Below are 288358 nucleotides of genomic sequence, written 5' to 3'. Positions count from 1 at the left end.
TCATGTGGAGGCAATGGATTGTTTTACCTAGGCCACCAAACATGTGTTTGTTGCTAATAACTTTGGTTCACTATTCAAGCATGGCCAGGCAAAATGAATGGTCTGGATTCAGAAGCCTTTGTATTCCAGCTCCACTCTTCCCCACTCTTCTATAACATAAGTCCCTGATCTACAGACGTTTGTTTTATAGCCCTATGTAAAGTACCATGTGTTTTACAGAACAGAACAATAGTGACAGCCACATTTTCAGTCAGTGTGGTTTGGGATTTGGATGTCTTTCTTTTCTCCTTCCCTCTCTTCTCTTTAGGTCATTTATTGTTTTCAGAACCAGCACATCTCAGCAACCAGCAAGTTATGTGTGACTGGTGTCTGCTTTACCTGGGAACTCCTTGAGTCCTGTGCCAAGGGTTTGTCACAAATTTAAGACATGCAGCTTAGGAGAAGATAATCCCAGCAAAGTGGTAAAATTTAGTTTCTTTCTTGCAGACATGACATCCAAGCAACGAGTAAACCCACCAGAATACCTGTCTGGCAGTGTACATGGCCATTGTGCTGGTCTGTAAGCCAAAGCACTTCAAGTGATGACCAGTGAAAGCAGGACACCATTGCCTGGGAAACCAAATAAATAGAAGCACACAGCCATCCATCACTGCCATCTGGAAAAGATTGGGTTGAACGTCTTCCTGTCAGGATCTGCTACAGTATTTATTTGTATAGCTGAGCTTTGACTTTGGGGATTTCAGCAAAATATTCCTGTCAGCGATGATTCAAAGAGAAGATTTGGATCTGATTGTCAGGCTAGTGTTAATTCCTCTGTTCAATTTTGCAAAATTACAATTGTAACTAATAGTTGCATTTCTTTTTTCACATGTAGGGACTCCACATGTATGGAAACAACATCTAAGAGATGATCTCATTTTGACATTATGTACACATGTTACCAAAGCACTGTGAATGATCAGGAGTTTGACATGTACAGGTATAAATGATTCATGATGGATGAGTTTTGTCCTCCAGTGTGTGTCTAAAACTGATAATAAGAACAACTTTTTGCTTAACACAAATAGTCATAACATCAGAAGATAACAAAAGCTGAAAGAAGGTGTTATTTTAAACATTAAAAATAGGAACATCTGAATGTACTGATGTATGAGGAGCCTGTGAAACAGATAAGTAGTTCTGAGAAAAAGGCTACACTAGTGGACACGTACCACAATGCAGTAAACAAACCTTGAAATTTAATAAAGCAATACTTGTAAACTGGAAGGACAGCATGAGTTGTACAAGCTATACAGAACAGAAAAACATAAAGAGGCAATTTATGCTGGCCACTAGTCAGCTATGAAAAGTGTGCCGATTCATTTTTTAAGTGAGGACACAAAAAAACCCAGAACAAACAAATGTAAATGTGCAGTTGCTGCTAACTGCCAAGGCAGAAGAGAATAAGAACAAAATGTTCTCAAACCAGTGAATGCCACAAAATGCCAAGTTTAGAGAGGAGCATAAGCTTGATATATGCTGATAACTATCAGAAATTCCCTTTAGTCAAAGAAGGACAAAGTTGTTTCTTAAACTGAATGGGAAAAATAACTTCATTGTTCACAGGGGAGGGAGTCTAGTCAGTGAAGACACAGTCTGGGTCTGCTTTGCCATCTGAGGGGGCTGGAGAGGATAAGAGAGGTAGAGAGTAGTTTGGCACCAGGACCCAGGAGGTTCTGCCAACAGAGGACATAGAGCAAATTACTCAATTCATGAGTGTAGTTAAGAAGTAGAAGAAAAAAAAGAAAAAATGTAAGACAAAAATAGGGGTGATAAAAGAAGATTAGGAAATGTAGGACCGAACACTCAATCCCATGTTAATTGTTTATTTACTTTTTTACTCAAGTTGGGTCCATTTGACTTCCATGGGAATTTATATGAATAAAACCACAGTAAAGTAGAATTGGGGTATTGCAATTTTGATTCTAGTGGATTAGAGAAGGAGCACTACAATAATGGGATCCTCAGTGGAAGAGGAAGGGCAGCCATGTGCGTTCATATAATCCTTTTCTGAATGGACATCGTGAAGCTGACGAAAAGCTAGTGTCTTCACTTTTATACCCTCCTGCTAGTGTTAACTGTGTGGGAGCAGGGAAATCCAGAGCTTTTCCACAGATGGCCGTGCCTTCAGTATATCCCTGAGGATTCTTGTGCTCTGGGAGGAACCATTTTCCTGCCTGGGAGAGCCATGTCCTTCCCATAGCCCTCCTAAGAAGTCACCATGAAGACATCCTCACAGAGTTAGCCTTTCCCCAGAGCTTTCTCTTGCAGACCCATTGTAGTAACAGCACAAAGAGCTAGCATTCCTTAATGAAAAAAACATTTTCAGAGAACAAAAAGCATATGTAAGGAGGGGCTATTCTGAGACAGGAGGTTTGAAACACAACTGATCCATAAATGAAAATGTTGGTATAGAAAGTGTCAAAGCAAGAGTTACCTGAGGCTCAAAGGGAGAGGAGAAGAGCAGCAAAGGAAGAAGAGTGAGTTAATGCTTAGCCTAGATTCTTTGAAGGATGTTTTTCACAGGGAAAGGAAGGAAGGAAGAAGGGCAAACCATTCAGGGAGCATGAATTGTTGAACTAGATCTCAGAGAGTCTAGCCCTTGGAAGGATGGCTGCCTAGCAATAGAGATGATTTCAAAGAATGGGTAACTTTCAATGTTATTTTTTATATCTTGCATTATCAGTGACATTTTCTAGAAAGGAAAATGGAAATGCAGTGTGCTTATTCTGTGGGAGGAAAGGCAGAGATTTAATTCAGAGAACCACTAATAGTCCAGAACAGAAAAGTCAGACACTCTTTAGTCTGCAAAGCTGAAGTGAACGTACCTGTAAGAGCCACTACTAAGGAAAAAGTCATGCTGCAGAAGACCTTGGTCTCGCCAAAATCAAGTGCTGTTGATTTGTAGGAAATTTATTTCTAATAGCTTTGGTCCAGAGAAAACCCAACCTCAGAGTATGTGCAGACAAGGATCTTCCTTACCTTTCAGCTCTTTGCTAAAATTGTCATTCTTTCCAGTTGAGTGACAATGTATGCTGCCAAATGGTTTGCAAGAGCAATAATACATAGATGAAGAAATAAATGAAGTGATAAACAAAGATGAATTTAGATGATTCCAGGTATCAAATTACATGGTGTATAGTTTCTGTATTATTTTACAGGCAGCGTTATGAAACTGTCAGACTTGAAAGCAATGGCATGAGAGCAGAAGATGAAGTTTTCCCAGTGACTGTCTTGCTTTCCAGTGGAGATGGGACCTTGGCATTCTGTGTATAAAATGTAGAAACTCCTGTCTTCACTGAAGCTTAAAACAACAACAACAAATGAAGGTAAACAGGAGAATGGAAAATGAAGAGAAGAAATAAAACTAAAAAGTCCCTCAGCTGCTGGACTTCAGCTTTATGTTGTTGGGCTAATGACTCTGGGACTTTTATATATCATGGTGATGTATGTACTACCAATGCTTAGATATTTAGATGGACAGATGTTGTAGAGATGCTAAAAAAAATCACACCTGCTTTCTATATCCAGTGTCTTGCTTACTGGGAGGACACCCTCTAGAGATGTCAAACAGCATTGCTTCTGCGTTCCTTGAAATACTCCCTCAGAGGAGGCAGTAGTTTTATTTTCTGCTTAGCTCTCTAGAGAAATCATGATGCACAGTTATAATTTGGTGGTTGTATTGTTAGCATATCCCTAATGACTTCAGCTTGCCTCTCTTCCTGGGCAATGATGCCTTTTTTGTCTGTGTTACTGGCACGTAGTAGATAGCTCACAGTGTCCCGCCAACAAGTCTTCTGAGTGCAGATGTCTTTTTATTTTTGTTACCTTATTTTCTGTCTCAAAACTTGGAAAAGAGGATTGTTAGTGTTTTTCTAAAATCAGACTGAACTTCCACTATGCCTTTTCACCTCACTTTGTGCTGCTAATTCATACTATTTATGTGTGCGTCTTGTGGTAGATAATATTTTGGTTTACTTGTTTTGCAGAAGGGACTGTGTATCTCGTCCTTTGACCACAAAGACAGCATATTTGTACCTTAAGAGAGCCGAATGTGAAGGCTGAAAATATAGAAATACATTAAAACCAATACAATTTATTATTTTGAAGTATATTTCATGACTTTTGAGTCTAACAATTTTCTTGCATTTGAGTCATGGTTTTTGAACTCTATGAATGTCAATGCTTTAGTCTGAAGCTAAAGGGGAATTTTTGCTGTTGGCTTCCACAGATGCAAAACTGCATCCTTATGTAGGGCTCATATCAGTTGACTTAATCTCTGTTAGAAACTCCATTTTATTTTGTTCATATAAGCTGCCTCAAAACATGCTGCATGCACTGGTCTGATGAGCGATAGATTTATGTCATTACAGAAAAAAGATACACAGGAAGTCTCTGGTGAAAAGAAAGAAAGAAAAAAAAAAGGGAAAAAAAAAAAGAAAATTGCCTGCTTGAACAGAGGCTGGATTTTGCTTTGATGAAGCCGCAAAGAATTTGAGCACATATGAAGAATGCCTTATGAAAGTTTTTAGAACCCAACACACACTTCACCCCATTTGGTACATTAGCCACAGTGCATCAAGCACCTTCAGTTTATGACTCTGACAACTCTCCAGTACCTTCTGTTCAATTGTCTCCCTCAGCCTAGGCAGTCATAATTATTTTGGGACATCTTTAAGTGGAGGAAGATGAGATGAGGAAGGCAGAAAGACAAAACCATTACAGCTTATATTATGATACTGACAATTATTTTAAGGTGACGGAAAATGAAAGAGGAAGCAGGAGGCTGAGTGAAAGCAAATGCAGAGCCCATCATCAAATAAAGGAGCAAGATTGATGCTAGTGATTGCTGTGGCTGTCTCAGATGGCACGCAGGCTACCAGCTGGACTGTTAGCTGTGATATAAATACTTCGATTTTTTTTTTTTTTTTAAATATTCATGGTAACTTCTTGAAAACATTTTTCTCATTTCTTGAATCACACTCTATGAACTCTAAAGTCAGAGTAATGTGCTCCTAGGCCAGGAATTGTTTAGAGTCAGAAGTAGGGCTGGTAGATATTTTTTACTTGAAAACAATTTTTTTAATAGAAAATAGCCTCTTTGGTGAAGCCTTCTGTATTTAATGAAAAACAGAAAGCAAATATGTTCTTTGACTCTAAGTTAAAAGTAAATAACATCCCAAGGCAGTTTGAGCTCCACGTGAAGGGGGAAATCAAAGAGTGGGAAAGTGCATACACTCCCTAGAGCTTCTTTCATTCAGAACCTGTCATTTCCTCTATAGGGGTGCTTGAATACAGAGGAAAATAACAGTTACAGGAGGAAGACTACAGCTGTTGAATGTCTTATCAGAGAACATCAGCTAAGGGCTGAGCCTAGTGTCCTCAGATCCAGAGTATATGGCCTACTTGTTTGAAAGACTTACCCATGCCATGATACCTTCTAGGTACTTTTCATTGTGGGGTTATTCATAGTCTTCCAGTGATTATGGAATATTTATTGTCTGATGTGTTTTTCCAAACACAGTGAACTGTGGCCAGGCATTTTTCAGTCTAAACATAATTACCTTCAGTTTGTCGTCATTTCCTGATGTGCTTAGTCTCTATTTAGAGCTAGTATTAAGATGGATTCCTCTCTATCCCTTAAGTATTTGTCTAGCAAATAGTTTCGGAGTCATATGTCATTGAACATCTCTGTTCTTAAACATATGTGAACTCTCAAGGACTAAATTTAAACCCCAACATCATGTTTTGCTGGGGTTGTCAGCCTTGTGTTGTAAAAGGAAGCTTGTTTATTGACTAACTTGGTGCTTCATTTCTTAAGCACATAGCATAAGAGAGGCTAATGTCTTCACGAATACTTGGAGACAGGACTTGAGGAAATACTAAGTGAGTTCCCTGATGACACTAAATTGGGAGGTGCTGTTGACACTCTCAAGTGCAGAGAGGCCCTGCAGAGGGATCTGGACAAATTGAAGAAATGGGCAACCACCAACTGCATGAAGTTCAACAAGGGCAAGTGCCAGATATTGCACCTGGGACATGGCAGCCCTGGCTGTACATACAGACTGGGGGATGAGATGCTGGAGAGCAGCTCCACGGAGAGGGATCTAGGGGTTCTGATTGATGGCAAGTTGAACATGAGCCAACAGTGTGCCCCAGCAGCCAGGAGGCCCAACCATGTCCTGGGTGCATCCAGCACAGCATGGCCAGCCGGGCGAGGGAGGTGATTGTCCTGCTCTGCTCTGCACTGGTGCGGCCTCACCTGGGGCACTGTGTGCAGCTCTGGGCACCGCACTATAAAAAATATATAAAGCTACTGGAGAGTGTCCAGAAGAGGGCTATGAAGTTGGTGAAGGGTTTGGAGAGGAAGCCGTATGAGGAGCGGGTAAAGTCACTCAGTTTGTTCAGCCTGGAGGAGACTGAGGGGAGACTTCATCGTGGCTACAGCTTCCTCACAAGAGAGGAGAAGGGGCAGGCACTGATCTCTTCTCTCTGGCAACCAATGACAGAACCTGAGGGAATGTCAGGAAGATGTGCCAGGGGAGGTTTAGGTTGGACATTAGGAAAAGGTTCTTCCCCCAGAGGGTGCTGGACACTGGAACAGGCTCCCCAGGGAGGTGCCACGGCCCCAAGCCTGACAGTGTTCAAGCAGAGACTGGACAACACCCTCAGACACATGGTGTGAACTGTGGGGTTGTCCTGTGCAGGGACAGGAGCTGGACTCAATGATCCTTGTGAGTCCTTTCCAACTCAGGACATTCTATGATTCTATGAGATTCTATAATACTGTGACTGATTGCATTTCACTGGTGTACTCTTACGAGCTGATGTCTTAATTACATTGCTTGTCAAGGTGAAGGGTTACAAACAGTCCCCAGACGCACAGATACACTGAACAGGACCTCTGGTGACTTGGGGTTTTCTTATGGGAAGCTTATCCCAGATGGAGGTCCCTCTTTAGAAGAGCAATGAACAGAGGTGATGGATCACCTAGGAACTTAGCTGGCAGCTCTGACAGATGTGAAATTGTCCTGTCAGAAGTGTCAAAGAAGGGAGCATCACACAGATCCTGAAATGGAGCTAAATGACTAGGTATCTCCCAAAAGGCTTGATTTCCTCATGTTTGTTCCTGAAATTCTTCCCTAATGGTGCATCACGTTGGAATAAACATCATACTTCTCCCTTAAATCTGATCTGGTCAGGCAACACTGGGAACCCTCTGCGTGAAGGAGCAGTGATCATAAGGAGCATGCGCTCCCTCAGAGGCTGTCCTGCACCCACTGCAGGTATAGGAGTCCTCGCTCTTCTGCAGGACCGTCCTCCACTAAATTGCAAGGAACTGGACACGCTGTGTTTGGGAAGGGAAGTCTCCCCGGCAAGCAGTATCCACAGCTTGTTGGCAAGCAATAGCAATCCTAGAAAAGGGTTAGTAACTTGCTATTGATTTCATTTTTCCTTGACTCCTAGTCTAATAGCACCTCTGATGTCCAAGGTCATTTCATCTGCACCAAGGTGAGTTTTAGCCAGTGGAGACAGGGCCTTATAATGGATATGCTATCACACATGTCTGCCTGTGCTCCATGATGAGTTAAGTTCAATGTGGCTTGAGGATCATGCTATTTATTTTTTATTTATTTTTATTTATGTTGACATTTAGAAAAAAATACATTTTGTTAATTTATAATTTTTTGGAAGAGAGATTCTCAGATACCTTTTAGCCTAGAATGTCTCTCCTGGTAAATGAAAATAGAAAGTAACATTTACATACAACTGTGTTTTTTGCTATTTTTGATCACCATTCTTTAATAGTTCTTTCTCTAACTTTTTCTCTGAGTTTTAGGGCTCTACCAAGAATCCGTGCAGCCCTGAGGAGTCAAGGATGCTGCAGAACCTCAGCCTATCTGAAGTGTAGATATGTCCCCAGCCTCAAACAGAAGAAGAAACAGCTGCAACTAAATGACAAAGCTTATTGGTATCGGTGGAGTGGGGTTGATTACTAAAGCTGGGGCTGCAGGATTTTTTTTTTTTTTCAAAGCCTCTCTTTAATTTGCCTGTCACCATCTGAAATTTTCACCTATGGGACTCACATTTTCAAGTCAGACCACTGGTCAGATTTTTTAAAAAGTGTAAGCAAAAGTGATGTAGCAATTCATCAGCATGAGATAAAACGCAAAAACTGTTCTTTCTGACTCCATAGAGAGGGATGGAAGTGCTCTAGTGATAAAACAGCTGCAGACAGGAACTTCGAATTAGGCAGAAAAAGCTTCTTCGCTAAAGACAAATGTTTCTGAGTGTTCTGACGAAAACTGATTTGCTTTTGTCTGAAAAACAAGAACTCAGAAATCACACTTGGTCTAGGCTCAGTTCATTTTAAAAAGCTCTTGTGGTACTCTTAATAACAAACACCCACTGGAGCCTTTACTATGTTCATTGTGTTTCCTGTATATAAATTACTTTCATGAACTGTTTGTCTGGTACACACAGTAGTGGAGGGCACTGTACATATGTATTTGAAGTAGTGGAAATGGTATGGCAGAAGTAGGCAGATTTCATTGGTGCCGTGTTGTTATGATCACTGTTTAAATAATTGCCTTGGCATTCTTGAGGATCAAAATGCTACAGAAATACAAATTGTAATGTAGTTATATAAAATTAGAGCGGCAGTAAAAATGAAAGTGGGCTAGCGGTGGGAGAGGATACATGAGAAAACAATTCCTAAACTGAAGTGTGGATTAAAGGTTCATTGAAGCAGGTTGCTATGTAACTCTGGACTGACCACAAGCATGTTAAGGCAGCATTCAGCTCCTCTGTAAAACATTTGCTGGTCCACAGGAAGAGTTTGTTGCATTAAGTAATTTATGGGGTGCTAAGAAGTTCCTTAAGCTATTATTAAAAACATACAAAATCTTCCCTGGTTAGGACTCTAGTAACTCAGACTTCTAACTAAGCAGAACTGATAGGGCAGGCCTTTTGATGTTTAATGAGTTCTGAAGCAGATGTGAGATGTGATAGACAGGGGAGCCAGGGTGATTTAGTGCTCATGGAACAAAATGATGAGATCCCCTCTTAAAAAAGAAAATGTAGCTAAAAAAGACAAGGTTTTTCTTCTTTCTTTTTTTTTTTTTTTCCTTTCTTCCATCTTGGTGCATGTGTTTTTGATTTCCTCACCCCGTGCCTCTCAGTGCTGGCTCGTTTCCATTCAAACACACACAGAACACTGAAAACTAATTAGTCCTGGATGCAGCCACAGGAAGTTAGCCTGCCAAGTTCCCTTTCCCCCACAATTCCTCAACATTCTCAGCTTGCCTCAGGCCAAGGGCCTTGCACTGGGCCTCTCTGTGTAGGTTGCCAGGTCTAATTTTACAATTTCCCTTCACCTTATCAAGTGTGCCCCAGGCCCAACAAGAGGGAAAGGATCAGAGCCAACGTTGTGTTGTGGGCCTTTCTCCCCCACACCCAGTCCCCACCCACCTCTTCTTTTTTCTGCCTCAATTTTGGAAGTCTTGGTCATATCTAGTTTCAGTGTTGACTTGTTAATCTGACCTTTGCTAATGCTTTTTAAAGGAACCAAAGAGAACTTCACCATCTTGTAAAACTTGAAAGTCCCTCCTCTCCAAGACTTTTTGAAGGTTAACAAATTTTCCCGAGAGCCAGAGGACTACAGGTGTCAACCATTTTCAGGCATCTCATTTCAAAGCAGAGCCCACCACAATCCCAATGCGAGAAGCCAGAGTCTGATTAGAAGCAAGCAGTGGGCTGGGTGCCAGCCTACAGTGGGCAGAGTCATGGCACGTGCAACTCAACCAGAAAATACTAGCATGGCTGCAAAGTTATGAAGGTCTAGAAGCATATTGGGGTTTTCTTGTTGATTCTTATGCTCAGTTGCTGTGCAACACTTACAAAAATTCACTTCAGCTCTTTTGACATCCCTTTCTAGGCTGGTGATAACAGGACATAACCTCTACAGAGTACTTTGAAATTTGTGGATGAAAGGCACTAACGTACATGACAGCTGTTACCAAATCTCAGCGTAAAGGGGTGAAGGCAAAACATTGGGCAACTGAACTTCCCTCTTCCTTTTGTCTGTGGTATAGATAAATGGAAGCTGATGGCCTTGTTGGACTAATGCCCATCCAGTCCATTGTCCAGATCCCATGTCATCTAGGACAAAGTCTTCAGAGAAAGACTTGAGGATCCTGTGGTACAAAGGGTGAGGGAAGACAAGAGGCTAATTTGACCTTGTTGTCCAGTGCCTTTCAGAACTCCAGGAGTTTGAAAGTGGCATAAGTGCTCAAGTACAAAATGTTTGCTATTGCTACCTGTGACAACCATGGATTTTCTTGAGAGCCACATAAATATCCAGTCCTTTTTTATTACTGTTAGGTTTTGAGCTGTGCCATTTTCCCAGAGCAATGAGTTCCACAGTGTAATTCTGTGTTGTGTGAACAATGTTCTTTTTCCATGGGTGTGCTCTGTGAATATCTGGAGAAACTCATGCTACATCTGCTGTTGCTGCACCTGCCCTGTAGACAAAGAACGCCAGCATGCATGACTGGGAGAGGGGGTTGTCTGGGAACCAGCTCTAAATGAACTCAGTATGAAAATAACCTGAAGGAAAATATTAAGTACAGTGGTAGGAAGGGCTGCTGTAGGGAAGGAATAAGATCCTGTTCTTGTTTCATTCTCCCTGATGCAAGTCTTGAGAAGAATTTGTAGTGAAGTTACATTTTAAACGCATTTACCATCTTGCCTTTGGTTTCCATACATGTTCTTCCTGTAGAGCAGGCGGTGGCACCTGATGTACCATATGCGGAACCATGACTGCCGCCAGTCTCTTTTCACAGCCTGTGAAATGCCCATTATGATATTTTATTTAACATTTCATATATGTTAGTCAGAGACAATCAAGCTGCGGAGAAGTGACTTCACTGTGAAAGAGCATGGTTCTGGAGCAGAGATCAAATGGAAGCACAAAAGTGTGATATTCTAGACTTCATTTTGGAACATTCTTAAATGTGTGATATGTCGCATGTGAGTAGTCCGTTAAGATAAAAGGGTCTACTCTGGTGACTGCCGTAATGCTATATTCAGGTAACTTACTGAACTCAGGCAACCTAGATAATTTTTAGGGAAAAAAAATCCCCAAACACCTTTTCTGTGGATACAATCCTGTTAATCTGATTTTAGAGATGTCAGGGGCATTTGTAGCATAAGGTGTGTTGGGCAGAGTCTGTTTTTTGCTCTGCATCTGGACCTGGCACTAGTGGTCCCCGGTCTGTTTGGACTGTCCCTATTACAACTGTAACAAATGTAAATTTGGCAGAATGGCAGAATTAGCAGCCCACTAGTTGACCTATATTCTCTCCCTCTGGCTCCAAGTTTTAAGACTTCTCAGAGTACTTGCAAGAAAATAGCCTCTTATTTTTTTTGATCCTTGCCCAAGTGTCAGGACCCTAGTCCAAGATTATCACATCACTGTTGGTTCCTCTGAAGAAATCTGTGAGTCCCAGTGAGAACAGCAGGACATGTGCATCTTAAAATAACAAAATAAAGACCAAAGCAGTTTTTATGCAACTATTTGTATTTCCTTTAGAAGGACCAGAGCAATGCAGAAAATTGGGTGTTTGATAAAAATGATTTCTGACTCTTGTTTTGAAGTTTTCTGAGAGGTATTATGAGATGTAATGACCTACAATTCTGGAACCACAGCACGCATGTATTTTGTCTGTTTTCTGAGAGTGTATGCCTCCAGTTCAGCTCATTTTTCAGAACTCTTGTCCTGAAGAGCAAAAGGAGTAAAACAAAAGTCTAAGATAAGAAGATGGCTTCCTTTCATATCTGTGAAGTCAAAGATGATCTTACATTTTACTGGTGTCCTAGCAAAATGAGGCTGTGTGGCTGGTCTTAGAGCTATGACATGTATCTGATTGCAAGTAGAGCTAGCTAAACAATTTCCATCCAAACTTTACTTAGAAAAAAAAGGAGACTTACTGAAAATGGAAGACTTCTCAAAATAATCTTGTTTTGTTTAACTTGTTCAAGTATTCTGCTTAAAACCTAACCTGAAAATTTTAGAGTGCCATTTCTGAGTACTTTGGGTCTAGGATTTGTCAGCTTTTGCCAGTTGTTAAAAAATGTGTGCTTGTTTTTCTTTTATTTTCTCAGTTCTAGGCTTTTAAAAAGGAAATGTTAAAAACATTGTGCACACCCTTTTCTTTCCCAGTGCAGACTTAATGAGGCAGGGCTGAGACAGCAGCAGCTCTGACTTCATACTTCAAGTCACTGGATGCATCTGCTGCTTCTTGGTTATTCGAAACCTCTGCATCATGGTGGAGATAAGCTCAGATCTGTAAAACGTGGCTTGTCTTTCTGTACCTACAGTTTGTTGGTGCTGTCTTCTATCCAGACTCCTGGAAGAGCACAGAGCACCCTGTCTGTCTTGTAGGAGGGTATAATTTGGTATCTACATGGCTTAGTCCTCACTTTGCTAATCCTTAGGTCCCTGGAGTCTGCTTCCCTCAGAACCTGTTTTCTATATTTGCTCATTAAATACCTAATTACACCCTTAAGAAACTAGCTTGATCACAGTTCCAAGTGTGGCATGGTCCTTGGTGGAGAGGGAAATAAATAAGTCAGAATTCAGAAGATCCTGTTCAAAATCAAGGTATAATAACAAGTAACTACAGCAAGAATATTTTCATCACAATTGACAGGCTGCAACTAATTGTCCATTTTGATGCATTTATATCCATTTTGAAGAGGATCTCATGTGAGGCTTGTCTGACATACATGATAAAATGCTTAATTTAGCTTTCTCCCATCAAGTTTCTCTTTTAGAAATTTTCATGCTTCTAAAGTCATTATTACAAAAGTCCCAGTCTGTCCATTTTTTATAGTTCTGTGAGGGGTAAATACAAGTGTAGCCATTGGTGATGCCTGACCCTGGTGAACAGCTTCAACTGAGGGCATATGTTTGGGTTTGAGGAGACAGGATTGCCAGATCTGAGTGTCTTAACAGAAGGATCAAATTTTAAAATGTGTGAGGAGCTGATCTCTCACCAATTAATTCATGATCAACAATAATCTTCCTCCTGTTAAATAGGGCTGAATATGCAAAACCTAATTATCTTTCTGCACGGTCTTGCAAATTGGTCCAGGTTCCTTTAGCATCCTCCCTATCTAATGCAGAAGAGGATGATCTATGAAGCCCTTTCTCTGGAAACAGACTTACCAGAATAAAATTTCTGTTATATTTTACTGTGTAAAACCAGTGCATGGGAATGGTCAAGATCAGGACTCTAACCCTGATGCAACACCCTCACCTGCTGCTGTTGTGTCTTGGAAGATAAAAGGAATGGAACAAAAGTCAGCCAAGTTGGACTGTGACCCCCAGTGCTTTCTCCATCACCTTTGGTGATGTCTTCAGGCTGTCACCCTCAGAGTGTAGTTGCTGGATATTATTTTGGCATTAATAACTAGCAGCCTTCTCAACTTTTCCTCTGTGTTCCTTACTCTGTTCTTTTTCTCCAGTCTGTTTCTGTGCCATCTCACTTTTAGGTGTCCTCAGGCCTTTTACTTCATGTACATGCTGCTCTTCTAATACAGGGAAAGGCAAAATGCATATTCCCCAAACAGATCAAACTCCCAAAATCAAATCAAGCAAATGAGATAATAATGAGCTTAGAACAATTCCAAATTTTACTGTAGCTGTATGTATTTTCTTTCTCTCTTTCTTTCTTTCTTTCTCTTTCTTTCTTTCTTTCTTTCTTTCTTTCTTTCTTTCTTTCTTTCTTTCTTTCTTTCTTTCTTTCTTTCTTTCTTTCTTTCTTTCTTTCTTTCTTTCTTTCTTTCTTTCTTTCTTTCTTCCTTCCTTCCTTCCTTCCTTCCTTCCTTCCTTCCTTCCTTCCTTCCTTCCTTCCTTCCTTCCTTCCTTCCTTTCTTTCTTTTCTTCACCCTCTTGTTTTGTTAACATGCTAGAGCTGGTTGAAAAGTGTTGAATTTCATTTGATTTGGGCATTTACCTGGGGAATTTGGATTATTTCAGTTTAAAAAATTCCCCAGAAATTAATATTTGCAGTGTAAAGGTACTCATTTGCATGGTTCACTTGATACCTTCCTTCCCCCTAGTTGTCAGACTTTTGTCTGACGCAGCATCTCTCTGCGTCCATCTCTCATCAGTCCTTTCCTGGTGCATCATTGTGGCAGAGCACTGAGAAGTTATCTAGAACACCATGCTAGAGAGGCACAGAGGCATGAGTCACACAAACAACAACTCTTCATAGAAATTTCTCAATAGAAATGTCATTAATGCTGCTGGTATTGCTGTGCAGTACCGGTTATGTGGTTGCGCAGTTTCAGCTCTCCTGATGTGTTTTCCCTCTCTTTGGATTACCAGAAGGCAAAGATGATGGGCATCTTTATGGTGAAGAACTTTTGGGACACGACACGACACTGAATTTCTATTTGATATGTTTTGAAAAGGGCTAATGATTCTGATACCTGATATCCTTTGGGCATTTTACACAGATGAATACTTGGCACATTTCTGGTACTTATCAGTCACAAACAGTTGCTGAAGCGGAATGTGGCAGATGGGAACTAGTGAGAGATAAATATTTAAGTTGCTATATGAAAAGCAAACAAATAATATATGTTGGGAAAGTGATATCATGAAATTATTTACCCCTACTCTGTCAGCGGAAAACAAGAGACCTCTCTAGCACAGCTGACATCCTGAGAAAGTCTCTGATGCCACTGTCATCTTTGGTTGCCATTTTTGAGAAGCTATCTGTCTCCCTCTGAAATATATCCATGCATATAAACATGGCTTTTTATTTTTGAAACACATGAAATAATTTAGTACAAACTAGAAAATAACTTCCAAATGCCCTCTGTTGCCTGCACTCTTCTGAGAACATATGGGGAAGATAGCACATACTTTTCTTACAAAGAAAATGAAAATGTCATTGTTTTCCCCAAAAGAATTTGAAAAATTGATTTTGAAAAAATGCATCTTTGCTATCAACCCCTCCCATATCAATACATCATACAAGAAACCAGTCATCCCTGCAGAAACATTTATTGGTTTCCATCATGTTGCATCGTTTAAAAGATGAGACAGCATGCTCTGCAAAGTACAGAACTTCCTCTCTTCTCTACTTTAATTGCATTTCTGTTCTCAGCATTACATAATTTTAAAGGCATGTTATAAATATTGCTCTTCGTCATAGATCATGTCTGTAATTTATACAGTATTTTCATTTTGACATAGTCTCCTAAAGAAAAAGCAAAACATGGGAAATTAAAATAAAAGAAGCCAACCTGCCCATTTGAAAGACATTTTGCTCTTATTTAGCAGAAGACAATTTGATGTGTTTTGCATAGCAAGATTATTCTGCAAAGTCAGTTTGGAAAGGTTTGTTTAAAAACCCTGAAATTTTTTAAAGTCAGAAAGCTTGTTTACAGAAATGTTCTCCCATGTCTATGGTTTCGTGTTATTCTTTTTGTTGTATTATTTTAAATTCAAAATGTAATCATGACTCTCCCAGATTAACTAATAATGAAGAACACCACGCTGAGAACACAGGTAGATCTGAGAACAACCAACTTAATTCCATGAGTTTTACATACAAGAAAGAGCAGTGGTGTAGATACAGAACTTTGCTCTTTTCTCTGTATTTTTCCAGCAAGTTAAAAGTTCAGCTCTTATGACAGAAAACAGGGTCACGAGCCCAACACATATTACTCCTTGTTACAAAATTGATATTGATAGGGAGTGTTTTGCTCAGTTAGTAACCTTGCAATCTAGCCTACATTTATTTTTCCATTGTTTTTGCTCACAAAATGATAACTTTGCAAACTGTCACCTGTATAATTCAGTGTATAAATATATTAACATTTGTCTTACAGTTGAATCTCTTTGAGTCTTATGTGGCTGATCCAAAAGTGATCATCATTTTGAATTTTAGTAATGAATGGAAATAAATATTTAGGTAATACGTTTTAGTAAAAATAGCCTTAACTTTAGCATATCAAATGCTTGGGGCATCTACCTTCCTGCAGAGTGGAAGTTCTGAAAGGCTTTACCCTGATAGGTAGGGTTTGTTGTTTTTTTTTTTTTTTAACATCTTCACCTGAAACACAACGTTTCAATGTCCCTGAATTATGTTTTGTTCTGCTTTTTGAACCATATTTCATTATTAATGTAATCATGTGTATTGCATTACAGGCTCTGTAGTTCAAGTTCCCATTCTCTCTTGGGGGCTGGATTCTCTAGCTGGATATCTTTCTGGTGATGTACCCAAAATCTAGTGATACCCAGAACAAACTTTCTCAGGAAAAGAGCAGTATGGGAAGTGCATAGGGAGGAGGGATGGATTTCATCTGATGGCTTCAGTAATATACAAAACATGAGAAAACAACGACAGCTTTTGCGGATGGCACAGAGCTGAGGGCATTATCAGTACAGAAAAGGTCATGATTCACACAGGAAAAAGCAGATGGCTGTGAATATTGGTGCACAGAAATGTGAAGGCAAGGTTGTTCAGAACAAGATAAGAATCGCCAAATCACAGAATGCTTGGTATTGGAAAGGACCTCTGGAGATCATCTAGTCCAACCCACCTGCTAAAGCAGGTTCACCCAGAGCAGATTGCACAGGAATGTGTCCAGGGGTGTTTGAATGTCTCCAGAGGAGACTCCGCAACCTCTCTGGGCAGCCTGTTCCAGGGCTCTGTCACCCTCAAAGTAAAGTTGTTTCTCCTCACATTCAGACGGAATCTCCTGTGTTTCAAGTCTGTGCCCGTTGCCCCTCATCCTATCGCTGGGCAGCACTGAAAGGAGTCTGGTCCCATCCTCTTGACATCCACCCTTGAGATATTTATAAACATTGAGATCCCCTCTCAGCCTTCTCTCCTCCAGGCTGAACAGACCCAGCTCTCTCAGTCTCTCCTCATAAGAAAGATGCTTCAGACCCCTAATCATCTGAGAACTGAGGGTTTTACTTGATTGTAGGTTGGCTGTGTGTTTCCAGTGTAATATGACTGTGGAGAAAGCAAATGTAATCCCTCAGTGTATTGAGGCATTTCTAACAGAGGTTGACTTTTAATAACATGATATAAGAGTTCAGTGAGAACACAGCTCATGCCTGGCAAAGGTTAAACTGGAATTAAAATTGCAGAGGTTGCCTGCTGGAGTGGCTGTGAATAGGAAGCCTGACTTATGTGTGGAGACCAAGATAATTCGCCTTTTTTAACACAGCCATGAGAATACCAGGAAGAAGATAATAATGTTCTCTATGCATAATCCAGGACCATGCAGCTAGGGTACAGAAGAGCAATATAAGCTGAGTGACCACCCTGGCACAAGAACAGATGGCTCTGAGTAAACGTGTGCTATGAATTGGGAGAGCGAGGAAAAGCATCCAAAGAAATAATGGAAACTGGAAGCTGAACAAATTTTATGACAGGGCTGGTAAATATTTTAAAAGGATTACATGATGTGATTGCCTGCTCTGGTGACTTGGGAGGTTCATTACGATCCTGTGTTCTGCTTCCTTTCAGTCAACATAGTCCTTCCCTGGACACCATCCCTTGGAGGAAATGAGGGCAAAAAGAGAGCTCCTGGGATAAAACGTCTGCCCACAGATCAATCCCACAGATTGTACCAGCGGCCCTTTTGCACATTTTAAAGGATGGGGATTGTGCCTGTTGTGTCTCAGTGCTTCAAGCAGTCACATGGTATCTGCCACAGGTTTGCCAGGAGCTAGGTAGAAAACTTTCATTTCACATTCTCCATATGGCTGCTGGCTAGCAGATGACATCACCTAAATGCCTGGCTCTCCCCTCAAAAGGCAGAGCCATTAGGGAAAAAATAAACCAAACTTTCTCCCTGCTCCCCCTCGTACCTAAAAAGAGTGCAACAGTCAAGTATCTTAACGAATACTGTGAACTCAGGAGGCAACAACCCATCATCAGGCTTCATAATTTGTTACGGATACTTAATTGCAGCACTGTTTTTTTGTGGGTTTTTTTGTATGGGAAGCCTGCAATTCCTGTTAATGCTTTGTAATGTACTTTGTGACATGTGGTAATGCTAGGGAGAATAAAGACCAGGAAACACACACAGCTGACAGGCAGGGCCAGTCGTTTTCCTCCTGCCAACTAGGCTGCGTTCATATGTGTTTCTGGCAGTGAGCTGCATGACACCTCAGGTTCCCTCCCATGTCTTTCCAAGAGTGACAGAGATTTTCTTCCTTGCATAGGAAAAATAAAATCATGATAAAAAGTAATGAAAGCCATCATCCCAAGGCATTCAAAGGAGTTTAAGCAGGAGTTGGAGGGGAAATGCAGATTATTACTGGGTGCTGTAGTTTATCATTATGTATTTTATTTTGAAGTGTTTAATTTCTTTAAGGTGGTGACCTTCAGTATGCTGAAAGCATAACTGGATGATTGTACCCAATTTTGTATAGCCCAGATATCCTTATGCATATTTCAAACAGTATAAGCCACTTCCGAAGTATTTTGAGACCATAGTTTACTAATTAAAATTTTGTGTTGACTTTACCCTTTAACAATTCCTGCATGGGTGCATTCAGGAGGAGCAACAGTAGTTTCTCTGTGGTGCAGAAGGGGCTGGCAGCAAGGTGGATGGTAGTGTACTGAAGCTCTCCTGCAGTACAAATGCTGGGAAGATGGGTGTCCCAAGCTCACTCAGGCGATTAGCCCATCTGCTTTTACATATGAACTGGCTTTCACTTCTCTCTGATCTGAGGCAATTCTAGTTGTTCTGTCCTCACTAAGAAAATGACTTTTTATTTCTTTCTCTTTCTTCAGGAGGTTCTTCACCTCTCCAGTTTCTTAAAATCTCTTTGTTCTTTCTCTTCTGTAATTTACAGTCCCCTATGGTTCTTAAAATCCTACTACACCACAGAGTTCCCTGAGCTCCCTGTCAGCTCTTCTTTGTACACAGCATCTTCAGAATTTTTTGTAACTCCTTCCTCTTTATTCTCTGTGGTCTCCCCGCATATTCCTATTTTCCTTATGTCTCATCCTCCTCCTGCATGCTTGATGATCTCTTTACAAATGCAAAATAGTCCCCAGTAGCATATTTATCACTCTTCTAATAATTTCTAATGATTAAAGTGCCAAGCGTGGCAGGACTTACCTTTATAGGTGGTAATTCAAAGATGAGACCCTAATTATCTTTTTAGAAATGCAATCCAATTTGCCTTCCTTCCCAGCTTTGCCAAAACTACAAACCAGTCTGTCTTACATTTCGTATATGTGATCTTATGTCAGAGCAGAAGTTTTCTGGAAAAATTGAGACAAATTAGATGAGGCATTTTTGGATTCATAAAGAAACTGAAGCATTCTTCTAAACTTTTTTTTTTCTTTTTTTTTTGGCTTGTCATGACTCAAAAGCAACATAGGCTGGAAAATTCCAGATCTGCCAAGACCACGGGTTTTCTCCACAGACTCTAGGTTTTCAGGTTCTTCTAGGGGCCCAGAGAGTAAAATCAGTAAAAGGGGCAGTCCTTTTTGGTTGGTTGTCTTTCTCCCTACCCTTCCTGACAGAGCTGCGATGTGTACTGAAGGACAACCTCTCATATAATTACCCGTTACCTCTCAATTGCAGAAACAGGGGTTAGGGGCCAGGGAAAGAGCCGACCAAACTAAGCCAAGTCCACGTGTGTTCAATGTCAACCTTTTTTATGGTTAGTGAATGCTGGTTGTTGAGTGTGTCATATTAGTGTTTTGCCAATAGGTGGGTTTTCAATACTGATTTTTTTTTTTTTGGCTAATTCAAATGGATTTTCTTTTTCTCTCAGCAAAATAATAAATTCTTTCAAGATGCCTTTTTTTCTTCAATACGAAAGTAGAGAATTCGTTTCAATTTTGTGAATTGTTTTTGTTCTGAAGAATACTACTGTGAGGCAAATTTCAAAACAAAATATTTTGTGGAAAAATCAAAATGCTTATCAAGAAAATGTAAATTTTTTTCCCGTCCTCTCAAAAAATCTCTGTAGGCTTACTAAATTTAGTAGGAATTTATGAGTAGTTTTAATTAACCACAAATGATATTTTTCTGGGCAAATATGTTAATTATTTACACCAATATCTTTTGTATCTGTATTTTACAATCTTTTTCTGTTATGATTTAATCAATGACTCAAACCTATGATTGGTTTGGTAAAAGTTTATTAGCTAGGCTGAAAAATCCCTATGGATGCCAAAAGAACTTTGCTTGTTGATTTTTGTGAACCTAAAGAAGCCTACCCCAGCCAGCTATGACACATTCAAATTTTTTTGTAGCTTCCCTTCTCAGATACAGCACATGTTGAATTCTTGGTGAATGTGGGGGAATTTACCCATGCAGTGGTAACCACTGAGGAAGTGATTGGGAGCTGTGTACATCCAGTTCTCCTCCATGATGATGCCATCAATCCAAAGATTCCATGTTGAGCTTCTCAGGTCACAGGTGCTCTCCCCCTGTGCAAGCAGTAAGCTATGAGTGTGGTTTTTATTCTTTGCACGATCTGTTCCTGTCACAAGTAGAGGAAATGGTGCTTTGAGAGGATACACAGTATGCCAAAAAATAAGGCATAAAATAGGTATAAAGTGTGATTTCTTTTATCTTCGGAGTGAGTAGAGCGGAGAGAAAGCTCTCCATCCTCTCTTGCTTCCTTTCCCCTCCCTTTCTCTCATACTAAAACTGTGATAACTAACTCACTAGCAGCGTGGATATAGTCTGCTATATATGGCTAGAACTTTGTGAGGGATTAAGCTGGAAGCAAGGCTTGCATGAATTTTTTATGATGGACAATTTGGCAATCATGGGCAGTGTGGTGCAGTGCTGCTAGAAGAACAGTGTGACTGTAAGGGCAGAATATGACCACAGCAGCCAACACAAATTTTATGTTCCCCCTGGTATTTAAACTAGGTCTTGCACTGGCCTTTTGCACAAGATTAATTTTATTCTGGAAAGAGGTGATATTTCTTCCACTGAAAAAACAGCACTCCAACAATCTAGATTAAATTAAAATTCAAAAAATATTATTGATATCTGAAGAATTAGAAAGAATGGTTAAAGAGTACAGTTTAAAATAAGTAGGTTTAATGGGAAATTTAGTGAGGTAGCTTAAAAATCTAAAACCACAGAAGGTTCGAGATCTTGACAACTTTTTTGTTGTCTGCTTTTGTCTCATTGTACATCTTCCATTCATAATAATGAAAACAAAACCACATACATTTACAGTCCCTCTGTACATTGACAAGATGAGCCATCATTGTGCATCATATGTGATTTAGGGACATCTTAAGCACGCACCCAGGACATATGGACACCTATGCAACCAGAAACTATCTTCCAACTCTTATATCTATGGCAAAATCTTCACCTTCATGTTTCACATAAGGAACCAAGATTCCCAGATTCCCATTAAAATTCCTCCTTCCATGTAATGAAAATATTAGAACAATTTAATCTCCTTACAATCCCCAGTGGTGCCCTTAAATTAGCTTTTCATTGGGAATTGACTACATACTTTCTGTAACTTAAACTGAAACCTGGGAGTTGTAAGCTGCCAGCAAAATATGAAGGTATGCTACATTTGCCCAGATATATAAGATATGACAAGATTTAATATGTATTAAATTTAACAGGTGCTGTGATCTCCTGCACAGATACACAGTATTCAAAAGCGTACTCCAGAGAACTCTGCATTCCCTGCTAGTTCTGCATTTCTGTCCTTCCCAGCATATTTTTATCTGTAATCTTACCTCCCATTTCTTACAATTCAGGTTCATTTTATTTAAGCAACATTATCTATATTTTTATCAAGTTTCTTAATTACAGGCAGCATATGCAACCTTAGCCTTGACTTCCCAGAGGTGTTAGTTGGGGCAATTGCAAACTGTTCAGATAAGCTGTAGACCTTGACAGAAGCAGAACAAAACTTGGATGTCACATTTCTCACCCAATCAGAAAAGCTCTTTTTCCCATATGCCTATTATTTGAATCCTTAGGTAGAGAAATTACTAGGGAGGAGGTAGATGGGGAGAATGAAGAATGGTTTTATTTTTGTGAAAGCTCCTTGGACTATGGAGAACCATCCATTGATGCCTTGCAGCTGGGATGTAAAGCCAAACATGTCAAATGTTCTCAAATATGAGTGATCACATTTTACAGTGCTTCACATAGTCTTGAACATTGACAATAGATGTGAAGCAGCACAACACAGGGAGTAAGATGCTGAACTACTGGGGCTTAGGGCCTTTCTTAAGCTTGGCAGCAAAGCTCAAGATTCCATATTAATCTAAAAATTACAGGTCTTGCTAGGAAGAAGCACTTCTTGATTGTCATTTACAGTGCCCACACTTTCACTGGTACTGCAGGTTTTATTTCCCAAAGAGTGACTTTTAATTTTTTTAATATTTACACCGTTCAGACTTTAATAAGGACACCACTCCCAGCCCCATATTCACAGTCATGTTGTATGTATTCTGAACATAAGGCACACACCCTCGGTCACTCAGCACTCCCACATCCACCAGTTCTTTTGTGGCTCAAGGAAGCCACAGTTTTCAGTGGGGATCTGCCAGCTGATGAGAGACAGGTTCTCTGAAAGTCTGTTTTCCCTCTTCTGTCAAAGGAGGATGTTGAAACATCACTTACTGAGAAAGCTATATGAGAGGAAAATGTCATCATCTCAGTGGGCTAAATAGAACCGTATTTTGCTCTCTGTCTGGATCAGTATTTTTAAAAAAGAGCAAAATTTTCTATTGATGATGCCCTGTATGCAGAAGGAAGGAGGCTGCTAAACGCAAAAAAGAGACACTTTTAGACATGAAGAAGCTGCATGTGGCTAAAAAATGAAAATTGGCATGCTAAAAACAGAAGAGGTAAAACAACTACTAAACCCTTGTAGACACAAGACGTTGATGATGTTTCCAGAGATCTTAAAGCCCAGAGGAACCACTGCAATACTGTAGTCTAAGCTTTTCCATAAGATAGGCCAAGCAGTTGTACTTGGTGATTCCATCAATAGACTGGCATCTTCTGCTTTATCTCTAAATTACCTTTTACAAATACATTCTACTTTTTTATTTGAAAGCCTCAACTAATGAAGAGTTGCTTGGGTAAGTGGCTTCAATGGCTATTTTCATGAACCAGAATGTATATCTTATTTAAACTCTGAAATTCTCCTCCTCCAGTTTCCAGTCACTGGATTTTCTTTTGCTTCTATCTGTCTTTTGCTGGAAATATTTTTCTCATGAACATACTTTTAAGGATTGCACCACACTTAACTTCCACTTCTACAAACTAACCAGGATGATGTTTTCTCACTGTAAAGAAGACCATGTCACCAGATTTCATATGAAATCTGATATGAATCCTTGAGTTTCCAAACCTAGCATTCTACAGTTCTGTGGTAGACAGTACCTCAGTTGAAATCTTTTTATCACAACACAATATAATTCTAACAGGTTGGAGTGTCTTTGTAAAAAGTATCCTAAAAGCCAGACAGAACTTGTTTTCATAGCCTAGAAACAATCAGGAATTAAGCAGTTTTAAAATGTGTTTAGATCGTGATCCATGATCAGAATGAAGTCTCAAAACCAGCTGCCCCCCACCCAGGTAGCTGTCCAGCAGAGGACCTGGGTGGAGATATGACAAGTTTCCTTGATAGGAATTCTGTAGAATCATCCATTTTCCCATCCCAGCACCTGTTAGTTAATTTAGAAACATTAAGAATATAATCATAGAATAGTTTGGGTTGGAAGGGACCTTTAAAGGTCATCTAGTCCAACCCCCCTGCAATGAGCAGGGACATCTTCAACTAGATCAGTTGCTCAGAGCCCTGTCCAGCCTGGCCTGGAATGTCTCCAGGGATGGGGCATCTATCACCTCTCTGGGCAACCTGTTCCAGTATTTTACCACCCCCATTGTAAAACATTTCTTCCTCATGTCTAGCCTGAGTGTCCCCTGCTTTAGTTTAAAATAATTACTTCTTGTCCTATCACAACAGACCCTGCTAAACCATCTGTCCCCATCTTTCTTACATGCCCCTTTTAAGTACTGAAAGACTGCAATAAGGTCTCCCCAGAGCCTTCTCTTCTCCTGGCTGAACAACCCCAAGTCTCTCAGCCTTCCCTCACAGGAGAGGTGTACCAGCCCTCTGATCATGTTTGTGGCCTCCTCTGGCCTCTCTCCAACAGGTCCATGACTTTGCTGTGCTGAGGGCTCCAGAGTTGGACGCAGGACTCTGGGTAGGGTCTCACCAGAGCAGAGCAGAGAGGCAGAATCGCCTCCCTCAACCTGCTGGCCATGCTGCTCTTGATGCAGCCCAAGATACAATAGACCCTCTGTGCTGCAAGTACACATTGCCAGCTCATGTCCAATCTGTCATCCGCTGGTACCCCCAAGTCCTTCTCAGCAGGGCTGCTCTCAATCCTTTCATCCCCCAGATTGTATTGATACCAGGGGTTCCTCCGACCCAGGTGCAGGACCTTGCACTTGGCTTTGTTGAATCTCTTGAGGTTTGCATGAGGTTCGCATGAGGTTCAATTCTCGAGCTTGTCCAGGTCCCTCTGGATGGCATCCCGTCCCTCAGACATGTCAACTGCACCACTCAGAATAATAGAGTGCTACACGGCAAAAGGAAGCAAAATTGAATGAGGAGATGAAATTACTGGGAAAATGGATATCTGTAGATTGAGGATCTTACTGAGTCTGATGGAGGATATATTACTTGTCATCTTGAATGACATTTGGCACTTCAAGACCTACCAGTAATTACCTGAACAAAGAATGGGAATGCTGCATACTGCTGGGATCTTGAGAGCACATCCAACATGTTGGGGGAAAGGCAGGTCACCGTTTTCCAGTTTGGCTGATCCTGGGTGATGCAGACCACACAGCCTGGTTTTACTTTGCAAGCCAGAATGCCATTGCCAAGGCCAGCTTCACACAGGGCTGGCCTGGGGAGTGAAGCAGCGCTGAGGGACACCTGGCTGCCGGCTGTCCTCAGACACCGCTGTATCTACCCTCTCAGCTCTTTGTGAAGGGTATTAACATCCAGATTGTTACAATGATTAACTTCTCCTCTCTTCCCCTCTTGATAAAATTATATGAACTTCAACAGAAAAGGAATTGGGAGGATTTACTTCAATGCTGCAAATACTTTGAGATTATATTAAAGTGAATACTTCAGTAAGGCCTTCCTAAAGCAGAAGAAAATACTAAAGGAGAGGTTTATCAACTAAGTAAATGAATTCTTTCAGAAGAGGAAATACAATGAAAATGAGTGCACCGCATCTTAATTAAAAGTAAGCAAACAAAATAGCTCTACCAGAATCCCAGATGAGGAGAAAGTTTTGTGGTTGGTATTCTGTCTTAAGTATCAGGACCCGCAGAATGTATAAACATAGCAAGTCACAATGTAAATCTAGAGGTGAATCCCCTGTCTGAGAAGTCAAGGTATTGAGTTAAGAAACTTTACTGCATTGCCATTAATTACGAAAAAACTTGATGGCTGTGTTCTGGACTCACTTTCAACAGGGATATGACACAGAAATATTTGTTAGCCAGTATTTTCAGTGTTCCTGTTGACTGTTTGACAATAGATGTTAAAGTAGGAGTAAAAATTACAGAATCATCTTTGGTCAATCTTGAATATGTTGATAATACTACCTAGCATACAGACTACCAATAAGCTTAGAGGTTATTGGAAGAGTTGCAAACAACTGTAGGCCTCTAGAGGATTTAAGATCATGGTCATAAACCAAAAGGGTTTAGAATTTTTTTTTTTAGTGACTTTAGTAGGCTGTGGTTGAGTTATAGCATATTCTTTGCAAATCTTTTCTGTTTTGATGTAAAGCATTTTTGTAATGGAAAATCCCTCATGTCTCTCAATTGGTTGATTTCAGTGTTTATTTAGAAGTGCTTTCTAATCCAAATTTGTAACTCCCATAGTCTTTTCTTGCTAAAGAGCTTGCTCTTATCAGATATCTCTTGCACACATGTGTATTTGTAGGTAAGAATCAAATCCCTTCTCAAGTGTCTATTGGATAAGGTACATTTGTATTTCTACTTTCCTCACTACACGGCAGATTTTCCTGACCTTGTATTAGTCATTAAATTGTTTTCTGAACCCCTTCCAATTTCTACCATCTTCTCATGGGTGTGGACACCAGAACTAGGACCGTTGCTCCAATCACAATAATATTTTAACTGTGGGCATCAACTGTTTCATTGCCTATTTCTGTGGAGAAATTAGAAAGATGAGAGATACGCAGTTGTATAGGCAGCTTCAAGAAGCAATGCAGAAGAGCCGAAGATCCAGTCCTCCAAGATGCCTCCGGGAAAAGCCATTCTCTTGCCACAGACATTAGAGGCAACTTAGAGAGACCAGCTTCCCTAAGCCGAGGTTAGTCTTAGTAAGAAGCCTCAGAGAGAAAATTGCTTTGCCCATATGGTAGCTACATGCCTATCTAGCAGTGTGTAGACAGATTTTCTCAGGCAGTTGATTCAGAGATAACCAGATTTACTCTTTGGCCACAAACCAGGTTCCTGGTTCAAGAAATTTCCTGACAGTTTTCCATGTGGGATATTATTCTGATTCATGTTTGGGCTGCAGCAATAATTCAGTCCTTCCATACAGTAATTTTATGCTTTTCTAGTTTGTTTTCTTGGAAGATCTCAAAAATGCCATAAATATTCATTGATTTACATTCGCAGCAATACAAGGAAGTAAGTAACAGCTTTAATAAGATCATTCTGAGTCTTGTTTTAATGCTACATGTGAAGTCAGTTGCAGAGAGTGAAATAGAGCCAGTTTCTCATGCAAACGACTGAGTCCATCATATCTCTCTACTCAATATTAGAATTATTGTGGTCCACACTGGAAATTATCTCCTTCTTTATCTGTAAGTAGCCAACCCTGTTGCTTCATGACTCCTTTGCTATACTTCACAAATACCTAGCTATGTTCTGGAAAGGAACTTTCAAGTATGTGATGTAGCCTGTTGGGATATACTTGAAGACAAGATGTTGAATGTGGTGCCTTTTTTCAGCAGCAGGGTATTTTCCTCTCAACATTCAAAAGAAGGCGGAAATGTAAGAATAACTGCCCCAAAAACATAATGGAATATTTCTGGTTCATGCATTCCTCCTTTTGGACTGTGTCTTCTTGGCTTGCAGAGAAAATCTCCAAAAGGAGAGGGTAGGGAGTTGTTTTTCAGTGTGTTTGTCTAAGCTGTGGTCCTTCGCGCTATGAGAAACCTCACAAGCAGCTCCAGCAGAATCTTCTTTCTGCTCTGTTCCACATCCTCCTTTATTCCTAGGTCACCCTCCCCCTCCTCACTTTCTTTCATGTGGATCAAGGCCTCGAAAATGACAAGCCTCTTGATTAATAGATACAGAAAGTCTTCTTATGTAATTTATTTGCTTTCTGCACCTGACTAGAATCACTAGGTTTATCTGGAAAGGAAAATATATCGTCCTTCCTGACTCCGAGTGGCAGCAGAGAGAGCTGAGCATGTGATATCAAGCTGCGCATGGAAAGAAAACAAAACGCCATTTCTGTATTTTGTAAGCATCTCAGGTCATAAAAGTGTCAGCACGCTATATTTCTTGCTGGGATCCTCTCTGTTTTATTATCTGAGCCCTTTCCATTGTGTTGAATGTGCAAGGAGAGTCTCCAAAGCAGGCAACATCTGTTTCCCTGTCATGTTTTTGATTATCGGCTCCATATTCCTTGCAAGTCTCCTGCTCACATATTCCAATCAAACTCAATGGGGGCTTCAACAGCGAGGACACTTCCTTATCTCCCTTCCCCCAGACTCTCCATCCATCATTCTCACATGCTGGCCCACTAAATGCTGATGCAAGAGGTCTGTTCTTTACACTTGGGTAACACACTCGTGACCTCTCCAATTTGTTTTGTTTGCTTAAGTCTAATTGCTGAGAGTATACCTGCTTCTCAGTCCTTAACAGGGGAGAGACAGGAAGGAGGCAGGTGGGACATCTGACTGATTTTTGTTTTGGTACCTGTGGAGAACAGTTTTCTAATGTAGTTTTAGATTTGTTTCCCAGTTTTCTTCCCTCAAGAGGAAGTTTCTTCCCCTCTTTCTTAGCTCCCAATTGCTAAATCAATCTCTCTGTCCTTTGCCAAGCAATCTGTTTTACCATTTATGCAGGAATTTGAATCTGCAGAAGGGGATTCTGCCAATAAGAATCAATTAAAATAATTGTCTTTTGCCTATGGTATTGCAATTGCAGGATATCCATCACACTGAGATCTGGGAACACAGAGAGGTACGTTACATTGAGTTACGAGTTGTTTATCCAGTGCTGTTTTGCATTTATTTTTACAGAATATTTTTGTATCCTTGTCCAGAATGGCGATGAACAGTTGTAGGGTGATGCAAGTAGTGTTTCAGTTGAGATACAGAAGTTGCAGTCTGTATAGATGAGTTGTATTTTTCTATTTAAAGGGTAGATTCCTGCCACCATAGGTAACTCACTTATTCATCCACAGTAAAGCCACATTATGAATCCACATGGCAGATTGAGCCAAAAATGTTGCTGACATTCATGCTCAGGTTCAAAGACTGCATAGAATAAATACATGTACTCCCTAGATCCTATATTGCTAGCACTCCTGAGGTGATGGACGGATCTCTTCTGTTCCAAGCATGGCATGGCTTGCTTGTACACTCCAAGTCAAATGACTCTCCAGATGTAGGGTCATAAAAGAATTTTTCTCCACTTCAGATTTGTCAGCACAGTTACTACGTCTGCCCTGTTGTACCATGCATCCCCTACATGCCCCTTCACCTAGGGCTTCCTAGATGTGGAAATAGCCACTAAAAAATGAGTGGCAGTCTGCAGCCTAAGCTCAGGCTAGCGCTAGCTGTACTCAAAGCCTGACAGAGACACCAGGTTGCAGGACATGCTGGAATTTAGATCTCTGCCAGGTCCAGTGTGCCAATAGCATTTTTTTTTCTTTTAAAACTTGAAGCCAGATCTGCACAAAACATTTCTATCAAAGTGTCCCTGCTGTTATATTTTTTTATATCACCTGTTCTTTCCTTGGGATACATGTAGCTTTTGCCCTTTGTGCTACAGGTCTCATGTTAGGAAGTGGATTTTAGCAGTGCTAGGTGCCTTGTGATGAGGTGTATGTATGGAATGAGGCCATTTGGAACCTTCTGTCTTCCCTTTCTTATAGTCTTGTCCTGGACCTGGAGGACACTGGACTTCATATTTATGTTGATGCTTTACGGTTCCTCATGCAGCTTGGTTAACAGGTGAGTGAAAGAGATTAAAGGCATAGCAGGTCATTAACAGCACCAAACTGACTACATGGTGAAAGGCAACAAGGACTGAATAGATAAGAGCAAAAGAAAGTGGATGCTTTCAGGGTGCCTGTCACTGAAGATATGACTACAGGAAACAAAAGATAAGGGTGAGGAAGAGTGGGGAGAAGAGATGGATGGATATAGCACAAGGAGCAGCCAGGTATGGAAGACCAAAGCCTTCACTGGTGGGCTCACAGGGGTGTGCGTGCAAAGGCAGACTGTTGTGAGAGACTGCAGTGCTCAGACAGCTTCAAAATACGAATGTCCTAGAGAAGGAGTAGGAATTCCTGAGAAAACAAAGGATGGGGGAGAAGAAGGCGAGCTGTAGTAAGGTGGGTTATTGGGATGGGTCGGAAGAGGATGCAGGATATTAATAACCTGAATAGGAATCATGGGCTGGGACAGAGAAATAGAAATGAGTGATCAGGAAGAGAAGGAGATAACAGAAAATGGGGGGGGAGGAGATCCACAGAGTGCTGTATAGGGAAAAGAGATAGGACTGGTGAGAACAGAAGAGAAAGAGTGCGAATGAACATGAGGGCACCCATAAAAGGCAGGAGGGGAAGCAGAAGCTTGCTGTCAGGGATCCAGGCACAGAACACCACAGCTGAGATTACTCAGCCACAGCCTTTTGCTTATGTTTCATATACCCTGTAATTATACAAGACTCTCTTTCTCTTTGTTCATGTGAATGCTACCTATCCTACCTACCTCAATGGTCAGAAATGTATTTACATCATCTACTATTTCCTAGTTTTCTGCACTCTATATAGAATCTTTTAGTATTATTTCTGTATTGACTGCCTACTTATGTGATTGGAGCTAGCTGAAACTATTTCCTAGGCTGATTTTTTATTATATTTCCATTACATTAAAGTGTGAATGGCCTCATTAGTTTCATTTGTATAACTTGCCATAATATTTTTATTACTTCATTTGGAAATTACTATTATTAGACTGTTCCGTTTAATACAGTATTTTACCAAAAGCATAATAATAAGCTTTATCCTTTAATAAAAAACACAGCAGCAAGTTTGCATTAATGAAAGGAAATATTCAGCTTGAAAGCAAACCTTCAGAGAAACACCTAAAGAAAACATTTCAGTCATCTTGAATTAAAATTTGGGGGAGTTCTCCTGACCCGCCCTATTTCTGGGGCAAAACCTGGGGGCTGAGTGCACCCTCGGCTACTTCGGTAAGCCACCCACCAATGGGCCATGGCCATGCTGGACGCACTTTCTGATTGGCTAGGTCATGTATATTCTGATTGGCTGCCCAGAAGTTGTGAGTGTTCTGATTGGCCAGCCAGAAGTAGTATAGATCTGATGGGATGCCAGGCTGCCCTTGTTGGATTACAGAGCTGTCCTGGAGTCATCCCCCTGCTCTCTCACAGGCATGGGGCAAGGTGGGATGCAGGCAGCTGTGAACCCAGCCCAGATCATCCTCATCCTCAGCCTTGGCAGATCACAGTTTCAGTCACGGTAAAGGACTCCAAGAAGAATCGCGATGTGCGTCTGGGTGTGATACAAGCGGAAACAACTGTGAGCATCTGCTAAAACCCACAGGAGAGGAAAAATGGCATGAAAAATTGTTGGACTGGATACCAAAATTGGACTGGAAAATTGGATACCCAAAATCCTTTGGGAGGACACTGCACTTCTGAGGTGGGATATGGGAAGAGGTGATTGTTGCTTGTGATACTTTAAAAACACTGTTCAGCTAAATATTCAACAGAGAGGTTTTTGAGCATGAATTAGAGTTAAAATTGTGAAAATAGTCACTCTTATTGTAGAAGAAACTACATATCAAGACAGGAGCAGAGATTAAGTGGGACTATAGGGAAATATGAATCCTGTTACTGTGAATTAGTGACTTCAGTTTTGTTCATGGATATTTCAAATGTGCTCACCAGGAAATACAGTGCAATAAGGAGAAATGTACTATGCATTAGCACAATGAGATTCAATTACAAGAAAACAACGGATTGACCCATGGCCTAGATCTGCGATAGGTGTAACAGCAAGAGTAAGGAGCATTGTAATTCCAAGAACAGTTTGGCCATAAGTTCCTGTCTGGTCCCTTATGCAATGTAAAGGTGCCACAGAGTTCTGCCCTGTCTTGGTCTGGTCTGCATGACCTTCCCACTTTGCTCCCTCCTGCTTTGCCAACTCTTCTGCCCTTTCTGCTGTATTTAAGAACCTCCATCTTGCCCCTGCCTTCTACCTGTTCCCTCACAATGCTTCCCGCCACCCAGGAAGATGAACACCTTTCCCATATACTGTGTGGTGCCTTCCTTGAAAAAGCTTTCATCTGGCCTTCCATTACAGATCTCTTCACCAAGGTTGCACCAAGGGACAGCTGCAGTGATTTAACAGGGATATGGCAAAGCACCAGTTCTACTGCCTGGGCCTGGCTACTGTTTAACATTCAGAGTAGGCACTACGGTACATGTAAGCTGTGCTTTTTCGGCAGTCAAGTTCCCATTTCATTTGCAAATGTAGTTTTTATGCTGTATGCATAATTTATAACACCAGAGACAATACTGTAAAACTTGAGGAAAGCAATTATAATGCTATTAAAAACAAAGGAAGTGTCCCACATGTTTAATTTCTCTTCTGTTAAAAAATATTTACTTATGAATCCTGCATACCAGTCATTTGTGGTGCAGCACTACAACCTCTGTGATTTTATGGTCCAGAAGCACCAGACTCGAATCTGGTTTGAGACTGACAGAGCAGCTGTGGCTGTGTTCCGCAGTTTGGGTTGTGCCACCTTAGAACCTGTGCCACCTTATGACCAAAGTGCACCTGGCAAATTTTATGTGCTTAGGCTCTTGCCCTCTGCTGCAGCTGCTTCCCCGTGATCCTGCAGTGTGTGCTTCGTATGACTGCCTACGCCCAGTGCTGGTTTTGAGCCCTTATCCTGATCTCACCTGCCAAAGGATAAGTAAGCAGCAAGATCTACATCATGGAAGCATGAAAAGAAAGTAGGTAGACTTTGTCAAACGGAAGTTTTAAAAATAGATTTTAGCAGTGTGTAAGACTAATGCGAAGAGAGAGAACAGTAACTAGAGCAGGTCCCACATGAGATCTTTGGCACAGAGCCAGGTTCAAATGTGCCTTACATGGCCCCCTGAGGACCCCCAATCCTGTCCTGCACTGCTGCAAGCCAGCTGCACTGCCTCTTATTTTATCCCTTCTCCAGGTCTCCCACGCAGGCATGTCACCTTTGCCTTCTTCCTGTCCCCACCCAGTCTGGCTTCCACCTGCCTGAGGTCAGTGAGATGAATCAGAGCAGCCTTCAAGCAGTTTTGGCTTTTAGGAGCCACTGGCCTGGCAGCCAGATTGAGAAGTGCTGAGAGTGCTTTGCTGCCAAGGTACCACAGTGCTAAGCTGTTCTGCTCTGCCTGGCTTTTGGGGCTGTCAATCATGTTGTAGTTCTAGTCTTGGACCTTTGGTTCTAGTAGCACAGGTTAAAATGTTTTGTCAATAACAGGCAAGCTGAAAACTGCCTGCAAACCAGCTTACAATCAGTAGCTCTCCAGAAGTTTGCAGAACACATTGCACACAGAGTAATGATTTTGATGTTTTCTGTCCTTTTCATAATGGAAAAGAGGGTAAGCCTCAACTTCCCCATGTCAGCAGGCAGGAGGGTACAACCTCAGAATAATGTGAATAAAGCAAAACTGGAGAAGGCAAAGAATCAGAAACTAGGTCACTGGATGACAAATATGAAATCCTACTTGGGAAAAAATATAAACTAATACACAGGGGGAAAATTATCTAAAACACTTTATTCACCAAGGGAGTTGTTGAAATAGGTAGGCTGAAAGAGACCCAAGTTTGAGAGTGGACAGTGAATTAGACATGAGTTTGCAACATGTCAGCGATGCAGTTTGGGCTGTGTACACAAAGGCACCACATCAGAGAACATGATAATAAACCCCCTCTTGACGCACCGGGTGCAACCACACCTGAGAGTTTCAGGGACTTTGAAGTCAGTGGAGCTGTGCCAATTAACACCCGCTGAGCATCTGCCTGTCGTGTTTGGTTATCGCTGCATTATTACTAGACAGCTATTGACAAATTGGAAGTATAGAGTGGAAAGGAACAAAAATTATGACTGAGCTGGTAAGGCTGACACGTGTGAGTATATATATATGTAAATGATTAAATAAACTCTATATGAGAAGTGTTCAAACACTGGGAAAATGCCATTTATTCAAACTCCAAACAGTTGGCTGGTTTCACTGCAGCTATGATGTCCTTTAGCTTATTGTCCCTAAGGACATTTGCGGAATGGTTGGCCTTTGATTGCAGACATTCACATAAGAGCAAAGACGTGTTTGTGAACAAACATGGGTAACCATTGTTAAATACAGGGTCTCTTCCTGGATGCATACCTCTTATTGATATGCATTTAGGCACCACAGCAAGAGACCAGTTTTTTAGATCTGATAATCACCCACAGTTGTGATGAACATCAATGGCAAGTGCTAAGAGCTCGTCCTTTCTGCATGTCTGATCTGTTATATAGATGTTAAATATAGACGTATACACCCAAGTGTAGGTGTCTAGATTTGAATTGCTTAGTGGACAACAGTTGAAGTTACCATGAAGATCCAAACATTTTCCATTTCATTATCTAAAGATACACTGACCCTGACAGCTAGTAAAGGCCATTTAATTCAATGTCCTTTGAAAAGAATTCCTGAAGAAGAAAGTTCCCTGACATTCTGTATAAGACTATCCAGGACCTGATCCAGAGCTCCGGAAGTCAGTGAAAATCTTTCCATTGACTTCAAAGCATTTTGGACCATTCCTAGATAATAGCAAAAGTTTCACTTCATTCTTTTTTTTCCAATTGGATTGTCTGAAACTGCACAGTGTGTGATTGAATCCCGATGTCCCTTGCATAGCTTGCATGCCAGCTCCCTTTAACACCTTCTGTGAAGCTTACAATGTTAAATGACACATTCAGTTGCTGTAGGCATCTTTCCAATCTGGACCCCAGCTGCTTGAGGTCTAACAGATCGTCCTTAAAAGGACAATGTGAAAGCAAAAATTAATGTATCTAGAGAAGCTAGTTTAGCTAGGCATCTCTAAGCATATGAGTATAAAAATTATGAAGTTAATCTAGCTTGGACACAAAAGCCTCAGCAGCAGCCAGCTGATTACAAACTTATGTATTCATTAACCTGGATAAAAGTAAAGATTTTTCATGCTGCTACTGATTATAATGCATAAGAATCTCAGTGCTGAAATGCCTGAAGAGAGAATCTGACCACTTAACCAGCAGAGACCAAGACAACCCACATCACATGAGTTGAATGATTGCGAATGTGAATGTGAATATCTGATCAATTCTGCAGTGAGGCTTTTACTCACAGAAAATGACAAAACTTACAAAGTATGCTCTCAAAAAGAGCATATTAAAGACAGATAAGCTTCATATAGTGAAAACTCTTGAGTTTCTCATGTTCTGTTGCCACCAGATAATGGCAGAGTTTAAAACGGTTATTCATCTTTGTATGCCACACAGAGAATAAAAATACTGGAGCTACCTCTCTGCTGTCTCCAAAACTGTTCAGTCTCTCCACCATCTGACCGATGCCAACAGCCTCCACCCAGGATTTAGCTACTATTTAGATCCTATTGTTACTTCTGGAACCACCAAGTCTGCTAGCTTCGTTAACAGCTGGCATTATTTGAACAAAAACGTAAGTTACAGGGTCCAGAATTATCTTTTCCAAAGTAATTACATGAGTGTTTCTCAGGGAAATTCAGATATATATAGATAGATATGGATATATCCATGGAGCTTGTCTACCCTGTGGACAGTTCTCTTAAAGAGTCAATTCACAGACACTATTTCTCTCCATCACTGTACGATTCATCTGTGCTGTCAGACTCCTCACTTGGAGATTCCTGTTGTATGTGACAGCAGAATAAGGTATCACTAAATAATATTGGCGTTTAATGAATGCAAATAGTGGGCACTTTTTCTGAAGTGGAATAAATACCTAGAAGAGGAAGCAAGCCCATTTATCCTTTTCACGCCAGCTGACTGGGGAGTGGAAAAAGAGCAAAGTTGAGCAAGGCAGAGGAGAGGCTAGTGTATTCTCCATCACAGGGGCAAAGTAACAGTCAGTCTTACTAAAAAACCCTGTGCAGAACAAAATAAGAAAGCCCTTGCATGTAGAAACATACTCCAAATACCACAATCACTGGTGGAGAGGAAATGATTCGATGGGTGAGTGGAATGGGGGAGCGTACATCTAGTGAATCGAACAGTAACTCTCCATATCAAACAGATGTGGATATCAGACTCCACCATTTTGGAGGCTCTCAGAAGCTGCTCTGACCATGTCAGACAAGCCTGCTTTTCTGCTTCTGTATGAGTTCCAGGCACCTATAGGCAGGTGGAGTATTAACACTGTCACATCTTCACACTACCTTTCTTGAATTAATCCGTGTCTCCTAGAGCAGTGCTTGATCCCTGTTGTGAGTCATATTTTCCGAAATCTTTGTAAGACTGAGTGCCTAGTCTTATCATGTGAAGTCCTCTCTCAAAGGTAGTAGAAATTGTGGAATAATTATGGATTAATCTGACATGACCTGTGGTGAGCCAGGAACACTTTCCATGACTTGGAGGTGGCCATCAGACAAAATCATGTCTAATCTTTTGCAGACCAGAGCAGAGGAGAAGGGGACAGACGAGAGTGGAATGCACTTAAGAGAAATAGATACATACATGAAAGAAAAAGGCCTTGATATTTAAAATATTTATGGCCTTAAAAGGCATGAAAACTGATACTAGCCATTAACTAATAGACGTTCTGCCTTTGTGATGCAGCTTACATTCCTAACTAAAACCACATCTCTGCTCTGACTTTGTCTGAAGCCAGGTGCACAGATGATTACATTTTGGGCCAGCTATAAGGATAGTGTCTCCATCCTGTCCTCTCCTTTGAGCACACACCATCTGTATGATACTTATTCATCTGCTTTTGCTGGGCTGACATACTGAGCCCATATTCTTCCAACATCAGTTGTCCTCATACTGTCAAGCTGTGCAAATGGAAGGGATCTAAGCATAAGGGAATAACAGGCTCTGGGAGTAGGCTTCTGCTGTATTAAGTCAGTATTAACCACCCTATTGTAAACTTGATGTTGTTCGTATGTGTTTTCACAAAAGAGATTTGGGTCTCTAGCTGTCCACTGTTGCCAGCATGCCTTTTACTTCTGTGTTCACTATATTTAAATAGTATGTTGCTGTGCAACTCCTCTGTGTGAATCAGAAAAGGGAAGAGACTGGCTTTGTATCAGAGCATATGGATTCCTTGTAATGAGTGGAGGGTAGATTGCTCAAAGCATTTTAATTTCATTTTATGAACAAAATTTCTGAGACCCTGCTCCTGTGTCATAGGCCTGCTTGTAGCGGGAAATTATAAACCCATACCCTGTCTTTTTGAGGAAAAGATAGGTGGAGAAAAGAACTTCAAATACATGTATTTTTTTCATAAAAAGATAAACCAGCTATTTTAAGTGTGCTGAACATACCAGAGAGTAGAAACAGGTTCAGTTTTTTGCTTTTTTTGCCTTTTTTAAAAAATTATTATTTTGTTTTGTTTGTTTGATTTTTTTTTTCTTTTTGGGGGCTTGGTTTGTTTTTTGTTTTGTTTGGGGTTTTTGTGTGTATTTGTTTGTTTGTTTTGTTGTTGTTCTTCCTCTGGTCTAAGCCATAGAATGTAACAAGACCAAATATATGCAATACATTTGACTCAAATACATGTAAATGTTATTTAGACCTGGATCCAAAGCTGTCTTTCAGGTTTTTCACTCTACCAGATGTTAAGCCACACATGATGCATTTTAACTTCCATTTCCAGAAGTTCCTCCAAAGCAGGGCACTCCTGACTGGCTTACCCTTCACTCTTCCTTGGTTTCCTCTGAAATGCAAAAAGACATTTTCTTCCTAATTTTCACAAGGCTTGAGGGGGTGTTGTCAGTTGAGAATGATGCCTTGTTGACATGACTCTGCCCTGTATTTCTCAGGCTTAGCTCTGGGATGGTGGACTCAGGCTGCAGAGGTTAGAGCTGTAAGGGCTGAGACCATGAATGTGTACACTTTGAGAAGAGCAGGTAGAGAGCAGAGAATGTGTCTGATGGCTTCCACAGGTAAAGAGGGTAATGGTGGAGATGAAGCTTCCCAGCACTCCTTGCTGAATGCATCTTGCCGGGAAACAACAGCACCCTGTACCCCACATCACCCACAGCTGGTATCTTATGAGAGGCCCCAGATCACCTACAGCTGGTATCCTGTGGGACACCTGAACAGTGCACAAGAGCCCAGAAGAACAAGGATAGATCTGTGCTCTCACTGCTTTATCAGCAGACCATCCACCAGCACTGCATCAGTTTCCATCTTGTAGGCTGGCTAGAATTTAGGGTGTACTGGGTCTAGGACAGGCAAGCCAGGAGGATATATGTAGACATTCCTAGAGATAAGGAGGGAAAATGAAAATGTTGACATAGCAGGCAACAACTTGCATTCTGTCAAGTGTCCTACACCATTCTTTGGATGACATAAATAGCACATCCTGCAGGACATTGTCCCTTGATAAAAATAGAAGTCCCAAGTGAAAGAAAATCCTAAGAAGCAAATTGCTAAAGGTCAGCTAGCCTGCTGGTGCCTGAGGAGACTATGGAAATCACAACTTATGCTTCACAGTCTTTTCCTGGCCACAAAGTCCAGGCTTTCCTTGGCCATTTAAGAAAGCTCGTAAAGGAGAACCGTAGCTCAAGCAGAACTACAAACATAAAATATAATCAATACAAACATATTTATCTGCATAGTCTATTTGATTAGCTGCTTAGCAGGCAGATACATGTTTAATGGAAAAGTGGAACAGCAGATCATAGAAGGGCTTCTCACAGAAATATCAGGTTCCATATAAGATAATTTTAAGTGAGCTCTTGCAGTAAATAGGGCAAGAAATGTTTTACATTGTCAATTCACATGTAAATGTAAGAAATGTATTTAGTCTTATTTTTTTGGTTCCATAAAGGTCAAGGAGTTGTTAAACTTTGTATAAACATGTTAAATGTCCACCCTCCCACATGTAAAATACTGCCCAAACATGGGACATTAGGGACAAAAATTGATCTTGTTTTTTAACTAAAATTTACTGTAGGGTCTTTCTTGGGCTGCATCCTTAATTCTACTGTGAGAAAGGCTGTATATTCTCTTCTCTCCAGCGCAGAGCTTGGGGAAAAATGTGGAAACACCGTAAATTAATTAAGAGTAACAAGACATAATAATTTTATGGTGACGTTATTAGTGAAATGATTTACTATACTTGAGGTTATAATGCTTTCACTGGGGAAAGAATTGGCTCTGCTGGAGGAAAAGTAAGCAGGAGACTGATGCAGTAGCCAACAAGTAAGCACCATTTCCAACCAACCTCCAAACTAACAGGGCAACAGCTGAATTTCAGTCTTCAAAAGCAACACATCTGGAAAAGTCATTGAACAGTTAAAAAGCCCTTGGAGCAGAGGAAGGCCGAGAAGATGAATGTATGGGACTGTCAGCAGGTTCTAACCTGCAAGCAGATAGGTTAAAACCTGTTTACTATGTCAGGTTTTTTCTCTAAATAAATAATCCTTTTCATCAGGACAGCTGCTTGGTCGTAGGATAGTACTGCCACTGCTCTGGAGGGAGCAGGACTGGCGGTGCTAGAGGCACAGCAAAGAAGTCCTCGTGTCCTTCAGACCAGCCTGAGGATCCCTTTCACAGCCACTGACACCTGCCCCAAACCACCCCCTCACACAAACCTTGCTGAGGCTGCGTGGAAATGCATTCATAGAGGCTGGTTTTAAAGCTGACAGGAGCCAGCAGAAATGGCATGCTTGAAATCTGTGCAAATGGAGGAAGAACAATAAGAAAAATAAGTATTCCTGTCAGACAACCTTATCGTAAGTTTGTCTGTCTAAGGGAGAATTATTTTTTCAATAGGTTGAGAAGACTGATAAGAAATTGATTCCTGGAGCAACTACATTTATTATTTTCTGTATATACCTCTCTTTGTTACAGAAATTCAATACCAGAAAAAGCAAGCAGAATATAAAGCTTTTTCCTTCCACTGTAGCTCAGCTAGCCTAGTACTACATCTTCCCCTGCAACAGTAAGATAAAAGATAAGAGCAGCACTGAAGAGCTGAAAAAAAGCTGGAAATTTAATTCACAGACAAATAAGCTGCATTGTATTTAATATTCCCAGTGAGGAAATGAAAAGAAATTTATTCTGTTCCTACTCTCCACAAATTCACCAGAGGGAATGATATCCCTTAATTAAGGAAGACTGATTGCTTATTTTTTTTCCCAAGCTTTCGTTTGCCCTAAAATAAAGCGATGAGACATAAATGGTGCATATAAAAAAAAAAATCAAAACCACACTAGAAATGCAGCAGTCATTAAAATTTCTCATTGTAGTAGACACTACATTCTAAAGGGTTCTTTAATAATCTAGTAGGAGGGTCAGCCAAACAGAGCAACTCATGCCCTGTTTCAATGGAGCAAATCAATTCAACCAAACAAACTAAACCCAAGGAATTCTTTTTGTTCTTTCAGGGTTGATAATTCAACATTGTGGGATAGTATGAAAGTATACATATTTGACAGCCTTTTTTTTGCATAAACGTGAAGAAAAGAGGAAGGTTTGAGTCAAGAAGTGGATGGATAGTAATGTAGAAGGGAGCCTGGGACTGGAACTGCATTGGTGACGTCTTGGCATGATCAGATGAAACTGAATGAGAAATGCAGGCTGAACAGCAGAACGGATCCTAATGCAGGCTTCAAGAAGTGCAGTTGTGCCTCAAGAGCTATAAACTGTTACAATATTTGTCATTATTTAAGGAACTAGATGTAAACTAGTTTTTGCAGCTCATGTTTATAAAGAATGTTTATGTCTCCATTTATTTTAAAATGCAGACTACAGGAGTTTGAAAGTTTATTTAGAGAGAAGACAGCTGAATACCTTCTACTGTATACTTGAAGGCACAATGAAGTGGCTGAATGCAAGGGACCTTTGACAATGTGCTGGGAAGGTAGAAGATGCCCCTCATACTGCTTTTTGCTCCTGGCCTGAATGTAGCTATGGTACGCATCTGAAACTGGTCACTCAAAGGGCTGTGTGAGAAAGAGGTACCTGAAAACCACTGTACAGGTTTTGACTGAGGATCCTTATAGCCTGGTAGCTTCTCTGCAGCAATGGCCAAAGCAGATGCCTTCAGAGGGTTAAGAACAGGTCAAGCATGAATTATATTCTCCTAACATCCAAACAAATTTAGCTCCAGAAATTTCCTGATCCTGATGCTTTTTCTCTAACATCCTTTGATGTAGTACACCTCCAACCATTTGTCTAGTCTCTCCTTGAACCCATGTATGTTTTTTGTATCCATACCATCCTTACACAAAGTGCTCCACAATTTTATTACTTGTATGAAAACTCATTTTCTTTTGTTGTTTTTTAACCTGGTTTCTGCTAGCTTCATTTCATTTTCCCTAGTTCCTGAGTTGGAAGAGACAGTCTACCGTAATGCATCATCACCATCCTATTCAGGCTGTTGCAGAACTTTCTCAATACGCCTTTTCCTTTCCAGGTAGAAAACTTCCAGTCTATTGAGTCATTCCTGCTACAGAAGTCACCCCATGCTTTTGTTCATCCTTGTAGCCATTCTTCGAATACTTTCCAGTTCCTTTCAAAAACATTGCACACAGATTCAAGTTTGGGGCTAACCATGAACTTATACACGGGCATGATATTTTTCACTGTTTTGTTGTCTGTTGTTTTCCTAGTAGCTCCTAACTTCTGCTTTGCTTTTTACTTGCTCCTGAGCACTGAGCTAATGACCTCATGGAATTATACCCTCATGTTTCATTCCTTAGTGGCAATGGTCAGCATGAGGTCATCAATTTGCACAAGAAATGGCAACTTTTTCTTGTGTATGTTGCTTTATATTTATTTGCATTTAATTTCACCTGCCAATTTATTCATTCATTGCTCAGTCATCTAAAAATCCTTCCACCATCCTTCACAGTCTGCCTTAATCCCCATTAACTTCGATAATTTTGTACCATCAGCTAACGTCACCTGACAGCTCAGGCTTTTCTTCAGGTAATTATGAATATGTTGAGCACAGGAGCCAGCACAGACCCTTGTGCAACTCCTGTGGTGACATCCATCTGTTCTGAAAAAGACTGTTTATCTCTACCCTCTATTTCTTTTATTTCAATTAATCATTTTTCAAGATATTTCCTTCTTATATTTTGGCTGCTTAGTGTACTTAGCAGCCTTTGGCAAGGGATTTTTCAAGGTATATTCTGTCTACAGGGCTATCTTCACCTGTCTGCTGCTGATCCTTTCAGAGATGATCAAGGAAGCCTCCCAGACAGTACTTCTCTTTACACAAGTAATTTTGACTCTGTTGAAGTATATCCTGTTTCTTCACATATCAATGAATTATCTACCAAGTGCTACTGATTTGTCAAGAGCAGAACTTCCCCTCTCACACATGCATACTCTGGTCTCCTAAGTTACACTGCTCACCTTTCCAGGCATAAAATATATTATGAAGCATAAGACCTGTTTTTTCCCTGGATGTTCTCTCAGGACCTCTTTTAAAGATTGGCTTCATATAGAATCATCATAGAATCATTTTGGTTGGAAGAGAACTTCGAGATCATTGAGTACAACCATTAATCTAACTCTGGCACTAAACCATGTCCAATAATATTAACACTGGTAATATCACTCATTTTTGGTCAAAACTGGATTCCACTTTTAACAGTAATGTGTGAAAATACACCCATCCTGTGCATAAAGCAACACAATTTGCATTTGCTGCCAGCTAGGGGCAGGTCTTCAAGACATGGTTGAAGTATTCAAACTTAAATGTCAGGAGCTTGCTTAGTTCTAGGTCACATCTTTCACTAGTCTATAAGAGAGGACTAACAGGACAAGAAAGTGGCCAAATAGATGGTGTTTGTTTGTGGTGGTTTTTGCTTGTTTGTTTGTTTGTTTTCCCCCTCTTTGAATGCAGGACAAGAATCATCTTGAAAGTTATATAGCTTTAAGTAACACTAATTTTCCTGACAATGTTTTTGGAAGAAATCCAGTAAACTTTTTTTGCTTTACCTAGTTCCGCAAGACACATTCTAGTTTGTTTTTCTTTCCGAAGGTATCAATACCCTATAAATACAAGTGTTTTGTTCTTTTTGAGGAAGATGTCATAGGTGGTTTTATTTACAATGGAGTCAATCTTTAGTATTGCAACTGGACTCAAGCAGTTTAAAAGTGTCATTGAAATGGTAACCTTAAGTGCTGCTTTCCATACAGAAGTCACACAGTTCAGTTTTATTCATTGCCGAATAAAATAAAAAGACATCCAGTTACACTAGTAAAAACTCAGAAGATTTAGATTTGTACTCAAAAACCCAAGAACACATGCAAAAGGAACAATATCTCGCTAGCACAACTTCATTTGCTGCTGCACTTGTCTAATATTAACAATTATTAACAGAGCAGTGCAACTAGTACTTGAAACAATCCTTACAGTATTTGAGTGTCAGCACAGTCTTCAGGTCCCAAGGAGGTTTCAAGTGGGATGTTGCACACAACGATCAGTAATTTAATGTTTCCATCCTTGATTTCTGCTTGGTACCGTCTGGCTCCAGCAGTTCGTTAGTTTTCACTGTGTCTGTTTGAAACACAATCTCATCCACAATTATTTTGATTTCAGACGTATCCTCTGCATTTTACCCCTTATGAAAACTTCCCCTAGTGAACAGCAATGCAGAATGTCTCCATTGTCTCGGAGTCTGCCTTATCAGTAGCTGGCTGTACAGAGTCCATAGCAGAACATTTTTGACTAAGGACTTAGTACTAGTTTTGATTCCTTTAGCTAGTTCTCCTCAAACTCTTTTTTAGACATCCTAATTAGGATTTTGCTTTTAATCTGCTTGACTACACTATTCATTTCATTTTATTGGTTTGGATACAATAGGCATCTTTTAGAAAATTGCCTGCTTACTGCTAATAAACTTACTTACTTGGCTTTTTATGTGTGCTGGCCTCCTTTAATCCATTCTCTGGCCTTTCTCAATAGGTCATATGCAGTGGTGTTATGCTTCCAGTCTGGTGTTCTTCAGAAGTTTCCATGCTGCTTGTTAAGATTTCTCTTTGCTGACCTTTCTAGCTTCTTTTTAACAAGCCTCCTTATTTCTGCATAGCTTTTCTTGAAGCCGAGGACAATGGCAGTGGTGTATTTGGCCTGTGGTGCTCCTGTAGAGCTGGTGAAGCCGAGTCCTCTGAGGTCACTGTCACTGAGTGGAACTTCCTCTGGAAGGGCTACAGCCACAAAACTGAGGACTGCATTTGCTCCCATGGGCTCTCCAACCAGCCGCTCCACCGAATAATTGCTGACAGAGCCCCAAAATGTCATCTCTGTTTCATGTCCTGGCATGACATTTGCTGAGCTACAGGAGGCCAGTTCAAGTCTCCTGTTACTACTGTTTTTCTTGCCCACACTGCCTCTCTGATCTCTTTCAACGTATCAAATTCAAGGCGTTTTGCCACCCTGGGCCAGTAACATCTGTTATAACTATATTCTTCCTCTTTTGGCCCGGAGTTTTAACCTGTACAGACGTCATGTTACTTGTTGAGATGGTGAGCTTGAATATTCAATTTGATGCTGAGCTTTCAACAAGGCAGTGCACTGCTCTGCCTGTGGCACAGTTTACCTTTATGGTGCACTTTATATTCTGGATTTAGGGTTCCCTTGACTGCCTTCCTCTGCCCAGGTTTCTGATGCACCTGGCCTATCAGTGTCTGCATTTTGGATCAGACATTCTCATTCCTCATCTTATTTTTTTATTTCAAATATTGTGTAGAAGTGAGTGTACCACTACTTTGGTTCTTTCATTGGCAACTTGTATAAAACCCAGTATGTTTGTTTCCGTTTCCCTGCTAGATTACTCGCGTCTTCTGCATCGTGCTTTCCTTCAGGATTCAGAACTTTGCCATTTTTTTTCCCTCATAAGTGTACTCATGCTGAGCCTGGGCTTTTCCACACTTGTTGGCTTTCCTCAACTACTTGTATTTTTTCAGACAATAAGGGAACATTTTCATTTCAAAATGACTGTCAGGGCCCTCATTTTGCTAAGAATGTTTGAGAATGTTTTCAATTTGCTGCAAGGCCAAGAAATATAATGGTAGAGAGTTAGATATGTTGGATGTTTTCAAATCAGCTGGACTTGATGAAATTCCTGCTACAATACTGGGAGGATTGTGTGAAGCAATGCCAGAACTATTAGCTGTTATCTTTGAGGAATCATGGAGTACAGAGATAAATGTGTTACCTCTCACTATTTTTTTCAATAATGAGGGGGCAGGGGAAGCAATTGTTGAACCTCCAGAAGTAACTACAAGGCGAGTGAGAACCAGTATGGAATTATTGAGAATGAATCATAATAAACCAATCTAATATGGTTCTGTGATAGGACTTGTGGATAGGGAAGAACAGCAGAAAGATGTATCTTAACTTTAGTCAAGCTTTGAACATTGTCTCATATGAACTTCCCAGAAGCAAGCTAAGGAAGCATTGGCTATGTACAGTTTTTAGCAGACAAGTGCAATATGGTTTGAAAAGTGTATTCGGAGAGCAGTTCTTGATAGTTCACTGTTAGCCTGAGGTCTGTATCGCTAAGTTTTTAATTAATCAAATGGATGACAGAATAGAGAATATATTTATTATATTTCCATATTGCATTGAACAGGGAGTGGTTGCATTTACTTCAGATGACCTTGACAAACTGGTGAAGGAGTCGCTCAGTTGTGGTTTTGAGTCCACATTCTTATTCAGACTTAGAGTCATGAAAATCTCTTTTATTTTCTGCCCTTCCATGACCACAAAAACTCAAGGCTGAGGTCGTTCTTTCAGGATAACAGACTCTTCCTGATTTTCAAAGGCCTCCATATCATATATCATATCAGGTTTTCTCTGCCTCTGTTTCTCCAGAGAGACATCCTGGATGTTTTAGGGTGTCTCTGTTGAGTATTTGTGATGGATTCTTTTTATGACATCTATTTCCTCACAACATTTTTAGCAAAAAATGAGAGTTCTTTGCTAGGTGGTTGATCTCTGGGGTTTGAGACTTCTATTATCCTTAGCCTGACTCCTATCATTGTTAGAAAAAAGATAACACTACTTCTTTGTCTGGAAGAGGTGAACAGAAAGGTTTGGCTCCTTTCTTTGACTCAGGATGGAATGGCACATCTGAATAAATTATTAAGGAACATACTGCTGAGTAACGAACACAAAATTACTCTTCTATCATCACAGTGAATAAACAGGAGTATTGGAATATTCTTTCTGCTCTGTTCCACACAACGACAGGAGAGGACTCAGCTGGAGCATAATGTCCAGTTTCTGTTACTTTAATTAAGGGAGGATGTGGAACAGATGGAGAGTCAGAGGAGAGAATTGGGAATGACCACAAGTCTAGAAAACATGGCTCATGAGGAAAGGCCGAAGGAATTTGCGTAGCTTGATTTAGAAAAGAGACAATGGAGGGGAAAGCCCAACAGAGATCTTTAAACATTTTAAAGATAGACATAAAGAGAACAGGAGTGAATATTTTTCTGTGTCCACTATGGGTGGATAATAGCTTAAATTATGGGAAGGGCAATCCAGGTGAAACATCTGTAAATTTTTCTTGTGTTGAGGGTAGTAAATCAATAAAACTGGTCTTCATTGGAGGATGTGACATTTCCATGAATGGAGATGGGTGCAACTATATCTGATTCTGATTTCAGGAAGAGGAGTGGACCAGATGGCCTTTCTGGCCTCCTCTCAACCCTACTTTTGTATTTGTCTATGGAGGTTATGCAATGGCAGATAAAGACTTAGTCCTCACTGACTCTCAAATGGTGGCCAGATAGCAGCATCACTCTCCCTGTAGATCAAATTTGCTGAGACTTTACCAAGCTTATAAAATGGAAGTGAGACATAAAGCCCAAAGTGCTTTTTGTCTCAGGTAGGTGCAGCTCCTAGATACCTCTTGTTTCTGTTTTTATTGTGCTGTGTGAATGTTAGTGATCTACTTCTTTCATTGCCAGTACCACAGTACTTTAAAAAACAAGAACGAAGAGAAAGGCTGAATATCTACACAGGCCTTACTAGACTATTAGGCCAGATAAGCTTATGGACAAAATAATCTGTAGCCAACTCTACATAAGAGTGTATCATGATTAATGTCATATCCAGCTGCTTCTGCCTCCCTGGCTTTAAGAAGGACAGCCACCCATGGAAGTCAAAGGCAAGACTCAAAGCTGAGTCATGCCTGAGCTCCTCTGCTGCTCCACCTTGTGTGAGCACAGTGTATTTGGAAACAGCTTTGGCAGCAGTTAGTGAGGACCAAAGGGTGTTCTGGGAAACACAGCATCTGCAGCCCTTCTTCCCTCTTTCCTTGCTCACTTCACATCCTTACCCCTATTTTGCATACATACTGCAGGTTGTACTTATTTGTACTTATTTGCTTGACAGTAGTCTTAGATATGTGTCTGAGATGAGCAGTCCTGTATGTTTTCAGACTGGGAATAGGCAGTCCTTGTCCTCCCTCCTTCTGCATTTTCCAGCAATAATTAATTTACTCTGGAACTGCTCTCTAAAATCTCTTTCTTATGGTTGTATGCTCAGTTCATGATCCTGCTTGTGTACTCCCTCCCTGCTACTTGTAGCCCATGACTCCTCACACAACAGTGAGTCTCCTACATCAAACTCTGATGTGATCTTTTCTCCTACCCAATGCCCTTTTGGCTTGATTCTAGCATTGATGGTGAAGGGGCTTGTCAGAGTCTGCAGCTCCAGTATCTTTATTAAGAGGGGTAACCTGGTGAAAAGACTGCATCATCTCTCTTTGGTGCCACAAAGCACTGTAGACCTTCCTCACTTGAAGAGACGCAAAGGAACAGATTTACACAGTAGGATCCAGAAGTGTGCTCCTAGCTTCTCCCATTTTTTTCTGAGAGGAGAGGAGGAATGAAGAAAAAGGGTAAGGATGAGTTAAAAGAAAGGATATCACAAAAATTCAGGTTACTGAGAGAATCTAATGGTGTAGGAAGATTCGTATTGATGGATGGCAGGATACATTGCGCTCCACCTACAAGCTGCCACATCCAGGAAGGCTAAAACAGATGTGGTGTGGGAGAGAGGCAGACTTCCCTATGCCAAAGGAGTTGCCTGCTGAAAGGTCCTGCCACGGCTTGGTTTGGGATGAGGTTGAATATCCAGCCTGTGATTTGAAAAGTCTAGTGTGCTTGATTCTCTTCCCCTTGTGAGAAGGGATCCCTGCAACTTGAAGGGAAAAGGAGGATTGCTTTTCTGACCTGAACTCTCTAGAAAAAAAAAAAAAAAAAAAAAAGAAGAGATTCCATGTACAGGGTTACAGTGGCAGTGGGAGGCAACTGGGATAGGTCCCCAGGAGGCATGATTTTTTCAACGTGTCCATGGATATAGATTTCATGCAATCTAAGTCCACCAGCTCTTGCAGAGCACAGCCAAATAAGAATGGCCCTGGACCAGTGCTGTATTTTACAGCCAAAGACACAAAGAACAGAGACTAGGACCAGTGTGGTGGTAATCTACAGAACAGCTCTGAATGCTCACGAACTAGAAGCAGGGAGGCTGTGCCGACACAGTGTTAGTAGCAATTAACTGGCTGTGGTTTATCAGCCTTGGCGTTTCTTTCCAGACCGGATCTGCTTTTGCATCCTGCCATTTCACTGCCCCCTGTTGTCACTGGTTTAGCAGATCTTTCCTTGGTGCTCCCTAGTGCACGCTCGTTAAACCGCATCTACTTCAGACCCTTTCTCTAATGCTGATGCAGATGTCGAAGTGAGATGCAGCTACCTTATGGGAAGACTCATAGTTAGGTGCTCTATGGCATGTTATGTAAGCCAGAAGGAGGGGCTCAGAAATTATATTTTACCACATTTGTCAGTACATGGGAGATGTGAGACTTCATATGGTTGGACTTCCAGAAACACAGCATAGAGCCCTACCGCATGAGCTAGCAGAGTCATCTGCTAGTGGGAAACACTTCTCCTTTCTGAGAATCTAACACTGGGGGTAGATGAAACACATTTTCCCAAAGGGTTTTTTGCTGTTAGGCAGAGTAATGCTAAGAATAAATCAAGCTCTCTTCTGGGTTTTGGAGACAGAAGTGGTTATAGAAAAACCAGCCAAATATTTGGTAGTCTCCAAGAACTCTTTCTGCCCAATGTGTCACAGGCTGTCCCTTTCTGCCTCTTCCCCAGATTTGTCCCCCTCTCTTGATTGTTTCATCTCCCTAAAGTCCTGTCACCCTGGCATGTCTCTGTCCTGTTTTGCTCCCATCTGCTCCGTCTCTGACCTTGTTGCCCACCCTGCCTGTCGCTAGGTGCTGTTCTGTGGCTCCTCTTTTGAGCCATAATTGTTCTCTTCCTTTTCCCCTCTGGTGCTGTTTAAGGCTGAATCCAAGCACAGGTGGCAAGGGGGAGTGGGAAGCTGGGGGCTGACCAGCTCTCTGCCATCTACTCATATTTGGGGCTTTCTGAGTTCCTTTGGCCATGGGCAAAAACATGCTCTGCACTAGGCAAGTCTTTGGTAAAAACAACATCTGGATTTCAGACAAGCTCTGTTGAGCATGTGCAAGCACAGAGCAGTGATTTACAGCTAGGTCAGATCTGGCTGGATTTTCATACGGCCAGCAAGTACAGGCTGATGCCCCCAGGGATCAGCCCCCGCTTATTTTAAGCCCTTGCATGAAGCATCGAACTGCAGTGAAACCGCTGTAAGACATTTTCAGCATGGGCCAACCACCGTATTTTTCACTAACCTCATTCTTGGAAGTTGCTGACTGACTTTCACTGAAACGTTCCCAAAAAAATTCAGCCCAACACAGAGACCAAGGATGGAATATTTCAGCCTAGAATGATTAAAATATGACAAAATTAAAAGCAACTGAAAACTGGATCTTATAATCAAAAGTGTTAGGCAATGTTAAATATAAGATTTGTCGCCATCTCCACCTATAATAGAGGGATGGCTATTTAAATATTTATTTTTGTGGAAACTTTCTTGCATGACTGACATGCAAGGAAAAAGACTTTTCCTTCAAAACATGGGGCACATGCCCAAGAAAGATATCTAATAAAGAAAAACAGTGGTGACTGTGTGCAAACTGTTATGCCATCTGAGTTATTTACATTGCTTAGAGATCATCAGATTCTTCACTGAAGTGTTGTAAAGTCCCAGACTGAACCCACCACTAGTGGATGCATCAACGAGGTAGATGTCGACTTGACCCATGGTGATTTGCCATCTGTGAAAAGCAAATAAATATAGCCAACTGGAGTAATGAGCATCGTGACTGTAATATGAGCCGGAGCACAGATTTACACAGGATCTTTCTGTTTGAACTCACAAGCCTTTGACTATGCTAGTATTGAAATGTAAGCAACTACAAAACCCCAGCTGTGCAAAAATGAAGATTTGGCTGTTGACTGCTTGACACTCTACCTGCAAGGCTGGACCAGATGTGTATTTCCTATACTATTTTCTTCACTACTCAAAATAAGACAGCAAGGTTTCCAGCAAAGATTTTAGAGAGTCTTTTTGAGTCTTTTATCATACTCCAGTGAAAGGGCTCCAAAATTTTAAAATGTGTCCACTTTTTTTCAGGTATATAGCAAGGACTAATAAAATATATTATCTCTGTGGCAATTTTTGATTTCATTAGAACTTTAGAGCTTCACAGCTAAACCAGGAGTATTACTAGTATCAGAGAAAATACTACTTAAGGGACAAGAAGTCATTGCTACTTTGAACTGAGTCCATTGCCGAAGGAAGAGAATATATCTAGGTGCAAAGTACAGTCTCTTAAAAGCCACAGCACAAAAGTAGAGATCTTTTCCCTCTCCTGATCCAAAATACAGTAGTCACAGGCTATTTTTAATTCCTGTAAAGTTATGACAACCATGAAACAATAAACTTTATGGTTTGGTGAGCCGGCTGCAATGTGCATCCCTAAAGTAGTGGAGTACTGAGGTCAGCATAATGAGAAATACAACAGAAGACCCTGGAGATAGCTTGTAGGCTAAAACAAAGATCAGGCCAGACCAGATGTAGCTACATTTATTGCTATGCTGTGCACCAGAAAATGTTATGAATAAAACACAGGGAATGGAGATTTCCAAACATATTAGCAGGCACTCTTCTGATGTGACCATATCAGTTTTAAGGCCGTAGTGCCTGGCAGGCCACCAATGACAGTTTGGGGTTTTGTTGCTGTTATTACCACTGTAGATTCATATATATGACCCAAAGCTGACATCTAGCGGGGAGAGAATAAGCGCAGGATTTTCCTTCCCTTTTCAGGGATGTGCTCAGCTCTGTGCAGACAGAGATGGCACTTTGCTCTTCTCTACAGAGGTGACCTGAAGGCTGTCTGCTCCATGGGCTGTCCTGGGCAAGAAAGCAAACCAAGGAGCTCACGGGCTCCCTAACTAAGCGCGCACACCTTGTCTCATTTGTGACACAGGTATCCATAGCTGGATGCCAGAAGCCAGACTCACAGTACTGTCAGTGGATAGTGAGCTCTGAAGGCTGAATTTAAAAAAGTTTTGAAAGATGAGAGTGTAGGTGATCATGTTTGGCCAGGGCCTTGTGAATATATTTAACAGAAGACTAGGTGTTTGCTACAGCTGCAAAGACAGTGCCAGCGATCTAAAATTTCTGCTGTCAGGAACATCAGATCTGCAGTCTTGGGTTAGACCAGCCTCTTGGACAACAGGTCATGAGGTTGCAGCTCTGTTTATCTTCCAGCTCTTCCCTGGTCCTTTGGGTCACTCACTGCCCCAGCTGAGCTGCTTGGGCTGGGAGGGCAATAATACTGGTAAAACTTTGGGAATTTTTTTACAAGTTTCTGCCTCACCATGTGCACCTGGTATCACATGTTTATAAGAAAATATCTCAATTTTCAGTTGGTAAAAATCAAAGTTTCGAGGTCTAATGGTTGCATGGAAAAATTGAAAACATGAGCCCTAAAGGTTAAAAAAAAAAAAAGACAAATAAAACTGTTCAGTGTTTACTTTTCATATCTTGCAAATTTAAGTCAATGTCATAAATCTGTTAGCACCTCAGTCTCAGTTTGTAATGCTTAACAGGGGAGATGGAGGGAAGCACAGAGAAGTCTCACCAGCCACAAGCACAGGAAAGGGAGAAGACCTGTGGTCCTCCTGGGAGGTGGCCAGGTGGGGAGCCAAAGGAGGGAATCTGCAAGCCCAGTGTAAGAGCAACCAGACCATGAGAGTGCTCATAGACATTTAAAAATGGCAGAAGACAAAGCGTACTTTATTTGTTCACATAAGGTAGGAATCGAAAAGCACCTCCTCCATGTGTGGTGATGAAGATTCAAGGCTCTGTAGCTGTGGGGTGTAACAACTCACACTGACTGTGGATCACCATTTTGGTGGGATTTGTAGCATGTTCAGCAGCAAGTTACGAGCAGTTTAGAGATTCAATCAAAACCCCTGAAATACTGCTGCTTCCCTAAATGAATAAAGAGCCTGAATGAATGCAGAGCCAAAGAGCTCAGCTCTAATGCTGTGTCCCAAGCAATCACACTGCTGACAAGGTGATGCAATGATTTAATCACCTGATAGCTAAACTAAAGTTAGTGTTATACAAACAGTACAAAGTTTACTGCGGGTTTGAGCTTTAGTCGCTGGTTGTTGTTTATTGATTTTAGAAAAAAGCAGCTACTCAGTGAAGAGACCTCCTCTACATCCTGTCTGCAGGTGAACTTGAAGGAGAGGATCTCACCTCCTGCAGCTTCCCTGAAACCCAAAGTAAGTCTCAACTGAGTTCTGAATTGAGAGACAATGAGGATTGGGCCTCGGTTGTTTAAAAGTCCCATTTATTCTGCCATGAGAGGACTTGATTTATCTTTTTGGGCTTACTGGCTTTGACCTTTGGAACAGTTGGAGAAGCAGAAGTCTTGATATGTGGTTTATGGTATATCATGATGTATGATATATGAAGACACATGGTATCAGCAGTGATTGATGTCTTGAAGGCATACAGAGAGGGCTTGGGATACTTTACCACCTGCTACCTAATGCCTGTCAGAGGAGACAAAATGATACTCAAGAAATCAGGCAACATTTCTTCTTCCTCTTCCAATGAGTCCCTCATCTGGGGCTCTTTCCTAGCAGAGAGAATTATGAGTCCTAATTTTCAAAAGTATACACAGACACCTCAGTCAGTGAGACATATCCATGTCTGCAGCTTGACAGGTTGGATCTGCGTACGTAACCTATGTGTTTGTCTGTGCCAGAAATGTTACAGCATCAGACACGTGGGACTGGTTTTGGTGAAGCTTGCAGCCCCTGCTAATCTATGGTTGGAGGCTAATCCTGAAAACTAGGATACTTACTTCTTCCTGTACATTTTTAGAAAAACTAGACCAAACCACAGCTGTTTTAAAACTTCATGTTTTCATTTAGTTTGCAAAATGCCTATTTTAATCAGAGCTGCAGAAGTAATTGCAACAAATGATTTAGCAAATTGATTTTGTCTGTGTTTTGTACATGTTTCCTCGCACACCAGCATAGTGTGCTAAAACATTAATTTGCATAGTTTTTAGTCCTGGCTAGTTCAAAAGCAAGTAAAGTGCAGGCATGTGCTAGGCAGCATTTATGTTGGTTTGATTAGACATCTGGGTCACACAATGTCACTTCTGTTCCCTGAAAGATTGAGGGTAGTTCTCAGAAATATGTTTCATGTTGTAGAATTTGCTTTTTGCCAGTGTTTTCTCACAGTTTGTCCAAATTTTGTATGCACCTTTCTTTTAGCACGTATCAATGATGCAGTATGTAATGCAAACACCCAGAAGATATTTGTTACAAATGGGAAATGAAGATCTGTAGAAAACAATTTGTTTTTCTGCACCACTGGCCTTGACAGTGACTTATACTCAGAGTTTGGACATAGTTTTACGATGTGTTCATGCTGGAGCAGGTTAGATGTAGACTCCATATTTACTTGCTTCCAGATTTTATGAGCTTTAATTTAGTCGCTGCATTCCGTGACAAATTATTCAGTCAGGGAGCCATCCTAAGGGGTAATCCAGCAAATGATGTTCTGGGACAACCTTTGAGGAGAATTAGTGGAACAAATAACCCAGCTAGTTTTAAGATGGAATTTATGACAGAATTACACAATTGCTGTTTCTTAAAATAGCAGAGGACCTAAAATGTCCTCTTCAGGCCTCTGTTTAAGACAGAATAAAGAGAGGCAAAGAGATGCAACTTCTTCCCACTCTTATGGCTGCATCTGCAAGTTTTCCTCATACTAGGTGAGAGGATGAATGGCAAGATCGACAGAGACAAGCTCTTAGCAACTCTTCTACAAGACAGATGGGTCCAAGGTTTGCATTAAGTGACATTAGAGCCCCTGAAAGAGAGAATGACAGTTCAGGGAACTAATTTCCTCTCCATGTTATTCTTTTCTTCAGGGTTCCCAGAGCCTCTCTCGGCAATGGCTATGGTGTGTCTCTCAGACTTTGAAGCTTATGCTAAAAAGTATTTACCCAAGATTGCTTGGGATTTTTTTGCAGCTGGAGCAGATGACTGTTGCACTCGAGATGAAAACATCCTGGCATATAAAAGGTAATGGGAGGAGGAAATGATGGGTATTGTACTGCAAGCTTTTAAACTATGCTTTTGTGCAAGTACCTGGACTTCATAAGCAAGGGTTCCTTACACCTCGCCCTTTCAAAGTGATCCCTGAGCAAAATGCACTTACTTGAATGACATACACTGTATGCTCTGATGCTAGCCTCAATATGACACAGATTGTATGAGGCATGAGGGATGCTGAGGGTCCAGGCAAATAATTGGTATGGTATGGAATGGTACGGTATGGTATGGTATGGTATGGTGTGGTATGGTATGGTGTGGTATAACAGGAAAGGGGATGAGTGGCTATAATAGAATGAGATGCAATGCGGAGCATGTGGTGAACAGCAGGAAGCCTACGTGTAATTTGGGAACATGCTGCAGAGAGTGAGGGCAGGCACAATGTACAGTGAGGACAGACGTACGAATGGTGGAGTGAAAGGCTGCAACCTGGGACTGTGGGGTGGGCAGTGGGAGAACAAGAGCTGGTGAGCTGAGGTGGGAAATGCAGAAATGATGTACTGTGGCCAGCAAGCAGGAGTATGGGACTAATGAAAAATGGAAGTGGCTGAACTGCTGGCTGAATTGACCTTTAAAAGCAAACAGAAAGGTTGAAGAGTCTTATATGCTCTTTATTGGCTCAGATTCCTGCATTGCAATAGGTAAATGAAAACCTGGTTTCCATGAAACTTCAGAAAAGTCACTGAATAGCTACCACCCTGAAAGGTTTATTTTGCCTTACAGAATACATTTCCGGCCACGTATGCTGCGGGATGTATCCATGATGGACATTAGGACTAAGCTCCTGGGGACTGAAATCAGCTTTCCTGTAGGAATTGCCCCTACCGGCTTCCACCAGCTAGCATGGCCTGATGGAGAGAAAAGCACAGCCAGAGGTAGTCTTCTGCTTTTTTGCCACGTAGCAAAAAGGGGATTGTGGAAAAGCCTCAAGAAGCTGTTAGGATGACTTGAAGCATGACTGAGCAAAATCTTCAGGCTTGAAGGAGCAAACTCCTTTCCCACTTTCTGACACCCCTTTTTGTGGATGACCCATGTGGGTCTGGTGACACAGAGTGCGTGGGAAGCCATATAGACATCACTTTACTTCTCCAACTACCACTATTATGAGATCAGCCCTGTGGAGGCTGCTGTAAACTTAGAGATAGTGAACACATTTCTGATATACACCAAGAACCACACGGGGTCCTCAGTGACGTGGGCTCTAGATATGACGTAAAAGTGGTGGATGGGACTCAGCCTGTAAATTCCTTGTTACGAGTGAAAACAGTGTCTCCCTTGGAGAACAGCATAATCTCTCTTCCCAAACCCCATGGTGGGTTTGCAGACCTGACCCCTGGAAATATCTTTTTTTCCCATGTGTGTTTCTGTGTACACCGAATGCATTTGACAGTGCATTCCTGTGAGGACAGAGTCATAAAGTTCCTGCTTTAAAAAAAAAAAAAAGTTGCAAAATGAAAGCACCACTTGATAAATTACCTCTTTCTTTCCTGCTTTCTTAACTATGATCCTACAGCAGTGCATGGTAAACGCAGCCATTTTTAAACCAGGGGGCATATTTGCCAATCAGTAAAGTGCCGTGTTTGGTAGGATACAAATAAAACAGGGGTTCAGGTATTTTCTGCAAATAGTGTATAAAAAACTGCTGTACCTGGTGTCTGGTAGGACCATTGAAATTATCTTGATTCTGATTATTTTCCAATACCTCCCAAAGCGGCCAAAGCGATGAACACCTGTTACATCGCCAGCACGTACTCCACCTGCACGCTGGAGGAGATCTCTGCAGCTGCCCCCGGCGGCCTCCGATGGTTCCAGCTCTACATCCACCGCAACAGGGCGGTTTCCCAGCAGCTGGTCCAACGGGCGGAGGCCTTGGGTTTCCAGGGCCTCGTCCTCACCGCGGATCTGCCCTACACGGGCAAAAGACGTGATGATGTCCGCAATGGTTTCCGTCTTCCTCCCCACATGAAACTGAAGAACTTGGAAGGAGCCTTTGAGGTTTGTAAAATGAGCCCATCCTTTCATTCAGGGCGCTGACGTGTACCGCATGAGACAAAAACCACCGGGTAGCTGCTGTTTTGGCATCTGCTGTACCCAGGGTGTATCTTCTCCTCTTCTGGTTCTGCAGCGTCCTGGCTTGACCTCCTGCCAGCCTGGGCTCTGGCTTCAAAATTCCAGTCCAGCTGCCTTAGAGACACTGATCTCCATCCCAACTGTAATTATTCTCCTCTGGAGACATGTGCTTTCAGGAGCTGATGAACATGTCTGTTAGCATGTTTAATTAATCTGCTCTAGGGCAGAGAAAGACTTCAAGGGGCCTCTGTATTGTTACAGCTCAGATGAAGTTTCCTTCTGTCCTATGGCTATAGGGAGATGACTGCTCTGAGTATGGACTGCCACCCAACAGTATCGATCCTTCGGTCACCTGGAATGATATCTACTGGCTGCGGAGCTTGACCCACCTGCCCATCATCATCAAAGGCATCTTGACGAAAGAAGATGCAGAGCTGGCAGTGAGACATGGAGTTCAGGGAATTATTGTGTCCAATCATGGTGGAAGGCAACTGGATGGAGGACCTGCTACTGTAAGTTAGAAAACATATGTCCCAAAAGCATTTATTGCATGCACATCGGCACTAACCTGGATATCTCTATGCTTGTCTTTGTTTATAAGCTTCTGGCAGCCTTTTGTGTTCATTGCATGGTTGTGGATCTGTATGGATGTACTTTAGCTTTAAATTGGTAAGATGCATGTTTTGGCATGGGCTACCCACTGAAGTATTGTCTCAGCTTCTTGGGAGGATTCTGTAAGCAGCACTGAACTCACATAACTGTGGGTAAAGTACTGGCCTAAGTCAGTAAAAGTTTTCTGCCTATGTCTTCACTAGCTGGTGCAGTGGCACATGTACTCTTTGCGCACTGCAGCAAAAATAAAATGAAGCTCTTGAACCAAAAATCTACAAATGAGAGCATAATATATTCTCATTGTTCACATCTGCCAAAACATGCACAAACAACGCAGCTAGTCTGCTTGCATATTTACAGACTCAAGTATAAATAGGAATTTATTGACTTTCATGAGCCTGAAAAAGGATAACTTATCTGGAGAAAAATTCCGTCGCTTTTTAATCTGCACAAAGAAATCATGGATTGTTTGGACGTATGTATATTTTACTGGTTTAATTCAGCTTCTGTCAGTTTTTCCAATTGTTCTTATTTTACAGTTCTGTATTGCATAGTATCTTACAGGCTTTCATTTCTCTGTTTTCCTCTGAAAAGTAAAAGTAGGTACCAGGGACTTCTGTTCTATGTCAAGGCTGACAATAATGAATTAAAAATTTTAATATAAATGCTAAAGACATAATAATAGAAATGGGATCCACATTAAACTGCTCTTCTACGTTCTTTATATACACAGACAAACCGGCAGATACCTAGTTCAGCTCTGCTACTCCTCTGGTATCAAGCCTGACAGCAGAAGCTATTTCCCCCGCTCTTGCTGAGCTACTCTTGGAAAATCTCAGCCTGAAAATTTTCAGTCTGAAATTCTGGAAAAAATGTTGGCCAATTGGAAAAAATCTGCTTAGTAATCTTAGTTAGAGTTGATCTACTTTTAAAAAGATGAAAAGAAAGCAAAAGAATATAAGAGACTGCAGAAAGAGACCTTGGGTTTTGCTGCAAAGGAGGGTAAATTAGGCCTAGAGCAATGTCCTGCCACTGGTTATACTGGACCAGAGCCAGTGTCTCTGGGTGGTGCTGCCAGGCACTACCAGCCTGGCATTGTGCTGTGCTCTACAGAAGAGATCTTAAGAAATCAGGGGATTTAGTCTGGAGGAAATGATACATTGACTGCACTACAGAGCAAATTAAATCCTTCATAAATGCTTTAGGAGGTTTGAGGAGGCTTTAGACAGGCAATCACCAAGATAATGTTGAAATGTAATTTTAGGTAATTTGGACAGCAGCAGTTTTTACGAACATTTGTGGCATTCATCGTCTCAAATGAAAGATATTAACAGTAATTATTTCAATTGAAATTTATTTTAAAAATCTTTCAGAAAGCAACTGCAAATGTAACTTTTTCACTTATCAGAACTACTAGCAAAGAATATCAGTATAAGCAAAGCACTGGAAAATGGAGTTAACTATCTGGCAAACAGAAGAGGGAGCTGCACTTTATTCTGCAGCTTTTGGTGCCAAGCTATTGGTGATGAATTGTCACATTTCATTTCGAGAAGGTATGCTATTGAAGCATTGCATCCCTGCTTGTCTCTTTGGAATGTTTCCTCTTTCTCTTGGAATCAAAAGCTGACCTCAAGGTGAAAGTGGCTGTTTCTTTGCAGATTGATGCTCTGGTTGAGGTTGTGGAGGCAGTACAAGGCAGCGTTGAAGTTTATTTGGATGGTGGAATACGAAAAGGAAGTGATGTATTAAAAGCACTGGCACTGGGAGCAAAATGCGTCTTTATTGGAAGACCAGCTTTATGGGGTCTGGCTTACAAGGTGAGTAAGAAGCTTTGAGTTCGTGTGTCTACTTCTTGTACTCTGTTGCTGTTATTTAAAAGTCATGGAGAGTTTTCACCATTGAAAAATCTTACCCATTTTTTGGCTTTGTTTTGCTGAATTCTAAGTGGAAACATTCCAAATTGAATCAAAACCAGGCATTTTCTATGATTTTAAAATACCACTGAATTTTATGATTTCAAACAAAATTTTGAAGCTGATAACATTGTTTCGTGGGACCTGATTTCTTGGTGTTGCAGTTTCATTCTAAAATACTGTAAGACTCAGGACCATCAGTACTTTTGAAAATTAGAGGCGGGCTTGCTTGTCACAAAGATGAGTCTGACAATTTTATTTGCTGTCAGTTTACTTGGAGACCTATGGTTTTGATACAGCGGTTTCATAGAGTTCTTATGAATTCTTCAGAAATATATATAGAACTCCATCCCACTGATGTCTGAAACATTTTGGACAAAACTGAGTACAACTGTGTCCTGTAGGTTCCTGAGTGTGCTGCTGCTACCTCAGTTCCAGCTTTGCTGCTTCTTAACTACAAGCACATTTCTATGATCCAGTCATGAATTAGACCTCTGATGCAGAAGGTTAACATCATATAATTAAAATTAAAATGTAATTATACCAGTTGCTTGCTTTGCTAAATTTTTGCCTTTTAGCCTCTGGATTGGAGCTTTCAAGCTCTTCTCTAGAAGAAAAAAAAAATAAATTATGGTCTAGAAACACTTCCTATCTTTTAAATTAGACTCCTGTCCGATAGTGTGATTGCTGTGGATTCCAGTAGCTAGGCTTTAAGCAAGAAATCACCTGAATCTTCTAAGAAACCTGGAAGAGTTGGCAGCACTGTTTCTGTTGCCAGTAAACACATAAAAAGCACCTAACAGGAAAAGGGTGTTGCTTTGAGTTGCCTGCATTTTTTTCCACAATGCAAACAGAAAGGAGATGGGATTTTTTGAGTTCAGCTGTGCTTTGGTATTATATTCCATAGAGCAACCCTAAAGTTGTATCTCAGTGGCATTGCCCTAGCATACAAGAAAGGAAAGGCATGAACAAGCACTGATATTGTCTGCACCCGAAGCATTCTCCATTGCAAGAAATAAAAACAAAAATTAAGAGAAGAAAGAAAAAGTCCTCCAACATTTTACAGTGAGATCAAAATCAAACGGATCTTGAGCTCCTTGGTGTCACTTGCTTGGAGGAAAACAAACTGTACTATTTTTGAAGGTTGAGTCTGTTATCTCAGTAAACTAAAGTTTTTGAAGCTGTACCATACATAAAGCTCTCATTACTTCATAAAATACTGTCATCATTGTAAAGCTTGACATTTTAAAACAAGCCCATTGGTGGAGGTTAACTGAAAGCTAAGAAAAAAACAGCTAGAAAACGTCAGATGTGAAAAACAGCTTTGTTTTCTTTCCCTGTTCAGATGTATCACAAAAGGAAAAGAATCTAAACCAATCTGTGATGAACTGACCGTATCCATAATATCATTTTAATCATTCATCTCTATGAGACTGGAATTGGCAGGGGCTTGAGGGACTGTCCCAGCTCTCACAGTGCAAGCATCCTGCAGCATTGCTCTGTGCCAGGGCTCCTTTTACCCTGACTGGTTTCTTTGTTGGAGCAGGGTGAAGAAGGTCTGCAAGATGTTTTGAGAATTTTGCAGGATGAGTTTCGTTTGTCAATGGCCTTAGCTGGTAAGTGCTTTGCAGGTTGTTTGTAATCAGCGATACAGAGGTTTCTGCATACAAGCCATCTAAAATCAGAAGCCTGGTGGATGGGTCACAAAAAGGGAATCCATGTGAGATGTGCTGGGTCTAGTTGCTATATTTAAGGTGGTTCTTTGCTTCCCGTGAAACTGCTTGGCATTTCAGGTGCCATTACCAATGAAGCTTGCAAGGAGGAAGTTAAGGCAGCTTTCTGACCTAATTAAAGAGATGCAAAACTGCTGAGTATAGCTGAGCAAAACATGGAATTTCTGTTCTGCTGGGAATTGTGGCATATGTTTTCTAATATTTAACTTAATGTTTACTAAGGTAAATTGCAAGCAATTTTTTTGCTGCATGAAAGGTTCAGAAAGAATGCATGCAGAATTTTTCTCTGTGTATTAGGGAATACAGTCTGTTGGTGCAGGTTCGTGTCTCTGTATCCCACATGCTTTAAAAGCCTCTGAGTCTTCTCCAAGCTTTTACTGGTGTTCCTCATTCTGCGTTTCTCACTTCTGCTCCTGCCCGCAGCTGCTGTGTGTGGCGCCCTCCCTGCACAGCCCAGTACAAACTCCAGTTTCACACGTGAACAAGTATGACATGCAGGTCCAGTGCAGACGTACTCAGACATCAGGAAAGGGTCTTATCCCACTTCAGATCATATTTTAAAGATTTTCATGCTCTAGCAACCATGAACTCAAGTGGACAGCAACTCTGACTGGGAGACTGGAACTGAAATCCCGTTGGGCATTTCTTAATGGGCTGGTTTTTTGGATTACTTTTTCAGCTAGTAAAGATTCCAACAAGTGTATTTTTTCAAGGGGTCTCTTATACTTCTTCACATGCAAAAGGGCACTGAACTCAGCAAGAGTAGCAGGTTGGGACATTTTTGGCAGGGCTGTGAAATTCCACCCAGATTTGACCAAATGAAACAGTAATGCAAATCTCCACCTGTGGTCACTTGGTACATGGCAATCTGTGTCTTTTCTGTCTGCTTTCCATTTCCCTCTGAATCAGATGGCTCCCTGCTCAGCTTGTAACAAGGATCCTTTTATTTTTTTTTTTCATGTTTCTAACTCTTCTTGTGCAGGAAGCCCGGTGCCTAATCTCAAGGCTTAAGATACCATTGAGAAGTAGGGCTCCTGTGAGTGAGCTGCTGAAGTACCAACCTATCCCCACATGGCTCATACAAGACTAGACCATGATTCAGAGGGAGGGCATTCCAAGTTTCATCAACAGGCCTTTCTATCTCACTAACATGTTTCATTTCTCTATTTATTTCAGGCTGCGCCAGCGTCTCAGAGATTGGCCGACACCTAGTTCAGTTCTCAAAGCTGTGAACAGCATCCTGCAGTGCTCACCAAACAGAGGCAGCTCACACTGAGGTCCCAAGCCAAACTGAAGAGAGAAAAGGAGGTGCAAATGTTCAATGTGCAAGAAGTACCTGATAAGGTGTCCAGGAAACTTCTCAGGAGATTAGGAATGGCTTTGTGTTTAGCAAAGGCTGTTCTCTTATTGAGACCAACAAGTTCTTTAACATTTTGGGTAATTGTTATTTACTTAAATAAATTTACTTTAAACTGGCTGTTCTGTGGCATTACCTGTGTTGGGCTTCACTCCCAAACTCTGTTGTATCAGGCAGCCAGCCATGAAAAGCTATGTCACTTGCTTCTTCCACTTGGTTGTGCTACCAAGTCTGACTGCAATTCAAACTACGCATCTTTCCTGCTCCAGGGCAGCAAGTGTTGTGGCCGATATCTTCCACAGCTTGGGCTTCCCTGAGTACATTTGTAGCAGACACAGAAACAAGATGCATCAGCTAATAGGCAACCCAGCTATCCTTTAGAGGTGGAGGCAATTCCTGCCCACTGCTTCTAAATGCAGAGCACTGAAATCACTAGTAACCAAAGCAACACTCTGTGCCCTCTTCCAAGAGAACCTCTTCCTTCACTATATAGTTAATTTGCACTGCAAACTCATCCAAGCAGTGATCAGGACTGATGCAGTCTCAGAGCACAGCGCAAGTTTGTGGCAGTGTGTAAATAATTCCCCAGTGCCCCGGTCTCTGCCCATGGATGAATGTGGCCAGTGCAGGCTGATGGAGTGGCCAGGAGCTGCGAGCAACAATGGAGCAGCACATGGCCTTTTCTCTTGGAAGATGGTGCAGAGGCAGTGCTGGTTACGGTCAGTGCAGAGCAGTACAAACCCTTGCTCTCCAAGGTAACAGAAATGTGTGCTCATCTCTTCCTTGTCCAAGTTTCTTCCTGAGATGTGGGTCTTGTCTCCGCGTGAGGAAGCGCATCCCCAGCACATGAAGAAGCGCATCCCCACCTGTCATCATCTGCTGGTGATAGGTGTTTAATAACAACTAGGAGCTCTTCCTTCCTTTCTTCCCTCCTTCCTTCCTTCCTTCCTTCCTTCCTTCCTTCCTTCCTTCCTTCCTTCCTTCCTTCCTTCCTTCCTTTCCTTCCTTCCTTCCTTTCCTTCCTTCCTTCCTTCCTTCCTTCCTTCCTTCCTTCCTTCCTTCCTTCCTTCCTTTCCCTCCTTCCTTCCTTCCTTTCCCTCCTTCCCTCCTTCCCTCCTTCCTTCCTTCCCTCTCTTTTCTTCTAGTTATCTTCCCTCTTTTCTTCTAGTTATCTTTCACCTGGATGGTTCCTTTTCCGCAGCACTCCTTAGAGCAAAATCTTCAGCTACACCACCTAGTCTTCCTCTTCCTCATTCCATCTCCTTGTATCATATCTCTGTCCCCCACTAGCCCCAAACTTCCACATTATTTTTCTCCAGAAAAATTTCAGTCCTCATCTAGGCTATTATTTCTGTATATCACTAACTCGCATGAGCCTTCCAGCATCATGGCCTTTGTTGGCAATGCCAGAGCTGCCTTCTTGCTGCCCAGAGAGAACAAGGAAGCCTAGAGCTGAGGGGGCTACTGGGGAGTGAGATGAGGCAGACTGGGGGCAGATAGGGTCCTGCAGCCAGGGCGGAAGTCTGTTGATGTTGTATTATTTGGAGCTCATGTCCGTTGGAGTTTGTCTATGTCAATATGCTGCTGCATGAGTATTTACTCTGAACTATTCTCCCTAGGAGGAGCTAAACAATACTTGGTTTTTAATCTTTATTTAATGCTGTCCAAGTACAAGTGTAAGCAGAATTCACGTATTTAAAAGGGCTAAAATTCCTGTGTGCACATTAAAAAGGATATAAAGCCACTGGAGAGTGTCCAGAAGAGGGCTACAAAGTTGGTGAGGGATTTGGAGGGGAAGCTGTATGAGGAATGGCTAAAGTCACTTGGTTTGTTCAGCCTGGAGGAGACTGAGAGGAGACTTCATCACAGTCTACAGCTTCCTCACAAGGGGAGGAGGAGGGGCAGGCGCTGATCTCTTTTCTTTAGTGACAAATGATAGAAGCCGAGGGAATGGCAGGAAGATGTGCCAGGGGAGGTTTAGGTTGGACATGAGGAAAAGGTTCTTCCCCCAGAGGGTGGTGGAGCATTGGAACAGGCTCCCCAGGGAGGTGTCACAGCCTCAAGCCTGACAGTGTTCAAGAAGAGACTGGACAACACCCTCAGACATATGGTGTGAACTGTGGGGTTGTCCTGTGCAGAGACAGGAGTTGGACTTAATGATCCTTGTGGGTCCTTTCCAACTCTGGGGTATTCTATGGTTCTATGATTCTAAGTGTTCTCCCCCAGTTCCTGCTGAGCACAGTGCCCACTGGCTCCTGGTGGACAAGGGGAAGGGGAGGGGCAGTAGCAGCACCTCTTTTTGCACCTATCTTAGAAGAGCCTCTCGTTAGGTCCTAAACTTGCTAGAAGAGAGGCTTCCAGCATATGCAAATGGCAGTGCCTGAAGGGGCCTGCTGGCAGACCTGAGACATCTGGCTAAGCTTTGGAGAGGAGCAGGATTTCCAGCATGCCTCCACTGATAACATTTCAGTGACTTCCCTCTGAGCATTTGGATTTTTTTAGGTCTGTTTCTGGATGATCTAGAAGACCTGAACAAGGGCATGTAAAGTGTGAGAGTGAGCAGGTGCCTGAATTTAGCTGCTGTCTTCTGGAGCTGATGCTCTGAGATAGGAAAGTAGATGGTAAGAAGATGGGACAACTGCATTTAAGCTCTGTTTCCATGAAAATGAGCTCCTCTGTTTGTCTGGTAGATGACCATCAAGGCCTTTGCTCCTTATTCTACACTCCCATTCACTGTAAGAAATCCCTTTTGTTTGGAGAAATCCAGGTACTGAAATTCCATTTCTCACCTGCACTTCACTTAGATCTTTTTCACTTGCAGTCAGACTCTGTTAATGCTCTGTGCATGGCATGGCTGGTCTGCTCATTCTGCTCCTTACAGCAGCTTGTGCTCCTTGGAGCAGAGCTAGTGCTCAAAGCCGCTCTGCTGAGGCAGAAGAACCTCTCATTTCAGACTCCAGAGTCTCAGCTTCCATGTAAAGCCGACAAAACAAGATGTTGGAAAGCATGTTGTTGTTAAAATTGCGAAGGAAATCTTTCAAGGAGAAAAGCCATCTTAAGAAAATCAGAGATGTCTGCTGGAGCTGAAGGAATTGAGATGGAAATTGTCTGGGCTGCTGAGCTAACTTGTATCTTCATTTACACCATCTTTGAGTACCATGGGATTGAAATCTGTTTTGAAGGAAAGGCAGTGCCACATCATGAAAACAAGAAAACAGTTTATTTTGTGAATTTTTCTCTGTTTTTCCCATGGCACTGGAGGTGGGGGATGGAGGAGGGAGGGCAGGTGGAGCTGAAGGACATGTGGACCCTACTAAAGGTAGCCAGACAAATTGCAGCCTTTGATCAAGCTGTTCTATAGGTTTATTGTATAATACAAGATAGTATAAACATCTTACATGAGAAATGTTTGCAGAGGCCACTAATTTGCAACTCCTGTGATCTGGATGTGTAGTGGAGTACATCTGGATCCAGATTTGAAGAGGTACGGAGCACTTGCAAGTGAAACGAAGGTCAGTAGGAGTCCAGGACTGCAAGCATTTGGAATGAGCAGCATCATAGAGGTGAAACACCTTGTTCTACAATCCTGTCTCTTGCTGTCAGCTCACTCTGTTTAGACTTTAATTTCTCACAGAGATAACAGTGTCTGCAGTGATTTTCCAGAGGCCTTCACATGGAGGCCGTCCTCTATATTCCAGTAATAATAAACCTCGCTGGCAGACTGACAGCCTGGCAGATAAGACTGAGGAATAATACTACATCACGCATTTTGATGGACTTCAAGGATGTGCAAGAAGAGACTGAGACAACTGGGTATGCTCAGTCCAGAGAAGGCTAAAGGTGTGGGGAGGGGAGATTGTATTGACATCTTTTACTACTCAGTTGGAGGGAAAGGAGAAAATGCAGCCAAACTTCTTGGACGTGCACAGTAAAACGGTGAAAGCCCACGGGCACGAATTGCAAGGAGGAAAATTCCAGTTAGAAACAAGTGGGAAAAAATTCAACATGAGGGTGGTCAGATGCTGCAACAGAAGGTTTGTGAAATCTCCATCATTAGAGATAGACAGTGGGCAAGGTCCTGAGCAACCCTGTCTAATGTGACAATGCTTTGAGAAGAGGTTGGGTCAGAGACGTGCAGAGGCTCCTTTCAATTTAAATTATTGAGGGACATCACAGAATCTTAAAATAAGAGCCACATGTCAGATCTGTACCCTGCCATACAAGTGTATTACTGTGATCAACTACCATGGAGCTGCGGAGACAGCACCTATACCTCTGTAAAAAGGCTGCAGAAAGCATTTTCTGAGGGGAAAAAAGAAAAAAGAAAGGAAAAGAAAGGAAAAGGAAGGAGAAGGAAGGAAAGGAAAGGAAAGGAAAGGAAAGGAAAGGAAAGGAAAGGAAAGGAAAGGAAAGGAAAGGAAAGGAAAGGAAAGGAAAGGAAAGGAGAAAGGAGAAAGGAGAAAGGAGAAAGGAGAAGGGAAGAGAAGGGAAGGGAAGGGAAGGGAAGGGAAGGGAAGGGAAGGGAAGGGAAGGGAAGGGAAGGGAAGGGAAGGGAAGGGAAGGGAAGGGAAGAGAGGAGAGGAGAAGAGAAGAGAAGAGAAGAGAAGAGAAGAGAAGAGAAGAGAAGAGAAGAGAAGAGAAGAGAAGAGAAGAGAAGAGAAGAGAAGAGAAGAGAAGAGAAGAGAAGAGAAGGGAAGGGAAGAGAAGAGAAGAGAAGAGAAGTGAAGAGAAGAGAAGAGAAGAGAAGAGAAGAGAAGAGAAGAGAAGAGAAGAGAAGAGAAGAGAAGAGAAGAGAAAAGAGAAGAGAAGAGAAGAGGAGAAGAGACACAAAAAGAGCTATTTGATCAGTGAGCTTAAAAGAAGAGCTCACAAGGTTCAACCAGGCTGGGAGTTTATTGAACCAGCCCATCCTACAACTTTTGCAAGACTTCGGAAGTTTGCTACGATCTGGATTAAGCCTGGGCTAATGCATACCAAAGACTCATGCCCCCTGTCTACACTCTGTCCTGCTTTCTGTGTTTGATTGTTTTGAATATCTCTGATGCAAATTCAATTGAGGTCAAATCTTCCAAAATAATTATACCCAAAGAGAATGTAAGCATGTGGGTTAAGGACTAATCAAACCCTGCTGCCTCCCAACATCCCTGGTTGATGTAGCAGGGACAGAGAATGAGTCTATTTACGAGCGTAATTTATCTACAAAATGGATATAAATTTAAACATTTTCCTTTGGCATATGGTGCAAAATTCTACAGCCTTAAAATATATAATTCACTCACCAACCTCAGTTGAGGAAGCACAATTCTACCCAAAACTAAAGGGCAAATGAGATTAAATGTTTGTTTCTAGTTAATTGCCCAACTGATGTGCTGTCTAATATAGCAAAGAATACTACAAGTAAGTCTTTCTGAAGATCATGTAATAAAAGTTTACAATCACATTCTCCCTTCTACCAAAATAATGTCAGTACTACTGAAATAGGAGGTATTTTCTTTGTCAGGTTTGAATACACAGACACACCGTGGTCTCTTAAGGTCGTTATCTTCGGATCTTGGTTAAAGTGTCTTAAAAGTGTTCCCAACTATAAGAAGTTGTGTTTATTCAGAGTTTGATTCAGCAGATCTGTCCAAAAGTTAATTATTTGTCTTGTTGCCTCTTGTCAATGTGTAACTAGAAGAGAAGGGAAAATGTTTCCAGGAGGGAACACTGCCTCCCACTCTGAAGGGCAGTAGCTTTCCTAGAGTAAATCTACATCCCAATGCACACTAGAGTTTATGACCTTTGGAAGAAGCGGCAGGCAACTCAGGAGGACTACAAAGATGTCATGAGGTTATACAGGGAGAAAATGTGAAGGGCCAAAGTCCAGCTAGAACTTAACCTGGCTACTGCCATAGAAAACAGTAAAAATGTTTCTATAAATACATTAGCAACAAAAGGAGGGGAGAATCTCCATCCTTTACTGGATGCAGGGGGGAAGCAGAGAGACAAAGGATGAGAAAATGGCTGGGGTACTAAATTTCTTCTTTTCCTCAGTCTTTAATAGTAAAACCAGTTGTGCTCCAGCTACCCAGCCCCCTGACCTGGAAGACAAGGATGGGGAGCAGAATGAAGCCACATAATCCAAGGGGAAATGGCTAGCGACCTGCTACACCACTTAGACATGCACAAGTCTATGGGGCCAGATGGGATCCACCCAAGGGTACTGAGGGAGCTGGCGGAGGTGATCACTGACGCACTTTCAATTATTTATCAGCAGTCCGAGCTAACTGGGGAGGTCCCAGTTGACTGGAGGTTAGAAGGGCTGGAAGGAGGATCCAGGCAATTACAGGCTTGTCAGTCTGACCTCAGCGCTGGGGAAGGTCATGGAATAGATCGTCCTGAGTGCCATCACACGGCACATACAGGACAACCAAGCAATCAGGTCCAGTCAGCATGGGTTTATGAAAGGCAGGGCCTGCTTGACTAATGTGATCTCCCATGACAAGGTGACCCACTTAGTGGATAAGGGAAAGGCTGTGGTTGTTGTGTACTCAGACTTCTGTAAAGTTTCCCACAGCATTCTCCTGGAGAAACTGGCAGCTCATGGATTGGACTGGCGTACTCTTCACTGGGTAAAGAACTGGCTGGATGGCTGGGCCCAAAGAGTTGTGGAGAATGGAGTCAAATAAAGCTGGCAGCCACTCACGAGTGGTGTTCCCCAGGGCTCAGGATTTGGGCCAGTTCTGTTTAATCTCTTTATCAATGATCTGGATGAGGCAATCGAGTGCACCCTCAGCAAGTTTGCAGATGACACCGAGTTGGGTGGGAGTGTTGATCTGCTGGAGGGTAGGATGGCCATAGAGAGCGATCTGGACCAGCTGGATCCTTGGGCTGAGGCCAATTGTATGAGGTTGTTTCAATAAGGCCAAGTGCCAGGTCCTGCACTTGGGTCACAACAACCCCAGGCAACGCTACAGGTTTGGGGAAGAGTGGCTGGAAAGCTGCCTGGCAGAGAGGGATCTGGGGGTGTTGATGTACAGCCAGCAGAACATGAGCCAGCAGTGTGCACGGGTGGCCAAAAAGGCCAACAGCATCCTGGCTTGTATCAGGAACAGTGTGGCCAGCAGGACTGGAGAAGTGATTGTTCCCCTGTACTTGGCACTGGTGAGGCCACACCTTGAATCCTGTGTTCAGTTTTGGGCCCCTCAATACAAGAAAAACATTGAGGTGCTGGAGAGAGTGCAGAGAACGGCAACGAAGCTGGTGAAGGGTCCAGAGCACGTGTCTCATGAAAAGCACCTGAGGGAACTGGGGCTGCTTAGTCTGGAGAAAAGGAGGCTGAGGGGAGACCTTATTGCTGTCTACAGCTACCTGAAAGGTAGTTGTAGCAAGGTGGGTGTCCATTTCTTTACCCAATTAACAAGCAATAGGACAACAGGAAATGGCCTCAAGTTGCACCGTGGGTGGTTTAGACTGGACACTAGAAAAAATTTATTCATGGGAAGAGTTGTCAGGCATTGGGACAGTCTGCCCAGAGATGTGGTGCAGTCACCATCCCTGGAGGTGTTTAAAAGACATGTAGATATAGCACTTAGCGACATGGTTTAGTGGTGGCCTTGACAGTGCTGGGTTAACTGCACTTGATGATCTTAAAGATCTTTTCCAACCTAAAGGAGTCGATGATTCTGTGAGCTTCTCCAGAGCTGCCAGAATGTAGGCATTTTGAGTTTATGGGCATATGACGGTAAGAAGCACATACATTTTTCACATGAGAAGCACATGAATTTTTTGTGGCTTTTTGGTCACAATTACTCTATGTTTAGACAGCAAAAGATCCAGTTAAGTAACAAGCATGACTTTGCCTTTTCCTACTTCAGTTTTCATCAATCTAGGCAACAGGGCAGACTTCAGAAACCCATTTCCTAATCCAGATTTATTTTCTGGACAAAAAGATCTGTCCTTCTTTTCTTCCTCCTGGATAGCTTCTTTTGCCTGATTGCACAATTAAACAGCATCGCCCTCTGTCAAAGTATAATACTTTATCCTATCTAAAACTTCTGTGATCTGCAATGTTATTGCATTTATTCATTCCAGTACCGTGACACAGTTTGTTCTCAATGCAGCTGGGAATTTCCCCTTCATTATTTCTCTCTTGCTGCTTTCTCATCTCCATCGCACCCCCCAAGCCCTTTTTCTCCTTGTGACAAGGCTAAGAAAGTGTGTTCTCCAAACACCAGCTAGCCATTGTCTCAAAGTGTCTCTGTCACAGTAAACACCAACAAAGCTGGAGGACCAACACTGATCCTGGACCAGCAGATTAGGGACATGGATGTGATGGGACATAGTGGATTGCACACGTGCTAAGCTGTGCACTTAGTCCATGTATAGCAATTCTCCAACACAAGTCAAAATTGGCAAGCTCTGATTTTCTAAAATGACACTCTGAGACATACAGCCCATTCTACCATCCACCTCTTGTGTACATCAGCAAAGTATCAGACTGTGAAGGCCTCATTTTATGATAAAGTCAAGGAGAGGAAAACAACAACATAGTTTAAAAATGACTATGCCTTGACAAAGAATGCAGAGTTGGTAAACTTTTTAGATGCTGCTGAATTATGTTTTAGTCTGCAAATCTCAGACCAATGCAATAGTTTTTAACTTCTCCCAGTTATTTCTGGTGGTCAGAGGTCTGATGTGCTCTGGCCTCGTTGCTCATTGACACCATTCTGGGACATACAGCCCATTCCGGCGTCTGCCTCTGTGTCCTACAGGGAACACTAGAGCCTGGCATGTTTGCAGCACAGAGGAGCTGCCAGGCCACCCAGCAACCCCACACAGCAATGTCAGGAAGAAATAGAGGGTGAAAATGTTGTCTCTAGGTGAGACCACAGGAAGCACCAGCAGGTCTGTGCTTGAACTGAGCAAACTGCTGCTGTCTGATCCCTGACATTAGCAAGTGGCAGCTCAAATGAAGGCTGCTGTGTAGCAAAGTATAAAATTCCCTCAAACTAAGCCAAGCATTTGACCCAATAGCACCGAAGAGGACAAAAGCACAGCAGCAATAAACGTCCCCACAGTCCCCTATGCAGCACTTACATTCTCATATAAAACACCACCCCTGCTAAACATCGTAATTCTAATAGGCAAGCTTGGTGTAGGAAAATGTTTTCTATTCTAAAAGGCTATGTTGTGTTGTCTGTTTTTATAATGCCTCTTCAAGGCATTTTATCTCCTTTCTAAAAGTGAAAAGGAAGCACTGTTTCAGAGAACACTGGTTGCAGCAGCAGGCCTTGGTCAGTTATTTTTCCTTGCAAAACACACGCACTGCACAAAATTAATCTGCAGCAGCTTCTGATAAGAACATACAATGCCAAGGTCCTGCCTGACAGAAGTCAAGGAAAGAAGCACTGATAACATTTTTTAAAAGTTTTGTTGAGGTAAGGGAAGGATTTTCAAGGATACTGTGACTGAAACAGTTGCCAAAAGTTTGTCATCAGTGTCAGCTGAAATCCTTTTCTTCTTGAACAGAAATGGTTTTGCTTTCCTGTTGTCACTTGCAGGCCCAGTTGTGCTTTAAAAAGTAACAATGTGAGGGTGCTGCTTCTATAGCTTTGCTCCAGGACTCTTTTTAATGAGTGAGCAAAATTCATGACCACAGAATAAAATGGAGTTTAGGAGTTAGTCGCACAAATGCAGGTAAAGCATTTTTAGAGATCCATTCCAGCTGTGTCTAAAATCAGTGATCTTCTTTCCAGTTACTTCAGCCTAATTAGTTGTGTTGCTGGGCTTCTTCATAACTTCCTTCTCACTTAAGGCAGCTACCTATTTATCTTCTTGCTTCAGCTAGGAAGTCTGACTATCCCTGTTTGAGAGAGAAAATACAGCTCCAGTCAGCATGTCCTGACAGTGCCCAATCTGGGAAGGCAGTGCAGGTATTACGAGCTTCAGGCTAATACCTAAGCCCTGCCCTGGTCTTGCACTAGAAAATAGTTTCACTAGGAATAGAGTGAAACCCAAGGGAGAAATACCTGGGCATCTTCCCTGTATTTTGGACATGTAAAAAGTAATAACACAGGAAAGGCACAAAGAGCCTGCTACAGCTTTATTTTAACCAGGTACACTCTCAGCAGATATTTCAGAGGTGAATATTTCTCTCTCACAGCTTTAATTTGACTTTAATGGTACAATAGACCATTTCATCACTTCAAATACCTCAAGTATACTGGAGGAATACAAAATCCCAGAGATTAGTTTTCCATTTTCATATTAACACTGCATTACACAAACAAGCACAGCTACAGAGAATTGTCAGCATGAGGGTTTACCCTCTGAAGATTTAGGCACACAGGATCACATCTAGGTAGGGGCTCAGACCTCGCCGCATCCAGAGCCTTCCTCGTCAATGAGAGGGGAGGGGTGGAAGCACCATATTCGTTTGCAGCAAAGGAGGCACGCAAGAGGGAGGAGAAGCAAAAGGACCGAGGTGGTGCTGATCAGTATATAAATACAGGCAATTCTCCCCCACAGTCTTTTGAGTATTAGAGAGGTGGAACCAAGGATTGAGGCAGACTTTTGTGCGGTTTGTTTAGCATTAAAGTTGGTTTTGAGCATTTTCAGATTTGCTAATTTCCTTAATTTGTAATAGCTTGCAAATAGCTTTTTCTTTGCATGGAACAATGCGTAGGGTATTTTTGAATAGGAATAGCTAGCAAAAGTAAGATATGCTTTAAAAACTTTTGTTTAATATAGGGGATAGGGTTTCTTTTCCATTACTCTCTCTTTGTGGTAACACACTTTGATCCAGAGGTTGATGTCATGTGCTCCTTTCCTCAGGCAGGAGGTGAACCAGCCAGTCTGAGCTCCAGGGAAAGCTAGTTCACTGCTGAGGAGCAACCCAGAGCAATGTCCTTGGCTGGGGTAAGCTGTCTGGTGACAGGAGCAGGAGGATTTCTTGGCCAGAGGATTGTCCGCTTGCTTTTGGAAGAAGAGGAGGCGCTGGCTGAGATCCGACTGCTGGACAAAGCCTTTAGCAATGAAGCACTCGGGAAGTTTGGAAGTAAGTACCATCTTGTGAGTACAATGTATTGCAGGTATACATGCTGTTGTCTCAGGTGGAGAGTATGCAGGTCTTTACCTTCCACCCAAACCCAGCTTTGCAGATAGAAGTTTTACTTCAAGGAAGTCTTGCTCTTTCCCTCCCTCTCCCTCCAGTGTAGAAATCAGATGTAAAATGTAAAAGCAAGAGTTTTCTTTGCCAGACCTTGAGGCTTCTCTAGATTGGAAGGGAGCCATATATACTGTTAATGCAGTAAATAGGTTGCTTCAGCCTGCCTTCTATTACATCAAAACTCACAGAGCAAAATTAGTGCAAAAATCTCACACTTCTGCTGAGGGGAAGGGAAATGCAAGCATTGCTGTACTGAGGGTAGGGGAGCAGTGTAACCCAGAGCATACTGTCCTGTGCTCTGGTGTGCAGGACTATAAGGCAGTGGCAAAGTTGTGGGTGCAAGTGTCAATGGTTTTCTTCAACCTGTGATTAGTTTGGTTAATTGTGATCTGCTGGCTGAGAGCTGTGATGAGGCATCTTAAAATTTCTTCTTCTTATTATTATTAAAGCCTTTTTTTTGCTCTGCACAGAAGAGACAGGACCCATTTGCAAAGGGCAAGTCAGGACTCTGGCTTCTTCAAAGGACTGGAGACAGCACAAATGAGCGATATGCCCAGTGTCAGGAACAATCTGTGGTGGGGAAAGCAGCTCAGAGTATTGTATTTTAAATGTCCCTTTTCCTGGAGCACATCTATAAAAAGACACATAGCAACCTAAATTCAATCGAGTTCTTAAGTGCTTACATCACAGACATTTACTTGACAATTCTTTCCTCGATCACATCATAACCTCAAGACTATTCTTCCTCTATGAAGGGAAGTATATGAGAATCCTTATGGAACATCCCCATACAATTTGCTAAAGAGCCGCAATCTTTCTATAGAGTGTTTAAGTCTCATCAAAGAAGAGTAACAGTGCACCATAAACCTGGTGCAAATTGCACAAGCCTTTAGGACGGTTTTATACAAATAGGACTCATTAAATCTCATTCAGCATGTCACTGAGGTTTTGCTGGATGCCCTTGAGCCTTGCAGCCCTCTTTCCTGCTCTGATTTCCCAGCAGTTCCCCCAGTGCCAAAGCCTGCAGCTGCAGCAGACTGTGGCGCTTGCAGCAGCAGGACTGTGTGTGGTTTAGTGCTCATGTAGCCGGGTAGCGACAGGAGCATCTGTGCTGCTTCAGGCCAGGAGAGCTTTGTGGGGATAATGGAGAGTCCTGGGGAGTGAAAACTATTGTTTGTGTGAGCAGAGTCTTGGCTGGGCTGTGGTAAAGGTTTTAATGTTCCTTTTCTGTTAATAGGAAAGTTCTATGCCCTGTTAAGCTCTATGCCTTCTTTTCTTACACTCCCTCCTTCTTCCACTGAACACTGCCCAGATGCTCCCTCTCCCTGCAGAATTCCTGCTGCCTATCTGACCAACACAGAAGGAAGGGAAAAAACAGTTTTTGGAGCTTTTTCTGCCTTGCAAACAGGTAGTAGAAATAACAGGATGGCATTTCAGATGTGTTTGAACTGCCTTGAGCCCCTGCACTTTGCCTGTCAGTCTCCCTGTCTGTATCAGCCTCTATAGGTACATCTCTTCAGAGGTTCACAGGTCTTTCCTAAAAATTTTATTTCTTTCATCCTTTGAAGAAGACAAGAATGGCAATCAGTAATAGCTAGATATGCTGTATTTACAAAAATGAGACAGCTTCTCTCTACTATGTGCAAGAAGCTCAGCCATGAGCCACATCCAGGTGTTGCTTGCAGATTGCTTCAGTCCTTCCTTACCTTGATGCCTTAACCCTGCTGCTTAAGAGGATCCAGAGCAAGAAAAAGAGCAAGCCTATTGTCAGGGCTCCTAGCCTTGAAGTCTGAATAGCTGCATCTGTCAGTGTATCTGTGCATTACACATACCAAGAAGAACCCCCAGCCTTTTGTACTTCTTGGTGACCAAAGACTTGTCATTTCTGACCAGGGTACAGTGAAAGCCAGTGCTTTCAGGACTACCTGAAATATTTTACTGCTATTCCCTTTGAAGCCCTTCTCTAGTAGAGTGACTCCCATTCCAAACGCAGAGCTGCTGCGTCTTCTGACCTGCATTATTTTTACTGCAGGGACTTTTACTTGCTGGCACATGTTGTTTGGATTTCTTGAACCACCAGGAGCAGAGCTGAGTGGTTTTCTTTCTCACTGAGCTCTTGAGCACCTTTCACTTGCAATATCTTTTCAGAGTCAGAGCTGTGGGGAGTAAGACATAGGAGTATGTGCAAGTTACATCTCTTTGTTCCAGGAGACACTCAGGCACACTTTTCTTTTGTCTAAGCAAGTTTCCTGCTGAGACCTCGACCATGGCACTCAGTCTGCCTAAAACAGTGACATTTGTGGTCCTCCACAGCCCTAGGGAGTCCAGGATCAATCAATGTCAAGCGCTGTGAGCTGGAGTCTGCCCAGTTACACTGTGGTTGAGAATAAACATCACATTGAACATAGCAGTTTGGTGCTTTGGGTTTCCTACCTCCCATCTCCACTTCAAATTTATCTTTTTGCCTTTCCTGTGCTTCCACTTATGCAATTCTTTTTGTTTGTTTGTTTGATTATTATTACACTGGCACTTGTGGAAAAGTTGGAAATTCCCAGGTTGTTCTCAAGAGGATTTCTCACTGTTTCAAAGCATTGACTCCCCCTTGTCTAATCCCTCTGTACATCTCCCCCCCGAACCCTCATTTCATGTCATTTTTCAGAGACAGACATTCATGGATTGTCTGAAGCTTGAGCACTGAGTGGTTTTGCACAGTAGACCCAGTACTGCTCCAAAGTAGAAGGAAAGTAAAGGGAGAAGGAATGTGGGGTTTTTTCCTAGGACTTTTGCTGGGGGAAGCTCCTGCTCTGGGAAACTTCCTTCTGGCTTTTTGCTCAACTTCGCAGACATTCACTTGGCTTTGTCACTCCATTCAAAACAGAAAGGCAGAGTAGCAACAGAACATCTCAACAGCGGAAGTGGGAACAGCTTAAACACCTCAGCTTCCCTGTGCTAAAGGAGCAAATAAATTGCTTTACCCTCTACAAATGAAAATAAGACACAATTTTTAATTTTCTTCCATGAATACACAAAGTAGACCATTTTAATGAACAATCCAGTTAACCAGGACAGTGAAGATCACTCATGAGGAACGCCTTTCTCCACCATCCACCCCACAGCCTTTAGGAGCTCTATAAAAGAGTATTAAGTAATTCAAACTACTGAAGTCTCACAGATGTTTTTGTTTGCTTGAATGTTAAACAACACGTAGAAAAGTGAAAGACAGTTTAGGGCAAATATTCTGACTGGATTGCTGAGTCGGACACTGCTCACAACAGGACACTGAATTTTAGTGAGTAGTGGTATTTCCAAGCAAAAACTACCCTGTAATGTTTTTACCCTGTAAAAACTTCCTGCAAGCAGGGAGCATTGCTTACAGCTCAGAGGACAGAGAAACCTTTGGGGAAGCGTAAGAAGCTTTCCCAGTGAATACGTACTTTCTCATAATCACTGTATGCAAAAATGGAGAGCTGAGTTGATTTTATCCTCTTCCTCTCCCTTCCACCTGACACCCACATGTCAGAATTTACATTGTGAAAACCTTGTATTTCAATCCTTTGGTTCATTGCAACCCCACAAAGCCTTACTCATGGAGGACATCAACCTAAGGGCTGTTGTCCTGGTTTTGTTTATTAGAACAAATCTAACTGCCAGGTGCTTAACAAAAAGCCTAGCCCCATAGTCGGACACTTTTGTGTCCATACAAGTAGAGGTCAGTGTAAACCTTCTGGAAACAGAGCCCTAGGAAATTAATGCACTCTGTAAAATAAAAGAGCAGAAGAGAGCATGTGGCAGTGACTGTGCTGGGAGGGCAGTAACTCTAATTTTAGTAACAGTTTTGTAAATGTTTCACAAATTTCACATCTAAGACCAACTGACTGTGATTAAAAAAAAAAAAGCCCCTCAAGCCTGTTGCATCAGAATAATTGTTAAATTGATACAAGATTACACTCTAGCATGCTACAGATATAATCAGATAAAACCATTTAAAAAGATATTCCCATTTAGTTCCAGATCTCGGCAGCTGTCTCAGTGTTTCTCCATTACAGACATGGCATGAAATACTGCCTGCTTTGGAGCTGGTGACAAAGCACTAGGATACACCAGAATTCAGTCATGGCTGAGGCTAAAAGCTCTATAAATTAATCAGGTTCTTCTGTTATCTAAAATAAGCATTTGGTGATGCTGGAAGAAGACAGAGGATTTGTCTGCACTGCAGAGTCCCTTCCCAGTAGCTGTGCCTGGGGAGCCCTCTAGTGCAGCCACAGCAGAGGCTCTTGCTGTAAGGACACCACCTCCTTAAAAGCTGTAACTCATGCTGAGAAAGTCATCTCCTCTCCCACGGCATGGCTGCAGCGAGGCCAGCAGACTTCCCAGGGGAGCAGCATCGCCTCGGAGCATAAATTTCTCCGGGTCATCATTCTGAGCTGATGCAATTTTGTTAGTGTAGTTCTGGGCTGTATAAAGGATGATTCTGCCCAGCAAAACATAGGGGAAGGATGGGTTTGAGACCTAGAGCTCCACCGAGGTCACACATATTAGCTGCTGGGGATGGAGAGGGCTTAAAAAGCAGGAGTTAAAGCAAGTCAGGGTTGAGCTAGCTCAGGAAAGCAGCCTTGAGAGCTCAGATTTGGACCAGAAATATGTGCATGCTAAAAACGGCCCCACAGCACAGATGCTGAAATGGAGCCAGAGTTGGACTTAGAAGAGGCATGGTAAGTCCTGGCTGAGGTACATAAAAAAGATGTGTCAGAACTGTAAGTAATGTGTTAGAAGAGCTGCAATATGCTGAAGGTCAAGGGACAGAAAATAGGTGTGAACACTGCTCTGTGCACACATGCTGTGGGTGGAGAGAGCTCATTCATCACCCTGAAGACAGGAGCAAGCAGTGCCTGGCTGTTCAGTATACTTGGGTTAACAGTTTTATAAATAGTCAGTCACCAGAACATGAATAGCTAAAGCTCCCCATTTGAACTTTAAAGTAGTCACACCTGAAAGATGCTTTAGGCCCTGGCTAGCAGTAGGAAAGATTTCTCTTTAAAAACAAACAAACAAACAAACCAACCCCAAAAAACCCAAACCAAAACAAACAAACCAAGCCCAAACCAAACCACCACCACCACCACCAAACAACCCACAACAACAACAACAAAAATGGTGTTGAATATTGGCTCCAAAAATACAGTAGGTAATGCAATATAGACTTCTATAGCACGGTAATTAGTACTTGAAAATATAGCCATTGGAAAACGCCTTCTGTTTTGCCAGCCTTAAAATACCGTTCCTGTGCCTGGGCTGGGCTGTCAGCACCTCCCAAGTGCAGCATCAGCTTCCTTACAGCCCTTCACCACTCTTCTTAGGATCCCATAAGCATCTTAGGATACTTTGTTTTCTGCTGTCCTTGCAGAGTTCCAGGGTAAGACTGAGGTGAAAATCCTGGAAGGGGACATCCGAGATGTGATGTTCCTGCACCGTGCCTGTCAGGGGGTCTCCCTTGTCATCCACACGGCTTCCATCATTGACACCTTGGGCCTCACAGAGAAGCAGCTGCTCTGGGAAGTCAACGTAACAGGTGAGCGAGTGAAGCACCTTTCTCAAGCCCATGTCTACTGATCATCCTCTGCTCAGGAAAGGGAACACCTGGCCTGTTTTTCTGAGCCAGATTAACTGGGATTTCTGCATCTTGCATGGTCATACAAGTGATTGCAAAGCATGCACATGTGCAGCCCCATGCAGCTCTGTCGCTCTCCACACCCGGCATGCACCTGTTTTCCACTACAGGGCACTGCAGGATCGTTTAGTCTTGCCACCATTCACACAGGCCCATTCTGAGATCTGCACAGGCTCTACCCTCACGGGGGACAGCCTAATCCCGTGCTCAGAGGACCCTTCTGGAATCAATTCACTTCTGAAATCCCAATGTGCATGTGAGAAAAATTAGTTCTTATTCTCCTTCCCCATGCAGTTTCACCACCTGTGTAGGTGTTACAATTTTTACAAACACTGCAGGCTTTAGCCACATTACAGCAAATTTGCACTACTCATGTCCCAGACCCTGTGGCTCTCTGCTTATTATTTTTCATCCTCCTCTTCTCCTTTTCCTCTCATTTGCCATTATGTCTGTGTGTGCATGAATGCAGTTCAGACAAGCAGGTGCTCTCCCACTTTGAGCTTATCATTAAAAATCCCCCAACAAGCTGAAGGCCATGGGAGGGAGGGGTTTCAGTGACTTCTCACTCAGTGTTGGGATCTCCCTTTCTACTAAGGAGCCCCTGTTCTTCATGCAAAGATCAGATAACGGGCAAAGATTTTGGCTTAGTAATGGCCTGTGTGACACCAGCTGCCAGGAAATTTAAATATATTTCCTAAAAGAACAACTTCATCCCACCTCCCTGTGATCCCAAAACCCTCTGTGCCTTTCAAGAGGACTGGTACTGCCTAACCTGCATGCACACTGACCTCCCTGGCTGTGTTGCAGTGCCTTGGGGAAGATTTGGGGAAGATGTTCTTATTCAAGTGAATAGTTTTCCTGGTTCTTTGTTCCTCTCCGCCACAGATATGGGGCTTTTTCACAGAAAAATAAGGAACATATTTCTACAGGCACCACTTTTACAAATATTGGCTGCTCACCGGGGTTCAGAGCAAGAGAGCGTTCTCTGCAGCTGAGTTCTCTCTCTCATGCACCTTAAAAACAGTGGGATGGCACTTTGGTTGTTTTAGCCTGGCTCATTGCCTGTACATTCAGCTTCCAGACCCTTTCATTTCCGCTCAGTCAAAGCCGCAAATTGTCAGTGACCACAAATTAGAGCCCAGCGGGCAGCTTCTTAGGTCCCTGCCAGGAGGCAAGAGGAGAAAGGCAAGCTCCTGTAAACCTGTGCATTGGGTAGGATGAAAAATAAATATCCAGGGGTGGTGGTTCAGAAAGAGGAATTGTAAAGCTCTCTCTTTATGACCATAGTCCTGCTACAATCTGTTTTTCACAGCAGAATGTGTTGCTTAGACCCATTGGGAAAAAAACCCACCAACAAAACAACAACAACAAAACACCACAACAAAAAACCCAAACAATTATTAAAATGTCCCCAAATCAGCAGGCTCTCTAGCTCTGAGCTGGAGTCGGACCTACAGAGTATATTTAAGTCTTCCCCATTGTTCCTTTTGCAGGTTTAGACTTCCATAAACCTTTCAGATCCCCCACTAGCAGAGTGTGTCTGTGGGTGAAATAAGCTCCCTGGGCCAGTGAGGCTTAGCTGATGACATTTGGCAGAATGAAAGCACACACCAGTCCTGCTCCACCAGCAAACTGACCCTAAGGTCAGTCAGCAATTACTGCAGTCGTTTTCCCTATTTCCGTCCATCCCAAGACACTGCTACGTACTTCATAGACTTGCAGGATGAAAGTTTTGTTTCTCCTAGAAAACAGAACTTTTACAATCCAAATGTGTCAAGGAATCAGACATGGATGTTCACAAACTGGAACAGAAGGAAACAAGTTAAACTTGCCACCATGCAGGGCTTTCCTGTCTCACATGCCACACGATGCCTCAGAGCAAAAATATTGTTTTAGGAAGGGAAGTTAATTTTTAGGAGGAATTAAGAAAATAATTAAATATAATCCAAACAAAAGTACCCTCTGTGAATCAGAGTCTCAGTCAGGAGGGCTTTCTGTGCAAGCAAAACTTGGAGACCCGCTCTATGGAAGATTTACTTCATTACATTCTATGTGAAAGATGCTCAAATTCCCATTACTGTAAGAACCTTTTCATTTTTTACACAAAACTTTGATTTTCAAATAAAACACATTTTATTTGGGTGAAACTGATCTTGAACAGATACCAACTATCAAGATAATTTTATGTTTGCCTTTTTAAAGCTTGTTCTCTCATTTGATTTTATCTAGTCCTTCTGCACTTCATTACTTTCCCTCACTTTCTAAACAGCATTGATGGCAGGAATTAAGCTATTAAATGTTTTAATGATAATTTAGTTAATTAATTAATTTTCCAGATTACTCTGGCTTGTGTGTCACCTAAACATGGTGACTCACATGAACTCACTTTTCACATGAATTTGTTGCTGGCTGTGTAACCTTTTTCTCTTTGCTCTTCTTCAGTGTTTCTTAAAGCCTCATCCAGATTTATCTTCTACGTATTTCAACATCTTTCTTTTTCTTGCTCAAGCTTGAAAAAAGGAATTTTTGTGCCTTAACAATATTCAGTTCAGTAAGTCTTATCATTCCTCACTCATTAATGGATCTATATTTTGCTGCCAGTATTTCTTAGTCCTCTAAACTCCCTTTATTCACTGCATTCTCTTTAGCAATGCCAGCCTGCTCTGTGTTGTGCTGCCTTTAGTTGTTGTGATAGACTGAGCAGACTTGTTACATCATTTATGTGCCTCACTGCTAGTGCTTGATTTTATCCTCTTGATTTTAGGCCATACCCTTCTGAGATAGTATCAGTCATTTTGGTTTAACGTTCCTTTGCCAAAGACATTTTCAAATGTCTTTCAGCTGTATCTTCTGTTCCAAAGTCACTGGCTCTTTCACACATAACCTTTCTCATGACACCATGCACAACAAATAAGTTAAATTTTGCCTCAAAGCTCAGAAGAAAAGAAGTCTACTTGGAATTAAAACAACCCAATTTATTAAATTATTTTCCCCTTGAATGTGCTTTCCTAGCTTAACCCTCTTGGCTACTTGAAAGGCCTTAATCTTGCCAATTTACCTTTGCTCTCCTCGATAAAATCATTATGACAGGATTTTAAAAGTAAGAACTCCTGTATTACTGCAAGTAAAAGCCAGAATATGCCCAAAAGGGAGGCATACATACATAAGCATCACTTTGTTCACTGCACATTACTCTATGCTCTTTGACTACATGGTATCATGTGTTGTTCTGACAGAAGACCTTTCCCTTCATGCCGTCCTCTGAAGGCAATTCAATAATGGATAGATTCCCACTGGGTGAAGCTGCTTTTGGAGAAAACCTTCTGGTCCCACGTTAATTCTGTCCCTGCATAGCAAACCACCCAAGAGCATCCTCAAGCCTGGAAAACGGGCTTCAGCATTCAAGATGGGTGGTACCTAACTTGAAGGGCAGCTTCTGAAGGTTCTCTGCCTTAAGACAAGCCAATACAACCAACAGGCCCAAGCCCCTGAATCTGTGGTTAGTATCCATGCTAACTGAAGCAAGAGCAAAATTTGACTCTTGACATAAAAACCCCACAACATGCAACTAAGACCATGTGTTCATCTGTGTTTACCTCCAGCAGGTGCACTGACATCACCTAAATACAGATGCAGAGCAGGTTCAGTTTAATTGAACACACTGCCCAGTTCAGAATAGAATTCCTTCAGCTGCAGAGCAGGAAGATCTGGCCAAGTTCAGGCCAGAGATGCTGTTTCTGAACTAAAAAGCCCACTTTTTCCTGCTTGGAGAGCTCTAGACTGACTTGCATGTTTCTCTTTTGAAGGTACTCGGCTGCTGCTGGAGGCCTGTGTCCGCTGTAATGTCCAGCACTTCATATACACCAGTACTATAGAAGTGACAGGCCCAAACTGTAAAGGTGATCCAATTTTCAATGGTGATGAAGATACAGCTTACAAGACTGAATCAAAATCTCCTTATGCCCGGAGTAAGAGGCTGGCAGAGGATTCTGTGCTGAAAGCAGATGGTCAAGTGTTAAAGGATCATGGCACACTGATGACCTGTGCCCTGAGATCCATGTACATTTTTGGAGAAGGATGCCCGTTTCTTCTAGGCCACCTGGATAAGTGTCTGTTGAACAAAAATGTCTACCTGCGCTTCTCCAGGAAAGAGGCTCTGGTGAACCCCGTGTACGTGGGGAACATTGCCTGGGCACATGTGCAGGCAGCCAAAGCTCTGCAGGTCCCACAGAAAGCCCAGCACATCAGGGGGCAGTTCTACTACATCTCAGATGACACTCCTCATATGAGCTACGCAGATTTAAATTACGAGCTGACCAAGGACCTGGGGTTTGGAATCGAGCCCCGGCTCCCCATGCCTCTGACAATGTTGTATTACTTCTCGCTCCTGCTGGAGATAGTGAGCTTCTTGCTCAGGCCCTTTGTCAGGTACATCCCCTCCACCAACCGCCACCTGGTCACTCTACTGAACACCCCATTCACCTTCTCTTATAGAAAGGCGCAGAAGGATTTTGGCTACACGCCCCGCTACACCTGGGAAGAGGCCAAGCAGTGCACTGGTCAGTGGATTGCCTCCATGGTCCCACAGAGAAGGCAGTACCTGAAAAGCAAGGCTGCCTGAGTCTTAGGAGGAGCTGGGACCTGGCTAAACAAGTAGGGCCACGAGCCAGAAGAGAGCTGGGTGAACAGCAGCAGCAGACAACTACAAAGCATTGAAATGAAGACTTTGTGTAGCAGACCCCTCGCCCCCCTCCCAACCCAGAATAAATAGAAGCAAAATGTTGAGTACAGGCTGATCAGGGTAGCATTACTGTATAGTCCACATCCACCTCTACACCTTGTGCAGCACGAAGACACTATTTTAGTAAGACTCCACACACTCCATGGTGTGAATTCATCAGCCCTTCTTTTCACTCCGTGCCACCTTTAAGGCTTTTGTAAAGCTCAGGTCATCCTAGAACTACAATTACACTTTACAAATACGTGCTACTCAGCTATACCCCACTCACCCAGCTCCTGCCAGCCTTACCAAACACGCAGCAGGTAGAAGCCACCTGATTGCAAAAGCTGTTACAAATCTTGCTCACTTTTGGAAGAGCATTGTCCAGTTTCATGTGCCATTCATCACACAGTCAAACTTGAGAGCACGTTTGGGCACTGTGAGCCTTGTGAGGCCAAAAGCATAATGTAAGTGCAACACAGTTTTAGTTGGGACACTGTGTGGAGGGAGAGAAGGGGGAGACTTCCTCATCCATTCTCATTTTCCTAGTTAGCAATTTTGCAATAAATCTGATAGCTGCCCAGCAGAACAACAGTTTTAAGAAGATGAAAAGGAGAACAATCTTGCAGGACAGCCTTGGTCACTGAAGGGTTTCCATTACAGAGTCAAGACATTTGTGAACACTGAGGAAAAATAAACAGCGCTGAAAAAAATCACGCTATTTCCAGGTTTCAGCTGGGAACAAAGGCTAACTTTAGGTGATAGATGAACACGTGTTGTCCCTGTGCTTTTCTGCTGGCCATATGAGTTTCTGCAGAATGCATAACTTGACTTTTGGGCCAAAAATATAGAACCTGTCTGAACAAATACATGTGATCCAATGTTTGCTTCTCAAACATACAGCTCAGTTGCTGATGACAGCTCTAAAAGATGGCAATTTCTCTGTTCTGTTCAGGGTGGTATAAACAGAAACATTTCACCTGACTCAGTACCAATGTAAATAAATCATATTTCCAGAGATGCTGGCAGCTTGAAGTCTGTGTTGAGTTTAATTATTCAGTGCCCCAGATATTAGATAGTCCCAGTGCAAATATTACCATTCTCTTTAGCAACACTTTGGGTTAAGTACGTAAGATCCAAAGCAGACAAAACAAGGCAGCAGAACTTCCAGTCATATTCTGGAGACACAGAAGGAAGTTTTCCAGGCTCCCATTGAAGGCTTCGTAAACACTCAGCAAACTAGTACTGTGGATGTTATTTGAATGCCATCACTTCACAGATAACCATGTCAACGTCTCCACCCTTCTCCACTGAGCAAGTGGTACTCTCAACGCCTCCATCAGAGTTCCTCCTTTAATAGTGCACACACAGATCTAACCCAAGCTGAAGGAGACCCATCCCCTGCTACACCATATGCTGATAACTCCTCTAGAGACTGATGGAGAGTGGGGAGGTTTGCCTCAACCTTAAAGAATAAGGGATTTGAAAATGAAATTTGGAATTGCAAACTCCTGGATACAGTCTGCACCAGGCAAACTGATGTGTGTGCTGGAGTTCAAAAATAAGGAAAAAAAAAGACATTATTTAACACATTTGAGTTTGGTCATGGCAGACAAGCAGCACATCAGCAAGAGGACAACTAACCAGCTGTATAACCCCTACTATGAGGGGTTCCATTGCCCTCTGTACATCCTCTGTTCCCCTCCAGTTCTATTTCCATGTCCATTCCCTTTTGGGCCTCCCTGTTTGTGGTCTGTTTCCCTCCCGTCACCACCATACTCCACTCCCTTCCAGTTGCCTGCTTGTACTCTGTTCCGAGGCAGAAGGCTCTGAACTGGCCATAAGCCTCCAAAAGACTCCCAAGCATGTAAAATTCACAGCCCTCTAAGTGCTGCTAGTAAAGCTACAAATCAGCTCCATGTATTTACATATACATGGTTATTTCAGTTGTCTCCAGGGTTCAATAAGGCTCTCAGGATGCATAAGACAAAATACTGCTGAAGGTGGTTACCAGTCCCTGCTCAGAAAAGCAAAAAAGTGTTTAACAAATAGTAGCACTGTTGGTTTTTTTTCTTTTTTTCCTAGGCTAGTGAGATTTCATCCTAATGTCCAGTGAGAATGATGATGGGCGCAGCCACGTCTGCTCTGTCACTGAAGCAGTAGAAAGGACAATCCGGGCACACGGAAATAGAACAGGAAAGGACGGGGTGAACAAGAGAAACAGAGCTGCTATTTAATAGGGGAAGGCATTTAACACATCAAAGAGCTGGAATATTACAACATGTACCAGAAAACTAGGACATCTTTGCTCAGGTTTAACAGAGCTCCTAAAATACCTACAGAGGCTGCCAGAGAGAAAAAAAAGAACTTTTCATCCGCAGTTTGGTGACTCATTTCCTGAATGTGAGCTCCCATTGCCAGACCCTGCTTTGTCATTTTTGCCTTCTTGGTAAGACAGTGGGATCTTTTCATCTCTCCAAGGGCCGTGCTCCCAACAACCAGATTTCTAAGCACCAAATTCCTCCTTTGCTGAGCTTCCCCTCAATTTCTTGTTACAACATCCCTTCCGTCAATCCCCAGGATAAATTGTTGTTGCTGACAGGAAGCTTTTTCCCACTTCTGCCCCTATGCTGCCACCCCCTCCCACCTCATCAGCAACCTACTTGTACTGTGACAGAGACCCTCTCCTCTCCTTGGTGGTTTCTTCCTTCTTTCAATCACACCACAGAATATATATATATATATGGTTGGTTTTTGTTTTTTTTTTTACAACAAGGCACCAACGCTCATAGACCCAAGGGAAATGCTGTCCTGCTCTCTACTTCAGGTGAAGTTTCTTGAAGCTGCTTGAGGTGTGTCTTGTTTTGGAAGCACTTCCCACATTCAGCACACGTAAGGGTTTTTCTCTTGTGTGGACTCGCTGGTGTCTTTTGGCGTGAGCGCTCTGTTTGAAGCACTTCCCGCACTGGGAACAGCCATAGGGCTTCTCGCCCGTGTGGGTTCGCTGGTGCTGGGCGAGCGTTGAGAAATCACTGAAGCCTTTTCCACACTGCACGCATTTGAAAGGCCTCTCGCCAGTGTGGGCTCTCTGGTGATTTATAAGGTGAGAGTTTCGGCTGAAGCTTTTCAGGCACTCGAGACATGAGTAGGGCCTTTCTCCTGTGTGCATTCTTCGGTGGGAGATCAGGTGGGAGCTCACCCTGAAGTTTTCCCCACACTCACTGCATATGAAGGGCTTTTCACCTGTGTGGGTTCTCTGGTGTTTAATCAAATCAGAGCACCACTTGAAGCCCTTGTTACATCTGGGACATCTGTGGGGTTTCTCTGCCTCACACTGCTGAAGATTTGATGTCTGACTGATGGTTTCCTCATGCGCACCGTATCCAGAGTGATCATCTCCTATAGCATCTTCTGGATGGAGAGGGATGCTTTGGAGGCCCTCAAGGGCCTTTCCTGGATGAATGCTGTCATCCTGTATCTCCCGAGGAAGGTCCTTCTGGTCCATATCAGACACACGCTGGCTCTCATAGGCCTCCGCCTTGCTACATCTCTGGAAAGCATTATCCTCAAGTGCCTCCAGTACTGTCTCACATAGTTGCATGTTCTCGGGATCATCTGCCAGGGGACTGTCATCTTCATTCCAAGTATTGGCCTCATCTTCTTAATGAAAGTCAACATGAATGCTCAGCAAGAAAGCAAGATAAGGAAAGGGACTTTGAGATTGTAAGACTTTACTAAACCCTAGTTTAAGGCTGGACTCGGAGGGCAACACCCCTTCTTCACCCACAGATTCAGGATTGTCCCCATCCTTAATCTCTGATGGTTGTAAACTCAACACAGAAGTGACTTTACCAGCCTTATGTTAATGGAGGTACTGAATTAATTTGGAGTATTCCTCACCTTCAGAGAGTTCAGTGAGGAGATCCCTTTCTGCGGTCTTGTCAAAAATGGCCACGCACAGCTCCTTCTCGCCTTCCATCTGGAGACCACCCGTGAGCGGACCCTGAACGAGACTGCAGAGCAGTTAATTACCACCCTGATCGTCGCTCCGTACGGAGGAGGCTCTTGGCCCTACGGGGTACCCCACAGAACCACCTTTTAGCGCAAACACCACCCCGACCCTCATCCCACCACCTGCCAAATTTGAGCCGAGAATCCCCCGCAACGGCAGACGCAGCCCACTGTTCGGCAGGGGCCGAGGCCCCGGGGGACGTGGGGCGGGGAGGGGAACGCTTCGTCCGGGCGCCCGAGCGGAGGGAAAACCTGTGATCCGCGGCGCTGCCCTGGCCTCCCGCGCCGACACGGTGGGGAAGGTGTTTGGGAGAAGCCCCGACCTCAGGCCCGGGCAGGGGGAAGGCGGCTGCTGCCCCCTGGCAGAAGCAGCGCGGGAGGGGACCCGGCCCGTCCAGCCGAAACCCTCAGGAGCTCCCCCGCTCCCCCTCACCGCTGCCGCCGCAGGGAGGGGCCGGGGGGCGAGGCGGGAAACGTTTCCCGCCTCCGCCTGTCGCGATGCTGTGAGGGGGCGCGGGCAGGCCTGGGGTCGCCCCGGCCAGGCCTGGGGTCGCCCCGGCCCGGGCCCCGGCGGCGGAGCTGCCCGCAGGGGCTGGGGGTGGCCCGCTGCCTGCTTGCCCTCGTTGTGCGTTGTGAATAAAAGACCTGGGGGTGAGGGAGAAATCCCGAACGTGGCTGAGATCCTTAAATTTGCAGGAAGGGCGCCCTGCGTCGAGCTTCTGGCAGCTCCCTGCCCTGTGGAGCTGTACCCTGCTCCCCGGAGCGTCTGCTGGCGCGAAACCTGCCCGACAGCAGAAAAGGAGGGAAAAAATAAGGCCCACGTTGTGTATCTTTAGTCATATTTTTGCGGTTTGGTGGGTATTTTCAGCTCCTTAACTATTTACGTTTCATAGTGCCAGGGCGGAGGGAGGGCCGGCAGAGGGTGAGGAGACAGACCCAAGCAAGTGTCCTCGCCAACACCCTGAGCTTTGCATCTGTGCTGTCCCTCACCGCAGGTGTCTGCCCAAAATAGCAGAATAAAAATGCAATAAAAAGTCCTGAAAGCCCGAGGGGATGGACACCTTGACACGTTCGAATTGGATATAGCAAAAATTTATTCACAGAAAGGGTTGTCAAGCACTGGAACAGGCTGCCCAGGGAAGTGGTGGAGTCGCCATCCCTGGAGGGGTTTAAAAGACACGTAGATGAGGTTCTCAGGGACATGTTTTATTGCCAGAGTTAAGCCATGGTTGGACTCAATGATCTTGAGGGTCTCTTCCAACCAAAATGATTCTATGATTCTATGTTACCCTGCTCTTGGGCAGTCACCAGTGAGCCTGTGCTGTTGTTACCTGATAAGAAACACAAGCCAATTACGATTTTTCAATGGATACCAATGGGGAGAGCAGACATGATTACTGCAAAGCAGTTGATTTGCTAGTTAATTTTGCTACAGTCTGCTTTGCAGTAACTTGTTAGTATACTCTTATGCTTGGCAGGCTAGCAAAGTGGATACAAAATGCACTCGATCAGTAAGAGCCTTATTATTTTTCAGGTTAGCTGACCAGTGCCATTCATCTAATTTAATTAGTTCATTGACAATCAGTAAAGCAAACTATTGGTTATCAATGAAACTCGATTGTCAACAGGATAACGGTCTGTAGGATTAATTTTACTTACGTATACACTCTGGAAAATAAAACAAATGTTAAGGCTGCTTTGCTGGAAAGGTGTTTATTTACCCTTCAGGCATGCAGAAAAGGGGGAGGTAGCAATGCGACAGACAAATTCATTACTTCTGGCTCCAGCAGGTACAAAAGCAAAGTTAAAAGACCACCATTTGTGGTTAAATATTTTGTTGCCAGAGAGGAACAGATTTTTGCTTGCTAAAATTGACTGGGAAATCTAAGCTATTAATGTACTTTTAAAATAAATTTAAGAATATTTAAGAAGCTCCAGAGGGACAGAAGCAAAAGTGGCTATCATGTCAATAGTGGAAATACATGCCTGGCACTGGTATTGTTAATACAGTCAGTGGAGGACAGTTGGGTAGTAAATGCCAATTAACATATTTTTATGAAGAATCCCTACTGGCAGACAAGTATGACATTGGTATTTTAAGTACACTGCAGATTTCAAATAACAATAAAAGTTTTGATTTCTTATTAGCCGAAGATTGATTTACAAGTTGTCATTTTACACTATGACATTAAATGAATTAATACAGACTAAATGATAAAAATCCCAAAATAAATGTTAACTTTCTCAATTATGATCTTTAAAACAAACCTGCATTTAAAAAAAAAAAAGCAAAAAAAAAAGGCAAAAAAAAAAGCTTTGGCTCAATTCACAGGTTTGGTGCAGAATCACAATGTGAGACATTATGTATAGCCTCTGCTGTGTAGGAAACCAGAGCCACAATGGTCTCTTAATCTGAAAAAAATCTGTCACTTATACATCTAGATATAATAGAGTATAGCTGCTCTGAAGCTAATTTAGAAACTGGGAGTGCAGTACAATGCATTTCAAAAGACATCCTCATTTCATCAGTTGTCATGACCCTTGTAGTCCCATGTAATGCTCTTCTCCCTCTTTAAAGCTTTCTACCTGCATCTCCATCTAAGTTAAAAAACCACTGGATAACTGGAATTCATGTGTGGCTGTGCCATGGATTTCTTTCTTTCTTCTGCATTTTGAGGTATTTGTTTGATCTTGTTTCTACTGCCAAAGCCTTTTAAACATTTCTGCTTGAAAAATACCCGGACAGTCAGTCCAATGGTGCACAGGGTAGCAAAGCTTCCAGAAAATGTGTTGAGCAGCCCATTAGTCATTATTTCTTACATCTGCTGGTGCTAACTGGAAGAGCTGACCTCTTTTCCAAGTGGACCATTATGTTCCCATCACTTCCTTTTGGTGCAGCTTGGTGCAAATCAGCAGTCATTGTTACGGGTATCTGAAGGTATCTCTGGTAAGAAAGCTGTATCCATGGAGATGTGCAAGCAGCGCCTTGATGGCCCTAGAGGTCCAGCATGTCTGTGCAGTCACATTCTGTAACTGCATCTGCTTCAAGCACGTGATGTTGCAGCTTCACATAGACTCCCAAAAAAGGTGTACAGAGGCACTTCATGAAGTTCTTTTGGTCCAAAAGAGTCTTTACTGTCTAATACAGAATAGCTGTAATACATCTGCCTTTGTGAGTCTTCATAGGTATTTCTCAGTTTTTGTAAAAGACAATGTGATTAAAGAGTTTTAAGGTGTCATTACGCAGGAGTTTGCCTAGCTCGTTAACCAGCTATTACACTCCCAACGCAGTGTCTCACCCATAACCCTTCTCAAGGACTTTCTCCTTCAGTAAAGCTCGGTCTGGTTTGAAGATCTTTCTTTCAAAGTGATGGTGTAGCACTTTCTCCTCAGATTAATTACCAAGTGATACTCTTCAGAAAGGCATCCAAGCATTTTTGAAATTATTGCAATAGTTCTTAAGGCTAAAACAGACAATTGCACATACTATTCTTACTGCCCGAATAATGTAGTTTATACACTTTCACCTCCTTATGTCCACTGAGCCTAATAACTTGGACCTGACTGAAATGTATAATACAGAAAGGCATCCAGACCACATCTGTAGGTGTCAAGGAAAGAAGAATATTATCATGTATCACTTTGCCTGGTGATTAAGCCTTTTCACTGTTAAAAATGTATACCTTATTTTTCAGTCTGGATTTGTCAGGGTTCAGTTTCTGGCTATTGATTTCTTGTTATGCCTTCTCTACCAGAATAAAACGCTTTTGAGAACTCTGAAGTTCCTCCCAGTGAAGGTACTTACATACTCTGTAATCACCTCATCCTTCAGACTGTTTTGTAAAAACTTACATGAATGGTGCATCTTCAGTTTCTCATTACATGCTATTTTCTTTTTCAAATATTCTTGCATCTCGGTTTTTTCAACGTGGTGATTTCATCAGGAGCTAGATATAAATTTTTTTTCCTGATAATCCCACATGCAACTTCAGGTATATAAGCTTTTAAATTAATCTAGACCAAAAGCACACTGGATTTTTACATATATTTGGGCTTTCTACACACTTCTAAATGCTGGTGACATCAAGAACAGTGCATTCCCACTGCTATGTTCAAGAGAGCCACCCTCATGGGCAGGCTCCTTTTGGTCCATTTTGCAATTGTTGTCTCTTTTCTGTGGGGCTCTTGAAATAAACTTTGGCACACAGGCATTGCTAGAGCAATGTGGTCTTTCTCGCCACCCACAAGGAATAATCAAGGCATGAATACTGTTTGGTGCTGAGCATGGCACAGTAGATTTTGCCTGTGAGAAGTGGTCGAGGCGACCCTTCTCCGTTGTTCAGGTTTTCTTGCTTGGTACCTTTCCTCAGCCCTCTTAAATATCCTAGTTATGACTTTACAGAGAGAAATGAGTAACTTTTACGATGATCTAATTTACCTTGTGATCCCTGTTCACAGTGTTGCTGTAAATGAGGGAAGGGAAATAAGAAAATGTCACACATAACATGCACCACGATAGACTGCAAACTGGCCAGGTCCCACTGCAGGACACAGACCCCAGCTGGGATCTCCTCCAGCCGCCTGTCCCATCAGTGTCTCTGTGCTTGGACTTGGGCTGTGGGAACAGCAGGGAGCGGGCAGATGCGCTGTGCTCTGAAATCTCTGCTGGACGTCAGGGCCTGGGCTGCTGGTGGCAGAGGTGCCAAGGGGAAAGCTCCCGATCTAGTGGAAAAGCAGCTGGGAAGTGGCCACTGGGCAGATCTGGGTGACATCCCAGTATAGGGACCAGGTCTGCATTTTACTCTTGTCACCCTTTCAGAGGGGAAGGTGTTTTGGACAGGAACATCACAGATGACTTCTGGGTGGGGTGAATGAAGTATAAATCTGTGATTTTTGTCATGTATCACTTCCCTGCAGCTCTTGGCCTAGGACACCCCAGGCAAAACAAGATCTGAGCCCAGTACTTACTCCTCAGTGGCATCCTTTGCTTGGAAAGGAAGGAGTTTATGACCAGCTGATTGATGGGATTGATGCTTGTTTTGCAGAATTTAAATCTGCTGGCTCTGTTGGTCTGTGCCTCTAGCCACCACAAGATGGTACCTTTAGTGATAGTTTCCCCTCGCTTGCTCTGTGAAGTCCAATTTAATATTCTGACTGCTGAGGATTTACAAAGCCTGCACTTTTATGACAAATAACACAGTGCAGAGTTGCTGGTGCAGGCTGCCTACTACTGGCTGTCAGAGCCAAAGGATTAGGACATGTATTCATGCAAGTATTCAGCTCACCACCTCTCCTCACATTCTTGGGTCCTTTGCAACCCCTCTTTCTCTTACAAGTCAAAATTTCTGAATGTCACTTTAGGGGAATGGCTTGATGCACCTATTTCAAGAAAAGGTTCCTTCTCTAAAGATTGCTCAAATGGGAGTAAGTCCGTGTTCAGCTGTGACAAAAGAACAACCAGAGCACAGCCCTGATACCATCTGGAAGATTCTCCCACACCCAGAGTGCCACCGTCTAGCCTTCCATTCCTGTCTAAGGACAGATTGGTTAATACACTGGAGGTCTGCATGGGCCTCACTACAGACAGATACATAGTACCGGGTTTAAAAAAAACCCCAGTGTCTCCCTTCCCTTCTCCCTCCAGCACTCCTGCAGTGCATGGTGGAAGAACTACAGGTGATGGAGTTAAGGCCAAGTGTATGAATCCCATTCATTATTCACTTGGGAGTGGAAAAATAAACCTGCCTGCATAAAGATATAAAGTGCAAGGACTCAAAGTAATGGTGGGGCTCACATTTATATCACAGCACATTTTACTTGAATGTCACGTTGTTCAGCATTGTGTTTTGTACTTGGCTACTGTGAGCTGTCTCACTAACAACAGGATGTTGCCAATTGTGTGTGCTTGAACCAGAGCAGTCAGCAGGAGAAGTTGCCTGGTATGTCTGGGGAACGAAGATCTGTATCTGTATCAGATTTAAGTTTAAAAAAATTTGCTTTCCAAAAAGCAAGTTGCCCTCACTTCCGCATTTGTAGCAGTGCTCAGGGTGAGGTTAATGCAGCAGTGCCCACTCTCGATTATTTCATGATGCTGGCGTAAAGTGCTGGAACCTCTGCCAGATTGGGAGATACACCAAGCTTTCTTTTGCATTTAAGGGTGTTTTTAATCATTCTGGAAGAAAAGGGAAGGGAGGGGCTTGGAAATACTGTGAGTGACCCAAAGAAAGGTTCAAGATAAAAAAAAACCCCACGCAACACCTGAAGACATGGAAAAATATCCTCAAACTTATTATTTAGAAGCAATCTCATAATTCTTGCAGCCTGACTCAGAGCTTTTGAAAAATTGGGATTGACAAGCAGCTAAAATCTAAACTATAGTCTCTTCTCAACAGGAGCCTGTTGAAATCCCACAGTGTCCACAGAGGTTACCAGACCCTCCCACCAGGCATGTTTGGCCTCCTGCAGGAAGAACGCTCCTTACGGTCACGATTCGCGTCCCACATAATGAAATCGCCATTTGTGCCGATTTCCTCGTCCGTTCAGGGCAGACTGCTGCACCCCCTGCACTTGGCTGGGTCTGCTGGGCCCTGCTGGCTCCTGAAACAGGGGACTCAGCACATCCCGGTGAGTCAGCGGCACCAGGTGTTACATGTGCCAGTGGGCAAAGGACATTCAGCATTTGGGAGACATACTATGAGTGTCTGACATTTGAACCTAATGTTCAAATGTCACCATTTTGGAAGTTAGTTGCGTACAATTATTGAAACCAAAACATGACTTTCAAATTGGGGCTGGCTAGCCTGTATATGCCTCGAACACAGGATGCAGCAGCCAAGAGAGGTGAGGAAGGTGATACCAGCACCAGAGTACAGCCAGACACATCAGTGCCCTTTCCCGACAGCTCAAACTGGCAGAGAAATTTCTGCTGCAGGGGTAAAATATGGACATGGACAGAGCATCTTTCTGATGCAGCCAGCAAGCATCTGGCACTGAAAATAACCTGTTCAGAGGGAACATCTCCAGGGCTACGCGCTGTGCACTCTGAAAGGTTGGTGAGTTTTCCCCATAGACTTCTGCTGTATTAAGAAACAGCATGAGCAAGAACTTGAAGAAATCAGAGACAGTATATAGAAAGTTTTCCTTAGACTACACACCTGGGAAAGCAGTATTTGTGTATTATTTAAGTTAATAAAAAAATCGATGCAGCGATGTCTCCTGGATGTGGCACTAAATTTTTCCCTGTTGTCTCTGATCTCATCAAACTCTGCTTCACAGGAAAGCAGTTAATCCCACAAACTGATGACCGGTGGGTATTCAAAGATTTTGGGGATTCTTTTCCTGGGGGAAACTTCCAGTTCAGCTAAAAAAATATCTAAAGAGAGCCTAAAAACCTAGCTTTGCTGTGATACAAGTAGGAATACAATGTCTGAGTTTACAGGAGCTTAGCATAAGGTTTTAGCAGACTATAGTATTAGTTTGATATAGATGGCTGCCCAATGCCCAGATGTAACACTCGTTCTAAGATTTGAGCATACTAACAGCAATAATGTATGGATTCTTTGAAATTATTTGCCTGCCTAAGTGCACAAAATGCCTAACTATGTACCAGTGCAGATCTAAGTGTATACTTGCAAAAATACCAGAGAACTATCAAGGAAATCCCTTGATGTAAACATTAATTAGTATAGAAATAACCCACAGACATAAAACAGCTCAAGTATAATACTAATAATGGGATATGTACCCAAATCAAGGACAAGACAAGCCATATATAAATATGGGCAAAACAGAATATAAGTGCATGCAACAGATGGTATCTTCAGAGATTATCTCTGTGAGGGTACTGATGATCTTTACTTATTTTGCTGTGTAAGAATCATTGCACAAAGGACTTGATTTGTGGATTGTACCACTCTTCTATTTTAGTATTATATTCTTTACTTTGAGGGTGACATATCCCTGGAACAGGCTGCCCAGCGTGGTTGTGGAGTCTCCTTCTCTGGAGACATTCAAGACCCGCCTGGACACTTTCCTGTGCGATCTGCTCTGGGTGAACCTGCTTTATCAGGTGGGTTGGACTCGATGATCTCTAGAGGTCCCGTCCAGCCACAACCATTCTGTGATTTTGTGATTCCTTGTTCCACATTTCTTGTTCAATACCAAATCTTTAGATAAAAGAGATTGGTGCCCTATGTTGGTAGCACTGTGTTTCAACACATTGCAATCTGTTTCTGATTCAGCCACAGCAAATCCAGTGGTGGAAGCTAATTCAATAACCATGTTAGAAAACTTAATAGCAAGTATTTTGATGGTTTTCTATTTATTATTACCCAACCAGCATAGCAAATGTGAACCAATTACTCCCGTCCATGAGATAAGAAAGGCGCTTTTTTCTGATCCAGTGGCTTTTAACGCTTGCCCTGCACTAGAAACAGAAAACAGCACAAAGGAAAGGGCTTTTGTAAATTCAGCCCTAGATACAGAGCTCCCACAGGAGCTCCAGAATGTAGGACAGGAAGGGACCTCCATATCCTTGATTCAGGTACCTGAAATTGCAGACAAGCACATAACATCATCCTTTTCTTCAGCAGATCAACATGTATTCTACTTCTAGGACCTTGCTGTCAGATATTGCAGGTATCCATTTGTGTGGGTTTTGCCAGGGTTGTCCTCCAGGAAAACCAGCTTTTTTTCCTTTCCAGGATGATTACCCACTTGATGTGTTGTGGACAGCAGTTGTCACCTCTGTCAGTCTTCCATTTTGCCAGGCTAAACTATTTTTCTCGTCTCTCTTGACACCAACTCTCCATTCCCTGGTAAGCCAAAATACTCTTGTCTTACACCTGTTCCACTGAGACAAGCCATTCTAAATACAGGTGACCAGAACCATGCACCATCACTGAGATGTGTTTATCCTGCTTTCTACAACACTGATACTTTTTTACTTTCATCAGAAATACCCTTTCAAGGTATGTGCGCTTTTGCCAACACCATGAGGCTCTCTGGCAGAGCTTGTTCTGCACACTGACAGTCTCTGTTGATTAAGTAAGTGACTGGACTAATTCCTAAGAACATCCTCCACTCCCTGTATGTCAAGGGCTATTAAATCCAAAGACATCACCTATGGCTCAGGAAGCTGCAGATCATTTCAGAGTACATTCATGAAGTATCAATTCATACCTATTTTTCTACTCTTCTGTTGGAATCTGCTTTTGGTCAGCATTGAGCCGAGATGCTAGGTTAGACAGACCTTAGTTTTGACCCAGCACAGCCATTCTTTTATTTTCACTTGCCTTTTTCTTCACCCTGCCTTGGTGACCTGTGTCATTATGGCTGACTATATGTTCAGGTCTTTCTCACTGTTAATGATTTCAGACTGACAACATCCCAGATTATAGTGAAAGGTTTTATTCCTAGTCCCTGGAGGAAGAAGTTTGCCTTTTGACTTTTTAAATTTCTTTTGTCTTCTGCTGTTTCAGGCCTCAACATTATCTGATCCTTCATTTTCTCTATTGACAATTCCTCCTAACTTTCTTCTGCTGCAAACTCTTCTTACCATTAAAGATTTGTCCTAGTACCAGGATTTAATGTCATTCGCTAAAACACCTAGAATTTTCCTTCTCCATTTTATACTTAATTGTTTTCTCCTTTAATCCAGTTCCTTATCCACTGTGCAGCTCTTGTGCTCAACTTAATATTTTCAAGGCAAATTAATCAAGATGCAGTATTGCATACATTGATGAAGTTCAGTTACACAAGATGTACCATACCTCCTTCATCTGGAGAATATTTCATAAAAAGTAGTATCTGGTTATCCCGAAAACTTTTGTCTTTGGTATCCTCAGTACAGGGTGTTTCAAAAAGAGGGACCCAATTTCAAAGCTATTATAATTCAAATTGGGTCCCTCTTTTTGAAACACACTGTAATTCTCCACCTTCAGTGACTCTTCAGAATACATTGTGGGGCCTCACAGATAGTTCAAGTTAAGCCAGAAGCTTTGTACAGAGATTCACAGGAATGCTGGGCATGATCCACACGCTAGTCATGGAGGGGTGTGTCTGTCCACATGAGAGATCCTCCTGCACCTCACCTCATGGAGCCCATGCAGAGGCCTCTGTCGCAGGTGATGCAGCAGACTGCTGCCATCCACTTGTAGTCTTTGGGGCTTCCTCCACAGATTTCCTTGCTGAAGCTTCAGCACAGCTTGGTGGAGATGGGCATGCAGACATACACAGCACCAGCTTGTGGAAGAAATGACTTGGGAACATTCTTCCTTTTTGGTAACTGTATCATAATGTGGTTCACGTGAGACTTCTATGTGATCCCAAACCAACACATAATACTATTTCCTCAGTCATGCAGCAGCTCATCCTTTCTGGTTTATGAGGTAACAGACAGACATCATACCTGTTGCCTATAACTACTTGTACACTGGAAACCATGTAAGGAAGAAAACAGTGAGACACAGTACTTTTTTCTTCCTCCTCAAATCCTTCCCTGAATTTTTACCTGCAAGTAGTTCGGCTATATGAGTGACTGCTCTTCTCAAACCTTTTCATATGGGAGTTTGCTCAGTGTGGAATATTGTTGTCAAAGACACTTGCTCTTCACATAAAAAAAAAAAAAAACAGGACACCACCACCACCCTTCACACATCCCACATTTGAAATGGCACAAATAAAGTAATGTTTCTTTTCCAAAGCCCACGGAATGCCTATGGCTATGCACTGAGAGAAGCCAACTCCCAGAGCTACAAGATAAAGACTAAAAATAACCCATTAAAGATTAATTTCAGCATTTTGAAATAAAGCCAATTAATATGCATAGGAAAGGCACATGGTCACCAGGAAGGAGCACACACAATCACAGAGTCTGCAAGGGAAGGGAGGGGGGTGGGTGACACGCAGGCAGAGTGCCAAAGGAGAAATAAAAGGATATTTGCTATATATCCTCAGATAGAGGATGTGCAAAGAAAGTGTGTTTCAGAAGATGCAGAACCAGAGGTGGAACAATTCACCACTGAAGAGGCAGAGACAATGCAGTGCAACCACAAAGGACAGGATCCCATTTGAAGAGCAGGCAGGACAGTAACAAAGCCTTCAGTATTGGCCAAAATGTTATACACAAAGTAGAGACCTTGATAGTACCAGAGCAGGAGACAAGGTTTTGTGCATCAGGGCTCAGTGGCTGAGATGGTGTGACATGCACAGACACAGCAAACATGCTTTCATGCAAGAAGTGAACTTCAATGAGGGGGCTGAGCACATCACAGGAAGATAGATGGATGAATGCAGAAGTGGCACTGCGGTAGGAAGCTGGGTGCACCACGAACATGCAGCGCTTGTGTGGAAAACTGGGGCGCAACAGCGGAATGCGTAACTGGATCTCCAGAGGGACGGCATGCCAGGACAGCAAGTTTGTACCTCGTGTCACGTGTTGCACTGAGTCATGGCACTTTGGAAGCAATTTTCTCTTATGAAGTAATACTGAAGGAGGTCTCTGCATCCTGAGGCAGAAGCACCCTGGGCAGGCTGGGCATTGGATATAAAGCACTGAGACAGGACACACAGGATGGCAGTCACGGCACGCCACGAGAAGAAGGTACCACGTATAAGCAATATGGGTGATGTCAGACAGTAGGGATTATCTACAGTTAACATCAGCGAGAGAGCAAATCTGGTTATTCACTTGCTGTACTGCAAAACAGAGAGCTATAGCAGCAATTCCAGTGACTTTAAAGGCGCAGGGGGAAAATAGACTCAGTCAAAGCAATTTCCTCACATGGATTTCCCTGTGAACAACATTTAAACAATTACAAACTTCTTCCTTTTCACAGAGGGATGGATGGACAGACTTAACTGGCCAACTCGCTGGCTATTTAGTCTCAAGAAAAGCTGAGGTTTTAAGGTGGTATCTTAAGAAACATAAGTTTATTTAGTAGCATTGCTTGTCTGCCTCCCCCTTTACCCTCACCGCTAAGAATTTCTGAACTTTTTAGCCACTTTCACACAAACTTAACAAAAGGGTAGAAAACTCAAATTTTTGTGAGATTGGGTGGCTTTCACAACAGCACACTGAAACAGGCTCAAACTGTTGTACGTTTAGCTACATCTTGAGAAAAATTTGAGCACTACAGTGACCTGTAGAAGCAAGCAAAGGGTACAGGGGTTTAATTTTACAAGAGGGGGTCTTGATACATGTTTAATTTGACAAAGTCCCTAGTTGAACTGCAGGGGAAAGAAAAGCTGCAGCACCACCAAGCCTATGAAATAGGATCAGCTTCACAGTCCAGTGCTACAGGAGGTTGTAGTGGAGGCAAAGGACACAAAATGCATCTTTTTCACTTAAAGACATTCTTTATTCAATCTTTTTTATATACAATATTATTTTAATCTGTAAAAAGTACGTATGCAGGATCCCAGGTCAGAGGCAGAAGGTTTCCACATCAGAAGACTGACTTTTGCCCTTTTATTATTTTGGAGGAAAAATAATCTGTCAGTTTTAGACAAAGCAAGAATAAAGGCAGAATGCAACTCCCAACTTCCACCAAGCGATTAGGATTAAAGGCAACAATTCACCATAACAAGTCAGGCTGTCTCCTTCGACTTCGGTGGTTCCCAGCTTTTCTGAGCAATTACAGAGCAGTTTGTTAGAAGGGGCTGACAGCTGAAGCAGCTAGTGCTTATCATCTCTGCTACAGTTGTATGCACGTAACTTGCAAAAGAGCTTGGGTTTCCTCTTTGTGTGGCAATTCAAACTCGAGTCAGAAGGCTGTTTCTCAAAATTCAAGGAGTGAAAGAGGGATGTCTTATCAGGGTGAACAAATCTCTGAACTACCGTGTAGATCAAGAGCTTGCTTTCATTTTTCTCTGGTAACAAGAAGCCCGTTTCTTATTTGTCCCCTTAGAAACATAGACTAGACTTACTAGTATACAGAACAGGTTCAATTTGCTAAAAGCCTGTTACTACAGCCCTGAGATGTAAACTACCTCACCATTTTCTGTGGATACCAGGTTATGTTGATCTTTCAGTTTTAATGCTATTAACCACTTCTCCATTCAAACTAGGGAGAGTCACATTACGAAGGTTTGTAATATTTTCCTCAGGTATAGAAGAGAGGATTGCAAATAACAGCCTGACAGGGCATTGCTTTGCTGTAAATCTACACAGAGGGCAGACCTTTTAATCCTATAGGATGGTATTACAAGGAGTATGTATTCTCACTTTTCAGAACCTGGATATTCAACACCCAAATCTTGTAAAATGCTGTGTGAGAATATGTCAGTGACTGGGAGGCAGAAGACAGCCATCCACAACTTCAGAGTACAGAGCTAAAGGAGCCTCGAAGGTGTGGACTGGCAGAGGGGACTACCGGCTCTTCCGTTTACTCCAGGGTACTTACTATTGTCCGTACTTTTCTTAAGCATTCAGTTGTACAGACCACACTGTGCAGCAAAATGAATACCCAGGATATCATTCAAGGGTTTTGTTTTTGTTTAGAGGACAAAGCTAAGAAGTTGACTTCTTGACTGCAGGAGACACACAGCCTCAGGGCGGTCAACGCAAGCTGCAAAGATCTGGCTGCTTTGAAAAGTCAAGCTGTAAGTGTTAGGAAAAAAATGTCCTGCTGGTAGATCCTGACCAACAGGCAAGCTTGAGGCTTGGATAAGGAAAAGAACTGAACATCCTTGTTTTGACTGCATGCAAACAGGAAATAGACAACTCTGGGATTTCCAGGCTCTTGCCCAAATCCAGTGTGCCAAAAATGTACATGATTTTCTGTTCTTTATTTCATCCTGTAAGAGGAGAGGATATTGTAGAAATTGCTAAAATGGGACAGCTACTTAAAGAAAATGAGGATTGTTTTGTTAGAGAATACAGTGCAAGACTCAGAAACAACTAGGACTAAAAAGTCATTTTGTGCTTAAATTTACACTCTTATCTTCATGAAAGTATGCAAGACAGCAGCAACAGAATGAAAATGGAAATATTCTACTGTACCTTATGTACCCAGAGGGAAAACAGTCTGAACTTCGGGTTGCACATAACACTGTTCTGCAGATCAGAACCTACTTCTCTGTGAAGGACTCAGAACGAGGGCACATCACTTCAGTCAGAAGTTTCAATTGGTTATTATGCACCCACCTCGCTCAGAACCCCTTACCTCCAAACTCAGCTTGCTCTAAGAAATCTCAGGATGGAGAGATTCACAAATGATACAGCAATTAGTCCATAAAATGCATTATTTTTGATAGACTATGCACAGCAGTAGCTCCTGGAGGACAAGGATAGTTTGTATTTTAAACAGTGATAAGAGTAGAAACTGACAGCTGTTGGGGTAACTGGAAAACAAGAAACAAGTGTCCTTTATTTGGTACCTGCTGCTTGTCTACACAAAGAAGAAATAGCAGTACTGTACAACTGCTTGGAGAAGAATACCATCCCATAACATGAAATGGCTTAGGTCCTCAATTCAAGCATTCTTGTGGCAGTGAGTTAACCCATTTGGATTCATGGAGGAATTAAGTTGAAGGGTCGCTCCTTAATTCACAAGAGGGGGGTGAAAGAGCAGCAAACAATGATAAAAGTTTGCTGTTTCTGGGACTCCAGAATTCTGTCCTTGACCTTTCCCTGAACAGACTGGCAGCCATTCTACATCTGCGTTTACCAGGAGTTATACGGAGATAGATATATTGGGTGGAAAGTGCCTTTTTTTTTTTTTTTTTTAAATCCCAGAATAGTCTGCTTTTCCTCTTTCTCCTTTATACCCAGAGAGATTTAGGAGAACAAGGCAACTGAGTACAGTTTTAAACTAATAACGGTTCTCATGGGACGGCAAAAATTTTGAAAGCACAACATATCTGAACTTCAGAAAATGGAAAATGTCTAGTTCTTCAGTAACTCCCTGAACACTAATTAGAAAAATAAATTAATGTGGGACCAGGAAGAAGAATCCATTTATTAAGCTAATTCTAATTTTAAATAAAGAATTACTTGAATCGGTATTTTTTACTATATCAATTACTTTATCAATTCTCAAATTATTTTTAGGATACTGCTGCAAATTACAGTAACTAAGTAACTGGTATTAAGGTAAAAACATTGAGATTGGAGTTTTTTCCAAGCTCTATGAACTCCTCCTCTTAAACGAAAGTAACTATCTGGAAAAAAGCATCTGATAGCATTTTTTTCTTAGATCATGTGATGATCTATGTTTCTAAGTTAGTGTCAAAGATGAGCAAAGAAAAATTTTAGGGGGAAAATTCTACTATAATGTACAGTCAGATATCAGATGGAGGAAAAAGCTTTTCTATATAAATCTTCATATATGTGTGTTTTTTGAAGGGGAGAAACAGCACTCACTCCTGTTAGATCTGATGCTATGCTGCTGTAGCTCACTGAAGAGTTCTTCCACTCCAGTAGGAAAACACAATAAAGATTTTTTAAAGACTCAACTCACTAATAAGGAGGAAAAGGAGCACTTCACAGCTCTTTTAAAGCAAAGGGGCCAGTCACCATGACAAAAGGATTTTAGAGCTATAAAGGGGAATAAAAAGAATAATTTGAGCTGTAAGGATTTCTGGAGCAACAGTAGAAAAAAAGATATTGAGGTATACTTGAAAAGATGAAACTTCCTTTAGCAAATAAGTGAAGACTGAAGCAGACTCCATTTAAATGATACTGACCAGCCCAGCCTAGGAGTAGTGAGAAAAACAAAACAAAACCACAAAAAACCAAACCAAACCCAAATAAACAACAAACCAAACCATGCAGGTAACAGCATCTCATTTCTTATAAACTAATGGAAGAAGAGACCCTTCAGTTTCTTTTTCCACTCATCTGTAAGAGATGTTGTTTCCAAAGAAGATCATGTTGGCTTTGTGCTAGAACACAGAGAAGAAAAAGAGTTCTGTAAACTAAATCAAAGGCAGTCTGGGGCTTCTGTCATGCACATACCTGCAAAGAAGGTTCCATGAAAGCATCCAAAGAACGAAATTTAACTTTTAGAAAAGATCCTGATTGTGTGGAAAAATATAAAGCAACAAACTCCTGCTGCTTAACTCAAGGTGAGCATTTTTAAGTGCCATATACTGTATCCTGTTATATAAATTACGAGAGACTGTTTTTCTCATGTTGTCATCTCTGTTTATTTAGCTAAAATGACCAGGAATAATAAGAGAATGCTTTTTTTCATACGACAAGATTTGTGAGGAAGGGAAACGTAGGCTCCTTCCTACCACTGCAATATGCTCCAGACTCTGTGACTGTAGCTTGCCAAATGAACTAAGCCCATGTTGCTGACAGTGAACCACAAACCAAATGCTTACTGATTGCTTTTCGGATGTAAGAATACAACACAGATCTTTAAGCATCATTTAGGAAAGGGAAAATGAGGAGGAAATAGTTTTTATAGTTTTGAGGTTTGTTTTGATGTTTTAGAGGCCCTGAGAATGGCTGCCAGTCTGGACAAACAGATGCTCCTTATAAAATTCGGATAGGTACACAATAAAAATTCAAATCCTGATGCTGCTGGTGCAGTGATGTTGCTTTTGTTGTTGCTTTGTTCATGCCACCATCAAACAAAAAAAGGAAAAATAAAATCTAGTTATTTGGAACCCACCCGATCTGAAGAAGTGGCTGATGCATTGTTCCTTGCAACAGCCAACAGCAGCAAGTTCCTCTCCCTGGATGGGAAAGAAGCCTCTTCTTCCTTATGCTGCTGTGTTTATATTAAACATTAGATCCCATGCCTTGCTAGGGTTCAAAGCGCATGAAGTCTCTGTCCTGCAAATACCACACTAATGTATTTTGGTCATGTATAAAACAGATTTTTTTTTTTTTTCAGTTTTAACTTATCTATATGTTGAAGAGCTTTGTTTCTCACGCCGGCATTTGCTTGACTCAGAGGTCTAGTTTTATCAAGCGTCTGTCTCATCTCCTGCTTAAAGTCTCAAGTGGTTCATGTAAACAAATCAGAGCTGAAAACAGTCTCTTTTCCTCTTCATAGAGCTGCTTTTATCGATATGCAGGATTTCCTGACAGTGTGGTGTTGGCTAAATGTAAAACAGGCAGAGGATGAGCTTCTGTGTTAAAAACCCAGTTGTCTAGTGGTAGAAGGTCATCATTGGAGAAGAGCAGATACAAATACCTAGATATCAAGATAGAGAGGAAAAATGGTGGGTATTAAAGCAGAGCAACAGGCAGGAAGGGGCAACACAGCAGCTTCAGGTCCCACCAGTCAGCAGCTAAACCTATAAACAAGTTACTTTTTTCATATACTACCCACACAATCCTCCCTATTATAATGATCTGAAAAGTCATTGTTACCATGATCAAGCCTTTTAACAAAAAGTTGTTGTAAAGACAGCATTTTAATCTCTCCAAGTAACTTTTGCTTTTCAAGACTCCCTTCAAAGACTTGCAATGTAAGACAAACAACAAGATACCAAGCACAAGGATTTTGAGGACAGGGGAACATAGAAGAACTTGGCAAAAAATTCTTCTTAACAGAGTGAACCCTCTTAAATCCAAATCAAAGATTTTGAGAAAGCAAAAGAGAAGCCATTAAGCCATATCAGATATCTGACTTGTCATCATTGTGCTGAAAACTGGTTCACCTTCTGGCAGGAGGAAATGGGCCAATATATTGTGCAGAGGGGGTTAATAAATGTTGTACATCATAAAACAATGCAGAGCAAACGAAGCATGCAACAAAGTTAAGGTTTCTGGACATACATGGAAGAAGAGTATTTCTTGGTCCTTTTTTTCTTAATATACACTTTTGAATGTGGCTGTGCTATACTTTCTAGGAGATATGGGTGGCAAGGATCTTTGTCAAGGCCTTGAAACTGAGTTGCTAAAATTCAAACAGCATTTCCCTTCTTCCAGCAAACCTGACTGTGCAAGTGTAACCTCATGGGTGTCCAGGTCCTTTGAGCTTCTCCATCGGCTCCCTTTCCTGCCATCCAGCAAACGACGGGTCTTGCAGTGTGTGACAAGGAAGGGGTGTCATTCCTGCTGGTGGGCTCTGTCACATCCAGAATGTGCACGCACCTTGTTCTGCCTTTGCCCTGGCTGCTGTTACTTCGCTCTCTCAATCAGACACTGGTAGTGTCGACTGTGCAGTCATGTGTCGCTGCCTCATCATTCTCCCATTGCCTTTATTTGCTGGTTGTATCCACAGCAAAGCCGCGACAGTAAAGCTCTACTTTTTCTTCCCTTCCCCACCAATTAGCTGTTTACAGATAACAATTTCTTGCTGAGATGATTCAGTTTTCTCCCACATGTCTAGTCTCTTTCTCTACATTTTTTCATTTGTCTTTAAAGCATCATGCCTTTACTTTCCTCCTTACTTTCTCCCTCTGCAGCTCTCCAAACTCTTTCACCACAGCAGCAATGTTTCATCTTACTCAAATTCACCTTCCTCATTTGATTAACGCTTTTCCTTTGAATAACTTAAGGAACCTACTTCTACATCTTGCTCCTTCCCCATCAGCAGCTACCTTCTTGGCACTCATACTGCTCAAACGCTCATAATTTGCTGAGTATCTTTGAGAAACCAAAAGTATCTGAGCAGCAACAATGCATATTTGGGAGAGGTATAAATTTTGAATTTGAGGGGAATGAAGATGCAGAAGTTATCATCAATAGCAGAAAAGATCACAGCAGGCATACTGTAACACACATTTTATGCCTCTCTTCTGAGGCACATCTTCATTTTTCTCATGGCATCACACCCAACCCTTCTGTCTCCATTTTCATACCCATTTGAACTATCCTGACCTGATGTTCTGTATTTTATCTCAAGGCGATACCAGCTTCTGGTTTGGCTCTGCCAATCGCATCAACATCAAATATTTAATATCCAGCTCTCCAATTAAACTTCGTTTTGTCCCACAAGCAGGAAATGATCCAAACCAAAAGCCAATAAATATTTCTGAGTTCTTCCCTAGAACTGCCTTCTTTTGCAATGCTTGCAAGACAGTACATCCAGTGAATTTTCAGATCTCCTTGTGATTATTTATGATGCAGACAGGATTCTGGCGATACTTCAAAGGTCAGCCTTGTCACCACGGAAGTCCCTTAGGAGCAGATTTCATTCTCTGATTTGGCTTTTATAGGCAGATCAATCACATAAGATCAGCTCCTGGGGAGGTATTGTTTCTCTGACTGGACCTGTTTGAAGCTGCTGCCTCTCTCTCTGGGAGTACAGCTTTTAGGCTCCAGAAAATGAACTCGAAAGAGTAACTGAAATAAAACTAATTAAGACAACAGAGAAAGCAGCAGTGGCTGACTTTATAATTGTAACACAGGGAAACAAAGTATTGTGGCTATGTAGAGGCGTCTGGTAAGGAGCCAGCAGAAGGACAGAATGGCCATACTCTTCACTTACATGTGATGAACTTGGAGCCCCTTCTTGCCAGTGAAAACACCTTGTCTTGCCTGAAGCACCTCTACTGCCACTGTCAGGACCTGCTTTCTCCCTGCTGCATTTTGAGCTCCCAGTACCCAAAATCAATCTTCACATACATTAGCTATAGCTAAAACCTGAAAATTTGATATTGCCAATACTGTAAACTCTGCTGTTGTACAGAAACCCTGTTTATTCTGCAAAGCCTGCATGACATGCTAGACTGCCAAATGGTTATAACTTTTTTTGTCATATCACTGGGTTGTAAAGACAGAAAGGGCAAGTTAATTAGTCTTTGTTGCTGACAGGTTTATGCAACAACATATGTATCATCCCTTCCATCATACGGTGGCAGAAAGTGGCACGGATATGTAAAAGCAGAGGCAACAACTAAGTCTACTAATAGCTGCTCTGGACTCATTCACATTGCCAGCAATGGCTTCTGTCTATAGATTTAATCAAATAAAACATTCTCCAAACTGTTATTCAGGAAAAACAAGGCGGGGGGAGGGAGGAGGCAATATAGCCAACTTTCCTTCCAAAAACACGCAATTCACAAGGTTTCAGGAAGGTAACCAATACAGGAATCTTGGTAGGTTTCAATGTCAGAACTGTATTATCAAATTTGTTGATGTAACCTATCAAGAAAATTGTCACACATTAGAAGACATTACTTCACAGGCAAAATCACAGAGTGATCACAACCGTGTAACAAAAGAGTGCTCTTGATAGCTGGTTTGTGTCAATGATGAAGGAGATGAGTAGCCATGACACGCCAGCTCGGTTTTAAAAAATGGATCTCTTAATAAAATCTCCATAACATATTCAAATCTTTATACTAGTTTTTCTCGTTGTTATGGCATAGAGGTTATGGCATATTCTAGTATAGCATTTTTTTGTTATCAATTAAAAAGAAACATGGTGGAAGACCAATGACTTTGAGCATTTTACCTTGAACCAATATGGAACAGAATGCATTAGCTTCTACAGGATAGACTACGGGTGTCCTGCTGATGTGACTGAATTTAAAATATTTTAGGATGTAAGAGATTATAAAATATGCCTGATATTCTTCCTTACAACAAAAAGCATTGTAGAAAAATATGCTGTGGGATAAATACAGAAAAATCATCCAAGGTCACAATGGACTTTGGGTCCATACATTTACTCCTTTCCACTGACACACACAGAGAAACAGGTTCTACAGTATCAAAGTATGGCACATACACTGACTTGACATGTCTTATACAAGTGTCTGAAAAAAAAAGTCTTTTGCAAAGGGAATTTCTTAAAAGGAGAGAATTTCTCCACTGCTCTGATGCCAGAAATCAAATAGAAGTCTTAAAAACTAAAGCTCTCTCAGCATAAGCTTCTTGTATGGCAAATTCCACTTTTATTTTCTGCTGGTAAAATGAGCTGATCTGGGACCCTAAAGCTGGGGAAAGAAAGCTCAAACCATAAACCACCCTGAGAAGACAACGGATTATTTGTTGAGTCACTGCATTCTTCTAGAATTTAGATGCTAGCTTTTACAGGAAGATGCAAGAGTAAAGAGAACTTACTTCAAAGTTTCAGCAAGGAAAAAGCTCTGCTGTACGTCGTCATATGTAGGAGATGAGGAATAGACATCCTTGACACCAGAAAAGCCACCACTGACTCGGCAATATTTGTCAATTGCCTGCAAAGAGGAAAGGAAAAGAAAAGGAGAATTTAATGGTAGAGCAAAATTTGGAAACATTAAAGGATCAGACTTGATCAACAAAGGATGTAGCTCTTTCCATGCTGCATTATTCTGTTGTGAATCTCCTCATCAGAATATGCTGCGGATGTTAACGGTTTACGCTGACCGAAAAAAAAAAAAGAAAAAAAAGAAAAAAGAAAAGGGACTGGATACATAGAGAAGTAAAATCCCTCCAGGGCTACTAACAATACCACATTTGGCAAACTGCTAGATGCTAAGAAAGTATTCTGGGGAAGAACAGTTTCTTTCCTGGGTATTTATCGTTGACTGATACTGATGGCAAGACATGGACTCTGCAGACTTTTGCCCTGAGCGGGTACAGCTTCTCATAGGTAACACTGAGTAGAACATCCATCAGTCAATCAAAGCAACATGTGTTATGAAGTGCGTAGGAAGACGACAGATGTCCCTGGATTTTGCAGCTGGAAGAGTCTGAAGAGTTACAGGAACTCTGTGACCAGTAGCTAGTCATAGGGACTTACTGAAAGTAGGAATAAAATACTGTTCTCATCTTTAGGGACTGTTGATTTCATCTTATAAACTCTTCTAGCTGCTGCGTTCTCCCCACATTTTCATCTTGTACATGTGCTCCTCTGTGTTTCCCCTTTACAGAGCTGAAACTCGAGTCAGCTAGTGTGCTGGACTGCAGAAGAGCTCTTTAAAGCATGAAGTTTAAATCCACAAACATTCTGTGCAGAAAGGTGCGAATGGATCCTTGATTCATGAATCACCCACCTAGGCAGCTCCAACACAGTACTGCAAAAAGCACAATGGAAGAGGAGGAGACTGAAAAGAACGAGTTAGTAGCTCAGAGCACCTCTTGCCCACGCTTTCATTATTCCACTCACATGCACGACCTTACAGCACACAAGGATATCAACCATTAAAACTGGCCCCAAAGAAACGACTCTGAAATGATTCATGGGTTATTTATGCTTCCCTGCCGCTTTGGCAGTGCTTCTGCAGCAGACACCAACTCTTTTAATAGATTCATGCAGGGACAGAAAAGGCACAGTGATGAAGGAAAATATTTTGCTCAGGATGTCTGTCATTACCAACTACTGAACGTAGCTACCTGCAGTTCAGTAATCTATGATTCAGCCCGTTAACCCGTATGAAGTTTCTCTCCACATGGTGCTTTAGGCCCAGATTTTCATTAATTCTGGTTTTTGCTAGTTATACTCAACAGAAGCTGAGGGAAGTCAAGGCAGGGGAGCAAATAAGTTTTGAATGATGTCCCTTTTTATGCAGAGAAAATAAATTCAATCAAAATTAACTCTTCAAGGTCCTTAGGATAGCCCTCACATACTAGAAATACTGGGAAACAAAGGAGAACTTTCCATTGAACATAAACATGAAGGAAAGTGAAAAGGCAAATGAACAAGGTACCTAGGACAGTAAGTCACAGCATATCAGGTACTAGAGCTAACCGCCTCCTAGTATACACTCTTACCCTGTGGAAATGTGAGGTTTTTCATGGACCAAAGAATAATCCAGACCGTAAAAAGCTCTTCTGAATTTTTGAAGACCAAGATTTTTAAAGAAGCAAGAGGAGAGACTGGCAAAAGGATGTACCTAGAATGGCTTATGCCAAGAAAGGTACTGTCTTTCTTGGCGAAATCTAATTCTCGCTGTAACTCCTTATCTGAAGTAGAGCTTTCTCCAAGTTCCGATGGAAACACTTTTTTGTTGGGACTTGAGCTTAAAAGGATAAAGTGTCTGGATGAATTATTTTCAGATTCTGTTCGTGGTGCAGGCAAAGGTTACACTGAGACTACTCACGTGTTGGGATTTGGGTTGACCAGGTTTTCTCTATAGTCTGGAAAGAACTCTTTGTCTGCATGCTCTTGCACACCACAAGTGATGCTAGCTATCACATGGCAGCCAACCAACCAACCAACCAACCACCACAACAAAACACCAAAAAAAACCCCCAAAAATGAAAAGAAAAAAATTGTTTGGCTGACTTCTGAAGAAATAATACATACGCTGTTTATGGAAACATTTGCCCATTTCTCCCCACAAGTCTTACAGCCTCTAGGCAGGTGTTATATGAATAAATGAGAGCCAAAGCACTTTTGCTTTGTAGGCAGGAAGTTGTCTCCTCTTGCCGCTATTCCCTTTTTTATAATACCGCAGAACACGACCTTGTCTCAGCTCTGGAGCATGGTAAGATGGTGGGAGGAAGCTCCAATGGTTACAATTCTGCCAGAATTTCCAGGATGTGAAGTCTGACCTTGTAGGTGGTTCCTCTGGTCAACAATCCAGTAACCCTGACACTGCATGCCACAGCTTGGACAGGAGATACTTGCTGGTGGTTGGGGCAAAATGAAAAGAAGGATCAAACAGTACCACTGTTAGGACATTGTCTCCTTCTTCCTCAAGAATTAAATCCCCAAGTCAGCCTAAGAAAACAACTTGTTTATTCTGGAGACTGCAGGTAATAGATACACAGCAGACAGTGTAATCTGGTGGTAACTAGGGCCCAAACAAAATGAGTTTCATGCACCCAGGCAGATAATCCTAAATCTAGACATAAAGGCTGTGTAACTGCAGAACCAAATTAGCCCAGAAAGTAGAGACACTTAAAAAAACTCAGTGGTCCCATGGGACAATCCAGTATGAGTTCCTGCTAGGATGTTGTGGCAGGTGCACACACAGGGACAGCAACCAGCAGCAGGGATATAATTTTACTTTTGCACAGGGCTGCGGTAAAGTCAAAACTGGAATGTGCAACTCTAGAATTCATTTTTTAAAAAGATAATGAACTGACATGGGTGCAGACATTTGGAGAAAATGCTTTACAGTGGGAGACAATACAATTTGTTTAGCATGTTTGTAGACTCAGTAGTAAGCTTATTACAATCCATGAAAACCCTTTGGAAAGAAAACATGCGGGAATAAAAGATATTTTAACACATTAGAGAAAGTAATAGGAAAATCCAATGATTGGCAGCTGAAACTAGACAAATTTAAATGGGAAATAAAGCATATATTTTTAACAGCACAAGTAATTCAACAATGGAACGAACTATCAAAAGAAGTGGATTTCCCAGTTCCATTTATTCAGATCAGAAGTAGAACAGAAGAATATGCAATAGTGTAATCTTGCCAAATACAAGTGTTTCGGTTAAAAAATGATGGAAAGCGAAATTTGAGGGCCTGTGACATACAGGGAGTTCAGAGTTGATCTGTGTTCTTTGGAACTAAGGTTGGAGGTGCCTCTAGACTGGACCCCAGCTCCCTCAGTTACTCTGAGCGTGTTTTTGTGATTACGTGTATGACTATTCTCAACTATGCCAACATGCTCATAAAAAATGTGCCAGTTTCTTCACCAGCTTACCTCCCAAAACACCTCTCTGTGGTGCTCACAGCTTTCAACCCATGAACTCCGAAACCCTGTTTCTTTCACCTTCAACCTACGCCTGGCTCCTGACTTTGCTTCACTAAGCAGAGAGCTATAGGTCTTTCCACTCCATCTTACCGTCAATCTTCCGTTTGCCTGGTTAGCCAGAACTTGAAGTCTTATATATTATTTTTACTGTAAGTAGAAACTCTGAATGAACTCTGCAGCTTCCCTGCTGCAATCCTGCTTAGTCAGATACGCAAGTCCTCGACTAACAGTTGCACCCTTCATTCAAACAGCTCAGATCAGTAATTGGCTTTACATTCCTATTGTGAGGTGGTGGCTCTCATTGCTTTCAAATAATTAGCCTAAAAAGGATTTTAGTCATTTTCTGTATTTATCCTGAATATCTTGCATGCATATTTCTGTAACACTTCAGCCAGCCCTCCAGCATACCATAATCCAATTAAGCTGGCCGAAAACAATTGAGATTGATGTTGTCTCTAGTGCTAAGTATAGTATTAGGGAGAATTAGCTTATTCATTTATTTAAATTAGGAAAGAGATAAAGATCCTGTCACAGAGATTTGGGATCACTGAGGAAATAAAACCTTCAACTTCCTGATTTTCCCCCCACAGACACTGGATCTGGAAAGATGTGGCAAAGCAGGCCTTGATCAAAGCACAATATCTGCACTAAAATGCCCAAGTTTTGTCCAAAAATTTAGATAATAAAGTCAAGAACAAGCTGCCAATGGTGAAATAGAAGAAAGTGCAGTACCAAGATCTGCCCACACACACACAATCCAGCCCTCTCTGCAAATTCCCTTTGATAAAAGGCAGAGAGAGATCTGAGCTGGAAGTGCTAAAGAAACTTAAGTAATGTGGTATACTTAAAAGCCAGGTGGCTCTGCAATGTATACTGGATCATATCTGAAGAGTTCTTAAAATGACAGAAGCAGACCTCTAAAATATCAGTGAACTAACCCAATCCATTTGGGTAGGGATATATTAATCCATTCAAAATAGCAAACAAGGGAGACCACCAAGAACTCACTCATCAAACACCAGGTTACATCAGGTTTGATGTAAAAAATAAGACCATTTAGAACTCAGAAACCGAACTCAGTCTCTCCAAAAGTTTAAAACAAGTACTAGACTTCTGATGAAGAAAATATCATTCACCATGACAACTTCGTAATACAGATTTCAAAGTACGCTTCGGTGGTTGAAAGGCAAAAGGAAAGAGAAAACAGTGTTGTACAGGAGCAGCAAGCCAACTGCTCTGTGTGTCATACCAGATTCTTCTCTATTTATAAATGGAGGAATAAACACAACCAGAGCTGTGTGTGGTAGGGAAGAAGGGAAAGTATTGAGTAGGTGTGAGAAGTAAACACAAGAACTTATTATCTGTATGCAGGGAAAAGAAAACCACAGAAAACAAAAAGCTTCCTGAGCTTCTGTGTTACTATGATGGTAGGGGCAAGAAAATCTCTAATTGTGGGAGGGAGGGGTATGCAAAACCATTTACAAAGTTCAAAAATGTTACATGGCTCTGTTGGATAAAGGAACTCTTTATTGAGGAAGCAAGCAAAAAAAGCTACTCTGTCAGGACAGAGGCAGTTAAGCATGTGGGCTGCTTGATTTACACAACTTCGACGCAGGTTGACAGAAGGATAAAATAAAATCCTACTCTGCACACAGAAAATTGGAGGTGGGGGAGGAGAGAGGGAGGGTTTGGTTTGAAAGTATTAATTGGGACTAACATACGAAGGCAAATAGAGAAAACGGGACAAAATGCAATTCAAAAGATATGATTTGCAGCGTACTTAAGAAACAGATCCGGGTCTAAAAAATTTACATTTGTATATTCTTTAACCTAGTACAAAGGACCCAATCTCAGCTTGGATCATCCAGCCATAGCTTGTGACAGGAGCTGGTGTTAGATCAGCAAGCATCTCTAGTACAGACACTGGAAAGGAGCAATTTAATAAATCCATCCATTTGTCATATTAGAAACATGCGTCATTTCGGCAGGAGGGATGATGTGACTCAATGTTTGATGTTTTGGAGAGAGTGGCAATGTATTCTGGAACACAAATGTGGAGCTTCTCTCTTGAGTAACATAATGTTGGTTATAACAAAACAGTCTACAATGCAAAACCTAACAAAGACTAAGAAACTATCTTAAAAAACTTGGAATCTCCTATGTGATTGTAACTGCGCTGAGGGAAGGACAGGGATGAGCTCAGCTAAATATTCTGAACTTGCCTTAACTATCCTCCACCTGATGAATACAGACTTCTCAACAGATCTCTTGCTCCAAGTACTTTTTCTGCCTCTCTTGCCTCTGGAGTGAAACTGGTTTTCACTTGCAGAACAAAGTTTCTCCAGGCTCTTAGTTCATCTCTTCCTTTTCTCTTCCCTCATCTCCTTTGGCTGTACTCAAAATATTTCATTAGTGTCTTGTTATCTTTAATGTTTATTCACATCTCTACAACTAGATTTGAGCTGTGTTTCCAAAGACTGCTGGAGCTCCTAGCAGGGAAGTGGCGGAGCTGCAGTAATCCACAGATCTTGAAGATGACTGGAAAACTGCTCGGCCGGCAAATCAGTTTTGCACACCCTCAGTACAGACCAGCAGGTGGAAGCAGTGAGAAACGTGAAACCGAAAAAGGCTCTCAAGTTCAGCCCTAGGGATTATGAATAAGTCTTACAATTAGAATAATATATTGTCGTCTGAAAGTGAAGCCTAGTTATTCATATAGCTCATAATCTATGACTATCAGACAAAGGAGTTATCCATCTGTGTACAAAGGATGAACAAAGGAATGCCATGAGCACAGATCTGTGTTAAGTGTCTTGCAATGAACCTGGGCTTCTGTAGACCATTTCCAATGAGAAAGACTCAAAAGCATTTTCATGCTTGGGAATTTGATTAAAACGTAGAACAACTAAATTTTAAACCAGGAAAGCAGCTATAAAAAAAAAAAATGGAGGGGGGCAACAATCTCTAAAATACCTTAGCAATAATTTTAAAGTTTTGCCTTAAGTGCCATTACTTTATTCACTTCTCTTTATAGTTTGCTTCTAGTAATGTAATTTTTTGTTATAATTGAGTAAATGTAAAATGACTGACAATTTTTTTCATTCAAATCAGACAACTAAGAAAAGAAAGAGCCATGATACCAACCCACATCTACCTATATACATGCTCTCTAGTCTACAAACTGTCTGAGAACAGTTGTCCAATCACTTGTGCTTTAATAGTCGACCAAGAAAAAACATTAGAATAGCTTTGTCTTTTAATCTAAACTGAGTGCTAACACATGCTTAATGAAGTTATTTATAATACACTTTCATTTCCCAGGATAAATTACCTCTCTTGGGGCCTGTGGACTACTGATAACAGTAGGAGTCATGACCAGCGGATTCTATTTCCATGCCTAAAACTCATCAGCTGTATAATGCTGAACACATCTCTCATCTGTGCATGTTTCAGCAGTTGCAAAACAGGAATAACTGCGTATACCTCTGTATGTAACCTGATTAAAAAGGAAGTCGGGAAAATCAATTATCATTTGAAGTGTTTCAGTACCACGAGATGAAAGTGACTACAAAAGGAAAATACATAGAATTAATTTACTGACAGCTAATTAATACATTTACCTGGGTTGCCTCCCAGCCCCACTGCCTGTACTTGGGATCGTGGGTGAATCTCCACATATACCAGTAGGTCTCAATCACCTCTGGTCGTAGGATGTAATACTTCTCATTCTGCCGCACTGCCACCGCCTCTACGCCACCATCAAATTTGAATGCTTCGGGACCCAGCTTTAATGCTGCATAGGAAAAGAAAAATAAACAAGAAAAAAATTATTCCTTACTAACCTTTGCAGGAAGGGTGGCTATGAGACTGCTATAGCCCAAGCATGCAAGAAAATCAGAAATTACCTTGTCTTTAAGCAGTCTCATAAATATTTCCTATTGCTGAGACCTGTAATTTTTCTTATGAATAATTTATCCCGTTCCTGTGAGAAAACTACCTGTCTTTACAGGAGTACAGTAATCCTCTTGGAAACTAATAAAACACTAAGAATATAAACACATTAACACATTCAATTATAGGATAAAATTAAAGAATTACAGTGACCGACAACAGTTTTTACAAGAAAAAAAAAGGGGGGGGGGGGGGGGGTCAAAGGTTTTGATGTCCTTTGATCTCACCCAGCGCAGCAGGAAAAGATATTAGAACAAAACCAGGTACCATCACCTCAAATAACCTGCATCTTTATCCAAACCCTCTTGGTTTAGGGAAGTGCCGTCAGTCCACGTTAACTGATGTGCTTTGTAATGTGAACCTCAAATAAAGAGTTTACGACCAGGCAATGAAAACTTAGCCACACTTGAAAATAAATCCCTCAACTAAGATATTCACTATTTCAGCCCTTAAAGGAAGCTGTAATGGCCCTGTGCCAGTATCTGAAAGACTATTCATATAAAACCTGTAGAAAAACCTGTAGAAAAACTGTCTGTAATATGAAGATGCAAGTCTATTATACTGCTACACATTATTACTTAAATTTGACATAAATAATGCAATCTTATCTACAGCTGCACCCCACCCTTTTCTTTGGCAGAGACTTTTTAAGGCGCTGAACTCCGAAGCTGCACTCAAGCTTTAAAAATTATCAAAGTGATTAACCATGTAATTCCTATGGGCTGGAGGCTCAAATTAACCATGGTCTCATGAGTCTGAAAGGGGAAGCTTAGAATACTACAATGAAAATTATAAGCACCTCTCGGTGTGTGCACTGGCAAAAAAATCTCTAAAAAAACTTCCTTAAGCTTTTTGTTTTGAGGGAGTATGGCTCTGGATGTGAACAGAAAAGCACACCACACTGTGCTTCAGCCACACACATGGTGTAAGGAAAACTCCATCAAGAAATATTTACGATAGTTTTTTCAAAATGAACCATTTTACCTGTTTCAGTAAAAAAACCCTACAATTTTCACTGCAGAAATCAATGACATTAGATAGAAAGTTCTACCTACCTAGATTTAAGAAGATAAGAATGGCCATACTGGACCAGAGGAAAGTTCATCTGGTCCAGTACCATGTCTCCAACAGTGGCCAAAATCAGACAAGGATGAGGAAGAGGAAGAACAGGCCAATTATATATGGTACCTTTTTCCAGCTTCTCTATCACTCTCCATTTTTTTTGAGCTCAAGACTGCTCCCGAACTAGACAGACTTTTTATAATGTGGTCAGTAATTCTTAATAGATGTTTTTCCAAGTACTTATCTGGTGTTTCCTTAATCTTATGTACTCTTTATGTATCCGAAACCTCTGGTGATGAGTTCCACATCTCTACTATTTCTTGAGTGTAGAACCTGGGTTTTTTTGTTCTTTTCAGTTTTCAGCTTGCCTCCTACTAGACTCATTCAATAGCTCCTAGGTCTTCTCTTGGAGAAGAGAGTGAATAACTGATTCCTATCACTCCCTCCAGTCCCCTGCTGATTTTTGTATCCCACCTAAACCATCACTTTTCTGCACTGAAGAACACTACCCAATTCAATTGTTCTTTGAATGGAAATTGTTCCATACCTTTAGTTTTCCTTCTAGCCTTTCTCTGCAGCTCTTTCAGTTCTACTATACTCCTTGTGAAATGTGAGGACCAGCCTGAATACAGAACTAAATGTGTGGACAAGATTAATACGGTGACATAATGGCCTTTTCTATTTTGTTATTTCTCACTTTGTTTTTCCTAACTGCCACTAAGCTGACATTTTCATAATCTCAAGAGCAATTTCTTGAGTTGTAATGGTCTGTTAAGAGCTTATCATTTTATATGTGAGGTTAGGAATAATTTTTTGGTAGGTGCCTCACTTTACATTTAACTACACTGCATTTAATTTAGTAATTTATTACACAATTACTTAACCTCGTAAGGTTCTTGTGCAACTTTTCATCTTTCTTTCATCCTTGCTATCCTGAGTAGCTTTTTAAAAAAAGTTTTTAGTATCAGCACACTTGCCTTACTGTTCCTGCCCTTTTCCTAATAATTTATATGTGTGTATATATGTATAGATATAACGTATATATATTTTATTTGTATATACACATACTAAACCAAAGTGTAGATACAATATACATTTGTAAACATATATACATAAATATATATAAAAATGTAGCAGAGTACCACTGGTTAACCACCATTTATCCACTGCAAGAGTTGATTCTTTGCTTCTACCCTATTTATTATACTACAACCATGTTTTTCTCCATGCAGGTACTTGTTGCTTATGCTGTAGCTGCTTAATATCCTTAAAAGGCCCTAGTAGAGAACTTCTGAAAAAAGTCTTTTGGAAATCAGGTAAACCCTGTCAGCTATATTACTCTTATCCACTGAAGAAGCTGGATTTCAGGCAGTTCTGGTGATGCATCACCTACAGAAACTGTGACACTATCTCTTGCTTCGTAGCCTGCTAGTGCATTAAATCTTCAATAATTTATCAATCTACTTCTAATGTTATTGGCACTCCAAGAAATTACACCACTCAGAGGACGGGTTATCCCTGCAGATCATCACAATCCCATTGGATTTTTATCTGAAACCAAGAATGTAAAATTAATCACAGCACTTCTATGAATAGCCGACTAAAGTAATGCACATAGCACCTTTTGGGGGAAACATTCTTCTAAGCAAAGAACCATCTAAGGCCATTTTACAATGCTAGGTCACATTTTAAACCAGTTAATTTAGTACTAGTGGGGTTGATAGGCTATGTGATAAACAATTTCATACCATGGTGCAAAACTGCAAGGCTAGACCAGTACCACTTAAAAATAGATTTTAACTGATTTAAAGTGGAATTAAATGAGAGCTGTATTTAGCACTGCTGAAAATAAGAACAAATCCTCAGACTTCCAGATAAATACTGATGTATCTAATTTTAGAAATAATTTGGGAAATATTGCTTTTCTTGTGCATTCCTTTAAGACTACAGTCATTCTAGCAAAAATATTCCTGAAGGTAAGAAAGGATTCATAATTATAATAATACTTTCTAGGTTCTAATTCTCATAAAATTTGAGGAAGAGACTCTCCCAGATACTTTTGTTTGAGACTCACTGAATCATTCCATCAATGTACATTGTTATTTTTTACTTCTCACAAAAACAAGTAATGATTATCATCTTTGCCCATTTAGCTGCTTACAGAGAGTCTTGGGATAGAAACCGCACCTACTCATACCCTGACAATGTCTCAGCTGAAATCTTAGTCATCTGGCTTATTCTGCATTGGAATTGTCACATGCATAAAACCAGCAAATGCTATACCCAGATTCTGCAGACAGTTCTTGTTAGAAACTTTAAAGACATGCAGAAACCTTTATCCTTAAATGATCTGTCTCTAGTCAGTCAATACTTTACACATTATTGGCTAACGGCTAGGAAAATTATGTATAAGGAATAATATTTTACTAAAAATACCATGCGCTGTACATCAGCACGTGCTGCCAATCTCTATCAGCAATAGTGTGGCCAGCAGGACTAGAAGAGTGATCATCTCCCTGTACTCGGCGCTGGTGAGGCTGCACCTCGAATCCTGTGTTCAGTTTTGGGCCCCTCAATACAGGAAAGACATTGAGGTGCTGGAGAGAGTGCAGAGATGGGCAACAAAGCTGATGAGTGGTCTGCAGCACAAGTCTGATGACGAGCAGCTGAGGGAACTGGGGCTGTTTAGCCTGGAGAAAAGGAGGCTGAGGGGAGACCTGATCGCTGCCTGCAACTACCTGAAAGGAGGTTGTAGCATGGAGGGTGTTGGTCTCTTCTCCCAAGTAGCAAGCAATAGGACAAGAGGAAATGGTCTCAAGTTGTGCCAGGGGAGGTTTAGATTGAATAGTAGGAAATATTTCTTCACGGAAAGGGTTGTTGGGCACTGGAACAGGCTGCCCAGGGAAGTGGTTGAGTCACCATCCCTGGAGGTGTTTAAAAGATATGTAAACATGGTGCCTGGAGACACAGTTTAGTGGTGGACTTGGCAGCGTTGGGTTAACAACTGGACTTGATCTTAAAGGTCTTCTCCAACCAAAATGATTCCATTACTCTATTCTATATAGATAATTTTGCTTATTAATCTAATGCCTATAACACCTATGAAAGCTAATTATTCAGATCGATTTGTTAGTGTTCTATTAATTCAATTTCATTGGAAATCTTTTTTCATTACAGTTTATGGCTTTTGCACTTCCAGTTTTTTTATGCCTTTACCATGTTTCCTCAGTGGTACATGTTAAGTATGTAAACCAAAGAACTAATCCCCAATAACTAGAATACCTCAAGATATGCAGTCCACACTGTAGCTTAAACACTGAGGAAATCTCACACCATGAGCACAAGGCTGTATTCTTTCAGCCTCATCAATGCCCACCGACAGCATTATGGCTCCTGCTGTGCCACAGGCACACAGATCAGAGCACACCTTCTATCTTTGGTTCTCCCAGTCTTCCCTCCAAACAGAGAGCACTCTAGACTACAGAAAAATCTTGAAATCTCCTGTCATAGGATGGGAGATTTAGGATGACTGCAGCAATAATCTATCAACAGGTTACGATACAGAAGAAAGCAGAGTAGGTAGGAAGCAGAGACATGCTTATAAGCAGACTACATATCCTACACAGATTACATATAACAAGATTATTCTGGTTACAGTTAACTTTTTTGACTTTGACAGTCAATAAGCCATTTCAAATCCTTGGTGTTTCCAAGAGATGACACATGTATTCAAAATTTCCTGAAGAGAGGAAAAGTCTCAGGGGTCTCATGTCAACAAGTTAAAGGGATCCTGGAAAGAGATCTCTCTTGCTCAGAGGCAGATCAGAATTACATCTTCACCATCTTCCTCCAGCTGGTGAATTGGAAAGGCATCCCACAGGGAGTGCTAGATTGATCCTCAGCTGAAGTGGAATCTACAGAGATTTTCACAGAGCCATGGCAAGGGCCTGAGCTCCTCAGGATATCTTGAGTCACTTCTCCAGCCTACAGCTCAGGCGTCTGAGGTCTTTTCTCAGGTATTCCTGGATATTATTAGAGAGACTGTGTCCCTGCATAAACCTCTCACTGATTATGTGACAGTGACGCCAACTGTCATGAGGACATAATGCCCATGGAAATACACCAGGAATGGTTGCAAGGACTTTACAACTTCTCTGTATTCATCAGCATTGTGGAGCAGACACCATCATGAGAGATGAAATGGGTAACTTAAAGTGCTGACACAATGCTGTCTGGTGGGAAAGGGAATACAAAGGATGTACCAACATCTAGAAAAGTTAAGGCAAAACTTGTAACAAGCCATACAGGAGACGGTTGTCACACATAGACAGAGCACCTTCTATTTGGACAATAAAACTTGGGCCTGATGTGAGAAAACAGCGTGTTTAAGGTTAGCAAAATTTTCTCAGGGGATAGGTCTGGAAGACTTGCTCCCAAAAACAGCAGGACATTGACTCAGTTTAACTGTCCAAAGCTAAAAAGCCTCAAGCTAACCTGAAGGGAATTATTAACCTGCAGGGAATTATTAACCTGCTTTTAATTACTCGGTCAATTTGGTGATAAAAGCAGATACTTATACGCAAGTGTGGTTACTATGATAGCCAGGCGCCTTATGAAAAACCTCAGATCTCTACAGAAGTCAAGGAACTGACTTTTGAGCTGGAAAGGGTCTGTTTCTACCACAAGACATACCTCCTGTTACCTGTTTTGACTGAGATGTAGAATAAGGTATTCATGAATTCAAGAGACAAAGGTCCTTCTCCTCTCTGTAGAGCTGGGGTGACCTTCTCTATCACCATCCTGAACTGACCTCATGTATGAACACATGCAGTCTTGCTAAGTCCAAAATGGGGTCTCACTCTTCCTCCACATTTGCCTCTATGAAAAATCTATTCATCTTAGTATTCATTAATCCTGACCAAAGCAGCAGCAACTACCAATGATAATGGTGTTAGGTAATGAGAAAGAAACAGAGTTGTGTGGGCTGAGATCAAGTATCTTTGCTTGATCCATGCAAAACATGTAGGCTGTGGCCTCTCTCAGGTAGATTCACAGATCTGAGGTTGGTCTTATTTATATGCTGGGAGATATGGCAATGTGTCGTGCAAGCAACAATCTGTCCAAAAGGTGATGGTGTGCTTTAACTTGTGCCACACTTTCAACCAAGTTAAGAAACGTCCTAAAATCTTCAGCAAGTCCTGATGATGCACTTGTGACCATCCAAAAAACCTGCAAGGGATCACTGACACACACAGCAGGGGACTAAGGAATACCTAAAACGTGAGTGGAAAGCTCTCTTTCCAACCATGCCAAGGATAAGGCAAATAAGTCAGTCTACAACGTTACTGTGCAAATCTGTGACCACATGGCAACTTTTGCTGCTTACATGCTAAAGTGATTGCTGTTGCCAAAACGGAAAGAAAGGACAGGCAGCAGAGGATATTTTTTCACTGGTAAGGAAGTGAAAAAGCAGGATGCTTTTGTATTTGCAAGGTGGTCCTCAATCTTCTCCGAACAATTTGTCGCAACACACGCATCTTTTCATCATGAGTCTGGGGAACCTAAAAGAAGTATTTAAGTTGGGGAATTGAGTACAGTATGTTTGGGAGCACTGTAACCCAACGGGGCTAGTGTGGGATTCCTGCAACGCAATCTACTCCTCCTGCTGTCACAGCTGGGAGAAGAAGGTCTAACTGCCTGCTGGGCCAATGGCTCCTAAACACCATGAAGACCAACTGCTGAGAGCACAAACTGGATGGCGACAGAATGCTTGACATCAAGGGGCAGACCAGAAAGCAGAGAAGGATTCATAATGACCGAAGACCTTAAGGGTCTTAGAATCCATCAATAGAAGCAAATGCATCCAAGGGACCACAGAGGTAGCCTTAGAAATGATGAGAGTCTGGGCAATCGCAATTCAACAGGTGACTTTGCACATCAGTTGTGATAACCTTGGCCCCAAAGGCAAGTAAATGAAGCAGAGAGGCAAACAGAGAAGAACAACTGAAAGGGCTATATTAGGTTGGCAAAATAAATAGTCTTGTTTTGTTAAAGAAGGCTGAAGTCACCACAAATGCTCAGCCTTACAGAGGATGATCGAGTTTGTCTGAAGACAGAGAGTAATATGAGAGGGAAAAGTGACTCAAGAGGATACTACTATTGCCTAAAAAAAAATCCTAGTACATCAAAAACCTCCAGCCACAAATGCCATAGCAGAAAACCACCTGAATGCTAAATAGGCATGTGGACTGTCATTGCAAGACAAGAGCATTTTACTTATCACACTGGTGATCTGCCCAGATCTAAGTTACTCCAGTAGAATGTATCTGAAATAACAACTACTCATAAATCCTGGACCCTAAATCATGTGTCATGTCACCATGGATCTCTTGTTTATTTATTTATGCAAGCCATGGAAAGCACAATTTCAAACACGGATTTCTGGACATGGTATTCCATGATTTATATGATAACATTACTGTAAAGACAGATAGTAGCATATATAGAATTTAGCTTGCCTGATGCTTTGTGTATATATTTTTTTAAAAAATCACCCCCCCCCTTTTTTAAAACAGGCTTTCATACTTGCAACATGTGCAAAAGGTTGCTAACAGTTGGCAATACAATGGTCTTCTTTTACAGAAGTGTGCTTGTTATGTGAAATTCTGTTTTGATTTTGCTGACACGACCTTGAAACAGAAGGTTTTTTTCATCATGCTCAGACCTTAAGGAAATTTAGGTTGCTTCATAAAGTAGTATTTTTACACTAATATATTATAAAACCAGACATATACTGCAGTTTATTATGAGCAACCCTGGGAAGACACAGAAAAGGACAGCTTTGGTTGGTTTAGCTGAAGAAACGAGCTCTCTGTGCTCAGCACCTTGCTGTCTCCTCTGGGGATACCAAATGAGGCAAGAGTTCTACCAGCTCTACAGGAGAAAGAGATCAAGCTCTCCCCATTGCTGAATGAAACACAAACCTATCAGCTGAATCAGGACAACTCTCTGCCCTCTGAAAGAGGGTCGTCTTCTGCAAACAGCTAGTCCTGTCATTAAAGTGTACAATTATGTCTTGAATATTGCTGTGAAAGCATAATTAAGGAGTTGACACTTTGCCTGTTACAGATCTTTATTTTCTCTGAAAAGTCAGTCCAGGCAAAACAAGACAAACAAAAAAGTCCACATTACTTAGACTGCAAGCTTGAACTAAAGAAATCTAGGACACTGATACTTGTACAGACAGCTATAAATTCGCAATCTGCTTCCTTCATGTGTGTGTTGTTATATAGTCATTAAATACATAACCACAACTTTTATCCCCCCGCTTTTTGACTTATTTAGGGTACAGAATAAATATGTGAAGGAATAAAATTAGGACTGCTGCACAAACAACTAAATTTAGTATTGCTTATTTTTAAATATCAAACATTTAAATATTTAATTTCCATATTCAGTTTTTCAGAATGCAACAATAGTTATTATGTCCTACCTTTTTCCTTATATATATATATTTTTTAATGCTGTTGCTACCCAGGTAAAATATTGCTCATGATCATCAAATTGAATTCTTTACAAATATAAGGCAACTATACAATGACACTATGTAATCCTGTGAATAAATACATGAATTATCTTCTTAAAACTGCTTTTGAGTTTTAGTTATCACTACTTCCACCAGGAAGTTATTTCAGAAGATCACTTCTCTGGTGGCTACACAAAGCCATTTCTAATTTCCAACTGTCCTGGTTTTGTTAAACACAAGACAAGTTTCTCTTTTAGTAAATTTTCCTTTCAGCTGCAGTTTTCTTAGTAACTGCACTTTTCTAAAGTAGGATACACGTTTTGGTAGACATAGCAATGGAATGCAAGGTCGCTGATAAGGATGCACATCCCATAAGTGAGAGGGGCAAGGAGGGGCGAACTGAAAAGGTGACTAAAACTGACCAACTAAGTATTCCATCCCATTCACGTGGTATTTCTTACAAAAGTGGGAGATGACGAGGATCTCGTCCTTTTTTCCTCTTCTTCGACTATGGCCAACATCTGGGAAGGACCCTGCCTGCCGTCCTTGTGAACCAAGGCCTAGTGACAGACTTTGCATCCTTGAATCCAGTTCCGGTTTGCTACAGAGTCCAACCCAGGACTTCTGGGTGCCGGCCCTACAGCTGCTGGAGCAATTCTGATTTGCTGGGACTTTCAAGATTGGTTTTGTATATTTGGTATTATTTTCTCTATTTTATTAGCAGCATTAGTAAAACATTTTTAATTTTTTCCAACTCTCTCTCTCTGTCCTCCTTTGCCTTCCAATCGCCTGTACTTAGTGGGGAGGGGAGGGCCAAGGGGGTTGAGGGGGAGACTGGGTTAATAAAGCATCTGCCACGGTTTATTGTCGCCCTGCAATCAAACCTTGACACCAACCTACATTTATTCCTGATGAGCTTACAAATCTTGCTCTGGGTACAACTGTGTAATTTATATCTTAAAATAACTCCTCCTTTTCAGTGTTTACCCCTTGAGATGACAACAAATTTATTCCCTTTGGCATTATTTTTCTAGTCTGAACAGGCCTATCTCTCTTATTTTCCCACTGTAAGATAAAAGCTCTGTTGCTCTAATCGTTCTGTTGGTCTTTCTCTGCATTTATTCTGCTTGAAATTCAGATTTGTACAGTGTATTCTGGATTATACATGTCTTCTAAGGCAGTGTTAATATTCTGTAATCTCTGCTTGAAATTCTTCATCTGATATAGACTAGGACTGCACTGGCATTTTTAAAAACCCCACTTAGAAGGAAGAGCTCCTGCCTTTTTTCTGGTGAACTTTATATTTCTGACAGTCCAGTCCTCAAGATCTTTCGGTTTACTATTCTGAGACTCTTCTGTTTTAACTGAGTCTTACAACTTTACAGCCACTCTAAGTATAATCAGCACGCTCTGACTTTATGCATCAATGTCATTATTAAGGTGTAAAAGAGACCTAGGTCCAAGAGACTAAACTTGAGAAAGTTCCAGCCCAACACTGAAGTCTGATATGGCCTCCTCATTAGTCAGGCATTTAGCCGTCTCACAATTTGCATACTGAGCTTCATCCTCTCTAGTTTAATTGTACTTACACAGAATGTACTATTACTAAAACCAGTAAAAGGTGTATTTATAAATTTTTCACTGTAAGAACAGTATATATGAAATGAAAAACTGCCCTACGTATCTGGGAGAACAAGTGCTCACATGCATTCCTTCCTCCCTGCACCCGTATAACCTTAGTTGACTGACCCAAAAATAGGGATAAATGTGCAGGAAGCAACCATATAGTGTCTGGTTTTACATTTACTCACCATAATGTAGATCAGAAGTAAATACACAGATGTTAAAAAAAATTATACTGGTATAAAACCAGTACATGAGATAAGGCATAGGTACATAACAAATTTAAAAACCAATTACAACAAATTCTGTATTTCAACTACTGAAATAACTAGATTAGCAATGTATCTTACTTGTCCTGTCATATGACTCATGACATGTATGTGCAATTTCAGCTCCAAGCTGCAAATAATGTCCAGCTTTATCATCTCTGGAACCGTCTGCTCCAAGGGCAAACATTCCCCCTGCAAAACAGGTCAAATGGCCCATCTTCCTTTCAAGGTGCCCATTCTTCCACTCCCCGATGAAGGTCAGTCCTCCATTGGACTTTCTGATGAGATGTTTTTCTATGGCCTACAAGAAGATTAAGAGAACTTTCAAATACTGTTTCACATCCAAGTTTTACATGCTAACTCTTCTTAAAAAGAATAAAATACCATTTTCAAAACAATTTTCTTCTGCAAAATTCACTTCTGATCACTACAGGAATAACTAGTTATAACAATATAATTTCACAATGCATACAAAAAAATATCCTAACTGCTAAATGATGCTAATGAGATCATAGGAAAACCACAACATAGATAACATTACACTTTTAGCAGATAATTCAAAACATATTTTACAGCTCAAACAATGTTTGCCTACCTGTTAACTCTGAGAAGTACCTACTTGTTCTGCTGTACAGCCTGTGTGTACTTAGAATCACAGAATGTTAGGGATTGGAAGGGACCTCAAAAGATCAACTAGTCCAATCCCCCTGCCAGAGCAGGAACACCCAGATGAGGTTACACAGGAAGGCGTCCAGGCGGGTTTTGAATGTCTCCAGAGAAGGAGAATCCACAACCTCCCCAGGCAGCCTGTTCCAGTGTTCTGTCACCCTCACTGAGAAGAAGTTTCCTCTCAAATTTAAGTGGAACCTCTTGTGTTCCAGTTTGTACCCATTACCCCTTGTCCTATCATTGGTTGTCACCGAGAAGAGCCTGGCTCCATCCTCCTGACACTCACCCTTTACATATTTATAAACATTAATGAGGTCACCCTTCAGTCTCCTCTTCTCCAAGCTAAAGAGCCCCAGCTCCCTCAGCCTTTCCTCATAAGGGAGATGCTCCACTCCCTTCATCATCTTTGTTGCCCTGCGCTGGACTCTCTCCAGCAGTTCCCTATCCTTCCTGAACTGAGGGACCCAGACCTGGACACAATATTCCAGATGAGGTCTCACCAGGGCAGAGTAGAGGGGAAGGAGAACCTCTCTCGACCTACTAACCACCCCCCTTCTAATACACCCCAGGATGCCATTGGCCTTCTTGGCCACAAGGGCACAGTGCTGGCTCATGGTCATCCTGCTGTCCACCAGGACACCCATGTCCCTTTCCCCCACACTGCTCTCTGACAGGTCATTCCCCGACCTATACTGGAACCTGGGGTTGTTCCTACCCAGATGCAAGACTCTACATTTTCCCTTGTTATATTTCATTAAATTTTTCCCCGCCCAACTCTCCAGCCTGTCCAGATCTCGCTGGATGGCAGCACAGCCTTCTGGCGTGTCAGCCACTCCTCCCAGTTTGGTGTCATCAGCAAACTTGCTGACAGTCACTCTATTCCCTCATCCAAGTCATTGATGAACATATTGAACAGTATTGGTCCCAGAACTGACCCTTGAGGGACTCCACTAGATACAGGCCTCCAACTAAACTCATTAACCACGACTCTCTGGCTTCTTTCCTTTAGCCAGTTCCCAGTCCACTCACTACCCGATCGTCCAGTCCACACTTCCTCAGTTTAGCTGTGAGGATGCTGTGGGAGACTGTGTCAAATGCTTTACTGAAGTCAAACTAGACCACATCCACTGCTTTGCCATCATCTATTCACCTCGTTATGTCCTCATAAAAGGCTATGAGGTTGGTCAAGCACGACTTCCCCTTGGTGAAGCCATGTTGACTGCCCCTAATGACCCTCTTTATCCTTGATATACCTTGAGATGGCACCAAGGATAAGTTACTCAGAAAATACACCCACATTGGATACTTTTAGTCAGCAACATACGTAAAGGCAGCACCTGCATTCCCAGACAGCCTTTAATGGAAAGTGACAGGAAAGCCCCAGCTACCTTCCAGCTGCTTCTCTATAGCAGCTTTCTGATTGCATATGGTCAAAGGACGGGTGAGGAACAGAGCAGCTGTTTGCTGTTTTATAGGTGAGGTAACTGCTGCTTTTTCTTTTGATTCTTGTACCAATATGTGTTGTTGCTTGTAATTTATAACTGGTATTCTTCTGGTAGTAGGAAGGAGAATAGCTGACCCAACTTTCCAAAGTTTGCAAACTACACAGAAGAACAAATTTACTTAAGCCTTTTTCAAAGAGGTTCACAATCCCCATCAACCTACTGCAGCACTGTCTTTATAGCATTAGACAGTTTTTCTTGAACCTAGAATCCTGTTGCAGTTTGAGTACTATAATTATAAAAACAATTATCAACTTTACCATGGAGACATTATTCCTATCTTCTTTCCAAAAAGCTCTTTTGTACTTCCACACATAACCACCTGATGGGTTCACAACTTCCTTCAAAGTGCATGACCTGGTCAGAGTACTCCGAGGTTGATTAGAGCTGAAGGATTAAAGTGCCATTAAAAAGGCATTTACTACTCTCCTTGCCATCCACAAGATCTATTACAGAAGTGAATTGCTACCTCTTTCCATTACTTTTCTGGTACCTACAACAAATTACACCCTAAATGTCCACAACTGTATTTTTCAGTAAAACTAAGTATATGGAGAACACACAGGCAGAGGATCCTGTGTATAACTAAAGCAGTTATCTTGGATGAAGAGCTCATGCCTGCTGCACGCGGTTGTCATACCTTGCTATCTACATGCAAACTATGCAGTTCACTACAATATGGATTCAAGCAAGAAATGCATGGATTAACCAGCTAGCAACTTGTAGTTCAGGTTTAAAAGCGGACAGTGAAATAGCTTTTCCCTCTAAATAAAACAGTGTATTTTGTTTTCAACAAAATGGACAACTGAACAGGTTCAAGCTCTTCTATGATTGTGGTAGATATTTCAAGTTAACTTTTTTTTTTTTAAGTCCATACTTAAGTGATACAGGACTGTTAAAGCAGCTGTATTGAACTCAGCAATATTTGGTAACACGGAAGTCCTCCATCCAGGTACTAAAATAACATCTGACAGCCTTCCAAAGTTTTCTTCCAACAAAAAACTTTTCTAAAAACAAAATTATTGAAATGACAATTAGAAAATGCAGAATTTGTAGGATTAGGAGGCTCATCTGGGGAAGAAGGTAATATAAACAGTAATCTGAAATAGTTACGTTTCTGAATATCTCTGTGTTTCTGTATGGTTTGCTGAATATGTTCTTGAGATGCTGCAGTGCTTGCAGCAATTTTTTCTGAATGGTTATGGCAACGTGAATCTACACCTCAGCTAAGTAAGACAGTGAAAATCTGGCTGTCCCATATGGACAAGGTAAATGTACTGGCTAAAAGCGCAGTGGATTACAGGGAGAAACTGCATTATCATCAGTAGGGCCTTGCTCCTTACTTGCACTGTGGGGACTGACCCAGTGTTTGGATGGTGACATTTCTCCACTGTCCTCTGTTGAGCCTGTGCATTCTGACGGTAATGAAAGAAGTGCTGGTCCTGCATTCCTGTTGGGTTAATTTCTTCACTAATACCACTAACAGATCTTAAGTTTGTGCTACAGCAGAATCCAGCGAGAACGCAGAAATAACTGTCAGAGCAGAAACTAATAAGTTTCTGATAGCTGCCAGAGTGGTTGTCTAACAATCATGCAAATTGGCATTGAGGACTGGTATGTGATATTGTGGCTTCTGCAGCTGGAGAGCCTGACATGGTTAACTGTACAAGCCTTATTTGTTCCAAAAGGACTAGTATAGGAATGGTTGGATCTGCTGAATATTCTGCCACTGAATATGATACTAAGATTTGTAGCATTAGCTCCATTGATTCCATTATCCTACACTGTGACAAAACTGACATTGTGATGATTATAGGATTTTTTTGATCATATAGTACATAAAAGTTGGGGAGTCCTTTTTAAAAGGAAAGGCACTTTTACTATGAGGAGCAAGAAGGCTTAAAAGCATTTGGATTATTTATTTCTTGGAGGAAAACTTTTTTTTCCAAATGTTGTCTGGAATTCTCTTTTGAATTGTATCTTTTTGTAACTTCATAACTGTTGAGGAGTAGATGGCTGCAGCAGCATTTCCGGGGGGGCAAAAATTGCTGTGGTTGACACCAGGAGAGGCAGCAAAGACCAAATGTATACACTTCTCCATCAGCTACTCCTTCACTCTAGACTTGCTTTCAGAGTTTGACTGAAGAACATCCTCTAGATGTTCCCCTCTTCTGAATGGAGAATCCATCTTCTGAATTCAAATACCACTGTCTTGTATAAGGGGTAGTTTTTGAAATCTGAAAATCAAGTTCTGTCAGCAACTTAATAATTTAGTTCCATTTTAAGAATTGCAAAGGAATCATCCCCAAAAAGAAAATAAATGCAACCCTCTCAAAGTACCTTATTCAACAACCCACTGCTTCCTAACTGTTTAAAAAGGGCAATTAATATTTACAGTAATTAACAAAGAACAGCTTTGTTAGCTGGGCATTGCTGGGAGCACTGCCTAGTGGACAAGAAAAGCTTGAGCAGGTTGAGACAGATGTGATATTTGTATCCTGGGCTGGAGGCTTGGGGCCACAGTGCACTCCCACAGGTGCTGTAAAGCAATGACATCCAGCTGGACCATGAGGACTATGCATGCACTAGAGCAGACATATACACTTTAGCTTCCAAGGGAAATACTTAGTTTACATCAACTAAGAGATTAACTGAGGGAAGAAGCTTCCTTAGTTTGCGAAATGCCCAAACCAATAGACTGAGATGTAAAAACAGAATGTTCTCTATCTCACCTTCATGCTTTCTGTGATTTTTATGACTACAAAAAATGGCATTTCTGAGCTATCTTGCCGCAGTACTTGGTATATTATGATAATTAAACACGCTTCTTTTAGCTATCTGACGCTGTGCAATAAGAAAGAGCGAGGATCAAATTTGTGAGCCTGATAGATTAGACTACTCGAGGCAACAGATCAAAGGGAAACTTCCCTATCCTCTGGCCGATGCCAGAAGGAGAAAAGACACTTTAAGCCAGACTAGCTGGGAGGTCCACATGATGATTTTGAAAGCAAAGTTAAGAGGCTTACCCTCAGTACTCATAATCACAAAAAATTCTCTAAAAGTTTCACCATTTCAGCTCTTATCACAGCTGTGATACTGGGACATCAAAATTAAGTGTCCTCTACAGTGGAAGACTGCACTAATGTTACATAGCACGTAGAGGTCACAGATACAGAATGTTTGTATTCTTGTCATAAAGTATGTGGTAACCTGGATAAAGCTTCATATTCCATGGACTGGAAATCATGATATCTGGAGAACAGATGCTTTCATCTTTCGTCCTCTTAATACCTCTCCAAGGAATGGGATATCACTGCACCCTGCAAGACTTGAGAGTTAGGGTATGGTTGCCTATCTTCCACTCTCCCCCTGTAGCAAGCAAAGGGAGTGAAGTGTGGCTGCATAGATACCTTCTTTTAGACTGGTGGGTGCTGAGAACATTTCCAACTCCGTGCTATGAGTGGGAAGAATGTATTTTACGCCTTGCCTCTTCTGCTTGCATAAATGACACAAAGAGGTTTTGCTCTAAGTTTTGAAAAACAAGGAGTAAGACTGTGGAGGAAGACCTGTGTAATGGGCAACAACAGAAGAATGGTAAGGGACTGGGCTCTTAAAATATTTTGAGATTTTAAATAAAAATGTAAAACAAATCCTACTCATTGACTCTTTGCCCATGTCTTTCAATGTCAAGTAGGGCCTGGGATAAATACAAACCCAGAACCAGAAGGATGTTCCACAACACATAAATCAATACGGTTCATGCAGATTCAAATGTACACAGGTGGGTTTAGCTGAGAGAAAGCTGAAGAGGAAACCATTTGATGCACTGCAGGTCATATCACACACAAAATGAGAGCAGCTCAGCTATTTCTCCCTCCTGTCCACAGTGCGTTTTCATCTGGTCCCAAATTTGCTTTGCTGTGTCTTCACTCAGACAGAGATTTGCCCACACAAAATGTTTGCAAGACGGCTTACAATGAAGAGGATAAGAGAGGAAGTTGTTTTCCCCTAATTTTAAAGTGCTCATAGTTTAGGAATCAGAATAAAATATTTGAACGGTTACCACAATGGATGTTAAACATCAACTGCTAAACATTTTTAAACCCACAGGACCCAATCAAGTGTATTTTAGACTATTAAAAGTACTCAACTAAAGTTTTGAACTAATGTTGTCTTTAACAAATCCTGGAAAGCTAAGGAAGTTCAAAAGAACTGGGAAACAGCTAATGCTTTAGTAGTATTTTAAAAGGTTAATAGAACAGTCACATTAAATGAATAATGTAGTTTCAAAAATACATATTTGATTGACAAGCATGTGCAGATATTAGAAATTTCAGGAATTTCCTTAGTATTGTACAAAATACTAGTCCTAAACAAATTCAAGGCAGCACACGTGAAGTGGATTAAGAGTTGGCTTGTTAGACCAGTTCAAATTAAAACAAAAAATCTGAAAAATCCTCATCCCGTGAAGATTCTGCAAAGATGCTTTTATTCAGTGCTAGGCAGCATTTCTACCAATAATCTGCAAGAAACAAATGCTAAAAAAAATTGCAGATGACACAAAAATGGATGGAGCTATAGATAGTGATAAAAGAAAAGTCAGTTCTGTAAAGTCATCTAGAACAGCTGACAAAATGGGTTTTACCTGAAAAAATGTTTTTTAATAGAGATAAGCATAAGGTCACACATTGAGGAATCGGGAATGTAAATCACGGTAGTAGGAAAGCAGTAAATCAAAAGCACTATAACCAACTTCAGAGTAAAACCAACTGGAAAGCGGATGAGAGTGCGAGGCAAAGGTTAAGAGTGCGAACACAGCTCTTAGCTGGATGAAAAGGAGAACACTGAGAAGACAACAGGCAATGACTTATTAGAATCACCATTACATTCTTGTCTCCATACTGAAGACACTGGAAAGTACTTAGAAAAAAGCCTAAGAAAGAATTCAAAGTCTCTTTTATACTGTGACACTAAAAAAAAAAATCATGCATTTCTCCTTCAGGAGAGAATGCCTATCGTACTACCTATGCCTTTGTTAGTAGCCAGCAGATAATCCTTTAAAACAATGTAGAGAAGGAAAAAGTTCAAGCAGCTGAAAGCCAAATGTAATCAAATTCAGGTTGGGAATAAGACACATTACAGCTTCAAAGCAACTCTGGATTAGAACTTTCATTATATACCTTTTAAAATGTGAATTTTGACAACTCCAAGAACAGGCATTTTGCTTTAGGAGACTGCACTAAAACTAAGCTTTAAAAGCTTCTGTTGAAAGAAACACAGCATGCACAGAGCATGGAACAAGTCAGGCACCAAGCACACATCTGCACTTAGGCAAGACTACACAGTCCCTGCTGCTGTTGGTACCTCGGCTAACTTGGCTAAAACTACAATAACTTGGTGACTCTCCACACGTCTCAACTGTAGCACAGGCGAACCTGATGAAAGAAGATGCCTGTGTACGGGGATACTAAGAAAGTAAGAGCTGGGCAGCATAAAGCTCAGAGCCACCACAAAAATGCCCCCAACCCACACCCCACTGAACCCCCCTGCAGAACTGCTCTGTTTGGGCAAGCACTAACTCCACCTGTGAGAGGGAGCAAGATCATATCACAAAAGAACTATAGAGCAAGGAATAGGTACGAACTACATTTTACGAGATAAATATGGAACATAACATTTAAATTTTTTCAGGAATAATTTAAAGACTAAAACAATTCAGGACTTCAGCTCCTAGGATGATTCTGAACATTGGATAAAAATGACTTGGTTGTTCTGCACACATCTTAGGGTTGTTAGATCTCTTTCTAATAAACTATAGCTTAGGCTTTTACATGATACCATTTTAGACAAGCTGATTATTTTTAGCACAATAATCTGCATCAGATGTATTCCACAATAATACTTTTTAAACTACTCAGAGTGAAAGCGAGTATTATTCATCACTTGATTTCTTAAAACTTACATAATCAAAACAAGTCCTCTGCTTTGTTTTGGTTTCTTTGTTTGGTTTGGTGGGGTTTTTTTTTTTATTTTTAGATTATGAAAGGTGTTTAAGGTCCACTGTGTTGGAAAACTCAATGAATTATAATCACCTCAATTGCATCGTCGTACATTTTCCTTGCCTCTGTGTCCATCTTGTCTGACATAAGCCAGGCTTTCAATAAATATTCATAAAAACTGTCTCCCAGCCCGCCCACGGATGTGTGATCTGTAGGAGGGAAAGAAAAAAAACAAAACAAAAAAACAACAAAACACAAAACACAGTTGAAGTTGTTACATAATAGCACCTTAAATTTATTCAAAATATAAACTTATGTTTTTAAGGTCTACCTTTGTAGAAGTATCAATATTTTAAGCCCGTTTAGCAGGACAAACCTGCACTGTAACCCCATCTCCTCCAAGCTTAACTTCATAAGTGTGGAACCTGCTGTATGTGTTCACTATTGATATTTGTCATTCTGCACAGGCTATCCCTCTTATCAAAAAAGTAATTTAACATCTGTTTTTACTTCATTCCACAGAACCTAATTGTTTTGGTGCCAGGTTTTTGTTTTGGTTTGGTTTTTTACATGCAACCAGGTCATGTGTCTGGCTATGAACTGCCATGAACTACACAGATTCCAATCTTTCTGGGAGATTTTTGTTTCCGACAGGGTAGTTACTCAACAGACTGATGAATTTCTCAAAGTAAATGTTCTTATTTAAATTTTTTCCATCAAAAGGGAGGCAAATTGCTTTTGCTGTGTACAACACAAGCCCTGCTCTGTTCTGCTGTGCCTGAGCAGCCATGCAGAGCCATCCCATGTGCTACAGGGTAAGGTTGCTTGACTGTTAGAATCCACCACCACATAAACTGGACTCCTAAGATGCAGGTTTCTTTTTTTGTCACCTTTTTATTCCTTGCAGAGGCTGCCTTTCGCAAGTAGCGTCACGGCTAATCTGTGCTGACAGACCACATGAGAACTACCTACATTTCTCTTTGAGTGACCCATCACCCCCACAAAAAGTTCACTGATGCTCTGACTCAGTCTTGGAGCTCCCGCTCCAACCATGGTAAGCACTGCCTCCGTATACCCTACATTCAAACAGCAGTACGCTCTGTGAGATTAATATGTGACTCCAACCACAACAGCACATAACCTTTTCTTTCCCAAGTTCACAGCCCCCAAAACGCTGGCACCAGAACAGTCTTAGTCTGCTGAAGCCAGGCGAGGGAAATGTTTTAAGACTAAGTTTGTCACAATGCCAGAAATTCACTGCCCCAAGCACAGCTGTTATGGTCGTAATTTTCACCTTTTACCAGGTGAAAAAAGAAGATATGACACTTCCTTTTCCAAAGTAGCTCAAAAAATTGGTATAATTCACAGTCTTTCTGAGATAAAGGTGTGAAACAGAGGTTAGAGCTCTCCTATTCCTTCTTCCTCCAAGCACTGTCCTGCACCAGCATGTCTGCTTGTCTCTGAAGATGTGAGTAGGAGGTTAGAGCTGGTAGATGCTCCTACCCTAACTCCTCCAGCTGCCTCTTGACTCCTCTGCTACTTACCAATGGATTTCTAAACAAAGGAAGGAGCAAGTGGAAAGCCTGTAGCTTTCCCAGTTGGTTTCAGGCTGTGAATTTGGAGCAAATTGCTTCATGCTCTTCTCTTACATCTCAGTATCTCCTAGAGAGCCTTTTCACACCCAGCTACTCAGTGATTTAACTACAAACAATGCCTTTTCATAAGCTTTCTAGCCCTGAGCTGTAAGAGGGCATTCAGGTCATAAGCCACTTTCTTCCACAAATGCAAGGGCTAGAAATTACTCCATCAATGCACAATTACATTCTCGAGTCGACACAAGAACTAAGGGTTTGTGGTTTTCAGGAAGAAAACAAACAAACCATCCGAAGACTTCAAAATTACAATTAATGTCAGCGCTACTCAGAGACTGTCTTCACAAGAGATACGGTTTAAAACTACTTCTGTTAAGCTGCTGCCTCCTGCCCAGCTGAGCTCTGCCACTTGAGTCAGTGCTGCTCCTCTGCCAGATCTCTCACAGATGCGCTCAGTCCCCAACCAGGACAGAGTTGCTGAATATCCCTCAGCAGTGTTGTTCACCTCACAGCAGCTTCAGCTGGGTTCAGGGAATGAAAGAGCAGGAAGATGAGTGGAAAAGGTTTATTTCCTAAACAGAGAAATGCATGTTCTGACTGAGTTTCCAAAGGCAACTATCAGAAACACACCCCGTTTCACATCTATTTCTTCAGGCAGTCACTTGAGAGCTGCCTTCCTCTCCTATCAGCAGCTCTCCTCCTTTTCCACATTGCTTCTCTTCTTCCATGAAAGCACAGGGAATGCAGGAACCAGCACAGGACTCAGAGCCATCCCCTCAACAGCCTTTTTTGCACCTTCTTCACACATTCAGAGAACAGAGCTACACAAACCTCTCCTCCCACTCAGCAAGCAAGAAGCGAACATGGCAAGGCTAAGGGCTTCTGAGGGCCTTGCAGCTCCCAGCAGCAGCGTTTTCTTTATTCCTATTTCACCCTCCAGCTCTGAACTACTAGGAATTTTCAAGGCTCCTCTCATTAAACAGTGGGCTCCTCCACTCCCTGGGCAGATGCCCTCCAGAGGTGGACCAGAGGGTAGACGTGTCAGAAAGGACAAACTGATTCTGTTCCTTCTCTTCAGCAGCAGGAAAGTGAGAGATGAAATAATTTTGGTGGTCGCACATGATAAGACATTGTGGACAGAGATGTTTCACACAGAAGGGAAGCAGTATTTCAATTGTGTTGAGATACAGCTCTCTTTTTATTTCCCTGACCTCCTCCATTTACAAAAAAATACCAGAAAGAGGATGGGAGTGAAGAGGCAGCCACTACAGCAGCTCAACTGAAGTTGAAGCACAGCAAGTTTTCCAGGGTCTACTGCTGCATTAACTGCATCCCTGGCAAGATCTCCTTCAGTGTCAGAAGATGCTGCTGAAGCAGAATTCGCTGCATTTTGTGTAAGGACTAGAAATGACTGAAAATTAAAAAACTTTTTGTGATATACTGCAGGACTTTGAAAACTTGCTGTCACCTACAGTTGAAATGCAAAAGAAATATTTTTCAAGATTTCTTAGGAAATATATAAGTGGGCTGGTGAAAACTGTAGATCTGGGTCACCACACACCATTATCTCCTACAAAGCTCCAAACTTATCATCAGAAGGTCCACGGTGGTTATCACTGTCTCCTGCTACTTGAGCTACAGCTCAGATGGATGCAAAGATTTAACTCAGCTCAATTCAAAATATTTTGTCCATAAACATGATTTGTACATAAAATATTTTGAAGTTTTTCAATCAGCCTTAACCTTGGCCGTCAATCCAGAGTACTAAAAAGAACAACTCATGATTTGAATAACTGAGGCTTGGCACTGGGTACTCTTCAGTAGACAGCTATGAAGGTAAGTATTATGTTTAAGCTATTTTCAAGTATTTTCCCAATTGAAAATTGGATTTAGTTTTTCATCTATTTGGTCTACAATAATTATTTAATTAGCTCTATGTCATTTAAAGGTTTTTTACTGTGAAGAAGTATTTCACAGTGAAATCCTGAAGCAAAATTCTTTCCAGATAAAGACAAATATAGCAAAGAGAACAGAAGTAGGAGGGCATATCAAATATGTTAGAGGCCACACATTCTGTTCAATGATAGGTATACATTTTTAGAACATTCATTCCTTCCAATCGAGACAAATTAAGCTATTTTTTCATTCCTCATTTTTTCAAATGTAGACCCAGATGACTGGCCAAACGTGAAAGGATTACAGTCAAGCATTCCTTGGGAAGTCTTCTTTTAAAAGACATAATAGCTGCAGTTGCAAAGAATACCTTCAAATATTTCAACCAAAAGCAATGCAAAAAACACTCCATTTTTTTCTAGTTTGTCACACACTTGAAAGCACATTGTGTGCAAACCTGTGCAGCCAGCCTGTTTGTAGGCTTTCTCCTTGCCAGAAAGAGCCAAATAAATTCTTAACAGAAAAACAAAGATATTTACAGTTTCCAGCAACATTTTTTCTCAGATATTTCAAGAGGTTTACATCCTGTTAAATACTGGCATTTTTAACAACAAACAATTGGAAAAGAAAAACCCAATTTCATAGCAATATTTCAATGAATTTTTAATTTATGGATAAAAGAAAATCTATATTTAGTCGAATATTGTGTCTCAGATAATATTCCAGAAATCCTATCCACCTCTTTCCCACAGACTGAGTGGAGGACCTTCTTTTAAATTCTCACACCATCAGTATCTAACATTTCTAAACCTTGTTTCATTCCAAATGATTTTATTCCCACCAGCAACCCATTAGCTCACTGCGGAAACAGTCTCCTCTGACAAGAACCAGGACAATGATTTCAAGCAAACCCCGGAACACAGAGTAGGTCAGAGCACAGGCCATCTAACTGCAATGACAATGAATCTCAGCTTGAGACAGGAGGGAGAGTCTGTGGCTCTCTTGTGATTTGTTCTCGGCAACTGAAATAATTTCTTTACAAATCCAGGGAGACAAATAAACTTGTCTTTTCTCAGCTAGCTCTTCACGGTGTGGTCAGCAGGGTTCCCCCTCCTCAGTTACAGCTGAGGCACTGTGATGAATCTGGCTGTTCATCCATCTACCTAATGGCCGTACAAGCAAGTTTCTAAATGAAACGCAGTGGTTCCCAAGAACACGGCTATGGCAGCAGACTGCAAGTTCCAAACATGTGCCACCTCCTTATGTTTAGAAAGAAAGTTTGGTTCAGTGAGCAATAAAGTATTTTCCACAACAACTGAAAGCCCTATAAAAATAACATTAATAACAAAACCTGCTCTAATGAAGGCCTACCTGCTCTCTAGAGCAAACTTAAGATGCGTAAATTATTTTTAAGCAGATGGCTTTAAGCAGCTTAATGAGGCAAATTAAAAACAATTCATGTTCTGCTAAACCCTCTCTTCTTTGTGCCTTAATTGTTCAATTGTCATTTCTTGGCAATGAGCAGGAATAAAGAAAGAAGCCAGACATTGTTTTAAAAGCAGCACATCACACCAGAACTGATGCTGCAGTCACAACACCTCAGGGTGAGCCTTGGTGTTCCCCATGAGCAGATGGGCAGTGAGCTGCTGCCCCTTCCTGACCCCAGGGCATGTCCTCCTGTCCTTCCTTTGCATTCATAAAGCTTATGCATCATTTACAGCACACAGAATAAAAAAGATGAAATAAAATGCTAAGCAGAAGTGTGTTCAGCACACAGAAGCTGCCATGCTGGAGACCTGTGCAGTGAGGTAGCATTCTAGCAGTACATAAGCATGAGCAGGAGATGAGGATCACCTATGCTGACAGTATTTTAATTCACAAATTTGTAACTATAATACTGATTAGTGTTTTTAAGTACAGACAGCTAGCGAATAACCAAGACTTAGAAATTTGGCAATATAGAAAGGAAACTCAAGTCTTGGAACTGGAATTGTTAGTTATGACTCTAAAGTAAAACTAACTTAAACCTGCCTACAGTGCTATAGCCAATAGACTGGAAACACCAAGATGAACAAACTACCGATTCATTTCAACCAAAATAAGAGTAGCATGGAACTAGTTTGCAAGTAGTCAAAAGGGAGGTGGATTTTCCTTAAGGATCACTAGCACTACCTTTGACAAAGTGCTACTGTAATACGTCAGGAAAGGAGTTCAAGAGTGGAAAAGATAGTGACTAGGAGGGCGTAGTGAAGTGATTCATTTTAACTTTCATTACGAAATCCGAACACCCCAACACCATTAGTTGTTCTGGGTACCAACTTCCTTTACACTGCAGGAGCCCACTTTCTCTGTATAGGAAACTTTTAAAGAATTACTTTCCTGTTTGTCTTCAGAGTGGCTCTGATTAAATTTCAGTTCAATCTTTACTTCATGTAGTTGGGCTTAGTGCCCCTCAGCTGCTCTAAATAGGTGCAAGCTCCCTTTCTAATCCTTTAATCCAGACAGCTGAGGCCCTGGATATTGCAGCTGCTGCAATTCACAGTGGAAATTCAACCTAAGGAAACCATAAGCCATAGTGGATAGCTTAAAAGTGCAAACACTTGTAAATTAACTGCAGCAGAAGCAGCCCTGATAAATGGAGGTGGAGGTGCAATTTGTAGTCAGCTATGAATCATTTATCACTAAGGAATGCATTACCAGCATGAGAATTTTTCTGGAAACATGCAGGTTGTCACATAAGAGAACTACATTGAAAGAATAGTTAAGGTTGCAAAGCCAAGCATTTATAAGTTAGGAGACAGCTGAACAGACATCACTTCCCATTCTACTGCCTGATGCCACAACAGATTCAAGCAACAAGGGACAAACCAGCTCAGCTCCTCCCAACCTGGGGATGCGTGATCACGCCTGCTCAGCACACGCAACTCTAGAGAACGTAGCAGCTAAATACTTCATATGGAGAAAGTAGAAGTGAATATTTTTCAAAGGCTTGAAAAAATATGGATTGTTTCCTCCTCGAGCAGTCCTGAAACAAACAATTCCCACATTATTTCATACCCAAAACATGATGGCTCTTGAGTTTCTTAACTGTACGCTTAAAAAAAAGTCAAACTTCAACCTGGGTAGAATCACATTCCACCTCAAGCTTCATTTAGAAATGGCTGAAGCATTTTTTGTCAAAGCTGTTTAAAAAAACCCAACAAAACAGCTCGAGGCAGATAGAATATTCCAGTCGGAAGAGCTGAAGTTTGCCAGCTACAAGAAACTGAAAACAAAAATCACTTAATGGAAAGCGTGGAGCAGTCTTAACTGTAAATGCTACCAGTTTCTCGTTTAATTAAGCAAAATGACTTCTTAGAACTGCAGTGATTATCAAACTAAATGTTACAGTTCTCAAGCTTGCATAATTCAAGTGCGTGCAAGGACAGAAATAATTTGAAAAAGAACAACAAGTAAAACTAGCCCAAAGAATACATCTGTTTAGGTAACATGTTGTTAGAACCAAAACACATCTTCAAATTGAATATAGTTCATGATTCTATAATGTCAAAGAAGTATCTTAATTTGATATCTTGCAACAGGCTCTCTTTTCATACTCAGGAATTCACAGCTGCAACAAATATTTTCCTTTTTGTATCCAAACTTCCCTGAAACCTCAAAACATTCCAGCTATTATTTATTTCTGGAAAGATTTAGGTCACCTCTCAGAAGATGTTCACAAATGAACGATCAATCAACTAAAAACATCAAGTCCATGTGCAAAAATTAAGCACACATTAGACCTTTGCATTGGTGTTTTTACTGGAAATAGCCTTTTATCACTGGAAGTTGTCTTTTCCAGACTATTACACTCATCAACAGAGTCAGCCGAATGAAACACACCCGCCTCTGCCAAGTTTGGAGTCAGTATAAATTCCCTCTGCAGTGGCAGTTTTAACTAAGCTGCTGGAATTTACAATGCATTGATGGGAAGTCAGGTACATATTTACCTCTGGTGACTTTTTTAACCTGACAAGGTGGCTGTGAAAAAAACAAGCTAAGGGGTGGGAACACCTTCTGCTACAACCAACACTGCTGCAGGCACGTGCCCAAAACCTGAAGAGTCCCTTTTGAATAAGAGTTTCTACATAGGGAGATTAACAAGCTCTTGATGTCATTGCAACCTTTATTTACCTTTCGTGTAAGATCTCAACTCTCCCCTTACAGATTAAAAACAAGAAATGGGGGAAAGAAAACCTTTATTAGATTAAATCTAGCCCAACATCCATCTATGCAATATTAGCTGGCAAAACCACTGTCAACAACTTCATCCTTTCTTTTCAAGTTGTATCAAGACCATAGCAGTTTATATACTTTTATATATATATATATATGTATATGTATATATATACACAAGACATGTCAACAGTCAAAAGAGATTTAAAGAAGCCACAAAAAACACTCCCTCCTTTTGATGTATTTATGGATTATACCACATGCAATAATAAATCCAGGCTACTCTGCATGTTTCTTTCTCTTAGACTTGTGTCTATGTATCTCTTACATTTCCTCTTATGACAGATGCCTGAAATTGCACACACAGCCAGCTGAAGTTCTGGTCACTCTGCAGGTGCTGATTGTAAGCCTCGGTCCATGCTCTATGAAACTGAACTACCACACCCTACATTTGTACTTCATTGAACACCATCACTCTCATTTTTGACCATACAAGCCAAAAAGTCCCACAGTGTGATCTGCAATCAAAGATCAGCTACGTCTTCACACAGATCTCCAAGACGAGATAGTGTTTTACCTTGCTGTTACACAACACTCTATCTCCCGGCAGAACTTCACAATTGAAAGAACTCAACAGGAAAATATTATACATTTAACATTCCTTGAACAAAACTATAGACCCTCTCCCCTCAGCGTCACCAAACTGGAAGTGTTTCTTACATGACTCTCAGAAGGTACATCTCCACATGTAAATCAGAACATGAAGTCTCACATACTGAAGACAGAATGAAAAGAAATGGACTGTTACATGTAATCTGGAACCTATTAGTGCTCTACAGAACAACATCAACATAAACACATCGGTGTGCAGCCTCCAACAAGTGATATAGAAGAAAAAATAAAAACAAGTAACTAATAAAGCTGTAACACGTTTGTAATTGGACTTTAATAGGCTTCCCTTTGACAGGAAATGAATAAATCAAGAATGGTTCAAAAATACAGTTTAGGTAGATAAAGACCCTAGTACAAAATCAATTCAAGAAGTAATGAGATTCTACAGAAGCTCAAACTTTAAAAACTCACAGAACGTGTGTCAAAGTATACCTTTTCAGTCCCAAATAATTTCAATTTAGCTGTCCTCAAAGTAAACAATTTCAACTCTCAAGACTATCAGATGGTACCCTAAGACATGTCAGACTCTGTTAATACAGACTAATTTACTGAATTAACAGTGGCGACAATAAGTTTCAAAGATGTCGTAGGACAGATTTCAAATTCTAGATATTGATATGCTCCCCACCAACATCATGGTCTAAAAGGACAGTTTGGCAGTATGGCAAAATAAAATATTTCTCTCTTTCCACAGCAATGTATGCAAGCACTTTCAAAACCCAGTTACACCACATCTAAACACTGAGGACCATTTATAGACACTCCCTTTCAAATGCATGATTCATATACATGTTAAACCTTCCAATAACAGTAGAATCTTTAACACACTAAACAAAGCTTGTTTAGCTTTTTCAGCATCTTGCTCAACAAACTAGCAAAACATCTTAACCTTGTAGACTTATAAAAACATATGATCTGTAACACATAGCTCTGCTGTATTTTATTAAAACAAAGTTTTAAGAGACTAACTTGGTTCTTGGCTTCTAATGAATAATCAAATTTGAATGCAGTCTTTTCCTGGAACACAGTTAATGCATATGTACATGGTTGTAAAGCAAAAGTGAAATGGGAATTCCCCATCAGAGATTACATAGATTATTTTATATTCAAAACATATGCATGTTCCTAAATACAGGACAAGACAGAATATTTTGGAGAGAAAAATTAAGGACATCTGCCACGATAGCAAAGAAAATTAAATGCAGAACCACCCCCACCTCCTCATCTGCAACTGCTGGAAGTCTAGAAATCACAATGTACTCAACTGAAAGCAGACTTGGAATAAAAAATACCACCACAATAAATGCATTCATCAATCCTCAAACCAATCACCACATAGATCACAAATCTCCAGTTCTATAACTGGTGTTCCAAACACAGATCAAAAAAGAGATCTATTTGCTAAGTCAAATAAATGTGCAAAGATGAAGTCTGGTTGGGTACTATTTCTACAATAAGTAAAATTAATTATTTTAATCCTGTACCATTTCTATTTAAGAAAATCTTTTCCTTATGCCAAAAGGGGGAAAAAAGCCTACTTGACACTTGATTCCCTTCAGTTCCTCCTAGGTTATGGATGTTTTGCCAGAACTTGACATTACATTTCACAATCTGATTTTTCACAACTCTTGGCGTCGGTGGTTTCTTAGCTTTGTCTATAGCATGTAGGCGTATTAGTAGATATAATTTAAAGAGACTACTTATACTAAGCAAGGCATCCAGTAAGTAAACAAACAATGGTGGGGGCAAGAAAATGCAAAGTACCTTCACAGGTAAAGGAGAACACCAGCAGCTTCAGCTGGCAAAGATAGGAATTTTCCAACACTAGCATCTTTCTCACTACCCATACCTAGACTACCAACCTATTAATTTATGCTGTGATTATATTTTTATCTGAAATATTTACCTGCAATACTTCTTTAATCTTTTGAAAGACTACTTAATTCTTCAGTATTATTCACTTCAACCTGCAGTCTTCAAGGGTTTTAATGTCCCAGAGGCAGATGTAAAGACTGAGTTTCTTACTTAATTGTAACAATGAAAGTCCCAATAATAGAAATCCAAATAGTGATTTATTTATCAATCTTCGCAGAACTTTTACAAGTTTGCATTCAAGAAAGCCACTCCTCCTATATATTAGATAGAGTTCACACTGACAGGACAGTAGCCTTCAGCTGACATGCTGATGGAAGGACTATTCAGTATGGAAGAAAGAACAAAGGGCAAGGAAATTAGTAAATTAAATACACAGATACTCACAAGCAAGTGGTAACAGACAATAAGACCAGAACTCTTCAGCTGCTGAGTGACTGGCCACTAAAGGAACTACTCAGCCACAGCCTCGGAGAGCCAACCTCAACTTTGTCACTGAGAAGAAGGGGGTAACGTGGTTGTCATGAGCATTATGAGATATGAGGTGACTTGCAGGATTGTACAAAAACTACAATGGGCTACTTAAGGGAGGAGCCAAAAGGAGGGAAAGGGAAGGATGAATGTAGATTGCGGAAGAATAAGCAAGGGAAAAATGGAGAGGAGGTAGGTTAACAAGGCCTGGTAGCATGTACATAGGCTGCTGATCACCACACTTGTCTGAGCCCTGCACCCTATTGGCACAGTCTTCTTATTAAACCCTTGTCTGTATTTTTTTTGCATATAACTCCACTCACTATCCCATGTGTGAGTTCTGCAAGGCATAAACACCAGCAGCTGGAGAAGAGGCCATCGGTGACAGCCTGCAGGTCGAGATGCCAGCATCTGGAATGATTGGCATGCGAGAGAGGTCTGGGTGCTGGAGGGACTGGGGTGTGTGTTGCAAGGTCAGAGTGACGGCAAAAGGGGAATGGGGCTGCAGGTCATAGGGGCCAGTAGGTCTGGGTGCCAGCGGCTGGAGAAAGGCAGGGGGTCACAGAGCCCTAGGTTTATGTGCCAGCAAGTAGAAAGACTCTCATGTGTTTGTTTTTCCCAGTGAACTTAATCCTGAGGGCATGTGAGTATGTGGAATTCATTAGCATTTTCCAGCTGGATGGGCCGATGAGGAGGAGGAGACCTGCATCTGAGATGCCCCAAGCTCTGAGCTGATGGCTGAATAAGGGTCCAGGTTCAAGCACGGATATTAGATAGACTGAGAGCTTTTGCTGGTATTTCAAGGATCTGTGAGTGTGAGGGTGCAAGTGCATGCGTCTATTTGACAGTGAACACTGGGAGGGAGAGCAAGACCTGGCTACCTGTACGTAGGCTTTATGTGAGTTGTGGCAGTGCTATGTGCGGGTGCTACAAAGGCAGTGCTGTGGGTGCCAGTCTGTGTATGCAGCCACGTTAGTGGCCTCTTGGTGTATGTGCGCACCTCACTAGGGTATATCCTCAGCCTTACCACTGGCCAAGCCTGCAAGTGGGAACAGCAGCAGCCAAGTCCATCAGACTGGGATGGAGAGACCTCCTGGGTCTCAAAATGTACCAGGCTGGGCTTCAGTAGCTGGGAGGAGGTATCCTCAGGTCTTGGAGTCTGCTGGATGTAGTGGCTTTCTTAACATCTTTAGCAAAGTCCATTACAAACATTTAGATCAAATTTATTGTCAATCTTCCTTTAGATACTGACAAATAAATATAGACAGAAGGTGCTGTGTATTTGACAAAATCTCCTATCACAAATGAAAATAGATAGCATGTTATTACTCATGGTTTGTGTATTACCTGCAAGAGTTTAAATGAAGCTGCTCAGTTAATTACCTAGCTCAGCCCAAGAGCATTAGACTAAAACCAGCTGTACAGACATGTATAAAAATTTAGGTTTAATGTAAGCATTTATTGTTCAAAATGGCAGACTAGCTGAAGAACCTGAAATATGCACATCCACAAAGGCATTTACTTTGGTTTATACAAAGGCTAGTCTCCAGCACAAGCAACAGGGAAAAAGAGGATATACATCTTCTCCCATTCAGCCACTCTGGTTGTGACTCTACTTATTCTGTAGTAACAGATGCAGGGAACCGCAAGAAAGTGAGAACATGACCAACAGGTGCTAAGGCAGGGTAGGTAACAAGGCCAGCTAAATAGCAACATGAATTCTTTTAGGTGTCTTTAGAGGATAGTCAGTCATTACTTCGTGCATGAAAGACAGGATTTTAATTTAGTGCACTAAATACACATACATGAATCAATGTCACATTGTTGGTGATCCTTGTAAACGTGCTGACAGAGTACCTCTCATTGGGCTTTTAACTTAGTCCACTTGCAAATCTGACTAAAGGAGACATGAACAAAGCACTACAGAACAGACTGCAGCCTGAATGTTCATCACATCAGCATTTGGCAATGGTAATTTTTAGTATCTGCTATTACAGCCCTAATAATGATCAGCTCATGCACCATAAATCCACATAGTAACTTACTGTAAAGCAACTTTTTAATGTGCTCACATATCACTAAGGTGTAATAAATACAGAAGACCAACACAAAATAGATATCTCTGCTTATTCTCTTGCATATGGAAGCCACATAGAGTCTAAAACCCAATTTTAGTTAAATTGACACAACTTTCATACCCAACACAGGTAACTCCATAGGTAGCCCAATTGTAGGAAGTAAGATGTGAAGCCAGAGTGATTTAAGTTTCCCCTCAGTAACATTATTACTTGCAAGAGATGTTGGAACCAGATTAAATGCAGTAATTTGTTCTCAATATTGAAAAATAGAAAGGAAGAATGCATAATTTACAGAAATGTGCAAACACAAGCAGCATGTCCTGACTTGGCAATAACATGCAGATTGGCATTTTATTATTGCTGTTCTAGTTGGTATTCTCACTTAACCTGTTTGCAAATGCAAATTAGAATTAAATTTCCTCAAAATATTTTCATTTAAAAAAAATAATTTATCTTCAGTACAAATTAATTTCCGTAATTCTGGTATCTCTCAACCGGAATTCTAGCCCTTGTATCTGTTTAGCCGGATTCTCTAGAAAGCACTGTCACTGTTTTTGAAAATAATCTAAATTCAAAGTTCTGATGGTCACATCAAACCAACCACTCGCCAAGTGAAATGAAAAGCTAACAAAGTTAACTACAGGTTAATGTGAGAGGTTAGAATACGCTTCTTGCCAGCTGTTGTCCTTTCAGTCTTACAGAAGCTGATACCCCCAGGCAGAAGTACTGTAAATTGCTTGTTCTTACTGGACCATCACCTTAGTCCCTAAACAAAAATTGAGTCTGTCAACATTCCTGTGGGCATTGCAGCTCTGCCTTCTAGCAAAAGCTCCAGTGAACCGATAAATCCTGAGCTGAACCCATTAAAAAGCTGTCTGTCATGCCACTCATGCTGTAATAATACCTGCACATTACAAGCTTAAACATAAATATTTAGCCTAACCATGACATCATTTTCCTCCTCCTGGGTAGAATGAACTCCCTTCCCGCTACACAGCAGTAAGGGTCCAGTCATGTACACCTGTATTACGAAGCATTTCCACTAAAAAGCACGGAGATTTAGCAGTGACCAGTAAGCCATTCACCCGGCTGTTTTTAGGACTGGGTTTTACAGCATTCAAATGAAAAGCAATGATGGGATGGAAGGGCAGTCCCTGTGCAGCCCTGCCTGCTGCAGGTCCTGACTCTGCCTGCTGCTGCTTCACGAGGCAGGCACGAAGAGAAAGAAGGTAATCTGTCACCAGAACCCTTCTTCAAGGTCTATGTAGAATGTATTAAATGCACATGGAAATTTATATTCATAAAAATGTAAACATTACAGAGACATAGCTATAGATTAGATTTATGTCACACTATATGACTCTACTCATCATCCAACTTGTTAAGAACCTGGAAGTCATAGTCACATTCTTCTTGATGAAAACATGATTACTAATTAACTGGTAAGTTACTTCACTGATTATACCTTTTTAGGTATCTGTAACAGAAACATTCACTGGTTTGAATGAAAACGTATGTCTCTGTAAGCACCAGCAGAAGCAGTGGAACAATGAGTGAAAAGGATGGTCTGTACGTCACAGGGCACTGTCCTCAGAACATCATTCCCCAAGCAGTGGAACTGCAGAACAATCTGTTTATATTGAGATCAAAAGGCTTGCACTCTGATAAATCAAACCACAGCAGAAGTGACTCATCAGACCCACACCCTAACATCAGAAGGATGGTGACAAGGTTGCAGCGTATTACACCCTTCCTCTGACTCATGAAGATAACAGACCACATACATATATTTAAGCATATATTTAAATGAGGAGAAACAGACACGACACAGTAGTATGGCCTAACACCTATGGAGGCTAAAGACAGAAATATTCTGAGGCACAGAGAAACCCCAAACAATTGCTCATCCCTAAAAAGGCTTGAAAGATCTGCTCAAAAACTAGCTCATCATCATCATTCAAGAACCCTAGATATGTGAAGACGACTAGATAGCAGCGTCCCTTTTTCTTTGAGTCCAGACAACTTGGACATGTCCTGCTACCTGTGAGTATGAGTGAATTAAACTTATGAGAAAATAAGAGTAGCTAAAAATCAGCTGGCTTAATGACTCTGTAAACAGATCAATATCACCTTCCTTTCCCATAAGAGCTATCACTGAATTTTATTACTCTTATTTCCTAACACTAGCAGCTGAGATAAAAGCTTCATATTTGTGAATTATATCCAGTTTATATAAAGTTCTGATGGACAACATGACATTTAGATTCTGCAAAATCTGAGATTCAAGAAGAGAAAGGCAGTATGTTGTGAGACCTGACGTGCACTAAGAAGTTACTTAAATGGCCGCATATATCGCTGCACACAACTCTGGAGCCAAGAGGAAAAACGAAGAAAATATTTCTAAATGGGGTATTTCAAAGGCACATTAGTTGCTCACACTAACATTTAATACTTCGGATTCCAAGTCAAATAAAGTAGATGCAATCCTTGGGGGTTTTCTGGTCAAAAACACAAATGAGGATGGGCCTAGGCTCCTTGTGCAAATACCTCTGAGAAGGTATCAAAATATTGTATCAAGGTAGAAGGTACAAAGAATTTTCCACAAAATTCTTGTTGCAAGTAGAGATACATCCAGCTTACAGTCCTATGGAGTCACACCAAAGCCACAGAAAATGTTTGAGGCTTCCCTCTTTCTTTCACAAATCTGTCTTGCAATAAGAATTGTCTGTAAGTATTCAAGTTTACCTATCAGCCTGCTAGAACATAATTAAACAGAAAAACACCACAGAGGTGTATCTTCTTGCTTCCATTTCTTTTAAAAAATAAATGAAAAGGTAAAGACAAAACATAACTAGCGAGAAAACTTGACCTAAATGAATTCTTCCATTATATATTTTGTTTAATACTCTCTGGATAATGAGCTGGAAGTAATAACATTAACTAGTCTGACTTATGTGCACACCACTGATATTTTTATTACTTTGAATAAAGTTACTCACCACTAAAATATACACACTGCGAGAATGATGGGTATAGAAATAGAAAATAAAGCCACCACTAGAATGATGCTATATTGCAGCTAAATCCCATATTCCTTCAACAGTGTATTTATGTATGTATTTATATAGATTTATTATACCTATTTTACACCCCTAATGACCTAGTTGGAACAGATTAACATAAAACCTAACTAGAATTCAGCCAAAAAATTCTGAGGAGGGAGGAAAAAAAAAATACCGCCCCCCCCAAGACAAAACCCAAAACCAAACAAACAAAAACACAAACAAAAAAAACAACAACAAAAACAAAACCAAAAATGCACACACAAAACACACACACACAAAAACCCCAAACAATCAAACCCCCAAACCCAACCAAACAAACAAAAAACCTACACAAAAAAACCAAAACATGTAATGGGAAGGAAAAAAAATACAAACTCAGAAAGGTCAGAGTAGAGTTACATGTATCTAGGTAAATAAAAGAGTTCTGAAATAATTCTTAGAAACTATCTGAACTATCTGTAGAACGTCTAGAGAAAGTGCTTTGTACAAGATAAGATGCATCAATCTAAAGGTCACAGCAAAGACGGAAAGGGCAGCTTTCTGAGAAGCTGAAAGAAGTTATGCTTTGGTGTTCTTTCCATTGTCTCAGTCCTTCCAGTACTAAAGTACATAACAAGCCAAACACAACGCTCTTTGAAATTACCTTCTGAGGAGGACATAAAAGCCTTGCCTGCCCTTAATACCAACAATGTGACTCAAGTCAGTAACAGCATCGTGGACTCTTGACATGAGTCCTCTAGTGAACGGAGATGTAGTGCATGAAGGCATCACCCTTAGTCAAACAACTTCTGTGATGCAGGATGCAATCTGTGCAGGACAAAGCAAAAAAAAAAATTCCTGTCTAAGCCTCAGCTGTTCCAGCTGATATGTCCAGTATTTCATTGCATGTGTACTGTTACTGTAACTTCTTAAATTTCTGCAAATAGATTCACTTAAGAGTGATCTATCAACAAAGTCAGGTTCTATTATTCCATCCTGGTCTGTAGAAGGAAAAACAGAATTATGATTTCTTGCTATCTTGTCCCCACAAAACTTTTCAAGATTAGTTTACAAATGCTTGTTGCATTGGGGAAATCTTAGAAACACTACCAGAACATCTGTATCTGCACTTGGAAGCTTATTTGCTCAACACCCCTCTATAAAGTTTTATTTCTTTTTATCATAGGAACTTAAGCATCAGCCTGTAAACCTAAACTTTAGCCCCAAATATATTCTCTTTCAAAATTTATTTAAATAGTATGTTTGAGCTCTGAACTTCTGTAAAAGTTAAACTTTTCACTGTATGTTTATTCTCAGTAACCAGGACTATTTTCTTCCCAAGAGCTACTAATTCTGAGCATCATTAATACAACTGACAAAAAGCCCCTAAAGAATCCCAGTGATGTGCCACATTAGATTACTTTTGATAAAAGTAGCAGGACAATTGGTTTGGAATAGAAAGAAACAACAGAAAAAAATTATTTCAGAACGATGTAAAATTGTATTTTGAATAAGTAATAGGTGAATACTTGTATTTGCTTTCTTTTTTCTGAATGCATTCGTTAAACCTAAATTTGTCTGAAGATGTATCTTATGAATCCGTGTTTCCATCTGAGAGGGAGTCACTATTCACTCAAAGATACTGACGCCTTGGAGAGAATTTTGGCCTTAATGATGCTATTATACAACTCTTTTCACAGTCACTGCAATGACAGTAGCATTCATTTCTCTTATATATCAGACTCAAAGTCAGAACCAAATTCTAGGTTGCAAGCCAGAATGTCTTCTGCTGGATATGTACAGCCAACCACTGAAATCCGAAACCCGTCAGTGATGGCAAATAGGACAGAAATAGATCATCTTGCTTGTTTTTTCCTTAATAAACTTGCATTCATAAAAGAAACAGGAACAGAAACCTTGAAGAAAAAGATCCTCTTTTATCACATCCACTACGAAAGCACAAAACCACTCAACCTTTCTCGGAAGAACCACTTCAAGAAAAGGGATCATGTTTGTGTCTCTGTCTTAGTGTTTCACCTCTTCATTTACACGGTCAGCAACAAAATCTGATTTTTCTTTTCATTCCAAAGCCTTTTTTTTTTTTAAATGAGATACGCTGATACCAGCTGGATCTATAGGGAGGGTTCATCATGCCATTTCACATGCCTTTAAGCAGAAGAATGGTGTTTATATATATCGGTCCCTAACATCAAGTGAAGGAGCCCAAATTTAACCACCACAAACATGCATTACTTCTGTTACATTATAGTAATCTATGTACCAGATGGTTTGCAGAACAAAACCAGGAACAAAATTAAAATGAGGTAACTATTTTCAGTCTCATTCTTTATTATTGAAATTTTTTTTAACTGATAAAAGGATAGGCATCAGGTTTGGTAGGAAGCTGCTTTCAGAAAGTACCATAAAAAAAAAAAATCAAGCTGTGTGACTTCAGAGAGAGCGACAGGCAAAATTTGGTTTCAGGGGATCTCAAAAGTAATCCTTTTTCACTGCATATTTTCAAGCAATGTTGTTCATAACTTAGAGAATATTTTTTCTGATCTCCAACTCAACAACAAAGTAGGAAGTAGAGTTTTAATAAAAATACTTACGCTGACCCCACCGGCCTGTTCTTGGATTCAAATAATTTGGATAAAGTCCATTAGGACGATCCATTTTTTGAAGTAACTTCCGAATGTGCATGACCTAAATTAAATCAAGAATCAGGATCACCATTAACAACACTGATCTGCTCGCTGCACATAATTAAATCCAATATTTTTCTTGTTTTGGTTTGTGTTTTTTGTTCAGTTATAACTTTTCTTAAACTGAACCCAGAAGATTTCTTGAGGGCTTCCTGCAGATTAGTACATTTTTGTTTTTAAAGGACTGCTCATCTAAGCATGTTTAAAAGTTATGATTTTAAATGTATGCTGAAACAAATAAGAAAACTTGTGTTGACATAAATTTCCACTTGAAAAAGTCACCCATTTGGTAACAGAAATACAAGTATGAAAAAAATCACCTGCTACCAGGAATACAAATAGAATTCAATATAAAAAGTACTTCCCCTTTAATGCAATTTATGATGAAACAGTATAGAAGACACTTCTATGATAAGACGACTGAATTTGAGACCCACCTTGTTGTAGTATACAGGGTCCCCTGTCAAATAGCTGAGGTGGACAAATTCCATGTGCAGAGTACCAAACTCAGCAAGGATGCTGCTGCCAGCAGAAGCCCAGCCCCAGTTTCGACCCACACCGCTGAATTCCAACAAATAGGCATAAAAGAAGTGAGAAAACAACAAAAAATTCAGAATTACTGTGCACAGCACTAGTAACAACAACCACGGCAAATTAAACAAGTAATGGCAAAATATCAACCCATACTTAAGATTACAGGAGTTGTGGTTTCATTGTTCAGTTGTTTCATTGGTTAGATCTTTTTGGAAAAAAGATACCATAACCTCATCAACAAAAATTCCTGTGAGCAAAAGATATAACATCTTGATGTCACAGAAATACAGTGACTTAACACTGGGCCCAATCTTGTTTGCTCTTTATTCATTGTATGTTCCTAAAATCACAAATCAAAAGCAATTATGAGACACGACTAGCAGACTTCCGAAGGTGGCAACATTCACTTTCCTGTTCTGCCAAACATCTGCTGTGTTCCCTTTACTCGTGTGGGATGCGCTTCAAGTCAGTGTTAGATAATCTAGCAGGATGGGACTGGGACCTATCTGTATCTACATAGGAAAACAGTATTTTCATTGGAAGCAGAATATTATGAGTTCCTCAGATTCATATAAAGAATCAACAGAAAGTATCATGCATCTTGTATCTTTTTCACTCTAAGAGACACCATCTTGCTAATTTATAACTCCTTAACTCCTTCTGTTTTAATCTAATTTGGAAGTTTTCACCACCTTTCAAGATTGGGTCTTTTAATTTCTGAAGTTAACTACATTTTCCTGGAGATTACTTCTACTTCCTGTCATAAGATCTCAGTTATGAGTAAAACTACAATCAATCAGGAATGTCGTCTTACTTATTTTTTAAATTATAAAGAGGAAATGTAAGGGAAAAATGTTGGTAATGGTGTGGTATTTGTAGCTCTGACCTGAGAGAGAATGACACCTTTTAAAATACAGCAACCACTGTTTATAGAGCATGGAGAGACAAAAATCATAGCTTATCTCAGGGCTTTTTTGGTACAGCTCTCATAAAAAGAGAAAATTAAGTGCTTCATTAAGAATACAAAAGCTAGTAAAGTACAAGTCGATCATTTTCCAAATACTGCTTTCAGGTCTCCTCTCTTATTGCATGTCAGCCTCATGATAAGTGTTCTCATATATGCCTGCTATTGTCACTGCCCCCAGCATGCCAGCCACTATTCTCTGCTGTGATGCTGCCTGGTTCTGTGCATGACCAAGAGACTGACAGAGTAAACACATAAACAACACCAGCATGCAGGAAACCTCTGGTGCTGCAATCCTTTCCCCCCCGCCTACTGCAAGTCCTCCTCCTCCCTGGTCCTGCTTTCCTGACTGGGCTCTGATGCCTGACCTACGTGTTTTACCGATACATATCCATGCAGCTACTGCTTCCAGCTTCTTAAATCTCACCATCTGTGTTGCCTGAGCCAGTGAACCAGATGCCTGTGCTGCCTGAGGAGTACAGCCACCTGGGCCATTCAAACATACTGGAATCGTGGGGCAGGTCTGGGCTGAACAAAGCAAAAATAAAAAAAACCCAAACTTCTGCACAGAGGAATTTCAAGCTGTATGAAACTGCAGGAAGAATGCAAGACTGAGTAAACCATAATGCCCTGCAGAAAGCACATAGGGAAATTTAACCCAACAATATTAATTCTACAGAGGTCCAAAAAATGGGGAAAGTGCAGGATACACAAAGCAGAGAAAACCAGGCAAGGGTGGTGAGGTCCTGTGCTGACAGAAGGGCAAACCACAGCTCCACAGTCGTCACCCAAGGAATGACAGTGAAGTGAGGATCATTTCCTGATCACAAAAAGGCAAGTAAGGCTAATGCTCTCAAAGCAGCCCTAAACCTCTTCACAGTCTAACAAAGCACAACAAATCTCTCTCCTAAAAGGAAAACAATTTAAAAACTCTCTGCTATTTATTGTCCTGCATTGCTTAAGTGTACACACAATCTAAACGTGCATTCTAATTCAGCTCCTGTTTAAGAACATAATACATTTTTTTAAAATGTCTTGCATCAAAAACGCTTTCTCGAAATCTGAGGGAAAACCCAGCATTGAACAAGCAACACAAGATAAATTAGACAAGGCAATTCTCTTCCACAGGGCACTGCAGATTATTTAAGCTCAGTGTCTGACGTGAACAGCCATCTAAAGCAGCCTCTCCATCTCCACGGACCATAGTGGACTTCAGCACACTAGCCTTTATACCTAAGCTGAACTGCAAAATGAATTAATAGCTTCAGGGTCCCATCATCTTCTCAAACATCATGAGTCTTCTAAAGGTAATATACAGCTCAAACAGTATATAAAACCCAGTAAGTTCAACCATGGCCTGTAAACAATTTTGGTTTTTAATTGGTTCTTTAATGACTACAGAACCAATGATTAAGCTCTAGGGTAAAACATGGCATAATACACTGGGTATGTTTCAATGGCATGTTGAATTCCTATTGCAGAATCATGGAAGAAAAAATAAATCTCAGTCACAATTTATTGCAGTTAATGAGGCAGAATGCTCTGAACTCTTAAAATTATTCTAAAGTGCCAGGAATGCCAATTTGTCTGCATCTTCTACAGTTACACTACTAAGAAAAACTGACATATGCCATTACTAATTTTAAGTTGGAGAGAGGGGGAAGAACACACTTCCCCACAAAAGAAAATTCATTACCTTTTCAGATTCACCATTGCCCATGGTATACCCGTAGGTGTGTTGAAGGCTGGAAGAAGTTTTCCTGCCAGCTGCACGGCTTTGATCTTGAAAACCTAAGATAGTAGGATCAATTGCAAATAATTACAAAGTCTGGTTTATCTCCAAGAACTATAAAGACTGAAACTTCCTTGCCACACCCACCTCTTTGTATCAGAAAATCTTTACATTGTAAAAATTATATTAACTTATCATTTATTTTTTACTTTTTCCCTTTATAAATTCCAGTAAGATTTGAACATGAAAAGAAAACTCGTCATTTTAATTCCTTTCCTTCCATGTTCTCCAGCAATAGTGCTCAGGTTCCTATTAAAGAGGAACATAAATTCTCCTCCTACCTCCCTCCATCAGCATCAGGTATTTCAACTGCTTCCTAAAGCAGTCTTTAAATCATACTTTATATTTTGTAGCTAAAAAAAAAAGATATTCCCCCAGCCCCCATACAAGTATTTTAACTTTTACAAACTTCCAATCTCTCTTTAACAAGATATATATATAGAGAGAGAGCAGACCAAGTTCCTATTTTATGAACATTGTCTATTCAAAACCATACATACGCAGTTTCCTGTAGCTTTTCCTTCATTGATAATGCATGAAAAAAATAATTATAGGCTTAATCTTTCTCTCAAGTCTGATTACTCATAGAAATTACTGACAGAACAAATCTCTTTCATTTCTAGTGTTCTACTTGCTTCTGGAACATAAATCTGTAATAGCTTTATTCAGAGCCTAGTGTTTATTAATTAATGGAGCAAATGGGAGAAAGTTCCTTCTAATCCTATTGGAAGCATCTTTTCCAAGAAGGCATATTTAGTAGATCCCCATGACATAAAACTGTTTTAACCAGTTAGCTGCTAGAATACATTTTAAGCAACTCATTGTTAGTATTCACTACATTTCTGCAAAAGTATCTGCTTAATTTGGAGATAATATTGTGCAGTGCTTCAAACTGATGAATAAACATTTAACAAAAAGAGCTACCATGCCCCAAAACAACTTATGCAACACGGACCTGCTACAGAAACATTATCAACTACCTGACCAATATTCTCTAATCAAGAAGAATAAGTTTCAGAATAAGAGCTTTAAGAAGGACCACAAGGCAGCTCTGCTGGATTTTGAAAAAGGATTTCTCCCTTTTGTAAAGTCTATAGGAGGAAAACAGAAGAGATGCTCACTGGAGAGAGAACCAAGGCTGAAAAGTAAGCAATCAAGAGCATCCTCATTTTTCACATGAAGGTGGGAGAAGATCGGTATCTTAATATTTGAGGAGATGACTAGTGAAACATGAAATAAACCAGAATATTAAAGATAACATCTAATTGTATTTAATGCAGTGGAGTATGGAGAGATGGAAGCGGATCTGAAAGAAATAAGCCAGAAAAAAGAACTTTTACAGAGGTACTCTAAATGAATTGTAAGATGGGATAAACCTAAACTGAAAGATACCTCAGAATATGATTTGATAGAATTATGAAGTAACAGAGGCAATACAGCTTGAATGTTTTTTACCAAAGATACTGACAAGAGACAGTCTTTGAGAAAATATGCAGAAATTTAGCAGTAAAGTTCAGATAATACTCTGATCTTGAATAAAGGACCAAGTCAAAATAGGAAGGCATAGTATAAGTAAGGTATAATACAGGTGGAGTCTATGGTAAATGGGGAAAAAAAAACCCTCTGAAGAGAACTAAAAGCTCTGTCTTGGCCCAGTTACATATAAACTACCCAATTTGAATATATAAATGTGTCAAAAATTCATGCTGATTTTTGAGTAGTAGACAGATCAAGACCAGACAGGACTATCTACAGGGAGTCATCAAAAGGGTGTTCCTCGGCAGCACAAACAAGCTTCAGTACCTAATCCAGAACAGAACGATGACTTCTGGTTAAATGGTACATAGTTGGGGAAGACGTGGCATAAATTTGTTTAGCTTCAGCTTTTGGATCCTGCACCCTCTGACAGTGCTATGTTACTGTCTAATTCATTAATAAAAGACATTGAAACATTAGGGTAAGAATATTCAATGCAAGAACATGTCTAGAAACATCCTCACTGGAAGAATATTCTTCATGGCTAACTATGTACCTCTATCCATCTTTTAATCAATTTGAAATGTACTACAATGATTTGGGGAACAAACTATAGGAGTAGATGCAGTTTTTAGTAAGAGTGTATAAAGCAAAGGTGTATAAAGCTGATCTAAATGTGCATGAATTTAAATCAGGACAGTTAAGTCAAGGCAATCACTATGTTGGCCACTTTAGCACGTGAACAACCCTGAGTATCGGGGCAGCAGCAGTAGCTGCAAGTTCGGACAACAAGGCCAGCAGTACCTGCAAGAACTTGCTGTGGTTAGAGGTGCCCTCCTGTCACCTTGGCTGGGTTGAGGACTATGTGCTGCTAATTAGCATCAGAAGGTAACACTCCACCTCTCTCTCTCTCTCTCATCCAAGACTGAATCCAAAGAAACATTTAAAAAATTGGCCAAAGACATGCCTTTACTTTCTATTACTGCCATCTCAGTCCCATTTCACCACTGCTTCTGTATTTAAAAAAACCCCAAACACCTAGTGCTTGGTACAGTGCTTACCTATGCAGACTGGAGTGAGAACTGAGAGACAGCTGCATAGGTTTTCATCAGAGAAAAACAACAACAAGAGATGCAGAGAAAAGAAAGAAGTGTAGCAAGCAGTAGTGAATAAGATGCCTTTATGGGAGCCTACAGATGTGAAGAGAGTGCTCTGCTGAGCTCATAAGTGGCTTATTAAAATAAGTTTCAGACTTACCATAAGAACAACAGCAAATGCATGAGGCTCAAGCTTTTAAATAAAGTGGTGGCATCAGACAACATGGTTACTTATCATAAAGTATTTTCATTTTTTTAAAAGAGGTTGAACTCATAGATTCTCTTTCAGACTCGGCAGTTCCCTGCTGACAGGTAATGCATTTCAAGAAACATATAGGCAAGAAGAACAGAGAAGGAAAAAAAAAAAAAAAAAAGAGAATGGATGCCTTGAAAACAAGCTCGTTAGGAAACAGTAAAAGAATTGAGGTATTTAGTCCAGATAAAAGATGTTCAAGAGAGGATAAGATGACTTTTGAGTACATAAAAGGCTAACACAAGGAAGAGGAAATGATTTTTTTCCATGGACATGGAGAACACAAAATAACACCAAAATGGAGCACAAGAAAGTACGTTAGTTATTAGGAAAAAGTTGGTGAGAAGGATAATTCATAACGAAACATGACTGTGATTGCTGCAGAGTCATCACTACAGCTTTTAAAAACGCCCTGTACAACTTCTGCAACTACAATGACTGACATGATTTGACTCCGCCAGAGAACAGAAGAATAACTGAGAGCTACACAGCTTCCTCACCACCCTTCCAGCCATCTTGCCAACTAATCAAATGTCTAGTGCACATTCCATACATGCAAGAGGAAAGTGTTTTGTCTCTCTTGGGGCCTTGTACCTACTCTGTAGATCCACACAGCACCTTTGTAACTGGTATGTAAATCACGGAGACCACCTGCCCTCAAGTTTCTTTCCTAGCACAAGCTCCAAAGTACAGGATGCTAGAACAGAGAGGGAGTGACAGAAACCGAAAAGACAACAGCTCTCAAAGTGCTGTTCCTGCAAGATAACATGATATTTTTTCAAATGTGCATTCACACTTGCATTAATTACAGAATTTAGCGTGTAGTGGCATTAAGATGTGGAGGTAACTGATCAGAGTCTTCTTAAAGACCCCATAACAGCTCTAGCAAGGCATCCTAATTTGAAGATGCAAAAATACTTTTCTAGGTAAACGTGTATTAAGCCCAGGGTAGCTGTTCTGTCCATTCTCAAAATATGGACATTTTTTTCAGAAAAGTTTCAGAAGCCACCATAGACTTGGAGAAGTATTTCCATTTTACATGGCAAAAACCTAATACACTAAATCCATAAATTTTACATGGTCTTTGGTAGGTTAATGCTTATTTTTGCAAATGCTGTAAAACAACGAAAGGATTTTTTTTCTCCCTATGAAATACAAATCAAGCTATTTACAGCTAGAAGGGGAAAGCGCGAAAAAGCAGCAGAAATAGCAAAATGTAACCCCCAAATCGGATAAGTGGATCCCTCATTAAAATGAAAACATTGATCAGTATCTACAAACTAGCATATACAGCAGACCAGCTGTGAGGGCCTGAATCATTTGCATCCACTAAATTGATGCTTAACATATCGAACCTGCCACCCACCCAACAACATGGAAGCTTGCACCCAAGTCTATTAATCCAAGTAAAGCAAAAATATCCAGCAGAAAAGGCCTTGAAGATTACAATGATACTTCAAAAGCCTCCTTAACGTATCCAGTGACTGTCGAGATGCATGGCTGCAACTCTTAGAAGACCATGTTATGCTAATACCACTGTTAGATGTTCCCTTCCAGCACTATGAATGGCAAACAGCCTCAAATGGCCTCTGTTCCTAACTCTGAGGAGGATTATAGACGTTTTATACAAATAAAGAATCTCTTTCATTTATGTGCATAGACCAGTCTTTGAGTCATTCTTCTTAAACAGTAATAAACACCAGACTTCTGCTTAATCTGATATTTATTAACTAGTGAGTATCCACAGTCATACAATGTGGCTGGTTCTGTGGGTTTGATAACTTTTGATCGTTGGAAAAAACACCAAGCAAAACATATACTGCACAAGTTCACAAAAGTGTAGTACTCTCATAATCGCTACCAAATCTCACACGTTTCCTTTGAACACTAAGCATGAAGATGAGGCAGATCTAATACTGAATGCAGATAAAAACACCGAGCATCTGACAGCAATACTATAGTTAGACCCTTGAGCAAAATATTTGCTATTTCTTGGCCCAATCTAGAATAGTTATCTTTCTATCTTCAAAGTTCAATGTGCAGTAGTGAACTCTTTGCTGCCCTTTTGTGGTTAACCACCCATTTTAAAGCTCAGCTTGTCAGATAGGACTTTCCGCATGAGCAGACATACAGGCTCGTGGTATCGCTTACTGCTGAAAATCAAAATAAACAGCGTTGTCACCAAAGGGAAAAAAAAAGATAACTAGCTTAATAAGCACTGCTGCTTTGTTGCCTATTTAAATATAAGCCTTCCTGCATAGTAAGATGTCTGCATGCCAGATGAATAGCTCTAAGTTCCAACACACTTTCCCCCTTGAAGACTGGGACCTCCTGGTTTACGGTGTTCCTGTGGCATGTCCCTTTGCAAGTGAGGGTCATCCTGTTACCAAGAAATGAAGAAATTACTCCCCCTTTACATATTTGCTTCTAATAAATTCCAGTGATTTAATGACAAAGGCATCTTGTGAGATGAGGGAGATGCAATAAGATTCTGGTAACATTTCAGCTGTCATGGTATGAATTGAGAGGGGGAGAGCACTTCAGCTATATTTTACAGATGTTTGTGAGTGAAGATTGAAAGGTATGTCACCTCTAGAATTGGTGCTGGAGTATGTAAATCCATATTCATGTGAGATTTAGCAAGGCAGCTACAAACTACACCACCTATAGTGGTGAAACGATGTAGAACGACATAAATACAACAGCACCACTTCAGCATTATAGGTCTCTGAAGTCACAGCAAATGTTCAAGGAAAGAATATTTGCAGATACTGTAAAGACAATGCCACAGCTTTTGCTGTCTTGGGTGAGCTGTAATGATTACCAAAGTACTTGATGAATAACACTTAGCATTTCTAAAAGACTGAAAGTCTTTAAACAAGAGAAGACCTATCCTGCAAAGGGATGCTCTGTGACTTTTTATTACTTTCTCTATGACAGAAAAAAAATTAATATGGAAATGAAAAATCTAAACCCATCTCAGCAGTTTAAGATCAGAGTTTAAAAACAGGAATCAACTTGAATCCAAACTATGGTGTCAACTTAAAATGGCTATGAGATGCCAGCTACTCTCAATCACCTTGTCATTCATGGGCCAGGGAATAGTTTTCCAAAATGAGCTGCTCCATCACCTTCCCAGAGACTGAGGTAAGGCTGACCGGCCTGTAGTTCCCTGCGTCCTCCTTCTTGCCCTTTTTGAAAGTAGGAGTGATCTAAGGGTGATGCCATTCATCTTGTGCATTAGCTTTGGTGTCCAATGATACTAATTTAAACCTTAGCGTTTTAAGCTACTACACTTTTGTAAGGCATGCAGCTGTCAAACGCAGAAGATCTACACAACCAGAGAGAAAGAAAACTTGGCTTAATTCCTTAATTCTAACAGTCTTCACAATTTTAAAACACTGCCAAATTCACCCTGGTGGAAATCCAGGAGCAGTTACTTCTGTTGGTGCAACTGCTGCTGCAGAGTCCTCCTGGGCTATGAGAATTCTAGTCTCTCAGGAACAGGATAACAGAGATAGTACTTCATCCGTAAACTTGTACTTCATCCGTAAACTTGCCAATTTACTAATTTCATAAGCCAATAAATGCTTCATGAAATGTTCCTTTTTTCAGAAACAAACACACACCATATCAAAACAAACAAACAAACAACCCCAAAAAACATTACCAATTCAGTAAACTTAAGAGAGTCAACATTTATCAATGTTTATGACTGCCTACTCCTGCAACCTGGTTCTGATCCTGGCCTCTCTTCTCTCTAGAGGTTTCCAAAAATCAAACCAGGTGTTTCTACGCTAAAAGAAAAATGCCTTTGTAAAGAGATTTTCTGAAACTCCCTTAGTTTTCAAAACATGCAGACTAGGGCTGACATTTTCTTTAACCAGTAACATCACGCGTGAGACTTCTACAAATACTTTTACAAAAGAAAATTACACTGGATAGGTCCCTGAAATATATGCTTTTGTTGACAATTTGAAAGAATGGTAGGAAGGCAAGAAAGGCTGTCCAATTTCAGATGATGCATGAAACTAGGTGGTGTAACAGTTGCATCTGATCTAAAGATGATGGCTACACAAGCCTTACTATTCTTATTCTCTCTGTCTGGAGGTTCAGAGATTGAGCTTGTAAAAAGTTTCTAATGCAGTGTATCAGCATTATCTTGACTTCAAGGAAAAAGCCCAGAGGACACCCAAGTCTCTAGACGTCCCTTTTCCTAGAGGCTCTGGACAGTTCTGAGATAAAAAATAAAGGTCAGGGGTTTTTTAATACTAAACACAGGGACAAGTAAAACACTAGTAAAAGAGATGGCAAGAAACTATTCCGTCATATAAACTGATCTGGATGGATGAGACAACCTAGAAAAACTATCCTACTGGTAGTTCCTAAGTTAGAGTTACACTGAAAAGCATTACAATCCCTATTTGATCATATTATTCAGCTACAATCTCCAGTCTACAAATGCGCAGAAAAATAAACACAGAAAAATACTTCAGCTACATCAGTTAAATGCAGATAAGACGGATATTATCTGGTTGACTACAACTTTCCCTATTTACATTTTACAAATTAGCAATTATGTGTTTAAATGCTGCTGCTTAGATATAAGATAATAAATACTATGGTGGTTTTCTAACATCAGCAGGGAAAGATTTGCAAACAGAATTCTTAAGTGATACTATCTTTATCTTTTACTAAAGTTTTCCAAAACTGCTTTCCTGGACAACGGACATCAGAAATCTAGTTACTGTTGACTAAAGCATCTTAGGATCTAATGAAATATTCATTGGTTTCACACTACTGATATATTTGAAAAATTCACATGAGAAAGTTTATGCATGTATTAGCTTATTAGAAATACATGAATATTTTGCTCTAGAAGATATAAACGTAAAAATTTGGCATGCGTTGGGCAACCAGCTAGTCACATTTAAACTACCTGGCACTGGCTAATAAAACCTCAATTAAACTGCACCGTTTCCATTCAAGAGTCTTATCAGCTTCCTCGGCATGGGTTTCATGCATATCTGAGTGAAAAAGTTACACGTTCTCCATTTCTAAAGGGCCTCCAAATCCGAGGCACTTTGCGCTACTCAGCCAACATCACTTAAAATTCAGAATAAATGCAATGAAAATCTGGCATATAAGTGCCTCCTTGATCTGATCATTCCAGGACGATATAATACACTGTTTCTCATCCCATCTAACTGAGCCAAAACACACAGCAGTCTTGAGTTAATCTTCTATTATCATTAGAAATTTGCTTTCAGCCCAGACAATTTTTGCTTTATCTTTCCTTCTTTTCATATCTGACTTCTTCACCTAAGTTTTCTGGCAGAAGCAGTATTAACCTGCCAGATTAGTTACTTTTGTAAATAGTCTCAGGACTAGAAGCAACAATCTTGAATTTGCTCAACATGCCGATCACAATCACTCGTGCCTAAGAATGCTCCGAGGATGTTAGTGGACTTTTAAAAGACTCTCAGATGATTTCTTCTTTCTGAGAGAGCTACTATAGCACAGGGAACCAGATGTGAGAGCAGAGACAATGTCTGGCATCTGGCTTAAATGTTCTCCTACTAGTTGCTGGCAGCAAGAAAGCAGATTGTTTTAGAATGCCTGGAAAAAGGGAAGGGAGAAAGAGAAGGATAAAATCCAAATGGCCATCAGGAAACTAAACAAAAGAGCCACGAGGGGACAGAAGATCAGCATAGAGCTCTGCCAGCAGGGAAGCAAAACTGGCAAAAGTTCCAGTCCCCTGCCACACACAATGTGAAGCGTCAGGGAGAAGAAGTTAAGAGAAAGCAGCATAGGAACTGAAGGGGAGAACCAAAAGGCATCAGGAGGAAGGACAGGAGGCAGATGGAAGGCTAAAGCAGACAAGACATAGCAATGGGCCATGGAGGGAGTGCCAAGAGTGCAGTGGTACAGAACGCAAGTATGCCGAACATCTTAGGGAACCTGATGGGAGAAGAATGCTTTCTTATCTCCAGAACATACTCTTCAGACCTAGAACTGACCCTAACATATCAGCCTCTCAACATGCTTTTGTAGTCAAACACACCCAGGCAAAGCAAATGGTAAAAATGAATCTTGGTGTGGTTTTTTTTTTTTTTTTTTTTTTAAACTAATCAACGATTCTTGTCAGTTTGCTGCTACCAGTAGTTCTCCTGAGTAAAAGATGGCGTTATGTTCCTAAAGGTCCCAACCCAACTGATGATCCAGTCTTCCTGCGGTTTTTAAGAAAGAAAATGTTTATTAAGGACCTTAAGTAATAGTTCTAAAGTCAAGTAATTAAGCTGTTTGTGCTACACTTACAAGTCTTAGGAGAATCCTTTTCATGCAATAAAAATTATCTACCTTCTGATTATTAATCTCTCTTGACACTGTCTTCTTTTTTGGTAACACCTGCTCCTAACACATTCTCCAGTCATGTCAAATATCTCCTTAATTTCCCATACATTTTTCTCTGCCATGTCATCTTTTTCTGTCCTTCAGGTCTGTGCTTACATTGTATCACTTTCTACTTTCAGTCTCAATTATTCCTCTATCTCCTGTTTCTCTGGAATGTGCTGCCAAGCTTTCCATTTTAAATTAGTCTTGATTTCCCCTTTAGACTTTGCCAGAAATGACTCAGTCCCCTTTAGACTGTATTTGCCTTTACAAAAACGTTAAACAGAAATTATGTATTGTTTCACACTATGTGCACTCATTATACACACAGACACCTTTCTCCCATTGGTATGATGTAACAGATTACAACACAAAAATCAGTCAGTCTAGAAAAAAAAAAACCTAAAAAAACCCTAAAAAAAAAAAATCACATAGCTTTTACATCTTCAAAAACATATCCTTTACCCAGTGTCAGGTGCAAAATATATTTCATTACATTGTACCTGATGAAAGTGAGTATATAGTGGTTTTGTTGTTCTCTTTTTTTTTTTTTTAAATGGATGAACTGGCTTGTTTTCAGATCTACAGACATACTTAAATTATCTACAGTTAATATATATTATTAGGACCTCATTCTGACAGAAAATTAGTTGGCAAACAAAAGCTATGAGCAATGAATTAGTAAGCACTGAATCTTCATAGCTGCATAAATTCTGCAAGGCACTTGAAAACCCAGACATTTATTTTGAAAAATGGTAAGATAAATACCCTAAACTCCTGCAGCATAATTTATAGATCCTAGGGACAGAAATAAGACAATTTTTTTAATTTCATGCCACACAAACACAAATTTAAAATGCTCAACAGAGCAGCAATTTGATCTTCTATAGAAAATAAAGAATAATTTCCAAGACACCTTTGTGTTTCTGTCAATATGTAGTATTTAAGTAGAACATTTCTTCCAGAGATGTATCTGGACTGAGTCATATACAACATATTGACTATTCATGTGTTCAGGAAGCATAACTATCAGTCCTCCAGCTCTTTTTGTGTGTGTGGTTTTTTTTTCCCCCTACACTCCTGCTGTTTTTACACATCCTTTTAAGAACAAGATTACCAAGACATTTACAGCATGCAAACAGCAACCCTTTATTAATGACTTAAACAGAAATAAATTCCTCCTCATATTCAAAACTCCTATTTATAAATCCAAATGCTCATGGGTCTTTTGCCACAGGATTTCACGCCAAAAGTTCAAACTGAGCTGCTTGCCTTTTGTGAGTTCCACATACTCTCAAAGCCGCAGCTACTCAGAACATATTCCCTTGTTCTGTTCCCATGTTTGCCTGGCCAACACGGGTTGTTGGGTTTTTCTTATAACTTACAGCCCGCATCTAGACCTTTGGCAACATTAAAATGGACTTCATTTATACAGGTCACATTGACCAACTGATTCAATTTCTCTAGAGTTTTCTATTTAACATTTCAACATGAGCAAATCTACAGTTAGCTATAAATTCTTACAATAACACTTTCATTGTCAAATCACTGCTATACTGATGATCTCTTATTTTCCATTACCTGAATTTCTGGAATAAGAAGGAGGAGTGCAATCAGACTAATAGCTATCTAAGTCATTTAAATGACCTTTTCTGAACACGGACATAGTTGTGTTGTTTTGGTTTAGGCACTTATCTGCAATTTTATATTTTGAATTGAAAGAAAAAAAATGAATGTTAATAGATTAGAGAGCTTCTTGGTTATTTCTTTAAAGATTTTTCAGCTGATTATCCAATTCATAAATGCAAATACAGCACTGCTGCAGACAGCTTAGCATCCTCTTGATTCCTAATAGATTAGAAGAGTTCACCATCTTTATCATGGGATACGTGAACTCATCATTAGAGACAACATGACTTTTGCTAATGTTTTTCCTAATTGTTAGTGGTTTTGCTTAGCAGTTTTTTTGTAGCATCTGTGGCATTTATTTCATTTTTCTTTCACTGTACCCGTTCTTGTCTAAGATATTTTAAGAGGGAAACGATAAATGAAAACAAGTTCCAAAAGGCAAAACAGGCCAAAGATGCCCAGTCTTAAAGTGCTATCTATTTCTGGGGTTGTATTTTTGTTTTGTTTTAAGCAAAAATAAAAATCCTACTGAAAGAACTGTGTTTTCAGCTGACAATAAAGAATGGTATACTTCTTCTCTGGATCAAATCAAGCACAAAAGCCCTCACTGCAGACAGTAACATAGGAGGAGAGAACATGGGAAAACAGTGGGTAGAAATTAGTGTGTTACTGTGTCAACAGCAATGCCAATAAATGAATATCTGGAAAAATAAGGTAAGATACTGTGCTTGCTGTCACTGTGCCCATCCACATGACTGTTCCACTACTGAAAAGGGAGCCAAAAACTAATAGACATGGCCAGTAGGAGATAACATGGCGTGCAAGTAGTTACAAATGATCCATTCTTTCTTAGCTTTTACAGCCCTCTACAGGAACATGACCAAAGAGTGAGTTTTAAAAGTGGCTCTTACTGCATAGTTACTGTATTTTCTATTGCTAAACCAGCTTATCCTTTATTTCCACCAGTTTAAAGCACACTCTACCAACAGGCAAACCTATTCCAATCAGACTAAGAGGAAACAAAGTTGCAACGAAGTCAATTTTCCCATCCTTTCTCCCTCTTCAGGTGCCATGCGGTACCAAGATGCAGAAATAAATTGGGCCAAGTGTCATTTGCCAATCAAGAAAACATTTAGTACAAGCCTGGTAAACAGGATTTGCACAAGGATTGCAATCTGCACTGCAGTGAACACCGGCAATGCCCAGTATGTGACAACACTCTAAAACTCAAGAAAAAAATATTTTTTTCAGGCTGTGTCCTGTTAGAGATCAGTGAGCTGTCACAAGCACTTAAGAGTAAGCAGCTCATCTCCTGGCAACAAAGTGACAATCTCATCTTTATTGGATAGGACATACACAATGCTGCTCTCTCTTCCAAGACTTCATACCTTTGAAAACTTAATTTAGATAAGCCCCTTCATAGGTACAGTCAAGGCGTCTGTGAAACCAGTCCACAAAATACATTGCCCAGCTTACCGAAGACCTACACTTTGTATATTTAGGTCAGTTATTTGGTATATCCATCTGCATATATAACAATTTTTCTAATGAGTCTTCCTGAACAGATTCTTGGAAAGGATTAGTTTGATTATCTGTTAATAGAATATCAAGTAGTTAACAGTCCTTGCTCTCTGTTTTAAATGACAGATTTCAGTCTGGATTTCTCCATGGGAATTATATTATTATCTTGTCCAGAAAGATGTCATTTTGATGGTGTTTATAAATATGAGAAAGACGATCATGTAAAAGAACTGCTTTATATCTAAAGCTGGCAATAGTAAACACAGTAAATCATTAGTCTTTTTTAATATTGCAAATACTATAAATAACAGCTCAAGGAAAATAAAACAATAAGCTATCCTTTTTGTTGTATTAATAGATCAGCAGACAAGCAAACTGTCATAACAGTGTAAGTGTCCTCCTGCTACTATCACGCAACAGTCAGTAGAATAATATTCACTTTGTTTTCCTTACTTGATGTTGATTCTCAAGCTCAGCCATGAAACTCTGCACAACAACTGACCCTCTGTCCACCTCTGGGCTTTTGTCATTCCATGCATTACTGCTGGCAGGAACGTTTTATTTGCCACTACCAGTCACATCACAATTTTAATGATTTGTGAATCTCCATTTCATGAAAAAAGCAAGCAGTCAACAGGTACCTTGTGCACTCTCTCCACAGACAATGTTCTTCACTCTAGATAAGATGCTTAGTCACGCTAAAGGCAAGACAGGGTTACTTCTGCACAACTTACAAATCTCTTTACGGACTGCTAGCAAATGACCTCTAGGCAAAGCATGCAAGTATAACTTAATAATCCTATTTCTCAGTCAGTTGGCTTTCTTTACAACCCACAACATACTTAAGAACTGGAAACCCCCAAGTCCTGTTGCAAACAGCTACAGCTGAACTTTTGGAGGGAGGACCCCAGAAGCCATAGTCTCAGTGTTTGGTTTTGTTGCAGACTTCCTACAAGATGCTAGTCAAGAGAGTCAAATCAGAGTTTTCAGAGACCACCACTAGCTACGGCATTCCTTTTTCTAGTTCATCTTGCTTCAGAAAACATGCTGGATTTTCAGAAGCTTTAAGAACACTAATCTGTAAATGAGGGCCACAGGATTTCAGAATGCTAACGGCTGAGAAAAAGTACAGTCATACTTCTGTTCACTGAGGCACTCCAAGTCCAGTGAATATCTCCAGCCTTTTATCTATAAGTCTGTCCACTACTAAATTGCTGATGTCTGAAATTAGCATGGTAACATGTACTCTCACAAGAATACTTTAAACTTTCACAAATGAACATTTATGGGGCACATGTCCAGTATCATTTTACAGCAAAGATTAAAAATAGAAGTTTTGTATAAAGATAGGCATTAGATACACCTGCCAAGGATCCTACACAGACGGTATGAGCAACAACGTGCTCCTCCTCTGTGATCTGCCCTCTGGTTGGGCTTGCACTCCATGCATTTGCAGGACAGAACAACTTCCTAAGCACTCTGTGACCTAGCAACCATCTCAGATCTGGAATGGACAAGTGGCTGTAGCACTGTACTACAGTCAGCACACACACTTTGTGGGAAACCCATGCTCAAACCAGCAACCTTAGAAGATGCATTCTAGAGCCCAGGATACAATTAAAAAAACCCACAGAGCCCACGTATCAAAACAAGCAATGGCTTCTTGAGGATCAGAAGAAAAACAGGCTTACTCACAGAAATGAGCATTAGAGAAGAAATAGCACAAACCCATGTAAACACAGCCCTCATCTATACAGAAAGACACATACTAGACATTAGCTACAGAAAGTTACGTCATGTTTAAAAAAAATCATTCAAATCAAAATTTCAGTTAAATAAATACTCAAAGGCCCCAAGTTATTCAGCCTGAAGGAACTGAGCTTCCCAAAGGCAAAGCTCAGGAAGAAAGGGAAAACCCACACATTTGCAGGATCCAGCTTAATTTGAATAATATCTAGGTACCTGAAGGAAAGTCTGCAGTGAAACAAAAGAAGAACATGTAACACCATGTTCCTCTGACTCTCTTAGTCTGGGTTAACTACATTTTTTCAGCCTCCTGACAATGAACTGCATTTTTGTGTCCTGCCTTCTCCTACCTGGAGATATGGATGCTCCAGCAAGCACCCAGATATGCTTGCTCCAGGTGCTTTCTCTCAACAGAGGATTTTCTTTCCTGCTCTCAATATACACAGGATCTCGCTCAACTCCTAACATACATGAGACAGCAGAAAATAAAGCATGCCAGAACACAAAGGGGAAAAAACAAAATCCTTAAACCAAGGCTTCAAGTTTATGAAGGTTCTACAAATGGAAATAAGATTAATGAAAGTCTAATATCAAAAGACTTCATCTTCCAATTTAGACAGCCAAGGGCAGGAGGAAGAAATCACTATGAGAAAAGCTGCTATTTGAAGGAGTTCACTGACCATCCCCTGGGTGACACCAAGCCCCAGAAGGTGTCCATGACGATGAGGGCTTGCCACTATGGGGAGCCACAGAGTGTCAAAGTCAAGGTGCGGTTGCAGCCATGGGGAAGGCACAGACTTGACACTTCGTAGGCAGGAGACTCCTTCCTCAGCTGGGGAGATGCAGATAACTCTGTAACGATGAGTACATGTGGCTAGAACTTGCTATGTAACAGGGAAGTATGCCGAGTCACTCTGGAAAGACAGACACTTTCTTGAAGCAAGGAGTAAGAGGTCTTACATCATGGAGAACAGTTGGAAGATAGAGGCTTCTTCCCCTCCTGCTGCTCTTGTTTCTTCTGCAAATGCCAACTCAGCAAATTGGACTCGAAGTTATCCCAAAGATGAGAGGAGATTACTGCTTTCTGGTCCCTTCTCGCTGGAGACACTTCCTGAAGAGCAGGGATAGTCAACCTTGCTGGTTTCAGCCCTATCAGAAATTCACCTTCTCAGACTTATGTCTTCCTTTGGCGAGGAATATTGTGATGGCAGGGGCCTCATCACTAGAACTGCCTCAGTGAGAAAGGGCAACTGCAACTTCTTTGAAAGCTCCAGGAAACAAAAGGTACCCAAGGATTATTAACCATCAGGGGAGATGACACAGCATCCAGAGACACTGATCCTGCCAATGATTTGGATCGCTGTGAAGAGATTACAATTCCTGTGGATTTGCTCAAAAATTTGGACTTTATCTATTCTTTCAGAAGTTGGACAGACTTTGGCTTGTAATACGAGTATCACATTTATTCTAGCAGTGGGTGTAGTCACTGCCAGAGGCTACTGGGCAAGAGCCATAAATGAGAAGCGACATCAATTCATAACATACAACTGTAAAAAACTCAGAAGATTTTGAACACACAGCAATCAACTCTGGTATCTTCTCTATTTGCAAAAAACATAGCAACATTGTTCTTTGTGTTGCTTATGCTTCATTGCTCCTATGATCATTCAGTGTGTTTAATGACAGGATTATTCTGCATATATGCAACACTTTGGCTCTACAGCTGTCTCTCTCCTTCCTTGAACAAATGCACATTTGGAGAGCAGAAACTTCATTTACAGTGTCTTCACAAAGGCTTGGAAGCAAAGAAACTTCTCCTAGCAGGGTTCAGCATCTTCACTGCTGTCTTTTGGACAGTCTTCAGAAATGAGGAACAATGGGCCTGGATCCTGCAAGATGCTCTAGGAATCTCCATCTGCCTTTATGAGCTCAAAGAAGTTCACATAGCCAATATGAAGAACTGTCGCTTGTTTCTGCTGGCATTGTTGGTCTACGATGTCGCTCCTTCGCTGATCAGGTGTGGGGACAGCATAATGGAAATTATAACTCTTGGACCATTTGATTCAGCACATCACAAGAAAATCTGATTTCTGCTGAGGTATGGTACCCTACATCGGGTTCTGACAGACCTTTTACTGTCCTGGGCCTCAAGGACATTTTAATTCCTGCTCTCCTGGTAGCCTGCTCTCACAGATTTGACATTCAGGCACACTCATCGCAGATCTATCTTGTATCTTCTACTGCAGCTTATGGCTGTGGTCTGTTGGCAAGCTTTGCTGTGCAGCATTAACACAGAAAGATCAGCCAGCTCTTTTCTACTTGGTGCTATTCGTTCTTACTGCTTGCATGGTTGCTGCTTTTTTGCATTCTGGGTAGGCAGTGATTTTACAAAGCAGCCCTTCTATCCTCCCTCAGAAATTGGTATCAGCTACTCTGATGCCCCAATAGACCCAGATCCACAAATGTGACTGAAAGAAGTGGAAGAATATATAATCAGTCATATACCAAATAAAGACAAATGAGACTGATCTTGAACAAAATCTTAAATGGGAGAACTGGATAGGCACCATGGGAGATGAAAGAATTCCAGAGCCGCAACCTGAGAAACCAGCTGATTATATATATAAAACCAGCTGACTTTACATATATAATTAAACTCCATTTGATAGATGGATAAGAGGAAGCATAGTGGTGCCTGTGAACTCAGAAGGAGGTAAACTTGTAGTTCTCACACCTTTAACTACAAGATGATGGTTCCTTTTTGACAGAAATGCCAAACGTAAACATTTTATCTATTCTGTATAACCTGAGGTGGAGAAAGGAAGTGCCTCATTCTCACAGTATAGCTTCCAGACACTTTCCACTAAGCAACTCTCCTAAATCCTGTACCTCCAAAAATAATCAGTAGCTTCTAATTGAGCATAGGCACAATGCATTGGGCACTTCTTATTTAGAGATTTAGGTACTTAGAGATTATGCCTATTAACGTACAGCTTAATAATGAATAATGATGAAGTAAACCTTTTGTATTGGTTGTATTGTTCAGTAGAAACTGGGAAGAAACCTCTTGCATACAGCAAAATACAAGAGAGCCTGCCTGCACATACGTGCCTGCCTGATCTCTCAGGAAATCACATGCTTTTTTCTTCTGCTTTTTATCAAGCCTCTTTTTCTTTCTTTGGTTTGACAGTATAATTTAAAAAGTATATAGTATAGCTTACTTGTTCTGTATCCAGCTCTGGGGCTCCCAGCACAAGACAGACATGGACCTGTTAGAGTGGGTCCAGAGGAAGATACAAAAACGGTCAGAGGGCTGGAACACCTCTCCTGTGAGGAAACGCTGAGAGAGTTGGGGTTGTTCAGTCTGGAGAAGAGAAGGCTCCAGGGAAACCTTATAGTGGCCTTTCAATATATAAAGTGCACTTATAAGAAAGATGGAGACTTTTTACCACAGCCTGTAGTGACAGGAAAAGAGGCAGTTGTTTTAAAAATGAAAGAGGATAGATTTAGACTGGATATAAGGAAGAAATTTGTTATGATGAAGGTGGTGAGACACTGGAGCAGAGGTTACCCAGAGAAGATGCGGATGCCCCATCCTTGGAAGTGTTCAAAGTCAGGTTGGATGGGGCTTTGAGCAACCTGTCTTAGTGAAAGATGTCCCTGCTTATTGCAGGGGGTTGGACTACATTATCTTTAAAGGTCCTTTCCAACTCAAACCATTCTATGAGTCTATGATTCTATATTGATTATATATTCTAATAATGTACATTGAAGAAAAGTCACAGGCTCAAAGCTTAAAAAAAAAAACCCAAGAATCTCAAAAGCAACAACAGATTGGGACCTCATTCCTCCATAAGAGCTGAGACAAATGCAGCGCACTCAGATCTGATAATATACACCTAGCCAGACACCAGATGGTCTGTTCACAAGCACCCAGGAAAAACTTATTGTGCAGAGGATTTAAACAAAGGCTTCCCAGACTGCAGACCTATTACCCCTGCAACCAGATAAACCTCAGTGTTGTTTCAACTTGAGAAGACTGAAACAGAATGGACAAGCAGTTTTTCCACTGTGCCACAGTTTCACATCTTGGTTTTCTTCTATTCAAAAGGCATTCTAACACAGAAAAATGGAGAAAGATGGTGGTTTTCCCCAAAATGGGAGAACTGTCTGTTAGAGAAACACTTCTGTCTCTCTACATCAACAGAAAGGTGCAGTGTGGCAAGACAACCAAGACATTCAGCCAGAGGGACATAAAAACACATCCTCCTCAAACTTCAGCCTAGCATGCTCATCACTCAAGGAAGCCCAGCAGAAATTCTCACATGTAAAAGGTTGAGCTGTGAAAAGGCAGGCCTGTGACTCAACACTGGACAGGACAAGCCTACTACATTTTGAGCCAAGTTGTCAGTTGCTAAAAACAGCAGCTTTTTTTTTTTTTTTTGTTATAAGGGACATATATTTCACTATTCCCCCATCCACTGCAGTAAGAGGGAATTCTTACTCAAAAAAGAGACAGTAATATCCACAATCTTAATATGAAAAGTTTAAAAATTTTACCATCAACTGAAACCAGCATCATTAAAACCATGATCACAGTTGACGCTCCTCTGAGTAATACCAGTAACATAATAGCTAAAATACAGCCTCAAGACCACAGAGTCATGCCAATAGACATGCTAAATATTTTTTTAAAACCAACATGTTTCTAATAAGAGCATTAAACAGGACAATTTAATTAAATTAATAGCCAGCTGTATTTAGAAACTATGATCAATATCTACCATTATGACTCATAATCAGATAAAATCCTATCAAGTACAATTACCCTCTCCATACAAAGGGCAAAAGCATATAGATAAACCATCCTGACTATCAAATTCTCTAAACGTGGCCACTTGAAAATGATTGAACTTCCACAGCTGATGCTGTGTCTTGGATACTTTCTTCTGTGGTTGCCACTATAGCACCTGTAACAGCACTAAGTGATAGGAGTCAAAACAAAATAAGAAAGCTTTTATAACTGTCACCAAACACCAGTAACTCTTGTTGCAGACCTAGGTAGAATTGATATAAATTAAAAGGGGAAATCAGAATTAATTCCAAACAGCCTGCTCATTGTATTGGACCTATTTATCGATACCTCAAACAAGACATGCAAAGTGTGGAAATTAGTAAGAAAACCTTTTAAACGAGTACCTAGCAACAGTCTTACAGAAGAAGAGGCTTGAAGGAAGGGAGATGGGGATTGGAGTATCAAGAAAGTGTGGGAAGGGAATATGAGCAAGTAAACGATAGCCTGATGAAAAGAGGAGAGATATCTACCAGTAGATTGAGACTTCCTTAGAGACGTAAGCCCTTGTGCATGTTAACAGCCTGATAAAGCTAAACATCCAGCAGCTGGGATCAGGCTTGCCTGCCTTAACAGTGGCTAAGAAGTGTCTCTTCACATGTCTGAATGCAGTAAAAAAAGAAATGAAGTAAGGCCAATCCTGAGCTAAGGAATACCTTCCCTTCTTGGGAACAGAAGAGAGAAGAGCAGATTGGAAATCACATCTCAAACAAAACTGTTTCCAACTCCAACGAGTTCCCAGAGGCAAGTGTCTCTCTCTTGGGGTCAACTACTGAGAAGCCTCAAGTTCCCTTGCTTGTCTTATCCACACTGACAACTTGCAGAGAAACCAGCCAGCTTGGCAAATGAAGTAGTCTCTCAGGTACCAGAAGCAGTCCTACCTGTCACACTATTTTGAAAGAAATGCAGTCTGAACACACTTTTTTTTTAGGAGTTCTTCTTTTGGAAAATAAAGATAATACACATGAACGCTTGACAAGAATAATCTTCTACCACAAGTCATGAAGCATTTAAAGTCCATTGGACAGACTGATACCATAAAAATATTTTTAAAAACAAAAGAGCCAGCCCAGTGGCTGAAATTTAGGAAAGACAGAGGGTAAAAGCTTTCTAAGAAGGAAACAAATGTGTTGATGAAAACTCTTTAAGCAAAGGAGCTTGTTCTGATTCCACCAAGTAGTCAGAAGGAACTGAACGGAAAAGGAACACACTGCTTTACAAATGCAGGCACATCATGTGTTTTGGCAGCATTTGGCTACACCCATCTGCATATTTGGCCAACAAAAGTCCTTGTTAAGGGGCTTGTGCACAGGTGTGCTATTGACCTATACAAACAATCCAGCTACTGAGGTGTCATCTTTGGTCTTTCCCTGAGGTTTTTCATATTTACAGTAGATGACTCCAAGGAGCATGCTTCAGTTTGAGTAAGTTATTCAGAGACAGGATCAATGTTCCTAGCTGAAAAGATGATGTGGGACTGCTCTACTCAATGCTTGATGGCTTCAGTGATCACACAGCACTTAACGTGATCTGAGTTCCAAGCAACAGAAACACAGATTTCTGAAAAGGAAGCATCCTGCAACATGATGCTGAGGTCATCTGCACTATGGCAGGAACTACCATGACTATTCCTAACGGTTCCAGCTTCGCTACTTCAGCTGCTCCTCGGCACAAGCTGAAAAGCACATGCAGCTCCGACTGCTCTCCATGACATTTTTTTGCTACAGAAACAAAAACACAAGCATTTTTCCTTGCTTATGTCTGACAGCAACAGAAAGCTTCTGTTCTGGAGGCCTTCAAAAGAAAACTGGTAGGTTAATAACGGTGACCTAGATGAAATTAAGAAGTTGCCTCAAGTTAATATCTGGATTGATCATTCAGTGATTTTTACGCCTTCTTTTGTTAAAACAAAAGTGTAAACTAACAGGACTTGAATTTCACCACTAACACAAGTGATATCTGCTACAAAGCTCTCTTCCTGAAGATGTGCAACAGCAACCAATTTAAAAGGCTGACTTGTAACACTGGGGAAGAGGATTGCTCCCGGAGGGTAAAATCCTTACTGAGCTGTGAGGAAACTGATGGAAGACCTAAGTCTGACAGATTCTGGAGGCAGAGAAAGGTTCACTGCCACAAACACAAGGTCAGCTCTTGAGTTGCTACAAAGGAAGGAGAGGGTCAAAATTATGTGCTTCCCCTTTCCTTTGGGCCTCCTGTAACAGACCACATGAATCAGTGCAGCAGAAAGGACTGCTTGCAGCTGATCCCTCTGCAGACAGGGGGCTTGGAGAGTGTGGACAGTGAAGAAGGTAAAGCAGTAGTACTTCAAAAAACAAACTAGCAATATACACTGGATTTTTGGTTTGTGACCAAGCTCTTCTTCCATACAGAAGACACTCCTACAAGAGAAAATTCACAGATCCCAGGATGATGCCAAAGACCTAAAGAGCCAATAAATATGGGGTTTTCTCCTGGTTATTTTTAGGGCTGTGGGCTTCAAATCCCCGAGAACTTGTTGACACATATGTGGTGCTCCTCTAAACAACGGGGGAAGATACATAGGAACACTTGAAAGTATATCAAACCTTAAGGCATGAAATATGGCTGGAAGCATAATGTTTTAGGTAGCAGGCTACAGAAGGGTCATGAAAAATAAAGGATGTAAACAAACAAAATCAAAGACACAGGCAACAGATCAAAAGACAGGTAGCTATTAAGACATGAGAAGAGCTATGACCCAATCTGTAGGCTGGGTCAAGCTCCAATGTGTTAAAGTATGTGAAGTAAGAGGTCACCGCAATGTTACTGCTAGAACAAAGAAGTCCATGGGCGCAAGTTTTTGGGTATCTGCACTCTTTCAATCTAAGCATGTCCTTGCATAAGCGCTCAGAAGTACAAGTCTCTGATCTTTTTAAATAGAAGTTTAAAAAGTGGGACAAAATTGGCTTGTTATTTCTCAGTTTGTCACTGAGAAAATGGTAACAAGATTGTGTAGCACTTTTGTGAAGCAAGCCTACAGCCCTGCAGAACAAGTGACAAAACTACTAATTCTACTTCCAGAGAGTCACAAAGTATCAAAACAAGTTATTGTCAGCAAGAGAAGCGAGTGACTTGACATTTCAGGCTGATGTTTACTTGAGTGGGTATCTTTTGGAAACATTGATAAAAGAAGCGTTTCAAAGCTCTAAAGAGTCATAAAATGGCCAAAACCTGCACAGGAACGTGATTTAAGGATTCCATACTCTAAAAATTTCATTACTTCAGACAACTTATTGCTGTAAAATTAGTTTGGACACTATTGAGAAACCAAGATTCCAGAAAATTCTTCATATGCAACATTTGCTATAATATGTTAAATTTCAGACATCTTCCAGTCTCCTTACCTCTTGTCCTGAAAGGTAGTATGCTGCTAAAAGACCACCAATAAAGCGAATATTGACCTCGAAAACAGACACTTCAGAATTCTAGAACAGAAAAAAAAGAGCAAATAAATTAACAAACACCCTAATCAAAGAAAAAAAAAAAAAATCATCAAGGCAGAGGCAAGTCCACATCCCAAACTAATCCGCATGAAAGGGCTTATATTGTTTCAGTATCTAAGTCCATACTGAAATTCCTGTGCACTTCTTCACAACACCAAGTGATAATTCTAGTCACAGCTTCAACTGATTTTAAAAATCAAATTAGTTTTTCTCCTGCCATGTTATTACCACAAAGTGCAAGTAATGTTGTTTGGGGATGATGGGAAAGGCGGCAAGGACTATACCACATTTCCATAATTCAGCATTTTTTCTCTTACACAGAATCACAGAATGTTCGCGATTGCAAGGGACCTCAAAAGATCATCTAGTCCAATCCCCCTGCCGGAGCAGGAACACCCAGATGAGGTTACACAGGAAGGCGTCCAGGCGGGTTTTGAATGTCTCCAGAGAAGGAGACTCCACAACCTCCCCAGGCAGCCTGTTCCAGTGTTCTGTCACTCTCACTGAGAAGAAGTTTCCTCTCAAATTTAAGTGGAACCTCTTGTGTTCCAGCTTGAACCCATTACCCCTTGTCCTATCATTGGTTGTCACCGAGAAGAGCCTGGCTCCATCCTCCTGACACCCACCCTTTACATATTTATAAACATTAATGAGGTCACCCCTCAGTCTCCTCTTCTCCAAGCTAAAGAGACCCAGCTCCCTCAGCCTTTCCTCATAAGGGAGATGCTCCACTCCCTTAATCATCTTTGTGGCCCTGCGCTGGACTCTCTCCAGCAGTTCCCTGTCCTTCCTGAACTGAGGGGCCCAGAACTGGACACAATATTCCAGATGTGGTCTCACCAGGGCAGAGTAGAGGGGAAGGAGAACCTCTCTCGACCTACTAACCACCCCCCTTCTAATACACCCCAGGATGCCATTGGCCTTCTTGGCCACAAGGGCACAGTGCTGGCTCATGGTCATCCTGCTGTCCACCAGGACCCCTAGGTCCCTTTCCCCTACACTGCTCTCTAACAGGTCATTCCCCAACTTATACTGGAACCTGGGGTTGTTCCTGCCCAGATGTAAGACTCTACACTTGCCCTTGTTATATTTCATTAAATTTTCCCCTGCCCAGCTCTCCAGCCTGTCCAGATCTCGTTGGATGGCAGCACAGCCACTCCTCCCAGCTTGGTGTCATCAGCAAACTTGCTGATAGTACACTCAATTCCCTCATCCAAGTCGTTGATTAATATATTAAATAATACTGGCCCCAGTACTGACCCTTGAGGCACTCCACTAGATACAGGCCTCCAACCAGTCTCCGCTCCATTGACTATGACTCTCTGGCTTCTTTCCTTTAGCCAGTTCACAGTTCACCTCACTACCCGATCGTCCAGTCCACGCTTCCTCAGTTTAGCTGTGAGGATGCTGTGGGAGACTGTGTCAAATGCTTTACTGAAGTCAAGCTAGACCACACCTACCGCTCTGCCATCGTCAATCCACCTTGTTATGTCTTGATAAAAGGCTATGAGGTTGGTCAAGCATGACTTCCCCTTGGTCAAGCCATGTTGACTGCCCCTAATGACCCTCTTATCCTTGATATGCCTTAAGATAGCACCAAGGATAAGGTGTTCCATCACCTTGCCAGGGATGGAGGTGAGGCTGACCGGTCTATAGTTGCCCGGGTGCTCCTTTTTGAAGACGGGAGTGACATTTGCTTTCCTCCAGTCCTCAGGCACCTCTCCCGTTTCCCAAGACTTGGCAAAGATGATGGAGAGTGGCCTAGCAATAACTTCAGCCAGCTCCCTCAGCACCCGCAGGTGCATCCCATGTGGACCCACGGATTTATGGATGTCCAGATTGCTTAAATGCTCCCTAACCCAGTCCTCATCAACCAAGGCAAACTCCTCCATTGTCCTGACTTCCTCCGGGGCCTCAGGGGTACAGGGCTCCTCAGGACAGCCTCTGGCAGAGTAGACAGAGACAAAGAAGGCATTCAGTAACTCTCCCTTCTCTGTATCTTCTGTCACCAGGGCACCTACCTCATTCATCAGGGGGCCTACATTGCCTCTGGTGTTAGTTTTATCCGCCATGTATTTGAAGAAGCTCTTTCTGTTGTCCTTGACCCCTCTTGCCAGGTTTAACTCTAAGGAGGCCTTAGCTTTCCTAGTTGCCTCGCTACATCCTCTGACAACAGCCTGATATTCTTCCCAAGTGGCCAGCCCCTCCTTCCTTGATCTGTAAATGCTCCTCTCCACTTGAGCTTGCCCAGCAGTTCCCTGTTTAACCATGCAGGTCTCCTGGCTCCCTTCCTTGACTTCCTACATGTCGGGATGCTCTGATCTTGAGCTTGGTAGAAGCAGTCCCTGAATGTTAACCAACTATCTTGGGCCCCTTTACCTTCAAGCAGCCTTGCCCACGGGATTTCCTCCAGCAATTGTTTGAAAAGGCCAAAGTTGGCCCTGCTGAAGTCCAGGGTTGCAATTCTGCTTGCTGTTCTGCTCCTGCCACACGAAATCCTGAACTCCACTATTTCATGGCTGCTGCAACCAAGGCAGCCCTCCACCTTCACTGCTTCAACCAGACCCTCCTTGTTAGTGAGGACAAGATCCAGCAGCACACCTCTCCTAGTCGGCTCCTCCACCATTTGCATCAGGAATTTATCATCAATGCACTGGAAGAACCTCCTGGACTGTGGCTGGCTTGCTGAGTAGTCCTTCCAGCAAACATCAGGGTAGTTAAAATCCCACACGACAACCAGGGCCTGTGACTGTGAGGCCACGCTCAGCTGCCCATAGAAGGCCTCATCAACTTCCTCACCTTGATCTGGTAGCCTGTAATAGACTCCCACAACAGCATCAGCCCTGCCAGCCTGCCCCTTAATTCTCACCCACAGACTCTCAGCTTGCTCCTCAACTGTGCCTGGACAGTACTCTATACATTGTAGTTGCTTTCTCATGTAAAGAGCAACTCCACCACCATGCTTGGCTGGCCTGTCTTTCCTGAGAAGGACATAGCCATCCATGACCACATTCCAGTCATGTGAGCTGTCCCACCATGTCTCTGTTAATGCCACCAGATCATAATCTCCTGACCGAACACAGGTTTCTAACTCCTCCTGCTTATTCCCCATGCTGCGTGCATTGGTGTACAGGTATTTCAGGGAATGAGCTGAGTCCACTGATTTCACCCTAGGGGTATGGGGGGGGCCTCCCGGTCTTTATCAATTCCAGCGTGCTGCCCCACTGATGCAAGCCCAGCTACAACCCCATCCCCCTTCAAATCTAGTTTAAAGCCTTCCAAATGAGCCCTGCTAATTCCTGTCCCAGCATCCCTTTGCCCCTGTGAGATAATCCTTCCCCATGTGTCACTGTCTGGACTGATGTCTTATAAAACCAGCCGTTATCAAAGAAAACAAAGCCCTGCCTGTAGCACCAGTCTTGAAGCCAATCATTTATGGACTTAATTTTTCTATTCCATCCCACATCATCACCCGAAAATGGAAGGAGTAAAGAGAAGATAACTTGAGCCCCAGACTCTTCGACCATCAGTCCCAAGGCCTTGAAATCTTTCTTCATTTCCCTCAGACTACGAGATGCAGCTTCCTCCCCACCTGTCTGGAAGATCAGTAGCGGGTAGTAGTCCGTTGGGTGCACCAGGTTGGGGGGCGCCCTGGTGATGTCCCTGATCCAAGCTCCAGGCAGGCTACAAAATTCCCTATGATGAGGGTCAGCTCTGCATATTGGGCCCTCTGTCCTTCTCAGAAGGGAATTGCCTACTACAATTACCCTCCTTTCTTTTTTATCGGAGGCAGTCTTGAGGCGTGGAGTCAATCGCCTCTTCCTACGTGACCTTGTAGGCAGCCCATTTAAGTATGAAAAAAAATCTTCTGGGTTTACAGGATAAAGTAGAATAATAATTAGAGAATTGCTGTAATGTGCTTTCTTAGCCTGAATTACCAATGTGCGATCTCAAATTCAGAGCTCCATTTTAACACAGTCTCTGCCTGGAAATAGCCTTTATGTATTTAATGTTATGACAACAAGTATGGCAAGACCACTGAGAAACTCAAGAGAGTAAACCATTTTACTGCCCCTCAACATCCTTGGGCTAAATTCACTGGTATATTTTGACTCATTTAACTCACTGAAAAATTAAGATGAACTAGGTAGTTTTAACATTCTTCTGCCTCCCTCTGCACCCCATTCACTCCTTTGCCTGCATACACCCCATCTGCCTCCCCCGTAAACTTCATTAAACCCATTAGACACATGAATGCAGTTTTATTAAAAGATTTGGAGATAAAGGAGACTTTTCTGGATTTAAAAAAATGTACACCACAATGCACACTGTACAAGTTGACCCACCAATTAGCATATAGTTGAAATGATATTTATAGGCATGTCTTTCCTTTCACGCTATTTTTTTGGCACCTATGGTTGTATCATGCATTTTGCTTGTATCCAAAATAAATGATTTTTGCACATATTACTTATTTCAGAAAGTTCATATGAATACTTTAAAAGCTCCCTCAAATAGCACTGATGATTAGAAGTCTAAAGTTTGAAATACTCCCAAATATAAATGATAAAAGAAAAATACCAACAATGCAGCATATAGTTCCACTTCATACCTATTAAAGTCATGAATCACACAAGTAATAATACAGTCTAGAGTGAAAGCAATGATTTCTATTTCCTAGTGCAAGAATCCAAGAGGAAGAAACTTATGTATTTATTTATAAACTTCAATCCATAAGGAAATTACTCAAGCATGGTGTATATCTAAAACAGCTCATAAAACTTCAGAAATGTTTTTTGATACATAGGAAGCTGTTGTTGAACCCCCACAGGTCACATAAATTTCTTCCACCCAAATCCTAGATTAATTCTTAAAATGTATATTGAGATTGCCTCAGATCAGACAAAAGTTATGGAAGTAATTTAGTTCACCCTCATAATAGTACCATTATGTCTACGCTGTCTCTGATATATTTAAGGTCTTCAGCTTTACACTGAATAATTATCTGGCACTAACTGAAAAAAAAAGCAGTGTAGAATCCTTCTAATGTTTGCCAGACAATCAACACATAAAACAAAAGGAGAAAACCCAAACGATCACTTCTGAAATGTAGGATAGAATATAAAAACAACAGTAAGCATTTACTCAATTCTGACTGTATACCTACATTTCATTTTGTGTGTTACTGAATGAAAAATTCCTTTTGGAACCATAGAGCAAGGCCAAGGATTGAAATACAAACTCTGTCACAGTCCCAAAGTTAGTAATAAGAATAATAATCTAATAAGGGTAAAACAGAGACATTTCTTCCATTTAATGCTTCCAAACTCTGCACTCAAAGAATTTCAGATGCTGTATGACCAACTGGGAAATTTTTTAGACTCAGAACCTGTAGGCAACCTAGGACAAGTCAAGTGGCATTCTTCATGTTAAAACATCTTAAAGACATGGAAGAAGAAGAGATTGTATTGTTAAGTAATTTATACACTGTGGTTTGGATGGAAATAGTCTTTCACAGCTCAGTTATTTCCAACTGCTATCAGTTAGTAAAGCCTTATCTTTCCGCCTTCATTTCTGAGACCCTGTTGTTCCTCACTGACCACTTTCCATTTTTTCCATTACCCAAATAATAATTTGTACTTTGAAAATACAATATATAGATGTATCTTTACTTACAATTAAAGTGTGAAACGGTTGGGGTACGTTTCTTTTCAAAATAGTTGCAAACAGTGAACTTCACTAAAGCTTACATCTGATCCTTTGAATCACAATTTTTTAAAGTTCCAGTCAAAAGACCTCTTCTGTCTCCCCCCAAGAGGAGCACTGTAAAAAGGACTAAAGAAATACTAGAGTAAGGTCTACTCACCACGCTGAAATCAAGATTTTTGTCAATCCACTCTTGTCCTTCTCTGAATTCATCGTGAAGCCCCATGATATAAAGAGTATCCAATGCATCTACTATGGTAGCACCCATTTGTGAGTTTCCTACATGCAAGAAGAAGAATTTCTATTACAATGATTGTTTCATTACTTTTCTTGATTATTTCATGATTTTTCTTAAACATCACAAGTATGATAAAATAACCCAAGCAGGAAGAAAATTACTACAAAGATGACATCACAAGGAATAATCAAAATGAGCAAGGAATCAGAAGCTACATAAGAGATTCACACCTCTCTTTCAAAGCATCAGTCCTCTGGCACAGTTTGGCTTCTGGGGAGAAAAGACAACTAAAGACAGAAAAAAAAAAAAAAAAAAACAAACAACCAAAAAAACCCTCAAACCCCACCTTCTCATCTGCTTTCCTAAGCTGAACACAAGCAGCTGCACTTTGTCACAAAAAAGGAGAGAAAGACATTCAGCTTCAAAAAGCTATTAGGAATTCGAGGAGAGAAGTTTTTTTAAAAAAAACATATGCAAGATAAAGCAATCAGTACTTGTAGTCATGCCTTGCATTTCCCAACATTTACTACTGAAACATTCAAAGTTTGGAATTATGGAAGCTACCTGGCAACTGAAAGCAGGGGCCGATGAGCAGGGATGCCCTGGCTTGGCTTGAATGGGAAAGCCGCAGCACCAAGATGTTCTCCAAGGGTTCAGGCTGCTGCCCACAGGGACCCACACTGAGCCACTAATGGATTCCTCAACTGTCACCATTTAAAGTGAAGCACTTGAAGCCAAATAAAAATCAATGGTGCTTTACCCTAAAATGCCATTCACTTGAAACAGCAGCAATTTAGAGTTGATTGATGAGTGACTCATCGGTTTGTACAAGGGAGGCGGGGTGAAGAGGTGGTGAGCCACCGCCCGTGTTAGCCTTCACCTCCTTAGGCCAGCCCAACCTAAGCTGTTGCCCTTAGTAGGCAGAGGTCTTTGTTTCTAGAGGAAAGCAAAAATTACCATGGGTTTATGTATTTTCATGGAGTGTATGGAACTTCCTACACCCTAAGAAAGTAGCTGAATTTCACTGTTCCTACCAGTATTCTATAAAACAGTACAATAACTATATAATTAGCAATTTAATGATAGGAGTCTCCTAACAAGTTACACCAATTTTGTGTTTAGCTTTGGTTTTTATTTAATGTGCTTTTCATCCGTAATGGAATCTCTACAGCATAGTGTTCCTGCTTGGTTGTTTCTATTCATTCATTTCTGATCTTAACATGTTTAGAGATATTTTTTTTTCCCCCTCAAGCATAAATATAACTCAATGAAGCCATTCACCCCCATTGTATTGCTTTTACACACCTAAATGACTGACACTTACATGCAAGCTTAACTCCATTTTCAGCGATGTCTTTCCCTAAATAATAAAAATTGAACACAACAATCTCTACAACAAAGTAATCACCAACTAATTTCTTTGAAAATAGCTGTGCAGCTGTTTTATTTAATTTAAACTAGATATGGAAAGCCTAAAGTCAGTGGTGTTCGTTACAAATATTCAAGTACAGATTGAGACATAAAATCTTTTGCAAGATTAAAAGACATCTCCTTTGACAAACTGGCCACTGTGCTGGTTTGACTGAAAATGAGTTAATTTTCTTCATGCAGTTAGAAACCTTTCTTTTTCACAGCTAGCATGGTCATTCTTTGAACTGAGTTTGAGAACAAGGAGATAACACCCCAGGACGGAGTTAATGTTTGTAATTGCTCTGGTCTGAGAGCCAAGGACATTCTGAGCACTCTGCCCACAGGTGTGAGACAGTCAGGAATGGGGGGCATAGATGGGGCAGACCTTGACTGACATCCAGACTGATCAATAAGAGTATTCCATCCCATTAGCATCGTGCTTTGTACTGGGATATTCCAGGCTCTCACGTGTTTTCTTTTCTTCATGGTTGGTGGGGTTTTTTTTGTTTGTTTGTTTTTGGAGCCAAGGAAGTTCTGTTCGGGACTTTTGTTAGTTTGGCCTTTTGCCATCCTGCCGTTTTGCAGAAGCCTCTGGGCCTTTCTGCCTTTTTCCTCTTTCCTCTCTCTGGGATCAGCTGTTGGGACCAGGTGCTGTTTCATGGGACTGGCTGCTCAGTGTGGACAGAGTTCGTGAGAAATTGCCTTGAGTATCTTTTATTTCTATTTTACATATATATTTACCAGTACTGTATTAGCATTTCGTTATTTTATTAAACTGGGTTTCTCTCAATCCAAGTTTCTCCCTTCCCTTTCGATTCTCTCCCCTATTTGGGGGGAGTGGGGAGAGAGGTGAGTGAGTGGCTATTGTGGATGTATTGCTAGCTTGGGTTAAACCATGACAACCACCAGGCAGACCTATAACTCCCAGGAAATGAATTCACTGTGGTGCATAAGAACAGGAAGGTTTAATGCCTCCAGCCAAATGACAATTCCATTGCTTGTGCTGAAGTAGAGTTTGTTTTGAGCAGAGCTACAGCATGCACTTCACACTTTTTCATAAGCATAATAAGACAGTTATCTAATTTATCGCTTCAAAAATATGCAAATCAGACCATGACAGAAGGACTAACTTCAGTATTAGCTAACAAGGTATTTTTGACATAAATTTGGAATGTGTTATACTGCTATGGCACTCGAAGCAATTTATATTCCTTTATTTAAACCACTTTGATAAAATTTTCAAATACACAAGGTGTTTGAACAACTAGGGATACATAACCTTGGGAAACCTTGAAAGCTCCTCTTGTAATAGTTTCAAAAAATAAAAACCTTCTAAGTTAAAAACAGTGATAACCACATCAGCAAGCTCTCATATTCTACAATTGCCATAGGGTGAGGAGAATACCTTGCATGAGGACGGATTGGTGTGTCGTCGTCCACACCCATCTCAGAAAAAAGTTCAGACACCACTGTACGATAATCTACAATTTTCTTGTTCTCAGAAGTACATTCAAGTGTTCACAAAGGGGGACAGCAACATGTTGGTCACAAAGCCAACTGCTTTCCAGAAGCAGATGGAGAAAATATCTTTCTGGAGAAAATATCTTTGAAAATACAAATTTAAACAACCTTTTTCGTGCACCAAAACATGAAAGAAGGGCCATGAAAATGCAAAAGCCCATGATTATTTTTGCCATCTCATGAATCCAATAGATGCATCCAGACAGAGACCGAGAGCAGAAAGGCCCAAACTGCTGGAACAGAGCTCTCTCCATAACTGACCAAAAGCATCCATGGATTCCTAATGCATCCCACAGTGATTAAACAATACAACTTCACCAAGCACAGACAAGAAATTTGCTCTCATCCTTGCAGCGTTAAAAGTGAGCTCTCAACCACATATACAGCAATCTCACCTAAACCAACAGACCCCAACAGGGATTGACTGACAACCCATTTCACACAAGATTCTCCAGTGTTGTTTGCAGCCACAGAAATAAACACAGCCTGACAAAGCAAAACAGAATTGCTCGACATTTTTTTGCCCCTAATAGTCTATTAAAGGCACAGGTTCATATCCTAAGCTTTTGTCTGGGCCACACTCTTGTAATAAACCCATGTTGTGGATTTGTTAATCAAACCAGTAGGTTACCTTGTGCAAACATTTATGAAACAGTACAATTGGGGAAATGTATTAGAGTTGTGTGGGTGAGGTGAGCTGCGTGTGTCCGGAGGGGGGGGTAGGGTCGCCGCCTGAGGTGTGGAGGGAAAATGTTGCCTCCATCCTGCAACCACCGGAGAGCCTGAGGAGACCCCCACCTGGCAACCAGATGCGCAGCCACAGAAGACGTCGGGCTAAATTGTATCCGCTCGGAAATCGACTTGCAGACCAGAAAGTTATAAAAGAGGGATTCTGGTGGGGTGGGGCGCGCGCCGTTGGTGGAGCTGAGACTCCCCAGCCGCCCAGCGACGTTTTACCTGTTTACTGCTTGCTTAATAAATTTTAATTGGATAATTAAAATTGGCACATGATTCGCAATCCTCGTTTATAACACTCTAATAGCTTGTTCAAGCTCTCCCTCCTGCTGCCTTTTTGCCCCTTTCTCTCATCTTTTACATCTATCTTTCCTAGACCCATAAATATCCAACAAAACATTACTGAGCAAAGACCCTTCTGCTCACACATGCCTCTCCCCTGAGCAGTGACGGATGCCTGTTTCTGACATGTAGATCAGTATGGTTGTAGTTTCTAGATTATGTGAGAACTCAACTATTTCTTACTATGGTCTCCTAAGGATAGCACTTATATCCCAACCTGTAATAAATTAATCTTTTTTCTTCTTTCTTATTAACAAGTAGGCTATTTCAACCAAATAAGGTTTATTTTTCCTTTTTCTTCTTAAACATATGCTAACTAACCCTAACTGCACGCCAGCACTTCTTCCTTGATGAAGACTCAAAAGAACAATCTTTTTAAACCTTCTTGGCTGAACACATTTCCAAAAGGTCAAGAGATGACAAGTCAATCTAACAGATCGTCTACCCAGTCTTCTCACTTTAGTGTCAATCAGGCAGCACAAAGCAAGCTAATTCCTTCCTCCTGGACATTGAGGGGGAAGAGTCCAAAATGCAGAGTTCATACCCAGAAGCCTTGTGCCTACAAGAATAAAGGGCAGAACTGGACATAAGGCAACACAGAGCACAATACACTTAACATAACACCATTTGTAGACTACACTAGTTTGGGTTAGAGTGTAAAATTAATTAATTGCTCTCAGATTCCTTCTTGGAGGTCTACGTGGAGAAGACAATTTTTAATCTGGTTCTCAGTAACAGCTTCTGCTGAATTCTTCTGTATCTGCTGAGGTGCAAAACCTGACCAGAAGAGGCAGTGATGTTTTCATAGCTGCCTTCTTGCATCTTAAAATGCACTGCACTACCAGGAAGGCGTCAGCTGAAATCTAAAGCAAGTATTGAAAGATCACTGGCGTGCATTAGAGTCACAAGTGGTGCTATTGGCAAAACAGACAACAGACAGGCAGCTGTACTTCCCCCTCCTGACGTCAATACATTCAGTCTGAAGTCAAAGTGAAATCAGTTTCCGTTAATAACAGAATATGACGTTTTTTCTTTTCATAACCATTATAAGGTTCATAAATTTTGCCTTAAATGACAAGAGGATAGTCTTCAGGGACTTAAACTGCAGAAGGTGCCATTTGAGAAGTAATGAAGTAACTCTAAGTAATCATATAATGCTTTAGAGGAGTATACACTGCTTACTACCACCTCAACCAGTCTGATCTATTATTGCTCCATATACAGAGAGAGCAGATGTCTCATTGTGGTAAAAAAAGGCTACAAAACGGTCAAATTATAATAGAAAATAATACTTCTCCTAGCTGAAGGCACTCCTCCCGGGGTCTGCCTCTGCTCAATACAAAGGCTCAGTTGGTCATGTTGTATAAGATAATAACCGATTCCAAAAGGGCTCAGATTCACAAATGTCAGATTAGGAAGTTTCGTCTCCATATAATTATAGTTCTAGTTGATTGAGCTCCAAATTTAATGAAGTTTGCCTAATGAATGCAATGTTCATTCTTCTAAATAAAACAGAACATCCATCATGAGGTAATGGAAGGAATTTAGCAGTGAAATAGCTGAACTATTAACAAAATCATGCACGCTCTCAGTAAGCAAGAGTATTATGCCAAAGGACTGCAAAATAGCAATTCAGATTTATATTTATGTAGACTTCAGTTTCCTGAGATTAGACAAATAATTCCTTCAGCTGATAGTACATAAATCTACAGTCTGAAATATCTAGCAAATCATATGGCTAAGTGTAAACAGCAGGGCCATTAAAAGAAAAATGATCTTCCTATCTAAAATTCTTTCGGTATGCCAAAGCTCTAGATGAAGAACTGGTTTATTTATACCATTTTAAAGTCTTGCAAGAGACTATCAAAGCATGGGGAGACAGATCATTGTCAAGTGTTTCATGACAAAAGGAATATGAAGAAAATAAATAGCCCATTTTGATTATACCATAAGTACAAAGATTTACAGAGTCTGATACCAGCTACGGGGTTGCTTAGTGTATTTATTATGTGGAAGCAAAAGAGACTATGAGCAGTGAGGTACAAGAGAAAACATGCAAACTAGCAAAGATCAATTACAGTCAGAGAAGACTATGAAAATTTGAGACAGACACAATATGTAAACAGGAAGATGACAAATTAAAACTCTGTGCCAGCAAATTTAAGTCATGCACTCAGAGTTGAAAAGTAATCATCAAATAGGTGCTTCATAGAAACTCTGATTATCTGACATGTCACCCATACTTACTCCTTTTCTCAACAGGTATATACCACACACAAGTCTCAGTACTTCTTCCAAAAAATGCTTCCACAGGGGCTTTCATTAGCCCAAGTTGAGGGCTGAGCGGGTGCACTGGGTCTGGCTGGGACAGAGTTAATTTTCTTCACAGCAGCCTGTATGGTGCTGCAGGTTGGATTTGTGACTGAAACAGCGTTGATAATGCAGGAGAGTTTTGGCTACTGCTGAGCAGTGTTTGCACAGCATTAAGGATTTCTCTTATTTTTCCTTCTCCATCTCCCCACAGTGAAGAAGCCAGGAGTGGACAAGAGGCTGGGGGGAGTGACAAGAGGGATGGGACACATAGACATGACACGCAGCCATGACAGCTGACTCAAACTGACCAAAGGGACACTCCATACCATATGACATCACGCTGAGTGATAAAAGCTGTGTGTGGGGGGCTTTAGCCTGGCAGGTGGCCATTCCCCAGGGACTAGCTGGGCTTCAGTCTGCCTTTGCATTACTTTCCCCCGCGCTCCCACCCCTTTCCTTCACTTATTAAACTGTCTACATCTCAAGCCATGCGTTTTCTGACTTTTTCTCTTCCTAGTCTCTCTCCCTGATCCCCCTGGGTGGGAGGTGAAAAGTGATCAAGCAGCTGCCTAGCGCTGAGCTGCTGGATGGGGTCAACAGCAGGAGATCACACTCCAGAAAAATCAAAGATGGGATTTGCATGGCCAGCAGATTTCAAATAACTATAGTTACAGATAGTTATATTTTCAATTGCCCTTTCACCCTCTGTCTGTACTCTAACACTATTGTGTTACAAGTGTGTTAGTGTCTCACAATACACTTGGTATCTATCAAAAGGCCAGTTAGAGTAGTAACAAACCTGAAGAAAATGCAGATCAAATTAATCTCTCATTATTAAAATGCACATGAAGCCAGAGAAGGGCTGCTACAAAGGAAACCAGCCTAAGCGGAAAAATTACCATGAGGCCACTCTACCTTCAAGGCAAGTCAGATACAAAAGGCCCTAAGAGGTAGATTTAGTCATTCTTGCCCTTCTACCTTATGCAGTGACTGAGAAGGAAATATTTTATTATCAAGCAGAAGAGATAGCAGATTAACGACACAGAAGTGGGATGCTCACCAATTCCTTTACCATCAAGGTAGGGTTTTAATATTTCCTAAACCAGTGAAACACAAAAAAAGATGAATCTAATAGAGACTTACTCTTGTTTACAAGGACGGCCTGCAGATACCATCACCAGCTGTGCTTTGATGAAAGCTATAAGGAATCAGCAAGATTGCTTGAGAAAAAACAAGCAGTTGGATACAGTAAAAGCATTTGGGGTGTTATTGAAGACAACTGCCTCTATATCATACAAAAGCAAATATCTCCACATTGCAGCATCCCTGCTGTGGAAATAAGTTATGCTACACCCCAGAAAGCCAGCTTAACTTCATAAGCATTAGAAACCTGGAATCTGTGGTTAGTTATGTGTACAGATTAGAGACCTAGATGTAAGGAAATTGCTTTCACTCTCAAAACAGCAGAACCCAGAACCCATGGCAAGATCCTACTGATGGACAGAACAGTAAGATACAAACAGACTTCATGTGCCAGAAATAGTATTGGTCTCATAGCCACCCATATCCAGTTCTTGCTTTTTTCAGGGCCCTGGACAGACATCATTTACTGGAAGCAGAACACCTTTGATTACTGGTGTGTATAATGGGGGGTGAAGGGAGGATCAGTTTGCAAAATGAACCCAGGAGGACTGAAGTCTCAAGGGATAATTTAAGTTAATACCCACGCTAAATTTGCACTCTGGCAGGTGACTTGAGCTTCAGAGCAGTCCAGCACTACTGCCAGAGTAACGCAGCAACTGGGGTGCACCCAAGCATAGAACAGAACCTCCCGATTCCACCGCAGTGGTTCCAGAAACGAAAGAGGAGATATAAAGCCTCATCAAGCAAGTATACTCTGGATTACTTTGAACCAAAATGATTAGTTATTTTTCACACAGACAAGTGTTTTAATCCCTAGCAAGAGAGCAAAAATGCTTCCTTGATAAACTCAGCCTGACATTAAATACAGAGTTTTTACAGCCTTTAAAACATAAATATTCTTGTTATTGATATTCCTGCCCGACCAGCTTCAGAATGGCTGAAAAATGCAGACTGGCCAAGACTATACTGATCTAGGAGAACTATAGCAATTGCTACTCAAAAAGATTCAAAGAATTCAAGTTTTCAGACCATAGCAACAGGGTTTCTTAATGTGATAGACAATTAAAGACCTGGTAGAAAAACATATAACATGAAAATGAAAAGCACACAGTTATCAACCCAGTTTTCTGTATCTCTAATGAGGCTCTGGCAATAAAGCTGCCACTACTGAAGCATACCACTTGTAAAATATCTTAATGACTCATGAGGAACAAGATAATGTTTAAGAAAATGAATTAAACTTTTGAACAGAGTCTAATTCCACTGTGAAAACAAGTGCCTCAAAATTAGTCAATGAAACCATATATTTCATACAAAACTGCAACATATGATTTTAACTCAGCCATAAAATGCAATGAATAAGCCTTTAAGTATCCATGAAGAAACCAATTGCCTTTAACATTTTAGACTAATTAAAAAAGCAGAACAAAAAACTAAGCATATTGATTGCTTAAGTTCTGTTTCACTGCTGATAAGGGACAGCATAAGAAGTATTTTGTACCAGACAGTAAAGTATTTTAGCATATAAATAACATTAAATAACCAATTGTAATGCTTTACCTAATTTCATAAATGAGTAAGTAACAGGACTGAAGCATTTTAGTGCATGCTAGTCTTTGTTCTTTGAATGTATTTAAAAGTGGACCTGCAGGTAAATGTTTTCATCAAACTACTGCTTAAATAGCTATGTCCTTAAGACACAAATTTAAAAAAACTTTGTCTAAGAATTTATACTACAGTAAACCTTCCTCTTCCCTGCTTTTTATTTGATTGCCTCACTTTGCTCTCCAACTAAATCCTACATGGCCCTTCAGCTTAACGCAAAATTCATACAAGCAAGAGCTGAATGCAGTCCCTCTAGTACAAAGCCTGATGCCCTCAAAACTAAATTTGAAAAGGGCTTAGCATATTAATACCAGACTCTTTCAATTTTCTACATTTCTTTCAGTCATCCTGTCCTTCCCCCACCCCTTATTTTGTTTTTAAGCACAAACACAAAACTGAATTACTATAGATAGGAGGAGGAGTGGACTGTGTGCAGACCATAATTAAGATTAATGCTGGAACTATGACTTGAGTTAGTGGAAGGTTAAGACCTAGTGATAACTGAAAGGCCGGAATGTCAAAGAGAAAGATTAGGATGAGTTTCAAAGTAGGAAAGGAACAATGCAGAGGAGATGGCAACAAATTGAGTAAAAAGGAGACGATACAAGTGTATCAAGAAGAGAGGCAAGAATAACAGGTGAGAATTGAATGATGATGATAATCAGCTACAAATATGAAGCAGCCAGTCAAAACTAGCCAAAAATACAGATCTGGAGCAACTCCATTTTGAGAAATCAGGAAACCTGAATACAGGCAGCAGTCAGTTAAACTCAGCTGCAAGCAAAGTAAGATTAATATTTGATAGTAAATAAGAAAGCAAGATGTTATCTGGACTCAAGTACAGTTGTGTTACTCGAGTGCTGAAATCTTATACATGAAGCAAGCCAACAACTGATCTTCCAAGACAGTAAAGATACAATTGCTTACAGATAATTGTAAGCTAAACGACTTTGTCAGCTAGGTAGCAGGAGAAGCATCAGAAAAAATGCTCCTCTAACAGCCATCATGTTAGATATGCTTTTCCATCTTTAGATAAATGCTTGGGCCACTTCCACACATTTTGGCCCAAACCACCTTCTAAATTTTCTTTAAGACAGCTGAAGAGGAGCTGATTTCAGTGTGGTAGCTGTAAAACTTCATCAGAATGCTACAAAACTTGAGTGAATACTATTAGTGTATTAGGCACAAGCACAGCGCTGCACTCATGTGGTTGAACTGCTTCTGAATTACAGCTGCCTTGTAACTGGCTTCAGACAACAGCAAAGCATCCTTGCATCTGCCTCCCTCTTTGCACACATAACCATATTGCCATCCTTACCACATTTAGTTTTAGATCTCAGTATGCTAATCCTTATTTGTCATGCTTGTTTACTTAATATTTTAACACAGTCCAAAATAGACTGCATAGTCTTAATTTCATTTCCTTATAACACCTGCTGTTCTTAATTCCAAATGACTGAAAACAAGTTTAAATTCAGGAACAGCATTCCCACAACCTAAATAATTCCCAAATCAAAACAAATATAAGTCCAAAGATTCCCAAAGGGAAACAAATGGTTTTTTTCCTCAGAGCAAACCATCTGGTTTATAAGGAAAAAAAACAGGAGAGGATGCTATTAGAGAGAATAAAAATTCTCAGTTTGAGTCCGAGACCTGAACTCTAATATGACTTAATTTCTTCATTACCATTTGACATAGATGTTTACTTCACTATTTCATAAGGCAGGTTACAGAAATAAGGTGTGTTTATTTAATGGGATTAGATCTGTGCATCTTATTATATATATATTTTTAAAGACAGAATTTTCAATCTTCTGAATAATGCCATAGGATTTAACATCAGTCCAGAAACATGTAAAAAAGCTACTGAGAACAACTGACCTAAATGTGTTGTATGTAAGCTAATACAGACGGGATGAGAAGGATTCAGCGGGAATGCTGTATTAAAAAGAACAGACAACAGTTGCTCGTGGTGAATTTTCCTGATATGCACAGGCATACTTGTAACAGCTTGATGACATAGCAATGACATTCAAAAATATTCTTAGCCAATCACAGTTGACTTTATCTATGACACCGGTACTCTAAAATAGTTAAGAGGGAATCACAGTCAGATTGCATCCTGCCTGCACACATTTCCAATTTTTAGAGAACAATAATATTCTGAATAAACAGCCTGTCTATTGCAGTGAAGCAAAATAGTGTTTACAAAACACTCTTTTCCCAATTAGCAGTATCAGTCAGAGGACATCTTTAAATTAGATGAACTGAGGAAAAGTAAGAAATTTTGTAAAGAGAAGTTGTAGCATCAATGTTACAGCCTTTTTAAGAAGTGAATTTGCGTATGGACAGAGAATACATACAGAAGGTATATAAGAACACCCTTCAAAGGCTCTTAAGAAAACTAACCTGCCACAGGATAAGAGAAAATTGTTCTCACACAGATGAATAATTGTTTAAAAGACAGGAAATGGGATAAGTGTAAACAAGCAGTTACCACTGTGAAGGGAAACTACCAGTGAGATCCTATAGAGCTGAATGCCAGCGCACATGCCTATTTATTAAAATCATTTGAAAATACTTGTAAGTCATCGTATTTATAAATCATTCAGAATATTATACACATTGGATTAGGATTTTGAAAAGGAACGCCACTGTAAAAAAGCCACCCTACAGTGAGCTTCTAGGCTCCATAAGGAGCCTAAAAGACGCAAAATACACTTATTAGGAAAGGAATAGTTAATAAAATGGAAATCAGAACAAAGTTTGTCTTCTCAAACAAAAAAAGGAACTTGAACTTGAAAAGACACAAAGAAAGGAGATAACAATGTATAGGGTATGAAAAAACGTACATACAAGAAATTACTTAAGAGACCAAGACTCTCCATGAAAGACAGGCACACAATTGAGGGCATACGCAGTTCTACAGACTCACGAATGCACAGAAGAGACAAATAATGGGTTGGGTTTTTCAAGTACCAAAACTAGTCGCCTAGGACAGTAAGCAGACTTAGAAATTAAACTTTTCTACAGAATATAGAATCAAAATATAGAATCCCCCACAATGGAATATGGCAGCTTAAGTTTGCACAGACTCAAAAGCAGATTGGACAAAAATCACAGAAAAATAAACTCAAAGTGATTAAATAAAACTTTCTGCCTCTGACCACAGAAGTGTTACCACTACATAAACTTCTGCAAACCTGAAGACAACTCTGAGAAACACTCAGTCTCTACAGGCTTTTCCTGCTCTTAGATTTCATCCCTAGGTACCTGCTGTGAGCAATTTTTGGAGGATGAGTAATGATAACGTTTGGTGTTTTGTCTGACCTGAAAGAACTTTTCTTGTGTTATCAGAGCACTGTTCTAATTCCAAATTTGGCCAGCAACTGGAGACATGTTCTTTCTTAAAATTTTACCTTTCAAAAACTTGTGTTACCGGTCAAAAAAATATTAAATGTACATGTAATATTCAACATTGTCTCAGTATAGTCACTCATTACTGATTTTGCAGAGGACACAGCTGCATAGGCCTGTCCCAAGGCCAATTCCATTTACTTTAAAAATAGAATAAGAAATACAGACATTGGGTTGAAATTTGTATCATGAAGTTACCTCTCTTTACGAGTCAGCATGAATGGATTTTCTTTCCCCTTTCATTTGCCACAGAAAAAGGCAATGATGGGTAGGTTACTTGTGCACGTACAGTTCAAAACCTGCTTATCACTTTTTTCCTCAAAACAAGTCAAGAACAAATTTGTTTATATATTTACACCTCATATTCCTTTCTTTGTTTTCATTTATCCTCCACGTGAATTCAGAGGCTGAAAACATGCATAGGAGAAAGATGCTGAGCAGAAGTTATTTCTCCTGCCTGTCTCTTCATTAGGATTTTTACAGCAAGACGACATCAGAAGTTTTTAGCCATATTTTCAAAAGGTAATCCCTCAGTTTTTACTTTAGAGTGTATCTATTTTCTTCCCAGTAAAAGTGTTTGTCTCCATAATATTTATAAATTTGCAGGTTTTTTGGCGGCTAAAAAAAAACCAACCAACAACAAAAAAGGCCCAGGAAACCTGTCAGCCTTGATACTCAATTTTGTGAGCTTAGAATGTAAGTGACAACTAATCAGATAACAGCACATGATAGTGTCAGATCAGCTCAGGCAGCCCAATAACTTACAATGACAAATGACAAAAATGTCTAATAAACTACTGAAAATTTCCCTGGATAATTAAAACAAACAAAAACCACCACAACAACAACAGCAGTTAAATCATCTTTCTGTAGTGTTTGTGAGAAATACTGTACCTCTTGTTTTCTGGAACACAAACTTGACAAAGAAATCACGTTACTCTCCCAAGCTTTACTGTTCTTGCCAAAAGTACTGGAAAAACAGATGCCAAACAAACCAGCCTGACTCAGCTCCTTCTCGCAACAGGCTCATGCCCTTGCAGCCTGACAAATGCATTTTCTCTGCGGGGCTTGGGAGCATCGCTGCTCTCCGGCACGGCGGAGAAATGCGCTGTCAGATCTCTATTGCTTAGCAACACAGGAATCTGCAGCAAGAGCTTCCCACACTGCAGCAGTGGGCACTTGGCTCAGCAACTTTCTCTCAGGTCACGGGGGTTCATCAGTGGCACTGGTAGCAGAAGGCTGAGACAGGTTGTGCAGCAACCAGGCAACAGGACACACTCAACAACACGGCAGAAACCAAGCAGTCCACTGGCCACTTAAAAAACACAAACCAAACCAACCAACCAAATCAGCTCACTAGAGCTGCCACAGCTGAATTCTTGAGTTGTTCCCTTGGTCACATCTTGCTTGGTAACCAACATGCACCTCAAAATTTCATTTTTCCCAAAGTATGAAGCAGTAGCACATTATGTTATATGACACTGAACGTGCGAGACTGAAGTCCCTCATAAAAGAGAGAACAGTTGCATTTGGTCATGTGTTAGGGAAGAGATATGGCACTGCGTTGCAGCCTCGAGTCTCTACTAGGTAATACAAATTCAACCACAATGTGACTTCATTGACAATTTTCCCTTCCTCCCAGAATGCAACATCCCAAGACAGAGCCTGCAGACATCACAAATTAAATTGACCACTTGCATGGCATGTGCGATAAGAGATCAGGAGAGGCACGAAAGCACTATAGATGCGTGAGACAGTTCTACCGTGTCAAATTATGAAATGATTTCATTAAATCCTTCTGCATGAAAATGGGCATGCTGATATGCAAGCATGTACAACTTAAAAACTACACACCATTATTACTTAGGAAAGATTTTTTTCACATCCTTCAAAACATATCTAGACATATCTATTTATGTATACATTATGAGATCATCTTCACATAACACAGCTCATCTCTAGACAGAATACATACAAAGGCAAGGTTTAGAAATGCTCTGCTACTAATACAGGAAGTTTGCAATTTTGCAAGAGTTTCTATCATTACTTTGTCATGTACTTATTACTTGGAAAATTGCACAGTCGACTTCATACACACAAAAAACCAAAACCAACACGACAAACAAACACCCACACACAACAATTTTCAGACCTCTAATTTCATAAAGCATCAGGTAAGATGACCACCCATGATTTCTAGTTTTGCTGAGGATGATGATCTGAGTTGTCCAAGACTGTGGTCTTTTTATTTTTTTTCCTTAGTCATTCAGGTTCTCAAATAAACACTGTTTTCAAAAAATAAAGATTGAAGACCAATACAAACCCAATAGTACAAACTGTTCAATTTAACTCACAATAAAGAGTCTTCCAGGCTTGTGCTATGGTAATCAGTTCATAAGATACTGAAGTAAAAGATGTCACAAATATACATAATTTAAAACTCTGAAGCATATCTAGATTGAGTAACTTTAATGGTGTTTCCATAAGATGTTCACCTACGGGTCACCAAACAAGTGCAGGGACAAATCATCTTTAAACAGTGTAGATCAGACCGTTACTCTGATCCTCAAAAGCAAATCCAATCAGATTTCATTACAGCAAGACAATCTACCAACACCATCAATTACTCTGGTTTTCACTAAAGGCAGAAAACCTTCTGAAGTAAGGCTCAGTGTTTGTCATGTTTGCTCATGATCTTACATGCATCATTTGCCATCAGCCTTTTGTCTTCACTCTTTGTGTTCTAATGAGAACTTGACCCAGTTCCCATACAACCCCACCTCTGCAACGATGGCTGCAGCTGCTAAATTATTCCAGCAAAAAAAGTCAACTTTTTTTTTTTTAGCTTAGCTGCTACAACCACCAGCAGAGCTGCAAATAAAAATTTAAACTAGAAAGAAATTACACCTCTCTGATATACTTTCTCCTTGTCTTTTATACTTTATCTTACAGGGAAGGAATAAACAACACATCTTGACATTACTAGCTCTTTCAGAAAGAGACAACTTTCACAAAAACAGGAGCAAGTTATCACTCTGTTTCAGCAACACAGAACCTATAAAGGTTTGTTTCACATGTCATCTAAATGTAAATATTTTTACAAGCCCACCAGTTCCCAGTCACCTGTCCCACAGCAGCACCAGACGACTAATTCTGAGACCCAGCTGTTGAAGAGGTACCATTCAAGATTTTAACTACTGACTGACTACACAGTTTGAAAGGCAACATTTTTAGCAGGCTTTCCTTTACAATTTACCATTACCAGGTCAGATATCTCAAAAAGACTGGCAAGAGTTTCTAGTTGCAGGTCAACTAATGCAACTCCAGTAGCTTTTGTTATAAAAGTCAAAATACTAATTGGGGCAGCCCACAAATGTTCTTGCTGCCATGCTTCAGTGAGGCACAGAGCACCTTGCTTTAAAGTTTATCACCTTCCTTCTCTTTTTTAAATGACTTAAAACTAAGATTTATGAGAGCAGAGCAGGCCATCTCCTCTCCTCTTCTCTGACCTCCACTAGATCTTACGATGCTGGGAACACTGATGTTCCTCTTAGCATAGATATAGATATACACTGCTTCAGAGGGAAAGAGGAGTCCAACGGAGAAGATTAATGGCCTATTTGCCTTCTGAATTGAATTGCATTTGCCTCACTTGAGAGCTATCAGTAAACCTGACTTCCCAAAGATTCATGCAAAGGGCTGCAGTGTCAACCAGCGATACCATCTCCTTGCTGAATCTCACAGACGTGCGATGAATTGAAATGGAAGTAAACCAGACCGCAGTAATGGCAGAAAATAGTTTGGGTCAAACCCCCTTTGAGATGAATAATAAAACCAGGTTTTGCTGTGCAGCTTTTTTATTAAAAATAGCATCAGATTTCAAAAAAATTATGTAATGCTTCTATAAAGGCAAATACCACTGGGACTGGCGTCATTATGAGTAAAAGAGGTTGGTAAAGTACTAGCAATAACAGCCTAGACAGTCCTTGGTACAAGGACCAATTTTTTTCCCCCATTCCTACCAACCACCCACCAAATCAACAGCTGATTTTATTTTAGACGTGGTATATACTGAAGACTATACTATAAATTTCAGAAAAGTTTTTCAGATTAAATAAGCCTTGAACAGAACAATCATATTTGGCTGAAAATTAAATGGCACAAAATAGCATCTGGATTTTAAAAGGAGAAACACTTAGGGAATTGGCCGCTAGAGTTAGTTGGAATAAGAGCATCAGAAACTTGAATGTGGAGGAAGCCTGCAAGTTCTTTCAGACAACAACGCCAAAACTCCAAACAATAAGCATTCCAAAGGATAAGCATTCCAAGGAGAAAAAAGTAGAAGGAGATGTATTAGAAGTAAGCAGAGGAGGAGTAAAAAGAAAAGACAAGAGTAAAATTATAATTCAAAATTGTTTCAAAATGTTGTGTCAGTCACATTAAAAACACACATTAGAAAAATGTTTTCCTGCCATATAAAAAGAAAAAAAAAACCACACAACAAAAAACCCCAAAATATTCCTAAAGGAATATAGAGTAGTAAAACAAATATCAGCCTTCACACCCTGCCAAAGTGTAAGAAAGTAGGTTCTAGTGCACCAAAAGCAACCACTGCCAGGCTCTAAGGGGTTTGCTTGAACAAAGGTGAACAGTCTGTATTGCGGATAGGGCTCATACAGAAGTTGAAATTATTCTCCTTTGGATTTAAATAGGCTTCTACACACTACAGGTTTGGGGGAAGGATTTTATTTGCTGGGAGCAAGGGAGAGGAGCAGTGTGTCCAGTTAAAGTTCCCCCCTATCCATGTCCAGCACTTATTTAAGGTTGAAGTTCATCATGCAGATAAATTTGAGGAAGAACTGTTTGGATATGAAGAAAATCACTTGTTCATTTGTAAGATATAAGAATGCTTTACATAAGAATGCTTTCAAGATAAAATGTAAGGAGTGAAAAAAAAAAAATAAAATCCCTTTAAGTATTACAATACTTCTGAAACAACTCCTTCGATGACTCTTTTGGAATGAGTTTCCTCTGTGAGTTTACTTTTCCCCTACAAATGAAACAAAAAGCTAACTGAATTTTTATTTAAGTCAAAATAATTTATCCTGAGTTCAGGCACTAAACTCAGAAAACCAGACATTACACAATCCTAATCTGTATTTCTATCATCCACAAGAAACAAATTCAAGATTTAAAGCAAGATAAATAAAACAAATACCAGCTGCAAGGAGAAACAACCTCACACAAAGTCATTATCCAATCACCTTACAATAAAAGCCAATAAAGACTCAATTGCAAGCAAACTATTATAACCAATACTAACATACTTAAGATATACACAGCATATCCACACTCATTCTTGATGTAAAAAGTAGTTATGATAAATTTATACCTTCCTCAGATACTAGTGCATGGATGAATACAGTACGAAACCCCGACCAGAATTCAGAAAATCCTACCCAGTCTTAGAGCAGCTCTCCTTTGTGCATTTTAAAATAAATGCATGAACTTCATGCCTCAGTCATCTTAGGTGCATTCTGGACCAATCCAAGCTTAACCTCAAGCACTAACATCAAGGGTATGTGTTTTGCTATACCAGAGGATGAGCCTAGAAAACCTCCAGGGCTCTGTCCTCAACAGTTACAACCACCAGATGTTTTTGAATCATCAGCAGTCCTAGGAAACTGGGGATTAAAAAAATGGATTCCTTCTTGGTTCGAGTACCAATAAAATGCTTGTCAGTTTCCAATCACTATTCTACTTATTCTATCCCAACACGTTTACACCAAAAAAGCAGTACTGCTGCAGATCACTGATATTTTAAGGAAGAAAAGCCATCTAGTCTGATCACAGTACAAAGCTATTCAAGTTCTTTATCTTTGTCTTCCGCATGTTTCATACTTTTCTAAATAGCATTTGTGACACTCATCTTCACACTCCATATCTCAAATATTCTCACTCCATCCCTTGAATTTCTTCAACACTTGCCACTACCCTCAAAACTTCTCTATTTTGAATGTTTGTTTTTTTTTTCTTTCATTCCAGTCTACAGGTTCAGGATCCTCAAGTCACACATCAAGTAACAATGCCGCTTTTGCTGTACCCAGATCTCTTTTTAAAAGCTACTTTAAATTTCACCGTGATACTAGCAGTTTTTCAGCATCTTTCATGTGCATTTTGTCTTGTATCACATTCTCATGAAATTAAACACAACGATCAAGACGAGGTTGTTTTAAATTACATTAATTGCATCCCAAAATATCATCACTGCATTGTATCTTTTATGTGTACACAAAGTAACTGCACATAGACACAGCTTAGCTTTTGTAACAATAAGAACATATTACTCCCAAAAAGATAGTTTAGTCAAGTAATTCATTGAAGTACCATTGAAATAATCAATACACTTCTGTCATCCACACTTCAAAAGATTTATATAAAAGAAGAATTTGCTAGGAAGTTTGGGTAGACTTTCAAAGAGGATAGCATGAACAGAATGTAAATTTAAAAAAAACCCCAAACACACACAACAAACAAAAACAAACAAACCTACCAAATATGTTGGTGGAATGTCCTTTCCGGGCAATTGGTTTGAGCTCATTATGTCCCCATCCATATTGCCTATAATTGTCCCAGGCATGCTTCATCATCTAAGGGATGGAAAAAATAGGATTCGATTACATTATAAAACTACTTTGTATGAATACAATATTTTACTCCTTGAGACTTCATCCTTCACAGTCATCCCAATATACTGATAGTTACTTTGCCACTATTTCTACCTGTTACAGAAATCGGATTATACAGCATGAATAAATTTGGAAACAACTTCAAGTCTATTTGACTTGAGCTACAGAGACTAATGCACTGCATTAGGTAATTTTATTGTTCGTTCTTTCTTTTCCTTAAATATAAACACGGACATTTAAGAATTTAAGCATAAAGAACTGTGAAAAATACTGGCTAATGTCTAAAATGCTAACCAAAAGAAAAAATATCTACCAATATCTGAAGCATAAAAGGGATTTATTTACACTGGTGCATCCAAGTATGACTAAACAATTTTGCAAAAGACACAATTTTTTTATTAGCAACACCTACTTGACAAAGACAGAGTCATACAGCCTCTACCAAAAGAAATGCCAAAAGCTTTGTGCTTTAGAAAGCATAATGAACAAAGTAGTAAAAAATTATTAATATTTGCTCCACTAAACATTCTCAGCTCTTTTTTAATAGATGTTTCCACCACCTACTGTAGCAAACTACACCTAAAAACAAAAGATCTTGCTGACATGCAAGTATTAACTGTGAACATCAACCACTAAGCAGAGCTTTTATGAATTTGCTAAAACTTGTTAAATTCCTTGTGCTTGTTTGCATACAGCAGAAATCAAACAGCAACCAAGTTGCAAAACAAAGGCAGTTTAAAAAAAATGAAATATTATTACCTAAACAGATCAAAGTAAGTAGCATGAAGAAATCAGATGCCAAAAGACATTGCCTCAGACAGAAGAACAGTTAGGAGCAAACCTCCTCTAAACAACAGCTGTGCCACTGTATCCACAATGTTATATATTGTTCTATTATATCTTAGAAAGTGGTATTATAATAACGTTAACATAAACAACAACTTGAACCATGATACCGACAAGTGTGAGAAAGGCTCTCCAAGAGGAAAGGCTACGCTAATGTAACTAACAGATTAACTCTAAGAAACCAATTATATCAAGGCAAATAAAGTTTTCACTATGATTTACAAGATTCTAGTTTTCTTATTTGAATCAGAGAGTCACAATACTCATAGAAACCAGGAGTAAATAAGCAGATGCTGCCTAAAAGCTAAGGTGCAGCCAGTAGAAGCAGCTCTCTTTTCTTACTGAGTTCAGGATTTAGTGGAATTCAGCATCTGGCAATCCCAAATATTCCACACGGCATCTAAACTGCCTGCTGAGAAATGCAAAACAAAGTTTCTGTCTCTCCACAACCATCAAGAGATCCCTGCCCAACTTATATGGCTGCAATTCCTTTGAATGTAAACTCCCTCCAAATTCCTCATGGCTCAGTTAACTCATGCCCAGACAATAAATCTGAACAGCAGAAAAAGCATATGCACAGGCCCAGGAGTGGGGAAGTGCTCCTGTGTTAAGTTAAACTGACACTGATCTAGGTACGGATGTCCCTTTCAACATGCCAGACGTCCCATTCCTACTGCTTGTCATTCAAGGTCAGCTCACTTGTTGCTTTCCGAATTTGTACTAAAAGATTCTGACACCTGATGAGGCAATAATAATGCATAGTTGTTTTTAGTGTCATGAACCTGTAATGCAAGAAAAAGAGGATATAAATATTATACTAAAAGAGGAGAGAAAAACCATTTCATTAGCATTCACAAATTAGTGTTTACAAAGCACTTATCAAATTCAACAATTAAAAGCTATTAGAACCTCAAGATGGCTCACGTAAAGTGATCTCTCAACAGGTAAGAACTATAGCATCACACACAATAGAAGCCTGATCAGTCAGCGTAGAAGTTCCTCTGAGACCTCTTACCAACGTTATCCAGCAACAAACTACAAGTTTTATATAAAATTGTTCATTAACTTAAGAATCGAGAATCACAGCATCATTTAGGTGGGAAGGGACCTTAGGATGTCTCTAGCTCAATCTCCTGCTCAAAGCAGGATCAGTTATGGGATCAGACTGGGCTACTTAAGACTTTCTCCACTCGGGGTAGACTTAAGGCTTTCTCCCGTCAGAATGGGGCAGTGAAGGCCTCTGTGAAGTGTCCCGCTCTAACTCACAGATTGCTAAACCACCTTTAAATCCTAAAAAGTCCACCTGGGAAGACACAGACCTATAGTTTTAGATGACACTAGAGGATGAAACTAAAGAATTACTGACCAGTGACCTCAATGTGAGTTTGGTAACACAGATATGTTAACAACAAGGTGACTATGACATAGCAGATCTAACCAACCTGCTTCCACATAAGGGAAACTGGGCTTTTGAGACCTTTGAATTCAAATATATGGAATCATGCAATCATTTAGGTTGGAAAAAACCTTTAAAATAGAGTCCAACTGTAAGCATAACACTTTGAAGTCCACCATTAAATCATGTCCCCAAGTGCCACATCTACACATAAATGTATGCAGCAATTAAATTCTTAATAAAGGAGAACCAAGTGAGCATTGACATTTTAGCTTTGTGAAAATGTAGTGTAGGCAAATACTGGTATAGATCAAAACTAGCTAAGCCCAAAAGAAGAACAGCAACTTTCTTCCTCACAGCAGAATGTTAATTGTGGAATATTTCACTGTCTCAGTGCTTTTGGGGGGAAGGTACAGATTTTGTTACGAACTATTTAGTTCTGAGGAAACCCAAGAAAATTATGGAAATTACAAAGTGATAGAATACGTGACAACATAAGTAGTTTCTGTATCCATAAGGTCATAAAATAAAATTTATCCTAGGATAAACTTTCATTAAGATAGAAACTGTAAAGGAGTCGATTTCACCAGATTCATGAATTAATGCAGAAGTAACTTAAAAATACACTACTGATACTAGAAACACTCACACACAAGAGACTAAGACAGCTGACTGCATCATCTGAGGTTCTGAAATAGGAAATCATATTTTGATGAGACTAAGCTACTTTTGACTTTCTTACCCTAACTGGTCAACTGATTTTTTTTTTTTTTTGGATGAACACTGAACATTACTCTGACACACAGCTCATTACCACAAACTCAGAACTCTCCATGATATCACATTAGCAGGTAACTGCACATTACATTCAAATGAGAAACCCCACAGCTCTTACATACAATGTGAAGTTTTGTAAGGATGATACGCCAAGAGATCTTATAACAACATGGAGATTCCTGCTACTGCCAGAACTGGTAGCATGATAATACTATAGATACAATCTCTGTACTATTGGAAGCAGTCATGCATGCAGAAGCTTTTGAAAGACAGGAGAAGATAGATGTCACTTTGGCTCATGAAGTACAAGTTAGGTGAACTGATATGCAGATCAAGATTATCTCTATGGCTATGCCAGAGAGTATTTGCGTAGTGAAAGCTGGAAATGCTGAAGAATAGCTGTAGGTATAGATAGGCTTTTCTTCAAAAAACACTTGTCTGTAAGAAGAGAGGGAAGTCTCAGAGAACGACTGGAATGTTTATTATGGGATGCACCATGCAAAAATACAAGCCAGCAAGATGCGGTTGCTTGTATGGCTTAATAACTCTACAAAAACATTAATCTGTATTCTGCTGCAAGAGAGTCAGAATGGCAAGAAGCAGGGCATGTCTCAGATGAAACTGCTCTTGTAGGTACAACATTATCTAGATGCTTTTACGAACTATAGAAAGCGTTCATGGGACCTGACTACAGAGTTTATAGTCACTGGGAATTTTTTTTTTTTTTAAAGACAGAGCAGCAATGACACATTTTGACAAAATCATAATTGTAACAGTAAAAAGAAGATACAGTGATTGAAAAGAGACTTTCAGAAGGGAGTTCTATCAGTACAGCAGCATGCTAGAAATAATAATTTAAACCACAGACTGTTTCAAAAACCCCTTTCCACTCGTCAAAAAAGGGCAGTCACCGATCAAATAGAAAATAAGAGTCCTGAGAAATAAGCAAAAGAAAATTTACTGGCAAATTGCAAAGACTGACTGTGCATAGAATGAGGAACCTATCCCTCTTCTTGCCACTCATCAGGAATGTGCGTAACAGAGACTGCAAATAGGTTTTGCTTTCAAAGGAAGCTCTTCTGGTTAAGGGTATGATTTTAAGATATTTATATAAACCACCTTCAAATTCTGTTTTAAAATTAACCAAGGACTTGCTAGACAAGATTACTTCTCAATTTGCTGATCAAAAATTAATAACCACTTTCCTACTGTCCGCATTTTCCTACTTTTTGGAGGTTAAAGAATGATCTATTCCTTGTATAGATATTCAGATTTTTGAAGAAACTTAGAAAACTCGTACAGATTATTTTATTCTTCTGGGAGCTACAAATCTACCTAAAGAAAAATTATTTCAGGCATCAGTCTGTGACTGTCATGCATTTCTGAACACTGCCACTGAAAAAGTCTCTTTGGAACATGTTCCTAACACACACATAAATCTGGGTTTTCTTTTACTGATGAATTCATGAGAAATCCATTACTAAAAACAAAACTAAAATGTTCATATCAAATGTATGCAAAATGGGAAGCTTGTCCTTTTCTGTTGGCACGAAATACTTCAAGACTAAGACGCCTGATGGAACTATGGGGAAAACACTTCAGACTGCAAAAAACTAGAATAGTAGATGTAAAGTACCTAAATTTGGAGAGCTTACAGCAGTGAACCAACTGCTCAAATTTGTACCAGAAAGCCAAATGCTTTTCTTCCAAGATGATGAATCAGTATTTTTGACCTTGTGTGTCCTCATGGTTTCCAGAGAAACTGGCAGTCACAGGTTTAACTGGTCCTGTGGTGTTCAGAAAACTAGAACCTCCCAGATCACCTCTGTAAACAACAAGGACTGAACATCAACCAGCAGAAACCAGTTCATTTCCTCCTGTTTTGCCTTCTCCAGCCTAGCCTTTTCAGGCATCAATCTAATCATCTTCATCAGTTTGCCCTTTCACCTCTGCCAGTTTTACTGTATCATTTTTGAAGCTGAGAGACCAGAACTACATGAAACCTGCAAGATACAGAGACACTAGCACAGGAACCTTGCTCGTTTTGTTCTCTTTTTCAAAAATACTGAATATTAGCTTTTTGTCTGCTATTGGGCACTACAGTGACATTTCCAAGGAACTATTATAAACACAAGCGCTCATTCTCAAGTGGTAATAAGTCACATCACACCTTTTCATATTAAGCGTGAAGTTGGAATTTCTCCTCCTCTAGCCCCAATATGCATCATTTTACATTTAGCTGAGAAATAAAAGGGGAGCTATTCACTCAGTCCCATAGGATTTTTCTGCAATTCTGTAGTCTGGCCTCAGTTTTCTACTCCAAACCTCCATATTGGCAGCAAAGTTGATCATACCACTATTCATCCATTTTCCAATTCTAAAGAATCTATTTGCATAATTTAGAGCATGGATCCCCCAGCACATCTTCTATGGCCTCCAGCTCCACTTATCTGAACTCTCAATTTCCTGCCTTCCAACCAGTTTCTCCAGGCAAATAGAGACACAATCTTCCAACCCAGGGCTGCCTAGTTCTACAGCTGTTAGTGATGAACCTTGCAAAACATTTTTTTGACAAATTGTGTATGTAACTATCTGCTTTGTTCACATGCTTATTGACTCTTTCAGAGATCTGCTATAGCTTTTCGCATCGTGACATCATTTAAAAAATATACCAGGAGATCTTGGGTACCTGTGTGCTAAACAATTCTATTGCCTGTTCTAGTTTCTGTTAATCTGCATAATTGATTCATCAGGCATAGGGGCCTGCAGTTCCTTGACCTCTCTTTGAAATCTTCTCAAAAACTGATGTCTTGTTAGCCACCTTCTAGTCCTCTGGTAACAAAGCAGAAAATAAGAATAGATGCCAGCAATGCAATTAAAGAAGCCAAGTCTCAGAGCAAACTAAGTTTGCAAGTTTCAGGTACTACTGCTCAAGCAAGGTAACCTGGAACAGGCTGCCCAGGTCCATGTCCAGTCATCCTATGAATGTCCAAGGAGGGAGACTACAACTGTCAGGCAACCAGCTCCATTGCTTAGCACAGTAAACAAGGATTTCCAGTGTTCAGATGGAGCCTCCCGTGGTTCAGAGTTTGTGCCATTTGCTTCTTGTCCTGTCTCTAGGCACCACTCAGAAGAGCCTGGCTCTGTCCTCTTTGCACCCTTCGGCTATTATATACATTGGTAAGACCCCCCTTGAGCCTTCTCTTCTCCAGGACAAACAGTCCCTGCTCTCTCAACCTTTCCTCTGATGAGAGACACTCCAGTTCCTTAACCATCTATGTGGCCCTTTGCTGGACTCTGCAGTATGACCACGTCTCTCTCATACTGGGTAGCCTAGAACTGGATAGAGCACTCCAGGTGGGCCTTCACCAGTGCTGAGTAGAGAGAAGGGATCACCTCCCTCAACCCGCTGGCAATACTTTGTCTAATGGAGCCCAGGATACGACTAGCCCTTTGCTGCAAGGGGCTCATGCTGGCTCATGTTCAACTTGTGTCCACCAGAACCCGCAAGTCCTCCTTGACAAAGGTGTTTCCCAGTAGGGTAGCCTCCAGCATATTTTGGTGCATGGGGTTTTTCCTCCCAAGGTGAAGGACTTTGCATGTACCCTTGTTAAACTGCATGACAGCCAGCCCATTTCTCCAGCTTGTTGAGGTCCCTCTGGGTGGCAGCACAATGCTCTGGCGTATCAACCACTCCCCCCACCTCAGTTTTGTGTCACCAGGTGAGTTGCTGAGGGTATATTCTGTTCCATCATCCAGCTCATCAATGAAGATGTGAATCAGATTTGACCCAGTATAGACCCCTGGGGTACACCACTAGTTACTGGCCTCAAAATAGACTTCAGGCATTCAGCCAGTTTTCAACCCACCTCACTGTCTGCTTATCCAGCTCATACTTTCTCAGCTTCTCTGAGAGGATTTTAAAGCAGACAGTGCCAAAAACCTTACCATAGTCTAGCTAGACAATATCCACTACTTACTCTCATCTACAAAGCCAGTCATTTCATTGTACGAGTTTATCAAGCGGGTGGACCATTACTTCCCCTTTGTCAATCCATGCTGGCTACTCCAAATCGCCTTCTTGCTCCTAGGCCTGGCAATAGTTTCCAGGATTAGCTGCTCCATCACCTTCCCAGGGAGAGAGGTAAGGCTGACGAGCCTGCAGTTCCCTGGGTCCTCCTTCTTGAAGACAGGAATGACATTTGCTTTCCTCTAGTCTTCAGGTACTTCTCCTGATCACCATGATATTTCAAATATTATCAAGAGGTCTTGCAATGACATCAGCCACCTCCCTCAGCACTTCTGGGTACATCCCATCATGGCTCGTAGTCTTATGTATGTACAGTTTGCTTAAGTATTCCTTCACCTGCTCCTCTCCCACTAAGGGTATGTCTTTCTTGCTTCAGACTTTCTCAGTGGTCACCAGGGCCTGGGATTCCTGAAGGCCAGTCTTATCAGTCCAGACTGTGGCAAAAAAGAACCTCAGTTTCTTTTATGCCCTATGTCACCAGGTCCCCTGCCTCATTGAGCAGCAGGCTCACATATTCTTCAACCTTCCATTTGTCAGCTGTGTACTTATAGAAGCCCTTTATGTTGCCTTTGACATCCATTGCCAGATTCATTTGCAGTCAGGCTTTGGCTTTCCTAACTCCATCTCTGCAAGCTCAGACATGAGGGCTTACGATGGGCTTAACTGTCCCTGCTTCCGCGTTGTGTATGCTTCCTTTCTGTGTCAGAGTTTTGAAAGAGCTCCTGGCATTTTTGCTTGACTTTCTGCTCATTGGGATGCTTGATCAAAGTGATCCTTCAATATTAACCAGCTTTTCTTGGGCCTCTCCTCCCTCCAGGGCCTTATCCCAAAGGACTTCACGAAGCAGATCTTTGAAGAAGCCAAAGTCTGCTCTCCTAAAGTTCAGGCCTGTGAGCTTGCTTTTTGCACTTCTCCCTCCTTTCAGGATCCTGAACTCTACTATCCCATGGACCCTACAGCAAAGGCTGCCTTTGAACTTCACATCCCAAATAAACCCCTCCTACTTTGTGAGTATGAGGTTTAGCAGAGCATCTCTCCTCATTGCCTACACTATTCATCTGGAGGAATAATTTGTTGTCAATACACTCCAGGAAACTCTTGCATTGGTTGTACCCTGCTGTGTTGTGCCTCCAGCAGATACTGAGCTGGTTGTAGTCCCCCATGAAGACCAGGGCCTGCAAACATGATGCTGCTCCAATCTGCCTGTAGAGCACCTCATTCACTTGTTATTCCTTGTCAGGTGGCTTATGGCAGACACAAACTACAGTGTCACCCATACCAGTCTGCTCTTTACCCATAAGCTCTTGTTGGTTCATCATCCATCCCCAGGCAGAGCTCCAGGGATTACTGCTTCTCTCTCACATAAAAGGCAATGTCACCCCCTCATTTTTCTGGCCCAGTCTTCTTAAGAGTTTATATCCCTCCAATGCAACACTGCAGCCATGAAAGTCATCTTACCACATCTCCATGATCTCAACAACATCACAGCCCTGCAAATGCACACAGATCTGACTCATCATGTTTAGTCCCCATGCCACTTGCGTTATTGCACATGCACTTCAGAGAGGTACCCAGGCATGCTGACCTTCCAGAAAAGGTTTTAGGTATTTCTCCAAAAATGGTGCCTTGTAGGCACCTCCTTGCTTGTATGCAAGTGCTAGAGGTGACCCTGCTTAAGCTCTGTTTTGCTGATTTTGTGATCCCTTTCTGTCACATCACTGCAGGCCCTTTGCTTGTCCACCCTGTCAGTCACTCCCTCACAGTGCTGCTTGGTTAGTGTCTTCCTCCCCCACCGCTCCCAGTTCAAAGCCCCCCTTACGAGGTCAGCCATCCTGCTGGCAAAGATGCCTTTGTCCTGCATGCGTGAGGTGGATCCCATCCCTCCCAGGCAGACCCTACAAACAGAGTCCCACAGTCACAGAACCCAACACTTGTCAACACAAGTTCCACAAACAACTGCTGATGTGCATTCCCAGTACCCTTCTCCTCACACTCTTTCCCCTTACTGGTGGGATCAAGGAGAGCAGCACCCAGGCCCCTGGGTCCCTGACAATTGCCCCCAGACCTCTGTAGTCAGTACAAATGCAAAACCAATACTGTATGCAATACAATGCATACTGACTTGTATGCAAAACATACAATCATAATTTCAACAACCCAACGCCTCTGGATTCAACAACCCAAGGCCTCAAAATAAACATTTAAATGTTTAGAAAAAGGTATATATAGAATATCCTGCGTGGGATTAGTACCATTATTGGATGAAATAATCTATCTTGACAAGTATCCATAATGAACGTTGGCAGTAAGGCAATACTGTGAAATGATGGCCTCAAATTAAAGAAAATCTGAACCCTGAATAGGGTAAAAAGAATAAGAAAATTTTCCTTATTTGACTGGGTAAAACTTAACTCCTCAAGGACACAAAATTCATCAAGAAAAACACCCCACACAACTATCTGTAATGATTACAGTTAAACTGCAGAAGAAAACTTATATTCTGAACATCATTTAAATACATAAATAATGGAAATTAAGTCCCAAAAATTCCTAGTACTCATGCGATTCTATCTAATTTAACTTAGAAAGAAGCCAATTACTTCCAAGAGAAAATGGAGTGTTTTTTTCTTAATTTCTTCGCATTAACCACAAAAGAAAGACATATCTTAAAATCTTTCTGGAAAACTACATAAGTTACATCTACTCTCTCAAACATTTTCTCATCTTCCACTTAGTATTTAAATAATAAAAAAGAAAAAAAACCACTAAAATATTAATGCAAAGCTAAAAGTGTGCCAGTAAGACAAATTATCAGATGTGTTTAATCTTAAAATACTACTTAGCAAACTAATATACTAGAGAAGTGCTTCAAAGCATGTATGGTAAGCAGGAGGAAAACCTTTACTTCTCAAAGTTGTTACTGTGCATCTAAAATAATCAGCCAAGTCATAAATGGTCCTTATTAAAATAACTGAATGAATAGCTTGTTAAAAGAATATAGACAAATTAAATAATTATGTGAATTAGTTACAGTTGAGGATACACTAAATATAACTATGAGAACCAGAGACACACAAAACCAGAATCAAGTGATGCCGATTCTGCTCCTGGTTTATTCCATGACCTTAAGAAGCCTCCATCTCTGTGCTCAGTAAAGATTCCTATTATACAAAGCTTTCAAATGCTTTACAAAGCTCCCGAGAACATTACACAACTTCTTTTTACTTTATATGCACTTAAAAAAAAATATCTTTTTTTTTTTTTAAAATAGTACTTCTTAAAAATAATACTTTAGAAGTACTGCAAAACCACTTTTTATACAAAGAACTGTTCATAAAGACTTCACCACATTTTTCTTCAGAAAGAAAAAGTAGTAATACATTTTCTGTAAAAATTATAGAAGTGAGATCTCCGTTTGAAGGTTTTTGGTCTTTCTCCCAGTTGTAGAGAGCCATGTAAATGTTACAAATTGTCCCCAATAGTCAGAACAGTTCTAGATAGCTTTTCACTGTTTGATACTAGCCAAAATATAAATTCACTCATTTTGTGAATTTAAGCAATCTAAAGCTGTTCTGTAAGAACGAAGTCCCTTGAATATGCATCAGGACACTTCAAAGTAAATCAAGGCATGAGCCAAATGTCTTCTCAGGACCACCTAGAATTTTGAAGCCAGATACACAGTCTCCAAAGAGCTAGGAGTTTCTCTGGTTTTTTTGTTTTGGTTTTTTTGTTTTGTTTGGTTGGTTTTGTTTTTGTTTTTTTTAAGTCTCAGTCCAGGCAGTGATAACGTCTTGCATTTCAGAAGTGCTAGGTGCAGACCTATGTTAGAAATATTGTCTCCTAGAACTTGTTCTACTTCTGCTAGGTCTGTGTTTCACATACAAGGACTATTAGTCTACACTGGTTACAAAAAACAGTGAAAGATGACCTTGGCAATGATCATAGCATACTTCAAAACGCACTTTGCATCTCTGGAATCACTGCAGCCTTCTGTGATACATCTGATGCTTTCAAAAACAGGTTTCAGACAAAATACTATTAATCTGACACTGTCGATACATGTTTTATCTCAGCCATGTTATATTCATTGCAACATAGCAAATGCCAAAATCCAGAGGTAGAAACAGAGGCCAAACAAAAATGACAAGGTACCAACAACAGGCTCTTCAGCATTATCATTTGTCCATTCTCACTAGCAGACCTTCCACTCCTGTATTCTACTCCCTCACACATCTAGCTATAGAAGTGATGATCTGTTACCCTGCATCAAAGAATTTAAATATTCTGAAGATCACTTGATAGCCACAGCACTAATAAGACTGACACACTGAAGGCAATTCACACAAAGTTCAGTCATGCTAATATGAACCTGGACTGGTCAAGCACTGTTTAGTATCAAGGTATGATTATCCTAACTGAAATACCCACCTAAAACACAGTCCCCTAAAATCTTTGATGTGGCTATGAAAAGCTACACTTCAGAAATCACAATAGGAGCCATCAACAAGTTATGCAATTAAAAAAAAGTGCTTATCGGTGTGACTCACATGTAGGCTGATCACAAAAAAAAAAAAAGGAATGAGCCTTTTACAGCACGAGATTTGTGGCAACTGCAGCTAAGGATTCCTTACTCACAAACAGCTATACATTCAGGTTTAGATCAGCAAGAGTTGTCCAAACTTTATTACTTATTCATATCACCAAGAAAATTGCCATTCTGTATTAACCTATAGCTTCTTATCTCCTCTCAGTCTACATTCTGACCAAACAACCTCAGAAATGCAAACACTAATTTTCAACCCTCTCTCCAATTCCAGGCTTGATCTATAGGAACTTTAGTTGATTATTTCTTTCAACTAGTTCTTCATTGTTAACTGTGCTCAGTAATTTCACACTACTTGTCAGCTCAATTTTATACTACACATTAAATTCACCAGTGGCAAACTCAGAGGCATTTAAATACAGTACTCTGTAGTTAAAATAAAAAGTGTTGACAACTACATGACCATACCATTCAGCATTCATCTTCAACCTAGAGAAGACATTTTGAAAAGCAAGACTATTTTTTCACTGAAAATGTTTGAGGACAAAATTTTTGAAAAGGAGTAGAGCCTTTTGAAATCCACAGTTCGGTGCTGTTCTTTGGGCAACAGCGCTAACCAAGCAGGATCAAGGGGGTCCAATATCCCACACAAAACCTCTCAATCAAAAGTGCTTCTGCAGTAGTCACTAACAGAGTAAAGCACATCTTCTGGGGAAGGATTTGCCACTTGAGAGATTCAAATAGTGATGCAGCTTCATGCTGTATCACTCGTATCATAAGCAGTTGTTCATTATTTGATAAGAGTGAATTTCATCTAGTCGTCATCAATATTCAAAGAAATTCCCACTTGGGTGATCTACCCGCAGCATGGCACATACTCCAGCTGCAACTCCTCCGTATTACAAGGACTGGTGAATGACTGACTTATTTTTGTTTGGTTTTATGAGATAACTAAACTCAAATTACAGTTTTAAAATAAGATTTTGCTCCTGTATGTTCTTTAATAACAGAGCCTGTGCTTGTCTACCTCTGGCCTGGACCAGTCCTGCTTGCTAACCTGATTTTTAGGCATAAAACTAATCAGATTGCAGAAGAATGGAAAAAAAAAAAAAAGCCCCTACAATGTTTCTGCCATACTAATTCAAAGTACAGACTCAAAAATGCCTGGCAATAATAATAGGAAATTCGCATCACCAGGGCAAAAGAGGGCAATGAATCTCATGGCCAACCAGGAACGGAAAGGATAGGACCAGAAACAGCAATTCCCATAGCACAGGCTGCCACAGAAGTAAAGCCTAAGCCAGCATCTTAGTTTGAATGTTTTACAGGTAAATGAGGCAATCTCCTTAAACAACTCCTAGTTTTTCAAACCCACTTAAAACTTATTTTGAAAAGCATGTGATAATTTGGCAGGTTGTAACTTCTAGCAGCAGGTATTTTTTTCCTGTGTTTTCAATTCACTTTTTAAACATTTTAAAATATCTTGTGACACACTAACATATCCCATTCTTTGAATGGAACCTGATAAAGTCAGGCTCCGCTTTAAAGATACACTTGTTGCTGTTCTGTGTGTTAACAACAAACTCACTTTGCACACATATGACTAAGTTGAAGAAATCCTTAAGATCATCCCTAAGTTGCTAGCCAGTAAAACATTAACACCCCACCACCAGGAAAAAAACCATGCAATAATGCTGATGTTCATTAGTACTTGATGTGCACTTTTGATTTACTGTTTATTAAAAAGATTTGTAGTCCTGTTTGTTTTTTCTTTTTAATATAAATCATAACAGCAACTTACCATCATATAAATAACAAGAACAGGTAGGACCACATAATAATCATTTTTACCTCTTTAATTTTGTTCCTCTTCTCTCGGATATCCGGGTCTGCTGGTTCTCCACTGTTTATCCCTATAAGATTTGGTAAAGGAACAGGGGGCAGTGGCTTGCTGTCTTTCTTTTTCAGCTCTTGCACGACTTTGTTCTTTTCTGTCTGAATCTCAGCTTGAATCTCATCACGTGATTTCTTCAATTTCTCCTTAGCTTCTTCCAGAGCCTTTTCATGATCTGCTCGGATCTTATTTCTCAGACGTTCCTCTTCTTCTCTAGAGACACAAATGCTAGTCAGCATCTCGTTACTAAAAACACATTGTTTATAAACAAACTGCAGCTTCAAAACAGAAGCCATCTCCCAAATTGTTTACTCTAAGTAATTCTAGTGATTCAGCCAAGTTTACTGAATTATGTTAGTGCACAATTCTACACTATTTTTGCCATGAACTCCGAAAGGACAGCACACACATCAGCAACACTACAGGAGAAAAATGTATCATAGGTGTTTTCTAGATTATATCTTAGCACCTTTGCTTGTCTGCTTGAGAATTTAGAGAGGAAAAGCTCTACATTCTGTACTTCAATTACAGGATGCATGCACAGGCACATCTAGCAATCATTCAGTTAAAAACAAAAACGCAGAAGGGCTGTTCCTCACCTTCTGCACAATAAATACACCGTACAAAAACCTGTCAAATCTGAAGCAACAACAACTACAAAAAAGTCACCCCTTTTCTTAACAATGAGGTGTGAGTTGCAATAGCTGCAAACTCCACTACAGCATGTTTTGTCTTGAGTTCAGAACTTGTTCCAACCAGTAAAGTCCATAAACCTCACAAGTTCAGAGTTACTTATAAAGCCATTCAGGAACATAAACACTTTTAGTAAAACATGACTTTGAAATTCACTGTCAACAAAACCAACATAATCTTAGTTCCAAGCTCGATCCTTCATTGTGATCTTTAATGATCAGTAAAAGTTTTGAGATTCACACACAAAATGAAGAGTGCTGTTTTAAAGCCTGGGTTAAACAACAGGTTATTCTAACAACGAACAAAAATGGTTCACTCCAGTCCCAAAATATTTCAGGGCATCAGAAAGATACACATCAGACTCAATATAACACACCCTTTTCATGCTTCTTTAAATATAGAGTTGCTCAATGACTAACTTAAGCTGACATAGTTGTAGGGATTTAAAATAAGTCTTAGTTACAAAAAACAAAGGCTCCCTCCCTGTTTCTTCCTCCAAGCAAAAATACTTTTTCCTCAAAGAGCATTAAGGAGAAGATGGTGGATAATGGAAAAGAAAGAAGACAAGCAGCAAGTCGTAAGAAATATCAAGCTTGGCATAACTGCTTTTAGAAGGAACTGTGCCACTTGACCCATATCACGTGTTTTTTCCAGAATACTGAAAACATAACAATGAAAAGGATCAACCATTTGATCTGTGAGAATTAGAACACAATTGTTCAGTTGGAAGGGACCTATAGCGATCATCTAGTATGACTGCAATTAAAAGCCAAACCAAAGTTTACAGAAAAAAGAAAAACAAAAACCAAAAAACAGAAGATTGACAACCATTAACCAAACATTGACAATAAAAACATGCATGAATTTACATATTTAAATTCAGATATTTTTCCTACAAAGGTTATTAAAAACATTTGACAAAGTCTATGATAAACCAATAACATTTCCAGAGATTCAAACAAATTCTAAGTAACTCACTGAGATGCTGTGTTGGAATATCTGGGGTTATGGACAGATCTTACTGAACTTTGCAAGTATAGTAGAACTGGTTTTATTCATCTCACAGATCAAGATCCTGTCATGTCTATTACAGAGCACTGTTTCACCTTTACAAAAAAAGGTCAAAGAATTAAACTAATACGAACAACTTGCACAGAGTTATGACACAATAGGATCAGAGCAATCCCACCAGACGAGTCCGTCTTCTGCAAGATTTATGATTGATACAGTCCGCTGCCTAAGGAGAGCTGATTCTCTAAGTCAAAGTGCAATAAATCAAGTTTTAGTTCCACAAATTCACAGTTCAAACCCCCGTGCAACTAGCCCTGGCTGGTACCTCATCCAGCGTAATTTTAACTTAAAATTTAGATACCTCTTTGCTCCAGTCTTTAGCCCGGGCTCAAAAGCTCAAATTGAGACTTTTTTTTCAGGCTCACATTTTATCTTCAATTTGGCAAAGTCTGACATCGCTTGATATCATCCAGAAAATGACTGCCCAGTTTACAGGCCAATGTGCATAGCACACAATGGGAAACGATGGCAATATGACATAAATGCTCTCAGCAAAATGCACTGTTATACAAAGAGTGTTTTATTAGCCCTTACATTTTTCTGAAGTGCTATTAGGTTTGCATTTAAAAAAATTATAGTAGCATTATTACCTTTGAATATTTCAGTACCAGAAATACAATGCAACGTTTTAACAGATGCACTGACTGAAAGGCTTTCAAACTGAAGTTCTTCAGCCACTTTTCTCAAAATGACTCACATCAAATCTATATTTCTCCCAAACAAAAAAAACCAAAGGACTGAGCTCCTCACTTTGACTATCAAATCCAAGCTCATTAACACTGTTTAAACAGTAACAGTCATTTTTTCCCGCAACTGGAGAACAAAGAAACAACACTCAAAGTGGCAAAACACTATTCTAAAGATAAAAAAATACAAGTAATAGCACTTACATTAGCTTTTACTTCTATTATGACCCATTTATGGGGGAAAATAACTTTCTTGTATTCCTGTAAAAGTTACATTCTATTGTGGCAGCAATGCGCTCAATACAGTAACAAAAGCAGCTGAAAATTCCTACCAGTTGAAAGATTTGAAACCATAGATCTGTAGTCTGGAAAGCTTTTCAAGGCTAGCAGAGGGCTCTGCGTAGGATGCAGCTAGAGAGAATGAGGTCGCCAGAACGAGACATCATTCCCTACAGTCATGTTCTCACCAAGAGACAGCACACTGTACAGGAGCCAAAAAGATGGCTTACACAGAAGGAAAAACAGCAAGCATTACTCAACATTTAATAATCAAATACTTCAGTGTGGGGATAAGGTATTTTGGGGGAATTATTCTGATTTTCAAAACTCAGCTTGTGGAGGCAAGTGACAGCCTTTACCTTTTGGCTAGATCTACTAACATTTTGTTAAGAGATACTGAAATTATTTTTGCAAAAGGATCAACAGTCACTGAAAAACCTGAATTTTTAGAAAAACAGGATAACAAATGTGTCTCAGGTCTTAACAGAAAGATGTTCAAGGTATACCCACATTAACCTAATCTGCGAAGGATGCTTTACAATGAGCATGCTTATTCATAAATAGAAATGTTTTGGTAAAACCCACAGGTAACAATGCACATCCCCAAATATAATCGTTCTGTGTGAAAAAGATTAACAATGTTTGAATAGCTGTAGTGAGTCTGACTCACTAGAATGAGTCGCTGGTGATGTGCTTTGTGCACCTTCATGATTTTGCACCATCAGTATCAAATGCCATGACGATTGTGCCTTCAGCCTTCCTTTAAATTTTCAGTCCCAGGTGCTGCATACAACAGCAATAATACAAGCTTCACTACTCTACCAACTTCATCTATTTCTAGATTCAAACTGCATGAAACAGCCATAATTTGGAAAAAAGTTTTGAACTCACATCTGTTTACACTGCAGGAACCACTATATAAACACACAAAAGCTGTTGATGTCTACCACACTATAATCCAATTAGAGCCATTAAGATGGTTTGAATGACAGTCTGCTTCCCTTCAGTCATTCAGCAGAATACCTAAGTGTCTGAATAAAATACACAGAGACTCAATAGAGATGAAAAATTCTAGTGCTAACTGTATGATCAGCTCCAAGTCTTCCAGAAAGTGACATTTTGAGACAAACATAAGAAAACAGTAAAATGAAGAGAAAGGTCAACAGGTATTTGAGGGAGCTTACACGAGATAGTACAAGAGCTTCTTCTGCAGACAGGTATTCTCTATGCAATTACCAATGATGGACACCATGAGCTACAAGAAATGTCATATTCTGTGTTCCAGCTGAATACATATTTTACCAAATATATTCAAGTATATGACACTAATGGAAGAAAAAAAATCACATCCATAAAAACCAATACCACATTTTCCTTCCGAGTTCTTAAGCAACAAGAACTAAGTGAATAAAGTTAAGAAGAAAAGATTGGAAATGTGTGAACAGCTCACAGCTCCCCCCCAGCCCCCCCAAACCCCAACAAGATCCCCATCCAGCATAAGAAAGAGTCAGCAACAGATTAACACATGTAGATATCACTACATTCAAATACAGTTAAAGAAACCTCAGAGAGGATCAATCTAAAAATACAAGATTGGAAAGAATCCCAGCACAAACACATATAGCAAAATGTGTCAAACAGTTTCTCCGTCCAACCGCTCCCCCCTGCTTCTAGGCAACATACGCAAATTCTTAAAATATAGACCATTTTGAATAAATCTTCAAAAACCTTACCTAACAGAAAGCTGCTTCTTACTTCCAGTCACTCCAACTGCTTATTTTGAAGTCTCAAGACAGACAGACATTCAAGTACAATGAAACTACAGCAGTAGCTACTTTAAAACAAGCATTATTAAAAGAATCTGTGATTAGACTATTTTTGCCAGCAAGAACCATAAATAGACCTAATAATTAGAATCTGAAACTAGAAACAGGTGCAAAGTTTTTCAAACAATCACTGTAATTAACTATTGCAGCTGCCTATGCAGGAACATTACACACTCTCAAAGCATCCTTGAGCTGTCTAAATGTCATTCAGAAAAAGACCACAAATTATAACGCTTCATAACAGAATCACTAAATGAAACTTAATGTGCTTTAATTATTCATGTGGTAGTGAGCCCTTAACAGCTACTAAAAGTTACTAAAGCTTCACTTGCCAAGACAATGACTTTTAACATAAGTCTCTCCGATCTGCTGTGACAACAGGCCCTTGAAAAACTGAATTGGGAAAAAAAAAGCGCTTTCAAACTTCTTCATAAGATTCAAGATCAAAAAAGGAAATAAAAATTAAAATGGAGTCAATAAAAGCAAACTGGCCACCAGCAACTGCGCTCTCACACTAAAAAGCAGAGCACTGGCTCACTATAGCAAAAGGACAACCAGTTTATTAGTGTTTTGATTTTCAGCAGATGGATAGAGGAGAACTGTTTAAAGCACAAAAACATTTGTGTCCATCATCCAGAAACAAACACCTGTGTGGATATTCCAAACTTTTACCCTCTTGTCAAGTTTAACCTTCAACCAGAGACTTTCAGAGACACAGTGAAACAAAAAGGCACTAATTTAAAAAAAAAAAAATCTTTGAAAGTCGGTGCCTAAAAAACATTTCACATGTTAACTACAGAAGTTGCTTTTCCTTCCAGTCTTGGAGCATACACAATACTATAACATCCACACATATTACAACCTCAACATGTCATCCTAGTGTATGGAGAACATACACTCATGACACACAAGGACAATGAATATATATCTACTGCCACTTATTGCCCGGAAAAATCAAGCCAAACCGCAGATTCCTTGAGCGGTTTCTTTTGGACAAAGGTGGTAGTATATTTCTAGCAAGTGGCTAGATGGCATGAGATGGCATGAGAACTGCTCTTTAAATACAAGGAACATGAGACACAGTCCTTGTTCAAGTTCTCTTATTCTTCTCCATCCAGTTTCACAAGATTTTCCTCTTGCGGCTGCACTTGCCCTTGACCTTTTTCACGTTCCTATCTCCTGTCTTCCTTTACTATTATTTGTACCAACTTAGGCTCCACTAGCTTGCTTCCTTGTCCTTCTACAAGGGCATGGCTGCCCCTTTGAACACTAGTCCTCCTCACCTTCATCATTCAACTTCTTTGGACTATGCTAGGGAAAGAACAGAATTAACTCACTGACACAGGCGCTCTCCTTTAATCCTACATACTCCCATCTTAAATTCCACCTAGACCTCCTCCAAACAAAATTTCCTTCCACTGGTGTGCAAAAAATGATGTCCCTAATTGATCTCTCTTGGAGCCAAATCTCAGACTGAGAATCTGGGAATTCAGCCATCTTGATCACTGCTCTCAAGAATTCTCATCTCTGAGATGGAAGCTCACAGATCCTGTCCCAAATCCGCTCTCTTGTCTAAACCAAAACCCCAGACTGTGTCACCGTCAAGTCAAATGAACTTTAACTTTTAATCATTCTCCCACATCTTTTGTTCAGCAGTAGAAACTTCTCCATTGCCCAGACCATCAGTGTCTGTGCATTCTTCCCATTTCCTAGAACTCTACTATACCTAAATTTTTCTGCTTAGTTTCCATGTATTTTAAATGTAGTCTTTCTTAAGTAATACGGTTAGAAGCCCCCATAGATTGATCTTTTTCTGTTTATCCAGCAATTCTGTTAGGAAGACAATCCACTTAAGTACCCGCATACTTACATTGCCTTTCTGTATTTTTGTTCCTGCAAAAACTGTAATTCATTAGATGTATTTTTCTAGGCACAAGAGAAAGAAAACATAGCCACTTCTGGATGCCTGATACATTAAATTCATGGTTTTCCATGCTGATCATTAAAGGCCACTGCTTGTTGTTACTGCTGTATCTGTTTCTACCCAATCGTTTTCCTTTGTCTTTTAATTTAGGCACAGTCTTTGAAAGCAGCCCTGAAATGCAGACAAGCAAAACCCTTGGAGAATATATTTAGAGACCATTTCAAAAATACACATCGAATGGGCACACAACTTGCAGAATGGGGTGGAGAGTTGAAGCACATCCCTTACATATGAAGGGCAAGCCCTCTGCAAAACTAAAAGCCAAAAAGTTCCTTAGTATTGCTAGACCCCTTTTCTAAGATTTCAGAGCACAGCCAGAATCCTCATAAATCACCATAAGGCAGCACACCAAACAAAATACTTTGTTAAAGTGCATTAGCATATGATACATATCTTATTTTCTTTCACAATGGTAAGTACAAAACATATCTCCCAGTTAAAAACAAGAGTACAGATCTCACAATCAAATGTAGAACACGTATAACTTCTGAAGGAAAAAAAAGACAAGACATGCAGGCAAGGTGTCATCCTTACGGAATTATTTGCCTTCTATGTTATGAACGTTAACATGAACTGAACTAGGAACATCTATCTTGAGATTCTGTCAAGTGCTGTGACCATTAGCAAAGGCATTTGTTCCTTGCCTCTGCCTACAGCAGTCACATAATCCCAAGCATCAATTCAAAAAAGGAGAAGGATGCCAAGCTCAAGTTAATGGCTTTCTTGCAACCTGAAAGCACTGTCATACTCAGTACAGTCAGCTTAAGCTTTACTAGTGAAAAAAGGCAGATGTTTTCTACAAACACTCCAATAGTTGTATTCATATCAGCAGCCAGGCATTTGTCAGTGCTAAGAAGGGTCACCAGAGACTGCATAAGCATTTTAAGCTTACATGAAGTTTCTTAGTTTTATAGTTACAGAATAAGCTGAAACAGATTTTCAGAAGAATCAGATCAACTATATCGGGAAGAAAAATCACACTTTTTTTTTCTTAATGCTAGAACAGCAATGAATGTGACTTCCATTAGTAAGAACCAAATAAAAACCATAAATTACACAACACTTTACACAAGTTTTCAGCTACATATAAGCAATTTCATTCAGTTTTTAGTGTCTTAATGTCATTCAGGTACAAAAACCACATCGTTAGGAAAAGCAATAGATGCATAAAGTTCAACAACTAGAGTTTTCAACCACTACAGCTCTATCAAACATCTCATTTAGAGCCTTTCTGATTATATGATGTAAAAGAGAATACAATTAGATTTGCCTCCAGGCACTAACATATAATCAAAAGCAGGCATTATTTCAGAATTTTTGCTGATTAAAGAAACTTCATTTAACAGCTGCAGCTAATTACTTCTGTGCAGTATATTAAGCCTTTGCAGAACAAGGTCTTAAATCTGATTGTCAAAGCACTTACAATGCTAATATAGAGGGAAAAAAATTATTTTTTAGGAATAAATCTTGCTTCTAAAAAAGGACACTGAAAAGACTAAGTCTTAGCAAAAGTTTATCAAATTTAGGATTTCTTCATGTTTTATCAAAAAACCTGAATACGAAAAATGTTGCTACCTGCTCTGTGCAAAAGGATTTTCAATAGCTTCCCATCTCCCAGCACCATAATGACTGGAGCAGATCTTCCTTCCCAATCAGTACCCCAATGAGACAGATTTTTTTTTTTTTTTAAGTAATAGAGATGGAAGAACTTTATATGTATTTTTCACTCCTGCTTCCTATAGACTATAGGAATAAGAAACAGAAAAAGAAATCAGTATTGAACAAGAGAACTGAGTAGGATAAAAAGTTAGACATGAGAAAGATAGCAAGAACGAACAACTGGAAATGGAGTTTATTCTGATGCAGAATTCGAACAGAACAGCATCAAAAACTAGTTGGATAATTTTAATTCAAAACTGCAGAAGCCTACTGCAATTAATGATGTCAGACCACATAATTTTCTACTGTAAACCACTCTAGGTTGCTGGAAACATGGTTGTCGAACGAGTTTAGATATGTATATAGCAATGTATTTATACTCTACTCACCACAGTCAAGTCTAAGACAGTATAGACAAACATCTTGCATACTATATTATTTATTGATATAAAAGACAGTTTGATCAAGGCAGAATAATACATAGCTTGTCCCGTGATACTGAGAAAGCAATGAACTTCGTTCTCATGCAAGAGCAACATGTCATCTCTGCTTCCTATTTAAAAAGGCATCTTTACAAATAAGCACATTTACATATAGGACAAAGCAGTCCCACTGATATTGATGGCACAAATCAGATACCGAAGCATAGGCTCAAGCAGAAATAGCAGGAACCAGAGCACTCCCATTACACAGCATCAAGCTCTTAAATCTTATGTCCAGTCTATTACTCCTGCCAAAAGCTAAGTTTCCAAAAGGGGAAAAAAATGCTGCTGCAGATTCTGAAACATTATTGTATTTTCCATATCACTCAAAGCTCAGCTTTCTCAGAGGTCATCATGCCACAATCTTAACAAGTGTTATTTTTCTTTATTCCATACAAAATTAAATATTTGTGAGCACTCATTTTTCACAATGATTAAAAAAACCTGCTTCGATAGCAGCTTTTCCCCAGGAAAACCACAGTCCTACTTAAGCTGCCCAATATTAAACAGAATCCTAAAATTAGCCTTAGATGGCTAATTTTAGATTCAAAAAATAGATTCAAAGCACCTGAAAACCAAGAAGATTACAGGTTTCCACGACACCTTAATTCTCACCCTGTTGAACACATGAAGAGCCAGATTGAAGTTGCATGTGCAAGCACAGAACTGGCACTTTCTATGCTGTTTTAACATTTTCACATTCTCTGGAGTTAAAAGTTGGGGTTTTTTAAAGGTTTGCTTTTTGGTTTTTTTTTTTTTTTTTTTATCTAAAGAAAAAGCATCATGGGTCCCTTTTTGTACAACACCAGTGACTGTTCCAGTATACCCAGCAGAAAAATACCTGGCTGCAGGCCTGCTGTCACTGGCAGAATTTTGCGGTTTTTGATCATGGCTTGGTTTACATGACACCTGGCCTGCTGGTATCAAGTGGGACACGCCTGTCTCAAAAGGGTTAAAGGATCCTTGGGCAGGAGTTAGCAGGGCTCATTGAAAGAGCTTTAAACTAGATTTGAAGGAGGAAGGGGAGAAAACCAGGCACAGCAGAGGCGAACCCAAGGGTGGCATGTCAACATTTGAGGGATGGGGTGCTAGCAAGGCCCTTTGGTCTCCCATCTCAGTGGAGGTGAAGGATGGAGACCCATGCAGTAGCAAAGACACAAGGGTTATGGATGTGTTAGAAACCAGAGAAGTGCCTGAGAATGGTCACACAGGAATTAGGGCTTCTCACTGCAAAAAGCTGGTGGGATCGATAGCCCAGCCAAAGTGCATCTATACAAATGCAGAGCATGGGCAACAGACAGGAGGAGCTGGAAGCCATTGTGCAGCAGAAAAACTAGAATCACAGAAATATGGTGGGATGACTCCCACAACTAGAGAGCTGCATTGGATGGCTATAAACTCTTCAGAAGGGATAGGTGAGGAAGTAGAGCAGATGGGGTATCCATGTAAGTTAGGGAGTGTTTTGATTGTCTGGAGCTTGAAAAGGATGAGAAGGTTGAGTGTCTATAGGTAAGAATCAGGTGGAAGGCCAAGAAGGCAGACATTCTGGTGGGACTCTGTTACAGACCACCCAACCAGGATGAAGAGGCAGATGAAATATTCTGCACGCAGCAGATCGCTAACCCTTGTTCTCGTGGGGGACTTCAACTTACCAGATGTCTGCTGGAAATACCACAAAGCAGACAGAAAACAGTCTGGAGGCTCCTGCAGTGTATGGAAGACAAATTCCTGACACAGCTGGTCAGTGAGGCAACTAGGGAAGGCACCCACTGGACCTGTTGCTTGTGAACAGAGAAGGACTCATGCGTAATGTGTTGGCTGGAGGTCACCTTGGGCATACTGATCATGAAATGATCAGGTTTTCTATCCTTGGAGAAGTAAGGAGGGCAGTCACCAGAACTGCTACTTAGGACTTCTGAAGGGCAGACTTAAATCTGTTTAGGAGGCTGCTTGGCAGAGTCCTTTGGGAGACAGTCCTGAAGGACAAAGGAGTCCAGGAAGGCTGGTCGCTCTTCAAGAAGGAAATCCTAGAGGTGCAGGAGCAGGCTGTCCCTGTGTGCTGAAAGGCAAGCCAGCAGGGTGGAAGACCAGCCTGGCTGAATAGAGAGCTGTGGCTGGAACTTGGGAATAAAAGAAAAAATTATGACCCATGGAAGAAGGGGCAGGCTACTCAAGAGGACTACTAGGATGCTGTGAATTTATGTAGGGAGAAAATCAGAAGGGCCAAAGCCCAACTAGAACTTAACCTGGCAATTGCTGTGAAAGGGAACAAAAAAATGTTTCTATAAATACATCAGCAACAAAAGGAGCGCTAAGAAGAATCTCCACTTTATGGTGGATGCGGGAGGAAACACAGTGACAGAACATGAGGAAAAGGCTGAGGTGCTAAATGCCTCCTTTGCCTCAGTCATTAATAGTAAGACCAGCTGGGCTCCAGGTACACACCCCCCGAGCCAAAAGACAGGGATGAGGAGCAAAATAAAGCCCAAATAATCCGAGGGGAAATGGTTAGCGACCCACTACACCACTTCAACATGTACAAGTCTATGGGGCCAGATGGGATCCACCCAAGGGTACTGAGGGAGCTGGCAGAGGTGATCACCAAGCCACTTTAAATTATTTATCAGCCATCCTGGCTAAACAGGGAGGTCCCAGTTGACTGGAAATTGGCAAATGTGACACCCATCTACAAGAAGGGCCAGAAGGAGGATCCAGAAAATGACAGGCCTGTCAGTCTGACCTTGGTGCTGGAGAAGGTCATGGAACACATCACACGGCACATACAGGACAACCAAGCAACCAGGTCCAGTCAGCATGAGTTTATGAACAGCAGGTCCTGCTTGACCACAACTTTATCACCTATAACAAGATGACCTGCTTAATGGATGAGGGAAAGGCTGCGGATTTTGTGTACTTAGACATCAGTGAAGTCTTTAACAGGCTACCTAGAGCATTCTCCTGGAAAAGCTGGCAGCTCGTGGCCTGGAGATGTGTACTCTTTGCTGGGTAAAGAACTGGCTGGAGGGCCAGGCCCAAAGAGTTGTAGTGAATGGAGTCAAATCCAGTTGGCAGCCAGTCAGTGGTGTTCCCCAGGGCTCAGGATTGGGGCTAGTTCTGTTTAATCTCTTTATCAAGGATCTGGACAAGGCAATCTAGTGCACCCTTAGTAAGTTTGCAGATGACACGAAGGTGGGTGGGAGTGTTGATCTACTGGAGGGTAGGAAGGCACTACAGAGGGATCTGGACCAGCTGGATGGTAGAGCTGAGGCCAATTGTATGAGGTTTAACAAGGCCAAGTGCCAGGTACTGCACTTGGGTCACAACAACCCTGGCAGCGCGACAGGCTTGGGGAAGAGTGGCTGGAAAGCTGCCTGGCAGAGAGGGATTTCAGGGTGTTGATTCACAGCCAGCTGAATATGAGCCAGCAGGGTGCACAGGTGGCCAAAAAGGCCAACAGCATCCTTACGTGCATCAAGAATAGTGTGGCCAGCAGGACTGGGGAAGTGATTGTCCCCCTGTATTCAGCACTGGTGAGGCTGCACCTCAAATATTGTGTTCAGTTTTGGGCCCCTCACTACAAGACAGACATTGAGGTGCTGGAGAGAATTCAGAGAAGGGCAACAAAGCTGGGGAAGCATCTAGAGAACGAGTCCTGTGAGGAGCAGCTGAAGGAACTGGGGCTGTTTAGCCTGGAGAAAAGGAGGCTGAGGGGAGACCTTATCACTGTCTACAGCTACCTGAAAGGAGGTTGTAGCATGGAGGGTGTTGGTTTCTTCTCCCAAGTAAGAAGTGATAGGGCAAGAGTAAATGGCCACAAGTTGCATCAGGGAAGGTTCAGATTGGATATTATGAAAAATTTCTTCATGGAAAGGGTTGTCAGGCACTGGAATAGGCTGCGCAGGGAAGTGGTGGAGTCACCATCCCTGGAGGTGTTTAAAAGACATGTAGATGACATTCTTAGGGACGTGGTTTAGTTCCAGAGTTAGGTTATGATTGGACTCCATCTTGAGGGTCTCTTCCAACCAAAATGATTCTATGATTCTATATGCTCTGTGGAAGCTTGCACTACAGTACTGACTTGCTACTCATTAACCTTCTGTACCAGCTACATTGCCTGACAGTGGTGCCAAGGCAGGATACTGGGTTCATAACCTCAGATCTGTACAGGAGTTTTGGAGGAGATGAGGACAGAAACAACAATGCAGCGACAAAGAAATTCCAATCATTTGTGCATTACATACAGCATCCTTGCTCTCCCTTCTTTTGTGATCTTATTTGCCCCCAGAATTACAATTCCCGCCCCATTTCGCACGTGACACTCCCAGGGGAGCAAAAACCTTCCTGGAGGCATGCAGAAAGTCTTCAGAAGTGATTAAGAGAGCCCAAATAGCCTCCAGAAACTCAACTAGTTTTAAGTAGGAGCCTTAGCCAGCTGAGAAATTATTTTTCCTTCTGCATACTCACATGGCAGCGAAGAAAAGGAATTTATTAACCCATATTCAATTATAGCATGCTCTTGTTCAAGTATTTTCACCCAATAACAGAACATGTGACATTAGTTTGACTAATAAGCTCTGAAGAGTTTCCTAACATCTCACCTGAGATACAGAAACCGCAATATATGAGAGAAGATCTAAGCAAAAGAGAAACAGCATTTTATTCACCTTCACAAGACATAGCTTGAAAACATTCCTCTAGCAGATATCAAAGTCTTGCTGAAATCACTGTGTAAGAATGTCAGAGAAAGCTGCATTAATTCCTTGCAATGGGAAATGCTAAATATAAACATTTTAAATACTTATATATACACTAGAACAGCCTCACGCTCCACATGTGGTAGGACAGATGATACTTCTGTGACATTCTACATAGACATTATAAGCTTGTTTTAAAATGAAATAAGAGGGGACACACTTGAAAAGAATTTGCCAAAAAATCATCAATAAGCATACGCTAAACATGTGAGTCCAGGAAGAATAGCAGAAAGAAGATAACTCCTGGTCTACCATTAAAAAAAAAACAAAAAACCACAAAACAAACAAACAAAAAAACCAAAACAAACCAAACCAAAAAAAACTCCAAAAACAAAAAACACCAACAAAAAAACCACACACACACAAAAAAAACCCCAACCAAACAAAAAAACCAAGCAAACCATAAAACAGATCACAAAAACTTGTTAAGCAACTCAGTTAACAAGCAAACACATCTATTACCCCACTTTTATATAGTTAATTTGATTGTATTTTGTTAAGAACACGTACTATTTAATTTCAAATAACAATCAGAAAAAAATATAAACATACCTACTGTGAGCAGTAGTATTTGGCTGACTTTTGAAAGTGTCAAGTAACCTTAAGAACAGAGCTCAGGACACCAGAAAGGAAAAATAGGGTGCCAAAAGACATCTACCGTACAGAATTGTGTTTGGGGGTAAAGGGGTGGTTTTTAAGGACACTACAAAGCAGCAATCACTAAAAATTATGACAATCATTTTAACATCCCAGTGATTCAAAATGTTATGGCTAGAGCTTTAGATTCATAAGATACTCCGCCATTTGAGCAAATACAGGATGGCAGCCTCCTGCTATCAGTTACTATGTAGGTCAACAACAGAGAAAGAGAAGAATACTTTGACAGGGTTTCACACATATCAGCTTGCAGCAGAAAAAAACCAAACCACACACACCAACAAACAAAACCACAACTCCAGCTACAGTTTCACATAATATTTAAGCTGATTAATACCTAGCTATTGCTAAGTGAAAGGTCCCACTCAACTCCTTGCACCAGCTCTGGCACTTGTCAGTGGCTGGTGAACCGATTGCGGGTTTTCCTTGTGCTACCTTGGGCATTTGTTTGTTCTGAGGTTTTTTGAATGGAGTTAGCTCCCTGAATCAGCTGGTGGTGGGGTCAGATGACAGCCAAAGCTAATATGGGTAAAGAAGGAGCAACCTTTCCTCTACAGTTCAGTCCACACAGCCTTCCCTCAACAGAGCCTGGCAGAGACAAACATGTAAATTGCAGCTTTAAGGTGACTGGTATAACAAGAAATGAAACCAACTGTAGAGCTCTGAGGTAAACAGTCAAAGCCAACAGTAATAAGACAAAGATCTGCTGGAAACTGAGGACTATTGGATAAAATCATGGTGAGATAAATAAACTGACTGGACAACTCGCACAACATCTAGAGCAGAGATCACCAATGCAAGCCCAGGCCACGGCAGGTTTAAGCTTTGGGAAGTTCTTCTGACAAACTCAGAGGGGACCCATCTTCAGACCCAACTCCTAGTCAGAGGGAAGATGACACTGCCTTCACTGTATGCCTGAGGTAGAGAAGTCCACCTGCGTGGCCTGATAAGAGAATATCCTTGTATGAGTACAAGCCAGACAGCACACAGGAACACAGCTTCCCCTGTGTTGCTGCAGTGAGTCACGGATGGCTAGAAAATTAGTGGTTCTGTAGAAACAAGTCAACTAGCAAGTGAAGGATGCTTTTATTCCCACATATGCTGCAGATCTATTAGGTTAAGGATAGGTTGCATATGACTGCAGCATAAATAATATGATCAACAATAACAGAATACTGGTTTATGTAATAAAGGATATTATAACTCTATATTCCTTGTGTTGGTCACCACCTCTGCACAAATCATTCTTTAAGTTTCAGGGCTTTAGTTGCCTTACAAAAGCAAGCCCCCTTAATCCTTATGCTGATACTCAGGAGACCAGGCAACAAGCCAGTGATGAACTGAGCCAGCTGAAAAGAAATCACTGATCATTTCAGGCTAAATTAGGTCTCCTAACTGGCTGACTGCCCAAACACTGCTGTTGAGGCAAGGCTATAGGCAAGATTAAATGGCTGGGGACACAGTAGAACAGGACACGAGCTTCAAGTGTTATAGACCTGCATGTTCGGGGACGCCAAATTAGAGCCCAAGCTATAAGGAGCGTGTTTTCTGCACACAAATACTCATGGTCATTCTCACCTTCACATCTATCCCTTCACTCAGCCATATGGTTCCCACTCCTCCAGTTAGCCCAATGACGTTACTTCCTCTATCAGAGAAAAGACATTGCCCACCATCCTAAAATTTTATTTATGCTTTATTGAGCATGATCTTGCTTCAACTGTCTCCCCTCCCCAGTGCCACTCTGATTAGTCTTTGAGATCTTACTCAGCCAATGCCTGCTGCTTCTTGTGCCTCAGACAACATCAATCTTCTACTTAAGGAAAAACGGGGGAAGCAAAAGGCACTATTTCATGGTCATCCCATCCCCTTTTATTTTGCTCCATACACAGTTCCCATCTCCAGCTTCCAAACAAAGAAAATAATCATTCCTTCTCACCACCACCTCTGTCAGGCTCTCTGCTAGCCCTGACTCACTTTCTCCCTCCAGGTTCTAGTACTAACCAGGTCCTTGTTTCCCTTTTCCCACTCCCTATACTGGAAAAGTGAGAATTATATTAGCTAAAGCAAAATCTTCTTCTGCATGCCTGTGTTCGAAAGGAGTACCACAGTAAGTATAGTAGCTCCCTCCTTCTACACCATGAGTCTTCCTGGCACCCTGATCACCAGCAGCAAACCCAGAGATTCTCATCAATGGAAGAAAAACAGCTGGAAAAGGTTAGCAATTTAGAACAAGAGCCATGATATGAGTATGGCCTTAGTCTAAAAATTCTCAACTGTTCAAATATAAAATAAGTTGACACCAAAAATACACATAGAGAAAGGCTATTGCAAAGTGAAAGCAGCAAATTGTGTATAACGTAGACTCGGAGATGGCAAACTTTCAGGTAAGCAGATGGTACAAGACTTCTCCGCACAGGAAACCCTCTGGCAGGTCCTACAGAGCTCTGAGGAAGTGACTACCCTCACACAGATGTTCTGTCGACACAAGCTACTGCATTTTCATGATGCTATTTTCCCCACCCAGATCTGCACAGCCCAAAAGCAACAGTGCTTTAAATATCCCATTGGAAGTTCACACATACTGCTCAGATTTATCTTCCTCCTCCACATATAACTGTTACTATATAGCTATATGGTAAATTGATACCTGTATATCAGCGCATTTAAAATCAGAATAGTAGTCAACATGCATGGTGCCATAAGCCATGCACTAAAATTGTGTATGGCGAAGAGCTCAAGGAGGAAGAGGGGGAAACCCCTGTGATCTATCATATAAGACTGATACAAGCTCTTCATTACAGGGGAACAATACTACCAGGCATGTGCAGCTTAGTACACACACAGGTCTACAGCAATTTCTCTTGACTTGCTCCTCTTGCCACCAAGAAACAGTAATGTATGACCTTCCTGGCTAAGGCAGCATCAGTGCCTTGCTGTGGCATGGGAGCAGCATTTGATTTGTCTGAAAGACACCGATCAGCTCCTTGCACCACAGGACTGGCAGGATCACACCAGTCACCACCACTCCCCCGCCTTTATGTGGCAGCAGTTTAAAATGTAGTCCTGCTTCACAGAAACTGGAAGAAACGTGAGGCAACAACAGAATTAAAAAAAAAAAATCATTTTAACTTGGCCTCAGAATATCAATAGCTTTCAGAAGGTATTTTGTGACAAAAACCCAGATAGGACAGGACCTGTAGGCAATGTTGTGTCACTAAGCACGGGGTGGGGGGAGCAGAAATCAGGGGAAAAAACCAAATTTATATAGCACTTCTGCTGTGATTCAAAAGGATTTCATATAAGAGGAGACAGACTGCAGTGCGGATATCCTTTTAGCAGTAATATTGGACTAATTAAAATAAAGTTCTTCTCCCATACAGCACTGCTGGGACTGGTTAGAAGAACAGCAAAGCTTTATACCTCTCTCATCAAATCAGCCAAAACAGTAACTAAAGGTAGAGCAACAAAATACCTGGAAATCAATACATATGGTCTAATCTGCACTCTTCCACACAGCAAAACTGTATCTCATTACTCTCAAAGTTCTTTAATCTTCTCAATAAAGCAGAGGATGAAAGACAACTGTGTGACAAATTATTTAGCCTTCCAGGTACTTTTAATAAGCTTCTACATTGAAATAATCCACCTTGCTAAAAAAACTACATGATTTTGATTCAAGAGACAAATATTTGGGTGATAAGTTTTGTTTCTTTTTAAAAGAGGCCAGAAAAGCAACAACTGGACCGTTAACTCCCCATCCAAAAAAATGTAACAATGCAAGACTCACACTACTCAGTACATTTATGAATATGGAAAGCAGGTTTTTTGCACATCAGAAGAGAATAGAGTCCACATCACAGAACCACAGAGGTTGGAAAGGACCGCTGGAGGTCATCTGGTCAAACCTCCCTCTGCTCAAGCAGGGCCACCTAAAACCAGTTGTCCAGGCAGCTTGTGAGTATCTTGAAAGATATGTCTATCATTACCATAAATATCATTAATATCATTACCATAAGTTTCCTCACATATGAACAAACTGTGGAAAATATGACTGATCAGCTTCACTCTGAAAAACCCACCTTCCCAAGTGCAAAGTCTTTGCAACTGAATAAACAATATTGCTCACAGCTAGCTATGTTAGTAAAATCCAGCACACAGTCTAAGGAATGAATAACCCATGAACAAGGTAAGGATGTTAGCATTACAATGGTAAACACAACACAATGCAAATAAGGTATAAAAGATGAAATTGTGATGTATAAACTACTCTTACACATTAAAATTAAGTCAGCTAAAGAGGACTTGGCATTCTTCAGGAACTGCTAAGCCGATTTTTGTTCATATACATCTGCAATGAAAACTGTCAGGATACAAGAAGTAGAAACAAAACACAGCAAATGCGCAATGTTTCAGTAGCATATACATCTAAAACTCTATTGGAATAGTACATCTAGTACTATCATGGATGTTTTTCATAAACTTCTGGTAAAATTAACAGATTAAACTAAAGCAATGAAATGTTGATTAACAGCTATCAGTGCTATTTTCAGTATCGGTGAAATACGTTCAATATTAAGTGTTTTACAGACTACATTATACAGGCATTAGATGTATGCAACAACAGATGAAGTGGACAAAAACTACTCTTGGCATGACCAAGATAGAAAATACACAGAAGTACAGTAGCCCAGAACATGCATCTAAAACAACAGAAGAGCTGGGGATGTGAAATGCGTCAGCAATTCAATCACTGAATTGTCCTCCGCCAATATAACCACCTCAGATTTTTCAGGTAGCTTTATAAATGGTACACAGTACACATTGTGTTATCTTCCTCTGTTAATTCTGCTTAATACAATCATACCAGCAGGTAAAGTCAAATTTCCTCCTTCTCCTCCCCTCCTCCAAAATACAGTCAACTTCCTGAATTCCCAGGAACAAAATGCAGCTCATGGACAGTTGTAGTCATATGTTTGATTCCTCTAAGATTAATTTAAAATCTGTTTCATTAGCTCAAATGATGATGGCAACTTCCTTACCTCTTTCGTCTCCCTAACGAATATATTATGTGTAATATAACAGTGTATAATTAAGAAAGAGATGCCTCAAACAGGATAATATTGTTGATTTGACTAATGGAAACTCTGGAACTAGAAAACTACTCTCAACTCTTTCCTTCTCTGACTGTAGGCAACAAAATCATGTTTATTTTGAGAAGTTCAGACCAAATAGTTTCAAACATATTCGTCCAGAGAAAACAAGCATGCAGTCCCAAGATCACCAAGACATTCAACTCTTTACAACCCAAAGTCCAGTGTGAGCTTGGGCTCAGCTCCACCAAAAACAAACTGCTACATTATGAGGATACTCTCATGGCTGTAAGCCACAAAGGGTAAGAAAAAGAGTGAAACTGCTGAGACACTAACTCAATTCAAGAGAAAAACAAGGCATAAAATTCGAGAAAAGACCAAGAACAGCCCACTCCAAGAATCACAGGAGGTTGCTACTTCCCTACCATACACCTTCCAGGTCAGCAAGGACCCATCCAGCTGGTAAGCCCATTAATCCTCAGTAAATCGCCTAACTGGCTAGGCCCTCTACACAAACCAGCAAATAATTGCTGTGTATCTCCTGCCTGAAGAACCTCTGTGTACTCTAAAAGATGCTTAGCCCATACCCATGGCAATTTTATAGAAGACGACTGTTTCTGAAGATTAACTCTGTAGCAGCCATTGTCATGCACGGAAGTTTAATATTAGAGTTGGAAGTTCTTTCCAGTCCTGAAGTAAAGATAGTGCAAAATCAAGCACTTTGAATAGGAAATGGAAGTTTAATTTCCTCCCTATAAACAATGTGTCACCTTCAGTCATTGTCACCTTTAGTCATTAATCACATTTGGAATCCAGAAAGAAGGGATGGGAAAAAAAATAAAGAACACAAAACATGGTAGTTGAGCTGGCTGTCAAAGCCTAATGTAGCTTCCCTCCTTGAGGATTTCTTAAGTTTTATGGAGGCTTTTATTTACTTTTGCTTCTCACGGGTTAAACCATTAAGAATGACTGAAGTTTACAAGAAGATGAGGCAGTATTAGCCACCTGTCACCACAATGTGTCTCAGGACCACACCTAGCCTTTGTGGGAGGACAGCTGGGGCAAAGGCTATCTGGGAACTGAAAAACAGCATGCCATAAAGGAACATAAAAACTTCTGGGGTACACTTCCACCCAGCTCCTCCTGTCCTCCCTTCCACTCCCAGCTTTCCCGTCTCCATGTAGCAGAAGAAATGATGCTGCTGCTCTAGTTGTCTTGGACTACACAACCATGGGAAAGCACTTGCCACATTCACAGCTCTGTTTTACTTCAGTTGTTGAGCACTGAACTGAAAACAGTCAAGTCAAATTGCTAAAAATAAGTGACCGACTCTATAAAAAGGAGGGGTAGAGCAGAAACTGAAAATATAAAACTAAAAATTGCCACGAACGCTTTTGAACAGTTTGATGTAAGGCTTTCTAAATCTCAAAAGGCATTCTATTTTCAGCTGTATTGAACCCACCTGAAAGCTGGTGAGGTGAGGTTATGGTTGATGCAGTTTAAGGCAACTTTTTAAGGCAACTTGGGAGAACTCTACAGTCTGCACAGGCTCCACTAGTTTTCCTTATTAATGGAGTCAGAAAAAATAATTTAAGTATCAAATTTAAGGAATATTTTAATTTATTTATGCTTCCACATATTTTCTTATTACTAGAACACTAGACAACATAACAGGGCTTGCTTTTTTCTAGAGATTCCATATGATGAACCCACAAAGGTTCAAAACAAACTTGCTAGGGAACCAAAAAACAGTAAGTAATTGCAATTTACTCAAAAATTATACACACTACTTTGGAATTTGAGCTGGTTCTTGGTTTCTTTACTCGTTATTGTATAAAAGGAAGCTCTATAGATATTTCCTTGTGTTGGTTTTGGTTGTTTGGTTTTGTGGGTTGGTTTGTTTTGGGGTTGTTTTGGTTTGTTTTTCTTTTAAGCCCCAAAGGCACTCTACGTTTTCCCAGGATTATCATCAGCAAATTCTAGAGCATGAGAAATTTCGAATTAAATCGTACACCTTAATGCACTAAACAGCAATCTTGTGCTGGGGATTGATCAGGTAACTTGTGTCAGCATCTGAACCTCCCAGACCAAGTAAAGGTGGAATTTTCTTTGCAGTGCCTTAAGTTCCGCCTGCAACAGTTCCTGCAGGTGACATTACCGCTTGAAACATCACATATTTCATTGAGCATAATGATTCGGGCATCTTGCCAAATTGACATGAATATGTCAAGCCTCATTTTTCTTTATAAGAGCATAGACTGGATGATTTAGTTCCACTGTAGTGTGACAGCCAGATGCTATTCTGAGAAAATTATGTCTAAAGACAGGAGAGGGGGTGTCAAGAAAACCACTATGCATAAACTGCAATAGCATATCCATCTGAATAAAAATCAGTGTGCAAGTGATTTAGAGAAACCAAAATAAACATATCAAAAAACTACAGATCTATAAAAACCTGAGCAATCCAAACACCTGGGGTTCACATGTAGTGTTAGTAACACAATCTCAAAAAAAATCTGTTGTCTCACAAATACACAGGAACAAAGTCATCATTAGGCATTTGCCTTTACAAGTAAATAAATTGTTCCCATCACTTACCCTAGCCAGCAAGCAGTTATCAAATGTTGCAGTGACAACACAGGACCAGGTGAAATCCAGCCAGAAACATTCCAGGTTCTCTTCCATTATTGAGGGGTTTTTTGTTGTTGTTCTTCACACCAAGTATTATGAAGAATGATGGGATGATTCTTTTTCTTTAAAATTTTGGTTTGGGTCAGAATTATTTTTTGTGGGTTTGATGTTTGGGTTTGGTTTTTTTTTTTTTAAAAAAAAAACACTTCCTTTAGTTACCAATACAGCTTTGAATTATTCCCAAACATTCTGTTCAGCAATATCACTACCAGAAAAACCTACAGCAAGTTTATAATGAAAGTTTTTTGTACAAACTTCCAGTAGAATACCAGTCACCTCGTTAGCCATTTGTTTTACAGTTTCACCTGTAATACTGCAATGACAGCAGTGACAATTAATTACCCACTTCACAGAGCAGATTAGAGGTATCACATATACATTGGTATCCTTCTATAAGCATTAGTTGCCCAAGATGAGAAAGTTCCCAGACAAGAGACAAAAGTGTCCCCCTCAGAAAATTTCACTTATTAGGGTGACAGTTATTGCAGGGCAGATAAGTTCCCTTCCATCATCCAGGATGTGAATTAGTAATTCGTTTCACATACAAACAGATAAAACACTCATACTGTACGAACTCTTCACCACACTGATCTGGACCAACTTAACAAGTATATCAGTTTGTAGATCCAACTTGACTGGCTTTAAGTACCTAAATCAATATCTTTAACAGTTCAGATTAAAACCTACTGGTTAAAATGGAATAGTGTGCTAGATACAGTAATAAAATCGAAGTTAAAAACTGTTTAATCCTTAGCAATATTTCTCATTTGTTTTGATTTTCCTACTTATTAGAAAATGGCTTTCAGAAACCCACTGATATTTTAATTGCAATGGATTCCACTGTCTCTAGAAGGTGGAATTAGTTACAAAACCCAGAAACTGGAATTCCTTGTATGAAACATTCCCTTTATAACACCAGAACCCCATGATGCAGAAGAGCCCACTTACCCCCCTGCAGTATTTCCTTCTCCAGACGAAGTGCATTGCAATTCAGAATTCAATGCATGTGTTACTTAATAATTTGGAGAGTGCTTTCCACTTAAATAGAAACAAACGACAGCAGAACAGATGCCTTTAGGAAACTAAGAACGTGTGATTATAGCACTGGGAAAACAGACACATGCTTGCATCATCTGCAATTATAAGTTTAAACAGTCTTCAGTGTTGCCAAGATAAACTTGATTAACGATAGATTTAAAAGGTCACTAGAAACATGTTTCTTAGTCAAACTAGTTCACACTATCATTTTTTCAGGATGAATTTTCTCTTTCCTCAGAAAAAAATGTAGGGAGGGGGGTAAGGAGGTGGTAGGGAGAGAACATTGTATCTTATTCAAAAAAAACAACTGCCCTCTTTTCTATTTCTCTGATAAGCATCTTCCCCAGTACTTTTGCCATCTCAAACAAGCCCAGAGAGTGGCAGGTGTTTTTTAAAGCATAGTGCAAACTTGATTTCATAAAGTAATGAAAACAAGCAGGAAGTTTGCAGTCCAGAAAGTCAGCTTTGGATTATGATTTTTTTAAATACATTACAGAAAAGATGGAAGGATTCTGGGGCAAAAGCAGACCCCCTAACTTGCATAGGGAAAACAGTAAATAGCCCTCAAAATGCAATAAATTTGTAAAGATAGCAACATATACAGAAAAACCTGCTGCGGAGACAGCACATGCTAGAAGCTATTCTTACTAGCCAACAAACCTAAACCACGAGTACAACGCAGTGTATTCCGCACAAGTTTACTTATCCAGCACAATGTTCAGAACAGTATCGTGGCAGATATGATCTTCCCCTTCCCACTGAGGGATTTAAGGAATATGGCACTCCCATGGACGAGATGTTTTTCTTACCCTCCGTGAGCACATTCAGTTTGATCCAATAAAATGTAAAGTGGATCAGTTTGATTTACCACTGACGGTCATCTGCTCTTAAGTGGCCTGACTGTACGCTTCAGCAGTTAAAACATGTCAGCAACTCGCAGAGAAAAATGATAACAAATTACCGAGAAGGAGAAACTGCTTAAGCAGCTTGCTTATGCAAACTTCAAATGCCTTGCTGGCCTACAAACAGTGCTAAACCTCAGCTGAGATGAATGCCCTCTTGCAAAAGTCTTCCAAGTTGCTAGCAGCACACATTAAATGTGAAAATTGACATTTCTGCATGCTGGTGTTAATAGTAATCTCATTTAAGAGCTCTTAAATCTTTATATGGCAAGAAAATACTTTCATCACATGCACTCCCTTAAAGCTGTAATTTTGCTCATGCCATACTGATTTGATTACATAATGCTAAGCCAAATGACAACCTCAAACATGCTCTCTCAAACAGAATCATAGAAGATAGCTACCTGTTTGTTGTAAACCTCAATGGCGCACTATGGCAAGGAGCTGGGGAAGCATTTACAAAATCCTCTGGTGGTTTAAGAGGTGACTAACAAATATGAAAGCACATAAAACACTAATGAAACTAATACTGAATCCCATACGCAAACTAACCCAGTTCATGGCTTTCTATCATAGGAATATTAAAAATCAAAGGCAGCAAGGTGGAATCATAAATATGATTCAACATTTGAGCAAATAAATCCTGCAAAGAGCAGAACTAACATAGCGCCATATTTCATACATCAACGGCCTTTAGCTTTCTGTCCCTGTGTTTCCTATCACTTTGGAAACACACCCCATTGCTATTGGCATCCCATAAAACCTGGTTCTTTCCTACCACAGCATTAATTTCCAACCACCTTTCTCCAGCAAAGAGTGAAGAACTGAGGGCATGTGCTGGGTTCAGGGTTACACTTGTGCAGACTGACCAGCAGCAGACCAAGTATCACAGGTGACTCTAGGGCTCAGAGTTGTGATTCTTCCTTCAGCACTCTCCCTAATTAAGGTCTTCCTCTTTCACCCAGCAATGAGATATGCACAAGATACAGAAACATGCTTATTTTGATGGGTCACCCTTTGCTGGTGATAGAAGTTACAGGAGACAAAGGAAGAACAGGGTCATCAAGCACTACAGATTAACCTATGGCACAGCCACGCAAACTCTGTTTTCTTAGGAGACAAGGCCAAAGATAGCTTTAAAGAGCAGACTAGCTCAGAAAAGAAGGTTAATAAATAACCTATAGCATATCTTCTCAAACTATTTTTTTTTAAATTTCAGAGACACCAGTGTACATGATTGGGTACTCAAAAAAAACCAGACTGGATGCTACCAGGCAAAATTATCTCACTTATTTTTTGAGATCTTAAAATACTAAATAATATAAGTAATACGGAACCTTCAGATCTTTATTTGAGTGAATGGATGAAGCTATATAATTTGCTCTGTAGGGGACACTAGATCAGACAACAACATGAAGACAAAAGGAAACAAAAACCTACAAATTTTATGAGCAAACAAGAATTTAGCAGATCTCAAAGCTTTTCACAATATTCTCCCTCACCATGAATGAGTGTATTTTCTCTCAATACACTAAGATACTACAGTAAAATCTATCTGTTGAATTCCTAAATTCAAAGACAAATAGCAGAAGGCATATTGATCAACTAAGAGTAAATAACTACGTTGTAAATGCAGGTACTTTGGAAAAGTTACATACAGAATATTTAGAGCTATCAGACTTCATTTCAGGGTTTGGGGCAGCTGGGTAAAGGTACTTATTCTTCCTCTTTCTTGACCTTACTATCTTTATTTATCCTGTTGAATACTCCTCTCCCCACAAACAGCTAACTTGCAACAGAACGCTGAATTTCAGTCATAAAGTGACAGTCTAGTCACTGAATTAAGACAGATGATAGCCCTTACTTGAGCCTGAAACTGGAAATGAAGGCAAAAGAATAAATCCCACGAGCTACATCCAAACATGCACCCTCAAGTTCCCATTTTGTTAGCCCAAATAACTACTGTGAGAAACAGATATCTACCCATCAGACCAAACTTTTCTCAACATTGAGAGCAGCAATAGCAGAAGTGCAGAATGGTGGAATAAAGGCACCGACCACATTTTGGACTTAATGGGCTTCTTGGACATAAGACAAGAAAGGCTTTACAATTTTTTTTCCTCTTTGCCCATATTCAGTCTCAGTTGAATTGTCATGAAAACCTGAATACACGCAAGATATGATGTGAAACTTGTAATTTGTTTCACACACATTTGTTGTACGGAAGCAAAACCCCAGAACTCAGAACTAGCTGAGTAGGATCAACATGTTTATATCTACGATAGTAAATAGAGAGGATCAAAAGATGGGAGAACTCTCATAGTGCACTATGCCCACAACTACCCATGCTGCTTACTATTGCCTACACTGCTACCATCATCAAGCAGCCCACATTTATTCTAAAGTTCCTTTGAGATTTCAATCTACAAAACTCCAAACGAACCCAAGTGCTACTGCCTCCCACCTACTAGCTGGCCTAAATCCAGCCAGCAGACTTGCTGCAGTTTTCCCACGCCTGATTGTTTTCCAGCATGTAGATAAAGTGTAGATCATGCAGAAAACCAACAAGTTAAAACTTTTTTTTTTTTTTTAACTGGAAAGGATAAGAACTGCAGAACACCAGCTCTCAACTCCTCTCTTCCAGAATACAGGAAATACTTCGACAAACTGGAGTACAGCAAGACAACTTGAAAAAAGCAGAACCCTACATATGATGTAGGCTGTTCAGCAGATGGGGGGGGAGGAGGGAGGACATCTAGACAGATGGTCTAGAATTTGCATTTTGTAATTCAAAGATGAAAGCATTTCTCAGCCTACAACATAATGCACTAATTTCACCAGAACCTTAGAAATAATACAAGGGGGCACCCCTCCCACAGTCCGCTACAAGTACAAGAAAAATTCAAATAGAGTTTTAGGCAATAATGTGAAGAGGACAACTCCAGAAGAAAGCAAGGGAAATCAAATTTCTATAAATCTCCAAGTGCCAACATCATTTCTCAAGCCTCTTCTCAAAACAGAGACCAGAAGAGAAAATAACACATGGCTACTAAGCACTGCAACTGAGGACAGTCTCCAGACAAAGATGGGCAGTGCTTGTGCAATAGCTTCAACAGCTGAAGACTGACACCTGACATTTCTTTGCCCCAGATATGAGATGTTTCTGAGCCCTGACTTGGAATGCACTACTCTTGCCCTCCTCAGCTCCCATCGGTATCACCATGAGGACCTGCATCTACTGCAAGTTGCACCCTAAAACTCCCTTGCTTCTAAATGAAGCATCCCAGGTTAAACTCAGAGCCCACACTCCATAGAGACCGTGGAGTCTGCTCTGAAGATAGGCTCGATTTCAAGCAACAAAAAAATGGACAGAGTAGGAATTGGGGCCCAGGTGCTACAGTGGCTCCTGATTTTTGATGAGAAAAAACAGGTTCTCTGAATCACAATAGCAAATACTCTCAATTACACTAATGAGCTGTGCCTCACGTAAAGGTGCAGAAGGAAGAGCAAAGAGTTTAATGCACTTTTATACCTGATGGCATGGCAGAGGACAACAGGAAACACTGATCCCACTGAGTAATAAAGGTTAAATCGTCTCCTGTGCCCACTTCTACGTTGGCTAATAGTCATATAGGCCAGAGAAGATCCAAGAGAAGAATATTAAGTCTTTCGTGTTTCTTTAAAAATGTACAGGCTGTAAATGAAGAAATTAAGACTGAAAGCTCTTCAAAATAATTTGCTACTTTCACCTCCTAAGAGCAGAGACAGCAGCTGCTGCTGCTGTGCAGACAACCATACATTGAGCAACAGAAGAAAGAGCACTTTCAGACTAGTGTCATACAGCTGCTGACTCACAACTGGTCATATCAGACTGCTGAGCTTTTATCTTCGCATAACACAGAAGTCAATATTCCTTAGCTTCACAGGAACAAAGTCAAAGGCATCATTTACACCGATTTATACCTACTTACACATAGAGGCCAAGGCAGTTGAGATGGTTGGTTGTATTAGCAACCATGCTATCAATCTCATGACATGAGAGTCAGTGGGGCTTTTTTAAGCACAGGGAAGAATTACGACTTGAAGTAATACACAGGAATTTAGCAGCTGAAGATACAACTCTGCAAATTCTGAAGGACTCATTGTTGGCACAATAGTAATCCAAGTGCTGTTACAAAGTGGCGTTGCAGCTTTGAGCTCATAAAATTACATTATCTGTTACCTCTAAGGTTAATGAACTTCTACCACAGACATGACCTTAACTTTTGTCAAGTAATATGAAGAGCAGCTACTTGACACATCATTAAAGAAACAAGTCTGCTCGATTTCCATATTACAGGTAATCTTTTTTTTAAAAAAAAAAAAATCCGATAAATCAAGGAGATTACAGGGTGTCTGCATTCTCACTCATTTACATTAGATAACAAGAAACCAGAAGAATGTTCTGTTTTGGTTCCAAAGCTATCTTTCAGATGTGGTACTGAAGAATAAAGTACCTAAAATAGCTGGAAAGTAACTGGGTAGTTAGAAACACCTTAAGTATTTTTGTGTGGCAGGGGAGATGCAGAAGTTTGGGAGAAGTGACAGTTATCTAAAAACTGTGTAACGAATTTTGAGTGACACACAAGTTTGTTTGGCAAGACGTGTCTTCAAAACTGTGCTGCTCTCATTCCAGAATCTCTGCAACATCCTATTTGAAATAGAGAGAAATTCATATTTGGGAAGTGAAATCCACTTTTAAAAAGCATATGCATAACTTCACAAGTCCAGAACTAGTCTTTTCCACTCTCCCTCCTCTCAGAGGCAAAATTTTGTGCTACACCTTTCCAGCATCCCCCACACATTACCTTGCAAGTCCACATGAATAGCTTACCCATTAAATGAACAGCTAAAAATGAGTATTAACTTGCATTACAACCCATCCATTTTGCAAAATATAAATTGCAGGTTTATTCCAGATTTTAACTATCTTCTTAGAAGAAAGTTGTTTTTCTTTGGACGACAGGCAAGAACACTGTAATTCTTGAACAAATACTTCTGCCCATCAGGAAGGGAGCGGGGTTCCCCCCCTTTTTCTGCCTAGAAGGGCAGAAGGAAGAGGGGCAGGAACAGTTAAAAAAAAAAAGTTAATGGAAGATGTGAAGTTTAAAAGTTGCCAAGGGGTAATCACTGTAACAATAAGAATAAAAACTCTCAAGAACATCATGGCTTTCCAGGGGAAGAGCTGAAAAAGGCAACATGAGGGAATCAGAGAAGGTCCAGTGAGTGAGAACCATAGTTTGTGCATCCAAAATTAAAGCATGGGTGCATGACGGACCTCTACCTACATCATTGCTATATTTTGCTAGAAGACAGAAACATTAATATCCTCCAATAGGCTACAAAGCCCAAAATTTAAGAGGTAGGGGAAAATGAGCATTAAAATATTATAGCCTATATACCAAGGGAGCAGCATAACCATGATATGTAGTTTTTATTGTTCAATAGAGGTAAATAGCAGCATTCACAGAAGAAACACTTTCCTTGAGTCACTAAATCAACACACCTGTCATTTCACGATCAAGTGTATACATCATATGAGCGACCTTTCATCTGCTTCTGAAATCTTGCAATTCCTGAAAAGATAGCTTGTCCATCCATCATCACACTTCACATCTTAGGCTGCATACTCCCTTGTATTACCAGCAGATTATTTCCTCTTCATTTTTTGCACCATAATTCCTCAGTGCCATCCAGAAAACAACACCTATAGAGTAGGTGACACTTGACTTTGCTCTTTGATAGTAAGCTGAACGAAGTTTTTCATCCCAAACTGAGATAACAAGTAATCTAGAAATCATTACTGAACACACTTTCTCAAAACACAATCTGTCAACATCCCTGCAATCCAGGAGCAGGAACTCAGCACTGAAAACAGCAGCAGCTGTTTTTCCTTTACGAAAAACAGTCACCACATAAGCACCAAGATAGCAAATAGCTTGTTGGTAAGACTACATGGTAATAAACCAAAAAAGTTGCTCCAAAAGTAAAGCATTTAACCTTGCTTCACAAAGCATATGTGGCATTCACACAAATGCCCTGCAAACAGGTTAAGTGGGCAGGCTTTTTTAGCAGTTAAGACATACTTGAAGTAATCCAATGGTTTGCGGGGCTAAAACAACAGGAATAATATCGACCCTTGACCAAATAATTCAAAAGGCAGCCATAAAAAACTGTACATGACAGGGATAACTTTGGATGGAGGGCAGAGGGAGGTACACACATTCATAGCTTATGGAAGAACCATAGGAGAGTGAACTAATGACAAGATAACCACTTCTTTTAAGAGCAGAGCCCAAACAAGCAAAATGCATTTAGCTCTGACAGTTATAAGTTACTGCTCATCTACACGTGACAGAAATAGTACATGCTTTGTATCATTACTAAAGCAGTAGCCCAAGTAATTACACTTGAAGAGGAAACCTGAAAAGGACCCACATAAGTAGGTTAATCAAGAGCATCACTCCAGAACTATCAGTGTCAACAAACTCATTTTCTCTACAGCGCATCTACCCAGCAACACAACGTAAAACAGTCACAGCTTGAGTTTTGAAAACTTCTGAACTTTTCTTTTTGTTTCATCCGTCTTCTATTTTAAAACCTGTTTTGACTGCATGTACCACAGTGACTGTGGAAGATAGGAAATAAGATCACCAAAAAAACCCCCCACCGGACTGAAACACAAGAACTTCAAAGGCATATCAGAGCATCTAAACCTATGTTTTGTGCAACATTTAATCGCATTAGCAACTAACACTGTAGATAAAAAGTCCTTGTTAAATACGAAGCATCGGTGCTTTCAGTTAGGGAGAAAGAGCTCATGATAAATGCCCCAAGATGTCCAACAGCAAAGATGCCTTAAGGAAAAATAGTATTCAGGTAGTCTTATAACTCATAATAGATGAATAAAAAGAGGCAATTATATCCTCTCCTTTTAATTTAGCACAAAGAACCTTTAAATAACTCTTACGTCATGTCAACAGGATATATTTCAAATTGTTCTCAAAGGAACACTATCACCATAAGTTACCTTTCTTGAAATTTCACTGTATTACTAATTTAAGTATTGAAGAGCATATATTTTATCACCCGTCATCATGACATTTTACACATCTCTGACAGCGAAGAGAGATCAGTCAGCTTCACTATGATCCAGGCATTAGGGTAGGATTTAAGCAACTAATGTATGTTTAAAGCAAGTGCACTGTAAAACCCTCATTTAAGTTATTGAATCCCAGTTTTGAAGGCTTAACTTCTTGAACATTCAGAGGCTTGCACCACACAAAGCTTTAGGTGGCCCCAAAAAGCTATCAATAGTATGACATTTACCCCTGTTGCTCTAAACTACTACTTTTATCTCCCAATTTCTTTACATTGGCAAACACAATTAAGGAAACTTAGCCACCAGCTCCTCCAGTTGTCTAGAATAACATCATCACAAGTGATTTTTAAGGGCCGGAAAAGGCAATTGTGCCACCTACACTAGTCCTTTGACCTGCACATCGTAGGCTGACAGCCTCTGGGTCACAGCATAAAGTCTTCATCAGATCAAAGTTCTTGCCACACTATTCAGCAACAAGCAGCTGTTTCGAGTAAGCAGCTACAAGCTATATGAAATATGTCACAGTTTTTCAGTCACACTGTCTCCACAAATGCCATAACTTAACCCCCTTTTTTTCCATTACTGAATTGGCTAGGGAAAGTAAATCAGTCACTGGAGGGGAGCTCATATCCATCCTCCCAGCCCTCGCTAGCCAGAAGCCACACTCCTCACAGTGGAAAGGAAAACATGGAGAAACCGCTACGTATGGCGAGCCCTCCCAAAGTTGATGCACGTTGGGAAGACATGAGGATGTCGGAGAGAGGAGCGACGGCAGTACAGGGAAGACCTATTTTAGTGGATCTCCCTTCCACTCCGTCCTGCTCCCACAGGGACCCGCTCGCCAGCACGGCGGCAGGAAGGCACCTACCTGTGCCGGTGCTCGTCGTGCCCTTGCCCGTGGATGATGAAGCCGCCGAGGTTCTTGCCTCCTTTGCTGGTGTCCACGTGAGGAATGAGCACATCCTCCAAGCCCAGGTCAAAGCGCTTGTGCTTCGAGGAGTCGGGGAGGAAGAAGAACGCCCCGAAGCACAGGGTGATGAAGGCACTAAGAATCAGGAGCAGGATAAATTTTTCGGAGAGTCTCAAGGTAGCCCTGTGGTGCGGGAAGGCGGAGGCCCCCAGGTTCAGGGGGGGGAGCCTCCGCCCGGAGAGCGGCAGCAGGGCGGGAGTGGTCATCCTTCCGATAGCGACCACCCCGCGGGGCTCGGCTCAGCCCCTCAGCCCCTGCGGAGGGCTGCCCTGGCGGCGCGGGCCCGGGCCCGGCTCGGCTCGGCCGCCTCCCGGCCCGGCGCGGGGGCTGGAGGCGGCTTCACCATCCTCCCCACGGGCGCCGGGCCGCGCCCCCCCTCGCCCGCCGAACCACCGCGCGGGGGAAGGGTCGGGAGGGGGGGCCGGGCCGCCCCAACGGCCCCCGCCCCCCCGAGGCTCGGGCCGGGGCGCGGCCGCCCCGCTACCTGCGCGCCCCCCTCCCTCGCCCCGGGGCCAGCAGGGCCCGAGCGGGCGGTTCCGGTCAGCGGCGCTCCCTGAGCTCCGCGGCCGCTCGGCTGCGGGACGCCGCCGGCAGCGGCGAGCGGCAGCGGGCTGCTGGGGGCCCGACCTGGCGTGCGGCGTCGCTCTGCCCGCGTCCCCTTGGCCGGGCCGGGCGGAGGCTCATCCCCGCCGCGCCGCCCCGCTGCGAACGGCGCCGGGAACGGCCACCGCAATTCCACTCCAGACCCTCTCCCCGCCCCCACGGCGCCTGCGCGGCGGCGGAAGGCGCAAGCGCACTGGGGAAAGCGAGGTCTCGAGGAAGCCGCCGCCAAGAGAGCCCCGCCTCTTCGGCGGGAGGGGCGGGGCGAGGGGCGGGGCGCGTTCGCGCCGTTCCTCGCGGGTGGGGGTGGTCCGGCCGCGGTGTGCGGGCGGGCGGGCGGGCGGGCTGGGCTGGGCTGGGCAGCGCCGGGCGGGCAGCGCCGGGCAGCGCCCGGCAGTTCGGGGTCGCTGCCGCCCGGCGGCTCGATGTTACCACCTATGGGAAGCGGCGGCTCGGCTGGCTCGGCGGCGCCGGTGAGGGTGGCAGGTCGGGCTTAGCACTGGGCCGCGTAGTCGTCCTGGAGACCTCGGAAGACAAGATAAGACAAGGGGCAATGGGTATAAACTGGAACACAGGAGGTTCCATTTAAATTTGAGAAGAAACTTCTTTTCAGTGAGGCTGCCCAGGGAGGTTGTGGAGTCTCCTTCTCCAGAGACATTCAAAACCCACCTGGACACCTTCCTGTGTAACCTCATCTGGGTGTTCCTGCTCCGGCGGGGGTGTTGGACTAGATGATCTTTCGAGGTCCCTTCCAATCCCTCACATTCTGTGATTCTAAGTAAGACAGAGCCCCATAGAGGAATACTGTTTGTCCCTGGCAGGCGCGCCCCCAGGGAGCTGCACTGAGCTCTGATGCGGGCGCACGTTGCACATTGGTACTCTAGGAGGGCATCATGCTGTGCTTTCCCTCGTGTGGTTGTTCTGGTTTCTTGCAGGGGCTCGGCCTGGGGAGCAGAGCACACTGCCTGGGACAGCTGTCCTGGGACAGCCAAGGACTGCAGAGCTACCAGAAGTAGCGCCAGGTCTAGTGACTTCATCTGGTTGAGCCATCCAGCTCCCTGAGCCCTGTGGGAATGTTAAGGCAGAAGTGCTATGAGAAGGGGCTTAGATGAAGTGACAGGCAGAAAACATATCTGAATTACCCTTTACAAATATTAAACGTGACCATTTTACCCGGCTCAGTCATGGTTTGCTGCCTGCGCGTATACACAAGGCAGAGTTCCCCCATCTGTAAATGGTTTCATGCAAAAGGAAAGGTCAAGTAAAGGCCTGGGCAAGGTAGCTGCAGGAACCAGATTCAGAGGAGTTCAAAGATCAAAAGCAGATCCATAAATCTGGGAGACAAGTTACACCTGCAGGTCTTTTCCAAGAGGGGTCTTTTTCACTGTTTCAACATTTAATAAGATCACCAGAGCCTTGAGTACTCCCAGATTACAGAGAACAGAGTGTGTTGATCTGAATCCCAGCCAAGGAAACATAAAGGCAGGGGAGAGGACAGGTCGGTTCAGCCTGCTGAAATGAAGTTAGCTGGGCTAGAGAGAGCTTCCAATGTGTATAAGGCAGCATCCCCAGATTGTGGTGAAACGAGAACTGAACTGAAGCGGCAGGCAGCAGCTTCCTGCAGGGAAACCCACCAGCTGAGCTCCAGAAGGGTGAGGAATCCAGTCTACAGGTGTAAACACACGAAAAAAGTGGGAGAGAAAGCATTGAGGTGTGTGTCCTGCAGACATACAGAGCAAGGCACAGAGCAAAGAGTGGCTTCCACTGCCACTAACGCTGCCAATGCCCATGAGTAGGGTGCCCTTGATTCCAGTTGCAGCAGTTGCTGGTATCTGAGCAGAGCAGGTTTGATAACAGTATACCAGGCATTGAGGTCTGTCATCAGTCTTGTACTTTGCTTTACATGTTTCGGGGAATTATGCTGGCCTGTGAAAAAAACATCCCAAATCCAGCTGGACATGCTGAATTAACGAAGGTTAGTGCTCAGCTTCTTATCATGGTGTACTATGGAAATTAAGCCCTCAAGAAAGGTTAATTTGGGAGGATTCCACATAAGAAAAGCAGCTGAGTTAAAAAAAACCAAACCTCTGACGGTCAAGGTAGTGGCGGGTCAAAAAAATCCAGATTAATAAACACTTAGGGACAGTCAGGTTCTCTGAAGTTAACTGTTCAAGGTGAAGGAGACCATCTGCCAAACAAGATTAACTCTTCCATTCTGATCACTCCCTGTGCCCTCACATAAAGGTTATGAATCGCACCTTGCTGGATCTTTCTGCATATCAGAGATAATGACCTTTCCCATTTGTTCAAACAGCTGAACTCTTCCATTGACTTATATTTTTGCTTCCTCTTCTCTGTTTTTTACAAAGAGGACCCATGACAATGCCTTGCAGCAGACAGCTGGATCCTGCTCACTAGTCTTGCACTAGTGAAAACCAGAATAAAGTGAGAAACTCTGCCATGAGGTGATAAAAAAACAAAGAGCCAGTATGGGAGAGAGATAACCAAGGAGAGAGCATGTATGGAAAGAGCTGTATTATCAATGACACTACAACACACTCCAACCAGCACAGCAAATAAACCTAACATTTTATGTTGTTACTACAAGATCAACAGGCTTCAACTGGTCTGTTCACCATTTCAGCTGTTTTCTAGTTTTGATCTGGTAAAGTGTCTTCAAGTATATTCAAGTTTTCACTTGTTAAATTGCTTTCACACACAGTCTGAAAAAAAAGATCAGTCCATGAAGACTTTTGTTCTTCAGTATTTTTGCCCTTTGCTTCACTCTTCTCTGCCAACTGCTAGTTTTTCTTTTGCTTTAAAAGACTGAGCAGAAGCTTCCAATTTATTTATAAAACATTTCTTTGTGTTTCAGTCGTTGCAAGGAAGTGACATTTCTGTAGGTTCTGTAGTTTCTGGTGACCTTTCCAAATTCTAAAGCATCTATGTCTCAACCATGATGAAGTTTTGTATTTCTACATTTTTTTGCTTGTTTTGACTTCCCTACTCTTTACTAAAGTCTAGGAGTAATTTTTCATCCTTTGGTTCTGTCACACTGGGTAATATGCATATCCCTGTAAGTCTGCCAGTGATTTTCCACGCTGCAGTGGTGTTGCTCTGTAGCTGAACAACATTAAATATAGAACTATATTGAATTAGTTGTTTTTGTGAGCCTGTGCTACACTATATAGATTCTACATCTATTAGTGTTTTCTCAGAGATGCCCAGAACATTCTCAGAAGTGTCCTGTGCTGAAACCTAAAGGTTTTCGCAAGAACAAGGAATTTCCTGTGCTCACTGACTTGTCTTTGATCAATTACTAATGTAACTGGGAGCTTGAGGTGCAAAAGTGCTTGATCATCAGCACTAAAGTCACTCTATTTCCACAAGCCAACATTTCTGGAAAGTTATTAGAGTAGTTCACATTTTTCAAAGGTGGGCAGACTAAGTCCTGTGGAAGTACAGATCCGTATCCATGTATTAGTTCTTTCTTCTTGAAATGACCACAGTGATCCCTCTAGCATCACAATCAGGGCACACAGTCTGCAATAATTATTTGCAATGCCTCTTCTTCAGTTTTCTCCCAAACACTTTCCAGTCTTTCCTCTGGCCCCCAAGTTCCATGGGAAGTCTGACACAGCTTGAAATGGCGTTCACATTCTCTTGAGCCTAATGATACCTGGGGTCCCACGAGCACATTCTTTGTGAAATCTAGTGTCTAGTGGCTCCTGTGACTCTCTCTTCATGTTTCTCATCTTATGCCTCCAATAATTACTTCTTTGAAAGAGAATCTTTACCCACAGCCAAGCTTTGCCACAAGACTTGGCGCTTTGGCCGATTTCCCTGCGCTTTGTATTCTTCCTCCCTGTGTTGCTGAATGTATGTAAACATACGTTTTACTATTATTTCTACATGGACAACTCACAAATTAACATCTCCAATTCAGATCCCATTTTTTTCCAAACAGTTCTTACCCTTAGATCTTTATGAGGAAGACTAGTCTTACTCATCCTTGATGTGGTGACAGCAGGATGATTAATACTGCCCTAATTTCATTCTCCTACTTCCTTTCTTGGTCGAGGCTTTGAGGTGGAGAACACAATCTTCTCCTAATTCAGACCCATAACCCATGCATGGTCTTCTGCTCTGAATTCTCCCTACATCCTCACATCCAAGTTCTGAATCACACCTTGTTGAGATTTTTTCTGTGTAACATATCAAAGATAATGGCTAAACTGTTCCACTTAGGCATTGTCTTGCTTCCTTGTCTCTGGTTCTCATAAAGACAGTCTTGCACCTTTCATGTCCATTCAGAGTGGTTCTGGAAAGAGAATTTTTTTGTGTGCTATTGTCCTTGCTGTGTCACTTCAAGCTCTGCATCCTCCCAGTCTTTCTTGACATGCCTTCCCACTCTCCTAGCATTTCTGATTCATCACGAACACACCAGCTCTTCCTACACCCAGCTGGCCTATAATATCAGCCTCCAGCACCTATTTATTTATTAATGTTTCAAGTACTTCCATACTTTCTTCTGTGCTTCCCTAAGGCATGAAAGGCACATCAAAGAGGAATTTGGGAACCATGAAAGAGTATTAGAGTATACTAGTAAATTTGCAGCTATGAAAACTGAACTTACTCATGGCAACTTCTGTACAAAACCACAAAATGGGCATAACTATCAGATTGTAAAAGAAAATGTGAGATCTACAAATGTGCTGGGATTAGCAGCAGCACTGCCATTCTTTGGCTGAGAAAGTGAAAATAAGTTTTCCAAAGATGCTCAGAAAAAAGGCCCAAGAGCTGCATGGCTTCAGGACCTTGAGACCAAATAGTTGTCTGTCATGTGCACTGGGAGGACCACCTCTAAATTATTGGAGCTTGTTAAAACGTATGGAAGAGATTGTGTAACAAGTTAAATAAATCATCTGCATGGTAGTCTGAGTTTGCATATGATAGGACTTGGTGACTGAGGTTGTCCCTGAAAATAACAACTAAGCTGATCATTCAGATGGACATAAATCTCACACATTTGATGTTTTACATCCAAGTACAATCTGCTTTAAAAGAAAAACAGGATTTATGCCCATTTGAGCAATCCTAAAAATAGAATTGCTAAGATACCTTTACAATAATGGAGATGAGAAATTCCTAAGTAAATAAATTATAGCTTCTCATTGCCAAAAGTTTATTACAGAAATGAGTCAAGATTAAGAATTTCAACTGCATAAAGAACAAGCCAAAGTCCTCTTAGAAACATGATTAAAAAACCTGTCACCCATTGCCACAGGCGTACTGAGGTGGACAACACTTAACAGTGGCAGATCAATCGATGTTTGAAAGGCTCATTTTTTTCTTAAAATTACAGTCCAAGACTGGTAACCACTACAGGGGAGCATGAAAATCAGCTTCATATTTCATAGTGAAGTGTTCTTCCATCGTGGAGAGGACAGATTAAAATTTGGCTGGAAAAGAGAGAGCTTTGCTTCCTTACAGCTATGTTTTAGAATATCTGCATGTCCCTGTTCCTCTACACAGATCTTCATGCCTGTCTCAATGAGCCTCCTTACAGGCATATGGGCCCAACTGCACTGATTACTTTGCAGAACTGGGGGTTAGAAATTACAAAGCCACATGCTTTATAATTGCAAACTCACTAACTTATCCCAGTCTCATTCAATGATCTTCTCCTTCCCAGCAGGGCCCATCTGTCACCATTTAACTAACTCCATGTTTTAATGAGATCCAATTTCACTCCTTGCTTTCAAGTGATTTTATTCTATATCTGCACACTGAAAGAAAAAAAAAGTGTGTTCTATTAAAAGAAAATCAGTCATAAATATGTAGAAAACTGAAGGGGCCCTGCACATATTGCCATTTGACATTCTATCATTGCATTGTTGATAGTCCTGCACTATCTTAATTCCATGCCAAAAGAGCAATTAAAAGGCATTTCTCTTCAGAAAGAGAAAAAAACATGAAAGATGGACATTAAAGTCTAAATTGCCTTTAAACTACTACAAGCTGATAAGTTAGTCCTTTGGAAGCCTAATCTTCAGGTAAAATATTCTCATTCAGCTCATGCTACTCAATTAGACTCAGTCCATGGATAGTCAGTGAAGAATTCTGCTGTTAAAGGAGAATATACCACTTGATGTAAAAATAACAGAGCCAGCACTCACATTAGCAGCTCCCTTTGTTAGCCCAGCCACAGGTCCAGAGGATTTCTACACAAACAGAATCTCTCCCAGGCTGTGCCTATATTAGCTTTATACCTGAGATCTCCTAGGCTAGCACAAGCCTGGGGGTGGAGTTAAAGACATCAAGGAAAATTGACCAGACACAGTAGCTGTCATTTAGCATGATATGCCGTGGCCTATAAGAGGTTCATGTACCAATGCTCCTTTGTTCCAAATGAATTTAAAAATCCAGATCACAGGCACCATCAGCAGCAAAAGTGGGCAAATACATGACTTTGTTGGATGGATGCCATGCTCAGCCAACAAATTCCTGGCATACCATTGTCTAGCCTGCATTTACCTAGCTAACTGCAGACTGACCTGTGCAGCAGGGAAATCTGCATTACTATCTCTCAAACATTGTGTTAATTCTTGCTACCTTGTGAAACCATCAGGGTGCCTATCAGGACTGGCAACAGTAAGACAGGTATTGCCCATCCACCTCCACACAGGTTGAAAGTCAAGCCAGGGGAACTGCTTTCCATGAAAGACTATATTAATCACCCAAACACAAGGCCTTCTCTTGATTTGTCAGTCTGCCCATTACGCTTTTCAATAATCTCCCCTCTCACTTATATAATCATTTCCCTCTCCCCCATCATTCCTTCCAAGTCATCTAAAGCCAACATCAGTTGGCCACCATTCTTCCTTCCCACAGTCTCTGAGCTGAGTTTGTCCTTGTGTCTGTAATTACACATATCCAAACATCAGGCTAGCATAGAAGGGTTTCCCTGCATGAGCTGCAATGGAAATTTATCCAGAAGAGGCCCTACCTTGTGTCTCCAAAGTGCCTCTAGTCAGCAGCTAGGATATGCCTTATGCACCTTCTAGTACTCTTCCCACTCGCACTACGTGAGGCTTTCTAGCCACAAATCCCAGTGGATCTTTGCCTGTATTCCAGCTGTGCTGTGTGAGACTGAGTGGCCTCTCACTGCTGGTCTGAGATTTCCCGGATGCACATCGCTCTGTGTGAGTTGTAAGCCTGAGCTTTTGGATCATACTGAATTTATTAAGGTATGAATCAAAGTCATACATGCACAATGAACCTAGCATTTGCTGGAAATGCTGGTCAGGCTCAACTGACTGAATAGCAGACAGATGGTACTTGAGTCCAGTGCATCCTCACAGCATTAGCTCTACTTGACAGGTATGCAGCAGCTGGGGGAGGTGTGTGTTTGAAACCGCCATGGCTTCCAGACATAAAGCCTCCCAGCTGGAATAACTACGCAGGAGACTTGCAACCACTTGGATCTACTAGATACACTTAAAAATCCTCCAGTTCCAGCACGCTTAAAATTCTGGATACCAAACAGATTTTTTGGGAAATCTAGGCATATGACAACAGGTGAGGAAAGAAGGTGTTTCTATTGCTGCCTTTACTGGTTGTGGTGACCAATGTTGACACTGTTGGTGGAAATGCCCACAGAGATTTGACTAGGAACTTCTGCTTTCCTGTATCTATGATTATATACCTTTGCTGTCATTATACATTCTCTTGCTTTTCCCTTCCAGAAACACACACGGACACACATATGTGCACACACTCTGACAACTGAGAACACCGAGCTCTCTCACCTCAGGAAGAATGAAGCCAGCTTCATCTCTTCTCTCTCAAGCGTGAATAAAAATCTGCTGATCTTACCTGAACATCTCCAGAGCTCTACAGCTAGTCCTTTCATGCCTCAGAGAGTCTATCCAGCCTCCCTATGAATGCTGCGATGGAAGTTTATGTTCCATTCTATAGTTAAATAACTGCTGGCAGTTTATGGTGTTGCACCATTGCTAGATTTTCACATCTTCCTGCATGGATAGAGGCAGAGACTAAAGTCAGGCTGAAAGATAGCAGCACGAGTGCTGTGCTTACTGTTTATTCTTTTTGTTACCTAAAATTTGCCATTAATAGGGCTGGAATGCAATGTGTCGTGGTTTAACCCCCGCTGGCAACTAAGCACCATGCAACTGCTCGCTCACTCCCCCTGGTGGGATGAGGGAGAGAATTAGAAGAATAAAAGTGAGAAAACTCGTGGCTTGAGATGAAGAGAGTTTAATAAGCAAAGCAAAAGCTGCACATGCAAGCAAAGCAAAACAGGGAATTCATTCACTACTGCCCATGGGCAGGCAGGTGTTCAGCCATCTCCAGGAAAGCTGGGCTTCATCACACATAAAGATTACTTGGGAAGACAAATGCCATCATTCCAAACCTCCTCTCCTTCCTTCTTCTTCTTCCCCCAGCTTTTATACTGAGCATTACATCATATGGTGTGGAATATCCCTTTGGCCAGTTTGGGCCACCTGTCCTGGCTGTGCCCCTCCCAGCTTCTTGTGCATCTCCAGCCTTCTTGTTGAAAAGTCATTGAATTAGTATAAATATTGCTTGGCAACAACTAAAATGTCAGTGTATTATCAACATGCTTCTCATACTAAATCCAAAACACAATGCTATACCAGGTACTAGGAAGAAAATTAACCCTATCCCAGATGAAACCAGGGCAAATAGGGTCCTTCAAGTAGAAAACACAAGTCTCAGTAAATATAGAAAAAAGAACATTGCAGCAGCAGATAACACCGGGTCCTGCACTTGGGTCACAGCAACCCCAGGCAGCGCTACAGGCTCGGGGAAGAGTGGCTGGTAAGCTGGCTGGCAGGAAAGAATCTGGGGGTGTTGATCAACAGCCAGCTGAACAGGAGCCAGCAGTGGGCCCAGGTGGCCAAAAGGGCCAACAGCATCCTGGCTTGTACCAGAAACAGTGTGCCCAGCAGAGGGGAAGTGATTGTTCCCCTGTACTCAGCACTGGTGAGGCCACACTTTGAATACCGTGTGTAGTTTTGGCACCTCACTGCAAGAAAGACACTGAGGTGCTGGACAGTTGGGCTCCATGATCTTAAAGGTCTTTTCCAACCTAAATGATTCTATGATTCTGAGATATTGGATGAAAATTACTAGCCTCAGCACAGAACAATCACAATGAAAACAAAGTTGTGAAGGCTCTGGGTGGAACCTTGTAAACAACCTGGCAGCTTTAAAAATTATGAGAGATGTTGATGAAATCTTGAAAAAGTTGAAATTCAACCAGCACTTTCTCTTGTGCCTGATAATCATTAGGGCTAGTAAAACAGATGATGGTTAAAGCATGGCGCTGGTTTGGGGCATACTGGTTGCATTTTGTATAAGGAGGAAAAGGAGAACTTTGTTTTGAAATGCTAATGCAAAGGTAGGAAGAACATTGTGCCCATAGGAAGAAATGCTACCCATTTTCTCAGTAAGAGTTCAGAAAATAAAAAGAAGCAGCAGGATTTTTATCCCTATCCTGAAGAGTTTTGTTGTTTGTTGTGAGCTTTTTGGTGGAGTTTTGTTTGTTTGGTTGGTTTTGCTTTGTTTTTAATCAGGACTATTCATTAATGATCAGAAAACTTGTCATTCATTAGAGAAAGGAATATCTGAAAGACCACTGACTCAAAATTCCAAAGACCTTTAAAAGGCATAGATTACATTATACTGAGCAACCCATTTTAAACTATCTCAGTAAAGACTAGAGAAAATGAAGTAGCAAAGGAAATAAACATGCCAAACAATGACAGCAAAACAGCAGCTAGCAGGTGTAATAGAAAATGTTCAAATGCCAAGCAAAAGCCCAGCAATAGTAGTGATGAGCCCAACCAGTTCACAAGGTAAGAAAACATTTGAGTTAAATAAATTTGGTTACTGGGAATAAGCTCCTTCTAAGTAGGATAAAGGAAGAACGTGCTATTCCTGAGAATACCTAATAAAAGCAGGCACATATGGCTCATATTCTAACATATGAAACAGTACACTCTCAGGGAAAGTGAAAGCAGAAATAGAAATAACCGAAACAAAATTATTTACACACAGAACAAGCTTGAAATGTCAAAGACTAAAATGTCACAGTGGAGTAGGAATTTCAGGCCTGAGTAACTGGGCAGCATCAATTCAGAGAAAAGGCACAATGGTGAAATAAGGGTACAGTGATATACCCAGGCAAGCAACCAGTTCCCATCGAAATCCTAGGAGAATCCCACGTGTTTGGCTCAAACAAGGTGTATGCAACTACAGAAAATCAGCTTCCTTAACAAACCTGACCCAGATCTGAGTGAGCCAGTTGCTTCACACAAAGTGGTACTTGCAGGGAAGAGGTGTCACTCAGAGACAGAGGAATATTTATAGAAGGCCTTAGAGATCCCTGTAACATGCAGATTTTTTACAATATTAAAGACTTGTTCTTCTGATGTATTTGGTAGATTTTGCCTCACAAAGCTCCTTTACAGTGTGCTCGGCAGCCATGACATTTCTGTGCAGGCACAAAGTCCTGTCAGGCTATTTCCAGGCCTGCTTTCTACCTGATGCTTGCTCCTACTCTGCTTTTGTGTAGAGGAGCAATTCTGGCAGAAACCCTGTGGCTAAACTGGCACCCTCCCCAACCCATCATTATCTTATCATTAGGTTCTATCAGGTTCTCAATTTATCAGCTACCTTTTAATGAGTTTATGACATCCTGTGCCCGAGTTTTCTGCCTCCTTTGTGCTGACTCTGACTGGGTTGCACTTACATCTCAGTATGCAAGGATGTTCCAGAAGTTCATTATTCACTGATTAAAATCTTCTAGCATCTGTTTTAAACTTGATTGGACTAATATATAGACTTTCTTTTTTGCTCAAATGCTACTGTTTAAGTACCAGTATAATTCAGTTTTTATGATTTCTTTTTAGGAAGACTGCAAAACTTAGTTTTGCCTGAGTTTTTCTTGTGGCAGAGATTCTGAGATTGTTCATGGATATCCCATGATAAACAGTGCAAATGTCTGTAACATTTGGTGTAGATCTGTGCTTGTATAGTTCTGCTTATGCTAGTTCATGTTTTTTCATGTCTATTTACCTAATTACCAACAGGTAGAAGAAATGTACTGTTTACACTAGACAGAAGGCTGACAGCTTATAGCAGTAACCTTCATGTGGTCGGTGACAGCACGTAAATCTTAGATGTCTGTCATCAGCTGCACTTCGTATCCCTCACAGACATTGTTTAACAATTTAAATGTATTAGGAAACTAATTTGACCCACCTCTAAAATAATTTTAAGGTACATATGTACAGTGTTGGCACGGACCCTGGGAAGCAAATAAATGAAAAGTTAGGGCAAGCAGCCTCCAAAGTAGCAGCTCAGCTTCTTATCTTCATTTGCCTGGGGACCCCCATTACCTGTCTCACCAGCCCGCTTCACTTCCAGAGCAGAGCACCAAATAGCCACACGGTCAGGCACAGACCATCCTTTAGTCTCACTTCCCTATTTGTCAACTCCTTCATTTCTTAGAAATGTGCTGGCACTGCTGCACTCTTCACTCCGTGACACAAGGTATGATTAATGGTGGTTCTTAAAAACTATAAATGCCTTTTTTGTCAGCATGGCCAACGACTAGCATTTCATATGCTAGCATCTTCATCAGTCTTCAGGCAGGAAAATCATGACACATTCCCACAGGTCAGAATAAATGTTCCACTGTGGGACTTCTTTATCACTACTAAAAGAGAAATGTACCTAAGAAGAAAGCACCTAAGATTCATTCTGAAAAGTCCTTAAAAAATTCCCTTTAGTCTGCCTTTGCTCAGTGTTCCAGGACAGAAATTGGGGGAAGCAGAGCAATATGTGGCTACACTGAGCCTTTTTTGGGGAGAAAAACCAACCAAACAAACAAACAAAAACATTAAACAAAATATACATCACCTACAATACAATTTTATTGAATCAGTAACACTCATTTTGGTTAGTCTGCATGAGGGTTTAAATTCTAATCCCTTGTTTCCAGTTACCCATAATTGTCTTCTGACAAAAATTTCCCATGCCTGGTTTATCCAGTTGCTGAATTTTCTTCTGTTAAGTTTAAGCAAAAACAGTTTCAGCCTCTTTCATCAGGAAAGCAGGGGGAATTCCTGTTTTGTTACAATCTTATCTCAAAAGCATCTCAACCTTGAACAATGAGTTGAAAAATAAAAATTCTGACTTAATTAAGTGACAAGACTTTGAAAATGTTTTGCTGGATGAATGCAATCAGGGTATCGGTGCCACAGACAAGGAGGATTCAAGATGGCTTTGGCACCCAAGAAAAGCCAGCCCATGGTTATCAGACCCTCTGTCTTAATTTGCATTGAGTTCCCCAGAGCTTCAGCATGGACCATCAGCCAAAGTCTGCCACTCTTTTGCTAAGAAAGTGGGCATTTTCTTTCAAAATCACCTGGGAGAAGCTGTGGTCCATTTTACCTGTGGTTTTGAGCTAGGGTTATCACAATGGGAGTCCTGGGGATCTTCACAATTGCTCACATTGCACATGGAGCTGCAGCACAACGCGGTCCTGTTCAGCACAAACACACCCGCTGGCATGTGTGTAGTCACAGCCTTGGCTGCCCAAAAGAGATTCAGAGGAACCCACACTATACACCACCTGATGAGCCCACTGCCAGCTGATACTCACTTCTGAGTAATGAAACATGATTGCTCAGCGACAGCTTCTGCTTTGCAAACAGATACTGGGAGCTGCCAGTTAGCCAGTTAATGTGGGCTCTTTTCTCATTGCACAGTGCAAAATTTTGATCAGTGTAATGAGGTACTAAAGCAACTGCCTTATAAACATCCATATATATTCCATCAACATTATTGTCTTTATCAGTGTAATTCACTGTCTTCCCAGCACAACTGTTTGATCTGACTAATTTCCCTAAAAATATGCTAACTGACATTAATTATAATCTTACCCTTCAGGTCTTTCTCAGTTGATCCCTTAACTGCTTTTCCCTTATTTTACCATGACTGAATCAGGCTAACTAACTTATAATTTGCAGTATCATTCTCCTTCTCCTTCTGTTGACACAATATTACCACCAAGAGTTGATGCTCTGGTGTTTTTCCATCATTCCAAGATTTTAAAAAAATTATCAGAAGTGCAGAAGTCAGCCAATTCTTTTATGACTCCTAGGAGCAAGTAATTTGGGCCTGCAGTCTAACAATGTTGGTAGCTGTTACTTAACAGGCCAATAATTAGTGGGTCAGAAATTAGATCATCAATCTAATTTAATATACACATATCACACCACTTTTTCCTAAATATAGCAAATAAATTATTATTCTGCCTTTTCTGCACTGTTAGAAGCAATTTTATCAGTTGCATCCAGCTATGGCCAAATATTTCTGAGTTTTGGTTGGTTGGTTTGTTATTGTTGTTTTTAACACTACTGTTCTTAAATAACTCGATATTGTCCTTTGACCTTCCAGCCAGAGACCTTCTTCTTTGGCAGTCTTCCCGCATCAGTTTTCCAAGATTTGTGACTCCTCATTCATTATTCTTACAACTTGTTTCAAATTTTTCCTTTCGTTATAAATTATTTTTTTACTTCTAATCATGGCTTTCCCTTAGCAACTGAAAACATTACAGCCAATGTTCTTTTCTTTGACGGTGACTTTTGGACAGCTAATAAACCCTCCTCAAGAACCACCATCTTCCATTTACATTGTTCTGCCCAGATATATTTCCCCCACTGATTCTGCTTATGCCTTTCTTGAGATTTGATAAATTAAAGCTTTTGAAGCTATCTGTTTGGGACTCTCCTGTGGTTGGCCACACTAAATATAATCAGGCCATGAACACTGGTCTCTTGGCAACCACCAACTTCCAATTCAGCAACTTTCATCTTTATTCCTTGTAGTGAAGTCCAAAGTATTTACCTTATGCTGGTAAGGCTTTTAAGTTATGTAAGTGACATTTTAACAACTTTTCAGAAAAACTGGTTAGGTCGCCATCCCTTTGAATGTGGGAGGCAAGACTGGATCTCTTTTTAAAATAAATTCTTTGATCTGGTTCTGAAAAAATATTATCCATCCTCTGCACAGGGAGGGTGAGTCTAGGTGAACAGGGTGGTCCCTTCTGGCCACAGAGTCTGAAAGTCTCTGAACAAAAAAAGAAACTCTATTGATGTTTAATTGGTAACTGCAAATCTTCCAGTTTTTAATTTCCCTATCACAGTGCAGGTTTGAATTCTGACTATTGTAGAAACCTGCTTAGGGGTAGCTCATCAGTGTAACTGCTAGTTTTCTAATCCTTCCCAGCTAAAGGGTTGGCTCTTTTCATATTGCTCTTATTCTCTCCTTCCACCCTGCTACTTCAGTTGTGTTTTCCTAGACAGTGTTTGTTGGCACACTGGTCTACAGGCATTCAGGAATCTTCATTTTTGATTTATCTCTTCTTGCAGGTGCACAGCAATAACATGAGAGACAAAAGACACAAGTTGGAGCATGAGAAATTCCAATTATACATCAGATTTTTTGCTTTCGTTTTGTTTTTACCTTGTGAGTGGTCAGATACTGGAAGACGTTTCCCAGAGAGGTTACAGAATCTCCTTCCCAGGAGGTGTTCAAGACTTGACTGGATATGGCCCTGAGCAACTTGATCTAATTAGACCTGCTTTGAGCAGGGGAATTCCCCTAGATGATGCCCAGAGGTCCCTTCCAACCTAAATTATTCATGGTTCTATGATCTATGGGCCTAAAACAAGGTAATTGTATCTTCCCTGTCAAGTCCTACCTCTGAAACACTTTTTTTCCCCTCTGTGTTTCTTTATTGCATCATAACATTCACATTGTTAACATCTGAACAGGTCAATGTCATTCATAATGTCAGTGAAACTGAAATGTCTTTTTTGTTAAGGATGTTTCATTTCTTTGGGTCTTTTCCTCACCAGACTGCAACACAATGCTTCAGAAAAATAGAGTCTCTCAAAACATGTCTTATTTCAAATGTTAGTATGCCATAGTACTAAAGTAGTCAAATGCTGCTAATGACTTTTTGTAGAATAAAAATAGTACAAAACAGAAATAATGCATTGAAGGAGGTGTTTGAATGGTACTACACATAGGCAGATATATCTGTCTCAATTAAAGAGGTTTTGATTACACCATTCTTGCACAATACTAGTTTTCATACATTGTGCCTTCAGGCCTACATAAATAAATGCACTGGGCAAGGCAGGTGGAGCGCTATAATGTATGCAGAGATTTCTGAGCTTTGAAGAGCTTGCCTTTGCAATATAAATGTAAATCTAGAATGTACCAAAAAATGTGTTTGTGGATTATATAACCCTTTTTTGGCACATTCTGATAGACTAAATATTTCGGAGCATTGCTAATGAACTCCATGGCTTTTCACTTGAATTTGCCAGATAACAGAAGTACATTAAATAACCTTAAAGAATATTTCAAGATCCATTGGCTGTGATACGTAATGCAATTTCAAGGTGAAGTACTTTGAGTTCTAGAAGTTACAGCAGTTCAAAGAGTAGAGCCTAATAATGAGGAATGACAAAATACAATGCAAACTGCAGCATGGACCAAATAGATTTTAGGAGACCATTACTACAAAAACAGTCCATCAAACCTCCTGAATTTATGTATAACTAGAAATAACTATTAATAGATTTTTTTCCTGGTTCATATACCGTTAATATAGTACACACTCATACACAAGTATATATAGATATCTAATGTATTGTTCTTAAAAGCAAGATAAGCAAGTGTCTCACACGGAACTGCATAATGTACTGTGAAGAACATGGGTAGACGTCAAGAGATAGAGAAAAATACTTACCAGCGGAATGCCTATAGCTTTATAACCTTACTGCATTTCTGAAAGGAAAAAACCCTACATCCGAGAGCATTTTACAAGGATAATATAATAAACAAACAAGCTTAAAATGCATCCATATCCTACTAAAGCAGTATTTCCCACTAAGCTAACTAAAAGCAAGCAAGATAATGCTCAAATTAACATTACAACTGGAATAAAGTCAATTAATATATTTTTAAGATTCATTATTAAGTCAACACCTGGAATTCAGGTGAATATGAGTAAGATTCAGATTGTGAAATTACCTGTCTAGGCCTTAAAAATCATAGAATTGTAGAATGGTTTGCCTTGGAAGGGTCTTTAAAGATCATCTAGTTCCAATCCCCCTGCCATAGGCAGGGGCACCCTTTACTAGACCAGGTTGCTCAAAGCCCCGTTCAACCTAGCCTTTGACACTTCCAGGGATGGGGCATCTACAGCTTCTCAGGGCAACCTGTTCCTGTGCCTCACCACCCTCATAGTGAAGAATTTCTTCTTTATATCCAACCTAAATCTACTCTTTTTCAGTTTAAAGCCATTGCTCTTTGCCCTTTCACTACGTGCCCTTGTAAAAAAGTCCCTCTCCAGCTTTTTTGTAGGCCTCCTTTTGGTACTGGAAGGCTGCTATAAGGTGTCCCCAGAGCCTTCTCTTCTCCAGGCTGAAGAGCCCCAACTGTCTCAGCCCTTCCTCATAGGAGAGGTGCTCCAGACCTCTGATCATCTTCATGGCCCTCCTCTGGACTTGCTCCAACAGATCTATGTCCTTCTTATGTTGGGGACCCCAGACCTGAGCACAGTACTCCAGGTGGAGTCTTATGAGAACAGAGGAGGGGGAGAATCATCTCCCTTAATCTGCTGGCCACGTTTCCTTTGATGCAGCCCCGGATATGGTTGGCTTTCTGGGCTGCAAGGGTACATTGCCAGGCTGTGCTGAGCTCCTCATCAAACAACACCCCCAAGTCCTTCTCCTCAGGTCTGCTCTCAATCTGTTCTCTGCCCAGCCTATACTTGTGCTTGGGATTGCCCAAACCCATCTGCAGGACCTTGCACCTTGTTGATCTTTATGAGGTTCACACAAGCCCACCTCTCAAGCCTGTCAAGGTCCCTCTGGATGGCATCCCTTCTCTCCCATGTGTCGACCACACCACACAGTTTGGTGTCATCAGCAAATTTGCTGAGGGTGCACTCAATCCCACTGTCCATGTCAATGACAAAGATGTTAAATTGTGCTGGTCCCAATAATTATCCCTGAGGAATGCCACTCATCACTGGTCTCCATTTGGACATTGAGCTGTTGATCACAACTCTTTGAGTGTGACCATCCAGCCAATTCCTTGTCCACTGAGTGGTCTATCCGTCAAATCCATGTCTCTCCACTTCAGAGACAAGGATGTCATGCAGGACAGTGTCAAATTCCTTGCACAAGTCCGGGTAGTAATGTGTAATAATGGTAATATAACAAACATAACCTTCTTTCAGTTTATTTGAGGTAGCTGCTAGACTTAGCAAAATTACTGTTTATTGAGCAACTTATGCAATTTTTCATTATTCAACCTAGTTGCTCTTGTTTCATTCAAAATGGCTTAAAATCCTCTGTTTCCCATTTTCGCAGGGTAACACTCTAAAAAACACAGTTTCCAACCCTCGCAATGCAAGGTGATATAAGATAGCCATTTCTACATATTCAGATGTGTATGAGCTATTAGGGACACACACTTAATCACGGTTTCTAAAGGTTACAAAAATTACTCACCAGTAGGCAAGCTACCTATAGGCTAGTTTGCAGAGTCTTGAGCTGTCATCTGCTTTGGATTAGCCTCAGGACAGCAGTAGTCTGCGTCTTGCTGGTCCAAGAGGAAACTACCTGTGCTGCTTACCCTTATATATGGGATCCTTCTTTCTCTGTAACTCCCCAAATATATTGAGGGATGTCACATCTTGCATCTCTGAAATACACTGTTGCCTCTCCTTTCACTGTCCCCTTTGACTTCAGGGGATTATCTTCAATTTAGCCCTATGTCAAACCCTGAAAACGGAACTCTTTTGTTGGCAGTTTGCGTTCTGTCATCCTCTTTTAAAGCAATGACATAAGAGTCTCGAAATATGAAGCTTTCAGGATAAGAGATTACTGCACAGCTCTTTTATCAAATCTCACATAGGATAAGAGATGAGTTGATTATGATGTCAGTTTCTCTCATTTCCTCTGGCTGTTTAGTTTCATTGATGATCTAATTCACCAATATTTTCTCTGACTTCATTGATACTCGCAATGCACCTGTCAATATTTTGTACTCTCAATGATTATTCAATCATTTTTGGTCCTATTAGCAGCAAAGGGTCAGGGAGTTAAAGTAATTTTGTTCAGCCTAGCTAGAGGAAGGTCATCCCTGGCAACAGGATTGTCTGTAGTTGCATTAATAAGTAATTTAGTTAAGCAAAAAAAATAGCATTAGCAGTACACTGCATAGGAGACTATGGAAAGAGGTTTAAATACCCAACCTTTGTTCCAAAGGGTTTGTTATTTCCCTACTGCCTCCAAGTGATGGCTTCAAAGAGAAACTGGTTATTCTCAATACTAAAAACAACAACAACAACAACAACAACAACAACAACAACAAAACCCCCAAATCCCCCACAAACAAAACCACAAACCCCTCCCCCCACCAAAGTGATAGCAAATTGTTAAATTAACCTCTTACCTGATTATTGCTATTTTTCAGCAATGAGTTTAATTTAAGTTACGTATAAAAAGCAAACCATTTAAGAGAAAAATCTCCTGTTTCACATGCCAGTTCTCTTCTGACAACATTTCCACACAGTGGACCTGCACTGCAGAACAGACTACAGTAATTTTCTTCCATTTTCAGACAGTTTTTATTTTTTATTAGGAGGACTGCCGGATTCTTTTATGCTCTAGAAGGACTTGAGCTGAAAAGGATATGTTCTCTGCTGTGGTCTCAAATACCATAATTCTTCCAGTTAGCATAATATAGAAAAAGAGTGAGCAAGTCTATAGGATACATGGGCAGGAGCACTTAGTACATTAGCATATATACGGGTTTAAGTGTTTGTAAGCTCATTGCTTGAATTTAAATTTTATGTATTTAATTGCCTTGTATGTTACCATCACTTCCACATCAAAGAATCACATTCTGTTTAAACAAGTTGCTAAACCAGAAGCCATGGGAAATCCTCTCCAAATGCAGTGGATACTTTAATCTTCATCTCACAGAAGTCAGGCACAGGTATATTAAATAAACCTTGCTCCCAGTTTAACTGGAACATCATGTAGGACAGAGCCATTTAAATAACGTTAACAACTGAAGTTTAAATGTAGTTCCTCTGCCTCATAATAGCAACTGCTTCTTTCTCTGAATCAAAACTAAACAGGGTGTGCCTGAGATCTCTAATGCAGTTCTCATTCCTGGACAACTGTTAGGACTTGCCAAAATGAGCCATGGGAGCAGCAGAATTTTCAATTTCAGTCTTTCCTGAGGGCTAGACTGTTTTCCCAGGTACTGCTGGCCATTGCTCTTAGGAACTGCAGTAGGTACCTTCTATGAGATTTCCTTTGATCTCCAGATGGTTTTGCCATACTATGACATGAGCTGTGGGATGTTCTTTTCAGCAGGCCTTGATAATCCCCAGTGACCAAAGACCTGACCAAAAGCAATGCATGAGCTGCCCCTGGCCATGAGAGGAGGGAAAATCTGTCCAGTTAGCACCAAACCCACCGAAGTTTCTCAGTACCAAAGATGGCACCTGGGCTGGATTTAAGGCATCCAAACACAGACTGACAAACGTGAAAGCCCCTTTTCAGCTGTTACTTAACCTAAATTCTATAGATCTCCAGGGTTTCAGGTTTACAGATAATGAAACTTGAAATGCTTAGAGAGGATTTACTAATTCAGGCCCTAGCAAGACCCAGTCCCAGCCAAGACCCACCAGAAAGTTTTTCCTTTCATTGTCTTGTTTGATGGACTTCAGTTGGTTGTCTCGGAACATATTTATTGAGTCAGTCTCTGCAAAAAATTGGATTGCAGGCTCTTATTCCTTTTGAAATATGGTTAAAAAGATTATGTCTCTCTCTGCCTATTAGATTGGGACTATTTTTACAGCTACTTAGTGGTTAGAGCCCTCATTCAGAAGTGGAGAGGGTGCAGGCCAATTGCCAGTCCTGCATGTGAGATATCTGTATGCTTCCATCTCTCATGTTATGGAATATCACCGTAGACAGCTATTCCCTAGTAGATGGAAATTCTCAACCACTCCTGAACCTGCTAACTAGGAAGGGGGAATACTGCTTTAGCTGTATGATGAGAGCAATCTCACAGAAGAGGTCATTGCTGGTCTTCTATTCTCAGCCCCAAGCCAACACCAATGTATTTGGCATAAGAATATTTAATGCAAAACTCTTAGTACAATCCTGAGAGGAGTAATATGAATCCAGAGCTCCCACGTCCTGGATGAAGTGCTAGAAAATGGATGTCATTCTGCTCCTTTTCTGACCCAGAGGCTTTGTTATTCTTCTGTGCAAAGTGGAACTGGTTCAGAAGTGATTTGGTCATACTCCAGGACTGCCTTTAGCCTAGTGCCTGGAGCAGTCATGCAGTATAAAAAAGTAAGTCAGAATCTTCTCATGAGGACAATGAACCTGGGCCTCCTGCATCCTGAGTGAGTGGCCTGGCTCCTAAAGAAGAGAAAGGGGATTTGCTTGTAGTCTTTTGATAGAGTGATGCATCTTTCTTTTTAAAAGGAGGTAATGAAGGTGATTATTAGCAGAAGTTTCTAGACTCTAGGTCCTGAGGGAAAGCAGGTACCTATTAGCACAGAACAAGAAAGCCACATCCTAGAAAGTGATCAGATTGAAGATATATTTGTGCTGGCTTCTCCCATAGACTCATGTAGGTGGCTCCCTCTTCAGTGTGCTAATTGTCAAAATTTCCATTCTGAAGCACTGCACTCTCCCCATGAACTCTGCAAACTCTATGTGTGGCATCTCTTGTTTTCTGGATAAGGGCATACAAAGCCTTAATTATAATAGCAGTCTTGCTGTAGCCAGGATAGTCTAAGTGAAGCAAGATTTGTAGAGAAATGATGTTTGCTAACTCATATAAATAGGAAAAATAAAGCAACCTGTCAGGCATTTTTCAAGCCTTTTTCAAGCTCTTCCTGGTTTTTCCACCAATATTTGGATCTATTAAAAGATACTTCTCTGTCTACAAAACTTGTCTTATCAATTTATGGCAAAGAATGTATTACCAGCTTTCCTAGATTTAAAAATTTGTCCTGTATAACCTATTTGGGGAATACTCCATGCCAGGCTTGTTCTCATTTCTTGGAGTAAGCAATGACTGAGGCAGTATAAGCAAGACAGTTTGGTTTCTCAATCTTTTTGTGCTTAGTACCCTCAGGCCATTTGGCGGAGGTTCTGACCTTAGAGGTCCAGAGACTCTAGAAGGACTATGCTGAAACAATTTTGTAATCATACCTCCAGCATCTCAAGATACTTCCTAACAACACCTTGATGTGTACACATACGCAGGCACATCGCAAGAAGAGCCAGAGGCCACGAATGCATTGCAAAGAGCAAGTTTTATTTTAGTTACCTCTCTACTGGGGGATCTCCGAAGTCGCACCTGAGCTCCCAGGCAGAGGTGACACAAGCGGGGATGCGGGCGCTGGTAAGTTCGGCCCTGCTGGAAGATCGCTGGGCCTGCTGAGCTCGCCTGTATTTCAAGGCTTCAGGCAGGCGCAGCCTCCCGCTCTTTCTCACAACAAAGCAGGAATCTCAGACATAGTGATAAGGTGCCTGGAGTTTCTCACAGGCCTATGTTATCTAACACAGAGGTTCTACTCATCAAGCACACAAGGCCAGTAAAACAATTAGTGTGATGTATGTGCTTTTTCTACAGACAGGTGCAAGTCACTTTGAGTGTATTTACATTTAACTAACCTCCTTGCCAAATCTTCCGCTACGTTCCCATACACCTTGGTACCTCCCTGTTGTTTAATGTAACATACCTTTGTCTGGAGCTCATCTTTCTTTTCAATCATTCAAGCATCATTTCTGCATCAACATTTAATATTCTTGGGGCTTATGCCTGTAACAGAAAACAGAGATCCTACACAGGACTGAAGGGGTACTCTTATGGTAAATGGGGTTGTTCTCTTTGTCACAGGTGCCATCACCCCTGAATTTGGGCTACTTGCAATTTTTTGACGCCTCCCTGGTGGCTACTTCAGCCTTAGGCAATGGGTTACACAGTTCCTCTGGAAGCTTTCTGGGGTTCCCAAGGAAGGCAGCACTTACTTGCAGGCCACACCATTTCCTAGGGCACTAAGGCCCCTTCCTTCAGGGTGTCCTTTACCTCCTTCCCAGTAAAATCCAATACCAGCTTTCTGAAAAAACCTCTCCATAGGTTCACATGATTCAGTACCCCAGACTTGGACCATTTTATCCCACGCTTTTCCCACTCTGGCAAGTGTCTACAAACATCTGCCTACTATAAGTAAAATCTACTTATAACGCTGGGCTGGTAAGTAGTATCTGTGTGTGGAATAATCAAGATTTCAGCCATCCACACTTTGGCCCTCTGTCAGATTGGGGCATCTGCTGAGCATGGGAGATGCAGTCTGAGCTGCTCACAGCATTCACACCCATGCTGTGGGTGGCAGGCATCCATCCACATATGCTTCAGTTAATCTCTTTTACATCGTCTTATAATGTGTCTTACAGTATCACAAGCAGCTGCAGATTGGCAAATCTTTTTAACCTGCACCCCTGCTGCACAGTTGTGAATTTCAGTGAGGCTCTGTGCAGTTCATAGCATCTCATCCTTGCTGCTACATATCTTCAGGGCAAACCTCTACAGAGTTGGAATCTAGGCTGCAAGAAAACATCTTTCAAGATACCTGTCAGCTTTTAGGTTTGCGCTGTATTAGAAATGTACATAATGTTAAGTGTGACCTATTTGTCACAGATGGACTTTTACATGGTTTTGAATTAGCAGCAATTTAAAATTTATTAAGGTAGATCAGAAGTTTGATGTATGATTTCTGATAACGCGCAATCAACAGCTGATTAATAAGTGATTTAAAGCAATTCAGTGGGATCTGTTATAATCAAAACAGCAACTTGATTACAGATTTGAAAAATGCAAGTGTCACAAACTTACAAATGGATAAATCAGATCACATACACAGACACACACACAAATATATATAGATAAAACGCATACATACAAATTTATAAATCACGCATGCATACACATGCACTAATCCATGGATATTTGAATATATGTGGAGGTACACCAATAGGCAAAATTTCCCTCTTGAGTTTAGCAAATAAGTCACTTTAATGCATTGGCGTTCTCAACAGGTGCTCATTGAGTCTCAAGAAATCTATCTTCACCCACAGCTTCACAGCATCCATCTATCATGAGGTGACTCTGAGAGGCATCCCACCTCAGGGGGAGATGCAAAGCAACAATCCACTGCAACCCCAAAGAGCTCAAAGGGCCTCACTTAGGATCGCTATTTATAGGGTTACGAGATCATTGACTTTGCTCAATATTTTTCCACAATTCACCTTAGGCTCATCTGGCACTTTCCAGATTGGGCGATGGTCCAGTTAGTAGGAGTTTCAGGTGCCGTCAGGGAGTGCCTGGTTGTCCCAGCTCACTCTGTGATCAAGGCAAGAACAAAGTTGGCCTGCCTTGTGATCACCAAGTGAGGACTGACAGCACATTTCTACTCATTGCAGTTGTGATTAAAGCAAGAACACGATGTCAGCTAGTCTTGAGATTGCCAGGTTGCCCTGGGGGAGTCTGTAACACCACACTATTTCAACAAAGAACATGTTTCCTCTTTCTGTGTATACTAACTTGGAAATCTATTTTCAGTCCTTACTTTGTATCTTCATATTGTTTCTCCAATTTCAAGGTTTTTCTTTCAGCAACAGACAAAAAAGTGACTCAATAGTTGCTGAAAATTCACTCTTTAACCTGGGCTTTCAAGTTGTCTGTCTTTCTGAATAATTGCTTACCTTCTCTTCATGATCTATCATCAAGTATGTTTTTTTCCCCTAACACTCTGTGTTCTCACTAACCTCTTCTTAAAAACCTTCTTATCTGCTGCTAACTGCTAATTCTATTTTACAAAATCCCTGCCTCTCCGTGGTCTTCTTATATTATTATTTTGTGTTTCAACTAAAGCCTCAACTGGTTTCTCTTTCATTGCCCACACACTGCCTCTGTCTTTCTCCAAACCTTTTCGAGTCTCTTCTGATTTAGCCACATTGGTTTCCTATTTCAGATGCCACGCAATAAGTTTTTAAGAGAGAGTCACAGGCAATACATTACAAACTGAGCTATCAGCATCAAATATCTATTATTGTCAATAACAGTATAGGCAAAGCTAATCTATAAATGCATAGCAAAACTTTCACTATGAGCAAGGAACCAAATCTCACCACATTAAAAATTACTCTGGCTTATACAAGGGGCACTACCTCCTCATCCAACTGCAACCAGCCTGGCTGGCTGATGATTTGACTCAGCTGAAAACTGAACTCAATAAATTTGTGTGACACTCAGTATGAATGGTGAGTCTCTGTAGGCAGAAAGTTAAATAAAATTTAGCGTTTCCAATTTGATTAGTTCCAGTACAACATTTAGGTCTCATCCATCATTACTTTTGGTGACATCTTAGAGTGTAGGGAAGACACTCCATCATGTCTGAAAACCCTGTGCACTTCTCCTGTTTTTCTTGTTAACTACAAGACTAAGTTGCAAGCAGGTAAAAATACTGAAGCCTGCAAAAGCCCCTAGGTTTTAGATTTTTATGAACTTGTTTGGAAAACATTTAAATTAGATCCAATTAGTTTTTAATCAATCTAGTTGAATAAATTTTTCTTTTGGCTGCTTTCACAGGAAACTTGAGTTAAAAGCAAATGATAGCTCTCTGCTACAGACTGGAGAAAAAACTTCCACTTTTTCATTCATAGCAGTCAACTTCTTTAATTTTAATCGGAGCTGTTGAGTGTAACAGGATGGATTTTCTTCTCCTCAGACAGCTCTTTTTTTGAACGCCATGTATAAACTGTGATTCAGATAAAAAAGGCTCAGGTGTGAATAATGTTTGATCTACGGCTGGCAAGCAAAACTGCAGTCATTAAGCTGGGCTTTTATGAGGCTCATTGCATGCTCATAAGCCAACTTAAAACAAATCTTAATGGGTGATAAAGTTGCAAGTTTTATTAAGCTGGCAGAATCAAAATGAAGCTACAGAAGAAATCAAATTCAATGTAAATAAATTATCAGTACAGACAAATGAAATGATCAATTTATCAAAGAATGATACATACAAATTATCAAACAGACACACAACTTCTTTACTCAGTCATATAGAAGAATCAATTAGAATGTGGAAAACATAGCAGCTATGGTAAAGGTATGGCCTTAAATTTCTCTAATTTCTCATAAATGCTATGAAATCAGACCTGATATCACTGTTCTTATATAACATTCCGTTCAGCTGTATTTTTATTGTGTCGTCAGATCTTAAATTAACTTGGTGACTTTCAGCAGCAGAGCATTGGGGAAGGACAGACAGTTCTGTCTAATCTCATTGAAGAAACTTCAGTCCTTGCCAACAAATCTGTTTTCCATTCTATTAATGTAAGACTTGTGTAAGCAAATGAAAAAGAATGGAATTTGCCAGCCATGAAAACTAAGCCTTATTCAAAAAGGGTTATTTCCTACAGACAAAATCCAAGCAAAAGTTTTCTCAAAGACCAGGGCTACACAGCAGCTCAGGGACACTGTGAATAACACTGAAACTCGTGAGAGAATTAAGTGTGCTTTGAAAGAAGGGGAATTTCAACTTAAAAAGAGGAAGCTTCTTTTGGACATATGGTGCTTGCTGTAAAAGGCACATACATATTTGTGATAGGAAAGAGTTGATTTCCTGTAGTCTGGGCTTTCTGCATAAGGTGGAGGACAGGCACTGAGGACGGAGGAAAGAATGAACTTTTCTGTTGTCAAGATCCATACCGGAGGATATTACTGCCTCTGAGACAGGAAGCCTGGACAAAGAAATAAGGTACTCCTTAGTATTGTAATAATGCTTGCAATTGAGTAAGTTTGTTTTTTTATTTATCTGATGACGATTTCAGCAGTTACTGAGACAAGCCTTTGTAATGCTCCTATAAACAAGCAGGAGCATACATTTGTAAAAACGTAATTGCTCTTAGTAAAGTGGCTCCATAGTGGCTCTCTATTTCATTTGAGTCACAGCTGCTAATTGTAGCAGCTTCGCACACATCCCTTATTCCCTGGAGCAAGCTGACCAATCTACAGCAGAATGAGGTACAGTTCATTTTATAGTGGCATCAGCACAACTATTTCCTGAATTCCTGTAGCAGGACATTTATAATTGGAAACTGGATGAAAGAACCAAAGTGGATCCGCAGGGCGTTTTAAAATTATGCATGTTAGAAGAATGGTGATTGTAATTTACACCAGTAGACAGGAGAATCAGATCCTTTCTTTTCAACTACTGTAATTCTGGTGGTTGAAGGGAGGGGCCAAAAACCAAAAGGCAAAACCTCTTCCTTTAGCATTGTACATCAGTTACTGTGCCATGAGAAGCACTGTGAGAAAATCAGTATGTGTCCGGAGTGATTTCTGCACGAGAACAAGCAGGAGGGCTTGGCTCATTTAACTGCACTTCTGAATATTACGTCTTCATTTAATAATTGAGATTAATTTATTGCAAGAAAAAGTAGCTCCTGATCAGTGATCCTCCGATTTAAGAGGCAGGATGAGGTTTGTGTCACATGCCCAGCTAGTTTTGAAAGATACTTATGGAAAATAAAGAATGTAGTACCTGAGGACTAAACATGTAATATATTGTATGGCTGCTAATCCTGGTTAGGTGTGTTTGGGTGTAGGTTAGAAATCAATTACAGATTCATCTTTCTGTGTACAGTACCCATCTTGCCATCAGAGGTGCTCTGCAAACTGCTGTTTGAGGTTATGCTTTACTGCATTGTGTAGCCATGCTGCCATTTCCAGGTGAAGTGTCCTGTGCAGAAGTAGGAGGCTCAGAAAAGGGACAACCAAACAAGGGGCATTTGAATTCCCTCTTCTGTGCAATGACTCTTGAGGACACTCCAGCAACTGACTGCTCTGTCAATCAGCTGGCATCTCTAAATTGTCACCTGTGTGGGAACAGGTGTGTGCTCCTTCCCTGTTTAATTGCGAGTCAGACTGGTTAGTGTGATCTGGTGAGGAGTGAATCCATCTGGCAGTTGTTACTCCCCAGCTGAGGTGTTTCCTTGACTAACCCTGAGGCAAGCACAAGAGCTGGGAAAGGAGGACAGATGTCACTTGATGTGGTACCTGTGATGCAGAAGTGATTCAACCAACTTGCCAATTCTGTGGCCAGGTGTACCTTAGAATGTGGAAAATTATGTCAACCTGACCTGTCCTTTAGGTGGAACTCAGAATAAATACCACAGCTAATCTCAAAGAATGTCTCATTCTGGTTGATGATGTTCTTCCCCTCCAAATTTCCCCCGCAGTTTCACTTGTGTGGAGTATGTGTTTGTAGCCTATGATTTGTGTTGTGGGACGGTGCCTTGTCAGGCAGTCACTGTGTTCTCTTTCAGAGATACCCACCCTTTAGCTGTGGATGAAGTATTCTGCTTGCAGAGGCAGTGGAATGCTCCATGATCATTGAACCAAAGGTACTATTTAAATAATTGGTGTTGTTTAATTGTTATTAAAAGAGCAGTTTCTCGATGTTAGAGCAAAGTGATCCCAGAATCACAGAGAAAGTCATGGTCCTCCTGAGGATCTTAGATATAATAAAAGGATGTTACTGAAAGAGGGGGTAGTGGGAAGGAATACAAAATGCATTCAGAAATCAAACATTAGGGCGACACAGGCTTTTTAAAAATCTGTTAACAGCATGATTAAACAACAAGCTCAAAATTTTTAGATGCAACTTGCAGCAAAAGATTGTTCTAAAAGAATGAGCAATAGAGAAAGTTTAGCAATTGACTAAAACAGTGCCGCTTTCTAACTGGAGAAACATGTAGGAAGCAGAAGTTGCCTGGGTAATGGTGTGTTTTTAAAATGTGTCCATTGTTGGATATTTCTGTGGTTGTACGGCTTAGTATTGGGATGGAGGGCATCCTAGAGTTCTCTGACCTTACCACATTAAGGGAATTTTATTAATTTGTGATTTCCTTTGACAACACTTGTTTGAATCGACCTGTGTTTACAACATGGGAGAAGGCTGGTAAATGCACTTTTAGTACAATTTCATTTAGAAGTCTCTAGGATAGCTTTCATATCAGTGGTGGAAAGTCTTAGTCACAGATGTCCTGTCTCCAGGAGACTCACAGCACTGCTCATGGAGCCACTCAGTGTTGCACAAGGTGGAAATTTTAGAAAAATTCCCTACAGTAGAAAAGTCAAAAGAGTCACTTACTAACTCAGTGGCCAGTTTTGTTTTGAGTTCATCGTGAAACATGGGGGAGAAGAGTCTTCCTATCGAAGGTATGTACATTACATAAGAAAATAAACTATTTGTAAAAACATGAAAGAAAGGATTATTTTGAAAGGAACTGAAGGGCGATGAAGGAACTTACAAGTCAAAGACCACAAATTTGACAGTGTCTTTCAAAAGATAATGACTACATCCAAAAACGAAAACAGGAAAAAAGAGAGCAAATGAAAACCCATGCAAGCATACCAGATACAAAGCTCTTATTTGCTCCAAGACCTTCCTGCTTCACTGTGCATATTGGATTTTCACATGCTGTATTCATATGCTGGATTAGGAGGAACAAGAGACAGAAAGCACAAGCCGATCTCAAAATAAGTTGCACAGGGCTTTCTGGCAATTGCCCTCAAAAGTAAAGGGAGTGAAGTTGCCTCTTTTTCCCAAACATTGATCTTAGAGTTCTTCAGGGAAGGAATCCCCCTGTATTCAGCCAAGTGGGAGCTGTCTCATGACTTTTCTCAGACTGGTTTGGATCAAACCAAAGCAGTCACGAATACAGGCAGTAAAGTGCATGTACTTATAGGGTTTCTTCTCCTTTCAATGACTGGACTGCAGAGACAGTAAATAAAGGGTTGTGTGACTACTGACTGCCTACAGGCATACTTTCAATTAATATACTTCTCCATTTTTCATCTCCAACATCCACACACTATTTGTAATTGTGAGTCACAGGGACATCTCCAGGAATGGCTGACAAAGCCTCAAAGGCAAGAGAGACACACCGTATAGTGCCAGCCTTACCTAGCAAGGGAAAATAGTTACCTCCCCATGGACCAAGCTCACATGATTCTGGATGTCAGAGATACTTTTTAAGGCCTGGGTCTTCAAACAACTCCCATCTCTTCAGTTACCATTGGCATAATGAAAAAGCGCCATTTCCACAGCTCAATGCAGCCAGCATGTGAACAGAAAAACTGCACATCCATACACAGACCCAGAATGCTCTGAAGTGGAGCAGAGTGTCCCAAAGAGGGCAGTTTTGTCTGCACCATTTGCCAGCTAGCAGGCCATACCCTGGAACGACGTCTTTCTTTTCCCCTCTTACCTAGTCCCCTTTGACTGCTAAACGATTCTGGGACATAACCAGACTTTCAATAGCCTGCAGATATAAAAGAGAATTGAGCACAGAATTTGTGTTGAATATGCCAAAGAAATGGCATAAGTAGCCAACACAGAGACTATGTAATTCTCCTGCTTCCCCTCAGTCTTCTGGACACTGGCTCCAAGGATTTGCATTTGCTGGTTAAAGACATCTTGTAAAAAAGGGGAAGAGAGGCTGCTTGCAGCATTGAAGTTTTATTGGCCTGGTTCATGATTCATCAACTTTCTGCAAAGCAGCTCATGTAAGAGAAGCAGTTTGTCACCCTCGGTGACCTCCCTCTGCAGGGAATGTGGGTGTAAACTCCTCTGCAGACTCACGGGATCCTTCTTCATGAAGTCATCCCCAGCAACATGTATTCTCCCGGAAGACAGCAGCCAGGAAGCCATGTAGGATCTTTGAGACTTCTGTCCTTGCAAATACTGTTATCTGGTATTTCTCCCTGGGTTTTATTTCTCTCTCACACTCTTATTTTCAGTTCTGGTTTTGGTCTTTGCTGCTGTGAGACAGTCATTGCAAAAGACGCCTAGCTATAGCAGTATACTCTTTCTGCTTATGTTTCCAGTTGCTAAATTGTTTTAATTTCTCCTGTTACACACCTGCACTGGATCAAAAACCAGGGCTATCCTTTTTTTTTCCTTCTTTTTTTTTTTTACTTAACTGGAAGCAAAATTTCTTATTCACAGGAGGGAAATATGACTGCTGAGAAGTATCTGTAGTTTTCAGTGACTCGGCACAGGCAATTTTATTTGGACAATCAGTTGTGTGGTTTAATTCAGTGGAACTCAGCCTAGGAGGAAAACCCCTTGGTAAAAGTTCATCATATAGTAGAGTGGCTGGAACAAAAAGAGAATGAGCTCTGTCTACAACAATGGATTCTGCACAAGCCTTCCCTCTTCTTTGGCTATGACACGTGGATATGTGGACCACAAAGAAAATTATCTATATCCTCTGAGACATTTGGGCTGCTTTCTCGTTTTCTTTCCTATGAAAAGACAGGATGAATCTGGAAAAAATATCATTCACAGTTCTGTACATTACAGTAAACATACAAAAAGCATGTCAGCAGACTGAGGGGAATTCTGTATTAAACATAAGAAGAGACTCTTGCTCCCAGAGACCTGAGGTAAAGGTAAAAATCTAAGTGTACCAACTTAAAATAAAACATGACAAAAAATGGGAAACCACTGGGAACCTGTACTAACAGTCAGGACAGCAGACAACAGTCTCACTGGTTTTAAGTAGTACGAGAGCTGAAGAGATTTTACACCTGCTCCAGCAAAACAGGATTCTCTGGAGCTGTTTAAAGGAGGAAAGTAAAGGACCTTGGCAGGGCTGATGTGGAGGCTTCTCCCAAATATCTGGAAAAGACCCAGGAAAAACATGACGGCGCTGCTAAAATGCAAATCAGCAACCACAGGCCAAGCAGATGCAGGTGCCGTTCTCCCACCGGTGCATGGGAATGACATTTGGCTGTTTACCAGGATTATAGGCCTTTATACCAGAAGAACCCAAACAGCCATAGAGTTGTTTTGCTTATGAGATGAGTCACAGGGCTTTTTCGTGTTTTCTAAACAGATACCAGTTTTTCTTGACAAAAATTATGTGCTGTTTAGCCTCAACTCTTTAAACCACATAGGATTTCTCTCAGTTATGTTTTACTGTCTTGAAGGATAGGTTCCTGTTACAAAACTGAAGGTCACACACTTCATCGCTTCTGGTACCTGACATCATCCTGCCGTCTACCCCACCTCTTCCTTCTGTGTCATCCTCTCCTCCTCCTCTACTTTCAATTCCCCCATCTTCTTCCCCACACTGCCAAGGTCACGCATGCTCCCCATTCCTCTTTCCTCCGCACCAGGCGTTTTGGGTACTCATCCCGTCCTTTGCACCCTGGGGGCTCTGTGTTCCTCCCATGGCATACCCTGTCTGCAGTAATCTTGCACCACATCAGCTTCTCTGTAAACCAGAGATCTGTCATGGCATGCTTCTTGTTGCTAAAGGCTGTGAAGCACACAGAAGTCCTTGTATCAGTCCATGGAAAAAGGTGAGATTAACTTTCTCAATAGTCTGTCTCTTGCCAAAACTTCTTCTTGTTTTACCACTTCTTTGGGAGTACTGGAGAAGGTACTGGAGCATTTTCAACCTCTAATATATTTATTTTATTCTTCCTTCTTACAGTGTCATGGAGGTCTGCATATTCTTCCTTTATGCTATGATACTTCTCCCAGGTAAAAAGTGCATTTTTAAGTGTAAAAACTGGTTTGATTATTTGTGTCCTGGTATGTGATACTTTCTCATCCACTAAGAAGCTCATTCCTTAGTAGTAATTAATCATTTCTGTTGCACAATCAAGGTCATATAGCCTATGTGACATGTATTTAAATTGTGTGCAGGAGCTCTATAAAATGTATAGTAAGTTCTTTCTCTCTTCCACTTTATATCTTTACATTACACTCATTTCATGTTGCTCTTAACTTTTCAATTTAAATTCATCTTTAAAATATATGTATATCACCTCTGTATATCATACAGCAGAGCAGTATTAAACTGAAAACTGACAGTTTGATATGGGACAACTGGAGTTTTAGGCAGCTGTGAAGATCATTTTGCAGTCTGGTGCTCTGAAGAAGCAGTCAAAACTTTGCACCAGGAGAAAGACTGTAAATCTTCTCCTTTTGAACACAGCAGAGGTGTTTGTATTTTCTGGGGCAGAGGACTGCATTTCTCATTCCAAGAAAAGACGGTTCTTCCAGCCCACCACCACCCGTAATAATGGCTACATACACTGATGAAAGACAGAGAAAAATCATCCATTGTGTAATACGGTTCATGCTTCCTTTGCATGAAGACATAATTGTGTTTATTGACTATTTCTGTTAACAAGATCAGCAACAGAACAGTTAAATTTGGCATTTAATCAGCCATTAAACTCTAGATTAATTACAGAACACTTAAATCTGACATTTAATATCTCATTAAACTTTAGATTAATTCTTTGGTGAGACTGAAAATGTCCACCTGTATCTGACCTTCTGGTCATTTATTCCCTAGAAACCAACATTTACCACATAGTGCGTGCTTCACAGTTTTGTTCAAAACTGCAGTGCTGTGTTATTTTGTTAGGAGAATGAACTCAAATTTTTAAAAGAAATTGTGCAACTATCTCCTTTGTGGCGGAATCTCACTACATTCAGGAAGCTACACACAAGAACGGTTTGGACCTTTTACCTGCATATATGTCTTCTAAAAATATAGATGCTTACAACCTCTGTGTGGTAGACCTTCCTTGGAAAGTAAAATACAGGAAGAAAAATAAGAAACAGTTTTATGACCTGAACTCCACAAAACTGAGTCAGTTTGAAGAACTATGTGTCCTGTCATACCTAGTGGGAGAATTTGTATGTAAACGCTGGCATTTTTATTGCTACTGTTCTGAAGTGTTGCCTCTGTGAGTGCAAATACTTGGTGTTCTTTTGTAGCCGAGGGAAATCTAAATTTCTTCTCTCTCTTTGTCTAAGGTATTGCTGCCAGTGTGCATCAGGTGAAGTCATTTCTCAATCACACTGCATACCTATCCTGCTATTTTCCAAACTCTCAGAAAACTGACATAAAGGATTTCATAGTTTTTTGGCAAAAAGGTGATGAAGTGGTGCACGAAGTATACTACGGCCAAGAAAAACATGACAACCTCAGCCCTAAATATATAAATCGCACCAAGATGGATATGGACAAATGGACCTTGCAATTGTTAAATGCAGGAATTGTGGACGAGGGACAGTATAAATGTATTATTATACAACGCAGAGATAAAGGGTCGCCAAAGGTCATATACACATCTGAGTGCTTACTGTACATCTTTGGTAAGTAATCTCTTCTAATTGTCATCTGGTCTGAGTTTTATTGGGTTGGGGTTTTGTTTGGTTTTGTTTTTTGTTTTGGGTTTTTTTTGGGGGGGGGAGTGGGGGTGGGGTGCGGAATATGACAGTGGGTCTCTGTCACTTTGTTCAGTTCAGAAATGCATGGTACTGTCCCCAAGCCACTGGAGATGTACCTGCACTGGAGCAGAATTACTAAAGATGGATAAGACCATTCTCAAGAGAAAATCCTCGAATTTGCTCAATATTGCACCGTTCCTGATTCCCACCCTGTCACACTTTATAGTAAAAACCATTCTGCCTTCTTCCTCTAGCCTCCTGCAAGTTTTATGGCTTTTAGGACTCTGGAAAATACACTTCTTTATTTGCATCTGATGCACTGCCTTCTATTAATAGCACTAGTAGTTAGCACTGTTGGTAGTAAATTACAATTGAAACATAACAACATTTCTGCAAACACCCAGCTATTTTATGATGATATAAATTGCAGGGAAAATAAAGAAAAGAGCAGCTCGTATGTGGAGGAGTAGAAATTCATATGCTCAGTTAAAGTAAGACTGAAAATATCTCCGAAGAAAAAATGCAGGCATTGATGGCATTCAGCCTGACTTTTTGCATGTTATCAGAGGAAAAAGCAGAAAATCTTTTAACAGGGCCACGGGGTTCGGTGAGGAAGCAATCTTTTCCTAGTATTTTGTATAGTTTTAGTAATTCCTAATATATTTTCCCAAAGTTTTTCTATTTTAAGTTGTTCTGCTAGTCACCTTTGTCCGTATGCCTGTGTTCTCTCTTCCATTATGATAGTGCTAGTCATTAATAATAGCAGCTTTTAACTTCCGCTGGTGTTTTCAAAACTGCTTCACAAGAAAACAGGCCATGTGTAACAGCAGCCAAAAATGGAGTACCAGGATGTCTGAGCCTATTCAGCTTTGTGCTACCAGCAAGTATTCCCTCGATTCACAGATAGAAAACCTAGATTGTTAATTTTGGTTTTCCCAAAATCTACTTGACAAGTATTTTCAGCAAAGTTTTAGAACTCTGAAACTCATAATGTGCACTCAGTATCAAGGCATCCAGTTTAGGAGATGCTTAGCATCAACCATTCAGTTAATTCAAGCAGCTAAATCAGTTATCAGCTTAGCCAACATCTGAGAAATATTTTACAGAAGTCTCATACTTAGGAACTAAAACTTTCCTAGACCTTACAGGTTTAACTTAGGAAGACTTTTAAACTATTTGCTGCTGTGTTCCTTCCAAATGACTCTGTTCAATAAGCTCCCAAAGGAAGGAGGAGCATAAAACCATATTTTAAAAAAAGCTTGAAAATAATTATAAGAAAAATACAAATGTTGAAATGTACTTTTGCTTACCTACTGTTTCCTAATTAGAATCTCATATCATACATGGAGGGGTTTTTGTAGTATGGTGTGTCACACTTAAAATGGATGGAAGAAAGATTAAGTGCTGTACAAAAATGATAGGGCGGTCATACAAAAATATCTAGATCATTTGGTGACCGAGCCCATTCAGAAATACAGAAGTACCTTCTAATAGAGTTTACATGTGTTATTTATCTGTATTACGTTAGGAAGATAGATAGATAGATAGATAGATAGATAGATAGATAGATAGATAGATAGATAGATAGATAGATAGATAGATAGATAGATATTACATGTATTGTATACAGCCAGGATGATTTATATAAGAACAAAGAGTACAGATCATTCTCTGGAAAGAAGGGAAGGCTTCACAATGGAAAGCTTCGGCTCTTAAAACAGTCAAGGTAGGGACCATAGTGACAAGCACCTTAACTGGAAATTCTGCCACTGTAGACTGGCTCTAGTGCTTCCTTTGGATGGATCAATACGAGAAGTAGGTGAGACGAGGGAAGCCATTTCAAAATATGCGCTGTTCAAAGAGTTGGAAGTCAAACTGGTGTCAGAATAGAGACTTAACAGTTTGTGTCCTCATTTTAAAGTGGATGTTGAAAAACATAAAAGCATGAAGAAAAGCTGTACTAGAGTTATCTGGAAGCTGGAAAAAATACAGTCCAACTAGAGACATTAAAAGATCTGTCTGATTACCTTATAATACAGAAGACTGAGAAGAGTCTTGTTTTCAGTGTGTGGGAACCTGAAATACACCTAAAATATTGGACATTAAAAAAGGCTAATTAATTCAGTGAAGATATAAAAACAATCAGTGGCTGGAAGCAGGTGAGAAATAACACACTGTCACTTTAGAAAACGGAACAAAACCAGGTAGTGTAATTAAGCCATTGAGAAAAACATTAAGGGCTGGATGGATCTGCTGTCTTTTGAGGTATTTAAATCTGAACCCATAGCCTTTTTGGAAGATGTGTTATCTTAAAATGCACTTTTCTGAAACATGCTTTTCTTTAAACAATCCAAATATATGTAGCCCAACCCTGCATGCATCCAACATCTCTTTTCAGTAATTTGAGGTTCCAGAAGCCTTAAATACACAAGTGCTTTGATCAGGGTATATTCCACTATTTCCACTTATTCACCATCAATAAGACTGAGACTCTTAAATCACTTGGATGATTTGGCAAGTTTCATAGCCTTGAATTGCATTCCTGCCCTCCCTATAAAATGCCAAGGAGAGAATAAATACTCCAGACCAGAAGGTGGAGTGAACAGTGGGCTAAGCAAATCAGACCTTGAGGTGAAAGAGGAAGCTTGAGCTTTCCTGAGGGACAACTTAACTAAATTTTAGAGTGTGAAAAAGGTGGCTTCTCTCAGCCTTTCCTCATCAGAAAGATGCTCCAGACCTCTAATCATCTTTGTAGGTCTGCGCTGGACTCTCTCCAGTAATTTCTTGTCCTTCTTAAACTGGGGAGCCCAGAAGTGGACGCAGTACTCCAGGTGTGGCCTTCACCAGGACAAGCAGAGGGGTAGGATAACCTCCCTCAACCTGCTAGTCACACTGTTCCTAATGCACCCCAGGATACTGTTGGCCTTCTTGGCCACAAGGGCACATTACTCACTCATGGTCAATCTGTTGTCAACCAGGACTCCCAGGTAGTTGTCTACAAAGCTGCTTTTCAGAAGGTCAACCCCTAACCTGTACTGGTGCCTAGGGTTGTTCCTCCCCAGGTGCAGGACCTTATACTTGCCCTTGTTAAACTTCATCAGGTTTTTATCTGCCCAGTCCTCCAGCCTGTCCAAGTCTCACTGAGTGGCAGCACAGCCTTCTGGTATGTTGACCCTTCCTCCCAGTTTGGTATCATCAGCAAACTTGCTGAGGGTGCACTCAGTCTTTTTATCCAGGTCATTGGGGAACAGGTTGAACGGTACTGGACCTAACACTAACCCCTGGGGAACTTCACTAACTACAGGTCTCCAACCAGACTTTACACCATTGATGACAATCCTCTGAGCTCTGCTATCCACCCAGTTCTCAGTCCATCTCGCTGTACATTCATCCAGCCCACCCTTCCTGACCTTACCTATGAGAAGGTTGTGAGATACAGTGTCAAAAGCCTTGCCGAAGTCAAGGTAGACAATATCCACTGCTCTCCCCTTGTCTACCCAGACAGTCATACCATCATAGAAGGCTATCAGGTTGGTCAAACATGATTTCCCCATGGTGAGCCCATGTTGACTACTCCTGGTAACATTCTTTTCCTCCACATGCTTGGAGATGACACTCAGAATGAATTGTTCCATCACCTTTCCTGGGATGGAGGTGAGGCTGACTGGCCTGTAGTTTCCTGGGTCACCCTTCTTGCCCTTTTTGAAGACTGGAGTGACGTTGGCTTCTTCCAGTCCTCAGGCACCTTTCCTGTTCTCCAAGACCTTTCAAAGCTGAAAGAGAGTGGCTTAGCAATAACATCTGCCAGCTCTCTCAGCACTCCTGGGTGCATTCCATTGGGGCCCATGGATTTGTGGGTGTCCAGTTTGCCTAAATGATCTCTAACCTGGTCCTCCACAACCAAAGGAAAGTCTTCCTTTCACCAGACTTTCTCTCCTACCTTCAGGGTTTGGGATTCCTGCGGGCTGGTTTTAGCAGTAAAGATGCAAGTGAAGAAGGCATACAGTAACTCCGCCTTCTCTGTATCATCCGTCACCAGAGCATTCACATCATTCAGCAGCGGACCGACATTTTCCCTAATCTTCCTTTTGCTGCTGATGTACTTGAAGAAGCCCTTCTCGTTGTCCTTGACATCCCTGGCCAGATTTAATTTCAAGTGGAGCTTGGCTTTCCTCACCACATCCCTGCATACTCTAGCAGCCTCCTTGTATTCCTCCCAGGTGATCTGTCCCTTTTTCCACATTACATAAACATCCTTCTTCCATCTGAGCTTTGACAGAAGCTCTTTACTCATCCATGATGGCCTCCTACTCCCTTTACTTGGTTTCTTCCTCATAGGGATGCCTAGGTCTTGAGCCTGGAGGAAGTGATGTTTGCATATTAGCCAGCTCTCTTGGACCCCTGTACCTTCTGGAGCCCTAATGCATGGGATTCTTCCAAACAGGACCTTGAAGAGACCAACATTTGCCCTGTTGAAGTCTATGGTTGTAATCCTACTTATTGCCCTGCTTCCTCCATGCAGGATACTGAACTCCACCATCTCATGGTCACTGCAGCTGAAGCTGCCCCCAACCCTCACATCTCCAACCTGTTCTTCTTCGTTTGTTAGGACAAGGTCCAGCAGCACACCTCTCCTCGTTGGCTCCTCCACCACCTGTGTCATGAAGTTGTCATCAATGATCTGTAGGAACCTCCTGGACCATGTGTGCTTAGCTGTGTTGTCTTCCCAGCAGATGTCAGGGTGATTAAAGTCTCCCATGAGAACCAGGGCACGTGATTGTGAGGCTACTTTCATCTGTCTGTAGAAGGCGTCATCAACTTCCTCTTCCTGACCAGGTGGCCTTAGTAA

At 40.8% G+C, this 288358-nt stretch overlaps 4 protein-coding genes across 6 annotated transcripts in view; 3 read left to right on the top strand and 1 right to left on the bottom strand.

Annotated features, from left to right (window-relative positions):
• Positions 1 to 54045: 54045 nt before the first annotated feature.
• On the top strand, positions 54046 to 61766 carry HAO2 (hydroxyacid oxidase 2). Of its 2 annotated transcripts, XM_065654738.1 has the most exons (7): positions 54046 to 54176; positions 54930 to 55081; positions 55918 to 56201; positions 56573 to 56788; positions 58547 to 58705; positions 60348 to 60417; positions 61711 to 61766. In XM_065654738.1, the coding sequence occupies exons 1-7, from the start codon at positions 54046 to 54048 to the stop codon at positions 61764 to 61766; spliced, it is 1068 nt and encodes a 355-aa protein (XP_065510810.1). The 2 variants fall into 2 exon arrangements, with proteins under 2 accessions (XP_065510810.1, XP_065510818.1); XM_065654746.1 differs by lacking the exon at positions 56573 to 56788.
• Positions 61767 to 69106: 7340 nt separating this feature from the next.
• Positions 69107 to 83329, top strand: LOC136002658 (3 beta-hydroxysteroid dehydrogenase/Delta 5-->4-isomerase-like). Of its 2 annotated transcripts, XM_065657933.1 has the most exons (4): positions 69107 to 69129; positions 72772 to 72929; positions 78445 to 78609; positions 82515 to 83329. In XM_065657933.1, the coding sequence occupies exons 2-4, from the start codon at positions 72776 to 72778 to the stop codon at positions 83327 to 83329; spliced, it is 1134 nt and encodes a 377-aa protein (XP_065514005.1). In that variant the 5' UTR covers positions 69107 to 69129; positions 72772 to 72775. The 2 variants fall into 2 exon arrangements, with proteins under 2 accessions (XP_065514005.1, XP_065513998.1); XM_065657926.1 differs by lacking the exon at positions 69107 to 69129 and having other exon boundaries at positions 72776 to 72929.
• A 16511-nt stretch (positions 83330 to 99840) lies between these two features.
• On the bottom strand, positions 99841 to 250161 carry MAN1A2 (mannosidase alpha class 1A member 2). Its single transcript, XM_065634556.1, has 13 exons — positions 249297 to 250161; positions 217430 to 217685; positions 203851 to 203947; positions 184734 to 184852; positions 178769 to 178849; positions 156323 to 156417; positions 153566 to 153689; positions 153036 to 153129; positions 134680 to 134795; positions 126498 to 126717; positions 115607 to 115779; positions 108414 to 108529; positions 99841 to 104589 (listed from the first exon to the last, which is right to left on the bottom strand). The coding sequence occupies exons 1-13, from the start codon at positions 249602 to 249604 to the stop codon at positions 104457 to 104459; spliced, it is 1932 nt and encodes a 643-aa protein (XP_065490628.1). The 5' UTR covers positions 249605 to 250161; the 3' UTR covers positions 99841 to 104456.
• Positions 250162 to 281550: 31389 nt separating this feature from the next.
• Positions 281551 to 288358, top strand: part of LOC136003147 (T-lymphocyte activation antigen CD86-like) — an 11324-nt gene continuing 4516 nt past the window's right edge. Inside the window, exons 1-3 of the mRNA XM_065658484.1 lie at positions 281551 to 281618; positions 281753 to 281802; positions 283093 to 283434. Coding sequence (XP_065514556.1) covers positions 281551 to 281618; positions 281753 to 281802; positions 283093 to 283434 — 460 coding nt within the window. The remainder of the gene's footprint in view (positions 281619 to 281752; positions 281803 to 283092; positions 283435 to 288358) is intronic.

This window comes from Caloenas nicobarica, chromosome 1 (assembly GCF_036013445.1).
Source record: "Caloenas nicobarica isolate bCalNic1 chromosome 1, bCalNic1.hap1, whole genome shotgun sequence".
Classification (NCBI taxonomy): domain Eukaryota; kingdom Metazoa; phylum Chordata; class Aves; order Columbiformes; family Columbidae; genus Caloenas; species Caloenas nicobarica.
This window is presented reverse-complemented; position numbering and strand designations above follow the sequence as displayed.

Bases quoted from the DNA above. Each gene is read 5' to 3' on its own strand.
- HAO2 (XM_065654738.1), top strand. From the start codon at position 54,046: ATGGCTATGGTGTGTCTCTCAGACTTTGAAGCTTATGCTAAAAAGTAT. The intron at 54,177-54,929 runs GTAATGGGAGGA...TTTGCCTTACAG, and splicing joins AACATCCTGGCATATAAAAG to AATACATTTCCGGCCACGTA. The intron at 60,418-61,710 runs GTAAGTGCTTTG...TATTTATTTCAG, and splicing joins TTTGTCAATGGCCTTAGCTG to GCTGCGCCAGCGTCTCAGAG.
- LOC136002658 (XM_065657933.1), top strand. From the start codon at position 72,776: ATGTCCTTGGCTGGGGTAAGCTGTCTGGTGACAGGAGCAGGAGGATTT. The intron at 72,930-78,444 runs GTAAGTACCATC...CTGTCCTTGCAG, and splicing joins AGCACTCGGGAAGTTTGGAA to AGTTCCAGGGTAAGACTGAG. The intron at 78,610-82,514 runs GTGAGCGAGTGA...TCTCTTTTGAAG, and splicing joins CTGGGAAGTCAACGTAACAG to GTACTCGGCTGCTGCTGGAG.
- MAN1A2 (XM_065634556.1), bottom strand. From the start codon at position 249,604: ATGACCACTCCCGCCCTGCTGCCGCTCTCCGGGCGGAGGCTCCCCCCC. The intron at 203,948-217,429 runs GTAAAAATGATT...TCCATCCCTTAG, and splicing joins AGAGGAACAAAATTAAAGAG to ATGATGAAGCATGCCTGGGA. The intron at 134,796-153,035 runs GTAAGTATTTTT...TCCCTCCTACAG, and splicing joins AACAGGCCGGTGGGGTCAGC to ATCACACATCCGTGGGCGGG.